This window comes from Sus scrofa, chromosome 7, assembly GCF_054392235.1.
Source record: "Sus scrofa isolate SSC_HxYL_T2T_F1_AM1 chromosome 7, Sscrofa_HxYL_maternal_Yorkshire_Landrace_v2.0, whole genome shotgun sequence".
In the NCBI taxonomy this organism is placed as follows: domain Eukaryota; kingdom Metazoa; phylum Chordata; class Mammalia; order Artiodactyla; family Suidae; genus Sus; species Sus scrofa.
In genome coordinates this window covers 111,863,872-112,152,229 of record NC_139389.1, presented here as the reverse complement: position 1 = coordinate 112,152,229, position 288,358 = coordinate 111,863,872, and the positions used below count along the sequence as shown (strand labels likewise).

Below are 288,358 nucleotides of genomic sequence, written 5' to 3'. Positions count from 1 at the left end.
CATTTGTTATTCGTAAAATCATTAATGATGGCCATCCTGACCAGGGTGAGATGGTACCTCACTGTAGTTCTCATTTGCATTCCTCTAATAATTGGTGATGTTGAGCATCTTTTCATGTGCCTACTGGCCATCCATATATCTTTGGAGAAATGTCTATTTAGGTCTTCCGCTCATTTTTCAATTGGGAGAAGAAAGCCCTTGTCAGTTGCATTGTTTCCAACTTATTTTCTCCCATTCTGCACGCTGTCTTTTGTTTTTGTTTATGGTTTCCTTTGCTGTGGAAAAGCTGATAAGTTTGATTAGGTCCCATTTTTTTTTATTTTTGTTTTTATTTTTGACCAGTCTTTAAAGGGTGTTTCCTGAAGACCATCCCAAAGAGCTCCAGAGTTGCAGGGGGTTATGTCAGGGCCTCCACAGAGGGTAAAAAAGAGATGGAAAGTCAGAGCACATGCACCTTGTCCTACTTTGACCTCAGCAGCTCCACCAACAGCTGCCTATCTTTATTTCCAAATTTGAGGTTTGTATTTTTTGTTACTGGGTTGTTTTTGCCTTTTTTTTTTTTTTTTTTTTTTTACCATTTTAACACTTTTACATGTATGGTTTAGTAGCATTAAGTACATTCACATTCGTGAAACCATCAGTACCTTTTATCTCCAGAACTATTTCATCTTGCAAAATTAAAACTCTGTCCCATTAAACAATAATGCCGCATTCTCTTTTCCCCTAGCAACCAAGACTTTACTTTCTGTCTCTAATAATTTGATGATTCAAGGTACCTCACATAAGTGGAATCATACAGTATTCATCTTTTTGTGACTGGCTTATTTCACTTTGCATAAAGTCTTCAAGGTTCATCCACGTTGCAGCTTGTGTCAGAATTTCCTCCCTTTTAAGAAGGAATAATATTTCATTGTTTGTATCAATCATATTGTTTCCTGCAGTAATCCGCTGATGAACACTTGGGTTACTTCTACCATTTAGCCTTGCGAAGAATGCTGCTATGAACATTGTACAATTGAACAGTGTACAAATATTAGTGCTCCTGCTTTCAATTCTTTTGGGATTATACCCAGAAGTGGGATTGCTGGATCAAATGGTACTTCTATGTTTAATTTTTCTGAGGAACTGCCAGACTGTTTTCACAGCCGCTATACCATTTTATATTCCCATCAAACAGCGTACAAGGGCTCTAATTTCTCCATATTCTCACCAACACTTGTCATTTTCTGTTGCTTTTTCTTTTCCTTTTTTTTAGGGCCTTACCTGCATCATATGGGAGTTTCCAGGCTAGGGGTCAAATAGGAGTTGCTGTTGCTGGCCATAGCCACAACCACAGCAATGCCAGATCCAAGCCACATCTGCGACCTACACCACAGCTCGTAGCAACTCCAGATCCTTAACCCACTGAGCAAGGCCAGGTATCAAACCTGCATACTCATAGATACTAGTCTGGTTCATTACTGCTGATCCAGAATGGGAACTCTCCATTGCTTTTTTTTTAATAGCAGGCACTCTAGTGAATGTGCTTTGGCGGAAAAAAAAAAAAAAAAAAAAAAGCCACAGCTGGTAAAGTTTGGAAATGATGCCTCTAAGAACTCAAAAGACTGTTATCTTCTGGAGTCTCCTTGTGATTCTGTTCACCTTCCACCCACTCTTTGACCCCTAAGACTAAGTGAGCTCTTCTTCCCACTTCCCACCTTCCATACCTTGAGTGTAGCATGGCAGGGCCCCAGCTCCACACTAGCCAAACCTTGGATCCACCCTGCCCACCTCAAGACCTCAGCTAGCAGGCTACTTAGGGAATATGTCCTCAAGGAGCTCCATTCCAGAGAGCAGTTTCAGCTGATCCTGCAGGCTCACTGGGCTAGGAATTCACTGAGTCAGAAGGTGATAACCTGGTACAGGAGCCACTTCTCTGAAAGAAAACCTCAGACATTTAATGATACCTCCTCTTTCTGGCCAGGTAACTGCAGAGCCAGCACCAGGTCTTTTCAAGAGCCAAGGCAGCACCAGGACATGAAAAGAGCATTTGCGTCCAGAAATCTCTTATTTAAAACCAGTCCATGATGCTAACCAGCTAACCACAAGACTGTGGGACTTGTGGAAGGCTGAATATTGTTCTCCCCACTTCCCTCCCAAAGAAGTCCACACCCTAATTCCCAGAATCTGTGAATGTGTTAAGTTGCATAATAAAAAGGACTTTGAGATGGGAAGGTTTTTTTGCACTCTACAGATGGGGCTGGTGTAATCACAAGATTCTTATAAGAGGCAGGCAGGAGAAGACAATGTGATGACAGAAGCAGAAATCGCTGTGGTTCAGTCACAAGCCAAAGAATATGGATGGCCTCTAGAAGGTGATAGAGGTGAGGACAAGTTCTCCCCTGTAACCTGCAGACATCCTGATTTTAACTCTGAAAGACTTATTTTGGACTTACATCCAGACCTCTAAAAAGATAAATGTGTGTTGCTTTAAGCCATGTGTGTGTTGTGGTCGTTTGTTGTAATGCCATAAGAAATGAACACAGAATCCTCATAGGTACCACCTCACACCCATCAGAATGGCCCTCATTAATAAGTCTACAAATAACAAATGCTGGAGAGGGTGTGGAGAAAAGGGTACACTTCTACGCTGTTGGTTGAAATGTAAATTGGTACAACCACTGTGGAAAGCAGTATGCAGGTTTCTCAGAAAGTGAAAAACAGAATTACTATATGTGGAGTTCCTGTCATGGCTCAGTGCTTAACAAACCCAACTAGCATTCATGAGGATGGGGTTTCAATCCCCGGCCTTAGTCAGTGGGTTAAGGACCCGGCATTGCCATGAGCTGTGATGTAGGTCACAGATGTGGCTTAGATCCCACATTGCTATGGCTGTGGCATAGGCTGGCAGCTATAGCTCTAACAAGACCCCTAGCCTGGGAACCTCCATATGCTGCAGGTGTGGCCCTAAAAAAAAAAAAATGAATTGCTATATGCTCCAGCAATCCCACTCCTGGAAATAAATCCAGACAAAACTATAATTCAAAAGGATACATGCACCCCTATGTTCATAGCAGCACTATTCACAATGCTTAGACCATGGAAACAACCTGAATGTCCATCAACAGATGAATGGATTAAGAAGATGTGGTATGTATATACAATGGAATACTACTCAGACATTAAAAAGAACAAACTAATGCCATTTGCAGAAACATGGATACAACTAGAGAGTCTCATACTGAGTGAAGTCAGAAAGAGAAAGACAAATACCATATGATATCACTTATATATGGAATCAAAAATATGGCACAAATGAACCTATCTACAAAACAGAAAGAGACTCATGGACATAAAGAACAGACTTGTGGTTGCCAAGGGTGGGGGGAGGGAATAGGATGGATTTCAAGTTTGGGGTTAACAAAAGCATTTAGAATGGATAAGCAAAGAGACCCAGAGCCTACTGTATAGCCCAGGGGACTTTAGCCAATCTTTGGGGATAGAACTTGATGGAAGATAAAAAAAAAAGGAATATTTACATATATATATATATATATATATATATATATGTAAAAAGACTGGGTCACTTTGCTATACAGCAGAATTGTACAACATTGTAAATTAGCTATACTCTAATAAAAAAAATAAATCTAGAAAAAAAGAATTGGGGAGTTCCCATCATGGCACAGCAGAAATGAATCCAACCAGGAACCATGAGGTTGCAGGTCTGAACCCTGACCTCGCTCAATGGGTTAAGGATCTGGCATTGTCCTGAGCTGTGGTGTAGGTCACAGATGTGGCTTGGATCTGGCATTGCTGTGGCTGTGGTGTAGGCTGCCGGCTATAGTTCCTATTCGACCCCCAGCACTAGCCTGGGAACTTCCATATGCCATGAGTGTGACCCTAAAAAGCAAAAAAGAAAAAGAAAAAAGAAAAAAGAACCTGCCTCTGAAAAGTGAAGAGTTTTGAACCAAATATTTTTTTAACCTGCCTAACTCTCCTAATGAAAAGAGCTACTCAAATGCTTTTTATGCGCTGGACCCTGTCCCAAGTCCTTTACACTCATTACTTCTGTAAAACATCAAAACAAGTCTGTAAGGTATTGTTGGGGAAGAAAGTTTTGCCTCTACCCTTCCTGGTTCTTCTGACTGGTCTAATAGTTAAATTGACGTTGAGACAGATTTTCAAGAGAAACCATAATCTAACTTCATAGGTATAGGGATCCACAAAAATATGAGGCCCAAATAAGAGTTAAGCAATCGAGGCTTATATGCTCTTCTGAGAAGAATAGCATAACAAGTAGGGGCCTGGGACCTCAAAGGGGAGGAAGACAATTCATGGGGAGATGGAAGAACAAATGTTTGCCTTGCCAATCTGAGAAGTCTCCCTTATGTAAAACAAAGTTATTTTTTGTAGGTCTCTTTCTGGTGCAGGCTCCCTATCTAAATTCTTTTAGGCAGTTAAGGGGAAGGTATAAAGTAAAACTTCCTGAGTCTTGCATTTCTTAAAAACAATCAACCTAAAATAATTCTCATGCCAGAGAGACACGTATCAGGGTGTCAAATCTTGCTCCCTTCAGTAGTAACATTCTGGTCCTCCATTACAACATGTGGGCTCTTTCCCAACATCAAATAATTCTCCGACACCGGCTGGGACTCCTACCATTCAACGCAAATCTAACAATATCAGGAGATAGCATCAGATCCCACTAGTTAAACTGCTCCCTCCCTCCTCCAATTTCAGACACAGGTTGCAAGCCCTGTTGCCCCCTGCACTTCTGACCAACTGGCTATGGATTGGAAATTCCCATTACCTCCTCCTTCAATTTGATTAATTGTCTAGAGTGGCTCACAGAACTCAGAGAAACATTTTACTGACTAGGTTATCAGCTCATTAAGAAAGAATATAATTCAGGAAGAGTCCAATAGAAGAGATGCTCAGGACAAGGTGTGGGGAAAGGGCACAGAGCTTCCACGCCTCTCCCAGCACATCCTTCTCCCAGCACCTCCACGTATCCACCAATTCAGAAGCTCTCCAAACTCCATCCTTATGGAGATTTCATGACATAGGCGTAGTTGATTAAATCATTGGCCGCTGGTGATTAGCTCAATCTCCAGCCCCTCTCTCTTCCCAGAGGTCAAGAAGTAGGATTGAAAATTCCAACCCTCCAATTACATGGCTGGGTCCCAGGCAACAGCCCCCATCCTTAGATAACCTAGGGGCATTCCCAAAGTCACCCCATTAAAGTAACAAAAGATACCTTGATAGCTCTCTCATCACACAGGAGATTCCAAGGGTTTGGAGCTCTGTGCCAGAAATGGGACACAGATTGAACATATATATTTTCGCTATAAATCACAGGTATGTAGTAATAGCATGCCCTCACAGATCAAGGAGGAAACCAAAGCCTAGAGAGGTAAAGAAACTTGCCCAGGCTGCACAGTTGTAAGTAGGAGAGTCGGAACCAGCATTTGAGTCCAAACGTCTGGCTGCAGAGAGTCTGCACTCCTAACTGCCAAGCAAGGTTGATGTCGATTCCTATTAACAGATGAGGAAGTGCAAGACTCATGTCACAATGATGTGGCTCAATAGCAGCAAATTCAGGTCTTCTAAGCCAGGCTGTTCTCACTATTCATCTGATTCCCAAGTTCCCAAAGCATATTTGAACAAAAATGAGGACAGTGAGAATCTAACTGCCTTCTTTCTACTAGAATCCAATTCTCATTCAGATATCCCATCTCTGCCCTCCACTCTCTAGTCTTAAGCCCTCTGCTCTTTAAATGGAGTGAAAAAAATTAACTCCATCGATGGGTTTTCTCTGTCTCCTCCTCTCAGCCTCACCAACTCAGTCTTCAGTCTGCCACCATAAATCACTGGCAATTCAAAAACTGGTTTCTGAGAAAATGGGCCTTCGTGGCTTGATGGATGTGTAAATTTCCATCTCCTCCATACGTCTTACTTTTCAGAAGGGAAAAAAAATCTTTATTGGCGTTAGCGCATTTATGAGTTTAAATAAAAACAAATACATCTCTATTGACTGCAGTTATTATGCTCAGTTTCATGCAACGTAAGTGCTTCAAATAAAAATAGATTGGTTGGAGTGAGTATGCATCAGTTCCAATAATGATGCAGCCACTTTCTTTGGCATTTGCGTCCCGGTTAATGTCTCCCCGCCTGCAGGAGGGGAAGCGCATTGCTGCATGGAGCTTTTAGGCTCCACTTTCTGTCTAAATGCTCCAGGTAGGTGTGAATGTTTATTAGTGTCATGAAATGCATCTGGCAGGCAAAGTCTGGCCTCTGCAGAAGAGACCAAAGTGAGGATGGGCCAGATCAGGCAGAAAATGCAAATCCTACGGCATATGAACTTAACACCACCCATCAAGGGTGTATGCAGCACCTACTGCATGCCTGTCATCTGAGCAAGGGCCAACCAAGGACTGAATATTTAGAATTATTTATGTAAGCTTATCCCCCGGGTTGTACTTTATCAAGGAAAACATCATTCTATTTTGATCATCTTTGATTCTCTTAGGTCAAATGCATGGGTCTGGGCATCCGACTACCTGGATTCAAACCCCAGCTCCACCATTCAAACAGTAAGCAAATATTTATGGAGCATCAACTGTATACTAGATCTTCTTCTAGATGCTGAGGCTACAACACTGAGCAAAGTCTCTGTTCCTGTGACACTTACATTCCAGAGCAAGGGAGGTTTAACTCTGAGAAAGACACGCCTCTTGAACCTCATATTCTTCAGCAGTAAGATGGGGATAATAGCACCTACTTCGTGGGGCTGTTGTGAAATTTAAATGATAAAACTACTCTGATGTATTTAGCACAGTAAGCGCTGAATGTCAGCATTACCATTTTCAGTAAGGACACTTATATGCAGCACTTTTAAATCCCTTAGCCTCTCTTCTTTTTCTAGCCCCTAAATGCAGCCAACAGCTTGATGTGGCAGCTGATAGGCTCATACAGGTACAGCCTAACAGCTCATGTCTAAGACGTCTCATCTTCTACCCTATGGCTCTTCTGCTCATGCCAAGCCTTGGCACCCATATATATGCCACCTGGAACTACAGTGGAGTTAGCATGTAGGGGAGTTAGCATGTTGTGGGTTGAACTGCATCCCCCCATAAAAAAAGATATGTTGAAGGCTTAACCCTCTGTGATATAATAAATACACAGTATGTCCTAGTTTCCTGGCATGAGCTCCTACAACCCTTGAGATCTTCAAAATCCTCAGTGTCATTTTATATGCTTATGAGATGACTGGTGCCTGGGGGCTCCTGGATAGCCTCTGGATAGGGGCTGGTTGTCAAGGGAACCAACTGCATGATTTACCGGACTGGAAATTTCAGCCCCACCCACTCACCCCCAGACTTCCAGGGAGGGGAGAAGAGCTAAAGGTTAAGTTAATCACTAATAGCCAATGATTTAGTCAATCATGCCTAAGTAATGAGACCTCCATAAAAATCTCCAATGTCCTGGCTTCCAGATTAGGGAACTCTTGGAGGTTCCAGGAGGGTGGTGTGTTGGAGAGAGCATGGCAGCCCTGCACCTCCTTCCACCTGCTTTGCCCTGTGCATCTTTTCAAAGCATCTGGCTGTTCCTGAGTAGTATCCTTTCAGCATAAACTGGTAATCTGGTTAGTAATCCGCTTTCCTGAGTTCTGTGAGTCTTTCTAGGAAATTACTGAGCCCAAGGAGGGAGTTGTGGGAACCTCCATTTATAGCTGGCCAATCAGAAGCACAGGTGACAACCCAGATTCATGATTGGCATCTGAAGCGGGAGTAGTCTTAGGGAACTGAACTCTCATCCTGTGGGATCCAAGGCTACTTCCAGTAGACAGTATCAGCACTGAGTTACATTGTAGGGCACCAAGCTGGTGTCGCAGAATTGCTCGGTGTGAGAAAAAAACACTCACGTTTGGTGTCAGAAGTGAAGTATTGAGAGTTGAAGGAGAAACAGAATTTTCTCCTTTCACCTCAGTACCTGTAAATGTGATCTTATTTGGAAATAGGGTCTCTGTAGATGAAATCAAGTTAGGATAGAGATATACTTAATTAGAATGGTTCCTATATTCAATGACTGGTGTGAAGAATTTGGAGACACGACACAGAGAGAGGAAAGAGGGTCGTGAAATAGAAGCAGAAATTAGGATCATGCAGCTACAAACCAAGGAAAGCTAAGGATGCCTACAACCGCTAGAAGCTAGGAATCAACAAGGAAGAATGCCTCCCTAGAGCCTTCAGATGGAGCATGGCCCTTGCCAATACACTGACTTCAGACTTCAAGCCTCAGAACTGACTGAGAATAAATTTCTGGTTTTGTGGTGATTTGTGATGGTAGCCCAAGAAAACTAATACACGTGAGGTATGAAAGTGGATGCATAGATGCTCCTTCCTTTCCCATCTGGAGAGGTGGTTCTGGGATATGTTTCATATGACCTCTCAGATGTGCCCTGGTGTCCATCACCCAGACACCTCTATTTGTGGCCAATACAGGAGTGCATCCTCGTTGGGGCTCTCCCTCCTTCCTAGTTTTACTTTTCCTGTCCCTCACTCCTGCCCCCTGAGATCACCCCACCCCCCACCCCAATTAAGGACTTCCACAAAAGCTACTTGTCTCAGGCTCTGATGTCTGGGAAACTGACATTAATGCAGCTGGTACCTGCTTGATACATAGTTGACAGTCAATAAATGTGTACTGACTGAATAAACAGATGAAGATATAAAGGAATACCCAATCCTGCCCTCAAGGAGCTTGCATTAAACTACCAAAACAAAACACATTCACAAACATAATATAAGGACATAAACTGTAGGGGCATTTGGAGGACAAAGAGGAACTTGAAATTCGCAACTGCCGGACTGAGTACACGTGGTGGGTGGAGCAGCAATTTCTAACATTTTCTATGGCTCTGCTCTCGGGCCCCTCCATGCACATATTGGTCAGGGTTCTTAATTGCAAACAACAGAATCCACTCTGATTAATTTAAGAAGAAAAGGGATTTGTTAAAGGATAGTAGAGAGCTCATTGAATTTCCAGGAAGGCCAGTCTCTGAAGAACAGTATCTAATCACATCATAAGTGTTTCTACAGGAAATAAAAAGCCAGGAGAAAAATAATAGCCACAAATCATATTCTGCTAGCTGAGCAAACCAGTCCCTGGATATAATCTGGAAAATCCAGGAAATCCACAAGGTGTCCTTGGCTTTGGGGAGATCACTCTAATCCAGAGATAGCCAAGAAGAGGGAACTGAACCGCTCAAACCTCAGCACCCTGGGCCCTGGATTAAAACTCCAGGCCCTCGGGGTAAGCTGATTGCAATCTCTTTTCTAAGGCCTTCAGATGTTACTAAAATGTCAGAAGCTTTCCCATCAGATAAGTAGTTAAACCAGGATAGCAGCCCAGGGTCCAGGTCCCTGATGCTCAAACCCTTGATGTGATTTGTGAACAAACAAGGGCAGCATCACTGAGCTTGTTAGAAATGCAGAATCTGAGGTTCCACAAGAGTGGCTGAGTCAAAATCCAAGGGTTAACAGGATCCCCACTTGATTTCTGCACAATAAAGTTTGAGATGCACCGGTCCCTTTCCTGAATTCCAGTGGTTTCCAAATCTAGCTCATCATTAGGCACTGTGTCCCCAATACCTTCAGGAATTTTTTAAAATGTAGATTCCCAGACTCCACTCCAGATGAGCTTATCGAATAGGCCTGGAGTGGGCCCAAGTCACTGTGTTATTGTTTTTAATATCCTTGGAGGATCTCAGGATCACCTAGGTTTGGAAACTGCCACCCTCCAGTATACAGCTCTTGGTCCTCAATAAGCATGCTCTCAATCAGCACTGGCAATCTCAAGAAAGCCAGGAGACCAACATTCTTGGGAATCAGCTGGCAAACACACAGGTGCCTGGTCCCGTCCCAAGATTCAGGTTTCAAAGGGTCTAGACAGAGCCATCATAAGACTGTAGGAGGCCCAAGGTACCGTTACTGTGGGGGCACCAGCCCACCTCATAAGGAACAAAGGCATTTTCCTCTGACTACAAATATCAATGATTTATAACTACACGAAAGCGAACTGACTTGTGGTTGATGAGTTGACACAATTACATTCTCTTAACATTTAATTAAACATTCATTTATTTTGATTTTGCAATTTTCTTCTTATATACTGTGGCCAGTATCTTTTCTTCCTCATAGTGCAAATGTTTCAAAAGGCCCTAGAACAGCTTATAAGCTTTTCCATCATGCCCTGTGCCTGAAGCACTGAAGGGATAAAATGACAGGGAGTCTGGGAAGGGCTCAGGACTCTGCATTTTAACGAGAACCCCAGGGTGACCCTAGAGAGGTGGCCCTCGGACCATGCCTTGACCACATTTGACTACTGGCCTTGAGAGGAATGAGGGTGACCTCTAGAGCAAGCCTGCAGTAGGACTGGCTGGCTAGACAGGAAAGCCGGCTGGGCTGTGGGAGGAGGGACCACGAGGGCTACGCTGACCATTGGGAACACCCCATGACTCCAAAGAAGCCCCTGACCAGGGCATATCCACCCAAAGATCACCTAATAAAAGAACATGGTGTGCAGGAAACACTGCAACTGCCCGTGCTATTCAGCACTGCTCTGATTCTGTCCCCAGGACCACAGCTAGGCCCCTCCACCAAGAAAAACCAGCTGAATTTGAAAGGATCAGAAGAGTATTACGAAGTGCATAAGTGGACAGTTGTAGAAAACAGGATTATTTCATTTGGAAAAGGGAAGATCAGATGACCCATGATAGTCTCCAAGCAAATTATGAATGATCATGTAGCCATAAGGCCTCCCTGCCTCAGCCTGGGCATCTGGGCTTGGCAGGCCGCCCAGCAGGGCAGGCCTGCCAGAGCCTCTTTGTAAGGTCTGAGGATCTTTCCAGGAGAGCTTACAAGCCATAGAAGCCCGAGGTCGGGAAGGAGGGATGACGCTAGGCAGGCTCTCAGACCTCACTCAGCCAGCCAGCCCTCAAGGGGCCCAGGTCTCAAGTCTGGAGGGTGGGGAGAATCCTGGAAATAAAAGTGAAAAGAGACAGCTTCAGAGAATATCTGAGATCAGAGCAGATGCAGAATAGCTTTAGGACACTACGTCCCAGCTGAGTGAGACCCTAGAAGTATATGCAAAGAAATTTCTCTGCCCTCACCTCACCAAAGCAAGCTTCAGCACAGACTTGGGAAGAGTCTTGGTGGCTCAAGAGCTTCAGAGAAAGGATGGACAGGCCTGGAGACAGATCTTGGGAAGGGTAGTGGTGTCCACTGGCAAACAGTGGGGGGACCTGACAGGCAAAAGAGCTCAAGGATTCAAGGGAACCAGAGCAACAGCTGCAGAACTCTGAGGCTGCAGATCAGCTCTGATGCGATGGTTTAAGACCCCTGCCCCCAGGCACTTCCAGATGTGTCAGGGATGAAGGGACTTTGCAGGGCTGAGGTCCCAGGTAAGCAGGTAAAGTCAAGAGGCAGGAAGGGAAATAGGTCATGGCCATCCACATGACCCGTTAGTACGCTCATACCCTTAAGGCCTGGGAAATAGGCTGCCACCGGGGTGAACAGTGCGTGGTGGTGACCAGATGGCCATCACAGGATCAAACAGGGAGCTTAAAGACACTGACCTTGATCCTTCCCTGAATGGCAGATGTCCTGAGTACCTTGAAGAGCACAGTCTCAGAGTCTACAGATGTGAACAAAACCAAGAGAGAAAGGAAGCAATCAACACTTACCCTACTGACAGCTATAGACCCGGCTGGGTGATTCATTCATCTCATCCTTCCCACACCTCCAAAGAAAGGCACTGTTATCCTCTTCCTCAGGGTGGAAACAGGCCAAGAGAGATTTCATCTCCTGCTCAAGGTCACACAGCCAGCACACATAGGAGCTTGTATTGAACCCACTTGAGTTTAACTCCAGAGCACAGGTTCTTAACCCCTGTGCTGTCTGTGCAGCTCTGGTGGCAGAACTAATGAAAGAGATGGAAGCAGTCCTGCTGTGAACACCTGGTCTCTGAGGCTATAAGGAACTGTGTCCATAAAGCCCGCATAATACACTAACGGGAGACATTCATCCTCTATGACACTGCTGAGGCTGAGTGGCACAGAGATCAGAAGATAAGCACATTCTATGATCTACTTTCTACCCACAGCCTACTGAGCTTCCAAGACTCCACTGCTTACATCCTTCTGCCAGACACTGTCTTAGGGACCCAAGAGCCCCAACATCCAATGAGCTAGTTGTGCCAGCTGCCTAGAGACAGTAACAGGCAGTGCCCTCCATACAGCCCCACTCCCCAACACACACACACGCACACACGCACGCACGCACGCACCAGACCCTCTCCCTTCCACTCTGCACCATTCTCTACCCCCATAGCACACACACTAACGGTGACCCCATGTTTGGCTTCTTCTGTCACCCTGGCTTAAGGACTGCAGGGCCCTGTAGCCATGGGAACAGATGTTCCCATCGCACATGGCTGGACTTGGATCTCAGCAGTGATGGACAAGCATCATTGACCAGGGTAGATGGGCAGCTGCAGGGAATGAGAAGGAAGCACCAGCTCCCACCCCATTTGCAGAACAGTTGCCACCTCCCTTCCAAGGCAAGAGAGGGCAAGGACACTTCAGACAGCTGTGCAAGCCCACCCCGCCCCCTCCCCGCCATTGTTCCTTGGCCGAGCACCTAGAAACACAGAGGCACAGCTGCCTGCCCAGCACCTTGCATGGCCCCATTGTTTCTCTCCCCTCCTTTCCCCCTCACCAAACATCTCTCTGTGCTTATTCTGCTGCGACGGAATGACCCGTTTATTACTGCATGGCATTACTACTGTGTGGATTTATACCTGCGGTTTAAGAAAGTCACCAAACATGCTACCAAAAGGTCATGGAGAATGACACAGTAGAATGTGTGGTGGTCATACCTGAATGAAAGGACTACCCCTGATTTTTATTTTCTTTCTTTCTCAGTATATTTTATTCTCCTTGTACTACTTATGTGCTTTTTTATTCTTTTACAGCCAACTGGCAGGTCATGGCTGTGGGCCCTCTTTGTGTGTTGAGAATGAGGTCCTTCAGGTAGGTCATTTATAATAACAAACCCCACGGGCCACTGACTACCTAGGGATTAAGGTGTCCCTGGGCTTGAAGTAAGACTTAATTAGAAAGAACCAGAAGAGAGTAACAAATAGGAGAGACTCTGAGACCCATGAAGAAAAGGTGGCTGGGGTAGGGTCAGAAATCCGTATGCGATAAACTGAACATATTTGTGTCTCTTATACGCATCTGTTCCTTTGGTTTCCTCTAAATGCCCTAAAAAAAATCTCAAATCTCTGCATTTTTTGGCTGCATTAAAAAGGACTAAGGAAGAGTTCTGCCTGCACTGAGGCCTGACCTTTAAAGAAGGAACAGCACATCCCTGGAATCATGGTTTCAGTGACCACGGGGAACCCCACCTCCCACCAGTGGAAACTCAGGGAGCCCTTGAGTCACACCATCCTTCCCTACTTGCAAGGGTCTCCTAACAATGCTGATATTTTTGCTTTTGTTTTAATAAGGATTATTAAACTAGTGTGGTTAATAAGAAACATGATTCATTTGGGTGAATACACACATACATATCAGCCCCCCAAAACACACACACATGAACTTTGTTCAACACAGCTGACTATTTTCTTCCCTCAGGAATACTCGTCGGTCACCACAAAGCAGTTTCTCTCACCGCAGCCTCCAAGAGGTACCTTCCACCTGGCTGTCTGTGAATGTCACCCCTTCGACCGCCACAGACCTGAGGTCAACAATCTACAACCTGCCACCTGGTTTTGTAAATAAAGTGTTACTGGAACACAGCTGTGACCATTCACTTATGAGTTCTCTGTGGCAGCTTTCACACTAAATAGCAGAAGCGGGTGTTTGCAACAGAGACTGTAACACCTACAAAGTCCAAAGTATTATCTGGCCTTTTACAAGTTACCCATCTTCTGCCATAGGTGAAAATATGGATGGTGCGTCCCGGAGTCATGTAATGAGCAACCCTAAGGGAGATTTAGGCAGGGGAACCCAGGATAGAAACAAGACCCCCAAACCCCTCTCAGCACATTTACAGGCCTGCTCAGCACCCTTCTCTAGGGCTACCAGAACCCAATGATCTTGGCAGAGAATGTAAAACTCAGGAGTGTGGAGTCAGGCTGACTTGGGAATCATAAAGCAAGCCTTCTGGGATTATATTTCCTCATCTGCAAAATGATATCCATAATAGAATTTCTCTAACAGGAACATCAGAGAATCAAATGAGGAATTATAAGTTACATGATTAACATGGTACCTACCCACAGAGCAAACCCTCAAAGAGTGTCAGCTCCTGGCTGCGGCAGGGGTGGTGGGATCAGGAACAGCTTTATCTTCAGCCAGCATGGCTTCACTCTAGTGAAAGCACCATCCACTTCCTACCTATTGAGACTGTGGGAATGAAACGCAAGACCCCAGAGGGATTTTGCTCAGAGCCTAGCACTGGGAACCCACAGGGAGCGTGGAAGCTGCCTTTGGCTGCTGGATACCTGCAGAAAGGTGTTCATTCTCTGGAATGATTCCAATAAGAGATCTCTCAGGAAGATCAGGTCCCCTAATTGCATATCACACTTGCATGCACACACACCTACAAAACGAGAGAGAGAGACCTAGGACATCTTTGAATTCCTTATTGTGCCTAAGAATGGAGGGGCCAGAATTATACTGGAAACACTTGCTGTTTCCTAATGTCTTAGGAATTAGGCTCTAAATTGGTTTTTAATTTTAATTAAGTGAATTTGTAGACTGTTCTGTGTGTGGGGATCCAAGCGCCCTGTCACAAATGGGCAATCACTTCATTCTACAGACTCTACTAGGGCTCTGAAGGCAGATAACCTCACCAGAGGAGAGGGGCTGTTCTAAAGAGGCAGGCAGGCAAGCAGGATGGGACAAGAAACATGGCCTCTGGCCATGTCCAGATCAGAGAAGCTCCTACATAGTCTGCCCTTCTGTGTGAGGCCTTACACAGTGAGCTGCTTTTCCACAAACCCTCCCTTTTCTTCAATGCCTCCTTAATTTGGCTCAGTTAGCTGCTAATACACTTTTAACTCCTGCTAATTTCCCTTTATAAAAAGAGGTTATTGGCCAAACAAATCTGCAGTCCCAGCTGAGGGCTGGAAAACAGAACTCTGAGACCACATTTTCTCAGGTCTGAGAAATTCTTAGTTATAAAAGTCATCATTACTTGGAGTTCCCGTCGTGGCTCAGTGGTAAGAGAATCTGACTAGGAGCCATGAGGTTGCGGGTTCGATCCCTGGCCTTGCTCAGTGGGCCGGGGATCCGGTGTTGCCATGAGCTGTGGTGTAGTTTGCAGACGCGGCTCGGATCCCGCGTTGTTGTGGCTCTGGCGTAGGCTGGCATCTGCAGCTCCGATTCGACCCCTAGCCTGGGAGCCTCTATATGCCATGGGAGTGGCCCAAGAAATGGCAGGGAGAGAAAAAAAAAAAAAAAGGAAAAAAAAAAAGTCATCATTGCTTAATAATAGCTCTTGGTGGAGAAGGGGAACAAGCCACTCTGCCTAAGGTATACATATTGACGGCGAGACACGACCTGACTTCAGATACATTAAAACAGGAGTGGGGGTGGGGGTAGTTCTTAGAATAGAAGAGAAACTAAGAAAAATTACAATAGCCACAATAGTTACAATTTATTGAGCAGCTACTATATTCCAACGACTGTGCTAGGTGCTTTTCTTGGATTTTTCTCATTAAATCCCTGCTCCCTTTTAAAATAGATACCAATCTCCCATTTTACAGATAAACACTCAGAAAGCCTCAATTCCTAGAACAACAAAGAGCACCAAAGTAACCAAATCCAGAGCAGCAAAGCTCTATACATTTTTTTACCTCTCATCACTCCAAGAATTGGCTCCAGGGTTCCAACGGAGACCTCAGCCAGAAACCAAGTCCCTGAAGAGACACCAGCCTAATCCCTTCTTCCAAAAAGAAGAGGCCGCACTGCGCAGGTACAGACACTTGCTGATGCCTGTGCTGTCCCTCCCGCTAAGCACTTCAAGTCTCCCTGTTCAATAAAGCATTTAAGAAAATGCACTGGTATGATGCTATTGAAACCAGAATGGAAAGAGACTGGGAGAAGCAGGTGTCAACAAGTCACAGTATGATGGTGGGGAAGGCAGTCATAGCTCCCTCTCTTACACACGAAGATGGCAGGAGAGACACCGCCACCCCACCCTGGCAACCTCACCCCTAGAGGAGTGCCCTCCCCCTTCTCTGTAAGCTCCCTCTTGTCCCTTGCCTTCCTCTAAGGCAACCTCCCCCACAATCCTCAGGAGCTAGGGCAGGTCGAGCTGGAAATTAGCTTCAGTTGGTCTCCTTATTGCAGATATCAAGCAGGAATCTGATCAATCCAGCCACAGGCAGAGAGAGAAGTGATCGATTCCAGCCTAGCCAATATCCCCAGCTTTTTCTCTGCACAGCCCATAGACAGCATTGTAAGACCTGTGGGAGCAGGGTAAGGACAGTGCTTGAAGGAGGCTTATAGTTACCCCTAAGTAACTGACTTGTCCTGGGACTCACCGTGTCCTCTAATTGGCTGCCTCCTTTCTGGACAGCCCTAGGAAGGGAGGCATGACAAGGGGTGAGGCCATCCCACCAGCCCTGAACCCTGTTTTTGTGCATGTTGTCATCCTGATTTTCCAGATAAGGAGGAAGTCACCACCCAGGGTACACAGGAAGTGGCAGAGCTTAGACTCAAATCCAGGTCTGCCCAGCTCCTAGCTTCTTCCAGTTTAGTGTAAATATCACTCATTAAGCACTGACTTGTGCTGCTATACATGGAGCCCTGGGCAGGGAGATGCAGGAACACAGAAATGGATGGAGTATGGTACCTATCACTAAGAAACATCAATCCACTGCTCCTCTAGTTCCCATACCTGTCTGCACCATAGCAATCACTGGGAGAGAATATTTTACAATAAGGATTCTTAGCCCCCATTCCAGAAAATTCTATTTCTGAAAGTTTAGGGAGGGACTCAGGAAGTCACTACGTTTAAAGATTCCCCATGATGGATGGACTATGACAGATGAAATAGGGAGAAAATTTTACTTATGTCACTCTGAAGAGATTTTTACTTTTCAGTATTTTACAGATTAAAGAGTTATGATTTCAAGAGGGCGCAGCAGAAACGAATCCAGCTAGGAACCATGAGGTTACAGGTTCAATCCCTGGCCTCGCTCAGTGGGTTATCAATCCGGCATTGCCATAAGCTGTGGTGTAGGCTCGGATCCTGCATTGCCGTGGCTTTGACGTAGGCCAGCAGCTACTGCTCCGATTCAACCCCTAGCCTGGGAACCTCCATACGCTGTGAGTGCAGCCCTAAAAAAGAAAAAAAATTTTAAAAAGAGTTATGATTTCAGTTCCAATATAGAAAGGATCTTTTAAAAGTATCTAGTCCATATCTTTGTCTTTAGACAGTAAAGTCGTGAAGTTTTTATTTTTAGGTTTTCCTTTTATTTAAACAAAACACTAGAGAATGACTGCATGTTGTTGCTTATATAACAAATACTGGAGAGAAAATACACCAAAATTAACAGTATGGTTGTGTGAAACTAAAGAGATTACAGGTGATCTATTTTCTTTATAGTCCAAATTTTGTATAATGTGATTTTTTATTTTTTGAAAAATATTAATTGAAGACTAAAATTAAAAGTTGTCTAAATTAAAAAAAAAAAAAGACTCCCCAGGATGGAGGTGGATAAGTAAAGGGGAAACTTTTGTTTCTTATTAATACACAGAAACAAATTTAAATATTGAGATTCTATGAGTGACATTTACTTTGGGGGGAGGGGGTCAATAGTTATCAAAATTAAAAATTATTAAAATTTTTCTAATTAAGCAAAGGCATCCTCCTGGCGATTCTGAAAGTGAAGCCATGTTTGGGAATTGACATTATACAGTGCTGTCTCCAGCACTTCTTAGGAATTAATGCCTACTTTGATAAGAGACTGCAGTGGAGCAGAGAGCAATGTAGCTGACAAGTTCATTCATACTAAGATTTTAGAGGTTTAAATAAAACCTTACAGAGAAAGCACTGTTTACCACCCCCACACACACACAAAAAAATAAATTTCTAATGGTAAAATATAGGCACCAGTAGAGCTGTTTTGAGGCAGAGGAGTCTCCCAACTTCTTCAAATAGCACAGCAGCTGTATGCAAGAAAGAATCAGGGCCTAAACGAGTTCCAGGGGGCCTTGTCCAGAGCTGAGGGAGGAACCAGATGCTTCATCACTGACACAAGATGCTGTTTATGCTTCAGCTTTATCGAGTCACAGGGAGAGGAAGGCCTAGTGATTTATAGGCCAACCACCTGGTGGCAGATGGGCTGTCTGAGACTGCTGGCCGGCTCAGGGAGGCATCCACCAAAATAGCTATTCATCCTCAAATCAACCACCTAAAGCCAGGGCCCTCCACCAGGAGAAGGGCACCACACCAGGACCAGCAATGGCCCCAGGAGGTTCCCATTGGTCCATGAGATTGAGCATCCAGCCCGTATCTAACTTAGGGCCGGGACCTGGAGGTTGCAAAGAAAAAGCCTATCACCCCTATTCTCAGGCCCCTGTGATCTGTCTGGGGAGAGAAGACAAACCCCATGTCAAACATGAAGACAAGATAAGGGAGAGTGACCAGCTGAGTGACTCCTAGAAACCATACCTTACCAGGGAGAATGGAATAATTTAGCAACAGATACCCTAAGTGACAGCTAATACCTATAAAGGTACCATGTGCCAGGCATTCTTCTAAGCACTTCACATGCATTAATTCATTTAATCCTCAAAGCAACCACAGGACAATGGGCAGTGAGCAAAAAAACTGAACTATAGAGATGTTAAGTAATTTGCCCAAGTCACACAGCTGGCAAGTGCTGCAGCTGAGGTTAAACCCAAGCTGTGCAACTGTAGAGCGCTGGTGTGTGGGTAAATACTTAGCAACTGGCTTTCCTGGGGATGGAGCCCTGTTATATTTGCTGTATTTGCATGGTATAAATACCCCCGCCACAGCCAATTTCAAGCTACTAATGCCATGCCCTTGAACACAGAGCGGGGAAGAGATGGGCAGTAGCATACCATCAAATGTGTGTCTACTACACAGGTACAACAGACACAGCTTCGAGAGTGTAGATGATAATCAAATGCAGTCAACGTGATGAGTTTTGAGTACTTACTACCTTCGCTTTTAAGAAATTTGTAGGTCATAGAATTTAATTTTTAATAACGACTGGATAATCAACTCACAGAATTCCTAAAATTTGGAAGTTGGCTCTCGCAAGCCAATGCACTAGCTCAATCATACCCGGATCCAACATTATACAAGACATTACAACAGAACCAAGACTGAGGAAAGCAAGAGGGCTCAATTGCTATTCCGAGGGGATTTTACATGGGAGAAGAATGAAGCAGTCACATGTGGAAGACCAGATTTAAGGTCACTTTAAAGAAACTTTTTAACATACAGAGCTGTCCAAAGATTGAACTGACTTACTGGGTAGATACTGAGTTCCTGATCACCAGAGAAATCCCAGCAAAGACTAGACAACTACTTGAAAACAGGAGAGTATAAGCTCCAGATTATTGTCAGATTAGTGTTTCACAAACTACACTCTGAAACTTAATATTGAGTCATAAAAATCAATTTTATAAGTTATAGTGTAAGCACTTTTAAATGAAATAAAATAGAAAATACAGGCATATTACAAGTAAATATTGGAGGTCCCATCATGGCTCAATGGTAACGAACATGACTACTATACATGAGGATGCAGGTCTGATCCCTGGCCTCGCTCAGTGGGTTAAGGATCCAGAGTTGCCATGAGCTGTGGTGTAGGTCTCAGACGCAGCTCACATCCTGCTTTGCTGTGGCTGTGGTGTAGGCCAGCAGCTGTAGCTCCGATTCGACCCCTAGACTGGGAACTTCCATATACCGCAGGTGCAGCCCTAAAAAGCAAAAAAATAAAAATAAAAGAGTAAATATTGCTTTGCAAAATGTTCGTTGCATTTGTTTATTTAATACAGATGTGTATATGTATGAATAATATACATGCATGCATACTGGGTCATGTAAAAACACATGTAGAATTTTTTTATTATTAGTCATGATTAAGGAAGTTTAAAAAATATTGGAATAAATGGTAAAGTCCCTCCGACCTCTGAGATTCTATGATTCCATATCTTATTAACTGTCGTTTGATAGGCAGTTCCTCTCTCCCCAAAGGGTAAAAATAGGGATGTGGACAGGTCACCATACACATCTCCAGCCCCTGGACTTATACCTGGTCCACTGAATCCTTAAAGACATGTTCAGTGAAGGGGACAGTGATGGAAATGAGCATTTAAAATGTTTTCCCATGGGAAGTTCCTATTGTGGCTCAGCAGAAAGGAATCTGACTAGCAAGTATGAGGATGCAGGTTCAATCCCTCCTGGCCTTACTCAGTGGGTTAAGGATCAGGCGTTGCCATGAGCTGTGATGTAGGCCTGCAGCTGTAGCTCTGATTTGACCCTAGCCTGGGAACCTCCTTATGCTGACTATGCGGCCCTAAAAAGACTATACATACATACATTTAAAAAAAACATTTTCCCTCCAAGAGTGGGAATTCACCCATGTGCAATTAACCCAGGAAGAAATAAACCTAAAGCAATACTCTTCTATTGCATCTTTCCGCCAGGCTGTCCCTCAGGGAGTAAAAGTCCTCTGCAGAGCCCATCCTGACCAAGGGAAGCACCACCAGAATTGATGGGTGGAGAGAGGCAGGAGAGTGGCTCACGGACGGAGATTGACAAAAGCCTTGTGCGGAACATTTGCCTCGAGTTCCTCAGAAAAGAGGAGGAAGCCTCTGTTGCAGGAAGAAGGGTAAACTTACTCCCCGCGTTGAAGAAAGAGGCTGGGAAGGTGGCCAGATGTGGGGAAGTAACAGAGAGTTGAGGGAAGGAGAAAGGAGCAGGCAAGATGAAGGCTGTCTGTTGTGTCGTCCAGAAAAACCACACAGTAACAGAAGACAACAGTGTCGAGGATTCGGGTACTTGCAACGAACTGCTTGCTTTAGACCCATTTTCCCCTCTAAATTCTAAATCCCATGAGTACTGAGACTCACTGGCTGGTCTGTCCCTGCCGCCTCCTCAGAAAGCAGTAAATATCTGCTCACTTAGCAGACGAGTTTATGAAGGTGATGTCTATTTTAACAGGGAGTCTTACTGCATACTCTAAACCAGACTGCCTCCCACTTTGAAAATCACTAACAGATCTCAGCCCCCAACAACACTGGCACTGGACAAGGACTAGAACCCATTCCTTCAACAACTATTTTGAAGACCCAACTATGCCAAGCCCAGGGCTTGATGGGGTGGCCATGGGCTTCTCCTATATTCACAAAACTGAGTCCAACAGGCCAGTCTGCCCAAATACAAAGGAGAAGGCTCAGCTCCCAACCTATTCAAAGAACTGACTGCAGAACTTTGCAGGCCAGCGGGAGTGTGTGTTCCACCTTTCCCACTCGCAGCTCTCTCAGCTGTACCTAGGAAAGTCCTGGATAAGGCAAAAAACACTGGCTCTCGGGGCTAGAGCCGAGTTGAGGATACTTTGCAGAGAAATGCTACAAGGCAGATCTAGCCGCGCCATACACACATGCCCCCTGCCCAAGGACACTCTTCCCTGGAGACCTGGGATGCACTGGTTGCAGGAGGGAGAGGAGAGCAGGCCTGCAGAGCAGACCTCCCCAACCCAGGGTTCAGGAGGCCACGTGGCTCAGTGGGAGGAAGGCAGCCTTGGAAGACCAAGCCAGTTCTCAGCTTTTGACTTTGTCCTTAGCTAACTGGGAAAGTTTCTAAACTCCCCTGAGACTCAGTTTCCTTGCCGGTAAAGCAGAGATACCATGATCTACCATCCAGAGTCATTATAAGGAGTCATGAAGATAAGTGCCAAACATACAGCACACATAACATTAGTGGCTAGTATAAATACTGAGCACTAGGCGACAAATGTGCACTTCACCCCAGCCACACCAACACTAAGGAGCCTTTCCTGGGCAAGCTGCCGGCACTCCCTCCCCTAGGCAACCAGGCGCAGTGATCGGAACCCTGCCTTCACTTCACCTTCTCTTACCTCCCTGGGCTTTTGCTTACACTCCCTCAGGGGGACCTGCCTCATGGTGCTGGGTACGTTCCCTTTCTTTCTTTCTTTCTTTTTTTTTTCTTCTTTCTTTTTAGGGCTGCACCCACAGCCTAAGGAAGTTCCCAGGCTAGGGGTCGAATTGGAGGGACATCTCTCAGCCACAGCCACAGCATCACAAGATCTGAGCAGTATCTTTGACTTATCCCACAGCTCGGCAAGGCTGGAAACCTGACCCCCTGAGAGAGGACAGGGATGGAACCCACGTATTGGATACTAGTCGAATTCACTTCTATTGTGCCACAGTGGGAACTCCCTATTTCCCCCTTCTTGCTCCCTCTCCTTTACTCGTTTTTCTGTTCAAACCTTCTCTTCTAATTTCCTGGGTAAAAGAATCTTTTTCCCTTCTTCCCCAAATACCTAAGATTGTTCCCCATCTCACTCCATGTCTCAGACTCCGGGCAAAAGTGAAACTAATTAAAAAAGGGAGAACTGTCTAGTCTCATCAGGTTTATATACTTTTCAAGTGTTCTGTCCACTTATATTAAAAACAGAAAAAACACTTATGGAGCCAAGGTTGGAGATCAACAAGAAATAGAATTAAGGAGGAAAAAAAATACTTACCCATAAACAATAAATAAACTCAGAAGAAATAGATAAGCTCAGCAAAATTGCAGAATATAAGATCAATATACAAAAATCAATTGTATATCTATATACTTGTAATGAACAATCTAAAAATGAAATTAATAAACTCTGTTCACAATAGCATCAAAAAGAATTAAATACTTAGGAATAAACTTAACAGAAGAATAAGTTTATTCTCTGAAAACTACAAAATATTATTAGAACAATTAAAGACCTAAAAAATGGAAAGCCGTCCCATGTTCATGGATCAGAAGACTTAATATTGTTAAGATGGCAGTTTACCCCACATTGATCTACCAATTCAAATACCAAAATCCATGCTGCCCTTTCTGTAGAAGTGGATGAAATGATCCTAAAATTTATATTGAGATTCATGGGATACACAATGGCCAAGATAATCTTTTTTTTTTTATCTTTTTTTTTTTTTTTTTTTTGCCTTTTCCTGAGCCACTCCCGCGGCATATGGAGGTTCCCAGGCTAGGGGTCGAATCAGAGCTGCAGCCACCGGCCTACACCAGAGCCACAGTAACGGGGGATCTGAGCCGCGTCTGTGACCCACACCACAGCTCATGGCAACGCCGGATCCTTAACCCACTGAGCAAGGGCAGGAATCAAACCCTCGACCTCATGGTTCCTAGTTGGATTCGTTAACCACTGCGCCACAACAGGAACTCCAAGATAATCTTGAAAAATAAAGTTGGCAGACCTATACTTCCTAATTTCAAAAGTTACTTCAAAGCTACAGTAATCAAGACAGTGTGGCACTGGTATAAGGATAGATAGATAGATCAATGGAATAAATTAAGTGTCCCAGAATTAAATTTTTGTCTAGTATACACAGGTATGCAATTAATGTTAGCTATTTAGAGAACTCTTCCCCATTCCCTTCCTACCAATGGCCTTGGGTGTTTAGCTCCATGTGTATGATTCTTCCAATGCATTTGGCCAGGGTATTTCTTGATTGAAAATAAAACTGAAACTCCCCTGTCAATTCACAGTGATTTTTTCTTCTTATAAAAGGGAAAAGAAGAAGATAAAAAAGCACAAAAGACACTAAGGAATAGGCTTCCTGAGCCAACACTATGAGGTGCCACACTAACTTCCTTCACACGAAAGTAGTAAGGTGCAAGCCAACCCAAGGGTCTGAATCATCCAACATGGATTCTAGGACTTAGTTCAAAAAGTCTGGACCTCCTAAAACCCAGGAATACAGCCCCCAAGTTTATGCTTCTAAGTCAGTCAGGACTGCTTCAGCTGCAAGGAGTAGAAATATGACCAACAGAGGCTTAAACTATAGAGACAATTATTACTTACTAGACAAGAAGTAGAGGTAGGTGGTACCAGGGTAGGCACTCCAGCTCAGCCGCAACTTTGGGACCTGGTTCCATCAATCTTTTTCCATCCTCCTTATGTTATTTCCCCTCATAGTCACCTCATGGCCGTCATTTTCTAAGCATCATATTATCACATGGCAGTATTTAAAACACTATTTTAAAAAGAGAGCAGCAGCATATATAAATAGCTCACACAACTCGACATCAAAAAAACAATTTAAAAATGGGCAGAAGAACTAGATAGATAATTTTCCAAAGAGGAAATGCAGATGGCCAAAAGGCATATGAAAATATACTCAACATCACTAATTGTCGTGGAAATACAAATCAAAATCAAAATGAGGTATCACCTCACACTTGTCAGGATGGCTATTGTCAAAAAGAAGACAAATTGGAGTTCCCACTGTGGTGCAGTTGGTTATGAAGCTGACTGCAGTGGCTTGGGTCACTACAGAGGCATGGATTCAATCCCTGGTCCAGTGCAATGGGTTAAAGGATCCAATTGCTGTGGCTGCAGGTTAGACTCAAACCCTGGCCTGGGAGCTTCCATACGCCATGAGAGTGGCCATAAAAGTAAAAGACAAAAATAACAAATGCTGATGAAAATGTGGAGAAAAGGTAATCCTTGTACACTGTGGGAATGTAAATTGGGGCAGCCACTATGGAAAACAGCATGCAGGTTCCTCAAAAAACTAAAAGGAGAACTATCATATGACCCAGCAATTCCGCTCTTTGGTGTACATTCCAAAAAAACCAAAAATGCTAATTTGAAAAGATACATGCAGCCCAATATTAATAAAAGTATTACTTACCACTACCAAGATATGGAAGTAACCTAAGCATCCATCAGCAGATGAATGAATAAAGAAGATGTAGTACACATACACAATGGACTACTACTCAGCCATTTAAAAAAATGAAATGTGGGGGTTCCCACCATGATATAGCAGGTTAAGGATATGGCTTTGTCTCTGTGGAGGTGTGGGTTCCAATCCCTGGCCCAGGAACTTCCATGTTATATGCTATGGGTGCAGCAAAAAAAAAAAAAAAAGAAAAAAGAAAATTTGCCACTTGCAGCAACATGGACGGAGGGCATTATGCTAGGTGAAATACGTCAGACAGAGAAAGACAACTACCGTATGATATTACTTATGTGTGTAGTCTAAAAAAATACAACAAACTGGTGAATATAACAAAAAAGAAGCAAATTCAGAACAAGCCAGTGGTTACCAGTGGGGTGGGGAGGAGGGGCAGAAGAGTGGGAGGTAAAAACTATTGGATGTAGGATAGGCTTGAGGATGCACTGCGGAACATGAGGAATACAGCACAAAAACTGAAATAACTATAAATAGAAAGTTATCCTTAAAAACTGTATAAAAATGTAAACTTTTTTTGAGATTATGGAATTTTTTAAGATTTTTATTTTTTATTATAGTCAATTTATAGTGTTCAGTCAATTTCTGCTGTACAGCAAAGTGACCCAGTCATATATATATACATATATACATACACAAACATTATTTTTCTCACATTATCCTCCATCATGTTCCATCACAAGAGACCAGATATAGTTTCCTGTGCTATACAGCAATAAAAAACATTTTTAAAAGAATAGCATAAGTGGCTTTTTCCTTTTATATTTCTCTCATCAGGAAGGGAAGGAAACGTCCTTCCCAGAAGCCACCAACAGTCTTATTCTTACAGCTCACCGGCCAAAGCTTGGTCACTGTAGACAATCAAGCAGAGAAGGAGAACTGGAGTTAACCTACCCTGATCCCATCTTAAGCACCGTCCCAGATTTACTTGGCCTGTCTTGCTCAAGGAGAAGGCTCTAACCATTACTACTTTCAACGCATCTCCTGATACAACCACACCAGCTCAGCCTTCCTGAAAGTGAGGGCTGGGTTTTGATGGGGCGCCTGCCACACACCAGCAGCCCTGGCTCCCAGGTCCCTCTCTGGGGCCATGGAGACTGTGGCTCCTACCACTGTTTTGTCCTTGAGCCCTGTGTGATGATATTAAAAGTTTCTCTTACTAAGGGCCATGGCAAAAAAAGTTTGAAACCACCTATACCTCCTTCCCTTCTTCACCCAAAACTCTGAGCTGAGGAGACACGCACTGAAAAATGTCCCAGACCTCCCACGGGTAGGACACAGTGAGAAAGACCCGGAGACAGATAGCTGTGGGTCTCTTTCCACACACGTAAGCTCATGTCATGACACACTTCCTTCGCAGAGCGTTAAGTTCACTGAGAAAAATTGATCAGTTCTCTTGTTTCTTGCCTGTTGTTAAACCCTTTTGACCTGTCTCCGCAGGCAGCTGCCCCCTCCCACTTCCAGCCTCTGTGGAGAATTGTGAAGGGTACAAAGGCTAGCTGGCAGCCAAGGTCAAGCCCCACTTACAAATCACGCTCTGGCCAAGCCTGAGGCAAATTTTCACCTGGTACTCAGAGAGCCAAAGCCTTTAAATTAATCTCAAATCTGTCAGCTCCATCATGTTCCCATGGCAGTGGCTGGGGGTGGGGGCAGAGGGTCCTTGAACAGGGTTCTGATTCAGCTCACACTTGCCCTTTTTCTGCTGGGGCCCCCCAGCTCACTGCCCTTTCTCAGCCTGGTTCCCACAGGCACCCTTCCCTTCTTGACTCTTGGCATGTTCCTGCTAACTTCTTTTATCTCCTTCACTCTCTCTAGCAGTCTCCCTTCTCTGTGATTCCCAAGTGGGTGAGAGTGTGAGCTCCAGGGTCTCACGGCTGGACCAGAGTTTAAGCCCTGGGTGCACCACTTGGCTGGGTTTCCTGGGTAAGTCGCTTGACCTCCCCATGACTTGGCTTCCTCATCTCCAAATCAGGATGATAATGCCTTCCTCCCAGGGCTGCTGTGAGGATAAAAGGAAGCATTGATGGGTAACATGTTTCAAGCAGTTACAGAAGGCAGACATTGTTCTAGATTTATAGATGGCCTCAACACCCATGGTTAAAGCAACCTCTGGAATATATAGGTGCACAACTAATGCTAGTTATGGTTATGCCAGTAAAATAAGGGGCACTCCTCCCTCTTCCCCTCACCCCACAGGGAATTCATTCATTCATTTACTCAACAGTCAACTGCTGCCCTTCCACTCTTGGGCTGGCTCAGGGCTGAAGAGAGGAGGCACTGCACCAACCCAGAATTTGCAGACTGGCCAAGGCTTCTCCTTCTCTTGTTAGGCTGATCGATGACTGTTAGGGCCTAATCAGAATTAAAGTGTGTTGAGGGAACTATATCATTACTCAGCATGACAATATTTTGATAACTGCATCTCCAAACAAGAACCAGCACAAGCCACTCTCCATGGAGCTGGCAATAAATCCTGTTGGGGGCACCCCAAACCCGTGGGTGGCACAGTATTTATCCGCATTCACTACACAGAGACTCTCTCCTATATCCCAAGTAGAGAAGGAGAAATGAAACACATGGGGAGAGGTGGTCCTGGGCAAGGCAGACAGTGTTGGACTGGAAGGCCAAGGGCCTGAGAGTGGGAGCTCTTTGCCACTTGCCTGTGGTTTCATAAGGGACCCTTCAGGTCTCTGCTTGCTAATCCCTAAAATAGATAGAGCAATCCCTACCCCCTGAGAAACACTGTGAATATTAAATATTAGGTAAAGAAGGGCTATGAAATGCCCAACATGCAGTGTCTGTGGAATGAATGAGCATTATTTGTGGGGTTTTTTTTCTTTCTTTTTTGTCTTGTTACGGCTGCACCCATGGCATATGGAAGCTCCCAGGCTAGAGGCTAGGGGCCAAAGCAGAGTTGCAGCTGCCAGCCCACGCCTACACCACAGCAATGCCAGATCTGAGCAACTTATACCATAGCTTGTGGCAATGCCAGATCCTTAACCCACTGAGCGAGGGCAGGGATGGAACCTGCATCTTCATGGATACTAGTTGGGTTTGTTTCCACTGAGCCATGACGGGAACACCCTGATGTTGTTTTTTAATACATGGAAGGTGAACTGAGGACAGAGACTGCAAACCACGGCCCCATCCAGCCCGCAGCTGTGTTGGGTTTGGCCATGCTCTGTGTGGTGTGTTTTTCAAATGTGGACTTGTTGCCAGCACTTAAAACCCAGGATGTTTCACATAAAAAAATCCGGATTTCTGGCTTGTCCTAAAAATTGTAAGATCCAGCAATAATCAGCCACAGCTGAACTGCGAATGCCCTTTCAGCCAACATCAGGAAAGAGGTCCATGTACCAGAGACAGCACCCCAAACACACGGAGACCTCTCTTCAAACACACATGCACGCACATACTCACACACAGAGCCCTGTTCACTCACTCACTCACCTGAGTGACCTGGGTCCTGTGTTTGAGGCTCCTAGTCCACTGGTAGGACCTTAAGCTGTAAAGACAACTGGACCTGGATGCTAATTTCAGCCCAGCCACTTTACTCCCCATGTGACCCTGAGAATTACTTCACTACACTGAGCTTCGGTTTCCTATTCTGCTAAATAAGCATACATTTATTCAACAAACATTCCTTTCTCTTTTTTCGTATTTTTTAAGTATAGTTGATTTACAGTGTTGTGCCAATTTCCGCTATACATCATATATATACACATATATATGTATTCTTTTGCTCCTATCATCCCCCATCATGTTCTATCCCAAGAGACTGCACACAGTGCTGTATAACAGGACCTCTCTGCCCATGCATTCCAAATGTAATTGTTTGCATTTACTAACCCCAAACTCCCAGTCCAGCCCTCCCCTCCCCCCTCCCCCTTGAAAACCACAAGTCTGTGAATCTCAGCAAACATGTCTTGAACACCTACTCTAGGCCAGGCATTCAACGAACAGGATAGACAAAGCATACACACACACACACACACACACACACACACAGAGGAAGATAATTTTCTGCTTATGACCAGTGATCTGAAAGAAGTAAAAACATGGTAAGGTTCTAGAGAGGACTGGTGGGGGTTCGAATATAGGGGCCCCTTTAGCTAAGGTGGTCAGGAAAGGTCTTACCAAAGAGCTGGGGGAAATGGTACTCGAGGCCTTGGGCAGTTTGGGGGATTAAATATGAAGCACTTCACACCTGATGAGGACATGGCTAGTCAGCCTCCTCCCCATCCTCTGTGCTGGGTTTCTAGGGAGGCCTAAGAAGGAAGGAAAGAAGGAAAGAAGGAAGAGTGGGGGAGGGGCAGTTCCCAGAAGCAGGTGGGACCCAGGCCTCCCCACCCCCACCCACCAGCCCCTCTCTTTCAATGCAGGCTGCTTTCAAAGCCTCTGCAATTATCCCATCTATAAATACAGCCTGCTAGCAGAGAGGGGCAGAGACACAGGCAAGAGGGATTAACCCTTAAGCGGGCCTCCCCCAACTTGCATCCCCTGCCAGTGTTCCCCTCCCCCTCCACCCCAGAACCCCTTCCTGCCAACAGCTGAATCAATGTTGACTTGTACACAGTTGCTGCACAGCAAAAGGGAGGGAGGGATTCAGAGGGGGCCTGTGGACAACAATCTATCCCTGGTAGTATTTATTCTGCAAGCCTGCAGCACTCAGTGTCAGCTCCCAGCCCTCTGCTCCTTGCAGACACCCAGTACAGGGCCTCCCTGTAGGCCTCTTTCAAAGCCAGGTCTGTCTCCAGCCTTGCTCTCCCTGAGAAGGGGAACCATTTGCTGCAGGCCTAGGTAACTGAGTTACACTGAAGAGAAGTCTTGATTTAAATAGAAGCCATGGCTGGAGCTCCTATTTGTCCAATGGACCTACTAGATGCTCCTTCTCCCTGGCTCCCAGGTCACTGGCCTTCTTCTCTGGGTTTCCAGAACATCACAGCTTCCTCCTATCTCAGGGAATTTGTGTTCCCAGTCTCAGCAAAAGCAGCCCACTGTGTACAGGGAACACCTCCTCATCTTTCAGGTCATGAAGCCTTCCCTGGAACCCCAAACTATATCAAGGTCCTTTATGGGACCTGAGATGCCTTATAGCTACATGTCCCCTCCCCCTGCACCCTGTCCGGTGAGTTATTTGTCTGTTGATATTCACTGTTGTGCACCTACACCAAGCACATTGCCTAGAATCTTGTCAGTACTCAAATATTGGTGAATGAGTTAACAGGTGACTGAATGACTGAACGAATGCTCAGTCATGGGTTAACATCATGAAATGTGCAGAACCACCATAAAACTCCTCTAGGATGTAAGCACAGGGGTCCAGGATGGTGCCTGTCTTGTTTACCACTGTCCCCAGCACTGTGCCCAGTGTCTGGCCCATGGTACGTGCTCAGTGAACACCTGGTGATGGAGGTAAGAGAGTGAGAGCTTCTGTTACCAAGGAGTCTCTATTTAAGTGTTACCAGCCCAGTGAAGGGCTTTTCAGCAATACAGCAGCACAGTTCAAAACCTTTTTTTTTTTTACAACAAAGCTACAATAATCATAACAAAGCAAGTTGTAAAATTGGTATTTTAACTTAATTTTAACAGTTGGTAAGAAGGGAATCAAGTGATGAGTCATGATCTGCATGTGAATGTGTTTTTCCCAAGTAGTAAGTAAGCGATAGAGGAAGAGGGCTAGTGCCGGCCAGAATAGTCAAGGTATGAGTAGCCATGGGCCAGAGGTGTACTGGGCGGAGGCGGAGCTCCCTCGTTAATTTAGCCAACAAATCTTAAAAACACAAAAATACAGGGAAAGCTCCATGAGCAGTACCTGTCACAAGGGAGGGCTCAATCAGACCCGATGGCCATGCTTAGGTAGGAAGAAAGTGACAAGGACAACGTGGGCATCCTCCACGGTGGAGGAGCTAAGATCCCAGCTCTCCTGGAAATCTCATTCTAGTAGAAAGACAAGTCAATAAATTAAAGACAATTTCAGAAGAAGAGAAGCCCTATAAATAAAATGACTGCCAAGGTAGATTTTAGGCAGGGTGGTCAGGAAAGCCTCTGAGAGCAGGTGAGGAGAGAGTGGAGGCGAGAATGAGGCAGACATTGAATAACCTGGGCAGAAGGGGGTGGGGGGTGTTCCAGGACAAGGAACAAGCTAGGCTGCACATGCAAAGCACTGTCTAGTTGTAATAGCCAGATGGATTCCAGAATCACAGAAGACAGTACGGCTGGACCGGGAGGGAGCGTGACATAAAGACTGATCCACAACCTCTCACTCACAGTTCCTTTACAGACTGAATGTGCATGCCCCCAGCACTCCGCAGCCGGTTACCACAGTGGGGCTTCCCGTTTCCCAGGGCAGGACAAAAAGAGGAAAAGTTAGGTAAAATTACACGGCTTTCTTCAGTGCAGGGTTTATAAGAACATCGAACATGCTAGTGACTCAACATGGGGATGCAGTGTTTCCCATGCTCATTTGATAGGGAAGGAAGAGCCCCTCACAGAACTGGGCTCTGAGGAAGTCACTTCTAGAAGAGCTGCACTAGACACCAGAAGGACCCATTCCCCGGCCCTCTGGGGGTAGCTCACACTGCTTCATGGGCTACTGAACCAAATCTGATGCCCTCTGGAAGGGGTCAGACTTAGAAGGAAAGGGATAGAGGATGTCCTCAATAAATCTTGCTCCTCAGGCACAACCTGCCAGCATCCCTCTGACTCTGTATCTTTAAAGGCAGAGAACCTCTGCACTGAGAAAGAACCTCTGGTGTTCCAGACCTGGGCAAGGTAACGGCCTTGGGGCCTCAGTCCCTGCTCCCCACCTCTGCTTTGGCCCCTCCTTCCCTTGTGTACTTGCTTGGCTCCCTGGCCACTGAATTTTGCTTCCTCTTATATGTCCCACACTCACCTCTGTGGCTTTCCCAGTTTACACACTTCCTTGCTCCTGCTTCCATCAGACGTCCCTGGTAGCCACTATCCAGACCAAGCAGCCCTAACCTTGAGACACGGAATCAGCACATGTAGCTGCTCCCTGTTGGAGGCAGATGCTTGGTACTCAGACCTACCAATGGGATACCCACATCTGTTACAGAGACACCATCCAGCCTCCAGTGAGGTCCATTAGCAAAACCATGATTCCACTGCGCATAAAAATCAACAATTTCAGCTTAAATCCTAGCAAGTCTTGGTCAAGTTAGTGGCTGAACTATAAAATTCTGCTTTAGTGTCCAAGAAAACATTCACCACAACCAACAAGCATTGTACTTTAATTTTCATTTACAATCCTTTGCACTGTTAGAGTGAAATGGTAAGTTTATTTATTTACTTAGCTTTTTTTTTGGGGGGGGGCACATCCATGACATATGGAAGTTCCCAGGCTAGGGGTCAAATCACAGTTGCTATGTCAAATTGGCCTCCGCCACAGACACAACCTTGCAGGATCTAAGCCTACACCACAGCTCATGGCAATGCTGGAAACTTAACCCACTGTGTGAGGCCAGGGATCAAACTCGCATCCTCATGGATATTAGTCAAGTTCATTACCACTAACCCACCATGGGAACTCCTGAAGTGGTAAGTTTAAACAAACAAACAAACAAATCAGAGCACTTTTACTCCTGGGCAAGATGGAATAACAGGGCCTAGATTTACTCTCCCACCTTAGACAACCTGGGAAAACCAGACAAAACATAGGAACAGAAGTTTTCAGAGACTAGGTAACAGGCAACACAGGACTGTGATCACTGAGAAAAGAAAAAGCCAGATAAGCTCTTCTGTGGCACTAGCGCACTTGACTGCACAGAGGCAGTTTCTGACCACAACAAATGGAGGGGGCCCCAGACAGAGCCTGGCAGGCTGAGTTCAGGAGCCAGAAATCAAAGTTCAAGGACCCCACAGTGGCTATAATTTGTGGGGCAGAGTACCAGAGAGGAGATACTGCAGAAAGCTCTTACACCCCAAAATGCATAGCTGTGAGGAGGAACTACCTCCTCAGGGAAAGACCCCTGAGAAGGAGTAAGCAACATTATCCCCAAAGGTCCAGAAAGAGTTCACGTTCCAACCGACCAGAGTCCAAAAGGACACTTCAGGTCTCCAAGTATCAATGTCAGTTCTGACCAGTTGTCAACAGTCCTGCATGAGTTTATCCTCCTCCCTCCCCCGTGTACAGTCACCCGAGTAAATAGCCGTGGATGATCATCCTGATCCGGCCTCAATTTCTTTTGGTGATGCAGATCGAGGAGCATCCTTGTCGGCCGCCCCTAGAGATGCCATGTTCAATTATCCATCCCTCAACTCCACAGCTGAGGCCCCTCTGACTGCCCATGACCCTTCCGCCCCCTACGACAACTGTGTCCACCTGGCTTCGGAGGGGGGTGCGCCACCACCTGGGTTCTATTGCCTCAGGCTCCCTTCTTCCCCATTGTTCTTATCGAGCCCTGTTCTGAGTTGGCATCTCCTGCCACCAGCCCTTGGCCTCTAGAGGAGAGCCACCTCATTGAGGAGGGCATTCCTCCTTCCAGCAAATTCCTTACTGTTCCCATATACCCTCACAGTCTTCCAAGAACATCTTCCCTTGTGGGTTTCCTGGCTTTCATAGCATATCCACTCCACCATGCTCATTTCTCTCAACCTTTCAACCCTTCCTCCCACTGAGCACCAGGAAATCCAGGCATCTCAGTGTGTGCCAACACTTTCCCCAAGCTGCTAGGACCCATCCCAGCAGTGTACCCCCAGACAGAGGACTTGCTCCCAAATCAATAAACTCTCCCCAACCAACTCTATGTTCCACCCCAACTTGAGCAATCATCTCAAAACCCAGCCCAAGCATGCTCTGGGAAAATTCTCTCTCTTTCTTATCAGGCGCAGTTTGTCCCTGGCCAGGTGTTGTGACCGTATCCTAATTTTTGGCCTGGTAGCCGGGAGGGGAGGTGCAGCATTCTGGGGGAGCCACATACTGTCTTGCAGAGATCTTTGTGTTATCTTCAAGGAGAGGGGAGCACTAGCCCTTAACAGGGAGGAAAAGATCATTCCTGCAGGCTTAGAGGGTATGGGAGAATCTGATGAGTCAAGATTTTAAGGTCTATCAACCAGAAGTCCCCAAACCATGTGTCACAGTCCCATTCTTCCCTAACCTGGGCCCTGACCTTGGCTAGACTAGACCTAAGCACTTTCTTATGTTGAACTCACCTCTTCTTTCCTTCAACTCACCTCTTCTTTCTAATGATTAAGTCTTGAGACTCAGCTTTTGCTTCTCTCTCCTTCTACTGGTAATGAGAATTTCTTTATATGCTATAGGAAGTCCTCTGGCCTTCACACTTAGCTTTATAGTTGTGATTAATCACTCTCAAACCTTTAATATCTCCTTCCAAAGCATTATTTGTCTTAGCAACATCTACTCAATTTCACTGCCCTCATCGCACTATTTAACCCATATTTCTCAAATGCTGATATTGCACGAGCTAATCCATTCTTTTCCACTGATAGAAGCCCCAAATCACCACAAATTAAAGCTTGTACTGCCCCACCTACCGTGGGTAACGTGGTCCTCATTGCCAGCCAGGCAATAGTGATCCAGCTCCCAAGTCCCATCCTAGCATCCTTTGGTCACAGGTCAAGTTCATTATGGAGGTCTCTAGGAATCAATAACACCCATGGAGGGGAAGGGAATAAAGCATGTGACCCTCCACTGACCCTCAGGGGAGTTTTAAAGCTGAGATAACACTTAGGGGTTACCCTGAATTGGGAGGAAGGGGTCTAGAGCTTGATACACTGGCTTCCATCAGTCATTGGATATAAGCACCCACCCCCCAAAGTGGAAGTGACCTTGAGCTAAGTAGCTCTTTGTAATTAAGGCCATCCTGGGAGGGCAGACAGCTCAGGGCTCTTAGCCACAGCACTCCCAGCAGATGGGAAATCAGCCCTTCATTGCTAAGAGAAGATCTGATGGTGCATCCAGGGTCCACCACCCTCCTAAATCAATACCTGCACTAAGTCCTTGCTTCAAGCTTTGCTCTCCGGGAAACAAACAAAAAACAACAGGGACCAACTGGGATGTTTGGTTCACTCATAAAGGAGGAGAGATTCCTACAGCTCACCAAATTGTTATTTAGGAAAAGAAGGAATGCTTCTCTTTGAGAAGGGGCAGGGGGGATCTTCCTGGTCTCTGGAAATAACTAAGTGAAGCCTTAGGGATTTTCCTATTTCTTTTCCAGGAAAGTTCTTTATTTCACCCAGCCTGGATCTACTATTCAAGGAAGGCTTTCTTTTTTTTTTTTTTTTTTGTCTTTTTTTTGCTATTTCTTTGGGCCGCTCCCACGGCATATGGAGGTTCCCAGGCTAGGGGTCGAATCGGAGCTGTAGCCACCGGCCTACACCAGAGCCACAGCAACGCGGGATCTGAGCCACGTCTGCAACCTACACTACAGCTCACGGCAACGCCGGATCGTTAACCCACTGAGCAAGGGCAGGGACCGAACCCGCAACCTCATGGTTCCTAGTCGGATTCGTTAACCACTGCGCCACGACGGGAACTCCTTTTTTTTTTTTTTTTTTTAATTTTTTTTTTTTAATTTTTTTTTTTTTTTTGTCAAGGAAGGCTTTCTGAGGCCCCAAACTCTGAACATCATCAATCTCCATGAATGAAATTCTGGGCATTCAGGAGCTGAATTGCCAAGGTCTAATGGGAAGCTTTGTACTTACTATGAGAACAGCGCAAGGCTGGGCTGAGCGTTCAGGCCCTGACAGAGGTCTAGGCTTGGAAAGGAGCCACGTTCAGGAGGACAAGTTCAACCCAGCCATGCCTCATATTTCTCCTCTTTCTCCTCTTCCCTCTTTCCAGGGCACAACCCATCTTGAGGCAACACAAAAGCATGGGAGAAATTTTAGAGCTTAAAACAGCTGGTAGAAACTGGGAGAGGATTGGTTACATTGCAAGTCTAAGGTAGGCCGAGGAGGAAATCAGGCTGATGTGATATGATAAATGATCTAGGGGGCAGGAGGAGGCACGTTCTCCGGGCTGGCCTCATTTATACCATCATTCTAGCCAGAGCCCTCCTCCACCGGGTTGACTGCTGCATCAGCCCCACACAGCAACCTCAGACACAGCCTCCAGCCACCGTAGGTCAGCGTCTACGTGGGCCCAGCCTCTCCTCTCCTCCCTAGCGTGGACTCCAGTCTGCCCTCCTTCACTAAGGACATTCCCTCCTTATTAAAGAACAGAAAGTTTGGATGAGTGAGGTGTAGTATAAAAATCATTGCCATTGGCATCCGACTGACAAAGGTTCAAGCTCTGCTCTACCACTTACCACTCTTGGCTCTCAGGCAACTTCTTCTGCATGCCTTGCTTTTCTCATCTGCAAATTGTGACTACTGCTTCCTAACTTACAAGGGGGCTGCGAGGATTAAATGAAATGATATGTTTGAACCTTGGCCAAGGTGCTTAATAACACCAACTTCATGCCCCTCTCACCATTCAGCTGATTTTGATTGCCCTAAACTGTGCTAAGAGTTACTGAGATATAACACATGACATTTATCAAAGAATTTACAATCTTTAAGCTTCAGAAAGGCAGGGACCATGTCTATTTTATTCACCAATATATACCCAGATAATACGCCCAGCCTCTAGCACAATGCCCAGCACATGGAGATATTCAGAAACATTTGTAGATTGAATAATGAATGAACTGTGTAAATCTGGATCTTAATATCTCAAGACCCTAAAAGAGCATCTAAGTCCAGGGATGGCAAATCATTTTCATGTTGCCCACCCCAACTGATATGTAGTCAAGACCAACAGCACTGTATTGAGAAAGATTCTGAGGCCACAACTGTCTCAGCCGGAGAATGGTGCCATCAGTTGGCAGTATCTGCCAAAAGAATGAAAAGGGATCAAGCATCACTCGTGCCTATATTTACCCTTTTTGGTGCAAACTAACATGTCATTTTACAGAAGAGGGGATGGGAGCTCAAAGACCACACAACCAGTTAATGGCAGACTTGAACATAACCCCCAAACATTCAGCTCTGGATGTGAGCAGCAAAGGCTTGACATGGGGGATACTGGCAGCAAGTCAGGAACAAAGGGCCAGAGAGACTCCAAGCAGTCTTTCCTTCCAGCCACTGTCCCAGGATAAACATTTCTTCTCAACCCCCATTAGCAGTGGTACAAGCATAATTCAGAAGAAATGCTGATGGATAGTAGAGACTGAGAAATTTCAATTAGGCCCAGAGACCAAACTCCTCGTTAATTCCCCCTTAACTAAATCATTTCCCTTTAGGCCACTTCAGTTCTGCATCCACCTCCCCCCACTTCATTTTTGGTAACTGTCCACCCCTCCCTCTGCCCCATCCTCTCAGGTTCCTGAGTTGCAGCCCTCACTTAAGACAGATTTGTCTCATCTCTCTCAAGACTACTGCTTGAAAGAAGCAGTAAGAAGAGTAATTAGCAAATTCAGCATTCTGGTAACCCTTCTACAGGGAAGGATAATCATTTGTTAGCTTAAGTAAATCCCCACGCCTTGATTAGCTGTCTGAGTTTGAGGAAGAAATGAGAATGGGCTCACTCACTGTGCCTGGGGCTCTGCAAGAGACTTGAGAGGAAAACAAGAGTCAAAATAAATTTGTTTCACTTAAAACTGAAGACGCCTCTCAAGGAAGGGGAGCCTAATGTCCCACTCCCTAGGTGTGAGCTGTACATAGTGACTTCCTTCCAAAGAATACAGTATAAAAGGGGCAAATATAATAATAACTTTGGATTGGAGAAACCTGACAAATGCCATCTTAGCCAGGTGGCCAAGGTCAGCCTCATCACATTGGAGCCATGTGAGAAGAAGGGCACCTCACCTCTGCAGTCTTCCTTCCTGACCCCAGTCGAACCATGAGAAACGCATCAGGCAGACCCCAACTGAGGGACAGTCTACAACATGCCTGCCAGTCTACCTCAAAACGCAAGCCATCAAAAACAAGGAAAGTCTGAGAAATCATCACAGCCGAGAGGAACTTAAGTGTAACGTGATATTCTGAGCAGGATCCAGGGCAAGAAAAATAACATTAAGTAAAAACTAAGGAAATTCAAATAAAGTATGGACCTTAGCTAATGATAAGCTACCAATGTTGGTTCATCAATTGTGATAAATGGACGATAGTGAAACAAAATGTTAATACTAGGGGCAACTGGGTGAGGAGTATACAGGAATTCTCTGTATTATCTTCACAACTTTCTATACACCTAAAATTATCCTAAAAGAAAACTTTTTTTCATTACCAGCAAAGGCCTTAAGGGTCACCTCTAAAACAGCCCAGGCAGGTGGCTCTGGTAGCCCTTCTGGTAACAGGACTTGTCCACATTCTCCCTCCTTCTGAAATGACTTCTGATTGAGCAGCCAAGTGGACTCTTCTCTTCCATTCTATTTTTCTGAGTTCTGCCCTCAGAAGCCCACAGAGAAAGTCTGGAGTCTAGACTCTCTTCTCCAACACAGCCCTCAAAGGTTTCAGAGTTATGCTTTATCAAACCGAAAGAGATCTACAAACATCTTCCAGTCCAAAACCTTCATTTTTTTAAAATAAAATTTCATGGCCTCACCTGCAGCCTACAGAAGCTCCTGGGCCAAGGACTGAATCTGAGCCACAGCTGCAACCTATGCCACAGCTGCAGGAATCCTAGATCCTTTAATCCACTGTGCTGGACAGGAGATCAAACCCACACCTCTGCAGCAACCCAGGCCACTAGAGTCAGATTTTCAGCCCACTGTGCCATGGCAGGAACCCCCCAGACCTTCATTTTTGAGACAAGAAATCTCAAACTCAGGGGCAGGAAACTCAGTCACATACACACTGAAATCCGGGTTTGCTCACTCAAGTCCAAAGCCTTTTTTTAACAGCACCCTGCTCTTAAGAAGGTCAAGGAGATCCTATTGTGGCGCAGTGGGTTAAGAATCCAATTGCAGTGGCTCTAGTCACTGTGGAGATGTGGGTTTGATCCTGGGCTGCATGTGTTAAAGTCTGGTGTTGCCACAGCTTCGGCCTAGGTTGCAGCTCTGGCTCAGATTCAATCCCTCGCCTAGGAACTTCCAAACACTGAGAGTGCAGCCATTAAAAAAAATTTTTTTTTAATTTTTTTTTTAAAGAAGGTTCACATGTATCCCTGAATACACGGTCATTTCCTTCACCATCATCATAATTTGAGACATCCACATGCTACAGTACCCTCCCACGAAGACCCTCACCAGCTTTTGAATTCTTCCCCTGCCCTCTCCAGAGTCCTTTCCAGAAGGAGTCAGGGTTAGAGATGTTAAAGAAACCAATATCCCCTCTTCCTAACAGCTAACGTCCCAAATTGAATAGAATGCTCCAGCTGAGAACTAACCAATATTACAGTGCGGCAGAGAACTGCAGATAGATGAGCACACCTTCCTCAAGCAAGCTTCTGCTATACCTGGCTAACTGTCACATGGATAAAGCATGAATCTTCATGAAGCCTTTAGACAACCGAAACATCAAGTTGCCATCACTCTACAGCTCCAATTCACCTTCTTCCTATCTCTTCTAAAAAGCTTTTACACACTGGGGAGAGATAAGAGAAAGAGCCAGTGAGAACTTAGCATTCATTAAGACTATACAAGGTGCATGATATATATTACATACATGACCCATTAATTCACTCACTCAGCATTTACTGAGGCCATAAAGTGCCAGGAATTAGGGAAAGAACTGTGAATATAAAGATCACAAGATACCATCTAGGCCCGCAATGATTTCAGTCTAGAAGGAAAGACGTTCATATCAACAACAAGATGCATAAACATATGACAACGATGAAAGTATCAGATTAGGATTATTTGCCTATACATAACTATATTTTCCAAATGAGGAAGCTGAAGCTTCAAAAAGTCAAGTACCTTACCCAAAAAAATGAGTTAGCGAAGGAGGCAGAGATTTGATTCTAGGTGACATAGCTCTGAAGTCCATACTTTCCCAAACTAAGCTGTTGATAAGTGTTCTATAAAATGTGTCCCATGGTCAATTAAGCTTGAGAATATAGAGTGCCACTTCTTCCTCTTGGAAATTCAAAACGCCCATATGAATAATAAAGGCGCTAAAAAAAAATCTCGAAATAAAATTTCTGTTTAACCCATGAGTGTCCTAGATATGTGACCACAGAAGTATTTCTTCTGAACTTTTTTTTCAGAGAATATTTTATTAATATAGAAAATTAATCTTATAGGGACCATACTTTGGAAAACTCACCTCCATATCCTGCCGTCATCCCTACGGTAAACAAATGGAGCTATCATGCCCCTACAAAAAGGAAAAAGGCTTAACCTAGACTTGATAGATCAGAAATGTGCAAAGCCAAAAATAGCCCTTTGGAAAATTATAGAACCCATGGGGCTTAACAGAAGATCTTTTAGCCTAAATGACATGAAAGTAAAGATAAATATTAGGCCAAGACCTCTGTATTCATCTCCAAATTCTACCTGTTGCCCAAACAGCCTTCCACAGTTCCCTAGGTAACTCTGAGATCTTGACTTGCAGGAGGCCAGTAGAAGTATGAAGTTATGATGCCAAAGATGAGGTAATGAGAGGAGAGAGAAACCTGTAACACATGATAGGAGAGAGACGGGCAGAGGTGGAGAAAAGTAAATTCCTTGCAGAGAAGGAGAGAAATAAATGTTACCCTATAATGGCAGCTTTGGCTTCTAGGCACTGCTCCGGATTATGAAATGCTACTGATAGAGTGATACTTATTTCCTCTTTCATATCAATCCCCCTACATTAGAATTTCTTTAAAAAAAAAAAATAGCACTGTTGGCATTTGGGGCCTCCCAGTCTCGGGTGGGGAAGAGAACTGCCCTGGGCATTGTAAGATGTAGAAGAGCCTTCCTGGCCTCTACCCAGCGCCAGAACTATATGCCAGTAGCACCTTTCCCTAGTTTTAAGAACCAAAAACCTCTCTAGACACTGCCAAATGTCCCCTGGGGGGCAAAATCACCCCCAGTTTGAATCACTGCCCTAAATGTTCTCAGGTGTCCATCACCATTCCATATTGCCATAAACTCCAAATAAATGATTACCCTGCAAAACAAAGACATAACCTGTCCTGAATATCACTAACTGGGCCTCAAGCTGCTTTCCAACAGAGCCCCACTACTTACTGCCAGCTTGCGTGACTTCTATTCATTCCGGGGGCCCATCTCAAATCTCACCATCTCCTTCCATGAAGTCTTCTGCCAACCTGAGTCAGCTGTGACCTACCCCTTCCTGCTCTATTCTACCATTCATGGTATAGTATCATACAGTAGTGGCACATGATTGACTTTAATTGAAGATCTATGCGGATTTGATCTTGTACTGTCCTGAAATTCATTATGCATGGGCAAACACTGATTGAGCATGTAGGATGTGTCAGATACTGTGCTGCTGCCATTGGACATAAGGGGCATGAAGATATGATCTTCACCTTTAAAAAGAGTACAGTGTCCTAGAGAAGGCAAACTCAGGCTTATAGTCTTGCAACAGCTGCTTGCCTCATCTCCCCTGTGGGTATTCTCGAGGGTAAAGGCAAAAGTCCAATCCTTCTTTATGTGCTGAGCACAGAGTGGGTGCTCAAGAAATTGCAACGAACTTGAATCAGCAAGGAATGAGAGCTTCTATGAGAACTCATCTCCACCAAGGCAACTGTCATGCTTCTAGGACTCCACTGGGCTACTTCTTTTATGAAGTGATGGTAAAAGTAAATGGTGGTTGTCCTTATTCGGAAAAACCAAAAGCTAGCGACCCTACATAAACTACCTTGCCTTTTAAAAAAAAAAAAAAAACTTTGGATCCATGAACTCCAAACATCTGTAACCCACTGCTTGAATAGTGAAACTACAATAAAGGAAAGAGGGAAGGGGACAAGAAATATGTTTCAACAATCAGGAAGTAACGAAGACTTTGCATAAATAACTATCGACAACAAATAGGCTAGGGAATACTTGAAGATGTGAACATGTACAAAATTAGTAAATCTAAAGAGTCTGCATTACTGAGTCTTGGGGCGTGGGGTGGTAAGTGTGGAATATCCTAAGGTGCTAACACTTTTGAAAAGTAATGAAAAACAGAGGAACAGGAGTGTGGGAAGACAGGTGGGGGTTTTCATTTTCCCAAGCCAGAAAAAGCAAGAGCCCTAAATGGCCAGGGTTTAGGAAGGCTAGCGTTAGCATTTTGAAGAAACAATGGAAGAGAATTTAAACAACAAAGATGAATAGAGGTCACCTGGACCATCAGTAATAGAGACGAGCCGCAGCTACCAGTTTGCGTCAGGAGGCAGAATCCACTGGGTCAACACTCAGAAATGCTCAGTAAATACCAGCAGGAGTTGTTAGTATTATTACTGACACATTGAGTTCCCTGACCATGCAGCCTTTTTCTTTCCTCTCCTTTGACTTAAACTAGTATCAGATGTGGCATTTGCATTCAAGCCTTGAAAAGAACCAAGCTGATGGCTAGGAAAGTTTCCCAAAAATTCTGTCTTTGTCATTCACCCAAGAAAACTGAGAGTAACCAGAAATAGGGGAACACCATTTAGGGCAGCAAAGGGAGCTCAGGGCAGTGCATTTTCAAAATCCAGAGTCTATACAGTTCTAAACCCACATCAGGACACGCTCCACCCAGCCTCCCCTTCTAGCAAACTGCTGCCTACCCCACCCCATTATATATAGTTGTCTACATTTTCCTATTCACTCTTACCAACCATCAAAAACTGAGGAATCTGGGCTATATACCAGTGGAAGTCTTGCCCAGTATAGCAGGGGGCCTAGGAGCCAACATCCCTGTTCGGGAGGTGAAGTAGCAGTGATCTCTATCTGGCGGGCCAAGAAGCTGGGAAAGACAAGGGCCATCCCCACAGCTAGTGCTGGTCAACCTCAGGAAAAGGTGTTAAAGTGGAGCCGAGGAACCTCAAAGAAAAGACAGCATCTCCTCAGCCAAGTCTGAACTCTGCCAAAGAGGCCCTTGATGTAGTTACTTTCAGGTCACAGCGCTGGTCCACCCAACCCTGGGAAATCTGAGGCCTCATGGGAGAGCCCCAGTCATGAGCCTTGGAAAGACCACAGACCTCAAGGCCAGCCCAGGCCATGGGGTGGATCCAGCCCCAGAATGGAAGAGATGGGCTCCACTTATGTGTATACAGGGCCCAAGGACTTGAAAATGAAAGGAATGAGTCTGTCTTCTAAAGTCTGAGCAAAGATATGCAAATCCAGACTGGCAATATTAACATATCTATCCATGGAATGTGTCTTTTTTTTTTTTTTTTTTTTTTTTGCTTTTTAGGGCTGCACCTAGGGCATATGGAAGGTCCCAGGCTGGGAATCAAGTCAGAGCTGCAGCTACCAGCCTACACCACAGCCACAGAAACAGCAACTCTGGATCCAAGCTGCATCTGCAATCTACACCACAGCTCATGGCAAGGCTGGACCCTTAACCCATTGAGCAAATGAGGCCAGGGGTCAAACCCACATCATCATAGATGCTAGCTGGATTCATAACCCCCTGAGCCACAACAGGAACTGCTAAAGGAGAATTTCTTAAAGAGGCTGTTTATCAAATTATTCCAACTCCCCAATAGGTGGTAAAATCGACAAGTGGATTACCTACAGTTTTTTAAAAATGAAATAGCGTATAGCAGAAAATATAAGAATGCATCATATGTAATAATGTTAAGAATTGTTCATTGTTTTCATCAACTGTGTGTGTTCATGTATGTATGAGTACTTGTCTCAATTTAAAATGTATCTCTTGGGGTTCCCATCATGGCTCAGTGGTTAACAAATCCAACTAGGAACCATGAGGTTGAAGGTTCAATCCTTGGCCTTACTCAGTGGGTTAAGGATCTGGCTTGCCATGAGCTGTGGTGTAGGTCACAGACATGGCTCGGATCCTGCATTGCTGTGGCTCTGGCATGGGTCAGCGGCTACAACTCCGATTAGACCCCAGCCTGGGAACCTCCATATGTCACAGGTGTGGCCCCAGAAAAGACAAAATAAATAAATAAATAAAATAAAATAAAATGCATCTCTATTTTATATATATATATATATATATATATTTTTTTTTTTTTTTGCTTTTTTTTTTAGGGCCACACCCGCAGCATATGGAAGTGCCCAGTCTAGGTGTCAAATCGGAGCTACAGCTGCCGGCCTATGCCACAGCCACAGTAACACCAGATCCGAGCCATGTCTGCAACCTACACCAGGCTCATGGCAACGCCAGATCCTTAACCCACTGAGCGAAGCCAGGGTTCACCCATATCCTCATGGATCCTAGTCAGGATGGTTAACCCCTGAGCCACAAAGGGAACTCCCTAAAATGTATCTCTTTAGTCACAACTTAAAATGTATCTACTGTTATTCAAAATGATAAAAACTTTTTTAGTAGACTCTAAGAAAGTTTTAGTCAATCTAATCACTCATTCATTTATTTATTTACTCAAAAATATGCATTGAGCAACTACTATGTGCCAGGCCTCCACTGGGCACTGAGAACACAAATAGTCACAACAGCACAATTCTTGTTATATATTTGACGAGGCTGTGAGATAGGTTCCATTATTATTAACATCTTGTCCAGATGAGTAACTTGCCCAATGTCACACAGCTAGTAAGTGACAGAGCTGGAATTTGAACCATGCAGTCTAGATGCAGAATCTCTGCTCTTATCCACAAAGCAATAGTACCCAAGGACTTGCCCTATTGCTCCCAACAGTATCTTTGTTGCAGCAAAGAATTGTATTAACCCGAGGCCACTACAGATTAGATCTGTGTCACTAACTCCCCTGGTCTGAACTGTCATGCTAGCTAGTCAAAAGGAGCCTTATACTTTGGCATTCTGAGAAGTCTGTCATAAGAGACAGAATGCACTGCCCAGAGTACCCATTCCCCTTGGCATTTCTTGCCACACAAATGAATGGATTGGTGTTCTCTCAGTACACATTATGTACATTCATGTTGATGAGCTTCATGGGCTGACAGAGCAGTATTTGGAGATGTAAGCCTGAGGGTCAGTCTAGGCCACAGAGATTTCAATAAGGAAATGCCCTTAAATAGCTATGTGCCTGCCCTTGGCTAAGTTACCTTTCTGTGCCTCAGTTCCTCAACTATGAAACAGGGATGATAACAACACTACCTCCTAAAACTGTTGTCAGGATTTAATGAAGCAGTAAACGGAAGGTGTTTAGCAAATGCCTAGTACATAGGAAGTACTCATTCAGTGCTTGCTAACTATTATTGTTTTACTGAGCACTTTCTAGTATCAAATTTATCAACCAATGGAAGAGATAATGTGTAAGAAGGTCATGCCTGTAGAAAGCTGGGCCGGGCTAGAGGAGTTCAGGGGAGAGGTACTTAACAGGCAGGTTTCAGAGAAAAGACATTATCTTGAGACGAGTGAGTGCTCAGGTTGAGCCAATAGGTGAAGTATGAAGGAAAAGCCATTCCATCCAGACAGAGCGAACACTTGGCAGAGACACAGAGGACCCTCATGTGCCAAGTATATACAAATAAATAAAAATATCTAATCAAAATTTTCCCCTGATGCAGGCATGCCCACGTGCAATATCATCAAAAGTCTCCAGCAAAAATTCCCGAAGGACAGGTTTTTCCAAAGTTGTTTCAGGTGTTGAAATATATACGCAACACGCATTTTATAGATACTCACTTTTAGGCAAGTAAAATACTCAGCCCTAAAAGAAACTTAAAGGAAAAAGCACCAGTCCCTAAATATAGTAGAAACAGGAATCTCTCTCACAAGGCTGGACATGCTGGAGAGAAGTGGGCTTCCAAACCTGGGACCTTGTTAGAAATGCAGATTCTGGGCCTCACCCAGACCTACTGAATCAGAAATTCTGGAGGTGGGGCTCAGCCCTCTGGGATTGAAAACCACTGCTTTAGAGAAAATTTCCAATAAGGAAACAAAGATAAAAGTAACAACAGTTTAGGTAACAGCTCATGTGAAGAGCTCTGTTCACTGTGCCCAGAGCCAGGTACAACTTAATACAGCAGCTTAAATGCTCAGGCTCTGACAGAGCTGCAGCATAGGTTACAACCACAGCCTGGATCTGATCCCTGGCCCAGGGAACTCCATATGCCACAGGGGGGCCAAAAAAGAAAAGAAAAAGAAAAAAAAAAAACAAAACAAAAACAGCTCAGGCTCCAAAACTCATTGCCCTCGGTTTTAACCCTAGTTTTGGTCCTCGATGGCTGCTCCTTCCTTTAACCCCTGCATCCTCATCTTCAAAATAAAGAAAACAATTCCTCCCTTTTAAGACTGTTCTCAGGACTCAGTAAGATGGTCCCTACAAGGCATTGCACAGAGCAGCTCATGAAGTGAGAGCCAGGATGCCAGAAGGGAACTCAAGCAAACCCACCCCCTCCAAGAGTGAGAACATCTCTATGAACTCTGACAGCTTTGGAACAAGCAGTCTTCAAGTTGGAAGACATGCTCTTGAGGATACAAGTGGATGTGGTTTGGAGGCACGGAGAGATTGATGAGGATCAATTTCCAAATTCTCAGTTTTCCTGCTGACACCCCTAAAATCAATCTGCCTGCAGTTGGGACATCCAGCAAGTTCTCCTTCCCTTCCTTCTCTATCCTCTCTTTCACAGTAGCCTTCCTCCCACTTGCCAAAAGCAAGGCATGATGCTCACTCATCCCCAGTCTTTCTCTGATGTATCCTGGAGTGCAAATTTCCAGGACTCCAAACAGGGAAGTAAATAGAAATACTGAGGTTGTAAATGTCTCTGATGAGTGGGTAACAAATCCATTTACAAGTGAACAACTCAAATGACTGGTTATAAGTCCTTTTCCTAGTCAGGTGTTTTCCACATAATCGAAGGAGAATCTAATTGTGCTGTCAGCTGATAGATCATTAAAAATAATTTTTGATGATAGATTCCTATGTGATTTTTAATATGTGACTTGTAAGTAGTTCAAATAATTCAAATATAACAATATTCCTTACATTTCCACTTACTTATGTGAATATTTTTAGCACTTTCACCTTTTTTAAATTGAGATATAACATTACACTAGTTTCCTGCCCCGCTGCCAACAGGGCGAAGCTCCTGTCCTCTGCGCGTCAGGATGTGCCCCTCCGGGGTCCTGTGCTCCAGCTCCTTCACTGTCCTCCAGAGCACTCATGGCCAGGAGGTGACAGCGGCCAGCACTCCAGTTTCCCCTGTGGTTCTCTGAACACAGTGTTTATGCCCAGGTTGTACACATTTTGGAAGGCAGGCCCCCCCGCCCTCGGCTCCGACTGCCCCCTCTTGCTGTGGGCTGGGGGGCGTGCGGTTTGTGGTCTTTCCCCTCCGGCCTCTGGGGCAGCGAGGCCCCGCTGCACCTCCACCCACGTCAGCAGGGCCTCCCTGTCGGCCAGCACACTCCCCTGGCGGGTGTGCCAGCCCGGCCTCCCCTCATGGACTGCCCGGGAAAGGCCGTTCCCTTTGTTGTTACCGCTTCTGCTCAGACTTTGCAAAAAATATACCTATAAATATATAATTATCAATCACCCCTGTCCTTGAGAAAGTCTTAAATGAATAGAGAATTTATCCCACTGCAATATTTGATTGTACGGAGGTGCACTGTTTCATCAACAGAAGCAGCAGAAAGGCTGTGTGTAAGTTTTGGGTACTGTGTACCACCTCTGTTGTTCTTCTAAAGCCAAGTATTCATGTACTTAAACCATATTCTATTTAATTGTGTCTGATTTTAAAATATGTATATATATATGAATTATATTTAAAAAAAAACATTACACTAGTTTCAGGTGTATAAGGTAACGATTGATTATTTGTACATATTGCAAAATGATGACCACAATAAATCTAGTTAGCATCTGTCAGTGCTTATGTCTTAATAAACAAAAAAATAGGCTTGCAATTGATGCCAAACTGTTTCAATCAAGCAATATTTGTCCAAAAATACATGATACGAGTTTTTAAAATCCCATCTATCTCACAGCAGATGCATCTCCAATGAATTTCACTTCTGTGTTTAATAATTCCATATCAAAATGTATAACATACTTATGCTGCTCTTCTCAGTTACACAGTATAATAATTTTAATGATAATTCAATCCAGAAGACATGTTTTAATACTTAAAGCCTTTTAGTCACATGGAGTGTTTTAAAATGCTCTTTCAATTTATAGGTATGTTTTTGTTGCAGAGAAGTATGATACAAAAATAAATTAAAAAAACTTTCAATATATAAATATATACTGAAGTATGATACAAAAATAAAAAACTTTCAATATATAAATATATATAATATAAAAATATATTACATTAGGATTAAATTCTGTGGGGAAAGTGGAATGAAAATATAAGTTCAAGGAGAAAAAGAAACAATGTAAAATTTTCTGGCTACTACAGAAAAGCTTATTTGTGTATTTTTAAACAGAAAGTAGTAGTATCAAATCATTATGGAATTAAGATTGGGAACATTAAAAAGAGCAGTGTAAAGGTTTGTTTTTTTCAATTTTTTACTATAGTTGACTTACACTATTCCATCAATTTCTGCTGTACAGCAAAGTGGCCCAGTCATACATATGTATACATTCTTTTTCTCATATTATCTTTATCATGTTCCAGCACAAGTGATTGGACAGAGTTCTCTGTGCTTATACTTATACAGCAGGGCCCCATTGTCTATCCATTCTAAATGGAAGAGTTTGCATCTATTCACTCTGAACTCCCAGTCCATCCCACTGTCAGTATTAACTATCTGCCAAAATTTACAGCCTTTGAAATTTTATATGTAAAGTTATAATGAAAAATGGCAGATACCAAGTTAAATATATGCATGGCAGTACATTGTCTCTCAAACTCTTTTCAAGGGATGTGCAAGGAAAAAAATGTGACAATGTCTGCTCTGGAAAATCTCCTCCTCGTTCTCCTCATTCTTCAATAGGTGAACATATTAAACAGAAGTGACACTCTCGGTGTTCTATTGGATGCTAAGAAGCATTCCAGGAGTTCCCGTCGTGGCGCAGTGGTTAACGAATCCGACTAGGAACCATGAGGTTGCGGGTTCGGTCCCTGCCCTTGCTCAGTGGGTTAACGATCCGGCGTTGCCGTGAGCTGTGGTGTAGGTTGCAGACGCGGCTCGGATCCCGCGTTGCTGTGGCTCTGGCGTAGGCCGGTGGCTACAGCTCCGATTCAACCCCTAGCCTGGGAACCTCCATATGCCGCGGGAGCGGCCCAAGAAATAGCAACAACAACAACAACAACAAAAGACAAAAGACAAAAAAAAAAAAAAAGAAGCATTCCAGAGAAGTAAACATCACTGTCTCTCTTTTCAATGACTCACCACCGAGTGTATCCAACCATAGAAAAAAATGATGTAAAGCAATTGAGGTGCGTGGCACACACTGGTCTTGCCCGTGAGGTGCTCATACTCTCTGGTGTCCTTTGCTAAGCAAATCCAGACTGTGTTTATTTAGGACAGCAATATGAGAGGTAAATACTCATTTTTTCAGCCTCCCTTCCCATTAGGAGTGACCATTTGATGAAATTATAACTGGTGAGATTTAAGTAAAGACCTGACGGCTTCTGGGAAAGCTTTTGCTTTCCTAGTAAAACTGTACAGATGAGGCTAGCTCTGCCTGTCTTTTCGTCTTCCTAAATTGAATGCTGATGTGATGCCTGGAGCCACAACATTTATGTCAAAACTATGAGGCAAAAAGCATGAGAACAAAAGGCAGCATACTAAGAATGGCAATACGGACATATGGAAAGATCCTGGGTTCCTGATAGCATAGGTTAGCTGTGAACTAATGCCAACAAGGGCCTACCTTCAGATCTCTCCCATATTAAATACGTTTAGACATTTCAATTGCTATAAACCAGGGCTAGTTGGATGTCCCAGTCACAAGCTACTCTAAAACTCAGTGACATTAAAATAAGTCATTTTATTAAGCTCACAGATTCTGTGGGTCAGGAATCCACGACCTGGAATGGTTTATCTCTACTCCATGATGTCTAGGGCCTCCACTGAGAAGACTCAAACAGATGAGTGACTCAAACACCCAGGAACTAGAAAAACTGGACCTGGAGAATCCACTTCCAAGAAAACTTCTTCACTCACGTGTCTGGTACCCAGGCTGGAATGACCAAAGCCTGGATTCAGATGGGACAGTTGACCAAGTGCCTACACATGTGCCCTCTTCATATGGCTTAGGCTTTTCACAGCACAATCGCTGGAGACCTAGGAGACCTAGGTGGAAGGTGAATGTCTTTTTATGACGCAGCCTTGTATAGGAAACACAGTGTCATTTCTCAGTACTCAGTTGGTAGAAACAGTCATCAGATTCAAGGAGAGGAGACACAGACACAAGCTCTCAATGGGAGGCATCTCAAAGAACTTGAAACCATTTTTTTAAACCACCACAGTGGTTGAGGTTTTTTTCCATGCAACTTAAGACGTGCCTAATTGATACAAAGGATGATATATGATAACATAAAGTAGATGTGAAGCTGAACAGGACAAGTAGGCTACTGAATGCAAAGAGAAAGAGATATTGAGAGATGTCATCAAGAAAGACTTCATCATAAATAAACACTGATAAACACCAACTGAGGGCCCAGAAGTGCACAGCCCAGAATAAAATGCCAAGAGGACTGCAAAAATACTGCAAGATTCCATATCTATCCCCATGCTAGACATGAGCTCAAATCTCAATCTTCTATTGTCAACTAACATAACTTTGGAAAATCCTAGCTGAGCCTCAGCTTGTGTATCAGCAAAAAGGAAAACATACACCAGGGAGAGAATAGCGTGACAAGGACCTAGAATGGTGCATGATACTTAGTAAGTGTCCAATAAATGCTGTGCGTGTCACCATAAAAAAAGAAGGAAAAAAGAGACTTGATAAGATTTTCTGAAGTCCATGCTGATGTCCAGCCTTTTCCCTGAAAAGCCCATCCCTACAGTTGCTGCCAATTTGGAAATATCTATACCATTTTTCACAAGAGGCCATCCATTCCAATCTGAGATAAGTTTTCTAAATATTAGATCTGAATTGATTTATTTTATCCCTAAATGCATTGGGCCACAATCTTCCTGAATGGATCAAGTCAGACCTTTTATTTTTAGCAGCTGGCTCATTCAGTCCATTTCCTTACTATAAATACCTGAGTGCACTTGTTTCAAAGTAGAACTCTTTTGTCATCTGATTGTCCCAGTCTAGATTAAAGGGGGATCAAGGAGAATGAAAAATGACACAGAGGATAATAAAGAAAGAGAGACTGCATTGCTCTACTCTGCTCACCAGCTATTTTCACAGACTCTAAGATCCACAGCCTACTGGATGCAGGAGAAAGCTGAGAGGTTCTAACCCTTCTCAGCGTGTTAACTTTGAGAAGTTGGCAGCTGTTTGGGACTTGATTGAACAACCCAGACTCTTTTCTATCATTTCATCCACTGAAAGTGTCCTTTTCAGAATCCCACGTCTCAGTCTCCCTACTCATAACATGTGGACACTGACCCCACCTCCAAGGCAGTACAAGAGGGGAAGTTTCTCCCGGTCTTAAGTGAAAATAAATTATCATAATATCTCATATCCACCTCTAGGGAGTCTCCAAGAAGGGAGACAAACAACAAATACTGGTCAAACCCCTACTGAGCTCAAAGCACTAAGAGGAAATAGGCCAGAGTCAGATGAAAAAGTAGGTCTGCTGGGGAGCTGTATGGAGCACCAGTACATAAGGAAAAGTATGAAAACATCACTGGGTGCTGGTGTGTCACTGAAACCTTAAGGAGATGAAGGGAAAAAAATGCAGTGTCAAAACACTTCTCAGGAAAGTAGAATGTGTGCCATAAGAAAACTGTAAAATGATCCTAAAGATGTGATGAAGACCCATAAAGGTCATGCTTTCAATAGTGAATAATTGTCATTTTAGCATTGGCAGTATCTCAATATTCTCCCTATTGTGAGGTTTCTACCAGCAGTCCTCCTTCTCCATTTTTCTACTCACTATTCCAGTTTTCGGCTTTTCTTAAAGTTGAACAAATATTTTGATTGGACAAATATGTTGATTCAAAGGGACAGGAGATTATCACCAGTCTACTGAGATTCCCACATACCTCCATTTGGACACTTCCCCCAAGGACCCCAGGAGGTTACAAAAACCCACTTATCTGGGTTTCAAGCATCAAAACCACTGTGATTCTAACACCAGCCAATGGCGAGCAGTCTCTTGGCCTCTCTCAGTCAAAATGCAGATATACCTCAAATAATAGAAAAGTATCTATCAAACATTTTCAAAAATGATTCAAACATGATGACCAAATGGGCTTTATCTCAGGAATACAAGGCTGGCTTAACATACAAATACCTATCAATGTAATTCATCATATTAACAAAACCAAAAGAAAAAAAAACATATAACTATCTCAATGGATTCAGAAAGATTAGGAAATGGTTCATAATAAAAGCTTTCATGCTCTTGGAAGTTGAGGGAAAGTGATCCAGATATTATAGCTGCACCACTGCCTCCACAACCCCCCTCAAACACCTCCAACCCTGTCCTCCACCATCACAGAATAATAATCTGGGATCTAATAACATTCCTACTCAGTAATTGTAGGTGACTGTACCAAAATAGAGGAAGGTGGAGAAGTTATCTATGGTCTTTATGTATAAGGGTAGATGCAGAATTATAGGTCCAAGAGTAGCCATGAAGAAAATCAGACGAGAAAGTAAAGAAGCGTTCTTAGTAATGCAATTTGAGAAATTTATCTTTTAGAAGAATTTGTCATTCAAACATAGTCACTCCTCAAGATGTGGTTATGTATGAATCCAGATTGTACTTCATCTTTGAATTCCTTGGATCTCAAAAATACTTGGATTCTATCCCTCCTGGTCTATTCATGGATTCCTCACTTATTAAGAGTTATCTGTACAAAACCCTTCCAAGGGATTGTGTTCTGTCACTTCAGAAGAGCTCTTCACAGAGACTTAAAACCTCAAAATCTATGGGTCACAAAAGAATAATTACAGTGGTTGATTTTGGATTTGCCACAGCCTCTGGAATACCTATTAGAGTACACATACACGAGGTAGTAACACTCTGGTATAGATCTCCAGAAGTATTGCTGCGGTCATCTCACCACCCGGCTCCAGTTAATATCTGGAGTAGAAACACCATATCTGCAGTATTAACAACCAGGAAGCCACTGTTCCATGGAGATTCAGAAGTCGATCAACTCTTCAAAATATTCAGGGCTCTGGGAACTCCCAATAATGAAGTGTGGCTAGAAGCGGCATCTTTACAGCACTCAAGAATACATTTCCCAAGTGGCAAACAGGAGACTTAGCATCCCATGTCAAAAACTTGGTTGAAAATGGCAGAAGTTCCCGCTGTGGCTCAGCAGTAACGAACCTGACTAGTATCCCTGAGGATGCAAGTTCCATCCCTGGTCTCACTCAGAGGGTTAAGGATCTGGCATTACCACAAGCCATGGTGTAGGTTGCAGATACAGCTCAGATCCCTTGTTGCTGTGGTATAGGCTGGCAGCTGTAGCTCTGATTCGACCCCTGGCCCAGAAACTTCCATAGGCAACAGGTGCAGCCCTAAAAAGGAAGGGAAGGGAAGGGAGAAAAAAGGAAGGAAGGAAGGAAGGAGGGAAGGAAGGAAGGAAGAAAATGGCTTAGGTTTACTTTCCAAAACATTAGTTTATAACCCTGCCAAACAAACTGCTGGCAAAATAACACTGAGCTGTCCATATTTTAAAGGTTTAGACAATCAGATTAAGAAGATATTGGGGAGTTCCCTGGTGGTCTAGTTAGGACACAGTGCTTTCACTGCTGTGGCCCCGGTTCAGTCCTTGGTCTGGGAACTGAGATCCTACATTAAGCTGCTGAATGGCATGGCAAAAAAAAAAAAAAAAAAAAAAAGATTTAGGATTCTAACAAAAAGTTTCCACATATTGTATCAAGAACAGACAGTTCTATTTTTGCTGTTAACTCTATTTTTATCTCATGTATTTTTCTTTTCTTTGTTGTAAAGCCTAAGCTGTACTTCATCCTCTAATTACAAGTACAACTTTAAGTGTAAATATTGTTCTATATGAATTTAAGTGTAATTCTGTGTACATATGTAATCTCACTGTAACAACTATTTGTTACTATAATAAAACTATAAATCTAGTGTTGATAACAAAAAAATGAGAAAAAAATATGTTTAAACCCAACAAATTAAGAACAGAAGAAAGCTTCCTCAGCCTGGTAAAAGAAATCTCTGAAAAACCTACAGCTAACATCATACTTATGGTAAGTGACTGAATGGCTTTCCCCTTAAGATCAAGCACAAGACATGAATATCTGCTCTCACCATTTTACTCAACATTATACTAAAAGTCCTATCAGGTTAATAAGGCAGTAGAATAAATAAAAAACATTCAGGTTTGAACAGAAGCAAAACTGTCTTGGTCACGTATGACAAGACTGCTGATGTAGAAAATCCTAAGTTATCTGCAAAACAGCTGATTTTTAGCAAGGACACAGGATACAAAGTCTGTATAAAAAACAGAATTTCTAAATGCTAGAAACAAAGAATTAGAAATGAAATAAAATAGATACTATTAACTGTTTTAAAATATTGCATTAGTTCTCAATTGTCACATAGAGAATTACCAAGTTAGCAGCTTGAAACGGCAAACATTTATTATTTCACAGTTTCTAAGAGTCTGGAATCTGGGAGAAGATTCCCCAGGTGGTCCAGCTCAGTCTCTCAGGAGGTTGCAGTCAAGATGCAGGCCAGGGCTGCTGCCATCGGAAGGCTTGAATGGGTCTGGAGAAATCTCCTTCCAAGATCACTGGTTCACGACTTGCTGTGGAGGCCTCAGTTTCTCATTTATGATGGTATCTGTCCTTCACCATGTTAAACCCTCCAACAGAGCAGTTCCCATATTTTCCAGAGCAAGTAATCCAAGTGAGAGCAAGGAAGAAGCCATGACGCCTTTCACTACCTGCTCTCAGAAGTGGCATTCCATCACTTTGCCATATCCTATTGGTCACACAGGCATGGTACAATGTATGTGTGTGCCGTGGGGGTGGGGGCATGAATACCAGGAGAGAAGGACCACCGGGGGGCCAACCTGGAGGTTAGCAACCACAAATAACATTCATGACAGCATCAAAAGATATAAAACATTTGTGGACAAATTTAACAAAATATATGCTAAACCTTCACACTGAAATAGACAAAATAATTACTGAAACAATTAAAGAAGATCTAGATAAATGCAGATATATCCCATGTTTATGGATCATAAGACATAATATTATTAAGATATTAATATTTCCCAAAATACTGGGATTAATTACAATGCCATCAGGTTTTTTTAATAGAAATTTGATGAACTGATAATAAAATTTGTATGTAAATGTTAAGGATTTAAAATAGCCAAAACAACTTTGTAAAAGAAGAACAAAGTTGGAGGACTTAGACTACCTCCTACACTACATCCCAAAATAGTGTGGGAACTACACTATTTTAAGATTTATCATAAAGCTACAATAATAGAGACAGTGTGCTATTAACATAGGTTAGACATATAGATCAGTGGAACAGAATAAAGAGTCCAGAAATAGACCCACTCATATATGGTCAATTAATTTTTGACAAAAATGCCAAAGTAATCCAATGGGAAAGAATGTTCAACAAATGTTGCTAGGACAATTGAATATCTCAAGAAGAAAATAAACTTTGAACACTGCCACAGCCAATATAATACTCAACGGAGAAAAGCTGAAAGCCTTCCCACTAAAATCTGGAACAAGACAAGGATGCCCATTCTTACCACTTTTATTCAATGTAATAATTGGAAGTCCTAGCCACAGCAATCAGACCAACAAAAGAAATAAAATGTATCCAAATTGGAAGAGAAGTAAAATTTCTCACTATATGCAGATGACATGATACTATATATAGAAAACCCTAAGGACTCCACACAAAAACTATTTGAACTGAATAATGAATTCAGTAAAGTATCAGGATATAAGATTAACATTCAGAAATAGGTTGCATTTCTGTATACTAACAATTAAATATTAGAAAAGGAATAAAAAAAATACCATTTAAAATCGCACTCCCAAAAATTAAATACCTAAGAATAAACCTGACCAAGGAGGTAAAAGAGTTAGATGCTGAGAAATATAAAACACTAATCAAGGAAATTAAAGATGATCCAAAGAAATGGAACAATATCCCATGCTCCTGGATTGGAAGAACAAATATTGTTAAAATGGCCCTACTACCTACCCAAAGCAATCTACAGATTTAATGTGATCCCTATCAAATTACCCATGACATTTTTCAAAGAACTAGAACAAATAATCTAAAAATGTATATGGAAACATAAAAGACCTAAAGAAATCCCAAGGAAAAAAAAAACAAGCAGGAGGCATAATTCTCCCAGACTTCAGACAATATTACAAAGCTACAGTAATTCAAGACAGTGTGGTAATGGTACAAAAACAGACATACAGGCCAATGGAACCAGAACAGAGAGCCCAGAAACACTTACGATCAATTAATTTTTGACAAAGGAGGCCAGACTATAAAATGGGAAGTTCTGGACATGGCTCAGTGGTAATGAACCCGATTAGGATCCATGAGAATGCAGGGTTTGATCCCTGGCCTCACTCAATGGGTTAAGGATCTAGTGTTGCTGTGAGCTGTGGTGTAGACATGCTGTGGCTGTGGCATGGGCCTGCAGCTGCAGCTCTGATTTGGCCCCTAGCCTGGGAACTTCCAAATGCCACAGCTATGGCCATTAAAAAAAAATAAATAAAATACGTATATATATGTATTATGTGTATATATATATAATGGAAAAAGGACAGTCTTTTCAGCAAGTGCTGCTGGAAACACTGGCTAGCTGCATGTAAATCAATGAAAGTAGAACACACCTTCATGCTCTGCATGAAAATAAACTCAAAGTAGCTTAAAGATAAGACAAGACACCATAAAACTCCTAGAAAAGAACATAGGCAAAACATTCTATGACATCAACCCTACAAATGTTTTCTTAGGTCAGTCTCCAAAGCATTAGAAATAAAACCAAAAATAAACAAATGAGACCTAATCAAACTTACAAGTTTTGCACAGTAAAAGAAACCATAAAAAAAAAAAAAAGATAACCTATGGAATGGGAGAAAATAGCTGCAAATGATGCAACCGACAATGGTTTAATCTCCAAAATATACAAACAACACATACAACGCAACAGCAATAAAAAAAAAATTGAAAAATAAGCAGAAGAGCTAAATAGATATTTCTCCAAAGAAGACATATGGATGGCCAACAGGCACATATAAAAAATGCTCAACATCACTAATTATTAGAGAAATGTAAATCAAAACTATAATGAGGTACCACCTCACACTGGTCAGAATGGTTATCATTAATAAGACTACAAATAATAAATGCTAGAGAGGGTGTGGAGAAGAGGGAACCCTCCTACATTGTTGGTGGAAATGTAAATTGGTACATCCACTATAGAAAACAGTATGGAGGTTCCCCAGAAAGCTGAATACTGAACTACCATATGATCCAGCAATCTCACTCCTGGATATATATCCAGACAACACTTTGACTCAAAAAGATACAGGCACCCCTATGTTCACAGCAGCACTATTCGCAAGCTAGGACATGGAAACAACCTAAATGTCCATCAACAGAGGAATGGATTAAGAAGATGTGGTACATGTACACAATGGAATACTACTCAGCCATAAAAAATGACAAAATAATACCATTTGCAGCAACATGGATGGAACTAAAGATTCTCAAACTAAGTGAAGTAAGTCAGAAAGAGAAAGAGAGATACCATATGATATCACTTATATGTGGAAACTAACATATGGCACAGATAAACCCATTTACAGAACAGAAAAAGACTTGCAAACATGGACAGCAGACTTGTGGTTGCCAAGGGGGAGGGGGAGGGAGAAGGATGGACTGGGAGTTTGGGGTTAGTAGATACAAACTGTTACATTAAGAATGGATAGACAGGGAGTTCCCGTCGTGGCGCAGTGGTTAACGAATCCGACTAGGAACCATGAGGTTGCGGGTTCGGTCCCTGCCCTTGCTCAGTGGGTTAACGATCCGGCGTTGCCGTGAGCTGTGGTGTAGGTTGCAGACGCGGCTCGGATCCCGCGTTGCTGTGGCTCTGGCGTAGGCCGGTGGCTACAGCTCCGATTCAACCCCTAGCCTGGGAACCTCCATATGCCGCAGGAGCGGCCCAAGAAATAGCAACAACAACAACGACAAAAGACAAAAGACAAAAGACAAAAAAAAAAAAAAAAAGAATGGATAGACAATGTGGTCCTGCTGTATAGCACAGGGAAATATGTCCAATCACTTGTGATGGAACATGATGAAAGATAATATGAGAAAAAGAATGTATATATATGCATGAATGGGTCATTTGTTGTATAGCAGAAATTGATGGACCAATGTAAATCAACCATAATAAAAAATTCTTTAAAATAAAATTAAATAAATTTTAAAAATTGCCTTACACTATGATTAAAAATTAATCTAGGGAGTTCCTGTTGTGGCTTAGTGGGTTAAGAACCCAATTAATATCCATGAGAATGCAGGTTAAATCCCTGGCCTCACTCAGTGGGTTAAGGATCATGGCTGCAAGCTGGGGCATAGGTCACAGAGGTGGCTCAGATCTGGTGTTGTCATGGCTATGGCACAGCCCTCAGGTGCAGCTCCAATTCAACCCCTAGCCCAGGAACTTCCATGTGCCATGGGTGCATCGCTAAGGAAAAATAATTATTTTAAAATAGATCATTGAAGAATATACAATGAGGAAAAGACAGTCTCTTCAATAAGTGGTACTGCAAAAACAGGACAGCTACATGTTAAAGAATGAAGTTAGAACATCATATATAAAAATAAACTCAAAATGGATTAAAAACCTAAATGTAAGACTGAATACTATAAAACTCTTAGAGGAAAACGTAGGCAGAACATCCTTTGACATAAATCAGAGCAATATTTTTCTGAATCCATCTCCTAAAGTAAGGGAAATGAAAGCAAAGATAAACAAATGGGACCTAATTAAACTTAAAAGCTTTTGCACAGCAAAGGAAACCATCAACAAAACAAAAAGACAACCTACTAAATGGGAGAAAATATTTATAAATGATATAATCAATAAGGGATTAATATCTAATACATACAAACAGCTCACACCACTTAACATCAAAACAAACAAGCCAGGAGTTCCCGTCGTGGCGCAGTGGTTAGCGAATCCAACTAGGAACCATGAGGTTGCAGGTTCAGTCCCTGCCCTTGCTCAGTGGGTTAACGATCCAGCGTTGCCGTGAGCTGTGGTGTAGATCGCAGACGCGGCTCGGATCCCGCGTTGCTGTGACTCTGGCGTAGGCCGGTGGCTACAGCTCTGATTCAACCCCTAGCCTGGGAACCTCCATATGCCGCGGGAGCGGCCCAAGAAATAGCAAAAAAAACCAACAAAAAAACAAGCCAATTTAAAAATGGGCAGAAGAACTGAATGGATATCTTTCCAAAGAGGAAATACAGATGGTCAACAGGAACATGAAAAGACGCTCAAATTGTTAACCATCAGGGAAATGCAAATCAAAATCACAGTATCACCTCATACCTGCCATAACGGCTGTCATTAAAAGGAACACAAATAACAAATGTTGGTTGAGGGTGCAGAGAAAAGGGAATGATACTGTATGATTTTGGTGGGAATGTATATTTCATGTTACTGGTGGGAATGTATATTGGTGAAGTCACTGTGGAAACAGTACAGAGGTTTCTCAAAAAAAAAAACAAAAAACAAAAAACAAAACTAAAAATAGGAGTTCCCTGGTGGCCTAGCAGGTTAAGGATCTGGCATTATCACTGCTGTCACTCAGGTCACTGCTGTGGTACAAGTTTGATCCCTGCCCCCCAGGAACTTCTGCATGCCACAGGTGCATCACCCCCCCCAAAAAAAAAAACACTAAAAATAGGATTATCATATCATCCAGCAATGCCACTCTGGTATATATTCAGACAAAACTATAATTCAAAAAAATACATGCACCCCTATGTTCGTAGCAGCACTATTCACAATAGCCAAGACATGCAATCAACCTAAATGTCCATCAACAGATGAATGAATGAAGAAGATGTGTTACATACTCCGTGTGGCCACTACTCAGCCATAAAAAGGAATAAAATAATGCCATTTGCAGCAACATGGATACAACCAAAGACCATGATACTAAGTGAAGTAAGTCAGAAAGAGAAAGACAAGTACTGTATGATATCACCTATATGTGGAATCTAAAAATACAACAAACTAGTGAATAAGACAAAAAAAAAATGTAGTTCCCACTGTGGCGCAATGGGAGTGGCAGCACCTCTGGAGCACTGGGATGCAGGTTCGATTCCTCTACCCAGCACAGTGGGTTAAGGATCCAGTGTTGCTGCAACATGGGGTATGTTGCAACTGCAGCTCGGATCTCATCTCTGCCCTGGGAACTCCATACGCTGCAGCGTGGACAAAAAAAGAAAAGAAGAAGTAGAAGCAGACTCACAGATATAGAGAACAAACTAGTGGTCACCAGTGGGAAGAGGGAAGAGGGAAGGGCACCATAAAGGTAGGGGTAAGAGGTAAAAAACTACTGGATACAAACCAAGCTATAAGGATATAGTGTGCAATACAGAGAATATAGCCAATATTTTATAAGAACTCTAAATGGAGTACAACCTTTAAAAAATGTGGGAGTTCCCATCGTGGCTCAGCGGAAATTAATCTGACTTGCATCCATGTGGACACAGGTTCAATCCCTGGCCTCACTCAGCGATTTAAGGATCCAGCGTTTCTGTGAGTTGTGGTGTAGGTAACAGACATGGCTGGGATCAGGTGTTGCTGTGGCTGTGGTGTACGCCAGTGGCTACAGCTCCAATTCGACCCCTAGCCTGGGAACCTCCATATGCCACAGGCCCTAAAAAGACAAAAATAAAATAAAATAAAATAAATAAATTAAAATTGTGAATCACTATATTGTATACTTCTAACTTACATAATATTATACAGCAACTACACTTCAATTTAAAAAACTGATCACTGACCTAAATGTAAATGCTAAACTGAGATATTCTAAAAGAAAACATGACAGAAAAATGTTACGACTTCAGTATAGGCAAAGAATTTCAATACACAAAAAGCATGTAATCCAAAAGGGAAAAAACTAATAAACGACTACAATCGTCCCTTGGTATCATGGGGGATTGGTTCCAGGACCCCCCGTGGAGACCAAAATTTGAGAATGCTCAAGTCCCTTACATAAAAATACTATAGTATTTGCACATAACCTACACACATCCTCCCATATACTTTAAATCATCTCTCGATCACCTGTAATACTTAACATAGTCTACATACTACGTAAACAGCTGTAAATACAATGCAAAATCTATGTAAATAATCTCCTGTGCCCAGCAAATTCAAATTTTGCTTTTTAGAACTCTCTGGAATTAAAAAATATATACTTTCCATCCATAGTTGATTGAATCTGCAGATGCAGAACCTGTAGATACAAAGGGTTGACTATATATCAAAATTAAAGCTTCCTCCTCTGAAAGGGAGCATTTAAAAAAAGGGCAGGGAGTTCCCCATCATGACTCAGTAGAAACGAATCTGACAAGTATCCATGAGGACAAGGATTTGATTCCTGGCCTCGATCAGTGGATTAAGGATCCGACATTGCCATGAGCTGTGGTGTAGGTCACAGACAGCTCGGGTCCCATGTTGCTGTGGCTGTGGCACAGGCCGGCAGCTACAGCTCCGATTCAACCCCTAGCCTGGGAACCTCCATATGCCACAGGTGCGGCCCTAAAAAGACAGAATGAATGAATTAATGAATTAATGAATATTTAAAAAGGGCAAGTCATTGATGAGAAAAATATATATGCAATACATATAGCTGACAAAAGTCTTGTATTTGGAATATATGAAGAACTCTTATAGCTAAGAATGAGATATTAACTCATTTAAAAATAGGCAAAAATTTTGAACAGACATTTCACAAAAGAACTACAAATGACAAATATGCAAATAAAAATTGGCTCAACATCATTGGGGAAATGCAAATTAAAAACAAGATATTGCTATCACCCACTAGAATGACTAAAATTCAAAAGAAAAATAGTACCAAGTGTTGACAAGGATGTAGAACAACTGGAAATTTCACACTTCTTGGTAGAAATGCAAATAACATAGCACTTTGGAAAATTCTGGCAATTTCTTACAAAGTTAGATATTCACTTACTACATGACCCTGCAATCCCCTAGGTATTCATACAATAAAAAATACATGTCTGCACAAAGACTTGTTGCAAGCTGCATGACTTTTTCATAATAACTTTTATCCATAAAACTCAAAACTAGACACAATCCACAAGTCCATTAAAAAGTGAATGGTAGGAGTTCCCACCGTGAACTCAGTGGTAACAAATCCAACTAGTGTCCATGAGGACGCAGGTTTGATCCCTGGCCTCGCTCAGTGGGTTAAGGATCCAGCATTGCTGTGAGCTGTGGTGTAGTTTGCAGAAGTGGCTCTGACCCTGCATTGTTGCAGCTGTGGCGTAGGCTGGCAGCTATAGCTCCACTTTGACCCCTAGCCTGGGAACTTCCATATGCCACATGTGCCGCCCTGAAAAAAGAAAGAAAGAAAAAAGTGAATAATAAACAAATTGTCTCATATTCCTATCATGGAATACTACTCAGCAGCAACAAAGAACAAACTATTGACATAAAAAATAAATAAATAAATGGATCATTCTCAAAAACATGGCACTGAGCAAAACAAGCCAGATACAAAAAAACTTTACAGTGTATGATTTTATTTATAGAAACTAGAAAAGACAATTTTAATTTAATATGATAAAAGGCAGATCAGTGGTTACCTAGAGTTAGAGGAGAAGAATGACTGCAAAAGGCCAATTGGGAACTCAACAGAAATGTTCTATATCTTGTTTATGGTAGTGGTTAAATGAATGTATAAATTCCCTGAAACTCATTAAACTGAGTTAAAATAGGTGCATCTTACTATATATGTTATAGTTCAACAAAGGTAATTAAAATATTGTTTTAAAAAAAAAAAAGATATCATTGAAAAAACAGCAACTAGTACAAAAAGCTAGACATTGAAAAGTTAGTCCTCTCCCACACCAAATGTCCAGACTTGCAAACACCTCATCTCTCTACCCAAAGGTAACTACTATTCCCAGTGATTTTACGCATTACTCAAAATTGTCTGTGTCTACGTCAATATATTTCTATACTGGTATTTGCATATGGATATTTACATCTGCATATGGATACCTACAAACACACAATATACTTTGTTTACATGCAAGTAGACATCTTTTTGTATTACAGCAGGTATTTTTGGTGCCTAGCATCCCGTCTTCTCACACCACCTCTGATTTCTGCTACAACTCCTATGGACAGTCCCTTCCTTGCATACTGACAGAGTCCCACCTTGAACACTGGCACTTTCTGCAAAGCCACAGAAGTCTGTGCAGCCCACAGGGAAATGCAGCCAGAAGTGGGAGGCAGTTAAGTCACTCAGAGCAGGATGAGCTTCACTAATAAATGTCCCAGTCTTCCTTCTTACCAACAAGACAGACAATTCTGGAAGATAGACATTTTAGGTATTTTACAAAGGTCTGACTTATTTTGGCTTCTCTTGGCTGCAGCAACACTCTTTATATGCATTTTGCCTCACGCTCTTCACACCCTCATTTATTTTTCTTAGGATCACTTCCTAAATATAACTACTTGCACCCAAGGCCTCGTCTGAAACTCTCATTCAAGGGAACCCAAAACAAGACATACACAAAATTTTTTTTAACTTAATACATTTTGTAGATCACATCATATGAGCCCATATGATCTGCCATGTTGTAGCTCATATATATTCAACTACATGGATGTACCCTAGATTTTATCACCATCCTCCCATCAGTGGATATGCAGGTTATTTATATATTGTACACAATGTTTTTTAAAACATCCTTTTGCATGTATCTTTGTAAGTTAAATCTCTAGAGATGGAATGGACAAAACAAAGGGTGGCCATGGGTAGTATCTAAATAAGAAGCATCCCTAATAGGATTCATCTGTCAAATCTTACCTGTATACATAGCTTTTTCGTCGAAAACCCAGGGTGTAATGATGCACAACTAGCCCCATCAGAGTTGATGCAAGGCTGTAATCCCACATCCTAAAGCCCCTTTTATTCAACCTACTAGTCCCCTTTTCCATGGATCAACCTGTCACCTTACAGTGAACTCAAATACAATCAGAAGGAGGCCTGAGACAGACAGTAAGAACACAAGCTAAAACACAGGGAAATGGAAACAAAGGGATAAATGTGTGTGTGTGTGTGTGTGTGTGTGTGTGTGTGTGTGTGTGTGTGTGTGTATGTGTGTGTTATTTTATTTTTAAACCACTCACTGATTGCCAGGAAATTTAGGAAAAACTCTCTCAGATGGAGTCAGAAGCACTGGACTAGGAGTCAGGAAATTCTAGCTCTCTCTCAGCCAAAGCAAGTGGTGTCCTTAGATAAGGGACAGTCTACCTTTGCCTCAATTTTCTCATTTATAAAAAATGAAGAGGTATACAGTTCCCATCGTGGCTCAGCAGTTAACAAAGCCAACTAGCTACAGCTCCAATTCGACCCCTAGCCTGGGAACCTCCATATGCCACAGGTGTGGCCCTAAAAAGACAAAAAAATAAAATAAAATTAAGATGTAGGCCTGAATCTTTCTTGCTGAAGCCCTCCTTACCCTGATATTCCAATTTCTATGACCCAGGCAGTTTGTAGAAATGGCAACTTTATATACCAAGGTGTTGACCCCTCTACTGTCTGTTAAAAGCTCCCCTCCTGACCACAAGCAGATGCTAGAAAACACAGGCATACCTTGGCAATATTGCAGGTTTGGTTCCAGAACATCATAATAAAGCTAATATCACAATAAAGCGAGTCACACAAAAATTTTGATTTCCCAGTGCATATAAAAGTCATGTTCATAGTATAGTATAGTCTGTGAAGTGTGCAATAGCATTACGTCTAAAAGACAATGTACAGACATCCAACTAAGGACTGGCACTTGTCATCTGCCTCTACAAGGATTAAATCATCAGCCACTGCAGCTGCTGACCTTCAACACCCCCTGAGAGGAATTCAGAGTAGAGATCAGGAGTGAGGCACTCTGTGCTCTGGGAAAAATTGGCAGAACAGGTCTTCAGATATTAGATATTTTCAGGAGAAGATTTTATTAGCCCAATTCTTGCATCTCTCCATTTGTAGAAAAACCACTAAAACCCTTCAGGGTAGTGTCTGCTCCTTGCGACTAGCAGTATCTTCACATGATTAGTAGTAACCTTCCCATGACTAGCAGCAACCTTCTGCAAAAATGTGTGCTCGACTGCATGTACCTTCCCGTTCACCAAAATCACATGTGTACTGACCTTCTCCCCACCTCTTCTGAGCAGTTTCTCAGAGCTATCTGAAATGGTGCCTCCCAGGCTATAGTCCTCATTTTGCCCCAAATAAACCCTAACTCACAACTCTCACATTGTGCTTTTTTTTCCCCCAGTCAACAATGCCTTAATTAAAAAATACTTTCTTGGAATTCCCGTTGTGGCTTAGCAGGTTAGAAACCTGACCAGTATCCATGAGGACACAGGTTTGATCCCTGGCCTCACTCAGTGGGTTAAGGATCCGGTCGGCGTTTCCGTGAGCCGTGGTGTAGGTTGCAGACGCAGCTCAGATCCTGTGTTGCTGTGGCTGTGGTGTAGGCTGGCAGCTACAGCTCTGATTAGACCCTTAGCCTGGGAACCTCCATATGCCACAGGAGCAGGCCTAAAAAGAAAAAAAAAATGCTAAACCTGATCTGAGCCTTCAGAGAGCTGTAATCTTTCTGCAATAGTAGCATCAAAGATCATTGATCATAGGAGTTTGTGCTGTGGGACAGCTGGTTAAGGATCCAGTGTTGGCTCTGATGGCACCCAGCACAGTGAGTTAAGGATCTGGTGTTGGTAGCTGTGGTTCAGATTCGATCCCTGGCCCTGGAACGTCTATATGCTGTGGGTGCAGCAAAAAAAGAGAAAAAAAATATATCACTGATCATAGATCACCACAACAAATATAATAAAAATGAAGAAGTTTGAAATATTGCAAGAACTACCAAGATGTGGCAGAGAGACACAAAGTCAGCAAATGCTGGTGGAATAATTGTGCCAACAGATTTACTTAATGCAGGGTTGCCAGAGACCTTCAATTTGTAGGGAGGGGGGGAAACAAAACTCTATATTAATGAGGTGTTCCTGTACTGGGTGAGCTGTCTCTCACTTTAAATCACAACCAAAATGCAAATACCTTTAGAACAAATGCAAATATCCCTGAGAACAGGGTACCCTTTTTCCTCTAACAATCAGTAGGAGTAGGTTTCTGCAGAGCACACTTTGGGAACAATGCTTTAACCCCAGGGGCAGCTGGAGCTCAGGCTTTGGAGCAAAAAGACTTGAACTCAAATACTAGTTCCTCCATACATTAGCTGTGTGGCCTTGACTAGTTCTTCTGTAGAAAGAAGCAAACTGAGCTACTTGGCAGGGCAGCTGTGAGAACTAGAAGAGATGGTAAATAGCGAACATGTACCTCATGCTGAGTATCAGCTTCCAAAGTTGTGGTGAGAGAGTCAGCTGGAGCCCAGAGGAAGTGGGTGACTTGTCTTTGGGGGCCATGTTAACCTGTATCACACACTCTCACACACACACATATGCACACATTGTTAAGAGCTATATACTTGCTATAGACTGAATGTGCCCCCCCAACACCCAAATTCATAAATTAAATCTTATGTCCCAGTGTGATGCTATTAAGGGGTAGGGCCTTTGGGCTATGATTAGGTCACAGGACAGGAGCCCTCATGAATGAGATTCACGCCCTTATGAAAGAGGCCCCAGAGAGCTCCCTAGCCCAGTTGCCATGTGAGAACGCAATAAGAGGATGGCCATCTAGGAACCAGGAAGCAAGTTCTCGCCAGACACTGAATCTGCTGACACCTTGATCTTAGACTTCCCAACCTCCAGAACTGTGAGTTATAAATTTGTGTTTATAAGTCTTTGGCATTTTTGTTAGAGCAGCTCAAACAAAGACAACATTAATGCTATATATTAATCTTTTACCATTTACCTAACAACTTTATTTCCCACATTTCATAAGACAATTTGGTTGCTAGGAATAATGAGAGTATTTCCAGTGCTTTACGTTTATAAATAATGAGTCAATGAATTACCTCTACATACCCATCTTAGCATACTATGTTACTTCATAGGTCCTAAACAGATGTTAGACAAACAGAACTTCTGTGCAATCTAGATAATAACTGCACAACGAAATTCCCATCATGGCTCAGCGGTAATGAACCCAACTAGTATCCACGAGGACACAGGTTTGATCCCTGGCCCCGCTCAGTGGGTTAAGGTAAGGATCTGGCATTGCTGTGAGCTGTGGTGTAGGTCACAGAGGTGGCTCAGATCCTGCATTGCTGTGGCTGTGGTGTAGGCCAGCAGCTACAGTTCCAATTGGACTTCTAGCCTGGGAACTTCCATATGCCATGGGTGCAGCCCTAAAAAGACACACACACAAAAAAAATTGCACAAAACGAGAGTGAACTTCAAGTTCATCCAAAAAGTATTTGCTGAGCTTCTAGATGCCAAGCACTGTCCAGGCACACTTTCATATCACCTTACAGTGCTTCCCCAAATGGGTACATGTGTGCTTCTCTTTATACAGTGGATTTGGTTTTGTCATGTAAATTGGATTCTTATGAAATGGGAGATAAGAGATAAGAGCTGAGTTTAAATATTACTATGTCTCAGCCTCTCACAGACAAGAAAGCAAGAAGAACCTCTTCAGAGAAGCAAGAGGACAGGACAGAGCTGTCTGGAATACAAAGGACCCCAAACTGAATGTGGCATATCCTGTTTTCTCCAGTCATCAGAACATGAGAGTCCAGCCACCTGGGTGCAGTTTCAACATAATTTATTCAATTAGTCAACTATTTACTGAGCATCAATTACAGCCAATAATAACTCAGCTGTCATTCACTGAGGCAGACTAGAGTACGGGTTAGGAGTGCAGGCTCTGCCTTTAAAAGAGTGAGGTCAATCTATACAAAACAATCTGTATGATAATGAATGACAGAGTAAGGAGCAAAACTGTACACCAAAGGGTACCATGTGTATAAAGAAGAGGGGGTGTATGTACTTCTTTATGCACTGCATATTTCTGGAAAAATTAATAAATCCCAGTGAAAGTAGCACTGATTCTGGCCCTCATACTAAAATAGTAACCAGATTTATACTTCTTCCCTTTTTTTTTTTTAGGGCCACACCCACAGCATATGGAGGTTCCCAGGCTAGAGGCTGAATCAGAGCTACAGCTGCTGGCCTATGCCACAGCTACAGCAACTTGGGATCTGAGCCGCATCTCTGATCTACACCACAGCTCACACCAGATCCCTGACCCACTGGCCAAGGCCAGGGATCAAACCTGCATCTTCATGGATAATAGTCAGATTCATTTCTGTTGTGCCACAATGGGAACTCACTACCCTTCTTCCTTAAATAGCTTTCTTAAAAAGGACAAAATGAAACAATGGTTTAAAACACTGAGCAGCAGACAGAGTTGGAAGGGTCACTGATGGCTGAGAGAAGGGAAAGGAAGGCAGGCCCCACAACTGCCCCAGCATATTGCTAGAATGTTCTATGACCCTAGGAGAAGCCCCATGGTCTCCCTGAGTTAAGAAGACAGCAATTGCATTCAGGGTGGCCAAAACAGCTATTGACAGGGCAGAGTATCAGAGAAGAGAGAGCTCCCGCAACCTGCAAAGGGGTCACCTTCTGCAACCTGCAAAGGGGTCACCTCTAGTTACTGCCTAAGTACTGGTCAGCACATGCACGAGAAGCTAACAGAGGCTGGGAAAGAACAATCATAAAGCAATTAGACCAACTATTTCCCAACCTCACACAGGCCTAGAACTAGTTCATGTTCCACCAGCCCAAGTGGAAAGACCTCATAATAAATTAGAGATGGGGCAAAATCCTCAGAAGCAGGAACAAATTAGACCTTGATGAAAAGACAATAATGGACTAGCATAATAAAGCACAGAAGAGAGGCCTCCTGGGGGTTGGATGATGGGGGGGGGCAGAAAAGGGGAGATTAGGGGTCAGGGTCACGACCTGAAGCATAACTACCTGTTCACTGTACACCTTTCTGCACTGTTTGGAATTTCTACTGTGTATATGGATTCCTCTTTAACAACTTTTTTTAAGGGGAAAGGCTCTGGAGTCAGACTATCAGAGTGAGAATATGGCTCCACCTTTTGTAAGCTGTGTAAACTCAGGAAAGTCACTCAACCACTCCAACCCTCGGTTTTCTCACTGGTGGAATGGATTTCTTTGGATCATTGTGAAAACTAGTTTAAATGTTTAAGGAAGAGCTAGGAGAACCTGGCACTTCTGTACAAAGGTTGGTTTTGCTTTCTTCTAACCCATGTTTCTGGGAAAATCACCCTATTTTTCCTTTGAAGGAAATACCTCTGCCCCACTCATCCATTTGTTTCAGGTGACCATGGCTCCATCCCCCAGCTCCAGAGATGGGCATGTTACTATGGTCTTAGGAGATGGTTGCTGATGACATGATACTACACATAGGAAAATCATAAAGATGCTACCAGAAAACTACTAGAGTTCATTGATGAATTCAGTAAAGTTACAGGATACAAAAGTAAATCACAGAAATCTCTTGCATTTCTGTACACTAACAACGAAAGATCAGAAAGAGAAATTATAGGGAAACAAACCCATTCACCATCACATCAAAAAGAAGAAAATATCTAGGAATAAACCTACCTAAAGAGACAAAAGACCCGTACTCTGAAAACTATAAGATGCCAATGGAAAAAAAAAAAAAATCAAAGATGACAAAGATGGAAAGATTGCTCCATGTTCTTGGATTGGAAGAATCAATATTGTCAAAATGACTATATTACCAAGGCAATCTACATATTCAATGCAATTTCTATCAAATTACCTACAAATGGCATTTTTCACAGAACTAGAACAAAAAGATTTTAAATTTGTATAGAAACACAAAAGCAATCCTGAGAAGGAAAAATGGAGCTAGAGGAATCAGGCTCCCTGACTTAAGACTATACTACAAAGCTGGAGTCATCAGAACAGTATGGTATGGCACAAAAACAGAAACAGAGCTCAATGGAACAGGATAGAAAGCCCAGAAATAAATCTATGCACATAATGTCAATTAATCTACAACAATGAACGCAAGTATATACAACCAAGAAAAGAAAGTTTCTTCCGTAAGTGTTGCTGGGAAAAAAATAAGTGTTGCTGGGAAAATTGGACAGCTACATTAAAAGAATGAGATTAGAACATTCTTGTAAGCCATACATAAAAATACTCAAAATGGACTAAAGACCTAATGTGAGGCTGAATACTAAAAAACTCTAGGCTTGCTAAGTGAACAGATTAGATTGAAGCTGCTGGTGATCATTTTCAGGGCACCAGCTTGAGAATGAAACCAAGATATAGAAAAGCAAAGCTGAGGGCTGAGAGAGATATGGTCCTGATGATATCATTTGAAGATGGGGATCAAGTGATGTCTAATGCCAGTTTCCGTCACCTGCAACAAGAAGAGGCCTGACAAATTCAGTAGGGATTATTACTATTCAATTCATTCAACAAGCACTGAGCCCAGAAGGGATGCCAGAAACCACCAAGAGCTGGGCATTTGAAAATGAGATCCCTGCCTTTAAGAAGTTGATGGTCTAGTGGAGGAGAGACTTATACAAAGGGACAACTGCTAGGATAGAGATATTCCCAGGGCAGTCTAGGTGAGCATCTAGACCATCCTGGGAGGAGTGAGCTGGACATCCAGAAAGACTGTGAGGAGTGATGCCTAAACTGAGGTTCAGCGGATGCTAAAGAAGAGGACGCAAGAAAAAAGGAAGTAAAGAGGTGTTCAGACATGAGGGGTCAGTGGAGATAGATGACGTTAAAGAAATAAGCAAGGAAAAAAAAAATCAGGAAGCACTTTGTATGTCATGCCCTGGAGTTTAGACTTTGTATCCTGGCTATTGCAGGATGCCGTTCAAAGACTTACAACAGGGGAGACACAGAATCAGATTTTTGTGTGGAACACAGATTAGAAGGCAAGACAGGTGAGGAAGACCAATTAAAAGGACATGGGGGTAATCCATGCTTGAAATGATCAGGGACTGACTTAAGAAATTAGGAATCGGTATGGAGAGCAGGGAAAGAATGAGTTTGAGAAGTTTTAAGGAGAATGAATTGACTGGACCTGATGCTGCAGGATAATGTATTTCAGTATTAAACATTAAAATAGGAAAAATAGTTTACAATTCTATAGCACATACTTTCCACCTGGTCCTGTTCTAAGTGCCTTACACAAATTAACTCATTCAACCTAGCACCATGAGGTAGACAGTATTGAGGTTTCTCATTTTACAGATGAGGAACTGGACCTCTGGGAGGTAAAATAACTTGCTGAGGCTACACTCTAGCAAGTGGCGTAACTGCAAGCCCAGTAGGACAACTAGGACCCTGTGCTATTGACTGTACACACGCACATGGGTTTAAAAGGTAAACAAAAAAGTAAGAGGAGCCGGCCAAGAAAATAAAAACAAATGACTAGGCAGAGAGAGGGCAGCCTGGAGAGCTCAGTGTCACAGAAATAAGGAAGGCGGATGCCTGTTTCTTACCTCAGTAGTAATTAAATACCCAATCATGTAATTGCAGGAAGATAAGCCAGGCTTAGCTGAGAAGAGAGTGGGAGGTACTTCCACACATATTATCTCTCTTTTCAACAGTTCCGTAAAATAAGTGTTTTCAGAACCCCAACTTCTAGATGCGGAAACTGAGGTTCAGGGAGGTCAGGGGCTCCTCAAAGCCACACAGCAGCTGGGAAGTAACCCAGTAATTTCTCAGATGTGCACTATGTGCTTGGTTCAACACAGTGCTATCCAGGGGCCCAGGGCTGCATTAAGGTGGGAAGGAGACATACTAGAATGGTCACATCCCTTATCCCAGTGGGTCTGTAATCTTGTTGCTTATATGATGCTACAACAAATGAAAACATAAAGATCATGATAAGGCAGCATAAGACCCCTTATCCCAGTGGGTCTGTAATCTTGTTGCTTATATGATGCTACAACAAATGAAAACATAAAGATCATGATAAGGCAGCATAAAGGTGTGTGCTTAGGTAAGTGATACAGACGCTGGGCACCCAGAGCAGGTGAGGAAGCATCACAGAGCTGGTGGGCAGGCGTTGAGTATTGAAGGGTAGCCCAAGTATAAAAATGGGAGTTTATGGGGCATCTCTGGGAACTGGGTCCTCACCTGGTTGCTGTGAGTCAGAGATAGGCATCTACTGTTTCCACCTGGGCAGCATCTCTGCTGTGTTCTTCTAGTCTCCTCTGACTTTTCCTTCCATTGGGAATCTATGTGGTCTGGATATGGCTGGCCCCACTCCTCCCTCATATTCCAGGGGTAGGCAAATGATGCCAGCTTGGTCAATCACTGGGCTTCATTCCCCTCAACCCAGTGACTGGCTCCGGACCCAATCCAGACCAGTGATCTCACATACAATCTCAGGTGTGTGCTGGAACTTTGATAAGGAGAAATTCTTTCCCTAAAAGAGATGACATCTAGGAATGATGTTAGCTTAGAGATGCCAGGGGCCACATTGTAGAGAGGTCTGCCGGAAAGTAAAACCTATACTGAAGAAAGGGGACAAGAGGGAGAGAGATCTGATGAGAATGTTTGGGCCCCTGGATCCAGCCATGCCTGACTGCAAACATCCCGGACTCTTCATTTACTCCAACTAATAAATTCCCTTTGTTGTTTTCAATTAAAGTATAGCTGACTTATGGTTTTGTGGCAATTTCTGCTACACATCATAGTGACCCAGTTATTCATACATGTTTTTTTCTCATACTATCTTCCATCATGTTAATGGCATTTGCAGCAACATGGATACAACCAGAGATTGCTAAGTGAAGCTTACTAAGTGAAGTCAGAAAGAGAAGGAAAAATACCATATGATATCCCTTATACATGGAATCTAAAATACGTCACAAGTGAACCTATATGCAAAACAGAAACAGAACTTTTGTTGTTTATACCAGTTTGAGTTGGAGTTTCTGTCACTGGCAGGTGAAAGAGGTGTGACCGAGCTCTGCCTGCCTTCCCTGGAGTTAGAGTGCAGGGACAATGAGGTAAGGTCCATAAAAGAGACAAGGACTATAGGCTTCTGTGGAAGATGAGATAGGTGTAGACTTCACAGAAGTGGCTCTAGTTGCAAATATATCTCAAAAGGCAGACAGAATTTTACCAACCCACATTTGGGGAAATGTAGCACAGGAGGAGAGGTGACGGCAGAGAGAGAAGAGCAGAGGGCAAGTTCAGGGTGCGTCACAGGGTCCGATCTGGCTAGAGGACAAAGAGACGCGAGGGGGCTGTGGAAGGTCAGGTGCTTGGAAGGCTCCGCGCACCAGGAGGTGTGTATGTATTGGCAGATAGCTGGGGACACAGATATGATGGTCTCAAGGGATCAGAGACATGTTCCTCCTCCAAGGTCTCTAGAAATGTTTGGATCCCAGGGAAGCCAGAGCAAGCGCCTGGCTATGATAAAGCAGGTAAAGAGCTAAGTGTCCAGGTAAGAGAGGAAACAGGACATTGTTCTCTGGTCCCACTCTACCGCCAGGAGGGTACGTCGTCCTCCAAGCCTGGATCCCTCCTCCCAGTTCCTGCCGAGCCCAGGACAAGAGATGACATGATCCTCATGCAGGCACCTGCTCCTGGAGCCCTGGCCAGGGGAGGGGGAGTTGTCTGAGTTTCCTGGGGGCGCACGGCTCCCCTCAGCCTCCCCTGTGGCGCCTGGCTGCACCTCGCAGCAGCCCGCTGCTGAGGGGATGTGTCCCTGCTGCTCGAGTTAATTACAGTAATTATACCTGCTCTCTCTTTGGCTCTGGTTCCCTTTGTTCCCAGTTTCCTGCCCGCTCATTTGCAAATCTAATCGCTCTGTGGATTGATTTTTTTTTTTTTTAAGAGAGAACAGGATGAAGAGACAAAGATAGGGAGCAGGGAATGTGGGAGAGAAAAAGTGGGGTGGGAGTGGGCTTGGAAGAGGGGGAGGGGAGGAGACAGAGGGAGAGCAGTGACAAAGTGGATGAGAGCATCAGAGAAGGGAAAGGATGGGAGGAACACCTAGCACAGGTGAGAGGCATCAGGGAGCTGGTGGACATAGTTTGGGTAACGAAGGCCATCTAGTATAAAAATAGGAGGACATGGGGCATTTCTAGAGGTTTGGCCCTCCCTGGATGCTCTGAGCCAGTGATAGGCATCTGTGATTTCCACCTGTACAGCATCTCTGCTGTGTTCTTTTATTTTCCTTTGAGAAACCCCTCCTCCCCACTGGGAATCCCTGTGGGGTGGGAAGGGCTGGGCCCACTCCTCCCTCAGATTCCAGGAGTGGGCACTTGATGCCAGAGTCACCCCAGAGGCCTGGAAGGTGGAACTGTGGAGACCAGAGCCCTTGGGCCTTTCTTCTGAGTCCCCGGCTTCTCCCCAGACCATGCTGGTCTGGCACAAGTGATAGGAAGCTGGAAGGGCCCCAAATTCCAACAATACCAGTTAATATCCCTGGCTCCTTAAAAACCGTACTCCCAGGTATTCGTGGGATTTTGGCTCATCCAGAACACCTGCCCAGGCCTTCAGTGTCAGGTGGCTGAGAGGTGAGAGTAGGGGCTCAGGTACAAAGCAGGAGGGAAACCTGAGAGCTGGGGATGGTGGGTTTTTCTCTCACACCACGATCACACCCTGGATACTCTTAGGAAATAACCTGGCTGTATATTGTCATTTATAATCAAAAATACACATTTGGTCTTTATCCTGTTTCTGAAACAGAACTCCCTAAAATCCTTGGAATGTCCCAAGTGATAGCCAGAAAGGTGTCTCCATGTTCACAATAAACCCCTTTTAACCACATCTGGGTGTCTGTTAATGAGGTGACTTTTGGAAAAGCACCTAAGGGTAGGAAGTGGTTGCCAGGAGAACAACCATGTGTGTGAAGAAGGTTGGAAATTTCAGTCTCACCTCCTGGCTTCTAGGGTGGGGAGGGGGTGGGAGGTTGAGTCAATTGTCAGTGGTCAGTGATCTAACCAATCATGCCTGTGTAATGAAGCCTGTAATAAAAACTCAAAAGGAGGGGGTTCAGAGAGCTTCTAAGTTGGGGTATCAGAATCCTTCCATGTGCCACTGTGCCAGGCCCCAATCCTCAGGAAGACAGAAGAACCTTTGTTGGGAACTTTACCTTATGTAGCTCTTCATCTGGCCATCAATTCATATCCTTTAATATTCTTTGTAATAAACCAGTAATCTAGCGAGTGAACTAGTTTCCTAAATTCTGTGAACAGCTCTAGCAAATTAATCAAACCCAAAGAGGGGATTGTGGGAACCTCTGACTTAACAGCCAGTTGGTCAGAAGCAGCACAGGTAACACCCTGGGCCTGCGATTAGCACCTGAAACACAGGCTGGGGCAGTCTTATGGGACTCAGGCCTCAGCCCCTGCAACCTGATGCCATCACCAGGTAGTGTCAGAACTGAGTTAAATTCTTTTTTTTTTTTTTTTTTTTTTTTTTTTTGTCTTTTGTTGTTGCTATTTCTTTGGCCACTCCCGTGGCATATGGAGGTTCCCAGGCTAGGGGTTGAATCGGAGCTGTAGCCACCGGCCTACGCCAGAGCCACAGCAACGCGGGATCCGAGCCGCGTCTGCAACCTACACCACAGCTCACGGCAACACCGGATCGTTAACCCACTGAGCAAGGGCAGGGACCAAACCCGCAACCTCATGGTTCCTAGTCGGATTCGTTAACCACTGCGCCACGACGGGAACTCCGGAACTGAGTTAAATTCTAAGACGCCAGCTGGGTTTGAAAAATTGCTTGGTGTCAGGGGGAAACCCACACATCAAAACTCGTGACCAGAATTACAGCACAAGGATTTTCCAAATGTGCTTTTAGGAGCTCTGAGGTCCCGTGGAGAATGCCCATGGGGAAGGGGACAAGTGGGCACGTATTCCGCTAACACCCCTTTCAGCGATCTTTCTCCAATATTGGGTTCCACTGGAATTTTGGTTTGAAAATAATACAAATTAAAAAGGAAAAGAAGAAAGGGGATTCTACAACTGATCTACTTCAAAACAACTTCTCATCTGTCAGGTGGGGAAGCAGACTTAAATGGATCGAATGGCATGACCACATCACATGACCACTGGATCACAGGCCTTATAACTCACATTCAGGGGAGGTTTTCACACCCCACGCTGCTTGTCAGGGTGTCAGGGAGTGCCAGGGATTTTGCCAAAGCTCCTGACTCTACCTGGGCCCCTATGAAATGCGGGGAATGTGGCTGTGGCTGATGACATTATCCTGCCAGAAGCCCTCAGTGAATCCAGGAATCCTCACTCCTATGCCCTCTGAATGACCCCACAGGTGGAGTGTGTTTCCCAAAAGTGTTTGCAACCATATTTTCAATCCCGTGTGCCCTTCCCAGAACCTTGCCACCTACACCACCATTCCATCAAGAGCTAGAATCTATTTCTTCTCCTCCTGACACTGGAAGGGGCTTTGTGATTGCCACAAAGAACAAAACATGGTGGAAGTCATGCTGCATGACTTTCCAAGCTGAGTTAGAACTGAGGCAGTGCACCTCCCACCTGGCCCTCGTTTGAGAAGCTCACCATCGGAACCTTCCTACCACGCCGTGAGGAAGCCCAAGCTATATGGAGAAACCACGTGTAGGTATTCTGGCAATAGCCCCAGCAAAGGTCCCAGCCAACAGCCAGCATCAACTGTCAGACATGAGAGCAAGAAAATATTCAGATAACTCTAACCCAGATGTTGAATCACCCCCAGCCTCTGAGTCTTCCAGCTGAAGCCCAACATTGTAGAACAGAAACAAAGCATCTTCACTGTGCCCTGTTCAAATTCACGACTGAAAGAGTCCCTGCACAGTTATTTTATGCCACTAAATTTTGCAGTAGTTTGTTATATGGCAATGGATAGCCAGAGCAGATGGTATCCAGAAGCTGGAGCAGATATTCCCCACATGAAGTTAGATTTAGTTAAGCAAGCAACCAACAACCAAGGAGCTCAAGAACAGAGTTGATGCCATGAATCCAAATCCTCAGCTATTTTTTCAATTTACCACCAGCACTTCCAATTAATTATTGAGAAAAGGTCAGAGTTCAGGTTCGTGTGGAGGCAGAAGTGGGAATGGCAGTGGGTGTCAACTTCCCACAATGGATTCAGACAATGTTTACTAAGTACCTACCATGAGTCAGACACAGAACAGAGTCCCCGCCCTATAGGAGCACAGTATAATTGGGGAGGCAGACACATCCACAGTCAGATGTAATTATAATGCAATAGGTTCAGTTGCTATTAAAAATAAAAGTACTTTGGGAGACTTTGGAAACAGGAATATCAGCCTCAAGAGTTTCATATCCTGGAATGGTTCCCATCTACTCATAGGTATAAATAATACTCCAAACCCCTTAGTCCAATCCTTGGAATAAAAGGTCTGTGGTACATCCTTGCTTAGAAAAAGTCAAGGACTTAATAAGTGTTATTTCATATTTTATATAACCCTGTGAAAGCAACTGTTATTTGTCCCCACTAATCAATTCTCTCATTATGCAGAATAGTAAGACCCTTGATTTTTTTGCTGGATTAATAGCCACTTGGAATGAGGATTATGTTTCTCAGCCTGCATGAAGCTATATGGGGTCATGTGACCAATGAGCTAGACATTAGATGACGTATGAAATCATCTGAGTTGCATCCTTTTTTTTCTCCTTTTTTATTGATGTGTAGTTGATTTACAATGCTGTGTAACATTCAGGTATACAGCAAAGTGATTCAGTTATATATACATATATTTTTTTCAGATTCTTTTCACGTGTAAGTTATTACAAAATCACTAAGTTTAGTTCCCTGTGCTATACAGTAGGTCCTTTCGGTTTCCTATTTCATATATAGTAGTGAGTGTATGTTAATCCCAAACTCCCAGTTTATCCTTCCTCCCCTTTCCCCTTTGGTAACCATAAGTTTGTTTTCTATGTATGTGGGTCGATTTCTGCTTTGCATGTAAGTTTATAATACAAAGGAGTTGCATCCTTAAAATGGGGGGGGTGTACCCTTGTTAGCACCATTTCTGCCTCCTTACCAACCAGAGGACAGGGTATTGAGCCATTTGGATGATAAGATGAGAGAAATGCCTTAGAAATGGCAGAACCTAGGTCTCTTGCACCTTGGAATCCTATTCCAGGTATGGTCTGCCTATAAACTTAGGCAAATAAACCCTAGTCTTGTTTAACGCACTATTATTTGGGGAGTCTTCATTACTAAATCAAATCCTACCCCCAAAGTCCATTAAATTAAAAACTATTAACTCCTTATTTATTCCTGTGTGCGCGCGCACACACACACACACACACACACACAGACCCAGCCCCCAGCAGATATTCAAGAATGAGTTGAAGAATTTGCTGTTGGATGAAACCAATTGTACATTCTTGGCATCCCTGCTCCCTACTGCCTGGGGTTCCAGCTCACAGAGGGCAAGAGCCAGCTTTCCCACAAGGTTCTGATGCCCCTGAGGGTACCTTGTGATATGTCATGTGATATACAAAGCAACACTTTTACAGAAAGCGTTTTGTTCAAAGATTTGGTGAAAAGGGTTCTGAATTGTTTATCTCGTAAAAGGTTTTGTCATATGCACAAGACCAAAGCTGCAAAATTCCACTCTCCTATGTCAGCCAATCTTGTACTTTGCGTGAGCACAAAAAGCAGGAAATGTTTATGTGCAGTGAATGATTGAAAAAGTTGTTCTTTCTGTGTTATCAGGGAAACCTCAGCAGTATCCAAGTGGATTGGGCTATTACTTAAGGGAGAGGAGATTAAGCCAGCCTTTCCCTAATCATGCTCCGTTGATGGATGTTACACAAGGAAAGAAAGAAAAGGTTTCATGGTCAAATGAGTTTAGGAAAAGCCAGATTAAAACAAAATGACGAACAAGTGTCCTTGGGGTTTTCAATACGGTAATTCGCACTGTGAATCGCCACCAGGGGGCTGTAGCATGCAGAGGGGCCCACGATGCACCTTCACCTGGACAGTTTCGTGGTGGACCATCTCCAAGGAATCACTTGCAGAGATATGTAAATGTGCCTCTCACCGTTGGTCACGTCTGCCAGAGCAGAGGAGTGGGAATGTGTTTTTAACCTATTAAATTCTGGGGAGAGTAATGGGCCAAACCAACCCCTCTGATATTTTGCCCTATCCCTTTCCACTGCCCCCTCCCCACTTGTGACGGTCAGTGTTATGTGTCAGCATGCTTAGACCATAGCACCCAGTTATCCAATCAAATGCTAATCTAGGCATTGTGTCCAGGCTGTTCTGTAGATGTAGTTAACAACTGCAAGCAGATGGCTTTAAGAAAAGATTACCATTGATAGTGTGGCTGGGTCTCATTCAACCAGCTGAAAAGCCTTGACAGCAAAACTGAAGTTTCCCAGAGGAAAAAGGAAACTCAGCCCATGGGCTGCAGCAGTAGCTCCTGCCCAGCGTTTTCCAGCATGCCAGCCTGCTCAGCATTTATAGATTTGTACATTTTGGACTCGCCTCCAATCAAATAAGCCAGTTGAGTCAACGCCAACTATTTCTGTTTACCAGAGTAAGTCAAGCTAACCCCTACATACTATTGGAATAAATTCCTCAAAAATATAAAGTTCCAAAAATTTTGGAATTTTGTATGTATCTTTTCCAAGGTAATATTATGAAATTTAAGTTGAAACTTAAACTTGGACAGACAAAATCCAAAAGTCTGAAACATTAAGTTGAAAATCAGATGTTCAGAACATTCCAAAAATCATCCAAGGTGCTATGTCCTTTGGGCTGCCATTGATGACCTTGACAATGACAGTGAGTCATGACTAGCAGTCAGTCTTAAGAGTATAAAATTTACTTAGGTTCATTACATGAGTTCATTACATAGGCTCATCATATGGGTCTTGCTGTTGTGGAAACACAATACGAAATGAATCTAAACTTCAATGTTTCTTGTGTGAGGAACCCCAGGCAATGATTGTATGTAACCCTCTCTCTGGCAGCAACATTCAAAAACAAAAAGCAAACTTTGAAAGAAGTGTCTGTACCAAAAGAAGAGAAATGTCATTATTGATATAATGAAAAGCAAAATCAAATAAGTAAACCTAAACATTGTTTGAAATCCTCTGTGGGGTCAGGTTCAAAATGGTCTGTAAAGGTGAATTCAGCTCACGTAATGACAGATAAATTTCTGTCCCAATCTCAACTAAGCTGTCAAGCTAAAAAGAGTGGTCTTATTAAACTTATGCAGGCAGATAGATATTAATACACCCAAAGCATACCTGAACAGCTGGTTAAGACACTAGAGATAACCTAGATCTCTATGCTTTATTTTAATACTCCTATAGCATTTTTTTCTGATTATAAAAATAGTACAGGAGTTCCTGTTATGGTTAAACCGGTTAAGAACCTAACTGGTACCCATGAAGATGCAGGTTTGATTCCTGGTCTCGCTCAGTGGGTTAAGGATCTGACATTGCTGCAAGCCATGATGTAGGTCAAAGATGTGGCCCTGATCCCAAGTTTCTGTGGCTGTGGTGTAGGCTGACAGCTGCAATTCCAATTCAACCCCTATTTCAGGGAATTTCCATATGCTGAAGGTATAGCCCTAAAAAGAAAAAAAAAAAAAAGAAAGGGAGAGAGAGAAAGAAAGAAGAAAGAAAGAGACAAAGAGAAAGAAGGGGAGAGAGAGAAAGAAAGAAGGAAGGAAATAAAGAAAAAAAAGAAAGAAAGAAAGAAAGAAAGAAAGAAAGAAAGAAAGAAAGAAAGAAAGAGAAAGAAAGAAAGAAAGCAGACTTCTAGGTGAAATCACCTGAGTCAAACAAGAATACAGAAACTCCTCAAGTACTCAATGAAATAAAGCAAAAAGAGTGAAACAAACCAGCAAAAAGTCATGAGTAGCAACCAATAAAGAAAAGGAACAGAACCTTACACCATGGAATTCAAAAATGATAGCCAAGAAAAGAAACAATATTTTGCTGTGATCAATATTTTGCTGTTAGACATCATTTTTTTTTCCAATGGCTGCACCGCACCATATGGAACTTCCTAGGCCAGGATCAAATCTGAGCCACATCTGCAACCTACACCACAGCTGCGGCAATGCCAAATCCTTAACCCACTGTGGGCTAGGCTGGGGATCAAACTCACATCTCTGTAGCAACCCAAGCCACTGCAGTCGGATTCTTAACCTACTGCACCACAACAGGAACTCCAGAATGACTGTTACATCATTTGTGACAAGACTAGGATGTAGGAAAGTAATTGCAGTCAAAGATTGCTGAGAATTCCCACAAACACTCTACAATTTGAGGAGGTGTGACCTGAAAGAGTAGGAAGATCTAGGAAAAGCTATAGGGAAATTCCCGTGACTAGAAACGGCTCCATCCCACTGTGGGGCCTCTGCAGAAGCAGGAAGGGCCACAGGGGCTTAACATCTTCCTAGGGAGAGAGATAACAGGAAAAAGAAAGATTATAAACCCAGTCTAACAATCAAGAAAAAAAAAAGTAACCCAAGAAACAGGACTAAGTGCCCCATGAGAGATTTATCCCATAGAAAAACTTAATAAAAATACAAAATCAATAAACAGGAGAGAGTAGAACAATAAAATGAAATTTCAAGGAATTTCACAGAGCTAAGGAAACAAATTGTGAACCAAAATGAATTTTTTACAAATCTAGTAAATAAATTAGAAATAGCTGAATGAAATGAAGTAGACCCAACTGAAAAACAGAACTAACAGGTTTGGGGGAAGGCATTATGTAATCACAGAGGAGAGAATAAAACAGAGATTAAATAGCAACGCAGGATCCTTAACCCATTGATCAAGGCTAGGGACCGAACCCGTGTCCTCATGGATACCAGTCACATTCATCTCCGCTGGGCCACAATGGGAACTCCTACTAAGCTTTTTATTATGGAAAAAAATTAAATGTATAAAACTAGACAGAGCATTGTCATATCAATTAATATTTACTACTAGAATTAATATTATAATATCAATAACATTGTTATATTCTTAATACTTTATTACAATAGTAGCATTAAAATGTAATAATACATTATTATAATGATTTAGAGTTTATAATTATTTTAAAATTATTTCTGAAATAATATTATTTGACCGTATTAATTATATCAATGATTAAGTAATATCTTTTAAATATATATCAATTATTCATGGTTATATTATTGTATTACTTTAATATAATTATTCCAGATGATATAAACATAGGTTTATATTATAAATTATAAGATTATAAGGATGTAAAATTTAATTTAGAATTGTTATAGTTTTATAATTAATATTCATTATTAACATTATTTATTACTAACCTCATTACTGTGATTAATTAATATTAAGACTTGTGGTCACCTGGATGTGTTTTGCCACTTTCCTGCCATGGCACCCACAGCAAATGGTGACAGATAAGGCATATTGGGGATAAATGGAAGGCTGTTTGCAGCCAGAAACACCTGGCTAAAGCTCAGCAGCCCCAGGCCCCAGGCAGCCACCTGTGGGTCCAGAGGGTGATCATCTGGGCCTTTGGTTCTTCTTCTCCACCTACAGGATGCTGTGGGCCTAGATAACTGGCTTTAGAACAATGTTTGAGATGATTCTAGACTAGAGGCCAGTCAACCAGACTATGTGGATTAGGCAAACCGTTCGTTCTGACTGTGGACGAGACCCACAGGAGAGGAAATTCAAAAGGCTCAGGAACAGGAAGAGAGGCAGCTAGAACACTGGTCTTACATGAAGGTCCTGAAAGATTCCCACAGGAAATATTCACAGTACACACAGAAATCAACCCACCTCCCCACTAAGAAAGGCATCAAAGATGAAGAAAAATGGAGCAAAGGTACCGTGCATGACAGAGAGCGCCCCTAACCCTGAGTGACACTCATTACAGAAGAGTGCACTGGTGCCTGCTCTGAAACCAGATGATCTGCCACAACAGCTGCCAGTGTCCGTCTTTTCATCCTGAGACAACTGGAAATGGTTGCGTCTCTTTTTTTTTTTTTTTTTTTGTCTTTTTGCCATTTTTTTGGGCCGCTCCCACGGCATATGGAGGTTCCCAGGCTAGGGGTCCAATCAGAGCTGTAGCTGCCGGCCTACGCCAGAGCCACAGCAACGCAGAATCTGAGCCGCGTCTGCAACCTACACCACAGCTCACGGCAACGCCGGATCGTTAACCCACTGAGCAAGGGCGGGACCGAACCCGCAACCTCATGGTTCCTAGTCGGATTCATTAACCACTGCGCCACGACGGGAACTTCGGTTGCATTTCATTCTAATCAGAGTTGGACTAAGATGTTACTCACGGAAGAGGCTGGAGAAAGGCTTAAGGCTTCTGAGGATGCAGATTTCACCCATGGAAGTGAAAAGAAGACAAGAAAAAAAGGAGCCTGTTTGTGATAAAAGATTAAGGTTTCAGGAGTTCCTGCTGTGGTGCAGTGAGTTACTGATCTGACACTGTCACTGCAGCCGTTTCAGGTCACTGCTTGAGGCATGGGTTCAATCCCTGGCCCAGGAACTTCCATATGCCATGGGTGCACAAAAAATAAAATAAAATCTGTTTCAGTGCTGATGCTGCCATTAATGTTATTGTTTTAAAGTAAATGATTCCATATTTTAAAAAATAAAATAAAATAATTTTAAATAAAACAGAGATCAAAACCATTAGATAGGGAATTATAGGTGTAGAGGACAAATGCAGTCAAATGTAAAAATAAATGGTGCCCTTAAGTTTTAAAAAGTAGAAATCAAGAAAATTCTGAGCCAAAACAATCCTGAGAAAGAAAAATGGAACTGGCAGAATTAGGCTCCCTGACTTCAGACTATACTAGAACGCTACAGTCATCAAAATAGTATGATACTGGCACACACACACAAAAACAGAACTAAAGATCAATGGAATGAGACAGAAAGCCCAGAAATAAACCCACACACCTATGGGCAATTAATCTACGACAAAGGAGGCAAGCATATACAAGGGAGAAAAGAGAGTCTCTTTAATAAGTGTTGCTGGGAAAACTGGACAGCTACATGTAAAAAAAAATGAAATTAGTATATTCTCTAACACCATATACAAAAATAAACTCAAAATGGATTAAATACCTAAATAGAAGACCAAATACTATAAAACTCTTAGAGAAAATATAGGCAGAACACTCTGACATAAACTGTAGCAGTATCTTCTCAGATCCACCTCCCAGAGTAACGAAAATAAAAAATGAAAATAAACCAATGGGACCTAAGTAAACTTAAAAGCTTTTGCACAGCAAAGGAAACCATAAAACAAAAAGGGAACCCAGAGAATGGGAGAAAATATTTGCAAATTATGCAACTGACAGGGATTAATCTCCAAAATATACAAACAACTCATGCAGCTCAATATAAAAAACAAACAAACAAACAACCCAATCAAAAAATGGGCAGAAGATCTAAAGAGACATTTCTCCAAAGAATACATATAGATGGTAAAAAACACCTGAAAAGATGCTCAGCATGGCTAATTATCAGAGAGATGTCAATCAAAATACAATCAAATATGAGGTAGCACCTTACACCAGCCAGAAGGGCCATTATCAAAAAATCTAGGAACACTAAGTGCTGGAGAGGGTGTGGAGAAAACAAAACTATCCTACATCATTGGAAGGACTGTAAATTGGTACAACCACTATGGAAAACAGTATGCAGGCTCCTCAAAAAACTAAAAATTTACCTACCATATGATCCAGCAATCCAACTCCTGGGCATCTAGCCAGAGAAAGCGTAAATCAAAAAGATACAGGAGTTCTGGTCATGGCTCAGCAGTAACAAACCCAACTAGTATCCAGGAAGACTCAGGTTCCATCTCTGACCTTGCTCAGCGGGTTATGGCTCTGGCATTGCCATGAGCTGTGGTGTAGTTCACAGACTCGGCTCGGATCCTGTGTTGCTGTGGTTGGGGCATAGGCTGAGAGCTACAGCTCAGATTCAGCCCCTACCCTGGGAACTTCCATATGCCATGAGTGTGGCCCCCAAAAAAATATAAAAAGAAAAAAAAAACATGCACCCCAACGTTCACTGCAGCATGGTTTACAATAGCCAAGACATGGAAGCAACCTAAATGTCCACTGACAGAGGAATGGCTAAAGAAGATGTGATACATACATACAATGGAATACTACTCAGCCACAAAAATGAATGAAATAATGCCACTTGCAGCAGCATGAATGGACCTAGAGATTATCATACTAAGTGAAGCTAGTCAGTGAAAGAAAAATGATATCATTTATACTTGGAATACAAAAAAAAAAAAAAAAGGATACAAATGAACTTATTTGCAGAACAGAAACAGACTCATAGATTTTGAAAAACTAATGGTTACCAAACAGGACAGCTGCCGGGGCGGGGGGGGAATGGACTGGGAATTTGGGATTGGCATAGGCACACTGAAGTATATGGAATGACTGGCCAACAAGGACCAACTGCATGGCACAGAGAACTCTACCAATATTCTGTGATAATCTATGTGGGAAAAGAATTTGAAAGAGAATGGACGTACTTACATGTATAACTGAATCACTTTGTTGTACAGCAGAAATTATCACAACATTGTAAATCAACTATATTTCAATAAAACTTTAAAAAATTGAAACAAAAAATAAAGTTAGCTGATTAGTAATGTTTTTTTAAAAAATACATATTCTTTAATGTAATACAGGAAAATTTCACTGAAATGAAGGAAGAATCCACAATTCAAAATGATACATCATGTAGATCAAGAATAATTATTCCAGAATAATAGACATTAAGATATACCCTACTTAAGTTATCAAACATCAAAGAAAATAATAACTAAAATAAATATCATGACAGATACCAAAAAGACACATCCTATGGCCAATAGGCACATGAAAAGATATTCAACACTGCTAATTATTAGAAAAATGCAAATCAAAACTATAATGAGATGCCACCTCACACTGGTCAGAATGGCCATCTTAATAAGTCTGCAAATAACAAATGCTGGAGAGGCTGTGGAGAAAGGGGAACCCTCCTACGCTGTTGGTAAACTAGTATAACCACTATGGAAAACAGTATGAAGATACCTCAGAAAACTAAAAATAGAATTACCATATAATTCAGCAATCCCATTCCTGGGAATATATCTGGACAAAGCTATAGTTCGAAAAGATACAGGCACCCCTATGTTCACTGCAGCACTATTCACAACAGCCAAGACATGGAAACAACCTAAATGTCCACTGATAAATGAATGGATTAAGAAGATGTAGTACATATATACAATGGAATACTTCTCAGCCATAAAAAAGAATGAAATAATGCATTTTCATCAATATGGATACAACTAGAGATTCTCCTACCAAGTGAAGTCAGTCAGAAAGAGAAAGACAAATACCATATGATATCACTTATTTGTGGAATCTAAAATATGGCACAAATGAACCTATCTACAAAACAGAGACAGACTCACAGAGAAGAGACTTGTGGCTGCCAGGGGGGAGAGGGGAGGGAGTGGGATGGACTGGGAGTTTGGGGTTACTAAATGCAAACTATTATATTTAGAATAGACCAACAATGAGGCCCTACTACAGCACAGTGAACTATTCCAATCCCTTGGGACAGACCATGATGGAAGATAATGTAAGAAAAAGAATGTATATATATGTATGACTGGGTCACTATGCTGTACAGCAGAAATTGGCACAACATTGTAAATCAACTGTACCTCAATAAAAAAATAAAATTTAATCTTAAAAAAGACATGTCTTAGTTAAATTATTGGACCTCAGAGATAAAGAAAGAATAAACAGACTAAGTAAGAAGGAAAACATCAGACTGGCTTCAGACTTCTCGCAGCAACACTCAGGGCCACAAGATGATAAGATGTTTGCCAAGGTCTGAGGGAAGGCAAATTTGACATAACTGCAAATTACAACAGGTTGTCTTACAAAAGTAAAGTCACAGTCAGATGTTTCTGTTCAATGTAGAACAACAACAATAACAAAATTTGAGAGGACCCCAGAACCTTCTTTTAAAAGCTACTCAATGAAATAAGGAGAGAAGGCCAGCGCAGTAAGCATGTTAGACAAAATCCTCAGGAAAATATCATAAAAGGAGCCTTAGCTCTCTGGCCCAGGAGCCCACGTGGAGATTTAGCCCTTCTCTTGGGGGCGGGGCGGGGGGGAAATGAGACCAGTAGACCTGAGCTTTGTTTTCAGGAACTGGGTTTCAAGCCACAGGGCAGCAAAAGGAGAATATCTGCAAAGCCTGTAATTGATGCCTCTTTGTTTGGAATCTTGCGCCCCTGGTCACTTTCATATCACCTTCTGATAAGAAACAAGCAAAATGAAGCTGTCATTTGATTTCACTCTGGGCCCACAATTTCCTTTTCATTTATTTGTTTGTTTGTTTTTGACCATACTCTCAGCATGTGGAAGCTTCCGGGCCAGGGATCAAATCCTAGCCAGAGCTGCAACCTACGGCAGCAACACCAGATCCTTAATCCACTGCGCCAAACCAGGATCAAACCTGCACCTCCACAGAAACAAGCCGATCATTAACCCACTGTACCACAGCAGGAACTCCTGGGTCCACAATTTCTGCCATAAAGAAAGTACCTAAAATCAAGGAAAACCCTTCTTTTGGTGGGAACAACTTCACTGCAAACCCTGCTTTCTGCTCCCAGCCACTGCCTGACTAAGCCCAACTATGGAGCCCAGGACCTTTCAGACAACTCCAGAACCAAAGCTGGAAGCAAGGTGGCTGGCAGTGTCTAGACACTGTCTGGGTACTGCGTTTGAACGGGAACAAAGGGCATGTGAAGTCCTTCTCCCCATCTGTCTCCTGAAGTGCTGAAATTGCCACCTCCCTGCAAGAAAAAAGAATTAAAGCATGTTTGGCCTGAGAGAGGCATTGCCAGCTAAGACAGCCCCAGGACTCTGAGTGCAGGGACAGACCCCCAGAGTGTGCCCTAGAATGACATGCATATGCCAGCTAAAGACTTCTCTGAGGCAATCTCGTGCTCACTGCCAGAGGAGAATAAGGGACAGGGACCCAACTGGAGAGACAGTGGTTAGGACGAGACCCTTGACACCAGATGGCCTAGGTTTTAATCTCCACTGCAACCTCCTGTGTAACTTCAGGCAATTTCCTTTAGTCTGTCTGTGCTTCAGTTCCCCCCCCCCAGTAAAATGAGGCCAATGGTAGTGTCTACTTCATAACGCAGTTATGCAAATTAAATGATAATCCATATAGGACACTTAGAAGAGCCCCTGGCACATGGTGAACACAATAAAATGTTAGCTCTAAGTATTAATCCTGGGGGAGAGGAATCTAGAAGTGCTCATACATACCTACACCCTAAAGCCACCCTGGTCAAGGATGCTTCTCTTCCCAGGAGCTGGGAGCAACAAACTTCCCCTCTGATGAAGTCGTCTGAGAAAATAAAGCTCAGGTTCAGGGGGCTAGGATTTCCTTCTTGGGCTTCTGAGAGCACCTATGGCCCATACCCGGTTCAGCATGGACCAAGACCACTTCTCTCCTGAAGTCTGGTTGATATCAGGTGACATCCATTTTAACTAGAGCTTTATCACCTGCAAATAGACCTCCTCCATGAGTTCCACATGCAGTCCTTATCACAGTGGTGCAATAATTCCCATTTTCAGATGGGAAGACTGAGGCTCAAAACAGTCAACTTCACAGAGCTTGAAGTAGATAAGTTGGGATGCAAATCAATTCTGCCTCCAAATCAATGCCCTTGCATTTACGTAAGAGAGACAGATGTGTTTTTCTTTCTGATGTCTGTTTGGCGGTCTCCTGTTTTCTTCTCTGATTTTCATTTCTCTGATCCCTTTCTTCTTCTTAAACCTTATATTCCCCACAGTCCATCTACAACAAAAGAAAGGGCTTAGGACAAATAGCAGCTCAGGTGATAACTCTGACGAGGGATTGGGTTCTGTATGCAGAGATGCAGGGCAGTTTGTTATTCCAGGAATAAGAGCCGAAGGGCTGGTCAAAATAGAGAAGCAACCACTGCAAAAAGCAGTCCCTTAGCCACCCTGTCCTCTGTTCCATGTCCATTCTATCCTCATTACAATCCTTTGTTCTAATCTTTCCCCGGAACCCACTGTTCATTCTAAGGGGAGAGAACAGAAAGAAATGAGGTGGTAGGGGCTCCTTTCAAGGGAAGAGAGAAGCAGGTCATGCCCTGGGCAGAGAAGTGGCTCTAGCAGCTGCAGAAGAGAAGCCCCACACTGTATCCTGCATCAAGGGAATTGTCCGTTTAGAAGAGGGAAACAGGGGCTGTTGCCTCTCAGGGCCTCTGAAATGGCAGTTCAAGCTACAAACCTCATCTTTTTCCCTCCCCACAGTAATGACCAACTACTACTAACTGGGCAGAGAAAGAGCGCCACCTCCTGGCCAGACACGTGTTTAGGACCAATACAAGTATTTGATAACCAAGTCACACCTTTTTTAGGGCAAGATTAGCACATTCTTCAGTGCCTTTCACCTCAGTCGCCGGCAGTCCCCTTCTAGGCCTTGGAAAGTAGCAGACTCTCTTGAGCTATGGCATAAGGAGGCTGCCTCTTCAACTAGTCTGGTCCATTTGGCCATGCTTAGCTGGCAACTATCTAAATAATGTCTTGAATTTTGCCATTATTTTTTTTAATAACCAGGAAGGAAAAGAGTTGATACTAGTAAGAAGGTAAAATTCTCGGAGTTCCTATGGTGGCTCAGTGGTTAACGAATCCAACTTGGAACCATGAGGTTGTGGGTGATCCCTGGCCTTGCTCAGAGGGTTAATGATCTGGCATTGCCATGAGCTGTGGTGTAGGTTGCAGACACAGCTCGGATCTCGTGTTGCTGTGGCTCTGGCATAGGCTGGTGGCTACAGCTTCGATTAGACCCCTAGCCTGGGAACCTCCATATGCCACGGGAGCGGCCCAAGAAATGGCAAAAAGACAAAAAAAAAAAAAAAAAAAAAAAGGTAAAATTCTCATAAACTTAGGACAATGGAGGCAAAAGTAAATCATTTAGCTTTGACTGGCCACCCTGCATCCTCCAGCAGCCAAGTCTGTGCTTAACTGTGGAGGAAAAAAGTGTCATGAAATGCATTCTGAGGTGCTTGAAATAGAGCAACAAAGGATATGCCTAAAAGGCAAGATGCAATTAGGGATCATATAATTTGATCAGAATATCTTGGATAACATGTAAGTCTATTCTGTCTCTCAAGTCACTCTGCTTCTATATGTGTTCAAAAGTATAACAAAAGCACAGCAGAAGTCGACAGAACATTATAAATCAACTACTTTAATAGAAAAAATTTAATGATCATCTTACCAATAAAATTTCACTGTACAAACATTTTTTAAAAGGTATATTACAATTAAAGCAAAGGCAGCAGTGTCTTCCAGGTCCATGGTACAGACCATGTGGTAAATGTTTAGATCCTGTTTTCCCCAGTGTTAGTATCAGGTGACACCATCAATACATGACCAGAAAGGAGCTAGTGGCAATATGACATGCGGAGACAATGTGGGGAACAAAGACCAGAATTCAAATCCTAGCTCTCTTATTTGAAAGCTTTATGGCTTTTAAAAATGTCAGATTAAATCTCTCTGGTCTCAGTTTTCCATTTGCAAAATAGGATGCTAACAATTCCTGCCAAACCTACCTCCCAGAGATGATATAAGGCTCAAATGAGATGAAGTTTAAAAAAAAATAGAGAAGGAAACTAATGTTTAGTATGTATGTGCATGTGCTGCCATAGGCTAAGTACTTTATACATCTTGTCTCATTTAATCCCATGAGAAATACATTACTACCTGCAATTTACAAACTAGGACATTTGCAGAAGTTACATAAATTTTCCGAAGGTCCCTCGGGTTATAAGTGGTAGGGAGAATACAAATTTAGGAGTACCTTACTTTTCAAGACAATATTTTATAAACTATGAAGTGCTATTGGAAACGTGTGAACAATGACTTCTAAGTGAGAAGTTAGGAACAGTATATTTTCATCTTACTACTTCCCTTGCTCTTTGCCCCAGACCTCAGATCCTCTCTCTACCCAACCCCTCAAATGTGGCTTCTGGAAAGTTCCAATATGGGTCATCCATACTTCTCTGTGGAGGAACTTGCAGTGGAGGGCTTTCTATGAAAGTGCTTGCTTTTTTAGTTTTCTCCCTAGAGGGCAAGAGAATAACTTCCCTCTAAGGGAATTTCCAACAAGGAGCTGGAAGAGAAGCCTGTGGTTCTGAGAACAGACGTGTCCTCATAGTTCCTGAAGCCACATCACTTAAGGCTCTGGGATGTTGATATTATGGACCATCAAAACTATTCTTCCTTCAGTGCCCCCTTTGTCCCCATCAGAGACAGAATGCCAGACTGGCTGCACTGGCAGTGAGTCCCAAGGTAGAATTCTGTGTCTTCTATTATGCATCTGCCAACCTCTCAGAGGCCTTGAGTTTCATACTAGGGCTACAACTGACTTTCTCCATCTCTACCTGCTAATCCCAAAGTAACCTAATAGTCTTCATCTCAACACTTTGTATCACTCGATAGTATAATCTTCCACACAGAGGCCAAAACTAAATCCACAGTGTCTGACACACAGAAGGGACTCAATGAACATTTATAGAGTTCATGCACTGAACAAACACTGATTGAGCATCATCAAAGGGTCAGGATTTGGCAACAGATGAAAGACGGGGATAGACAAAGGCTAAGTATGTGATGTAACATGCAGTAATGAATATCAACAAGAACGTTAAGCAGGGAGTGAGTAGTGAGGCAGAAGGTGGTGAGTGATGAGTGATGAAGTGGAGAGGTCTGTTTTAGATAGAGTGGTCAGGATAGGCTCCTTCAAGGAATTTATATTCGAGCCCACATGAGACTGAAGCCAGGGCATAAGACATGAAGACAAGTGGAAAGAAAGTTTTCCAGGCAGAGGGAATGCCAAATACAAAGACCCTGAGGCAGGTCCAAACTTGGGAATTTGAGTCCAAACAAGGCCAAGGACACCACAGCAAAATGAGCAAAGAGAAAGGTAGTAAAAGATGAGGTCTGCCACCTACACCACAGCTCATGGCAACGCCGGATCCTTAACCCACTGAGCGAGGCCAGGGATGGAAACTGCAGTCCTCATGGATGCTAGCCAGATTCATTAACCACTGAGCCACGACAGGAACTCCATGTTCTGCTTTTAATTCTTTTGGGTATATACCCAAAAGTGGAACTGCTGGATCATATGGTAATTCCACATTTAATTTTTCAAGAAATCGCCATACTGTTTTCCACAGCAGTTGCACCATTTTTCATTCTCATTCACAGTGCACAGGGCTCTAATTTCTCATCTTTGCCAATACTCTTTTTTCTGGTTTTTCTTTTCTATAGTAGGCATCCTAATGGGTCTGAAGTGCTACCTTATTGGAGTTTTGATGTGCATTTCACTAGTAGTTAGTAATGCTGAGCATTGTTTCATATGCTTACTAGCCATTTGTGTATCTTCTTTGGAGAAATAGCTATGAAGTTCTTTGCCCATTTTTAATCCAGTGATTTGAGGTTTTTGTTATTGAGTTTCGAGAATCCTTCACATATTTTGGATATTAATTTCTTATCAGATCTATGACTTGTCAATATTTTCTCCCATTCTGGGGGCTGCTTTTTCACTCTATTAATTATACCTTTTTATGCACAAAAGTTTTTAATCTCAGTGCCATTCAGCTCATCTATCTTTCTTTTGTTGTCTGTGCTTTTGGTGTCATATTTGTGCAACATATTTTCAAAATTTCCCTGGCTGCCATTTCGAGTCTTGACTATGATGAGTCAAGGATGGAGACAGGAGACCAGGTAGGAGGTGATGATAATAACACAGAATAGAGTTTATAGGGGTATGGACTAAAATGGTTGGTAGTGAAATTGGAGAAGAGTGGGTGGATTTAGGTATGTTTTGAAGATAAAAGAGATATAAGTTGACACTTTGGATGAGAGAGACAAAGAAAATTAAGGAATAAAGAATGATTCCTACTCTTTTGGCCTGAGCAGCTAAGTGAATGATGATTCCATCGTGAGACGGAAATAATTAGGAAAAAAGCTGCTCTGTCAAAGGCTTTAGTATAGTTTGCTGGAACTGCCTATTATACATCCAATAAAGCTTATGATAGGTAGTTTGATCTACAAGTCTGAAATTAAGAAGAAAGATCTAGGGAGTTCCCGTCGTGGTGCAGTGGTTAACGAATCCGACTAGGAACCATGAGGTTGTGGGTTCGGTCCCTGGCCTTGCTCAGTGGGTTAATGATCCAGTGTTGCCATGAGCTGTGGTGTAGGTTTCAGACGAGGCTCGGATCTCGCATTGCTGTGGCTCTGGCGTAGGCCAGTGGCTATAGCTCTGATTGGACCCCTAGCCTGGGAACCTCCATATGCCGAGGGAGCGGCCCAAGAAATAGCAAAAAGACAAAAAAAAAAAAAAGAAGAAGAAGAAGAAAGATCTATGTGGTAGATATGAATTTAGAATTCCCCAATTATCTGTTGCTACAATGCTACATAATAAGTAACTACCAAACGCCAATGCTCACATATCTGGGGTGGCTGGCTAGGTGGCTCTGCTGATCTTGGCTCAGCTCACTCATGTATCTGGGGGTCAGCTGGCTGCCTACTGAAAGAGAGGAAAGGGTGAGACTTAGGGTGAGCTGAAAGATGACTATTTTGGCTTAGGCCAAAATGGCTGAGAACTGTTCAGATTCAGATACATTTCGAAGGTAAGCTGACAGAACTTGATGAGGGTGTATAAGGAGAGTAAGAAATAGACTCTTAAGGTTTCTGTCTCAACAAGTAGGCGTGCCACTTCTAAGGTGGGGAAAACTTGGAGAGAAGCAGGTTGCTGGTAACAAGAGGAGAGGAGAGTTTTGGACATGGAGAATAAAATTGCAGTGGAAATGTTCAGCAGGCAACTGGGTATAAAAGTGTGACGTTTGGGACGAAAGATTAAGGCCAGAGATGCAACTGCATATCTGGGTATTAAAGCCTTGGGAAGAGATGAGCTCTCCTGAGGTAGGGCATATCTAGAGGAAAGATGACCACAGGCTAATGGATTGACTCTATGTTCCTCCTTTACCTCCACATCCACAGGCGTCCACGTCCTGCTGAATATCTCTCAGATATGAACCCTCTTTTCCACCCTCTTAGTCAAAAATCTTACTCAAAAAATCAGACCACGGCAATTGCGTTCAACTGGTCTCCCTACCGCCAAGATCACTTTATTAGGTCATTCTTCATGTAGACACCAGGGGGGATCTTTGTCAAGCAAATCTGGTTTCACCAGTCCTGCTTCAACACCTTAATACAAACTCTGTAATGAATGGATTAGTCTGCCATCACCCGAACCCAGTAACCAAAATTAACCTCACTAACCTCACTAATAATTCAATGGGAAACACACAATACCACACAAACTCACAATACCTGCCCTTCAGAAAGAGAACCTGAATCTGATCAAGACTCTAGCTCCAACTACCATCACGGACAATGTTGGGGTTAGAGGCACTTGTTACAGGGAACAGCAAAGTACAATCAGCCAAATCTAAACTTGGGGGTACCACAGGACAAAAAATTAATTTCATAACAAATTTTTTAATTTTAAAAAGGGCTTTTTTAGTCAAGAGGTGGATGGGCAGAGACTGCAGAGTAAGAAGCACTTAGGAGATAAATCATCCATGTGCTGCATGTGGACAGCGTTTGATTCTGACTTAACCAAAACAACTGTATAAAGACATTTTCGCAACAATAAGGGAAAACTGAAAGTGGACCAGATTTTACGTGATATTAAGGATTCTTTATTTATTTTGCTGGGTGTGCAGATTATATTGTAGTTATATTTTTATTTTATTTATTTATTTACTCATTTTGTATTTTGCCTTTTCTAGGGCCACTTCCCACGGCACATGGAGGTTCCCAGGCTAGGGGTCTGATCCGAGCTGTAGCTTCCAGCCTACGCCAGAGCCACAGCAACGCCGGATCCGAGCCGCATCTGCGACTTATACCACAGCTCACAGCAACGCCGGATCCTTAACCCAATGAGCGAGGCCAGGGATCAAACCCGCAACCTCATGGTTCCTAGTCAGATTCGTTAATCACTGAGCCACAACGGGAACTCCTGTAGTTACATTTTTAAAGAGAAACTCTCTGGTACACTTTCGTGGTTATATATTTTCTTAAAGAGATGATACTAAAGTACCTATGGATTTCCTTCAGATGCTCCAGCAATTAAGAAAGAAACTGGAAAAAGTAATCAATGGAAAAAGTCAGTGATCATTAAAGCTGGGTTATGGGTATTTAAGACTCCTTTATACTTACCTCTACTTTTATGTGTGAGACTTTTCCATTATAAAAAGTAGAAAAGAAAAAGCTTAGAACATGTGGCAAGTCCAGCATTAAGTTGGCCCTATGTGTCTTCATTTCTTCCTTCTTTCTCTAACCCTCATGACATGATCTATTCTGAATACACCAAAACCCTTGGTTATCCAATGAAATATATTCATGATGTATTAACATGTATTTTATCAAGATGTTAACTAACATTGATAATCAAAATGTCTACAACTAACACCAGTGTATCGCTAGCACTGGTCTACAACAGAGCAGAGTTAATTTTATGCTGCAAGTGTATACATTTTATTGGAACACTACATACCCCCGTTTTCCTGGATACCTATCCAATTCTCTTTATTGCCCCCAAACCTTTTATTGTATTGTTTCCTCTTATGGGGGCCCTTCCCTACTTCCCCACTTGGCAAACTCCTCCAGGGTTCATCTCAAACGCTAGCTCCCTTGTGAAATCTGCCCTGGCCCACGGTGAACCCTCTCCCCCCGATTCTCAGCAGTCAGTGGCTCCCTCCTCTGCCCCCCTGGCTCCTTGCATGGATCTCACCATCACTGTGTGTGGCACTTATTGGCCGCCTCCCCTCCTAAATGGAGAACTCCTTGGTATGTTCTCTCCACAGGTATATTGCCCAACTTAGCACACAGTAAGTACACAATACATTCTTGAAGGAAAAATGAGAAAGGGAGGGAGGGAGGGATAGAAGGAGGAAGGGAAGAATGCTTTTCCTTTCTTGTAATTGCAGAGAGATTCCCAAGATAACATGCGTCCTCAGAGAACCCAGAAGCATGTTACCCCTCACTGTTCACATCAAGTATCTCAAAGAACCACTGTCCACCCAGTTCATGCCCCATCAAGGTAGAGAGTCTCTAAGCAGATGGAAACCTCCTTCACGGAGCCCTCGCTTCTCTGCCTCCTTGAATTCCAACACCAACAATAACAAAACGGACAGAACCCAACCTCCAAATTTCCAAAGAAATGGCCTTCTCAGCCCATACCCTGTAGACCAAAAAGGAGGATGGGCATAGCCGTGCTCCTGGGCCTTCCCTGAGAGCTCCCACTTGGGAAGGCCTCCGGCAGGATGCTTTAGTATCTTGAAGGACACCAAGGTTGTGTTAGAAGCAGGAATCATGGTTATGGCCACTTTCTCCAGCCGATGACTGACTCTGGCACTCTAACAGCTCATAGCAAAAATTACCTCTCCCTCATGATGAAGACAGGAACAGCAGCCACCAATGAATGCCAACTCCTGCAGCACATGGCCTGCAGAGCTAACACCTGGGAGGTCACAGACCCTCACCCAGACCTCTAAAAGCTGGAAAATCCCAGGGTCCTGAAAGGTGCTGGTGTCCCCACCCCCAGAGGATGCTCCCACACCCTCACAGGAGAGCTGTGCACCTTCAGTTAGCTCACTACTTCCGGAATTCTGTCTAAAGCCACTCCTCCTCAGGCAAGTCCATGACCATAGGTTGAGGATCAATTTTCCACTTACAGTATAATGAGCACTCAAGGGGCTGCGTGAATCTACTGGGCATGGCCCACCTCCTTCCCCAGAATTGAAAGATGGCCCCCTATGTGCAGCCAGATTTTGTCCCAAGACACTTCCCTGCACTTGGGTTTATGGGGAAAACGTGAAATTAATCTGACATACACAGAGGGCAGGGAGGATACTGGTGGGCTGTGCTCAAACTGGAAGATTTTTGCCTAAGTTTTAAGGGAAGGGGCTAAATGCCCATGTGTCCCAAATTCATGTTGAAATAACAAGTGACCTGCAAAACACAATCCCCAGCCCGAGGCATGTGCACCGCTGGTGCTCTGGAATCTACAACTAAGAGAGGCAGTATGGAGAAGTGATTAAGAGCAAGGCTCTAGAATGAGGCAAACCCTGGCCCAAAGGCTGACTCTGTCCCTCATTAGCTATGGGTCTTGGGAGAGGACTTCTCCAAGCCTGATTACTCATCTGCCAAGTCTCTCTTTTTAGCGCCTCTCATCAGGAGTGGTAAATGACAGGACATATAAATCACCCAGTGCCTTTCGTAGCAGCCATTACGGCTCTTGCCCCTAATGAGTGGTTTTTGTGATCAGTCCAGAGGAGCAATAAAAGCTGAGCCTTACTGAGAGCTTGCGTTAATGACAGCACTGATCTGTGCCAGGCACTGTTCAGATGCTATACGTACCCTGTATTAACTCATGTCATCCTCATAATAATCTTAACACTATTATGCCTTCCATTTTATAGATGACAAAACCAAGGCACCATGAGGTTAACTATTTTGCTCAAGGTCACACAGCTAATAAGCAACAGAAGCAGGATTCCAATTCAGGCCACCGGCCACCAAAACCCAGCTTTTCTTTTTTTTTTTTTTAACTAGGATATGTCTTTTTTAATTTCAGTCTTATTTTTATTGAAGTATAGTTGATTTACAATGTTGTGCCAATTTCTGCTGTACACAAAGTGATCCAGTGATCCAATGTGTATTCTCCTATATTGTCTTCCATCATGGTCTATCCCAAGCGACTGGATATAGTTCCCTGTGCTATAGAGTAGGACCTCACTACTTATCCATTCCAAATGTAATAGTTTGCATTTCCTAACCCCAAACTCCCAGTCCATCCCACTCCCTCCCCTCTCCCTTGGCAACCACAGTCTGTTCTCCATGTCTGGGAGTCTGTTTCTGTTTTGTCAATAGGTTCATTTGTGCCCTATTTTAGATTCACCATGTATAAGTGATGTCATATGGTATTTGTCTTTCTTTTTCTGACTTACTTCACTTAGCATGATAATCTCTAGTTGCATAGTTGCATCCATGTTGCTGAAAATGGCATTATTTTCTTTTTTATGGCTGAGAAGTATTCCACTGTATATATATAAAACACATCCTCCTAATCTATTCATCTGTTGTTGGTCATTTAGGTTGCTTCCTTATCTTGGCTATTGTGAACAGTGCTACTCTGAACATAGGGGTGCGTGTATTTTTTTAAATTATAGTTTTGTCTGGATATATACCCAGGAGTTGGATTGCTGGATCATATGGTAGTTCTACATTTAGTTTTCTGAGGAACCTCCATACTGTAATCCAAAGTGGTTGTACCAATTTACATTCCTACCGCCAGTGTAGGAGGTTCCCTTTCCCCCACGATCTCCCCTGCATTTGTTATTTGTTATTAATGACAGCCATTCTGACCAGAATGAGGTGGTACCTCATTGCAGTTTTGACAAAATCCAACTCTTCACTGTCCCACCACTACCTTACTTCACCCAGTGATCATATCTCAGATGCATGTTCCATGAGGACAGGACCAGGGTCTTACTTCACCCAGTGATCCAGCAAACATGGTTTCCTCCCTCTAGCAGCACACAGTAAGTGCTCAATAAACACTGCTGCGTGATCAAATGAGAACCTCACCCTCCATGGTCCCTAGTGAAGGGACCGCAGAAACACTGTGTTGATGGTAATTTTGCTGTATCATCTTATCCAATATTTTAAAAACAGATCTTCATCAAGAGCAACAATCAAATCTTTCTGTGCGCTTCTCCAAATTAAAGTGTACCTTTCCCAAATGGATATACGTATATGCCTGACCGGGTCACTTTGTTGTACAGCAAAAATTATCACAACCTTGTCAATTAACTATACTTCAACAAAACTAAAAAAAAAAAAAAAAAAGTAAAAAAAAAAAAAAGTGTCCCTCTCACTCCAGCTCCTTAAGAAGAGAGAAAGATTAAAGAAAGAGGAGAAATGTGTTAAGAGGTATTTGTTACAAGATATCAAATGTGTATGCAAATACTTCATTTTAAAAGAAACCAGGTAGAAAAAGGAATGAAGTACCATTAAGCGTGACAACCTCAAAAATGGGCTAAGTGACAAAAGCCAGACACAAAAGCCAGGCACATATTGGATGATTCCTTCTATATGAAATATTCAGAGTAAGCAAATCCATAGAGACAGAAAGAAGATTAGTGGTTTCCAGTGGCTGGAGGTGGGGGTGAGGAGTGGGGAATGCTTACTTAAAGGGCATGAAAAAGTTTTGAAACTAGAGAAAAAACACTATGAACGCACAAAATGCCCCTGAATTGTATACTTTAAAATGGTTAATTGCATGCTATACAAATTTCACCTCGAATTTTTTTTTTGAATAAAGGATCCTCAGACCCACCCTGAGGCATGTGTCCACACCACCGGGAGCTGCAGAGTACAGGGAGCCCATCCTTTGCCTCATCACAGCCTCTAGCACCCAACACAGTGTCTGGGGCAAGAGACAAGTCAGCACAACACTGGGGCAGGAGAGACAGGACAAAGCCTGCAATTTCCTGGCCCACAACCTAACTGCCCACAAGACAGGTTCAGGGACCCTCGGAAGGGCATTTTCAAGGACTCCCTCCTGCGATAGGATCTCTCTAGCTGGGATGAGGTAGGGCCAGGGACAAGGCATTCTAAGCACCCCAGCTCGATTCAGACTTTGCTCAAGAGTCTTAAAATCAATGCAGCTGTCACTTAGCTTCTGAAGGATCATGCTCCTGGGACAAGACACAGCCTTATGGGCCTAGCACACCAGAAAAGAGAAGGGATTCCACCTAAGATATTTCAAAAGGATGCACTTCACTGAACCCATTCTGCCTTCCTATCTTCACTCCTCTGACCCAAGAGACCTCACCCCAGGAGGGTCACGCCAACGTCTCCAGAGCCAGGAGCCTATATGGCAACATAAAGGTTTCCCGGGAACCTTTCGGAATAATCTATGTCACCACAAAGCGCATTAACAATTCCTAGGAAATAAAAATAGATTCCAGATAATAAGATAAAGTCTAACCTTTCTTCCCCCCCTGGGGGTTTGTCTAGCTGCTCTTGCTCATAGGGTGTCATGTGCTTCAGACCACAGCTCCCAGCGACAAGCAGCCACGACGACAGCTCAGTGGGAAGCACGTGCAGAAGCTCCACCCAGCCCTGCGATTCAAGATGGCGGCGGCGGCCCGTGCGCAGAGAGGCTGCGCAGTGCGATCAGAAGCCGCAAGCAGCGCGGCTGCGCCCACCCCCAGAGAACTCCGCCCCTCCCCGCCCCTGCTGAGGTCTCTACAAAGCAGCTCTGCTCCTGGCCAATGGCGAAGTGGAAAGCATGTTCTCTAAAGCAAGGACTTACACCTCTCCATTTTTTAATCAAACAATAAAGCTTTCCTTTGCTTCTGAACCAAACTCAGTTTCATTCTACCAACTCGAATGACACTGAGCAGAAGGACCTCTGTTGGGACCTTCTCCCGAGGGTGGTAACACTACGACCTTGAGAGTCCAGGACAGGCAATGTCGTCTCCTGTTTAGATGCTGTTTAAGCTAGGGAGTTGGGAAAAGCAAGAATGATTACAGACCCTAGGGGCAGGACATATGGTGGAATCTTGCTGGTTGTCCCGAGTTGAACCGCTAAACTCCGCTTTTCTCCCGCACCCTCCGTCCACATGACAGCCGTGGACTCCCAGTCTCCAGCTTTGTTCAACTTAACTCAACTACCCTGGTCACAGGTGACTGAACCAAGAGTGAGTACATGACATAAGTTAGATAATCAGAGATCTCTCCCTGAGAAATCTAGAACTGGGACCATGAGAAAGAACTGGATCACTTCATGAAACTAAAGGTTTATATATAAAAGTAAACTGGGAGTTCCCATTGTGGCTCAGTGGAAATGAACCTGACTAGCATCCATGAGATCCCTGACCCCGCTCATTGGGTTAAAGGATCCAGGGTTGCCATGAGCTGAGGTATAGATCACATATGGGCTTGGATCTGGTGTTGCTGTGGCTGTGGTGTAGGCCAGCAGCTGTAGCTCCAATTCCACCCCTAGCCTGGGAACTTCCATATGCTGCAGGTGCAGCCCTAAAAAGAAAAAAAAAAAAAGTAAATGAAGGACAACTGTGTCCCGGCACCTGCGAACTGCTCTGTGGCCAGCTACTCCACTGGCTCCCAGTGGGCTACACCTCCGGCTGTTCATGACCATTTATAATCCTCTCCCCTTGATTGTGGGCTGGACTCCGTCACTTGCTTCTAAGAGACATAATATGGAAAAAGTGATGTCACTTCCGAGATTAGTTTATAAAAATCTGCGATTTCCATCTCGCTCCCTTTCTCTCTGGCTCTTCACACTGATTTGCTGGGATAAAGCAAACTGCCACATCCCATGAGCTGCCCTACAGTGCAGCACCCATGGCCAGGAACTAAGGATGACTTCCTGTCATGAGCTAGTAAGAAAGCATGGTCCACAACTGTCCAGGAACTGAATCCCGCCAGCAACCATGTGCTGAGTTTGGAAGAAGATCCTTCCCCAGTTGAGCCTTGAGGTGACTGCGGCTCTGGCCCACATCTTTAATTGTAGCCTATGAGAAGCAGCAGGCCGAGCTAAGATGCGCCAGGATGACTGATCTGAAACTGATATAATAAAATATATCTTACATCATTAAGTGTTGAAGTAATTTGTTACACACAACAGATAATTCATACATGCTCTGAAGAGAAGGAGAAAGGAAATCCAGGCTGAAGAAAGAAGAGAATGTTACACACAGAAAAGGAGAAATGACAGGAGGAAACCTGGTGGTTGGAGATCCCTGTGGATTGGAGTGGGTGTGGGGAGACCACTTAGAAGTATTTCTGTTGTTCAGGCAAGAGATTACGATATCTTTGTGTGTGGGTGTGATAAGACTGTTGATTGTGCTTGAATTGTTCACTGAGTGTAAATTTAGATTATGGTATCTTAACCATAGGGTAGGGTAGGAAGTTCCCATTGTGGCTCAGCGTTAACAAGCCCAACTAGTAGCCATGAGGATGCAGGTTCGATCCCTGGCCTTTGTTCAGTGGGTTAAGAATCCACGTTGCCATGAGCCGCAGGCCACAATGCAGCTCAGATCCTGAGGTGCTATGGTGGTGCCACAGGCCAGCAGCTGTAGCTCTGATTCAACCCCGAGCCAGGGAACTTCTATATGCCACACCTGTGGCCCTAAAAAGCAAAAAAAAAAAAAGATTGAAGTAGGGTGTATACAATGTCCTTTTCTGTGACGGAGAAGACCAAGGGAGGAAAATATTCAGGGAGACAATTAAGAGGTCACTTTTATTTTTACATATGGCCCATTAATGCATGAGACCATGACATAATTCAACTCGGCAAATGCGTATTGACCTGTGTTGGTGCTCTTCCAATGGTACACACACAAGGAAGATGAGTTCCTTGTCCCCAAGGTGCTCACGGTCTGAGGGAGGGAAATCAAGCATGACACAATGTATAAAGTGCTGCATCTGGCCTGTGAGCATATTGCTGCTATATGTTGAAGAGGAAAGGGAGTGATTAATTGTGTCTGAGGAGACAGAGGCTTCTCAGAGGGAACATCAGCCTGTGCACTGATCACACCTATAGGAAAATACACTTCTGTGCAGTAACAAGGATAGAAAACGACTTCAAAGTAATAAAATGAATACATTTCTAGGTGCCTTGTATTTTTCCTTGTCTTGAGGGCATAATAAAAAAAGTCTTTCTTCCATTTAGGGGAACATAAAGGACTTAGATCAGAGTCCCTGCTGTGGTGCAGTGGGTTAAGAATCTGACTGCAGCAGCTTGGGTGGCTGCAGAGGTGCAGTTTCAACTCCTGGCCCGGCACAGTGGGTTAAAGGTTGCCGCAGCTGTGGTGTAGGTCGCAGCTGTGGCTTGGATTCAGTCCCTGGCTTGGGGAACTTCCATGTGCTGTGGGTACAGCCAAAAAAAAAAAACAAGGACTTAGATCAAGGAGTGAAGGAAGACTGTACGAGGCAGTCGGGATGGTTCTACATAGCTCTTCCTGCTTCGAAAAAACCATAGACTTGACTGAGTCACAGTTATGGGGGGAGGCTCTGGAGATAGACAGACTTAGCTTCTCTCAATGTTCCCAGACTTTGCCATGTATTAGCTATGAGACCTTGGCCAAGTGGATTAACCTCTCTCTTAGCCTCAGCTTCCTCATTGTGAAGTGGATATAATAATTTTTGTTGAAAGAATTAAATTAAATAATCTTGCAATGCTTCTAAAATGGGGACCAACAAATATGTTTTCTGAGTCTAAAGAATTTAGTAAAACTACATTTTTTAATGTATGAGTCCTCAATTGGATAAGAAGCATAAAATTCTACCATTAACATATTCCAGGGAGTTCCCATCATGGCATAGGGGAAACAAACCTGATTAGGAACCATGAGGTTGCGGATTCGATCCCTGGCCTTGCAGAGTGGGTTAAGGATCCGGCATTGCTGTGAGCTATGGTGTAGGTCACAGACGAGGCTAGGATCTGGTGTTGCTATGGCTGTGATGTAGGGCGGCAGCTACAGCTCTGATTGGACCCCTAGCCTGGGAACCTCCATACGCCGTGGGTGTGTGGCCCTAAAAAGCAAAAAAAAAAAAAAGGCAACATATTCCAGATTACCCGGTTGACCACCTCATAACTAAGTTCTGCTGGGAAAGTTCAGTATCAAAGTTTTTCATGCCACTTGTACAAGTGTTGGCACCAATGAATACTAGTGTAATGACCATAGGCTGGTAAAGAGAGAGAAACAGAGGCAGAGACACTTAATATATAAATGCTGCTTTGAGTTAAAAATGGGCCAGATTTTGCCACATCACTGTACAAGCGGAAGCTTCAGGGTGGCACAGTGGTTACATAGAGAAATTAGTGGGACAATGGAGTCATCCCCCAGCACGAGGAAGCAGTGATGTGACAGAGGAACCTGCCCCACAGTCATCCACTACAATGCACAGTATCAACAGCTATTTAGTTTCAACAAACATCGTCATTTGTCACATTAAATAAATGGTGTTGACTTAAGCTGTTTCATGTTGCACTTTTGTCTGCATTTAATTTATAAATTTCATTTTTTTGGTCTTTTTTTTTTTTTTTTTTTGCAGGGGGCAGGGGGGGCCACACCCATGGCGAATGGAAGTTCCCAGGCTAGGGGTCTAATTGGAGCTGTAGCTGTGACCTACGCCACAGCTCACAGCAACGCTGGATCCCCAATCCACTGAGCAAGGTCAAGGATCAAACCCTCATCCTCATGGATACTAGTTGGGTTCATTCCTGCTGAGCCACAATGGGAACTCCTCGTTTTGTATTATTGTTCTTTAAACACTGTAAGCACAAGAAGCTGAGACCTAATTGTGTGTCAGTACATATTTAAGGAGCAAAACGATAAAAGTAAATCAACTCTAAAGTTCCATGAGAGAATACTTTTCCTTTAAAAGAAGGCTGTCCCAAACAAGCGATGTAGGGTGTTTAGCACAGGGTGTAGAAATGGTAAGTATTATTAAATCTGGAGGAGAATGCTGGAGTCCAGTTCCAGGTAAGAGGGAGTAAGTGCATTTTACCCTGCTTCTCCCATTGAATGAAGCTGTAAATCTTGGACAGAACACATGAAGCAGCTATTTGAGAACTCTCTAAAGTAAATAGTGTATTTACCCTTTTTTCCATCCAGTATCCACAGTCTGAACTCAGTGCAGCCCAAAACCCAGAAGGGGCATTGGAGCACAGAGAGTAAGTTCTGGGAAAAGCCTCTAGCTCTGGCTTGGGGATCAAGAAAGGGAACTCAAGATGCTCAGAAAAAGGGCAGAAAAACCCTATATTTTTTCTTTTTTCCCTCCATTCCCTCACACTCTAGCTCCTAAACAATCCTCTGGTAGCAAGAGAATCCCACAGGAACCAAAAGTCAGTCCTCTATGATTTGTGGAACTATGGTCTCAAAAGAATGGAGTGAACCTCCATTGATTTTTGCTCTCTTTCTACTCCTTGGACTTGACACGGGCACGCTTGTGAACGTGAGTGGCAAAACTGGGTAAATAAAATCCTAGATTTCTAACTGGAGAACAGAAAATCCCCAAAAGTCCAGAAAATAAAGATCTTGGAGAGGGAGGAGTTTAGGAAAGTGATGCCATCTAACTGGAGGACTTGCCTCCAAGCTGTGCCTGCATGGATCAGATCCCAATCAGCATACCAAAGACTTTGAGCAATGAGCTAATGTATAGAACACCCCCCTCCCCCAGCCAGGTCCCAGAGTAGCTACCATGTGGCACACACAGGAAAGAGTCAAGTAGCATACAAAGGATTTAAGAACCACCTTGACCTGGAAAGAGCCCACAGAAAGTGAGTTAGAACTTGCAGCCTAATTTACTCAAAAGAATTGAAAGCATATGCCCATAAAAAACTCGTACATAAATATTCTTGTAGCTTTATTTGTAATAGCCATAAACTGGAAACACTCAAATATCTATCCGCAGGTGAATAACAAATTGCTCTGGCTTATACTGGAATATTATTCAGCAATAAAAGTGAACTATTCACTCCGATAGTGAATGAGTCTCAAAAATAATTATTCTTAGAGAATGAAGCCAGAAGGGAAAAAGGATGAACTTCTTTGCATAACAGATACTGGCTCACAGACTTTGAAAAACTTATGGTTGCCAAAAGAGACAGGTTGGAGGTGGGGGGGTGGGCTGGGGGGTTGGGCTGGAAATGCTATAATATTGGGTTGTGATGATCATTGTACAACTATAAATGTAATAAAATTCGCTGAGTTAAAAAAAAAGAAAAAAGGAAGTACTTACATTTTATAGAAAATTCTAGAAAAATAAAGACTAAACTATAGTGACAACAAGCAGATCAATGGTTGTCAGGGTCTGGAGGAGCTGAAGGGAGGAATGACAGTGGGACACAAGTAAACTTTTGTGGTTTCACTATTTTCATTATGGTGACAGTTTAACAGGTATGTAAAAATGTCAAAATGTATTAAATTATACATTTTTAAAATGCACAATTTATTGTATGTCGATTACATCTTTAAAAAAAAAATGTTCCGGAGTTCCCGTCGTGGCGCAGTGGTTGACGAATCCGACTAGGAACCATGAGGTTGCGGGTTTGGTCCCTGCCCTCGCTCAGTGGGTTAACGATCCAGCGTTGCCGTGAGCTGTGGTGTAGGTCGCAGACGCGGCTTGGATCCCGCGTTGCTGTGGCTCTGGCGTAGGCCGGTGGCTATAGCTCTGATTGGACCCCTAGCCTGGGAACCTCCATATGCCGAGGGAGCGGCCCAAGAAATAGCAAAAAGACAAAAAAAAAAAAAAAAAAAAAAAAAAAAACTGTTCCAAAAATTGTTTTAAGAAAAGAACTTACAGGAGTTGCCGTCATGGCTCAGCAGAAACAAATCTGACTGGCATCCATGAGGACGCAGATTCATCCCTGCCTTTGATCAGTAGGTTTTAAGGATCCAGCTTTGCCCCTGGGTAGTGGTGTAGGCCGCAGATGTGGCTCGTATCTGGCGTCACTGTGGCTGTGGTATAGACTGCAGCGGCTGTGGCATAGACTGCAGCGGCTGTGGCATAGACTGCAGCGGCTGTGGCATAGGCCAGCAGCTGAAGCTCTGATTTGACCCCTAGCCTGAGAACCTCCATATGCTGCAAATGCAGCCCTAAAAAGACAAAAAAAAAAAAAAAAAAAAAAAAAAAAAAGACAAAAAAGAACTTGCAGCCTAAACCTGACCAGTTCAGTTGCCTACTTAAACGAAAACATCAACATTATCCATAAGACTTAAAACAGACCCAGAATCAAGTACGCATATATGTGTGTGACTAGGTCACGTTTCTGTGCAGCAGTACAATGTTGTAAATCAACTATACTTTAAAAAATAATAATTACAAAATGAAAAAGACCCAGAATCTCATAACAAAATATTAAAAACATTTAGGATACAATTCAAAATTACTTGACATGCGAAGAATTAGAAAAGTTTCAGCCCATTTGGGAAAATACAATCAACAGATGTCAACATCTAGACAACACAAATGTTGGAATTACCTAATAAAGAATTTAAAGCAGCTATTATTAAATTCTCCAACATTTACTTAACCCTCCGGAAATTAGTGTAAATATAGAGACTCTGAGCAAAGAATCAAAAGACATTAAGAAGAATCAACTGGAAAGTTTAGAACTGAAGGCTACGATGTGGGTTCAGTGGCAGAATACAGCTGACACAGGAATGAGTCAACCAACTGGTAATGAATGAAATGATCCAAAATGAACCACACAGGTAAATAAAATGGAAAAAAATGAATCGAGCCTTAGGAACCAGTGGGACACTAACTGAACATCTAAGAGTTGTATTAATATAGTCCTAAAGAGGAAAAAAATAGGAACAATGCTTAAAATTGTTTGAAGAATTGGCTGAAAACTTTCCAAATCTAGAAGAAATAAACCTACAAATTCAAAAAGCTCCACAAATTCAAAAAAGGATAAACCCGAAAAAATCCATGCCCAAATGCATCATAAACAAAGTGCTATAAATTAAACACAAAATACAAGTCTTGAAAGCACCCAGAGAAAAACAACACATTAATTATAGGAGAACAGTGATTCAAATGGCTGTAGATTCATCATGAGAAACCATGGAGACCAGAAGGAAGTGGCACAGCATTTTTAAAGTGCTGAAAATAAAGCTCTGTCAACAAGGATTCCATACACATCAAAAATATCCTTTAGAATTTAAGGTAAAATAACATTTTCTTCAGATGAAGGAAAGCTAAGATGCCAGCAGACCTGATCTAAAAGAATTGTTAAAGGAAATTCTTCATACAGAAGGGAAATATTACCAGAGAAAAATCTGGAATGTCAGAATGAAGGAAGAGGTAAATATCAGGAGTTCCCTGGTGGTCTAATGGTTAAGGATCCTGTGTTGTCACCCCTGTGGCCTAGGAACCTCCACATGCCACCGACATGGCAAAAAAATAATTTAAGTTTTAAAAATTAAAAAAGAAAAGGGTAAATATCTGGTTAAGTATAATAAACATGGAGTTCCCATCGTGGCTCAGGGGTAACGAATCCGACTAGGAACCATGAGGATATGGGTTTGATCCCTGGTCTCGCTCAGTGAGTTAGGGATCTGGCATTGCTATGAGCTATGGTGTAGGTTGCAGATGCGGCTTGGATCCTGCGTTGCTGTGGCTGTGGTGTAGGCCGGGAGGTGCAGCTCCAATTCGACCCCTATCCTGGGAACTCCCGTGTGCCACAGCTGCAGGCCTAAAAAGACAAAAAAAAAATTAATTTAAAAAATAAACTAGTCTTCATCTCTTAATTTCTTTATGTTTGATGATAATAAGCAGAATTATAACATCATCTGGTGAAGTTTTCAATGTATATACTACATAAGATAATTATAACCTAAAATGGGAAGAATAGAGGGACTGATGTGGCAAGATTTCTCCATTTCGCCTTAAGTGGGAAAATACTGACTCTAAGTAGATCATGAAAAGTTAAGATGTATATTGTAATCCCTAGAGAAACCACTAAGACAAATTTTAATTGTATAAAGAGATACACTCAAAAAATAAATTTAAATGAAACTCTAAAAAATATTTAAATAATCTAAGTAAAAGAAAGGAATCAAAGGAACAAAAATGGGGTTGAAACAGAAAACAGATAATAAAATGGTAAATCTAAATCAAAACTTACCTGTAATTGCATTAAGTGCAAATAATATAGACACCAATTAAAAGACATATTGTCAAAATAGATTTTTTTTTTTTTAACTCATGGCAGAACTATATGCTGTCTACAAGAAAGTCACTGCAAATATACTGCTATAGGTAGGTTAAAAAAAAAAGAGGTGGAAAGGCATACAACACAAATACAAAAAAAAAAGTCAGGGAGTTCCCATCGTGGTGCAGCAGAAATGAATCTGACTGGTAACCATGAGGTTGCCAGTTCCATCCCTGGTCTCAAGCAGTGGGTTAACGATCTGTCGCTGCTGTGAGCTGCGGTGTAGGTCGCCGACGTGGCTCGGACCCTGTAATAGCTGTGGCTGTGATGTAGGCCGGCAGCTGTAGCTCTGATTCAACCCCAGGCCTGGGAACTTCCATGTGCCCTGAGGGCAGCCCTAAAAAGCAAATCAAAAAAAGTCAGAGTGGATATATTAATATTAGACGATTTCCAAGAAATGAGAAAATTACTGAGTCATTCACCAGAAGAAACAGCAATCTTAAATGTGTACCTAACAGAGCTTTGAAGCACATGAAGCAAAAACTGATAATAACTGAAAGGAGAAGTAGGTAACTCTATAATTATAGCTGGAGACTTCAACACTCTTAATGATTAGAACTAGTAAACAGAAAATCAGCAAGAATATAGAAGAACTAAACATCATCATCAACCAACTGGATCTAACTGACATTTACACAGCACTTCACCCAACAGCAGAAGAATACACATCCTTCTCGATACAGCGCTCCACCCAAGAACAGCAAAATAGCACATTCTTGGAACATTGACAAAGACAGACCAAACTGTGGGTCATAAAATAAACTAACAAGTTTAAAAGAATAGCAACCATACGAAGAATATTCTCTGACCATAATGGAATCAAACCACCTTGGTAACAGAAAAATAATAGGGCAATCTCCAAATACTTGGAAATTAAATAACACACTTCTAAATAATCCATGAGCCAAAGAAGAATCTCAAGGGAAGTTAGGAAATGCTTTTAACTAAACAAAAATGAAAAAAAAAAACAGATTACAATAAAAATTTGTGAGATGTAGTTAAGGCCATATTTGTAGAGAAATTTATAGAATTAAGTGATTATGTTAGAATATAATCAAGGTTTCAAGATAATATTCTAAGTTTCCATTAAAAGACCATTAGAAGAGGAACAAAATAAAGAGAGGGCAAGCAAAAGGAAAGAAACAGTAAAAATTGAACAAATCAGTGAAATTGAAAACGGAAAAAATAAAGGACATCAATATAAACAAAAGCTGATTATATGAAAAGATGAAAAAAATTGAAAAATTTCTAGAAAGAAAAAAGAGGATACAAACTGTCAACATCAGGATTGAAAGAGGAGCTGTCACTATAAACTCTACAGACATTAAAAGGATAGTAAGGGAATATTTTAAACAATCCTACACACATAAATTTGACAACCTAGATAAAATGATCAATTCTTCAAATACCACAAACTACTCATACTATCCGAAGATGAAATAGATAACCCAAATAGTACTACAACTATTAAAGACATTATAGTTTAAAGTCTTTGTGCCCAAAAAATCCACAGGACTAAATTATTTCACTGGCAAATTCTACCAAACATTTAAAGATGAAATAATACAATTCTGGACGATCTCTTTCAGAAAATAGGAGGGAACGCTTTACCTCAATTTATGAAGTTAGTATTACCCTGATACCAAAAATCAAAGACAGTAATCCCACCCCACCTCCAAAAAAGGAGAGAGACAAGAAAGAGGGGAGAAGAGAAAATAAAATTGGAGACCAAGATCCCTCATGAACATAGATGCAAAAATCTTCAAAATATATTAGCAAATTAAGTCCAGGAGAATATAGAAGGAAAAATACAGTACAAACAAGTGAAGTTTATTCTGGAAATGCAAGGATAACTCAATATTTGAAAATCAATCCATTCAATCCATTATATCAACAATCTAAAAAGCAAGCCCTGGTGATCATATAAATTGACAAAGAAAAGCATTTGACAAAATTCAGTATCTAATCTCTTTTTTTTTAAAAATCTCAGCAAACTAGGAATAGAAGAAAAATTTCTAAACCTAACAAAGCACATCTGCGAAAATCCTATCTTTCATCATACTTAATGATGAAAGATTGAATTCTCTTCCCCTGAGATTAGGAAAAAGACATAGTCTCACAGTGCAATTCAACATCATACTGGAAACTGCAATTAGCGCAACAAGGCAAGAAAAAGAAATAAAATGTTTAAAGATTGGAAAGGAAGAAATAAAAATGTCTTTATTCACAAACAACATAATTTTCTAAGTAGAAAATCCTACAAAATCAACAATAACAACAATGACAAAATTACTAGAAACAATGAGTTCAACAAGGTCACAGGCCACCAAGTCAACACACAAAATCAATCATAGTTTTAGATCCTAGCAAAAATACATACCATTTTCATATTTCACATTTCAAGAAAACTGAAATACTTTGGTATGAATCTAACAAAAATATGCATAGGATCTCTGTGCTGAAAAAATTACAAAGTGCTGATGAAAGAATTCACACTTGGCCTAAATAAAAAGGCAAGACAACCCATGCTCATGGACTGGAAAACTTTATATGGTAAGGACATTCATTTTTCCCAGACTCATCAACAAATTCACATAATTTTAGTCAAAATCCCAGTGGGATTTTGTAGAGATTTGAGCAGACAATTCTTAAACTTATATGGAAAAGCAAAGAAACTAGAATAGTATTATGGACTGAATGTTTGCATTCTCCTTAAAATTCATAAGCTGAAACCCTACTCCTCAATGTGCTGGCATTTGGAGATGAAATTTTTGAGAAGTAATGAGGTCATAAGAGAGCAGATCCTCGTGATGGAATTACTGCCCTTATAGGAAGAACCAAGAGACAGCTTGCTTCCTCTTTCTCTCTGCCTTGTGATGATACAGCAAAAAGGCAGCAAGAGGAGCTCCCGTTGTGGCGCAGTGGTTAATAAATCGGACTAGGAACCATGAGGTTGCGGGTTCGGTCCCTGTCCTTGCTCAGTGGGTTAAGGATCCAGCATTGCCATGAGCTGTGGTGTAGGTTGCAGACGCGGCTTGGATCCCGCATTGCTGTGGCTCTGGTGTAGGCCAGTGGCTACAGCTCTGATTGTACCCCTAGCCTGGGAATCTCCTTATGCCGTGGGAGCGGCCCAAGAAATAGCAAAAAGACAAAAAAAAAAAAAAAGGCAGCAAGAGGGCTCTCACCAGAACCCAGCCATGCTGACACCCTGATCTCAAACTTGCAACCTACACAACTGAAAAATAATTGTGTGTTGTTTAAGCCGCTCGTCTGTGGTATTCTGTTACAGTAGCTCAAACTGATGGAGACAAATAGCTAAGCCAATTTTAGAAAATGAAGGCTAAGATTAGAAAAGTAACACTACCCAAATTTTAACACTCACAACAAAGATACAGTAGTCAAGACACGAAATTAGCAAAAAAAAAAAAAAAAAAAAATAGACACACGTATCAATGAAAAAAGACCAGAAATAGTCCCATGCAAACATGGCCAACCAGTTTCTTCACAAAAGTGCAAAAGCCATTCAATGGGGAAAGGACAATATTTTCAGCAAATGGTATTAGAACAATTGGACATCCATATGCTAAACAAACAAACAAAAAAACTTCAACCTAAATTTCACACCATATACAAAAATTAGCTCAATTGGATCATGTATCTAAATACAAAATATAAAACAACAAAACTTGCAGAAGACATAGGCAAAATCTTTGAGATCTAAAGTTAGACAAAACATTCTTAGATATGACACCAAAAGTATAATGCATAGTATTATATGCATTATAGAAATTGAAATTATTTCTAGAAATAAAAAAAATTTTTAAAAATCAGACTTCTTCAAAACTAGAAACTTTGGTCTACAAAAGACACTGTTAAGAGACTGAAAAGACAAACTACAGACTGGAAGAAAAAATATTTTCAAATCACATCTTCAACAGAGTACTTTTATCCAAATATATAAAGAATTCCCCAAGCTCAACAAAAGGAAAACAACACAACTGAAAAATGGACAAGGGACTAAAATAAACCTTCATCAAAGAGGATATAAAGATGTCAAAAAAATGTTCAACATGAGTTCTCTGGTGGTGCAGCAGATTGAGGACCTGGCGTTATCACTGCAGCAGCTCAGTCCACTGCTATGGCATGGGTTTGATCCCTGGCCCAGGAACTTCTACATGCCACAGATGCAGCACACAAAAAAGAAATGTTCAACATTATTAAACATTAGGAAAACATAAATTTAATATCATAGTAATATACCACTACACACCTTTTTTTGTTGTTGTTGTTGTTGTTGTTGCTATTTCTTGGGCCGCTCCCGCGGCATATGGAGGTTCCCAGGCTAGGGGTCAAATCGGAGCTGTAGCCACCGGCCTACGCCAGAGCCACAGCAACGCGGGATCCGAGCCGCATCTGCGACCTACACCACAGCTCACGGCAACGCCAGATCCTTAACCCATTGAGCAAGGGCAGGGACCGAACCCGCAACCTCATGGTTCCTAGTCGGATTCGTTAACCACTGTGCCACAACGGGAACTCCTACACACCTATTAAATGGATAAAATTAAATTTTACATACCAAAAATACCAACGACTGACGAAAATATGGAGCAACTAGCATTCTCCCACCTTGCTGGTAAAAATGTAAAACGGTGTGGCTAGAAAACAGTTAGGCAGTTTCTTATAAAGTTAAACATACACTTACCATATGACCCAGCAATCCCACTTCTAGTTATTTCCTCTAAAGAAATGAAAACCTATGTTTACACGAAAACCTAAACACACATGTGTATAGTGGCTTTATTCACAACTGCCAAAAGCTGGAAATGACCTAAGTGTCCTTCAAAAGGCGAATGGATAAACAAACTGTGGAACAGCGTACAGCAGAATAGCAACCTCTCAGCAATAAAAAAGAACAGATTTTAATACACACAACAACTTGCATGAATCTCAAAGGTATTATGCTTAAGTGAACAAAGCCAGTTTCAAAAGGTTACCTACTATATGATTTCATTTCTGTGACATTCTTGAAAACACAGAACTATAGTGATGGCAGACAAGTGAGTGGCAGGGGTTAGAGGTGAGAAAAGAATGTGAGTAGAAAGAGCTAGCATGAGGGAGCATTGTTTTAATTATGTGGTGGTTACACAAATCCATATATGTGTTAAAATTAATAGAACTGCACACACATCAATTTTACTATATAACCATTTTTTTAATTTTAAAAATAAATATTAATCTATGAGACAGACAAGCTATACCAACTCAAAGCTAAGAATACATAGCTTTGCAGTCCCCGCCTTTATCCTTGCAAATAGCCTGCAAGGTTCTTCTCTCCGGGTTACCACAGTACATCAAAGTTTAGGCTTCAGAAGCCAACCTGGCCTGGCATAACTGATGCCTTATTTAAGAGGTGCTCAAGAATTTTAGAAAATAAATTAATTGTATACATTTAAAAAAATGTATACACATAAGGATAACTTGATCCCCTTGCTGTACAGTGGGGAAAAAAAATAATTAATACAAAAAAAATTCTACAAATCAATAAAAGGCAACTCAATAACTGTTCACTGAAAACAAGGAAAATAAAAATGTCAACAACAACAAAAATAAATAAATAAATAAATAAATATGTATAAAGGAAAAAAAAGAAAATAAATTAATTGGAAGATGATTCTTAGCATTAGAAAATGATCCTTCACTTACCAAAAGATTCCTCTGCAAAGGGAACTATCTAGTCCCTTTGAGTTTGCACAGATTGCAGACCTAATGACAAAGAAATTAAAAACTAAAACAATGGGAGCCACTGCTAATTGAAGTAAATGATGCCCTACACAGTTCTAAAATTAGTAGGTAAAGCAATGAGAAAATTGGATGACATTTACCAATATTTGGAGTTCCCTGGTGGCTCAGCAGGTTAAGGATCTGGTGTTGTCACTGCTATGTCAGATTCGATCCCTGGCCCTGGAATTTCTGCATGCCACAGGAGTGGCCAGAAAATAAATTTACCAATATCTGAGGTACACACAAATTCTTAAATCCAGGCATTGTCTGGAAGATGTATTCAACAGGTGCTTGACCCAGCATATGGTGAGTCATGTGCCCAGTGGGTGGAGAATCATCCAGCTAAGCCTGAACTGCCTTTTCCCCAAAACAGAAAGAGAAAAATGGAGTTACCCCATTTTTGTCTGTTCCTTTTCCCAGCCTCTTCTTTCATCATTATTCCCAAGGAGTAAATCTCACCAACCTACTGTCAAGACTTTGCAGAGAGACTAGAGAAAGCTTCAGGCCTCTGTCCAGAAGAACTTCTGAATATCTTTTTTGTTTTGTTTTGTTTTGTTTGTCTTTTTAGGGCTGCACCTGTGGCATATGGAGGTCCCCAGGCTAGGGATGAATTGGAGCTATGGCTGCGGGCCTACGCCAGAGCCACAGCCACATGGGATCTGAGCCGCATCTGTGACCTACACCACAACTCATAGCAATGCCCGATCCTTAAGCCACTGAGCAAGGCCAGGGATCGAACCTGCATCCTCATGGATGCTAGTCAGATTCATTTACAGTGAGCCACAATGGGAATTCCTGAATATCTTATTTAATTCTCCCATCAAACCACAAAATAAGTACTTGTGTTGCTTAGGTTGATTTTGGCTACAAGGAACAGAATAACTTATTCACAGAAGGATTAACAAACAAAGGTTCATTTTTCTTACATGAAACATTGGAAGTTAATGGCTTTGTTGTAGCTGCTCCAGGATGGCAGGACCCTCTTTGGCCTCTTGGTAATAAAATAGCTGCTGGGGAGTTCTCGTTGTGGCTCAGTTAACGAATCCGACTAGGAACCATGAGGTTGAGGGCTCGATCCCTGGCCTTGCTCAGTGGGTTAAGGATCTGGCATTGCCATGAGCTGTGGTGTAGGTTGCAGACATGGCTTGGATCCTGTGTTGCTGTGGCTCTGGCACAGGCTGGCAGCTACAGCTCCAATTGGACCCCTAGCCTAGGAATCTCCATATGCTGCTGGAGCGGCCCTAGAAATGGCTAAAAGACCAATAAATAAATAAATAAATAAAATAGCTGCAAAAGCCATAGCCTTACTCAGCAAATTTCCACTGTGGGAGCAGCATGTGCAAGGCTCCTCCCACTCACCAACCTCACATCAAGAAGGAAGCAGGTGTCAGACAGAACAGAGAGATATTCTTTGTCTGCCTTCTCATATCAGGGAGGGAAAATGCCAGAACCACCCCTAAAATAGTCCCTTTTCATCATTAGCCAGAACTGATCACAAGTTCACTTCAGGATCAGGGACTGGCTTACCTCCCCAGGGATCATGGGAAGTGATACCTAAACAACACTGATGTTCTGTGGGCAAGGAAGAAAAGGAGGCAATAAACATTGCCTGCCACGTACTGTTGTTATTTCTTCCTTTCTACAGATAGAAAACTGTGGCTTAGAAAGGATAAGAGACTTGCCCAAGGTCACCCAGCTGGTAAGCGTTGAAGCCAGATTTCAGACCCCAAACTGTCTGGCTGCCAAGCTGTTCTCTTAATCTCTGTTAGTACCTCCTCAGGATGCAGGTGATGTTGTGATCAATTCCTTCCCTCCAGGATGGCTAGGAGAGAGAGATTGCACTGCTAATGACAGCTCAAGACTGAGCAAGATTCCCACTGTGGATCAGCATCTGGGTCATCCCACACCCACTTACCTCATGGCAGGTAATCTCCATCTTCCCATGGTTCTGTCTTCCTTTCTCTCCTCACTGGTGCTCATCTTCCTGTTTGTTGGGTTTTTTTTGTTTGTTTTGTTTTTTGTCTTTTTTTGCCTCTTCTAGAGCCGCACCCACGGCATGTGGAGGTTCCCAGGCTACGGGTCTAATCGGAGCTGTAGCCGCCAGCCTACACCAGAGCCGCAGCAATGTGGGATCCGAGCCGTGTCTTCAACCTACACTACAGCTCACAGCAACACCAGATCCTTAACTCACTAGGTAAGGCCAGGGATCAAACCCGCAACCTCATGGTTCCTAGTCAGATTCGTTAACCACTGCGCCATGACAGGAACTCCTCATCTTTCTCTTTGAACAGGCCCTTAGAGACTATCAAGAGGAACAGTGCTGAGTAAGGTTGTTGGTTGGGAACTTTGCCCCTCTGGCTCGATCCCTGACCCAGCCACGCTGGGCTGCTTCTCTGGCCCTGTTCAGTTTGCTCAGTCTCGCCCTGCTGGTTACCCTAGGGATCCTTACATCCACAATAACTCAAAAGTCACCACATATGACTCTACTGCAAACATATCCTGCCCAAAAGTGAGGGCTGCAGACTACATTTCAATGAGAAAATAAATTAACAGGTAGTAATAAATTTTCCCTTCTTCCTCTGTTTTCCCAGTGGGCCTTGAAATTAGCAAAAGCCAAATGTCACGTTAATTTCATTGTCAGGGGCCAGAACTAAGGGTGACATCATAGTGTCCCCTGGGACTGGAATTCATTAGCCCGGGTTGGACCAGTGGGGAAAGGGAAGTAGACAATACTCATGAACAGGCTCCACGCCAAGTCCTGTTTTGTTTTGGTTTTGTCCTGGGCTGTTTCCCAAGGGGAGAGAGCTGGGACCCTAAAATGTTAAAGGTATCATGGTTTCAGGTATGGGGCATGAATAGATTTTCCAACACTAGGTTATGTTCTCAACACACTCCTTGTACCTTCATCCCTGATTCAGGAGGCCTTGTGGGGAAAGGGCATCTTGTTGCATCTAAGTGATGTCTCTCCATTCCAAAAGAATATCTGCAATGTTATTGAGTGGGACAAGGAAGGATTAGCAAGTCCTCGGATTATTTGAGCAATAAAGATATACGGCCATAGGCCTTTTCATTTGGAACTCCGTCTTGGTCAATATCAACATCTTATGGCACGTCGATAAATCCTGGCATCAACCGCAGTGGAAGAAGTGTCGATGCCTGCTGCCGGCAACTTAGTTTATGGTGAATCAAGACCTCGAACGAGGCTTTAAATTTGCTGATGCCTTTTTCTGTGGGGTGTGTGGCGGCTCACCCAGCCAAATCGATTCGAAGCGTTGTGCTGGGGAAGAGGAAAAGGTTTGTGGCTCTCAGAGTATTAGCAAGTTCATTTCATGCTGATGCTGCGACAGAGGCCGGGCAAAGGTTTACAGAAGCAGCATTCATCAAGCCAGCTGGTCGCCCAGGACAGGCCTCAGGCTTGGAGCAGACAGGGAAGGGGTGGGCGGCTAGCTGTTCATAGGGAGAATTACAGCCTTCTTGGAGGGAGGAGCAGGGACAAGCAGTGAAAAGGGGACAGGATCCAGAGGCTCTGATGACTCCCACAGCCAGGAGAGGAGCCAGAAGGGGCCAAGAGCCTAGTTCACTTCAGCTTTCAGAAGCTATCTGGGACGAAGGGCATTTTCCCTTCCCAGAGAACCTGTGGCAGACTGACAGACTGCAAAAATGGCCCTGATTCGCCATCCTTCCCACACCCTTTGCCGCATGACTTGGTTGTTCTCATCAAGGGGTTGAATCTATTTCCCTGTTCTTTGCATCCGGGCTGCCTTGTAACTTACTCTGACCAATAGAATGTGGTCAAAAGGCCTCACCTACTCCCCTCTCCGGCTCCCAATTTCCAGGCTCCCCCTTCCGCCTCATGAGAACAAGATCAGCCAGCCTCCTGGAGGAGGAGAGAGCATATGGAGAAGAGCCAAGTCTCCCCAGCTGAGGTCATTCTGGACCAATCAGCCTCCAGCCATCCTGATCACAGATGCTGAGCCCCACCGAGCCCAACCCAGATCGGCAGAGCTGGCCAGCCAATCTATAAACCTGTGAACAATGATAAATGGTTATTGTTTTAAGTCAGTGAGGTCTGGGGAGTGGTTTTTTATGCAGCATTATTATGTCAATAGATAATTGATGTAGGTTTCATCCAATTGTTTTAGTAACCAAAGCAATGCCCAGGGGAAATCACCCCAGGCCCTGAACTTTGGGGTTCCTGACTCTCTGAGGATCAGAGTTCTACCAAATGATGCTAAAAACCTGAAGTTTGTACATTATACACATGCAACCAACCCCCCCCAAAACCAGTCCATGCCTTCCCCCAAAGAGTCTACCAGCAAAAAAACCACACACACATCTCCCCAATTTAACTTAATCTTAGGGGGAAAGGTTGTGATTTCCAAAACAACCCGCCCAGTTTTAGCTCCGTGGCTCGGAACCACACTGCTTTTTTTCTGGTATGGATGGAAAACAACTTATCTGGCCTCCACCTCCCCAGTTTGCCCCCCTGCGCCACTGAACCATTTTGTGTGCTTGGCTACGGTCAACATTCCAGGCTAAAAACAGGGGGGTAGGTGGGTATTTGTATTAGTTTTCTACTGGTCCTGTACTACATTACCACACATTGAGTGTCTTCAACAATACAGATATATGACCTGACTGTTCCAGAGGTCAGAAGTCTGACAGGGGTCTCAGTGAGCTAAAATCAGTGTGGTGTCAGGGCTGCCTTCCTGTCTGGAAGCTCCAGGGGAGGATCTGTTCCTTATCTTTCCAGCTTCTAGAGCTTGCCCTTATTTCCTGGCTCATGGCCCCTTCCTTCATCTTCAAAGCCAGCACCGATGGATCAAGTCCTCCTGCCACATCTCTCTGACCAACTCTGCCACATCCCTATGCAACTTTTAAGGGTTATTAAATTGGGCACAATTAGATAACTCAACATAATATCCCCATCTCAAAATCCTTACCTTTAACCGTATCTTCAAACATTTGTCTGCATTGTAAAGTAACGTAGTTACAGTTTTCAGGGATTCACAGACATGGGCATCTTGGGGGGGGGGCATTATTCCACCTACCAAAACTTCACTGTGATTTTTTTTATAAAAACTGAAAGATAGGAAGCTTTTGTCCTTCTTAGATATCTCCATAGAACCGATGGGCCTACGCCTGGAATTCTATAAAATGGGCTCACATTAGAGAAGAAGAGAGTGATGGAAATAAGGCAGAATCGATAGCATCCAGTAACTCAGCCGCAAAGGGGTAGAGCACCCCTTCCTCCATGAAACAGTGGTCTCACTACTGAGGTAGCAGGATCAGGCTCCCAGCTCCAGGAGGGATTCGAGAGCCTCAGTCTACAAGGGATGCAGCTCTTCATGATGTCATAACCCTGCACAGAACTTCAGGGGCTGGCGATGACCCTGGTGGCAATTCCAGGAAGGCCACTTGGGAGCCATGGCAGACTCTGCAACCAGCGAGGTCCTTCCCCCATGTACTGAACCCTGTGCTAAGAGTTGAGGGGCTGCAGGGATGGATTCGAAGAGATTCTGCTGCAAAGGGGTTACAGACTAGAGATTACATAGAACAGGCATTTAAATAAATGACTATTCCAATTTCTAGAAAGGAAGAAGCATCACAAGAAACAAATGATGAAATACTATGGAAGTTCAGAGCAGGAAAAGATGGGAAGGGTGCAGAGAATACAGAGAGGAGGAAAGAAGAATTTAAGGAAGCATGATATAAATTTAAGTTATAAACTTTATAGCTTAAGCTTGGGTAGGCAAACTCTTTCTGCAAAGGGGAAACAGTAAATGGCTCTGTGGGTCATATGGTCTCTGCTGAAACAACTCAACTCTTCCGATGCCATGCAAAAGCACCTAAGCAAGTGTGTGAACATGACTATGTTCCAATGAAACTTTATTTAAAAAAAAAAAAAATGGTAGTGGGCCAGATTTGGCCCACAGGCTGAAGTTAGCAATCCCCATTTTAAACCATGCTGTAGGCATCCAGTGAAAGTGAGCATAATCATGAAAGGATTTATAGAAGACATAATGCTTTGGTTAAGCTCTGGTGATTGGATAGAACTTGAATATGAAGGAACCATCAAAAAGAAGGTAAAATTGGAATTCCCACTGTGACTCAGCAGTTTAAGAATCCGACTAGTATCCATGCGGATGTTGGTTCAATCCCTGCCCTCACTCAGTGGGTTAAGGATCCAGTGTTGCTGTGAGCTGTGGTGTAGGTCATAGATCTGGTGTTACTGTGGCTCTGGTGTAGGCTGGCAGCTGCAGCTCAGATTCGACCCCTAGCCCAGGAACTTCCACATGCCGCCAAGTGTGGCCCTAAAAAGACAAAAAAATAAAATAAAATAAAATAAAAAATAAGAAGAAGGTAAAAGTAACAATTTTATGATATATTGAAGAGACCGAGCCCCCAAGAATTTCATATAGAGGATTTTGTATGGAGGAAATATTTGAAGTACGGCTAGTTTGAGTTAGGGTATTTTATGGAGAGCCTTAGTAGACAAAGAAGTTTCAGCATAAGACAGTAGGAATTAGGGAGTTGATAAGTTTTGAGCTGGAAAATTAGGGCGTGCAATTATCTTTCAAATCAAGAGTAAGTTCAAGAACTGGCCACTAGGGTCATGCAAGCACTCAAAGCAGAGGTCCTGAGGACTACTGGCCCCAGGGTTGAAAACTCTCCCTTTATTCCCCGGCCAACAAGTGGTCATGACGCTGACCATTTCCACGCACAGTTGGAGCTGGTCTGCACCTCACACAGAGCTGGGCCCAGATTCCCAGAAGACTCTAAGTGCACACTAGGGTCTGAGCTTGTTTCCTGCAAAGCATTGGGCATTTCTGCCTTCCTGTCATCTGCAAAGGGGACTCTCCCTCCATCTCTCTGCCTGCTCTCTCCTCTGCCTTCTCCACCCCAGAGCCCTCTTGCTGCTGTGAATCACATGTTATAACAAATGAGTTACCAAAGGCTCCAACAAGCTGCTCATCGTTATCCCCAGCAGGAGAAAAGCAGCCACGACCTGGAGCTGGGACCTTGTTAGAGTTTGTAATGAGCTGATGGGAAAATATTTCTGCCTGATTAGAATTCCTAATGAGCTGCTGACGACGGTGAGCAGAGAAAGGCCAGCTTCCAGCTCTTTCCCCAGCTCCTCCCTCACCTCTCCCTGCTCCCAAGCAGAGCTCCAGACAGGAAAGGGTTCTTTGCCAGCAGTTAAAACCATAAAGAACAAACACAAAGCATCCCCAGAAACTCCCTGTCCATCCCTCTTCTCCCTTTGCCTGGGAAGATACCTCCATCTTATTCGTTTTCCCATGCACGCTGACTGCTGACACCTGCTAATCCTAACGATGCCACCTGGACCATCCATAATTGGTCACAGGTGCCCCAGGGGTCCTGCAAGGTCCTCGCTCAGAGAGATAGAAAGGCGGGAGAATACAGCATCTGACCAGCCACTGGAAACATGAGGTCACAGGCCAAATTCCCGTAGTGACCGGTCAGAGCCAAGTTTCCCATGCAAAGAATTTTTTTCACGTCTAATTCAGAGAATATTCTGATATCCCTATTTTCTTCTGGTTGACTGGTTTTAGAAAGCATCTGGATGAGTTCCAGAGTGAATTGATTCACCACAATTATGATTTTTTAAAAGGAAAATAAAAACTCGCAACATATTTTGGGAGTTGTTCCTGGTTCCAATAAAAAAATTTGGATTCAGTTTGGGATTCAAGTTATGTGTATGGTCAAGTCCCTATGTCAGAGAGATTTGAATTTTTTTTTTTTTTTTTTTTGGTCTTTTTGCCTTTTCTAGGGCCGCTGCCCACAGCACATGGATGTTCCCAGGCTAGGGGTCGAATCGGAGCTGTAGTCGCCTGTGTACACCAGAGCCACAGCAACGAGGGATCCAAGCCATGTCTGCGACCCACACCACAGCTCGCAGCAACACCAGATTGTTAACCCACTGAGCAAGGCCAGGGATCAAACCCACAACCTCATGGTTCCTAGTCGTATTCGTTAACCACTGCGCTACGATGGGAACTCCAAGGGACTTGAATTTTTAAGGCTTAAAAGATATTATGTAGTCCTGGGTTATGTAATTCAAAGGAAGAGAAGATATTTTGACGTAGTAAGAATAGAAAATATTTCAGGATTTGCTAAAATGCCCCTCGGGGCCCCTGTGAGTTCTGTCTGTGGGAATCAGCCCAGTCTGGCCCCTCTACCAGGCAGGGGCAGCTCCCACTTCATTTCTAAGGGACCCCATAAATACCAAGGTCCCGTTGCTGTGCCCACCTTAGAAGCAGGCTTCCAGCATAGGCTAAATCACAAAGCATCGGCCCTTTTAGCTACCATTCAGCAAATCACACTGGAGTAGTGGTCTTCGAGCTCGGCTATACATTGTTATCTCCCAATGAGCTTTAAAAAATGCAGATGTCAGGATCCACCCCCAGAGATTGTGATTTTATTGGTCTGGGGTATAGCTTGGGTGTTGGGACTATTTTTCAACCATTGCTGAAAACTGAAGTATAGTTAATTTACAATGTTGTGTTAGTTTCAGGTCTACAACAAAGTGAAATCAGCTATATATATATAATTGTTCAGATTATTTTCTATTATTACAAGATATTGAGTATAGTTTCCTGTACTATACAGCGGGTTCTTATTTTTATCTATTTCACATATAGTAGTGTGTATATGTTAAACCCAAACTCCTAATTTATTTATTATTATTTTTTTTTATTATTGTCTTTTTGCCTTTTCTAGGGCCACATCCATGGCATATGGAAGTTCCCAGGCTAGGGGTCTAATCGGAGCTGTAGCCGCCGGCCTACGCCAGAGCCACAGCAATGTGGGATCCAAACCAAGTCTGTGACCTACACCACAGCTCACGGCAACTTGGGATCCTTAACCCACTGAGCAAGGCCAGGGATCAAACTCGCAACCTCATGGTTCTTAGTCGGATTCGTTAACCACTGAGGCACGACGGGAACTCCCCCAAACTCCTAATTTATCTTCCCCCATCCCCTTTAGTAACCATGAGTCTATAAATTTGTTTTGTAAATGAGTTCATTTGTATCATTTTCTTTAGATTCTACATATACATGATAGCATACAATATTTGTTTTTTATGTCTGACTTAATATAATAATCTCTAGGTCCATCCATGTTGTGGCAAATGGCATCATTTAATAATTTTTTATGGCTAAGTAATATTCCAATGTTCCACATCTTCTTTATCCATTCATCTGTTGATGGACATTCAGGTTGCTTCCATGTCTTGGCTATTGTGAACAGTGCTACTGTGAACATGAGGTGCATGTATCTTTTCTAATAGTTTTCTCTGGATATTTGTCCAGGAATGGGACTGCAGAATTACACAGTAGTTCTATTTTAGGTTTTTTGGAGTTTTCTTCTCTTTTTTTTTTTTTTTTGCTTTTTAGGGCCACACCCACGGCATATGGAGGTTTCTAGGCTAGGGGTCCAATCGGAGCTACAGCTGCTGGTCTATACCACAGCCATATCAATGCAGGATCTGAGCCTTGTCTGAGGGCTATGCCACAGCTCACGGCAACGCCAGATCCTTAACCCACTGAGTGAGGCCAGGGATTGAACCTCCAACCTCATGGTTCCTAGTTGGATTTGTTTCCACTGAACCAACAGGAACTCCTATTTTTGGTTTTTAAAGGAAACTCCATACTGTTCTCCATAGTGGCTGTACCAATTTACATTCCCACCAACAGTGTAGGAGAGTTCCTTTTTCTCCAGGTGGTGGGACTTTTAAATATGCATCTAGAGGTGAGAGTCACTAGTCTAGAGTAACACTCCTCAAATTTCCATGTGTATGTGAGTAGACCGGAATCTTGTTAAAATACAGGTTCTGATTCAACAGGTCTTGGAGAGATCTGAGAGTCTGAATTTCTAACAAGTTCCCAGGAGATGCCATACTGCTGGTTCTTGGACCACTTTGGGTAGAAAGGATCCAATATACCATCCCCAAGTGCTCTATATTTATTGGACACTATACTTGCCAGAAGTGCATCAACTGCAATCAATAGAAATCCAGCTCACCTTGGAATAACCAAAAGGAGAAATTTATTGGTACAAATAAATGGAAAATCCAAGAGCGGTGCTGGCTTTAGGCATAGCTATATCCAGGAGCTCAAATTATGTCACTAGGACTTTCTATTTTTGCCTTCCCTTGAGTTTGTTGCATTTTCAGGCAGGCTCTCTGCAAGTGGCATCAAAGATGTTCCAGACTTTTCTCATTCACACAGCTCACAAAGCTAGAGAAAGAAATCGGTCGCTATCTCCTTCACCATCCATACTGGCCCCTGAAAATGACTCATATTCCCCAGCTTAGATCATAACCCCACTGCTGGGCAGGGATGTGCAGGGTTCCACAGTGAATAGCCTCACTTGAAACACAGGTGTGAGAAAGTGACGTTTCCCAAAGGGAGGGATGCAGAGCCAACCACAAAGGAGCTGATGTCCCCCATGAGCACCGGTTACGTGGCAGAAGCTCTTCAGACGTTTGCTGCCACCTCCCCTTCTCTTGCCATTAGCTCTCTCACCCACAGTTACTCTTCTCTGCTCCTCACAAATGGGCTAAGGGCCTCCCTAAGCTTTAGCAATCTGTCCCTCATAGGCTGTCTCCAGTCCGATGCTGACATCCTGCGTGAGCAGAAGCCAAGAAGGCGGTCCTTACAACTCCAGCTTCCTCCCTCTCTGCTGACCTCCAGGACCAGACCAGGAAGAGCACCAAAGAACAGACAGTACTTTAGAGGTAGGGAAAATGTTCAGTGACAACGTCAAATCCCTCCATTTTATAGATGAAAACACTGAGGCTCAGAGTGACACCTTAAATTCAGGTTTTCATTTCTGGCAATCACCAGGAAGCCAAACTGGGCTGTCAGAAACGGAGGGACTGGTCACCAACTGACTCCAGGTGGGATTAGTTTTGTTTGGATGCTAAATGTGCCCCTGACCAGATCTAGGGCGGAATGACATTGCCTGGGATGCTGCGCCTGAGGCCCGCGGGCCATCTGGACTCGCTCCCTGGCCCTTGCCCACCAGTCTACCAGCCACCGTGCCCCTGTCCTGGCTGAGGCTGCACACATTCTCCTGGCACTAATGATCCGTGACCAGTTAGATATATCCAGCAGCCAGAACATCCTCCCAGGGACGCTCGACCTTCCTCTGCAAACACAAAGGCCTGGCAGGAGGGCAGCTGGCAGAGCCTGGGCCTGGCTGGGGGAGCCTCCCCCATCCCTGGCCCCCAGTAGGAGGCGCACAGTGCCCCTGCCCCCTGCAGGCACCTGTTCAGGTGAGGCGGGCAGGGAAGGGTGCAGCAGGATCACATGAGGGAAGATTCACACACACATACAGAGTCTGTCATAGCTTAGGCCCAGCCACCCATTCTGCCAGTCTACCTCCCTCCCTGGGTTAATGATGAGGCCCCAGGCTGTGCCAGCTGTTCCGGGTGGCAGGCTGCAGAGGCAACGGGAAGACTTGCCAGCCTCCAGCGACCCCCCCCCCCAAACACACCACTCCCCAACTCCTAAAACCCCAGGCTGCCAGCCAACAAGAAAGCAGAGGGTCCCACAGCCAATTCTCACGGGAGCCAGGCTGCCCCCACCTCCTACAAAGAGGCCGGGAATTGTGGCCAAGAGATGAGGCAGCTCCCAGCTCCCAAGAGGGCCTGGGTGGCGTGCAGCACAAGGAGAGGCCGCCCAGCTAAACTCTCAGAGCCAGGTTGCTTTCACTCTCAAGTTTCCATCACCCCCACCCCACCTTCACCCTCCCTGCCCGGCCGTCATTCGGTGAAAGTTGTTTGGTTCTCTGCTTTGCACTTCTCACTGCCTGATGTTCTCTATTTGTTTGCTGTCTCTCCCTCACCTGGCCCCATTCACTGCTATACACCCAGCACCTACAACAGTACCTGGCCTACAAAAGGTAATTGTGATGGACACTATGACAGCAATGGCTCCAGCTACAGGGCCTGGGCCAAAGATGGGTACGTAGGCCCTTGCCAGGTTGGCCCACATCCTTGGACTGATGGAGATCCAGCTTCTAAGCCCAACCCAGGACAACTCTGAAGGTCAGGTCGGTCTAGTTCCAGAGTGCCCTGAAGGTCAGGTCTAGTTCCAGAGTGCCCTGAGGCTGTGTGGTTCTCCTTTGCCCACTCCTGCCTCTGTTCCCTCCTTGAACCACCACAGGTGTTGATGCAAGAACATTCCTAAACATCATGCTCAATAAACACAGCCTCAGAGTCCCCTTCCCAGGAAGCCAGACCACGGCAGTACATATTTGTGGAATGAGAGAGGGGAAAGGAAGAGTTTTGACTCTACTGTTGATCACCTGACACATCCCCCAAAATACCTCCAATCTGCCTTCTTCTCGCCCCATCAGTGCCCCCACCGAAATTAAAGCCACCACTCTCTTATTTGGAGCCTGGCATCCCTTCGGCAGCAGCCGCCGCTGTGATGCCCACCCCCCGACTCTCCAGCCTGCTCTGAGCTCAGCTGCAGCTGTGGCAGAGGGTTACTGAGAAGCAGGTAGCTTCCCACCTCCAGCGGTTCCTCTGCTGTCCCCCGGGGCTTCTCCCACAGCACAGCAGCTTGCTCAGCCCAGAGCAGAGTGCTAAGGATTTAGTGCCGGCCCGGGACACTCAGCAGGACTCCCAGGTAAATACCCACCCCACCCCCGGTAAGCCTATTCCACAGGATTCCTCAGAGGCCCCCCCCCCATTAACCCACCCTTCTTTTATTGGCTTTTCTCTCTTCACTTCTCAGCTCCCTCAGTCCCTCACATGTGCTTCCCAAGTAAAAACTAGGAGCACCCAAATCTCTGTCTTTGCACATGCTTTGCAGGGAATCCACACTAGGTGAGCCTCCTCGCCAGCCCCCAGACTCCTTCTACTCTTGCTGCCTTGAGCTTCTGAAAGAGGGCCCCACAGAGAACCGGCTTCTCAGCCTCCTCTAGGCCCCGGGGACTTGACTGTGCGACTCGGTCTATTCTTGCATTCAGTGGCTGTTTGTTGAGTGCCTACTGCTTGAGACATTGGGATACACAGCAAACCATAGTCAGAATCCTCACCCTCCCGGAGCTGACACCCCTCCCCTCCCCCATTCCCTTCTGGCTTCCAACAAGCAGGCCTGCTTCCCTTTATCTTTCTGACTGACTTAGTGTGAGATGTCACTTAAATGTGGAATCTAAAATATGGCACAAATGAACCTGTCCACAAAACAGAAAGACACCCCCAGACATAGAGAACACGTGTGGTTGCCAAGGGGGAGGGGGGAAGAAGTGGGATGGACGGGGAGTTTGGGGTTTGTAGATGCAAACTATTACATTTAGAAAGGATAAAGCAATGAGGTCCTACTGTACAGCCCAGGGAACTATATCTATTTCCTGGGACAGACCACGATGGAAGAGAATATGAGAAAAAGAATGTATATATATGTATGACTGGGTCACCATGCTATACAGCAGAAATTGATACACCACCGTAAATCAAATATACCCTAAAAAAAATAAAGGCTTCCTTTTCTTGCCTCACTCCTACTTACAACTTAAGTCTCAGCTCTATGAGATCCTACCTGCCCTGCTCCCTTGCCTAATTTCTCCCCAAGAACTGCCCTCACAGAGCCTGTTACTTTCTCCTTACACCTGTCCCCAGACCTGTTTCCTCCACCATCCTGCCCACTCCATAAGCACAAGACTATGCCTGCTTCTTTCTCATTCTCACTGTAGCCTCTGCCCTTAGCACCATGTCTGGCACCAGTGCATGGATAGATGGATGGTTGGGTGAATGACCTAATGGCACCATTGTCATGACTGAAAGGTAAGAGGAGAAATGAGAAACTCATCCTTGTGGATGGACATGGAGAGACCAACATGGAGGAAAATGTCACAGCCACCAATACTGGTGACCAGGATGACCCCAAATTTGGGAGAGCTAGATCATCAGGTGGCAGCAAGAATGTCCCTGGGACAGGGTGACAGTGGCAAGGCACAGAAGCAATGAGACACAGAAAGGCCAGGCCACAACCACCAAGCCATTTCTTCCTCTTTCACCATTTCCCAGCCACAGAATGACAGTAATGGAAAGCATCTCAGAGACAATCTATGCTCTTGTTTTCAGGTGAGAAAACCAAGTCCCAGAGAGGTGCCTTGGCCTAGTGAGGGTCCTACGATTAGTGACAAGCCTCCAAACGCAGAGTTCATTGCTCTTGTTTGTTAAAACTTGAGCCTCAGTCCGGCCAGTCCAGGCTGTAAGCACCGCTTCCCAGGCTACTGCCCTCAGCCGTGCACAGCTCATTGTCCAGAAAGAGACAGCTTCCAGGTGCCAGCAAGCAGAGATTTGCAGGATGGTTAAACCCTCTCCTGGGCTTCATCCTGGGTTTGGGGGAAGTGAGGTGAGTGTGGCAGGAGGGCGCAGTTGGCCTCATTCCTAAGCACCAAGAAGGACTCCACTCCCAACTCCTACCCCAAACCGTCCTATGACCGTGAGCAGTAATTAGGGGGTAGGGGAACGCCTGCAAAGTGTCCCAGTTCTCCCTTGTCTAGGTCCTACAGAGTGATGACTTAAATCCAAGGTCATGGCAAATCATCTGAAGTTCATTGCCAGGTCTGTGATGGTACAGGAAGGGAACATGGAAGGAGCATACAAGACTCTAAACAGAATCCTCACCATGGATGGGCTGATTGAGGACATAAAGCAGCGGCGGTACTATGAGAAGCCTTGCCGTCAGCGACAGAGGGAAAGCTATGAAACCTGCCGGCGAATCTACAACATGGAATTGGCTCGCAAGATCAATTTCTTGATGCGAAAGAATCGGGCAGATCCATGGCAGGGCTGCTGAGGCCTGTGACTAGGAGGCCCAGTATAAAAACCCTTATTCATTTGTCTCCACCTCTTTTCTTTCTACAACCCCATTTTTTCTCACCTTTATTACATTAAACCCAATCACGTATACACAAGAAGGCCTGCATATGTAGGACCAATACCACCAGTCAGGAGTGGACCCTCTCTTTTATTAAATCAAAGAGGAACTGAAAAAAAAAACAAAAACCCCTCTCCTTGTCTCCTGGCACCCCCACGTTCCTACCCTCAACAAAGGACTGCTCTGGGGTGACCACCCAGACTCCTATTTTCTAGATGCTCTCTGCATCCCCAGTGTCAACTCAGATGGTAAAGGCAAGCCTCCCCATTGATACTGTGTTAGGCTCTGCCCACTCCTTCTGGCTTTTGTCCTAGGGACAAGCTGAATGGTAGAGTGTGAATGACAACTGGGAAGTGTCTGAACCAAAGTCTTTTTATACCATCTTCAGTTTATTAGAACAATGAGCAGGGAGTTCCTGTTGTGGCTCAGTGGGTTAAAAATCCCACCAGAAATGTAATTGTAATGTATACATGTAAGGATAACTTGATCCCCTTGCTGTACAGTGGGGAAAAAAAAAAAATCCCACCAGTATCCATGAGGATGCAGATTCGATTGCTGGCCTTGCTCAGTGGGTTAAGGATCCAGTGTTGCTGTACACTGCAGCATAGGTTGCAGATGAGGCTTGGATACCAAGTTGCTGATGCTATCACTGTGGCATAGACCAGCAGCTACAGCTCCAATTCAACCCCTTGCCTGGGAACTTCCATATGCAGCAGGTGTGGCCCTTTAAAAAAAAAAAAAGGAAAAAGAATGAGCAAACATACAGAAAAAAAAATAATAGTTCACATTTACTGAAGGCTTAGTATGTGCCAAGAGTTATGTTAAGCACTACATTGATTTTTTTTTCTCTTCTTTTTATGGCCACACCTGTGGCATATGGAAGTTCTTGGGCCAGGGGTTGAATCAGAGCTGCACCTGCCAGCCGATGCTACAGCCACAGCAACACCAGATCTGAGCCACATCTGCAACCTACACAGCAGCTTGCAGCAGTGCTGCATCCTTAACCCACTGAGCTAGGCCAGGGATTGAACCCACATTCTCACAGACACTATGTCAGGTTCTTTACCTGCTGAGCCACAACAGGAACCCCTAGATTGGTTTTAATTTGATAATTCTATACAGTATAAACTTTTATTATCTATCTATTTACTTATGAAGAAACTGAGGTTCAATGAGACCAAGTGACTTGCCCGAAGCCACGCAGCTAATAAGTAATAAAATTGGAGTTCAAGCCCAGTGTATCTGATCCCAAGCTCTCCACTGCGTCCTCCACCAAACTGCTCATGCTTTCCCAGAGATCAGTGGGTCCCAGACACCAAAAGAGAGGCCAAGTGTAAGCCAGGCACCTTCTCTTCAGAAGATGGTATCCAGGAGCCAAGCAGTTATCAAAGGACAGCAAGGCCTGATGACACAGAAGTCAAGAGAAATGGTGACTGCTACCACATGTGACATAGAATCCCCACCTCCAGTGCCTCTGAGACTTGTTTTGGGCTTAAAGCAAAATAGTGAGGCTTTGGAGCACTCATCCCCGCTTCTATATCCCATACCCTTTCCAACAGCCCTACCCCTACATCCTATCACCACACACACACACACACACACACACACACACAGCTCCATATCACACCTGGCCAGACCCCATCATTACATAGAAAGGTCGATAGGGAGTTAGTGATATGTTATCCTTCAAGAGCATTTGCAGTTTTAAAGTGGATGTAGAAGGAGGCAGTACAAAAACAAAGGAACAGCTGGTTCTCTTTCTTGGAGTGTCTTAATCAGGTGTAAGGTAATTCATCACTATTAACAGTGAGACTACTAAAATTTGCGACTTGGCTACTTTTTGGAAAACTAAAGTCAATACCCTCCCTAAAACAACATCCCTGTCCCTTGAATTTGACATGTATGCTTGAGTGGAAGAGAGAGGATGGAGGGACAGCCAGTTCACCGCTAAGTACATGAATCACAACCCATTTGGAACACGGCATGATCCAGGTGGATAATGAGGATCCAGATATTCTTAGTAGTTGTGGCATTTAGAAATTATTATGGCACTTTACCTTCTCCCACCCAATTTTTTTTAGACCTTATCAAAACCTGAGTACCCAGGAGGGTATATTCCATAACATGGAAGAGATGCTGTAAAGAAAACGCAGGTGAGGGAGAGGTGCCCTGGCAGCAGTAAAGCTCTGCCCTGTCTTCATTCAGGAAGCTCTCCCAACCCTGCCCCCTCCAGGCACTCTTCCCCTATCAGCGTGACAGGTAATATTATCAAAATGACTATACTACCCAAGGCAATCTACAGATTCAATGCAATCCCTGTCAAATTACCAAGGATATGTTTCACAGAACTTGAACAAAATATTTTAAAGTTTGTTTGGAAGCACAAAAGACCCATAATAGCCAAAGACATCCTGAAAAAGAAAAATGGAGCTGGAGGAATCAGGATCCTGGACTTCAGACTATACTACAAAGCTACAGTCATCAAAACTGCATGGTACTGGCACAAAGAGACATATAGATCAATGGAACAGGATAGAAAGCCCAGAATTAAACCCATGCACCTACAGCCAACTAATCTATGACAAAGGAAGCAAGACTATACAATGCAGAAAAGACAGCTTGTTCAATAAGTGGTGCTGGGAAAACTGGACAGCCACATGGAAAAGAATGAAATTAGAACACTCCCTAACACCATACACAAAAATAAACTCCAAATGGATTAAAGACCTAGATATAAGACCAGACACTATCAAACTCCTAGAGGAAAACATAGGCCAAACACTCTCCGACATAAACGACAGCAACATCTTCTCAGATCCACCTCTTAGAGTAATGACAATAAAAACAAAAATAAACAAAGGGGACTTAATTAAACTTAAAAGTTTCTACACGGCAAAGGAAACCCTAAACAAAATGAAAAGACAACCCACAGAATGGGAGAAAATCTCTGCAAGTGAATCGACTGACAAGGGATTAATCTCCAAAATTTATAAACATCTTCAGCAGCTCAATACTAAAAAAAATAAACAACCCCATCAAAAAATGGGCAGAAGATCTAAACAGGCAGTTCTCCAAAGAAGACATGCAAATGGCCAAAAAACACATGAAAAAATGTTCAGCATCACTCATTCTTAGAGAAATTCAAATCAAAACCATGATGAGATACCACCTTACACCAGCCAGAATGACCATCATCCAAAAGTCTACAAACAATAAATACTGGAGAGGGTATGGAGAAAAAGGAATCCTAGTACACTGTTGGTGGGATTGTAAATTGGTGCAACCACTGTGGAAAGCAGTATGGAGATTCCTCAGAAAACTAAAAATAGAACTACCATTTGATCCAGCAATCCCACTCCTGGCCATCTACCCAGAGAAAACCACGACTCAAAAAGACACATGTACTCTAATGTTCATTGTAGCACTATTTTCAATAGCCAAGACATGGAAACAACCTAAATGTCCATCAACAGAGGTGTGGATAAAGAAGATGTGGTACATATACACAATGGAATATTACTCAGCCAGGAACGAAAAGGAACGAAATAATGGCATTTTTTGCAGCATGGACGGACCTAGAAATTATCATGCTAAATGAAGTCAGCCATGAGACACCAACATCAAATGCTTTCACTGACATGTGGAATCTGAAAAAAGGACAGAATGAACTTCCTTGCAGAACAGATACTGACTCACAGACTTTGAAAAACTTATGGTCTCCTAAGGAGACAGTTTGGGGATGCGCTGGGGTTGTGGGATAGAAATCCTATAAAACTGGATTGTGATGATCATTGTACAACTACAAATGTAATAAATTCATTGAGTAATTTCAAAAAAGGGTGAGTTAAGCGATTTTTCTTTTAATCTGAAAAGTTTTTTTAAACAGATATTTTGTTATACAAGTATTAAATATAAGAACGTTTTCTAGTTTTTATTTAAATTTTATTTGCTAATAGATGGAAAGTTCACAGTTATTCAAAAGGAACACAGTAAAATTTCTCCCTCTACTCTGTCCTTAGCCACTCAGTTGCCCCCAGAGGCAACCAATGGCATATATATTTTTTAACATAAATTATAGCACAATATTCACATTCTTCTGCACTTAATATTTTCTCTTAACAATACATCTTAGAAATAATTCCAAGTCAACAAGACATGCTTCCTCCTAATATACGACGCTTACTCTTTCACAGTACAGATGTACATAATTTATTCAACCAGTTTCCACTGATGGGCATACAGACTGTTTCTCACCTTTTGCTGCAATGAATGACCTTGACCATACATCATTTTGCAAACGTGCCAGTATATCTGTAGGACAAATTCCTGGAAGTGGAACTGCTGAGTCAAAGGGCGTATAAGTTAAGATTCTGCTGGGCTGCTCATAACAGAAAAGCCAAAATAACAGTCACTTAAACAAGATAGATATTTATTTAAGTAAAAGGAATCTGGAGGTGGGTCATTCAGAGCTGCCATGGGCTTCTGTGTCATAAGAAACCAGAATTTTATCTTTTCCCTCTGACATCTCCTGCCTAAAGCTTACACAATCGTAGAGGCCTTCTTTAAGTAAAAGAACACAAGATTTGGGAGTTCTTGTCGTGGCGCAGCGGAAAAGAATCCGACTAGGAACCATGAGGTTGCGGGTTTGATCCCTGGCCACACTCAGTGGGTTAAGGATCCAGTGTTGCTGTGGCTGTGGTGTAGGCTGGCAGCTACAGCTCTGATTTGACCCCTAGCCTGGGAAACTCCATATGCCACAGGGACGGCCCTAAAAAGCAAAAAAAAAAAAAAAACAAAAACAAAATTACAATTATTTAGAATGAAGAAAAAATCATGATATAAATTTTTATTTTTATTTTTTTTAATTTTTTAAAAATTTTTGTGTCTTTTTGCCATTTCTTGGGCCACTCCCATGGCATATGGAGGTTCCCAGGCTAGGGGTCTAATCGGAGCTGTAGCTGCCAGCCTACGCCAGAGCCAGAGCAACGCAGGATCCAAGCTGTGTCTGCGACCTACACCACAGCTCACAGCAATGCTGGATACTTAACCCACTGAGCAAGGCCAGGGATTGAACCTGCAACCTCATGGTTCCTAGTCGGATCCGTTAACCACTGAGCCACAACGGGAACTCCATGATGTAAATTTTTAAAAGCTAAAATAACACAAACATCACAACATCCAGGAAAAAAATATAATCATTCAACTACCCAATATATCTTCATAATAAGTTTTTTTTTCCCTACTTTCAGGGGGGCTACATGATCTTTGATCACCTTTCCGTAAGACAAGATTTTGTAATATCTTATGGTGAATAATTAAAAAGGTAATTGAATTTTCCTTTCAGCATGGTTCATTAAAATTTCTTTTTATTCTTTAGGAGTTCCTGTAGTGTTGCAGTGGTTAATGAATCCGACTGGGAACCATGAGGTTGCGGGTTCGGTTCCTGGCCTTGCTCAGTGGGTTAAGGATCTGGTGTTGCCGTGAGCTGTGGTGTAGGTCACAGACTCAGTTCGGATTCCACATTGCTGTGGCTCTGGTGTAGGCCGGCAGCTACAGCTCCGATTAGACCCCTTCCCTGGGAACCTCCATATGCTGTGGGAGCAGCCCAAGAAATGGCAAAAAGACAAAAAATAAATAAATAAAATTTATTTTTATTGTTTATACTTGATATGCACAGAACATGTGAGATATACTATTTGTAGTACTAGAGCAGGTTTTGCCCTACAAATACAGAAATTCTGATAAACTCGATGTTTTATAATGCCCGTCAAAAAATATTTGGTGTGTTTATAAATGTGTAAGCTAAGTTACTGAGTGTGTTCCTGATAAGAGAAATCTTCCATTTCACTAAGCACCCATGAGTACCGAATTCTCCACTTACAATTTTAGGAAGAATTACACAGGCTAGCTCTGGCATTATACTTTTCAGCCTTTTATCCGCCGCCACTACTGAATACTTCTGACGTTGGGCGTGGGACCCATTCACATCATGATATGACCTCTGGCCCTAAACCTTATTTTCATAGAGCCTGGGGAGTTGGCACCGTGAGCATTAAGGGTCTTCATTCCTACAACAAGACGACTTGCAAATAACTTCACACCACAGAAGCAGATCTCATTAAACACCAACAAAATGCATCCCCAGTTCAATGTCCTCTTAACCTGATCCCCCAAATTCCCATGGCCATTCCAACACCATCCAACACGAGGGAAAGCGTGACACGAGGAAAATCAGAGTTGAAATGGACAGCAATCATAACTATTTGCAGCTGAAATATCCTCCTTCTGCCAAGATGGTTACAAAAGCAGAGGACCCTGTCAACACATTGCTAGGACCCTCCTGGGGCCTTGGAGGATGCCTGTGCAGATGAGGGGCTCTAGGCTTAAGCTCCATTCCCTGCATGGTAAGATGTCCCAGCTAGCAGGGTTCTAGATTTATCTGGTCAATCACATACCCATGATTCAGAAGGTGGAAGGGAGACAGAAGCCCATCTTCTTTTGCCAGTGGCAGTTGCTGAAGTGCCAACCGCAGCAGATATGAGCCATGAGGCTCTATATTCAACAGCCCATCACCCACCTTGGGTCTCCAGGCTGTATAGGGCAGCTCTGTGGCTGCAGCAGCAGCTTTCTCCTGTTTTTGTTTGTCTGTTTCAATGTAAATGTAATTCTAATTTCAAACAGGAAAAAAAAGAATAAATGCCCATGCATTATCCACCTAGTTTCAACCATTATTAATATTTTGCCCTTTTTTGCCTCATAACTGAATCAACTCTTAGTGAATTAAAAACATCATGACACTTAACCTCTAAATATTTCAACATGGAGCTCCAAAGAGTAGGGGTATTTCTCCAATTAATAACACCAATATCATATATAACAAAAATGGCAATAATTCCTTAATATACCTGACTCGTATTCAAATTTCTATAACTATCTAAAAATATATTTTATACCTGTTTCTTTGAAACATGATCTAGTAAGTTTTGTGCAATAAACATGTTTATTATGGCTAAGTCTTGCATCACCTAGGATAATTTATTCTCATGAAATTATCTCTTTGAAGACTCTTTGACGAGATCAAGTCAGCTGTCAAATAGGATGTCCCACATTCTAAATATGACTCTTTCCTTATGTTGTTATTTAAAAATCCCTAGAATTTCCTGCTAAATGAGGTATATCTAAAGCCTTGGGTTTTTAAAGCCATATTTACTGTGGTTTAATTTATATACAGTAAATATCATCTTTTTTACTTTTCAGTTCTATGAGTTTTGACAAATGCAAATAATCATAGAATCTAAAAGCTTGGTTTGATTCAGATTTAACACGATTGGTCAAAACACTTTAAAGGGATGCTTTGAACATCATATTGAACTTCATATCACATATGCAGGCAAATGATGTCTAGTTGTCCCACAATTAATGCTACTAATTTTGAGCCCTGGTTCCTATAGCTTCCTGTAATCTCTATGTCCTTTAGTAAAAGTTAATGGAAAACTACAGTCATACAAACAGAATCGCCAAGAGAGCACATCCTTTAGGAAGGAAGGCTTGGGTCATTCCCTGAACTGCTGAAGCTGGCTGAGAACAAAAGGAAAAAGGGGTAGATGGCATAAGAAGGGAGTTACAATAATCAAAAAAAGGCCGGTTGCAAAAATATAATCAATATGCATATATTCTTCCCTACTTTATTAGGTATTTTCTTCCTCTTTCTTTCCCCCATCATTTTATACAAGGAGCATTAGTGGCAGCTAATCTCATAGTTTCATCTTTAAAATATCAAATGAGATGGTGACTGAACTGGAAGGGAGAAGATCCAGTGTGTCCAGTGATGGACGCAATCATCAATGAGACTTTGGGTCTTTCCTCTTGGGGGACAGGGTGGCTATCTTCTCATTTGCATTATTGTATATAACTATTGTTTTCTTTTAGATGGAAGCATGTTGTCCTTACTGATGCTGTTGGAAATTTAAATATGGACAAAAGGGTATGTATGGATGCTGAGAAGCCAGAAGGCTAGGGCATATTAGATACTGTCTACTGGCACTCAGCACCCCTCTCTATTCCCCTCTATGCTCTCCTCTGGCAGACATGGTATAGATCACAGGGGCTAGAATCTTGGAAACTACAATTCCCAGACTTCCTTCCCACCTGGGATATAAATACAGTTAGTTTTTGCCAGTGAGATGTGCTCACAGGAGATGTGAAAGACTGAAGGGGGTAGAAGCCATTCTGAACCTGATTCTGATGGCAGCTGACACACAGGTTTTGGCCACTGGGAGTTTTTGTACTAGCCAGCAAAGCAGTGGCTTCAGAGCTGCAAGGCAGCTATGACTTCCCAGTCTCTGAGTGGCAGTAACAGCTTTTCAGACCTCTTGATCACAGCTTGGGGCAGTGTGATCTAAATAATAATAATAATAATAATAATAATAATAAATGGCATAATCCTAGCTTTTGTTCTTCAAGTCCTGCCAGTGGTTTTTACTATCATCTAAGTCCCTATATTAAATCCCTTTCTGCCTGAAATACCTAAGATGGTTTCTGATTCTCTGAACTGAACTCTGCTATACTCTTCCAGAGACTGTAACAATTTGTATTCCCAATTTCCCTCAGAACCTAAGTAACGCATGTATGTACATTAAACTTTTTATTATTAGTCATCTTTTGACTAATCTGATAGGTGAACACTTCACTGGATTTCATTCATTATCAGTGAGAGTGAACATCTTTGTTTAGGAATCATGTGGATTTCTTTTTCTGTACATTGTGCCACTAACTTGCTATGTCACACAACTGCAACCACAAGGCTGTTAGCACAAGGCTGATTCGGTTCCTTGGACTCCAGGAACCTAATCAGGTCAGGTCACCAAAGACCTGCATATTGCCAAATCCAGTGTTCAGTCTTTGACTGTTTTATTTATTTAACTGGCGATGTTTAACCAAGATGGCCAAGGCTCTTCCTTCTGACGCCTACTTGGCTTCCAGGGCCCGCACCCTCTTAGTTTTCCTTTAGGATGTTCCGTCTCCTCTCCCACCTCTGTAGCACTGGGCTGCCTCAGGCCTCAGCCCTCAGCCCTTCTCCACTGACACCCATTCACAGGTGATCCCGTCTAGTCTCAGGGCTTTCAACCACCTCTACACCGAGGGTCCCAAACTTAGATGTTCAGCTCCAACCTCTCCCTTATTCAAAATCCCCACTTGGATGTTTAAAAGTCATCTCAGACCAAACATGTCCAAATCAAACTCAACCCCTCCCTTACAAAAAATAAAACCTTCTGGATTTCCTTCCCATAGTGACTCAGTGGTTAACAAATCCAACTAGGAACCATGAGGTGGCGTGTTTGATCCCTGGCCCTTGCTCAGCGGGTTAAGGATCCGGCGTTGCTGTGAGCTGTGGTGTAGGTCACAGACACAGCTTGGATCCTGAGTTGCTGTGGCTGTGGTGTAGGCTGGCAGCTGTACCTCCGATTAGACCCCTAGCCTGGAAACCTCCATATGCCGCAGGTGCAGCCCTGAAAAGACAAAAAAGACCAAAAAAAAACTTTCTGCCATGGTCTTCTCTAACTCAGTTAATAGCACAATACTGTCTTGGCAAGTGCCTGGGGCCAAAAACTTAGTAGTTGTTCTTGACTCCTCTATCTCATCACCCCCTCATCTAATCCTCAGCAACCTTTCAGTCCTACTTTTTTTTTTTCTTTCTTTCTTTCTTTTTTTTTTTGTCTTTTCTAGGGCCACACCCACGGCATATGGAGGTTCCCAGGCTAGGGGTCTAATCGGAGCTGTAGCCGCCAGCCTACACCACAGCCAAGGCAACTTGGCATCTGAGTCGCATCTGCGACCTACACCACAGCTCACGACAACGCCGGGTCCTTAACCCACTGAGCAAGGCCATCGTTCCTAGTTGGATTCATTAACCACTGAGCCACGACAGGAACTCCCAGCCCTACTTTAAAAATTCATCTAGAACATCATGTTCGCAGCCCCATCATGGCCCCTAGTTTATTGGAATGGCCTCCCAATGATTTCTTTGCTCGCTACAATCTACTTGCAGCATGCCTGCCAGAAGGATTCCATCAAAACAAAGTCACATCAAGTCACTCCAATCAACAACTCCCCTGGGAGTTCCCATGGTGGATCAGTGGAAGCGAACCCAACTAGTGTCCATGAGGACGCAGGTCCCAGCCCTGGCCCCACTCAGTGGGTTAAGGATCCGGCATTGCTGTGGCTGTGGTGTAGGCCAGCGGCTATGGCTCCAATTCAACCCCTAGCCTGGGAACCTCCAAATGCTCCGCTGGATTCCTGTATGACTCTAAGTAACACCCAGCTCTTACAACAGTCTACAAAGCCCTTTTTAATCTGCCCTCTGGGCCACAACTTCTCCAATCATCTCTACCACTTCCCGTTCATACACTCTACTCCAGCCACACAGGCCCCCTTGTACCTCAAACACACCAAGCACCTTCCAGCCTTAGGGATTTTGCACTCGCAGTTCTCTCAGCCTGAAATAATCAACCTAGATGGCCAAGCTGCTGGTCCTTTATCTCCTTTATGTTCAAATGCCATCTCATCAAGAAGGCCTTTGTTATTTAAAACAGGAATTTCTACCCTCCCTCCAGAACTCTCTACTCCCTTTTCCTGCTTTCTTGTCACAGCATTTATCATGATTTGAGTTTTTGTCCATTACTACCTCTATAGAAGTATAAGCTCCATGAGGACAAGGATTAGAAGCTCTTTTATTTATTGCTAAATCTCCAGCATCTGGAACAGTGCTTGGCAAATAACAGATACTCAGTAAATATCTATATGACTAAATCAATGAATGACGCCAAGGTAAGACCTGTAGGACTTTCATGTAACACAACCAGGAGATGTAAATTTGAGGAGCAGTGGGACTGGATGCCATTACCTTGAAGGGAGAAGGTAAAGCTGTAGATAGGGAATACGAGGTCACAAGCCTTGTTAAGAGTTCAATGTCTAGTCAACTACATTTCAATTGAAAAAAGTGCGTGTCTAAACTGGCGCTGAAGAGTTTGGTGAGAACAGGATAAAAATAGTGTGAGGGTTAACAGTAATAGCCAACACATAAAATAAAAATAGTGAGGGCTCACAGTAATAGCCAACACATAAAACAGATCAGGTACCTTATATGTATTGACTGACAATAACCCTAAGAGTTCAACACTATTACTATTCCTTTTACAGGCAACTAAATAAGCACAGAGCGTTTGAGACTTGGCCAGGGCCATCCGGCAAAGCTGCAGTTAGTCTTTGTGTTTTTCCCACCACACTCTGACTGCCTTGAGAAGAGCTGGTTAGGAGGGTCTTCTCCAAGCAAGCATGGGGAGGGTCCCATCTCCAGTCCCCATCTCTGTGCTCCCCAAGAAATACAGGAAGAGCACACTTGGAGTGAGGCAAGGTGGTCCATGAGAGCTGAAACACAGAACCAGAAAGCTCTGGGAGGAGGACCAGGAAGCATGGCTTCTCATCCTGGCTGCACCACTAGCTCCAGAACTGTGGACTAGTTACTATCCGCTCTGACCATCCCCTTCAGCACTGTCCAAAGAGGGAGCCAACGCATATAATCTCACAAGTTCCTTCGAGTTTGGAAATGCCACAAACCATAAACAAGCACCAACTCTATTAGCAAGGGAGATGAGCATGTGCCACAGAGACACCTTTTCTATAACACCAGGTATCTAGCGTTTGGGGAAAACCAACAAATAACCAGTGCCTGGTAGACAGATTCTTTCTGATGGCATCCAAAGCTCTTCAGAAGGTTTCTAGGAGCTACAACTTGGAAAAGGGGAGTGATGGAGAGGACTGGGCAACGGAAATATTGTTCCCCTCTGTTGGTACTGCACACCTTGGAGGTGTGTTTATAAATAGAGTTCTTCTTTTCTGTATTATAATGATGAGCAAAAATGGAAACTCTGCAACATGTCCAGGGAGAGGCTGGCAATAAAATTTAATTCCTGAAAACCTGGATTGCAGAGGTCATGATCCTAAAAAGGAGGAGTTCTCATGCATATACAGAGATCCATAAATAACTTGAAGTTTGTGTGCCTGCCACACACACCTGCCCGCATCCTGTGCTTATATGTACATGTCTATATACACATTCACATGTGCACATCTAAGAGTACGTGTGTATCTATATATACCTACAGGAGGGGCCAGATATATATTTATATATTACAGCCTGGCTCTTTAAAATGGGGGATAATGACACTGAAAATTATTCTAAGCTTTTCAAAGACATAAATGACCAAACTGCCTCCTGACTCCTGAATTACATTACCCAGAAAGAACTTAATAACATGTTATTATCACTTCTCCTCACTGACAGGATTTCAGGGCTGAAAAGACAAACAAGAAGTGCGTTCGTAATCACCAGTATAGTCACCTCGGCCGAGCTGCAACCGCTGCTAATTCCAGGTAAGTGCTGTGGGGTGGAAGAAAGCCTGGGCTGGTAATGTGACTTGGTGCTTGGTAATTGTCACCAGTTCAGGTGGACTGTCACCATCCAAGAGTGGGCTATAGGGAGCTCTTGGAAATCAGAGAGACTCCCACGGGTGAAGGGCAGAGGAGAGAGAATGCATTATGAGATCCAGAACTGAATTTCTCAGATCAACTGACATAACGTAGGTGAAATTCCTTGTAAACTGTAAAGTGTTTCACAAATGTAACTGTGAATAGGAAGGACTATCATTTATGGGTCCTATAATATCCTGTTTGAGTTCTCAAGACTGCCATGTACAGTTGTGCAAGCTGTGCACTGTTCAACGTCTGATTAATGTCATTAGTCTATGTGAATGGTGCCCCCTGGAGTGGTGCATTGTGGCAGCCCTGTTGGTGGAAGTGAGGCCAATGTGGCTAAGAAAGACCAGCATGGGGTCTGATGTTCCCCTCCTGGACAATGCTTAAGCCCCTGTGATGAACCATCCAGAGAAGTGGTCAACAATTCTAACAGAAACTTGCCAGTTAGTGGGGAAATTTTCTGCAGGGTAATAATTAAAAAGAAATTATAAGTAAGATCCTTGAGGGCAGGAGCCATGGCTTATTCACTTAGTATCCTGAGCCTTACAATATGTTTGGTACATGATAAAGGTTCAAAAAACGTTTGTGGAATATAAGAAGGGATATTGAGTGAATGACTGATGAAGATTCATCAGGGTCAGCTCCTGGGGAGAACTGGTTATAGTGCAAAGAGCATGTTGAGCTCAGCAGTTGTAACTGCACACCCTGTCCCAGGTCTCCCCTTCCAAGAATTGGGTTATTACAAGCCTTTTGTGAAGTGCCATGGGCATGTCATGAGTTCAGAAAGGGTTTGTTCAAGATTATGATATGCCTCACCCAATGCTGGGTGCTATGGGCCTGTGTAGTGGTGATGGCAGCAGGGCCAACAAACAAGGCAGAGTCACAATCCTTGTCATCAAGGATCTTATGATTTAGATGGCTTAGTCAGATGTAAGGTCATGGAGAAGTGAAATAATGCTTTCAGGGGATACAAGCCCAAACACCAATGAACAGCAAAGATGATAAGTATTATAGAAGTTCGGGACAGAAAACACAGATTTCTGCTCTGCTACTTGGTGTATGCTCAGGAAAAATTTACTTACCTATTCTGTCTCCATTTCCCAGTTTGTAAGACTGAGGTAATCATGCCCACCATGCAAAGCCCTTAAACAGAAGATTAAAAGAAATAATGTATTTAAAATGCATAGTATAGTGCCTGCCTCATGGTAGAAATTTCCAGAATGTTGGTTCCTACATAAGGACTTCCCGGTCACAACTAACAGAATCCCAGATGATCTCAAGGGAGAAAAAAAAAAAAAGTAGGGGAATTTGTTCATGTGTATACATAGCTCCAAAGTGCAAAAATGAGGCTTCAGGCATAGTGGGATCCAGGAGCTCAATGTCACTAGGTCTCTGCCTGTACTTCCACTTCTCATACACACTTTCTCTAGAGACTTTCTAGGGTAAGAATAGAGTCCAGCTTAGCCAGAGTCCAGCTTAGCCTCAGAAAGAAAAGCTCTTCCTCCCAGAAACTGGGAAGAGGAAAGTCTCAGGGAGCACTCTGATTGGTCCAGCACAGCCCATGTAACCATCTTTTACTTGTGGCTGTGGCCAGGATAATGAGATCATCTGATTGATGTGGCCTGAGTTGGGTTCCTACTCCTGAGCTTACTGAGGGACGAGGGCGGAAAGGAGGAAGGAAGGATATTTAGCTCTATCCCAACTTCGTGGAATGGCTTTCTGAGTAGAAAAGGGTTGCCTATTTCTTCCATACACTTGGAAGAAATAAATAAAAGACAGAGTTGTGTGTGTGTCTTGAAAAAAATAAGAGAACTCATATTTCTTGACAGGAGCAAAAAAAAAAAAAAGATTTTATTGGATTAATATGCAAACACCATATGTATGTCTGTAAATTCCCCAGGCCTCGGAACTCAGAAATGGTACCTGCCCAGCTAGGATAAATGAACCAGGACTTTGGGACCCTGGTGAGCAGGCACAATGCTAGTTTTCCTCTGCAAAGCAGAAAAGCGGATTTAGGTGGGGCACGAGAGGTTGGGGGAGGTCAGAAGCTGCGCTTTGGTTGGAGGGGAGACAGGCATGGAAAGGGGAGGTTGGCAGTGACATGCCCTGTGTGACTGACCTCCCGGTCTTCTGTGTCTCAAAGCCCCTTCCACAGGGACCAGGGACAGGCTCTACAGTGAGAGTTGATCGCGGTACCTATTCTGGACACGCAGGAGGCAGGGACGTGCTGGCGCCCAGGGAGGAGCCCAGGGCGAGGCCGAGACGCTCGAGGTTAAAGCGGCGGCACCGAGGGTCCCCTCCAGCAGGAGCAGCCTTGGCCACCACTGGAGTGGGGGAAGGGGGGCAGGTGCCAACATAGTCTCTGCACTGCAGCTTCCTTTCCTAATGTTCTGTTCCATTTTCTCATCTTGGGGGGAAAAAAAAGAGAGAAAGAAGGGACGGGGCTACTGTTTACTTAACATCCTGTAACAGTGGCCTTGAGTAACCAAGCATGTAATGTCAGAGAATGCGAGGGAGACAGAGAGGGAGGGAGACCTGGAGAACCGGCAGAAAATTTGCCATCATGAGCGTCATTTTAAGTCATTTATCATGCGTGCGTTTGTCAGTGCATATTTTTCTAAATTCAATTTAGGACGGGAGTTAGAGCAGACCCCAGAGTCAGAAGGCAGCGGTTCATTTCCCAGCTTCCTCCGTAAAATGCCTTAGCGAGAAGTAGAATCAGGGCTGTTCAAGTATTGGAGAGCACCTGGCATATAGAAACTATCATTGTTGCCTTTTGGTGCCGTAGTCCGGGATTGCCCTCAGCAAGGTCCCCACTTTCTCTGAGTTTATATCAACTCGAATGTAGATGCACACCTTGGAGTTTCTACTTGTAATGCTATTTACTGGGCTGAAAGAGACATCCTGTGATAGACTGAATTCTAAGAGAGCCCCTAAGATCCCCACGCCCCACACTCCCCCTACAACCCCCTACATCTCGTATAACCCCCTCCCTTCAGATGTGGGTGAGACGGAATACAACGGGATGCTACTCCAGGATTCGGTTAGGTTACTAAGCAAAGGTGGAAGGATCGTGCGGCATCTCTGAGATGCAGTGAACAAAAACAGAGATTATCCTGGGTGGGCCTCGCTTAATCAGATGAGCCCTTAAAGTGGGACTAACTAGATCCTTCCTGAGGTTAGAGAGACATTCTTCTGCTGGCCTTGAAGAAGCCAATAGCCATGTTGTGAGCTGCCCGTGGAGAGGGGCAGCCTTTGAGAGCTGAGGGCCTCCATCCTGCAACCACAAGGACCAGAATTCTGCCAACAACCTAAATTCACTTTGAAGAGGATCTCAATCTTCAGGGAAGAACACAGCCAGCCTGACTCTGTGTTCAGCCTTGATCGTGACCTTGTGGACCCAGAGCAGAGGACCCAGCTAAGCTGTGGGACGCCTGACCTACAGAAAGCGAGAAACACGTGCTGCTTGAAGTGATAAAGTCTGATATTGTCACATGGCAATAGAAAACTAATACATAGTCTGTCTGCTTAAAGCCATATTGAATTATTTTTTAAAATGGGGATGGTGTGTGTGCACATCTCTGTGCATGTGAGAGAGAAGGATTTAAAACAGAGCCCCATGATTTCTGGATTATAATTGAAAGAAACTATGGACTATCATTCATCGAACAAATATCTATCAAGCACCGCTGACTTCAAAAATGCACAACCTGAAAGCGAAGTTTTATTTGGGGCAAAATTAGGACTTAAGCCTACGAGACAGCCTCTCGGGTAGCCCTGAGAAACCGCTCGGAGAAGGTGAAGCGGGAGCTAGGCTATACAGGAGTTTTGGCAAGAAAGGGCCCGTATCAGGAACAAAAGAGGCCTGGGCTTGCTGAAATCATTCCTTTGATAGGCACCTCAGCTACCAGGCCAGTATCCTGAGTTTTCGCAGCCCTCAGGGCTCGGGGCTTATGGCTCACCCTTGGAGATGACTGCTTTCTCAGATGACTGTGACATCCTTTGTTTTGTCAACTGCAACCTGGCCAAAGAGGCAAGGGGTCAAGGATACCAGGGTATCTGTTAAAGGTGAAGGGGAGGTGCCTGTGGCCACACACACACACATTTTACGAAAGTTTGCTGCTGGTCTCCTGAAGGTTACTGCTAGTCACAAGGAGCAGACATCACCAAGAAGGATTTCAGTCTTTTTCTAGATCCGAGGAGGTGCACCTAAAATCTTCTGAAAATATCTGACTAGCTTTAGACCTGTTCTCCCAGTTTTCCCCGAGCCCAGAGGGCCTCCCTCCTGATGTTCACCTGAGCTCTGCTTAGGGGCTGCTTCGGGTTGGCAGTTGCAAGGGCTCATGATATAATCCACGTAGAGGCTGATGCCAAGTGCCACACTTCAGTTCACAGGACCTACTTACTAGATGCACGGCAATGGACTAGGAACTTAATCAGGATCAGACACTCAAACTGGAAACTTGTTTCTTCTGCTTCCTAAGAGAATTAAGAGAACATGTTTAATGTTGACATACGAGTCTCCTTAAACCACTCTTTTTTTTTGTCTTTTTTTGTTGTTGCTGCTATTTTTTGGGCCGTTCCCGTGGCATATGGAGGTTCCCAGACTAGGGGTTGAATCGGAGCTGTAGCCACCGGCCTACGCCAGAGCCACAGCAACGCGGGATCCGAGCCGCGTCTGCAACCTACACCACAGCTCACGGCAACGCCGGATCGTTAACCCACTGAGCGAGGGCAGGGACCGAACCCGCAACCTCATGGTTCCTAGTCGGATTCGTTAACCACTGCGCCACGACGGGAACTCCTCCTTAAACCACTCTTATCAGAGCCTATGCTTGTCAAGGATGGGTTTCTTTGAGATAGCGAATGACTAATAGTAATAGTGGGAGGAATGGTAATAATAGCGAATGTTATGAAGTGCTTGGTGCTCCCCAAGCCATGTACTAAGCACTTTACGTGCCTCTTCCCATTTCATCCTCTTCACGGCACTCAGAAGTAGGGCGTCGTTATCTTTTTTATACTATAGAGGAAAATACAGAGGATTAGAAAGGGAAATGACTTGTCCAAGGACTCACACAGCCAGTGGAAAGCAGAGGCAGAATTACCCCAGCTCTGTCTGGCAGATTCCATGCAAGGAAACTTGTGTTGATAACCTACTGTCTTGTGAGATCTCAAACGGTCCTTTCTGTTTCTTATCCCCTTTGTCATCCGCCTTCCAGGAGATCCCTCTCCCTTCCATTTTTATTATTCACTGTCTCCTTTTACAGAGGCAATGGTGGCTACCCATGCCTGTGCCCCCAGATTTCCTCCAGAAACAACAGAGACCAAGAAGAAAAAGTAAAGCTATACCCAAAACACACCCTCAGTATGGCTGGAAACCAAGTACGCCTCAACTTCAAAATCACTGCAAGTAAAAAAGAAATTCCCAGTGAGCAATCTTTCACATTTCTGCTTCAGCGCCGTGAGGCTCTGCTGGGAGCTGGGAGCTTGGCAGGATCCGCAGGCATAGCCTCTGGGGGGGAAAGAGGGCCAAAGGAAGAAAGAGGCAGCCTTTGGCAGTGGGGTGGCCTACAAGCTAAAAGAAAACTAAAAAAAAAAAAAAAAAAAAAAAAAAAAAAAAAAAAAAAAATTCAGCAGTATCTCATTATACATCCTTGAGCAAACGGAAGACTCAGTGTACCGTGGCAGGTTAGGATTTTTGCCCTCTCCGGTGATGGGTTCCTCCCTGGTGATGGCTCCTCCCCCTCCCCAGGTCCTGTACACCACCCTCTTACCCACTCCCACCCCCCTTCAAGCAGCCACCAGGCTTCTCTGTTTCTTGCCTGGGAAAAGATGAGACTGCAAAATGGTGGGGGGTGTCTCTTCCTGGCGTTTGATTCAAAAAGCTAGCTATTTGATTAGGGAATGGAATAGACTCAAAACTTAAGCAAAGGATTTGGGAGAAAACATCGGGACTCGGAGCAAGATTCCCTCCTCTGCCTGCACCCTCCACCACTTCCCCCAATCCAAGCCCAACTAAAAATACTTTGCTTTCTGAGCTGATGGGCGGGGACACAGGGAAACTGATAAAAGTGGAGACATCACCAAGTCCCAGAGAAGGAGCCCTGCACCCTCCTCCTTGCTCCTGTTTCGGTCTCAGGAGTCCAGAGACGTGTGCAGCAGAGCGTCCTGGTGAGCATTGCCTGGGTGCAGCTGCCTCAAGACCCCAGGAAAGAAAAGGTCACCCAGCGTCTCTAGTTTTAGGGTCTCAGAGCTTCCCTGTGCCCCAGCATGGCTCAGGACAGAGGTCCAGTGACTGCTACTGAAACCAAGCAGGGCCCTGTGGGCTCCTGGGCACACAAGCCTTTCTGTGTTCCCCATTTCTTGTTTTAGGGAATAAACTTCAGCCTCCATGACCTTCCCTGGGTTCCAAAGGGCAGGTTCAAACGGTTGCTAATCAGGGAAGGGAGGGGATGCAGAGACCAGAGAGCAGCGATCCAGAGACAACAGTGCAGCTTTGGAGAAGGGTCCTGGTCCCTCCTCAAGGAATAGACATAACAGTATCTTTGAGTTCTTCTGCAAAACTAAAACCCCCAACAAATGGAAGATGTTAATGAAGCCTTCTTTATTCTGGAAAGAAGACCACCAGACCACTGAACACCAGCTTTGAAAACAATGCAAGCTTGCCTCTACCCTGATCCTTATCTGCAGCCTTATTTTTCACTCCCCAAACTATAAAATCACCTCCCTTCTCTCCTAAGGGGTGGGGGGGGGGCACAGTCTTTAAGGCATTAGCCTACTGTCACCCTCCTTTGCCTGGCAAAGCAATAAAGCTATGGTTTTTCTCCTTTACCCAAAACTATCTCTGAGTTTCTATTCCGCACTGTGAGCAGAGACCGAGTTCCAGCAACATGACGCCTAGAAGTCATGACGAAGTTGCCCTGATGGCAACTGAGCTGAGAGGAATGAGGGTCATTCTGGCAAACAGGGTGTTAGAGGTGCAGAAGGTAAATGTCTCCAGGAAAGGTGAGCAGTGGCTCAAAGTGAGCGAGGACCAGTCCAGCCCAGTTGAAAGCCTGCGTGGCCAGTCTGCCTCAGGGGCAAGTTGGCCCCCCGGGGACGCTTTGGCCCCAGGGACCCATCAGAGCTCAGGAGAGGAGGGAGAGTGACTATGAGGAACCCTCTTCCTCCTGGCTGAGTCTGAAGAGGGGCGATCCAGTGGCCTTCCTGACCCCAGCCTCCACAGGGAGAGGCAGAGCATGCCTCTGGACCACTGTGTGGGAGCCTAGGCAGGGAGGGCCAGGCAGAGGCTGAGCTGGACGTCTCAGGAAAGCCAGGAGGATATGGGGCTCCGACAGCTCAGGTGGTTCTCAGGCTGATGAGCCATCATCAGACCTGCTGCAATGACAATAAACATGATTACAACTCTTCCTCCTTGAGAAACAGCCAACTGTCAACACCTCATTCCTTTTTTTTTTTTTTTTTAATGCCACCTGCGGCATGCAGAAGTTCTGGGGGCAAGGATCAAACCTGCACCACAGCAGTGACAATGCTAGGACCAGGGAACTCCCACCTCCTTCCCTCTTTGATTGCCCAGTGGTTAGACTGGGTGTTACTGGAAGCTGAGGACAGGAGGAAGACAAGGAGAAAAGCAGAGGCGAGTGGGGAACAAGAACTATGGGGTGGGGTCCTTCCCACTCCGCCAGTGGCTCCCTGAGGGCCCTCCAACTCAGGTTCCCAAGTGGACCAGCCTGCCCACATCCCTGGTAAAGGATGGTCACCCTGACACTAGAGCACAGCTGGTCTTTAGCACCCCCTGGAACAGAGTGCCTACACAGGTCGCTTCACACGGCGTACTGATGACACTGTAATACCATGTGTTTTCGTGCCTGCCTTTCTCACCCCAAGGCCTCTCCTTTTTTTCTAGGACCCAGCTCCTCCCAGGTGGGCAGGAAATATTAGTGAATAAATCACTTCACAAATGCCTAACCAAGCTCTGGGACATGCCACCTTTGCTACCACATCTGAACTTAATACAACCACTACCAGGAGAAATAAGAACACATGCCCTGCTCCATATAAGATCCCAGCAAATGGAGAAGAAGTGGTACATATATACAATGGACTACTACTCGGCTATAAAAACGAACAAAATAATGCCATTGGCAGCAACATGGATGGAACCTGAGATTCTCATACTAAGTGAAGTAAGTCAGAAAGAAAAAGACAAATACCATATGATATCACTTAGATGTGGAATCTAAAATATGGCACAAATGAACCTATTGACAAAACAGAAGCAGACTCACAGCCTTAGAACACTTTTGTGGCTGCCAAGGGGGAGGGAGTGGGAGAGACTGGGAGCTTGGGGTTATTAGATGCAAACAACTGCATTTAGAATGGATGGGCAATGAGGTCCTACTGTACAGCACAGGGAACTATATCGAATCTCTTGAGACAGACTATGATGGAAGAGAATATAAGAAAAGAATGTATATATATATATATATATGTATGACTGGGTCGCTTTGCTGTACAGCAGAAATTGGCACAACATTGTAAATCAACTATACTTTAACCTAAAAAAATAAGGAAAAAAACACAAAAAAACCCACAGCAGACAGGGAGGAAGTAAGCCCAATGCATTTGACAGTAATTGTCCGGCTCTAGGAGACCCACGACTGCAGTCTCCTGAAGTCAGGTGTTTCATAACTTTGCTCTGGCACCTGAAAGGAGGGTAATCTAGTGATCCTGGCATTTTGCTACCCAAAGTGTGGTGTCTAGTCTGGCAGCATCAAGCATCACATGGGGGGTTGTTGGAAGTGCGGGATCTCAGACCCCACCCAGACCTGCTGAATCAGAGTCTGCATGTGACAAGAACACAGATGCAGGATTGAGTGGTAAGGCCTTCGAATATATAGAGAGAAAGGCTGAGGAGTGGGGAGACCAGTGAGGTGATGAAGAGTACCTTGGAGGACAGGTGTTCACTGCATCTAGTAATATCTTAACTCATTATTATTCAACAGTCAAAGAAGATCAGAGACCCAGAGTACTACATGTGACATCTGATGCCAACACCAGCCTGCCTGATCCTAGTATGGCCTGCATGAGATCTTTCTCATACAAAGATTCACAAGGGAACTAGAAGGCCAGCGGGACATACCCACCAGCCACTTGCCCACCAAAGGCTTGGCCACTTCCTCTTGTCCCTAGGAGGCCTATCTTGACAACCCCAACCCCCCTTTACCTCCCCTCCTCAGGAGAAATTGACTATTTCCTACTTTATTCCCAGCACAAAGTAGACACTCAATAATTGTGTGCCAAATAATGAAAGTGTTGTGCTAGCAGGCTTGGATCAATTAGTGATTGTAATTGAGGCTGAATGTAATTAATTATATAATTTGGGGCTGTTCAAGTTTAATTCTACTGAAATTGCATCATGAGAACAGGGCATGAGGAAGGATTACAGACAAGGAGAGGAGCTAAGCTTCCGCAAACAATAGGTGCACAACGATAAACATTAAAAGGGCTGAGTAACTAGGGCATTCTGATCCTGAATCCCATCTGGACAAAAATTAAGGTCCAAAATCAAAGACTGTACCCCCTTACCAGGGTTATGCAGCAGTGGGCACTCTCAGCAGCAGACTCTGCTCAGTGTGGGGACATTAATCCTTGCCTTGATCCACTTCTACTGTGGCACGTTTGTGTTATTCATGCCCCGTAAGTCTCCTCTCGGTGCTCACACTCAGAGAGTTCCAGAGCTAAAAAGGCTCTTGGGGGATCGTTAGACCAGTGAGTTTTAGCCCAACTGGACCTAACATACACGTTTCTTAACAGCAAATATTTTGTAATGCCCCAACCATCCCGAAACAAAATCCATAGATTTCATTTGTCTACCTACACATATGTGTGTGTGTGTGTGTGTGTGTGTGTGTGTGTGTGTGTGTGTGTGTGTATGCAATATACCTGCATGATTTTTAAGCAGACTGATGCAGATGGGTTACACTGGCTCTTCAAACGCAGGCTCTGCACTGCCATCAGTTATGTGATTTCCCATAGGAATAAGCAATAATTCCTAAAGAAATCATCCCTCAACTCTCATGGTAATTCCATTCCTGGAAAATTCAACAAAAATTTAAAATTCAACATGAGGGAGTTCCCGTCGTGGCGCAGTGGTTAACGAATCCGACTAGGAACCATGAGGTTGCGGGTTCGGTCCCTGCCCTTGCTCAGTGGGTTAACGATCCAGCGTTGCCGTGAGCTGTGGTGTAGGTTGCAGACGCGGCTCGGATCCTGCGTTGCAGTGGCTCTGGCGTAGGCCGGTGGCTACAGCTTCGATTCAACCCCTAGCCTGGGAACCTCCATATGCCGCCGGAGCGGCCCAGGAAATAGCAACAACAACAACAACAAAAGACAAAAAGACAAAAAAAAAAAAAAGACAAAAAAAAAAAAATTCAACATGAGGAGTTCCTGTCATGGCTTAGCGGAAATGAATGTGACTAGTATCCATGAGGACGCAGGTTCAAACCCTGGCCTCGCTCAGTGGGTTAAGGATCCTGTGTTGCCATGAGCTGTGGTGTAGGTCGCAGACATGTCCCCAGATCTGGCATTGCTGTGGCTGTGGCTGTGGCTGTGGCTGTAGCCGGCAGCTACAGCTCTGATTCAACTCCTAGTCTGGGAACCTCCATATGCTTCGGATGCAACCTTCAAAAGACAACCCCCCCCAAAAAAAAAATTGAACATAAAAAAAAATGCTCTGGAAAAAAAGCAAAACAAAATGCTCTGCTTTTGCATGTAAAACAGAGTTAGGGTGCCGATCTAGTTCATGCTAAACAGGATTTTTACCACATGAATATCCTGTGGGACAGTGTGGATATCACACTGGTCACTGGAAAATTCTTTGTGTTGAGTGAAGTTGTGCTACCCATAAGATGTCCCTGATCCCACCACTCGATGCCAGTAGCAACCCTCCAGTCATTGTGGTGACCAAATATGTCCCCACACATTTCCAAAAAGTGCCTGGGGCAGGGGTAGTAGCACCCCCGACTGAGAACCAGTGATTTAACCCAGTCTCCTTAATTTGCAGGTAAGAAATCAGAGGACTGGGAAGAAGAGTTGCCCTAGGACCAGCTGATCAGCACCCACCAGTCTCTGGAGTTCCGTTCAAGGAGTCTGCCTAGCTCCACACTGCAGCTCCCCAAGCAGGAGGAGATCAGGCTCTTACACGGAACGCCTTTGGTTCCCATGCACAGACCCGGGGTGTCTCCCCCACACCCCAGAAGATCAAAGTCCCTGCAAAAGAAAAGACAACCACACAGTAGAGCACAAAGTTCTCTAAACTTGGGAATGACAGGCCCATGCCCTCAGGTTAATCCGTCTAAATGAGCAGTTTCCATCGTGGCTCAGCAGAAACAAACCTGACTAGTGTCCATGAGGTTGCAGGTTTAATCTCTGGCCTTGCTCAGTGGGTTAGGGATCCAGCATTGCCTTGAGCTGTTGTGTAGGTCGCAGATGAGGCTTAGATCCTGTGTTGCTGTGGTGAAGGCCGGCAGCTGTAACTCTGATTGGACCCCTAGCCCGGGAACCTCCATATGCTGTGGGTGCGGCCCGAAAGAAAATTAAAAAAAAAAAAAAAAAAAAAAAGTTAGCCCAAGATGTCTCTTCCCCCACCAGAAAGCTAGGAATGTTCTGTCATTGTGAGGTTGACTTATCTGCCCTCCAGTCTTATGAGAGCCCTGAAACTATCTTGGGCAAAGAAGGGATCCTACGTTGGTTGAGGCCCCAAACAGCAATTGGGCCCTACATGCCAACACTGCTCAATTAGGAGCAGCTGACTTGTGTGCTGTGTTAAGAAGGATTCTGGAGCCATTTCCCAGCTCAATCTGAGAGGATACAGTGACCAGTGTGTGGTGTCTGCACTGGTCACAGTGGGGCCCAGGTACCTGCTATGTCTGTTTCAGAAGCCCAGGCAGATCCAATCCCTTTTCCCAGGTCAAAAGCTCACTGGTTTCTTTAGCTACAATCTACATCATACCCTTGGTTTCTGTGTTTAAAAGCTGCAGCAAATGTCTCCTTCCTGATGGTTGGCACACTTCAATCATGAGACAAATTGCTTTGCTACAAGTGGTGGTACCAGCATCTCAGCTCAGAATCGTGCTCATTCACTCAGGACGCGTGAATTGAGCATATACTAAATACCAGTCACCAGCAGTGGGGAGATTTCGCAAACCTCTCATATTGCACCTAAGAGTCATCCTGCTTCTTTTTTTAAGGCAAAAACACTAATTCAAAAAGACGCCTGTACCCCAATGTCCCTGCAGCACTATGTACAATAGCCATGACATGGAAGCAACTAAACATCCAACAACAGATGAATGGATACAATGGTATATACAATGGAATATATTTAAGTTTAATAAATATATTAAATGGAATATATTCAATACTTAATAAAGTTAAATAAATATATTCCATTTATACAATGGACTACTCCTCAGCCATAAAAATAATGACATAACACCGTTTTCAGGAACATATATGGACCTAGAGAATAACATACTAAGTGAAGTCAGATAGAAAAAGATAAATATCACGTGATATCACTTATATGTGGAATCTTAAAAAGGTGATATTAATGAACTTATTTACAAAATGGAAATAGAAAACAAACTTACAGTTACCAAAGGGGAAAGCAGGAGGGAGGAATAAATTAGGAATCTGGGATTAACATATACACAACACTATACATAAAATAAACAAGGACACACTTATAGCACAGGGAACTGTATTCAATATCCTATAATAACCTCTAATGGAAAATAATCTTAAAAAGAATATATATCTCTAATATGTATTCTTATATATAACTGAATAAAGTAAATACATATATATAACTGAATCACTTTGCTGTATACCAGAAACTAACACAACATTGTAAATCAACTATATGTCAATTTAAAAATAATTAAATTTTAAAAAAGAATCATCTTTTTTCCAAGGTCCCTAATGCATACAATAATATGCACCACACAAAACTCAACATTAATACTCATTTTCCATCTGAAATTGATGTACCCTTAGTTGAGGGATCAAGATGACACAGTGCATATCAATTGATTGTAATTAATGCCTTGAATATTTTTTGCTAGGACAGCTATATTTTGAGGAAAGTGTCTTTTGACAAAATGGCCAAATATTGGTTATTTTTAAAGTTAATGAAAGTAGATAACCTAGAAAAAAGACATCTAGAGGAATACAAAATAATCATTTTAAAAAGCTGCCTGTTTAATACATCCTTATTAGAAATACAAAGTTAAGTCAAATACCCTTGCATGAATTATTTTTTTTGAAATCTTTAAAATGAAGAACAAGGCAAGAAATAATAGGAAGGTTAAACAGATCTGAGAACTTTTAAGAATACTTAATTTGAGGTAAACTGGTCTTTGGGTGAATTGATCCTTGGGCAAAGGGGTTTTTGGCCATGTAACTGTAAGCACGTTGGCTTTATGTGAACCAAATGAGAGCCAGTTTGGTGGGACATGATGGGAGGCAAGGAGACCAACGAGGGGACCAGATCTTAACCAGGATGTTGGTGGTAGAGAGGCAAAGGAGACTTAGTGGATACAGACATACAAGATGGTACAGTTTGTGGGGTAATGCTATGAAAGTCAAGAACAGGTTAAGACTGACTATTGGCTTTTGGATATGGGTGACTGCTGGTGGCACCATCCACTAAGACATTGAATGCAGGCCCCTGGGTCAAAATGAAATTTGGGTAGATACTGGCCCCAAAGAGAAATATAGAGATGGTTTCATCAAATCCTGCTCCCAGGGGGAGCTGCTGGCTGGCATTATTGTTCCCCAAGAGTTGTTTAAATCCCCTTCTCTGCTCCCGGACCATGGACTCCTAGCCCACCCCTGCCTCCACCAGCAGGAACCTCTCCAAAGCCAGCTGCTCTTGTCAAAGATACCCCAGTTTTTTAAAGGCAGGCATCATGTCTGATTCATCTTCTCTCTCCACTGCCCTTTCCAATCTAAGGGCACTGAAGGAATGCGTGCTACTCGCAGGAATTGAGGCATGTGTAAGCAGCCACATGATGGCCAACGAAAGGCCTAGTGGGGCCTCCCCTGTCCTGACATCAAAGAGCGTACAAGAGACAAAAAAGTGGTCCTTGCCCTCCCATGACTGCATGGGGCAGGCAGACAACTGAGTGTGGACGGTGGACATGAAGAATCAAGACACCTGGGGGGAGAAGGAGGCGGATCAACAAGAGCAGTGGTCTTGGGAGGCTCCCTGCAGAAGGCAGGCCTTGGGAGCTGCCAAGAATGTAGAAAGCAGAGGGCGTGGATATAAGACAAAGCAGAGTGAGTGAACCCCAAGAGCCACACCCTGGAGATGGGCTGAGCTTGGTGTCTATGAGATGTCAGTATCAGCCTGTTTAGAAATCTCACAACCCAGGCAGGAGAGAGAGGTAGCAAACCTCACATGAGCTCTCATCTCACTCAACCAGATGCGTGAAATAGGAAAAGCAGAAGAGAAAGCAGCTTCCTCAACCACAGTCAAGTTGCCAACTCACCCTGATTAAACATGGGCTCTGCGAACTGGCCAGCCCAGCTCTCAGGCGAACAAGGAACACCTTGCGTGAGACTGTCTTTGCCTTAAATGCTCCCAGGGATGTCTCTTTCCAACTAATACTGTGATTAAAGAAAGAGCTCCTGCCAGCTCTCTGGGGGTAACCTACGTGGACAGCAACTGGCAGAATCGATAAGAGAAGTTAAACCTATTGCAGCCAAATAGCCAGTTTCTAAAATCCCCACGGATCATTAGAAAACAGGCATGACTATTATAGAAAGCGTATGTATCCATACAAACGGCAACCAGCCAGAATGGCATGGCCTTTGTGTTGGTTCTGACCAGAAGACAACATATAAAGTAACCAATCAGCAGCCCTTACTCATTGCCTCAGCAACAGCAAAACAGTAGGAACTTACTGTAATTGAACTCTGTTTGCTCCTGCTCAGCTCTCTGGAGAGTGTCCAGTCTAGAATCATCTATTTCTATCCCTGCAGATGTCTATATTATTCCCCTCCAGACTTCCTCCCGGATTTCCACATCCTCCAAACACGGGTTCAGGGCCCTTAAACATAACAGCTGCAGTGATAAGGGCACTTTGGGTTAAAACTCAGATACCCAACTGAGAATGCAAAAGTCTTACAGATTTATTGGCTCATGTACTCGAGAAGCCAAGGGTGGATCTAGCCTGCAGGAATGGCTGGATCTAGGAGTTCAAAAGAGAGGCAGTCAAGATAGTCACTGGAGCTTAGCAACCAATAGAAAGATAGTCATTCTCCATAATCTTAACTGAAAGTCACAGGAATGCCCTTGAGGCCATGAGCCTATGTTGGAACCAATGTCTGTAGCCAGAGAGATCTGTCTACCCCATGGCTTGCGGTAGACACTGGATCAGCATGCTTGCAGCAGTGAGTGTCACCACAGAAGGGAGTTCTGCTAAAGCTGCAAGCGATGCTGGATAAACTTTTCCCTTGCATGCTTTGTATCTGTTAGTTTCTTAGTGTTGCTTTTCCCTGTCACTTTCACTGGCACTATTCACACTCATCCCAGCCCTCCAAGAAGGGCACCCTATGGACAGCCACCCCATTTCACAGCAGAGGCCCAGAAACCAAAGCAACCTGCAAAGCCATCTAGTGATAGCAGAATCAGAATGATGGGCCTGGCCCGGTGTGGGCGACACTGGCCCCCATTAGGAGAATATGGCCCAGGACAAATGTAGGAAAAGGATCAGAGCTGACTCTGGACATCTTCTGCCATCTGATCATTATGCACATAAACCATTACAAGGCAGAACCTACTCCTTATTAGATGGTTACAGGAGTTCCTGTCGTGGCTCAGTGGTTCACAAATCCCACTAGGTTCGATCCCTGGCCTTGCTTCGTGGGTTAAGGATCCAGTGTTGCCGTGAGCTGTGGTGTAGGTCGCAGAGGTGGCTTAGATCTGGCGTGGCTGTAGCTGTGGTGTAGGCTGGCAACTGCAGCTCCAATTAGACCCCTAGCCTGGGAACCTCCACAAGCTGTGGGTGCGGTCCTAAAAAAATAAAATAGTTACTTCAAAATCAAAAGCTTAAAAAAAAGAATTGTTTTAAATGCCTGGCCCTCATTCAAACCAATTAAGTCAGAATCTTGGGTATTCAGAGCTCTCCCGGTGACCTGGACATGCAGGTAGAGTTGAGAACCACAGACCAGAGATTTCCACCGTGAGCATGTACATCAGAGTTCCCTAGAGTGCTTATTAAAACAGACTGCTGGCCGCCCCAGAGTTTCTGCCTCAGCAGATCTGCAGTGGGGTCTGAGATGTGCATTTCTAACAAGCTCCCAGTTGATGCTTCTGCCGGTTCTGGAACCACACCTTCAGAACCACTGATCAGAACCTTGTGGCTCAAGGCATGGTCCTCAGACGAGCAGCATCAACATGCTCTGGGAGCTGGTTAAAAATGCAGAATCTTGGGCCCCATGCAGACTCACTGAGGCAGAATCTGTGTTTTCACAGGAGCCTGGGTTGTTCAGTTATATCTGGAGGTTTGAAAAGCACTGATCAGGGAGAAGGGAGCTGAAATATTGAGAGAGAGTGGGGCTTGAAACCCATCACTTTACCACTTAGCCAGCCTGGCCCTCCCTTTACACTCCAAAAAGAGAAAACCAGACGAAACATCAGAGGAACTACGCTACTATTAACCAAAGGCAGAACTGCACAGAGTGTCTCCTGTCCCTGGCAGTGCTGGCCAGGAGCACGCTGACCTGGCTGGGAAGGGAGCTAGCTGATGATGGGGGCTGAGGCAGCCTCCAAAGAAGCCACGTGAACCAGGCCAGAAGGCGGTGGCCACAGGAAAGCGGACATCCCGGCCCAAGGTTTACTATTTACTCGGCTGAGGGCTGACCTCATCGTTCCTTTAGAAACGGAGAGCGCGGCTTCGTAACAAGCTTTACTTTATAGGAAGGAAAGAGGGAGGGAGGGGGAGAGAGGAAGAAGGAAGGAAGGAAAAAAAGAAGGAAGAAAGGAAGGATGGAGGGAAGGAGGAAAGGAGGTGAAAGCAGAGCCTCTCTAAACAAATGGGTTTTTATCAAAATACTTGCAGACTACATAGTAAATCAACTATAATAAAAATTAAAAAAAAATACTTGCAGACTTAAAGGCTTATGGCCAGGTACCAATAGCAGTGGCACCAGATCACCTGGCATTTATGGCCCCATGTTACATGTCGGGCCCCCAATTCAGCCTGACAACCGTCACCCCAGCAGGCCGGGCTGCCAGGAACAGGCCACGCTTTATGGCTTTGCTCATCCTGCCTGTTCAGATTTTGCCCAGTCACCAGGTCCCAGCTCAGCCCCTAGCTCTGCAGAGCCATGCCCTGAGACACTGTAGCCCCAAGTGTCACCCTGCAAGGCCCCACCCACCCTTCTCGCATTTACTTACACTGCTGGTAATTCTAAACCTCCCAAGTGCTGCCCCTGAGGATTTGCTGGGGTGCCTCTTGGAGCCACGTTCATTTTCTGAGATGTCACGACAAGTGTGCATTCTTGGAGCCCTACAGCTGTGACTGGAGGGCCCCGGCAGCCCGTCGTGCTGAGGGTGACCACCCCTGATCCCAGGAGTGGGCTCAGAAGGCTGCGAAAATTAAGCTGACAATCAAACCAGGCAGCATTCCTAGCAGAGGGAGAGTGGCAAGCACAGCTTCTTTTTAAATGCACAGGTTTCAAGATCCCTGAAAATGGCCAGATATTCTGAGAGTCTAAATATGTGCGGGTTTATTGAGCACTTACTACAAACTGGGACATCTGCACTTCCTATGAGCTGGGCACAGATCTGAGGGGCCAGCTGGGCCATAAGTTGGAATTCTCCTCAGGGGGACAAGAAGAGGGAAAGGGAATTATAGCCAGGTTGCCCCAAACACACCAAAACTGATTAAGGATCCAAGGGTTAAAACACCTAGCACTCTTCAAAGTAACCTGGGGCCGGCTTTCCGACACCGTGTTACCACTGGGAGACGAAGTCACAGGACATCAAGTTCCACAGGACGAAGAAGGGAGCCGGGCCAAGGTCCCACACAGAATCTCAGGTGACGGTTCTCTGAACAGCAGAACGGAGACTGTGAGAGCTTCCTATGGCTCCTGCTCCAGAGACAGCACCACTCGACAGAGCAGAAGGCACAGGCCAGCAGTCAGGGGATAAGGATACATCCCAGGCCAATACACAAGACACTGGGGTGACTGTTAGATAATGAAGACTCTGTCTGGTCTTTGTGCCTGCTCATCTCCTGGGAGATGACCTTTCGCTCCGTGGACGTCCTTAGTGATGGGAGGATCTCTGTTCCTCATGGTGGGTCCCTGGACCACACCTGAGTTTATGCCAAATGACTCAGGATGGGACAAGAGCAGCCCCACGTTCTGCAGGGAGCTAAGGGGGCGCTGGAGAGAGCATTCAATCATATGGTCAATGATTCAAGAAACTGTGCTTATATCATGAAATCCTGATAAAAACTCTGGACACACACTGAAGTCAAGAGGTTCCTTCCACAGCAAGTACTCAGAGGCTCTGTATGCGGGACCCTCCTAGATCTCATCCTACGTGTCTCTTCACTTGTCTGGTCACAAGTGTAATGTTTTCTTGAGTTCAATGAGTCATTTAAGCAATCCTCAAATCTGAGGGGATAGTGGGAACCCCCAAACGGGGAGTCAGTCAAAAGCACAGACGGCCTGGGGACTCCCAAATGCATAGCTTGTGTCTGAAGTGAGGGCAGTCTTACGGGACACTGCGCCCTCAAGTCTAAGAAGTCTGCACCCACCGCAGGTGGTCAGCACCAGAACTGCACCGCAGTATCCGAGAGCTCCAGGTCCATCCTGTCTTAGACCCGAGGAACACGCCGGATTCAGTCTGAATTTTCCAGGACTTTCTGTCTCCTTTACCCATCCACTCCCCCGCCTCCACTGCAATTGCAAGCTCCTCTGAAGTTAGGGTGTTAGAGTCACAATTCGGGCACATATGACAACCCAAAGAGCAAGTATAACCCACACAGCACTGAGGGATAACAAGCAAAGCATGGACCACCACTCAGCAGCGGTGTGACTTCAAGCAAATGACTAAACCTCTCTGAGCCTCAGTTCCTGTCTCTGTAAGATGAGGCTAATGCTCCTCCCCTCACAGAGCTGCTGGAACAACTCAGGGATGGAACGCGTTTACAAAGAGCCTAGCAGGCTCTCTCCCACACGGAAGGCACTCCGTGAACATCGACCTCTCCCCTCCTGCTGCAAACTGCCCTGTACCCCAAACTCTCCCAGCCTCTCAGCTCTCTCTGGATAACTGATCTGGCAACATGTGGATGTTTTAGATCGCAGGGAGGCAGGAAGCCAACCATTAAACCAGAAGTGAAAAGCAAGTAACCATTACCTTGAACAAAAAGGACATTTGTATTTACTTCAGTGGCTATAAAAGGTGCCATAAAATATAATACGCAGCGTGCAGCCTCATGATTCTTAACAGATCTTGCAAATTATGCTCTCAGGCCCCTGGGTGCATCCAACAGGTCACTAAGAACAATTTTTTTTTTTTTGTCTTTTTGCCACTCCCGCGGCATATGGAGGTTGCCAGGCTAGGGGTCCAATCGGAGCTGTAGCCGCCGGCCTATGTCAGAGCCACAGCCACGAGGGATCCAAGCCGCATCTGCAACCTACACCACAGCTCACGGCAATGCCGGATCCTTAACCCACTGAGCAAGGCCAGGGATCAAACCCAAAACCTCATGGTTCCTAGTCAGATTTGTTACCCACTGAGCCACGATGGGAACTCCAAGAACAATTAATTCTTTCGGGAAATAAAGGGATTGCGAATCATCTCTGGCTAGTGAAAAATCTGCTTGCTGTAGTATGAATAAATAGAACAGAAAGTGACACTCAAATCTAGGTTTTTTTTGTTTTGTTTTTTTTGTCTTTTGTCTTTTCAGGGCATTTGGAGGTTCCCAGGCTAGGTGTCCAGTCGGAGCTATAGTCACTGACCTACACCACAGCCACAGCAACACAGGATCCAAGCTGCATCTGCAACCTACACCACAGTTCAGGGCAATGCCAGATCCTTAACCCACTGAGCGAGGCCAGGGATCAAACCCGTGTCCTCATGGTTGCTAGCCGGGTTCATTAACCACTGAGCCATGAAAGGAACTCCTCAAATTTAGTTTTTTTCCTGCTCCTGTGAATGGGGGGGTGAAGTAAGATCAGAGATATTCGACTACAAATTACTGTCTGTGAGCCTGGGTACTCAGTGACAGCTAGGACCTGCCACATCTGGGGTCTCAGGGGCCCAGAGACCACACAGATACAGAAGTTTGAGGAGGTCCTGAAAATAAGGTAGAAGCAGAGTCTAGACAGGTGATGAGGAGGTTTCAAAGCAGAATCCCAGCCACAGTGATTGAGGTTTAGGCTACAGTCTCCAGGACCGCAGGTATCGAATTATGACTCCAGGAGGCAATTAGTAGAACATGGCAGGTGACAGGTCATAGGGAATGAAGTGAGAACCCAGGCAAACCCAAGTCGGAGGTTTCAGCAGAGCCTCTGAGTTCCAGGCTTCTTAACAATTCCAATCCAGATTTCAGTCTTAGAACGTGAGAGAAACACACAAGAAGCAGGAAGTAGCCACACAGTGGGAGGATAGAAAGGGTTACAGGGACAAGAAGCCATGCAGATCACAATGGCACATGGCATCCAGAGCCACTCCTACCTAATGGCCAAAGTGGATTCACTCCCAAGCTAGAATAAAGATCCCACTGACCAAGTGGAGCACAGTACATGACACACCAAAGGGTCACCATGACAGCAGAGAACTCACAGCTGCAGCAGAGCCTGGCTCGGGTGCCAAGCCACCTCTGGGGAGGGACAGTGCAGAGAGGGAATCTGCTCTCAGCGGTTCAGAGACCACACTCCTCTCCAACGAAATCCAACTTCCTACAAGTTAAATGTGTCTCAGTGGGATTCACAGTACCCTCTGACAACAGGAAGGGTTAATGGAAGTAGAGGCATCCGACCCAATGGCACACACGGGCAGCAGGAAAGCAGACTGCCATGCCCTCTCCTTGGATACAGAGGGAAGCCTATCACAGGGCACAGCTTGGGGGCCCTGACAAGGGCTCCGAGGGAGAGGAATTCCAGAAGCGGAGGATAACGGTGCCATGGACAATGACTGTAGGGCTCCAGGCCACCATGTGGCAGAAACAGGGCAAGTGGGTGGAGATATGCCGGAAGAGTGAGGAGTGAAAAGACCCTTTGGCCACCACAGGGTCCTGCCAATGTCCGCTCAGTGTGGAGCAGGCAACAGCCGGCAGAGCAGGGTCAAGACCCAGCTGGCCAGCCTCAGCCCCTTCACACGCAGAATGAGTTCATGAAGGTTGATCTGCCATAAGCTGAAGGCCTCCCCAAAAGAGATCTGGGTCCTTTTGAAGAATGAACGGGTGTTCTTCTTCTTGTGCCTGCAGGAGGGGCAGAAAAGAGGAGAGAACAAGAGGTAAAGAGGCAAGAAACGCTTACTCAGGATGACTCGGTAAAACAGAAGATGGTGGCTTTGCCAACACACCAGCCCCCTACCCAGGGGCTGGTTACACGGTCAGACCACTGGCCAACCAGGGACCAGAGGAACTCCACTGTTCCAAAGGTGTTTTCCAGGTAAGCAGGGCAGGTAAAAGCAGTTGTTTCATAGCTCATCAAAGGCCTAGTGGACCCAGTGGGTAGCACATTCCAATGTCTCTCTTTTTCCAAAAGTATAGTTAATATTTATCCAATCAGAATCAACCAAACTCAAATGTAAAAGCTTTCTGAGGATAAGAATCCCCTGGAAACCTGGTCTGCATGGTCCTGGGAGGCTGGGGACATTATGGATTCAGCCCAGCTCAATTCCTTCTATACCAACAAAAGGACATTTCAAACTTAACTGAGGCAAAGAATCACCTGGAAAGCCTGACGGGGAGGGTGAGGTTCTAGAATCCACAATTCTACCCAGTCAGGTGGCTCTCTGGACCACCTCAAAATACTAGCCTGAGGCAGCCAGTTCACTGGAGCTGTTTCCTGCCCCTACCTTCCTGCAGGGAGAGCTGGGGGTTGGGGGGCTCGGGCAGGGCTTGAGGACTCATGAGAGGCCCACCAGGGAGCTAGAGGGGAGGAGAGGCCAGCGGCCACACTCACGCAGCCAGTGCCCTGATGCAGCAACGCGACATGTTGAGGAAGGAGCTGGCACTGGCGCGGGTGCCCAGGGCAGCCTCGATGCCACGCAGCAGGTCGTTGGTCTTGAGGATGAGCAGCATCTGGCGTGGCACGTGGTTGAGGAGCTGGCTGATCTGGGGGAGGTAGTTGGCTGCGTTGCTGCGAATCTCCGAGTCCTGAAGCAGCAACAGGGAGACATATACGTGGTTGGTGTGGGAAGTGGGGCCCGAGGCAGTAGGTTGGAGCAGCCTGTGACCTGAGGGGCTGCAAGGAAGCTCTGGGAGGGAGCGTCTAGCACAGCTGCCACGGCACCACTAGGTACCTTTCTTTCTTTTTTTTTTTGTCTTTTTGCCTCTTCTAGGGCCGCTGCCCACAGCACATGGAGGTTCCCAGGCTAGGGGTCAAATTGGAGCTGTAGCCGCTGGTCTACGCCAGAGCCATAGCAACGCGGCATCCAAGCCACATCTGCGACTACACCACAGCTCACGGCAACACTAGATCCTTAACCCACTGAGCAAGGTCAGGGATCGAACCTGCAACCTCATGGTTCCTAGTTGGATTCGTTAACCACTGAGCCACAACCAGAACTTCCCACTAGGTACCTTTCTTGGAGGGAGGCTTAGCCCAAGGGGGCTTTGCAGCCTGACAAATCTGGATGGGACTCTCACCCCAACTTCGAGCCAAGTGCTGGAAACAGTATAGGACCAGGAGCACATCACTGGGGCCAGGCTGCATTTCTGCTGCCCTTGAGCTCCTAGATCCCGGTGGCCAAGGTCACTAACAACCATCTGAGAAGTCCACCTCCCCCACAATCATTTGCTGAGCCGGAGTTAGCCAGCCACTCAGCCCAAGGGTCCACCCTTGCATTATTCCCCAAGGCTTCTTTTCTGGTCACCAGTTTTAGGCCAGGCTGAGTCATGTCCCCCCATCCCTGCAACTGAACCCAGGCTGCTGCAGTTCAGAGGTCTGAGGCCCTGATCCCACCCCAACTCCAAAGTCCTGCCCCGCACCCTGCCTGACCCTGCACCCCGCCACCCACACGGCGAGCGCCTGTCACTATCCTCCATGCTGGAGCCAGGGTCAGCCCGCTCACTGCCCAAGGTCCTAAGGCCCCCAGAGCAAGATTGAGGGTTAGCCCTTGGCCCATCCTGGTGTGTAAGTTTGAGGTCTGGCTTCCCCACCTTCCCCATGCCTGAGCTCTGCACAGTTCTGGGCGGACAACTCCCTCCAGCCAGAGTCCTGAATATACAATGAGGCTCTGATCCCTTCTCTGTCTCCGGAGACAGTGATGACGACAATGACAATGACAACAGTGCACACGTATTGAGCATCACTTTGTAAGCCAGGCACGCTGGAAATGCTTGCGTGTTCTAACTCATCCAATCTTTACCACAACCCTGTTAGGTGAGTGTGTGTCCTGACCTGAGAGGAGGAAGCTGAGGCATCGAGAAGTTAAGTGACCTCTCAAGGTCCACAGCTAGTAAGCAGTGGGTCAGGAGTCAAACCCAGGCAGTTCACTCCAAAGCCCACACCCTCACCACCAGGCCACGCTCTCAGCCCACAGAGGGCCATGTCACCCAGTGTCCTCCCCTAAAAGCTGGACATGCTAATTCCCTCTGTGCCCACCTCCCAGCAGGACCCAGAGGGTCATCAGAGACAAGGTATGAGGAGGTACTCAAGGCCGGCCGAAGTCACAACGTGGGGCCCAGAGGAGCTGCCAAGTGCTTCACCAGCCAGCCTCCTTCTGTAGCAGGAGCCAGAACTCTCAGCCTTTGCAGGAACCCATGTGCATAGCTGATAGCTGAGTTGCTGTGAAACCTGAAATGTCCCCCAGGCAGGAGCTATCAGACTGGAACATCTCAACACAAGCCAGACAGCAAGAGGCTGTCTGCCTCCCTGCCGCCTCCCGCCACAGCTGCAGGTCACCCTGCTCGCGGGCAAAGGCCAGATCAAAGCCCTATGCACCATGGGGACCCCCTCTCAGCAAGGTTGGCCTGGCCTGGCCACAGCCCCTCTTGGACCAACTCGAAGCACCTGTGTCCACCCAGGCCACCTCAAGGGGCCATCTGTCAGGGCAGCACAGCCTTCAAGCTTGGACCCTGCTAGATGCCTATCAATAGCAAAAATAAACTAACTTGGTGAATAAAAAGAGACATCATTCATGGAATACCTAGTGGGTGCCATGTGATCGTGTCCATCCCTGTGGCTTTAAGACACTGATACTCTGAGGGCCCCAGATTTCTATCTCGCACCTGCATTTCTTCTTTGAGGTCCAGGCTCAACTGCCCACGACACCTCTATCAGAATGCTCACGAGAACTACTAACTCCCCCACCCCCAAATATGTCCTTCCCGAAGTCTTTCCTATTTCAGGACGTGGCACCTGCACCCCATAACTCGCCCCTAAAAGCTATGATGCAACTCAGACTCTTCCCTTCTCCTCCCCCCGTCCATGCCAACACAAAGGCTTCTCACTCTTACATCCAAAATACGCCTCAGCTCCGTCTGCCTCTCTGCACCTCCGCTGCTATTGGCACCATCTGAGTCCTGCCCCAGCCCCTAACTCATCGTCCCGCTGCTCAGCTTGCCCCACTTGAGAGACATGTAAAACAGCGAGTCTGACCACATTTGTCTCCTGCTTAAAACCTGTCAAAGGCTTTGCTTTGAACTGAGAATGAATTTGAACTTCCTCCTGTGTGATGCTCTCCCAGCCCAGCACTCCACCATCTTCCTCACACCCCAGCCCACCCAATCCCGCTCCCCTTAGCACATCGTGTGCCCTCTGCCTGGAGTGCCTGCTCCGAGCTCTTTCCGTGCTGGTGTCTTTCTTCTCCTTCAGGCCTGGCTTACACATGGACTCCCCGGCAAGATCTCCTCTACAGCACCCCCCATCAGCCATCACCCTGGCACCCTGCTTGTTTCCTCCCTGGAGCCTCTAACCTGCAATTATTCCATTTACCTGTTTGTTCACTTGTTTACTGTCTGTCTCCCTCTACCACAGTGCAAATTACACAGAAGGCCTGTCTGTCTGTTCATCACTCAATCCATAGGCACCCAGCCTAGGGTCCAGCAAAAATAGGTGTTTGTTCGGAGTTCCCGTTGTGGCGCAGTGGTTAATGAATCCGACTAGGAACCATGAGGTTGTGGGTTCGATCCCTGGCCTTGCTCAGTGGGATAACGATCCAGCATTGCTGTGAGCTGTGGTGTAGGTTGCAGACAGCTTGGATCCCGTATTGCTGTGGCTCTGGTGGAGGCTTGGCAGCTACAGCTCCGATTAGACCCCTAGCCTGGAAACCTCCATATGCCGCAGGAGCAGCCCAAGAAATGGCAAAAGACCAGAAAAAAAAAAAAAAGTGTTTGTTCAAGGAACAAGTTTCAGAAACTATGGAGAGGCACTTTACATGCATTATCGATAAAACAGAAATTATTATCCCTATTCAACAAAGGAAGAAAACTGTCTCTCTTTTTCCAACACGATGAGCTGGTGGTCATCTTTGCCACCCAGCTTGCTGGGGAATGTTGTCATCCTGGAAGAAAGCAGAGTCAAGGGATGGCAAGAGGTGACCTCTTCAGTGATTTAGGGGGAGACTCTGGACCTAGTTTTTAGTTTGTTTTTGCTGTTTTTCTAGGGCCGCACTTGCAGCATATAGAAGTTCCCAGGCTAGTCAAACTGGAGCTACAGCTGACGTCCTATACCACAGCCACAGCAATACCAGACCCAAGCTGTGTCTGCAACCTACACCACAGCTCACAGCAATGCCAGATCTTTAACCCACTGAGCAAGGCCAGGGATCGAACCTACCTCCTCATGGATATTAGTCAGGTTTGCTTCCTCTGTGCCACAATGGGAACGCCATGGACCTAAAGCCCCCACCACAAGCCAGTCTGCAGGGGAGGACTCTGAGCCTCAAAGAGGTGACTAGAACCAAAGTCATGCCAGGAGAAGCAGGTGCTGGAACTAGAGCCCACATCTTTCTGACCTGTGCCTTGTGGTGCATGCAAGCCCCTCTCCCACATGGACACGGGCAGGTCTGCACAGGTCTGGCAACCTGAGAGACTGGGAGGACAGGAGGCACTGCCATGAGGGACTGATAAGCCTGGGAAGAGGCTTGCCCTGAGCCAGAATGAACGAGTCACCCTGTAAGTGCCTGCTGTGGGGGCAGAGGTGAATATAAGCACAGGGAGGAGGTGTTCCTAGGGCGGTCTCAGCACAGACTCCACGGGACTCCTGTCTGGATCCAGAGGAGGAATGATCTATGAACAAAGACCCGAGAGCTGTTTCCCTACAAACTCCCCAGGACAACAGGACAAGCAGCCCCTGAGTAGCACATGAGGACACGAAGCCCTCTCCCCAGGAGGGTGCCCTAGAGGAAGCCCAAGGCAGGAGATAGTTCCTTCACCAGGGGACAGCAGGTGACGCTAGACTTATTTACGAGACAGTCCCTGGGGATTCCTAGAAGTCATGGGGGAGAGCTTGGTGGGAGCCTGAAATCCTGCGAGAGCGGGCGGCAGTGAAAGTAGGTGATACGGTTACCATGACCTGCTTACCCTCCAGTTGACAAGACCAGGAGGGACACAGTGGGACACCATTCCCGGTCCCTGCATCCATCGAGGGACCCTGCTTCTCCTCCGTTCCCTCTTTCTCATCTGGTGCATCTCTGACTCTGCCCCCAACTCTACCCCCACAGCCCACCAGTCTAGAACCTCAGAATCTAGGTTAGCAGGGCTCCAAAGGCCGCCGCTTGCATTCAGACCAGGACGGGCCACCCACCTCAGTGGCCGTGACTGGAGTTCGGCCGATGCCCGTGTTGACCGAGTTCCACGACCGGGCCGTCAGCATGCAGGCGAACAAGGGGTAGAGGTCCCCGGCCCCCAGGCGCTGGCTGTACTTCTTCACGCTCTTCATGTCGGTCCAGATCAGCGACTGCCAGAGGTGGCAGTAATCCAGGCGGAACTCTTCCGTGAGCACCTACGGTGGGGGCAGCATGGCAGGACCTGGGCCTCCTCTCCCCGCGAAAGACCTAGTCCCTGGCTGGTGTGACCACTGCGAAGGGCGGCGGAGGAAGACCGCGGCTCCCGGGCAACACCTGCTCCTCCCCGCAGCCCAGCCATCCCCGGGGGTCTCAGATCTAAGCTACTCTTTGGCCAGCCTTGGTCCTGAGTGGCAGAGGCCACCAATGGCCCGTCAAAATCTATATTCCCCTCCTCTTCCCAAGTACAGGCTACAATGCCCAGGCTCCTCCTGGTTAGATGTGGCTCTCTGCCAGAGCTCTGACCAATGGAACCCAGCAGACACATCCCTGCCAGGCCCTTCCATGATCACTTGCTCTGCGTGCTCCGCTGAGCCCTGACCCCAGCTGCTGGTGGATGCGAGACCCCCAAGGAGGTCCGGGGGCACACAGCCTCGCTCAGCCCCTGCCCTCAGGCTCCTCCCCAGACTGGTAGACAAGCAAGTGATTAGACTTCTGCCGTGCCTGGACCATTATTCACTGGGGGGCTGTGTCTACCTTCAACGAACCCACTCAACATCACTGCCTCTCGGGAAGTCCAGACTTGGGGATGCGGGATCAGGGCCATGAGGCAAGGAGGACCACCTAGCTCATGGAATCAAGCCAGGCCCTGGCTCCTGGAATTGGCAGCGAACTTCTCAACTTTTAGGCAGGAGCTTGTGGTTCACTGGAACCAGCTCAGCATCCTAGGTTCCAGAGGACAGTCAGGGCCATCCAACCCCTCTCAGTTCTCTGTGACCCTTCCCACTACACATGACCCCTTCAGCGGGGCTGGGACCTTCCCCTTGAAGCCCCAGCTCATCTAAGGGCAGCTCACCTCACAGGGTCTGGCTGGCCTGGGCTCTCCCGGGAACATGGATTTTTTTCTTTTTTTTGCAGCTGACAAACTCCATTCACACATCCAGACACAAACCCATCAACTCCTCAGAGCAGCCTCCAAGGGAGGTGTTATCACCCTCAGTCTATTAGGAGAAAGCTGAGGCCTGGAGAACTCATATGACTGTGACTTGCACAGAATGACAGTGACAGCCTGAGGGGCAGGGCAGGGCCCTCTCCAGCTACCTTGCTATCTGCTTCCCATTTCTGTGGCTGGTAGAGGAGTTCAGTGGGCTCTGAGCCCAGGCAGGACCAGACCCTGGAGCTGGCTGGGCAGGAAAGGGCTCTCCTACCTGGTAGAGCCCGTGGTCCAGCAGGACAATCTCTGCCTTCTCCGAGCCCGGGCGCTTCCGCACCAGCACGTTGCCTGGGTGGGGGTCACAGTGCACGAAGCCATTGACAAAGATCATCTCGCTGTACATCTTGCCCAGGTGGCGCGAGATCTGAAAGAGAAGGGAGCCGGGTGGGGGTTGCATGGCATCGCCACCTGCCTCAGAGACTTCTACTCTGCTCCTCAATTGGCCACTTTCCAGAGGAAGGCCTGAGCCATGCCTGTGGAGCGATGGCTCGAGACTGTGTTGTTCTTAAGTTTAAGATAGAAGCCGAAACCTGATCCAGATCTTCCTAACTTCAGCTGCACCTGACATTCAGCTGGAACTCGGCACTGCTGGGGGTGGCACCCCTGGTCTCAGTATTTTTTTTTTAAGTGCCCAAGGTGATTTTAATGGATGGCAAAGTAGGAGAACCACTGCTTCTAGTTTTCCTGAAGGTTGTAATGCCCACCTCCCACACCCGCCCTCCACTCTGCCCGGGGTTTTTCTCTTCTCTCTCATCAGTCCCTCTTCATTTCTTGTCCAAAGCTGAATATGGGTTGGGAAGCTGGTTTGGGGTTAGGGGTCATTACACCTGCTCCTTCACCAAAGAATAAGGCTAGGGGTTGAGGGTCAGAAATAAGGGACCCCACCACCCTCTGGGGTGCCCCAGCCACACCAGGCCAGTCCCAGGAGGCCCCAGAGTTGCCAGCCCTCCTCCTGCCTCCCGCAGGCCCCTTTCCCTCCCCGCCTCCCCGCCAGAGCCCAATGCTAATCTGATTTATGATGTCTGCACAGAAGAAATGACACTGAAGAGGCCATTTAAATCATCCTGTCACTGCTGCTCTCCCTGCCGAGGCAGCCTCCTTATCTCTACTCCCTTTTTATTAAAGCTAAAAGCCTCTTCCTAGCCAGGAAACAGCTGCTGAACAGAGCCAGACCCGAGCCCACAGATGGTCTGCTGATGGGTTTCCATGGGACAAAGAGATGCTCAACCTGGAAAACTGCTGCCCCATGATACATACTGCATCCCTCAGCCCTGGCTGAACACCATGGTCACTAACAAAGATATCCCAGCCAGAGGAGAGGAGCTGGGGCCCACGGGATGGGGAACACAGGATAAGGGTCTGAAGAGTAAGACTCAAGTCCTTTCCCTGGCCTACAAAGTCCTGCACAACCAGGCCCAGCCTCCCATCCTGGTCTCATCTTGTACCACACCGACATTCCAGCCATATTTGCTCTTTCTCTTCCCTAATAACCCCTGAGCCTTCCCACCTCAGGGCCTTTGCATGTGATATTCCAGGAGCTTTGCTCCATCTTCCCTCACCTGGTTCACTCCTCCCTTCCTTCCCATTCCAGCTGAGCATCACCTCCTTGGGGAAGCCTTCCTTGACCCCCCGCCCCCCGGACTAAATGAGGTTCTCCTAGAGTTCTCCTGTGGTGAGGAAGGTTAAGGATCTAGCACCGTCACTGCAATGGCTTGGGCTGCTGCCATGGCGTGGGTTCAATCCCTGGCCTGGGAACTTCCACATGCTATGAGTGCTGCCAAAAAATAAATAAAAACTTTAAATTAATATATTATGTCTAAATAAAAGACACATTTTCAGTGTTTAAAAAAATTTTTTTTTTTTTTTTTTGTCTTTTCGCCTTTTCTAGGGCCACTCCTGTGGCATATGGAGGTTCCCAGGCTAGGGGTCCAATTGGAGCTGTAGCCGCTGGCCTACACCACAGCCACAGCAACGCGGGATCCAAGCCGCGTCTGCGACCTACACCACAGCTCACGGCAATGCCAGATCGTCAACCCACTGAGCAAGGCCAGGGATTGAACCTGCAACCTCATGGTTCCTAGTCGGATTCGTTAGCCACTGCGCCGCGACCGGAACTCCTAAAAATTTTTTTAATTAAAAAGATAAAAGATTCTCTGCCACACACTCTCATCAGATGCTAAACTTTGCTTTCACTCACACAGTTTTTGTGTCATTAGTTCATTAATGACCATCTAGCCCACTGTCGTAAGCTCCCCTGATGGCAGGGACTGGCTCTATTTTGCATCCACTTGCTAGTAACAGGCCAAACATGTGACAACAGGCCTCTGCCTTCAACAGGAATAAGAACCCTGCCCCTCCACATTTTTCTCTAATGCCATGGTTCCTGCCTCTGATGCTTATCCAAACCCCATTAATCTCCTCTGAATCCCAATCAATTATAATTGGCCCCAAATTAAATCATCGAGAGTAATTCCACTTTAGTGACAATAGTTGTCATCCTTATTAACAGCCCTAAAAGTAGGCACAATTATGCTCCTCCTTGTGCAGCTGAGGAACTGAGACTTGTTGAAGTTTAACTCACCAGAGCTACCTGGCTGGAAAGAGGTGGAGCCGGGCCAGCTGTGACCCCACAGCCTCCTAGTAACCACTGTGCTATACTGGCTCACACCGACTTCTGCACTTTGCAATTGAACTTTGTGACCTGAAACAAGTGAGTGATGCTCTCAGCTTCGGTAAAATGGAAATACTAATGGTGCCACTTTCAAGGGTTACTGTCGGGTAAATGAGAATATCACGGTGCGTGGAACCCCGTGACCTCTCCTAGTGCCCCCGATTCCTCATCACACTCCTGGGAGGGAGGCAAGCCAGGTTTCACTGCACCTATGAACGAAGATACAGATGATGAAGCTGGGGTTAAAGAGGCGCTCTCAAGTCCTGACACTTGGGCTGTGTCACCCTGTGCCCTGCAACCACACCAGGTCTCAGGCGCCTGACACTTTCCTCAGGTGAAAGGAATGCCCAGGGCTCAGTGCCTGTTGGCATCAGGAACAGAACTTTGCTCCGTGTTCCGTTCTCCAACTCAGGCTGAGATGCTGGGTGTCCCAGGGCCACCATGTGCTGTTTCCTGAGAGAGGCAGCCCCGCCAGAGCTGGTCCTGGGTGAGCTGGCAGGTCCCCACCTTGGTGCCACTGAAACCCCCATCTGTTAGGGACTTTGGGGCTCTAGGGAGCCAAGCTCTGAAGGGTTGTATTTGCCAAACCAATTGCATTTATTAAGTAATAATTCATTTTTATCTGTCAGGAACGCATATAAGGTCCAATCAGGGCTCCTGATCAGCCCCAGATAAGCAGGGCGGCCAGAATGAGCTGACGGAATTCCAGCCAAAAGCAGAGAAATGACATTTCATTTAGTCTGGGCAGGCCTGTCATTGGGAGATGTATGGTCTCCCTTAAGCTTTCTGAAATATTGCTAATCGCTATGGGACCCCTATTACTACATTGAAAGATGGCCCCTGGAGGTCTGGGGACTCAGGTTGGGGGAGCCTTGGACCGTGAGGAGTGAGCTATTGCTACGGAAGGAGGAGGAAGAGGCTGCCAACTGTGGCTCGAATACACACAGGCAAAGCCACCAGAGCAGTCCTCCCGTTCCAACATCCTAGCCAGCTGCCCCTATCTGGGTGTCTTTCCTTTCAGGGGCTGTTCCAATGTTCATTTCAACCAGGTTTCACCAGGACAGGCAGGTGTGGAAGGCAGAGACAGGGGCAGAACCAGCCTATGCCACTGGCTTCACTCGGCACTGCCACTTAGGGCATGGGGGACCTGGGGGACAAGTCACCTCCCTTGTCAATCTGGGTCTAAGGTCCCTGAGCTGTTAAGTGGAAGTAACCCCATCCACCCTCTTTTCCTCACAGAGCAGCCTCAAGATTCAAGGGCAAAATGTGATCGCATTTTGGGAAAGCACTTTATACACTACACTGTAAGACACAAATGTGCTTGTTTGTTTTCTGTAATGTGGCAGCTTATTATTTTAAACTTGGAAAAACATATACCCACTATCACCATCAAAGAGTAACTCTCGAAAGGTTAAAAGCTTGACTTTCACACAAATATAGAATGAACATGTGTCCAAGATTGTGGAACTCATCAATATCCTTTATTGGAACAAGTAAGAAAGGAGAGCTGCTTCAAAGAGAATTTTGAGGGGCTGGGTATTTATGGGCATTTAAACAGAAATAAGAGACTAAGATGCTGCGATTAGATACGAAACGGGTTATTGGCCTCCCAGGCAATAAGGAAATCATAACCTTCGGGGTTATCTTTCCTGGCGGGAGAAATTATTTGCATCTCTGCTGGATAAGATCTACAGGTTGACATATGACTTCAGGCTGAGCACTTAATTAATTGTCAATAGCAAAGTCAAACAAAAGTACATTCCCCTAGATATTAAAAAAATCCACAGGTGGGCTGCTTGAACAACACCCAAGAATGACTCTAAAAGGACAAACTGCACACTCTAATTTCTAAATTTGGGGTAATTTTTCTTAACAACTATCAGAGATGCAGTAAATGGTCTCTGAGAACCAATATGCCCAGAGAAAGGCAGCTAGTCCCCTCCCACCCACAGGGGCACCAAGAGTCCCAGGAGAAACCTGAGGCCATCGCTGGGCACAAAACCCTCTCTCTACCGCTTCCATATATTTAGCTATGTCTCCTGCTCAAGAACAGACAATTGCAAAGAAGACTGCCATGCACATGGGCATGCAGGTATCCTTTCAATATTGATTTTGTTTCCTTTGGGTATATACCCAAGAGTGAGGCTGCAGGAAGAGGGTAGCTCTATTTTCAGCTTTTTGAGGAACCGCCATACTGTTTGCCACAGTGGTCACACCAATTTACATTCCCACCAACAGAGTACAAACGTCCCACTTTCTCCATATCCTCACCAACGCCATTACCTCATCTTCTTGATGACAGCCATTCTAACAGGTGTGAATTGACTGCTACTGTGGTTTTAACTTGTATTTCTTTGACAGTAAGTGATGTGGAGCACCTTTTCATGTATCCCTTGGCCATGTGTGGGTCTTCTTTGGAGAAATGTCCAAAGAGGTTTGGTTCCTCTAAGGCTGCCCTGTTCTCTTTGCCCTGTTAATAGTGGCATCTGAACAAAGACAGGAGTCCCACCTCTTTAGAATGGTAACAGTTAATGCTCTGTGCCAGGCACCATTCCACGCATGTTACCAGAACTTACAACCACCTCTGCAGTAGACAAGATATAAAAAGGAGAGGGAAGCAAGATATAAAAAGAAGAGGATGAAAATATACAAACAATTCACGCAACTCAACAATAACAAAAAAATCCAATTGAAAAATGGGCAGAAGATCTACACAGACATTTCTCCAAAGAAGACATATAGATGGTCACTAGGAACATGACAAGATGCTCAACGTCACTTACTATTAGAGAAATGCACATTAAAACCACAATGAGGTACCACCACACACCGGTCAGAACGGCCACCATTAATAAGTCTACAAATAACAAATGCTGGAGAGGGCGTGGAGAAAAGGGAACCCTCCTACACTGCTGGTGGGAATATATGTTGGTGCAACTACTATGGAAAACAGTATGGAGATTCCTCAGAAAACTAAAATGGAATTACTATATGATCCAGCAATCCACTTCTGGGAATATATCCAGACAAAACTATAATTCAAAAAGATACATGCACCCTTATGTTCACTGCAGCACTATTCATAATAGCCATGACACAGAAACAACCTCAAAGTTTACTGACAGATGAATGGATTAAGATGTGGTACACATATGCAATGGAATACTACTCAGCCATAAAAAGAACAAAATTATGCCATTTGCAGCAAAAGACAAACACCATATGATAGCACTTAGATGTGGAATCTAAAATGTGGCACAAATGAACCTATCTACAAAACAGAAACAGACTCACAGACATGGGGAACAGACTTGTGCTTGCTGGGGAGAGGGGGGTGAAGGAGAGATGGATTGGAAATTGGGGTTAGCAGATGCAAACTATTATAAATAGGATGGATAAACATCAAGGTCCTACTCCGTAGCACAGGGAACTATATCCAAACTCTTGAGATAGATCATGACGGAAAAGAATATAAAAAGTAATGCATGTATACACACACACACACACACACACACACACACACACACACACACACACGTATATGCATATATATATATATAGCTGAGTCATTTTGATGTACAGTAGAAATTGGCACAACACTGTAAATCAACTACACTTTAATTTTTTTAAAAGGGAAGGAGGATGCTTGGTCACCTGGCCAGCAGTTAGTGAAACAGAGATCTGAACTCAAGTGGCCTGGCTCCGAGGAATAAGCTCTCAATCGCCAGCCCATCCCGCCTCTCCGCTCACTGGGACGCTCCTTCCTGGAGTAGGAGCTACACCAAAAACCTCTGAAGGTCCCCAGAGCAACCAAGAAAGCATTCCATTTGGAGAAAAGAGTCACAGTGGGAAATCCAGAGCTATTTGTCTAACCAAAAATGCACTGTTAACTAAAGCCATAGTATAGCTCTTTTTAGGAAAAGAAAAAAGAAAAAAAAAATCAGTGACAAGTCTTTAATTGTTCCACGGAAAAAGAATGTGCCACTCACACAGCGATTTCAGTAATTGCACGATGCCTTTATGTTCTAACAGTGGGGAGGGAAAAGACGAGGAATCTATTAAAAAAAAAAGTTTTGGGTAAAGAATTAATTTAGTAAATAATATTTAAATCAAAGAGTTATTTTTAGATTTTTCTCAAAACTTGAACTGGCTAAAAGTATTTTAATTATTCTATAATTACACAGATTAATTTATTCCCATCCCCAAGGGATTATGTTTTTAGGGTGTGTTGTGGAAGCAAGGTCAAGCCCTCTCAAAGACACAGGAGGTTAGCGTTGCAGGATATATTAATAATCACACAAGTAGCCTGATACTAACTATAAGGAGGTTCATAATTCAAGCTTTCTCTGCCCTTCCCCTGGTATCCACCCAGGCCTCTCGAAGCAGAAGCACCGCCTGAAAAACCAGACCGGACCACTGCCTAGAGCGCGTGATTCTCCACCCCGACCCCATCCCCTGGGATACATAAACCTCAGGTTGCTCCCGGAGTGGGTCAATCCTGGACCAGCGAATGCTGAGGTGAACTGCCTGAGTGTGAAGGTGCTTGGAACCTCCTCAGCCACACATGGTGTCAGGAGAGGCAGTGAGGAAGAAGAGACGCCAGGTTAATCACGGGAAACTGGGGGAGAATCTCAGAGCTTCCAGGGGCTTGGCGAAAGCTTTTCTAGATTTGGCTGGAACCGGGACAGCTCCTGCGAGCCAGGGTACAGGGTATCCACAGGTCCATAAAGGCAACTCAGGTCTCCTAGCCAGTCAGACTCAAAGGGTCAAGGCTACCAGAGGGCTGGGCAGGGACTGCAGAGGCCATGGCAGCTGTTAAGACACGCATGTCGACCTCTGACATCCCGACCTTGGACCACCACCCACTCCGAAGAAATACGTCCACAGATTTCTGGGCCAATATGTCCCCTCACCTGGGCCAATATAAAAAAAATGGGGAAAGGGTTCCTTCCCTACATCTCCCCCTTCCTCTGACAAATATTTCACTGCCAGCACCACAGAGGGGACCATGGGGAATTCCAGCAAAATAGCCTGGGTTAGCACGGACTATGGGCACTGCACTAGGTGCTTCATGTTTTAATCATCAAACCATTCTACAAGTTACTCCCTTGTACCCACTTTTCAGCAGGAAGCCAGGGCTTCCCAAAGGAGACGAGCGCCAGCAAGGCAGCATGGCTCGTAAGCAGCAGAGCCAGTGCTGGAATCCAGGAAGGCCGACTCCAAAGCAACGCCACTCTCCACTCCTGACACCCCCACCGTTGGGGACATAGTCCCCAGGAGCCCATTTGTGCACCTGGACCCTTCTAACATCCCCAGCGTCTCAAGATTTGCTGCAAGAACCTATGGAGGGCAGATGACAGAAGGAAATGTTTTCGTTCCAGTGATTTCAGTAACTGGGGTCTTTGTGCCCCTTAGGCTTCTCTTCCCTGGTCCTCTGAGCACCTTCTTCTCCAGAGCCAGAGAGGCCCACCAAGTGGGAGAGGATGCTGAGCACAAAGTAAATGTCCTACTCAATCCTAGCTGGTGTTGGAGTATTTCTTTCTTTCTTTTTTTTTAAAGAACCGCACCCGCAGCATATGGAGGTTCCCAGGCTAGGGGTCCATTTGGGGTTGTGGCCACTGGCCTACACTACAGCCACAGCCATGCCAGATCCAAGCCACATCTGCAACCTACACCACAGCTCACAGCAACGCCAGATCCTTAACCCACTGAGCGAGGCCAGGGACCAAACCTGCGTCCTCATGGTTACAGGTCAGATTCACTTCCACTGAGCCACAACGGGAACTCCCCCAGCTGGTGATGGGGACAAAAGGGAATACTTGGGCAGCATGGCTTTTAGAGATGGAGAAGAGGGTCACTACTTGCTCAGTGACCACTGATCACCCCCAGCCTACACAGTCCCCAGTCTACACACTTATGGACAACAGAGGTAGGTGGATGGGAGAAAAGCAAAGAAGATTCTCACAGATTCTATAGGGGAAGACATGCCTCTATGAGTAGCAACCTCATGAGTTATAAATAATTTTTTTTAAACAGAACTTCAAACCTTCAAAGCCTGCACAACAACCCCATCAAGGAAGACTTGTTTCCACACCAACTGGATGAAGAAACTCAGACTCAGAGTTTAAGGAACCTACCCAAGGCCACCTGGCCAATAAATGGCAGAGTCAGGTACAACCCCAGTGCCCCCACTTTGAACACCCCTCCCGCCCCCCGCCACATGCCCAGCCTTGGTGAGGCTGCACCAGCCCACTTCCCCCATGCTCTGTCCACACGTGTCCTACTGCACTGACATACGGGGCCTGCATGTAGTAGGTGCTCCAGAAGCGTCTGCTCAAAGACAGGTCTGAGACACTTGCACTGTTTCTCCAGTGACACAGAGAGGGAAACCTACGGGACAGAAGAAACGGGATGAAGGCGTCTGGCTACACGTGGCAGATGGAACCCGAGAACTGACTGCCTTCCCTCAGCAGTCCCACTCAAATGATTCCAAAGGAAACAAAAGAGGCTGAGACCTGAAATTAAAACCTTTGTACTTCAAAAGACACCATCAAGTCAGTGAAAAGACACCTCACAGGAGAAGATATTTGCAAATAATACATCTGATAAGAGACTTGTATCCAGAATATACAAAGAACGCTTACAACTTGGTTGTGATGATTGTTGTACGCCTATAAATGTAATAAAATTCATAAAAAAAGAACACTTACAGTTCAATGATCGAAAGATAAGTAGCTCAATTAAAAAATGGGCAAAGGACTTGAACAGACGTTTCTCCAAAGATGTACAAGTGGCCCATAAGTAGATGAATAGATGCTCCACACCACTAATCACGAGGGAAATGCAAATCAAAAGCACAGTAAGGTATCACTTCTTATCCACTGGGGTAGCTATAATTAAAAAAGATAGATAATAGCAAGTGTTGCTGAAAAAGTGGGAAAACTGGAACCCTCACATTTTGCTGATAGGAAGGTAACATGGGACAGCTGCTCTGGACAACAATCTAACAGTTCCTCAAAATGTTAAACACAGAGTTACCATATGACCCAGCTATTCCAAGAGAAATGAAATTGTACCTCCACACAAAACTTGTACGTGAATGTTCATACCCGCATTATTCGTGACAGCCAAAAAGTGGAAATAAACTAAATATCCATCACAAAGGGGGGGGGGGGCGCAAGACCCCACCACAACATAGACCAGAAGGGCCAACAATGGCAAAGAGATTAGCAAGGTTTGTAGTTGCCAGAGGGGAGCAGATAGCTACTGAGAAATGGCTCAGCAGGCCAGAAAACAGCACACCTAAGCTGAGTGCAGGGGATCTTGGCATTGGCTGCCTCACAGCCTACAAAGGCTCAACAACTGAGGGGCCCTGCACCCCTCAAACAGGATCCAGGGGTCCTGAGTAAGAACTAAACCTCGAGATCCCCCTCCCATCCTGATGGAAAACAAGATGAATTCACTGGGTAGACTGGGGGGTGGGGGGGGGAGGCTCTGCAGGCCACCCCACATGCCATAGGGCCACCCCGAGGACAGAGGACCAAGTCAAAGTCCTCATAATGACCCCTGAGGAGCCCCGGGCCTCCTTCCCCAGGGGGCTCCCAGGCCTCTCGGATGGAAGCCCCACATCCCAGCTCCAGCCCGTCTTCACAGACTGTGGATGTTGTCCACCAGGCCTCCAGTCCCCGGCTCACCCAACCTCAGCCCCTGACTTTGCCACCTTTCTCTTGGCTAATTTCACACAAATTCAATTGGGCCTCAGCCCAGGTGGGGTCTTAAAGATACACTCACTGAAATCCAATTAACCTTCGATAAAGGTCCTGCAATCAATAATCCTGTGGTTTGAGGAGGCTCCATCCAGCCCAGGAAAGCACGCTCCTGCACGACCTTTATTCTTAATGAAATCAGTGACAGTCACTGTCACCAGCTCTTAAAGTGACTGGCAAATATGATCACCGGGTCAGGCCCTCAGTAACATGCGGCTTCTGGGCTCAGAGCACAGACAAACTAGGGCCCCTGCAGGCTGCTGGCTCCCCAGGCCCATCCTTCCTGGCTAGAGAGCACACCTGGCAGGGCTGTCTTGGGCCTGGAGGTGCCAAACAGCAGAGGTGAGGCCTGAGGGCTCATCTGGGGCAGCCAAGGACCCTCCGGCCTTGGGGCAGGTGGCTCCTGAATTTCGGTGAGTATCTGAACCCCCTGGAGAGTTTGTTAAAATGTAGATTCTTGCAACCCTTCCCACCCAAGATTCTGATAAGTTTGGGGTGGGGCCCAGGAGTCTACATAGTTAAATAAATTACCCTGGTGATTCTCAAACACATGGTCCAATCTTAGCTCCCAGCAAGCCTAGAGTTACTGTTCTGTAAAATATCCAAGCAGGATAGACCCTAAGAGTCCAGCTAACCCAATGCCTTCCTTAAGAAAACTGAGGCCCAATTCCACATTCTATCTAAATAAAATAAACTCTAAATAAACATACTTTCACTTAAAAAAAAAGAGAGAGAAATAAAATTGAGGCCCAGATTGGTCCAAGGCCACACAGCAGCCCACTGGTAGGGATGGAGCTTGAACTCAGGTCTCTTGCTTCCTAACCTGGTATTTCCCTACCCAAGTCTATTGGAAACTGGCCACTTAGACTGGTCTCCAGGTCCTCACATACTAGGCTCAACTGGACTGGGATGCTGTGGGGTGAGGGGACCTCTTCAAAGTGGAGTAAGGATGACTAACAAGTGTTTGGAGGGCTCCGAAGCCATCCCCACCCAGCTTGAGGGCAATTCCTTCTCGAGCCACTTCCTGCTAAGCCCCACCTTCCAGCTGAGCCAATAGCTTGCAGCAGCCAAGATGCCACGAACTATGTACACTTCTCCCCTGGAGTTGGGGTGAGATCTTTGCCCCTTGTCACTCCTATATGTCCCTTGTTCTTTCCTCCTCAAGTAACACTCAGAGTGACTGAAGAGTCACTCCAGGGACAGCTCACTGAGTCCCAAAGTCCTAGGGAGGCTTTAGAACCTCCAAAGTCTGTTAAACACTTTCAGTCATGTGGCATCTTTCAAGCTACACACACATATACATACTTGCACACACACTCCCCTAGTCTTCCAGGCCTGTGGCTTTGACATTGGTTGATAAGAGACATAACAGACGAATTTCTACAGAGTAGGGCCGGTCCCCAGTCTACTCCCAAGATCACTGATGGTCAGCAACAGCACAGCAGAGCACACGGCCCAAGGCATACAGCCCAGCAGGAGGTTTCTGTGTGAATACTGAAGGCCATCATCTCAGAAAACTACCAAAGAGCCTTCAGGTCATGCAAACCCTAGAAGCCAGGGGCAGGGGATTCAGGGACTAGAGAATGAAGACAGTATGGTATTATTGCAAGGACAGACCGATAGACCAATGGAAGAGAACACAGTTCCCAGAAAAGACCCACGGCCGATTAAAGACCAAGAGGCCAGACCCAAAGTATTATTCAGTATGATGCCACTTATATGAAGTTCCGTAAGGGAGAAAGTGATGTACGGTGACAGAGGTCAGAAGAGCGGTAGCTCCAGTGGCAGGGGGAGGGTATTGACTGGGAGGAGACACAAGGGAGCCTGTCGGGGGCTAGAAATGGTCTGTGCCTTCTCCAGGCTGCTGAGTACGTGGCATGTCCATATGGAAACTCGGGGAGGTGGACCATCAAGATCCGGGACCTCACGTAAGCTACCTTCCCTCTCTGAGTCTCAGATTCTCCATGCGCAACGTGGAGACAGGACCTCCCGCCCAGGTTCGAAATGCAGAATGGGCCTGCCACCCAGTCAGGCAGTCCGTAAACATTAATGGTCAAAAGAGGTAATGGAGGGAAGGCCAGGGCCTAGTGATGATGACGATAATGACAACAGCAACAGCCGTCACCTAGCTACCGATTCGGAGCACAAGCCACACCCCAGGCTCTGCACTGGGAGAGCACGTCTGGTCCTCACAACATCTCTAGAAAATGGAATAGTGTTTGTCTGAACGGGCCCCAACCCACGGCCAGCTTTCCCTGAGGCCAACGGGCTGGCAGGTAGGAGATAGAAGCCCCCCCACCCCCGCCCCGCCTTAGCTCTATGCTACCAGCTGGTGGCTGCTGCTGTGCCCTTTCTGCCTGACCCCTGGGAGGGCAGGAAGAGGGAGGAGATGGTCCACAGGCCCCACAGGGCAGAGGATTAAGTGCCATGAACTTCACACCATTGTTCATCGATTTCTCAGCGCTGTGGGGCTCGAACGGTACAAGAAGACAGACAGTAATTACCTCTCCAGGCAGGAGCTGCAGGGAGGGGCTCAGAGGCGCCCACACCCCACTGCATGCTGCCAACCCCAGCTCTAGAGGCAGAGGGTTGCCCTGGAGGACCCGGAAGGTTGCTTTGTGCTCAGAGACTCCGTAATTCTTTAGACAACAGGCCCCACCCAAGGCGGGGAACCCTCACCTGGACACACTCATCCTTGCTGAGCAAGCCCGACCAAGCCCGCATCCCTCGCCAGCAGCCGAGCGCTCTTGACCTCACCTCATTGACGTCAATCTTGTTCCTCTCCATGTAGTCTCTGTCATTGACCTGCCCGCCGTCCACAAACTCCATCAGAAGGACCCGCTTGGTGGACAGCTCCCAGTGGATTCGAGGGACCTGGAGTAGGAAAGCATGGATCAGGAGGAGCTGGGAAGCTGAGAACTGGGGACAAGGGCTGCAGAGGGGCACACACTCCTCCTAGGAACAGGAGGGAAGGTGTGGGAGGGACCCCAGCAGGGGTGTGTGGAGGCGGCTCTGAGCCTCCTTTAGGGTCCCCTCCTGCTTGGGGACCATAGAATGGCTTCCCGGCCCTCCTTAGTGACTTGGGAGACACAACCAAGAGTCCACACTAAAACTGAGACTTAGAGAAAAATGTATGGAAGCTCTCGGATCTGAGCCAGAGTTGGGGTTAAAACCAACTAGTTCCCTCTCTCACCAGGCTTATTTCAGGCTCCTCGTGTGAATATAAACTCTCTGCCTCAGTTTCTACACCTGTGCACGAGGTGTCAAATGTATGAGTGATGACAATGAATGAATGTTTACTGGGTGATAAATTTTTCGGTCAGGAAGTCATAAGTTTTCTCATCCCCATTTCCTACAAGCCTCCTGTGGCAGACGGTGCTGAAGCCTAACTCAACACCTATTCCCAATCCTCCTCTTCCCCAAGGACAGGAAAAATAAATATTTTCCCTGCCTGCCTTGCAATAGATATGGTCATATGACACATGGGGAGGTCTACGAGGGAGTATGAGAAGGTTTTTATTTTCTTAATAAAAAGTGATGTTTGTAAATAGTGCAACTTTACTTCCCCTTCTCTTCCTACCTTGAGAGGGAATGTGATACCTGGAGCTGCAGCAGCTATCTTACAACCATGAGGAAAAGTCTAAGAAAATCAGACTGGCAGAGGTGCCAGAAGTGATACTGTCAAATCATTGAGACACTCTCGGCAGGCAAGTGCAGCAAGCCTTCTTGCCATACAAGGGAAATACATCCTTTTCATTTAAAACATTCTGAATTGAGCTGTCAGTTACCTGCAGACAAATGTATTTCTAACTGATATATACTCTCCAACCCCCTCAGACTCTAAGAACACCCAATAGCCAAAAAGAGAGCAGATTTCCCTAGAAGCAGCCAAGAGACTGGGATATACCACAGATTGCTGGGCTGCCAGATAAGAGCCCACTGCTCATCAGCCCTGCCATGGCCAGGAGGGAGGAGTTACCAGGCTTTCAGCACACCACGATTCCCCAACAACCTAAAGGGTTTATTCTACTTGCAAATAAAGAAGCAAGGGCAGGAGTCCCCATTGTGGTTCAGCAAAAATGAACTTGACTAGCATCCATGAGGATACAGGTTCGATCCCTGGCCTTGCTCAGTGGGTTAAGGATCTGGCGTTGCCGTGAGCTGGGGTGTAGGTTGCAGACAAGGCTCGGATCCTGCATTGCCGTGGCTTTGACGTAGGCCAGCAGCTACTGCTCCGATTCAACCCCTAACCTGGGAACCTCCATATGCTGCAGGTGCAGCACTTAAAAAAAAAAAAAAAGAAGAGGAAGCAAGGGCAGCTAATTCAAGTGTTTTGGGGAATAAGAACTTCCCTCATCCCAACCCCCAAAGCTCACCTAGCAGTAAGGTAGCGGCCCTCAAGCCAAGAAATCTCTTTCCTGTTCGCAGTTCTGCTAATAACTATTGTGTCTAAGTCTAGCCACTTAACTCCTCCACGCCTCACTTTTCCTCATTAGAAAGGAAATTGTTCCTGCTCCATCTCAATGAGAAGCTCTGGGGACAAATGGGGCCGTACACACAATTGAACATTCTGGGCTCCCTGGAACAAAGGATCCCACTGAGATCAAGGTGTCATTTTGGTTTGCTCCTTTCCTGCTGTTTTTGCCATTTGAAAATCTAGGCCAATAAAGAAATCCATGACTCTCTGTTACTTTGAACTTCAAATTCAGTCTCACTTGGCATTTTCAAAAAGTCTCTTTAAAAATATGAATGCACGTTTGCTGCTTTTATTTGTGCTTCCAAATGAAAGGGACATGTTTGAGGGTTAAGTCCTTCCCTTGGTGTGTTTGGGACCGAAGCTTGGCAGTGGGCACCTGGGACTCCGGAGAAGCACGGTCAGACCCCCTCCGTGGCTGCTTTCCTGGGGCAACCCGGAAAATAGCCATGGCAGAGCCACAGATGCAGAGAGAAAACCCCCAAACTGGAGACTCTCCGGGCTTGTGAGTCAGGGTCAAGGGTGTCCTGGGTTTCCTCCTCCTCCACTCCCCCCGCCCCCCGTCTCCCTCCAAACGCAGCCATCCCAGTCTCACAACTGAATGTGCCCCTGCTTCAGCTGCTTAATTCTGAAATGAAACAGACAACAGGAGTTCCCGTCGTGGTGCAGCGGAAACGAATCCGACTGGGAATCCTGAGGTTGAAGGCTCAATCCCTGGCCTCGCTCAGTGGGTTAAGGATCCGGCATTGCCATGAGCTGTGGTGTACATCGCAGACGCGGCTCGGATCTGACGTGGCTGTGGCTGTGGCTGGCAGCTACAACTCCCATTGGACCCCTAGCCTGGGAACCTCCATATGCCATGGGGGAGGCCCTAAAAAGACCAAAAAAAAAGGGGGGGGAGAGACAACAAACCCAGGAGGCAGAGGGCTTTATCCTGGGAGCCCAGGGAAGGCTGCAACTGCCTCTCAATGGACAGAACACGGAAAGGACTGCAAAATGCAAAAGCGCTCCCGCCTCAGCGCTCCCGCATTGGCAGAAACTTGGCGTGCCAGGAGATTCAAGATCAAGTGACTTGTTCCTGAATCGCTGTGCAAACAGGAGGTTTGGGGTGTGAGGTGACATTCACTTCACCTCAACACCCATGTTTCACCACAATTCCTTCTTCAGCTTCTTCCATCAAGGAAGCAAACATGAAAGAAATAAAGAGGCAACAAGAACCACCCTGCCTCCTGCCCACACAAAAATAAACCCTGGGAGGCTCAGGGCCAGGGTGCTCGCTGACCCCACAGGCAGGGTCTCAGCCTGGCCATGAGGACCTCTAGGTCTGGGGTCCACCTCCTTACCACACAGCAGAGACCTCACTCCTAGCACCTGCCCCCCACACCAGAGCCAACCCCAAGAAGGAAGAACACAGACTATGGAAAGTTCCAGCCCAAGACCCCAGTCTCAGCCTTACCAACTGGCTTTCACCCTGTGCTTCTTCTTTGTTCCTGTGTTCGGTCAACGCACGTGGGAAGCACACCCTGGCTTGTCTGGATCAGCACCTGCCATCCAGGGCCATGGTACTCCCATCGCCCAAGCCCAGTACGGCAGAGTGCAGACCTGGAGGCAGATGGTCAGCCTGGAGCCTCAGCTCTGCCACCTCCAGGCTGTGCGACTTGAGTAAGTTTTAAAACCTCTCTGAGTGCCAGTTTCCTCACCTGTCAAATGGTGACAACGATTATAATGAAAGCAACACTCCCTCTGTCCTACTAGCATATACGAGGTTCTAGTGCTCGATACAGCAGCTTCTTGTATGGCCGCCATGCAGAATTTCACAGGTGCTTCGGATACACAAGCAGGGCTGAGAGTTAATGCCACAGACAGTGCAGCATAACTCAGATCTGCCCCATAAACTATTACAAAGGGAGAAGAGCACAGCGGTTTAACATGCAGGCTGGGGGCCAGGCTGCCTCTGCCTCTCACCAGGAAGCCATGTAACCTTGGGCAGGTGGCTTCATCTCTCTGGGCCTCAGCTTCCCCGCTGCTCACATGGGGCCAATAATGGCATTTCCCTTGTGGGGCTGTATAAGGATTAAAGAGCAAATACACATGAGGCACTTTATAAAGTGTCTAACAACGCATAGGCATTTAAAAAATATTACATGTAATATTGTTACATTACATGTTACATGAATATACAAAGAAATTATAATGCTAATTAGTTTTTGAGATTTTTAGGAAGTTTATGGCATTTGACCCAAAGTATGCACATTCCCTCTGGGTTTGCCCACAATTTCTGGACGGTCCCAGGCCCCTTACTTAGTACTAAACCCCGCTGGAATGGCCCCCTACCAAACCCCACCTCCACGCTCCCATCCCTTCCAGCCCTGTGGTTATAAGGCTCTCCCCTCTATCCTGTCCCAGTCGTCCCCAAGATAGTCACAAACCTCACTGCTCATCCTGTCCCCTCCCCTCAGCACACACACTCTGATGCCAGATCTACAAATGCCCTGGTCTTGACCGTTCGGCCTGGCTGCCCCCTCACCCTCTCACAGTCTCCCCGACACCACATTTGCATTCACTGCTTGTCTGAGGCTCGGAGATTTATAGCATAGGACTGAGGTTATTAAACCCCACTGGAAGATGCCTCACATACTGAGAGGTAAACTCTTTGCTGAGGCTTAATTACGCACAGATGTTGTGATGGGCTGCCAGTGTGCAAAAGCAATCTATCTCCGCTTTTAAGAGCTGAACTGGGTTGGTAGCGCAAAATTTGCTTCCCACTTGCTATGTGTTTAGGCAAAATTAATTACTCAGGAGCCTTAATTCCACCATTGTCTTAGGAATGGTGTGCAGGTTTTGGAAGCAGCAGGTCAAATCGTTACATTAATTATTTACCCATTTGGCATCCTCGTTTCAAAAAATGTGTGTTATTATTATTATTACATGTCTTGGTCTGACAGATGTTAGTTGGCCCCAGCCAGGGGACGATTTTGCTGTTTCCATGGGAACAGTGGAGGAGCCGGTTGTTTGTCTGGCTCAGAGTTCTGGCACTGAGGACCACCCCTGCCGGGTAAGAGGCAACAGAACGTCCTTAGATGAGCATCAGAGTTGAAGTCAGAAAATCCTCGCTAGTTTGTACCCTCGCTCCTCTCCTCTAAGAGCACCATCTGTAGAATGGGATGACGGCTGCTGGAAGGATTCAGAGTCACAGAATATGCACAGTGTACAGTGCCGCACAAGAAACATGCAGCGACTACTGCCTCTCCCTTTGTACAATCAACACTTCTTGGAAGGTGCCCTGAGCTTCTTATCTGAGCAGAATCAAGTACTTCTTCTCGGTATCCACAGAAACGTAGACCAGCCGCTGCCACAGCACTGATCACCCTGTGCTAGGACGACACGCTGTGCGTCTGTCCTCCACTAGACAGGAAGTCTTCCCAGGCAGGGACCAACCAACCAACCATCTCCTACTCAGCAAGGGAAACCCCAGATCCTAGCACAGCAACAGGCTCGGGAAACGCTCGACAAAGGTGGAACAGAGGAATGAAAGGAAAGAGGTGTGCACATGGGAGCACAGTTGACACCCCACTGTATTCTGCTAATTAGTTACTATTATTACTTGTGTAAGAAAGCCCAGTTTTTATTGAATTGGTGGTTCGAACTTTCAAGCTGGGGCAATGTTACCGGATCTAGTTGCACATCTGGATTCACGAGCCCAAGAGAGTCTGTACAAATAATCGCCTTTCCCTCGTAGGACTATAGAAGGAAAAGCCAGTCAAGCACATGGGGGAATCTCAACAGACCTGACCTTCGACTCACTCAGAGAGCTGAACTTCGCCAGCAACTAAACCTTCCGCCAAAGCAGTGTATCCAGACCACACGCATCACCACAGCTGTGGGTCTTCCTCTCATGAACTGAGCTTTAGGATTCTCGGGTGGCTAATGTAGACACACCCTTGGTCTCCCCATCTCTGTCAACCAATCCAGCCAGCAGAAGTATAAACTCCACCTCTGTTTCTCACGATGTCTTCAGAAGCCACGTGGACCGTTTAGTCCAGATTAAGAGCTTTCCAGTCCATGTGCTGAGACCCCCCCACCACACCCAAGCAAGAGCCCCACTCGACTGCTCTGGAACTAGTACCCAGAGCCCTGTGCCTCCCCATCCTGCATTTTCTAGGCATCCCCAGTGAAGAGCAAAGGGCTGACCTCATCCAAGAGCTGAAGGTCAAGCTCTCCATGTAACTGTCAAAGGGGCCCAACTCCTGCCCTGCTGTGATGAAGGGGTGCCCCCGGTAAATGGGTCCAGGCCCTGCCACGGACAAAACTCTTTGGAAGAACAATGGTGTGTTCGTGCCTCTCGTTCCAATCTCCACAGGCCCCATGGGGAACATCGGGGCAGTCCTCAAAGACCAGTTCCAAGGCCAACTCCTCTGCAGAGCCTTCCTGGCCCGGCTCCCCATGAAAGCCCCTCTTCTGAATCCTTAAAGCAGGACCTCTCACTGAGCTGGAACCATGTGCCCTTTAATGCTGTGTCCCATAGTCAGTGTCTCCTATCACACCGGCAGTTCTGGCAAGTACTTGAAAACACAAATCTGTTCCGATGTGATGGATAAATTAGGAACAATTTGACCACAACACAAATTTTACCTTTGCTGGTGTGCAGTATCCTCCACAAGAAACACTTGGGAACATAGAAAACAGAGCCAGCTGATCCACATAAGAACACACAAAGCACACCCACCTCGAACTTCTCACATGTGTTATGGGTCACACTCCACCCCACATCTGCTGTCACAACTTTCTGTCCAATTTCAGATGACCCTCCTCCCACCTCTTCCCAGTAATTCCCAAGCAGCAATTCTTCTGATGCCCACTCTCTCAAGCTGAGTGCCAGGTGTACTACAGTCTCATGTATTTCTTAGCCATTTACCAGGTGTAAAACTATGCTACCATTTCATTAGGTTCCTATGCACTTTTATTTCTTTTTCTTTCTTTTTTTTTTTCTTTTTTCTTTTTCTTCTTTTGGCTGCACCCACAGCATGCAAAAGTTCTCACGCCAGGGACTGAACCCGCCACAGCAGTGACAACACTGAATCCTTAATTAACCTTTAGCTGCAAGGAAGCTCCAACTGGTCATTTTTGAGTGTTGTATGCCCAAGTCCCTTTTGCCCATAAACCCTGTGGTTTCTGTTAGGCGATTCTGCATACTGTGGCGATGTCTAAGACACATACGTTGTGCGATGGCAGACCTGGGTATTCAGTGAGCTGATATAACACACCTGAGGTTTTAGGACCAGTGCCAGAGTACAGCAGCATTAGCTCTCATCGCCATTATCATCATCATCATCAGTGTCATCTTCCTATGTTCACAGAGGCAGAGACCACAGCTTACAGGCCCTCAGGAGTGCCCAGGGTCCTGCTGCTATAGATCATTCAATAGACACCTCTTTGTTTGGTCAAGAAGCCCCTTTGGTAATCTGTAACTTTGCCTTGAAGGGCTTTAATGTACATCACCAGGGACAAGTGAGTCAGCCTCAGAGGAGACTCAGGAAGGCCATGTCCCCACCCCCACTCTGCAAAGAGTGCTCAGGGACCAGTCTTCCGTCCAACCACCAGGCCCCCCATTGCCCTGCCCCTCCTACCTTTAAGAAGTCAAAGTGCTTGAGCATTTGGGCCACTTTCTCAGCATTCCTCCCCTCATTGAGGAAATCCAGCTCCAAAGGCAGGTTCTTCTTGGCTTCGTCCACCAGCCACATGAACTCAAACTCTGGAAACAGCTGCTTCACAGCCAGGACGAGCACCTAAAACCCCCCAAGCACTGCATCAGTCAGTCCACGGAACCCAAGGGAGGAATGTTCCCCGCCCTCCAGCCTGGGTCTGGGTGTTAACCAGCGCCCGGGGTCTGCCCTGGAGTAAGGCTGGGAGGGGAAACGGCTCCCCTGGGGCCCATCCCTCTAGTCCAAATCCAAGATGATCAAAGCCCCAGAGCCGCCAGCAGAAACCACCAGCACCATCGGAGCTGGGAGGGCACTATGTTTTACCTTATTCCTCCATTTAGTCTTCACAATGAGTCTGGGAGGCACACACTCTCATGCCCATTTTACAGATGAAAAAAGTTGAGGCTCTGAGAGGTTATATGATTTTTCCTGAATTTGCCCAGCAAGAAAGCACAGAACCAGAATTCCACCTGGGTCTACCCAGCCCCAAACCCCTTGCTCTTAAGCACGTTGCTGAACTGCTGCCTTTGCTGCTGCTAGATTTGTGCTTCATGGTCCTGTTTATAAAAGGCTGGGAGTGGGGCAGCCACTGGAACTGCATTTTGTTTATTTCTTAAGCTGAGTGGTTGGTCCCTGAGCATTTATAACATGATTTTCTATGCTTTTTGTAGATCTAAACTGTTTCATGATAAAAAATTAAACCGGAATAAGAAAACAAGGTTGGACAAGACAAGAGGAGTAAGAGATAAGAGATGTGACTGCTTGGATTTTTGGCACGCCGGGCCCACTGTGAATTCTTGAGTCAGGACATGATGAAAGAGGGGGTTTTAGAAGGCTTATCTGGCATTTCAGTTGTCAGTTTATCGATGTGAAATAAACATCACTGGCAGAGAACAAGAGCCCAGAGACATCTACAGAGCACACCACAGCCCCTCTGTGCGCAGGGACTGCGTTCTGAGGCCACCCCAGCACCGGAGCTCTGCATCTGAGAGGATGGCACAAGTGCACAGACAATGGCTTGGGCGTGGGTAAGCAAGGGTGATGCCAGGATGTAGGAGGCGTTTCAGTGTTCTGGGGGTGGGGAGCGGGGAGGACCAGAAGACAACTCTCCTGCTCTCCTAGAAGCCCTCTTGCTGGTGTTCAAAGTCAGGCCCGGGGAGAACCACTGACTGATCCTTCCAGTAATTTGTGGTGTAGATTACAGTCCAAGTTCCCCGACAATACCCATCTCTCCAGCCCTGGCTAAAGCAGAAGGACAAGGAACAAGAACTAGAGAACCTATGGGCCTATTGGTACCAAGAGACCTTCCCCATCCATTAGGGACTAAATGCTTCTGCGACCCCCAAATTCATATGTTAAGCCCTATCTCCATTGTGATGGTGTTTGGAGGCGGGGCCTTTGGAAAGTGATGGGGTCTAGATGAGATCATGAAGGTAGGGCCCCTGTGACAAGGTTAGTGTCCTTATAAGAAGAGACCAGAGTTCACTCCCTCTCTGCCAAGTGAGGACTCAGGGAGAAGGCAGCCATCTGTCTACAAGCCAGGAAGAGGCCCCCACCAGGCACCAAATCAGCAGGCACCTTGATCTTAGACTTCCCAGCCTCCAGAACTGTGAGAAGTAAGTGTCTGTCGCTTAAGCCACCCAGCCTATGGTATTTTGTTATGGCAGCCGAAGCTGACCAAGACACCGCCTGTCTATCCAGAAGGCCTTCCTCCGCCCCAGCTACGAGCCTTGTCTCATGCTTATTTGCCCTGGTCTGTGATATGATGCCTACCACTGTCGGGCACGTACAGCACAAAGAAATAAATCTAAACCAGGGCCATTAACTACAAGGCATTTACAGCTTTGTTTTTAAATCCCATGTCTGAGACAATGTACCAGACGCCATTCTAAAAGAATCGCCACACAGGGTTATTATACTCAATTTCTCTCAAACCCTTTTTAATTACATTCTGCTGCAGTCTAATTTCCTTTAAGTCTTGTCTAGTCTTTCATGGGCTAGACCTGTGACCTTATGATAATCGATTTAGTTTATGTTTTGTTTCTGTTTGTGTCACATGAAACAAGAAGAGAGAGGTGGCAACAGCGGGGCCCAGACCGCATGTGTCAGATCCAGGCACCTGGGCAGCCCAGCAGCCCCTGGGCATCACGTCACCGTGCCCTCAGATGGCCCTCGGCTGCCACCAAGGGGGAAGCAGAGCTGGCACCCAGCAAACAGAGCAGCCCAGGCCAAGGACACACCTGTCATCTGAGCCACCTCAATTCCAACCTCTGGACTCTGAGTGTAAACAAGAACCCTCCAGGGTATTTTGTTCCAGCCTAAACTCCAGGGCTTCTCACCCAGGAGGGACAAGGGGAGGAGCCACAGAGTCTCACTCATCTGTTCAATCGAAATGCACTGATTACCTTTTGGGCAATGACTCTGGCTGGACCTGACGCGGGTATACACAGAGACCCACGCATGGCTTCACGGGGTCTCTACCAGGCCTCTGGCCACACAATAACTCCTCATCATTTATTGTGTGGTCACTGTTATTTGTGAAATGTTTAATTATCATTAATATCCAAACAGCACTAAAAGGCGCTTTAAAGATTTTTCTGTTACTGATCAATTACATGATTAGTCATTACTAGCACTATTGGTTATTAACAGTACTTCATGTCATTAATCATAAACACAAGCAAAGATTTTACTGGTTGATATTAATTGCTAATGACTAATTAGTAAACTAATTCATAACTCGCAAAACTCTGCAGTACTCATAAAACTGATTTCAAAAGTACTCCGTGGTGGTTGGTGAACTATTTCTTTGGTTACTTTATTTTATTTATTTTATGGCTGCACTCACGGCATATGGAAGTTCCTGGGTCAGGGACTGGATGTGAGCTGCAGCTAACTACGACAGAGCCGCCGCAGTCGGGTTCTTAACCCACTATGCCACAGCAGGAACTCCTTCTTTGGTTAACTTAAAATGAGAGGGTCTGTCTGAGGGGAAAATAATGGTTCTTAGCTTTAGAGGACACCACCCCCTTAAAGGGAATCACAAATTTGAAATTTGATGCCAGTTACGATGTCCAGAAAATATACGTACTCCCATAATTTTGTACATAATTTGGGGGGGTATCAACTCCTTGACCTTCAAGGGGGTGGGAGATGGGTCTGGCCAAGAGTTATCTGGTCCAAATCTAAAATGGTTTGGATTGCTGCCGCTGTAGGTTTTTCTTGGGAAAATAAAATAAAACCCCTCAGTTTCACCTTCTGTCCTCATTCTAATTCCCTCCTTAGGAGTCTGCCTGAAGTAGATTCACTCAAGTTTTTCTTTTTTTGACAACAAATGCAAGCAACAAAAATAAAACAGGCGTTATCAATTTGACTTTCTGATTTTTCTCCCAAAATGTATCTTCTCCATAAAACTCTTCCAACAGCCAGTGTTTTCACCTGTGCATAGCATGTACTCAATACCCAGCAGATGTTTGTTGAAAACTCACATGAATGAATGAGTGAATGAATATGAACATTCCAAAAAGTCTGTCCTCTCCCCAGAGATAATGAGATGTTCCCATGTGCATTACCCAAATGGGTTAAGGTTTTGTTGCCTCTGAAATTTTGGTGGAGAAAGGGATTACCTCTGAATTGGGGGGAACCACGGTTTCGAAACGCCTGAGAATTTTCTGCTTGATGTGGAGCCTTATTAATCAATCAAGGTATCTTCAACAATTAATACCTCCTTCATACTGAAATCATAATGACATCATTTTCCTATAGGGCTGTTGGCTCACAGGAAGAAAAATAAATTACGGGCCACGTGGAAACATACTGGAAAAATTGAAAGTCACATAAAGTTTGGAAACTAGTGATTGCTATTTATAACAGCAAAAAAAAATGAGAATTATCATTATTCAGGTACAGGCTATGAAGCACTTTATACACGTGCTCTCATTTCTTCTTCTTGTCCATTTCACAGAGAAGGAAACCAGATCCAGGAGGTTAAAGCATTTCTCAAGGTCACATAGCTTGTAATTTCAAATGCAAGACTTGGACCCAGGTTGTTTGGGTTTAGGGTTTTTTTTTTTTTTTTTCCTGCTTCTTTCTTTATGCAGCCCTGTCTCAGGCAACACAATACAGGAGGGTACAATAGGAAGCTTGAGATAAGGCAAAAAAAGAGCTTTGTAAGCTATAAAATGCAACTGAAATTTGAGTTACTGTTATCAAGCTATTACATACTATAAAAGAAATAATGTTCTACGGGAAAACAGGACACTAAATAGAATGCCTGCACGGATCCGAACTGGTAAAAATGGATATTCGACAAGGATCGAAAATCAATTCAGAGTGATGTAAATAGCTTACCATTCATGGGCTTTATCTTTGTTGTGATAAGTTATTAAAAGTGCACACTTTTTTAGAAAACAGAGTGAAGAGAAGTTTCCACGGGATGATATACATCTCTGGGGCTTTTTAAAAATGTATTTAAAAAAAAAAATCAGCTGTTGGATTCCAGGCCAACACAAGCATTACCTAGCCACCCACTGTTCAAATCAACACATTCAGAAAAGAAACAAGAGGACAGAGAGCAGGCACTGAAAATGATGCTCAAAAAAAAAAAAAAAAAAAGAGATCAAGGACTTAACTGCCACAGCTCTTTATTTTTACGGACCCTTGGTATGGGCTGGATGACACCAAATGATGGATGAGATTGTGGTGCTCAGACTGGAGTGTCCCACACAATGCTGTAGAGTGCCTTGGGGAGGGGTGGTACCTGGAGGGCAGGGCGCCTGGCCATGAGTTAGATTCTTTAGGGGGTGCAGCATGGGGGACGGGCCCTCATCATCCATTTCAGAAGCCTAAGAGGTAACAGGGAGTGATACATGGTGGTGCTTTGGGGACCTGGGAATTACAGTCTTACCACTGGCTCACAGGTCAACTGGGTCCTACCCTCTATTCACACAGTGAGAGTGGCAGTGAGACCCAGCCTGCTGGGCTCCCTGCTCTCATGGGCAGGCAAGAGCTGCTGCAAAGCCAGCCCGCCAGCAGACAGAAAGACTCTGCCTTGTCAGTGCACCCTTTCCTGCTGAATCATTGTTCCAATCTCTGGGCCCAATTAGTCTGGCTCTGGACAGCCACTCAAATCAATAAGAGTCACCAGCCGTGCATCTAGAAGTAGAGTTGCCCCAACTATTAAAGGGACAATATCAGGTGATAATGACAAAGCTGAAAACACCCTTGGCTGTGCGTTTCTCTTTTGTGCAAAGTCACCGACACCATCAGGTTCATCGCCATTTGCTGAGAGCCAGCCTCTGTTTCTCTGGCACCAGTCATAAGTGTACCCCAGAGATTGCCCCCTCCCCCAAGAGGAGGGCCAGGTTCACAGGAGACACAAAACACCAGGGTGGCATATGCTACTGGGTACCAACCCAAAAGCCATTTCCCCTATCCTCCTGGCTAACAGAATCTCAATTTTGTGCATCTTTCATGTCCTTCAAGGAAAGCAGGCCTTAGCCTGAGAACGTGTATCATGAGCCAACCAAAGCCAATCAAAGTGGTCCTAATCCTCCTGCCAAGACTGTCAGGATTGGGCACATGGGCTTGCTTCTGCCAACCAGACCTGAAAGGAATTCTACTGAGGGGCAACTTTGAGGGGCTACTTTTTAACAAGGAAGATGAGGGAAGAAACAGGCCCTCTCTGGCATCTGGATGTCATCTGCTTGTAATAGCAGGAACCATGCAGCTGTTTTGGCGCCATGAGGGGCCCTACCTTAGAAGGACAAGCCACAAAGCTGAACTGGCGGAGTGGAAGATATAAAGAACCTAGATCCTTGCAACCCACAATGAATGCTAGATTAGTCAACCTTGAAACAGCTGACCCTACTTCCAGATGTCTTGAAATATGAGATAATCTAGGTTACTATTATTTATTTCACTTATAGTTGGATTTCCCAATACATGCAGCTAAAGGCATCCTAACTGATACAGCCAGTAGTTCCCACTTTCTTAAACTCAAAAGTCTCACTCCTGCAGACCTCTTTCCTTACAGCAGATATGTGTTTGGATTTACAAGCTCACTTCTTAGACTGCAAATATCCTGAGGTTAAGCCTATTAGCCACTCTCTCCTTAGTATGAACTACACTGATCAATGCGATCAACCACATCGTTGGGGAAGTGGGAGAGAAGCATAAGGACACACAACATCTGGAACTGGAATGAAAAGAAGCACCAGAAGGCTATGCAGAAAGGAAGCTTGGCCTCCCCGCTTTGTCTCCGAGTTTCTGGGGGGTATAGTAGCCCTAATGCCACCAAAAAATCATTCTTCTCCTGCCGAGCACAACTGAGCACATCTCACTTCTAAAAGCAAGGCAACATTTATGTCTGGACATAGAAAAAAATAGTACTACTCATTTCATATATTATATAAAATAAAATGAGCTTTCCAGTTGGCACATCTCAGTTTTAAAGCAGAGAAGGGTGACCAGGAAGGACTTTTTCCCGCCAGAGACCAAACCCAGAGAGAAGGCCATACCACTCCTTGCTGCTGCTAACGCTGCCGGTCCATCGAGGAGACCTCAGGCCTCACTCTCAGCTTCTATCCTGAAAGCTGCAAGTGCAGGCCTCTGCCCCACCTGGAGATCTCAGCCCCAGCGGCACCTCCGCACCTGTGAAGGAGCCACTTTGCATGTGACCACAAGGCTGGTACTTCCCAAGAAAAGGATCTAAGGCTTATCTCAAGGAGGAATATGCCGAATCTTTATTACTGCTATTATTCCTATCGACCTTATGGCCCCTGTTACTTAAGGAGCAGCAAGGCTCTGAGCAATGATGTCAGCTATCGTCCTAGCCCCGGTGGGTCCTGCTGGTACCACAGGGCAGAGACAGGTTCCCGCCCAGCGCAGGAGTGGCTGCTGGGCCTCAGCACACCCAGGGATCCTCTGAGCCTTGCAGTGCCCTCGCAGCACCACTGACCGGTGCTTCAGAAAACTCAGGTTTCCAGGCAGATGTCCAGTGCTACTCAGCAACCCTGCTCCTGCTCAGCTCCCTCTTCCACCACACTCAGCGATATCCCAAACCCCCGTCAAGCCTCCACGCCACTTCCTACCCTCTCCTTCCTGGCAGATGGTCTTGCCTCCTACTTCAGAGAAAAAATAGAGGCTATCAGGCTGGCACAACTCATCATCCCACTTTCCCCACCTTCCGCTCTGCCCCGCTCACGCAGCTGTGCCAGCCTTGCCACCTTCCTCTAGTCTCAAAACAAAGGCTGACCAAAGCCTAAGGCTTCCACCTCTGTCCCTGGAGCCCAATCCCTCCAGGCTCCTCCCGAACCAGATCTATTGGCTACTTCTCCCTCCTGCATCTCCAAATCCCCAACCCTGCTGCCCCTTCCCCATTGGCTACAGCCTGCTGAGTCCCCCACTCTAACCCTGTGTGTGGCTCTAACCACCACCCTCCCCCTCCCCACCATCCATGGCTAAACATGAAAAGAGGAATCTACATTCACCATCTCTGCTGCCTGGGGCCTCGATTCTCTTCCACTCCACTCACCCCACTCACCCTGCCCTTCCCACCAACGATAAATCGCCCAACCCAAAATCAGAGCTTTACTGATTTACATTGCATTCGACAACATGAAGTCATTCCGACAGAATATATTTCCTTTTTTTTTTTTTTTTGTCTTTTTGCCATTTCTTGGGCCACTCCCGCAGCATATGGAGGTTCCCAGGCTAGGGGTCTAATCGGAGCTGTAGCTGCCAGCCTACGCCAGAGCCACAGCAACGCGGGATCCAAGCTGTGTCTGCAACCTACACCACAGCTCACGGCAACGCTGGATCATTAACCCACTGAGCAAGGGCAGGGATCGAATCCGCAACCTCATGGTTCCTAGTTGGATTCGTTAACCACTGCGCCACAATAGGAACTCCTAGAATATATTTTCTAAAATAGCTTCAACAACATCTCTCACTCTTAATAGTCTCTGGAATGGGGTTACTCCCCCAGCGAGAGGTACAGTCTATTTCCCTGCCCCTCAAGCCAAGGGGGACCTTGTGACTCTCATTCTTACCAATAAAATAAGGAAGACATAATCGACATGACTGCCAAGCCTAGGTCGTAAAACTAGGATGTACTATTAGCCTTATTCTCTTGGGACCTTCATGCTTAGAACCCAGCCACCATGCTGTGAGGAAGCCCAACCAGCCATGGAGGGGCCTACGCAAGAGGAATGAAGGCCCTGGCCCACAGTTGAGCTCCCAGCCAACAGCTAGAACCAACTTGCCAGCCATGTGAGTGGATCCTCCAGTTCCAGTCAAGCCCCCTCCAGCTGGCACCACATAAAACAGAGAGGAGTCTCTCTACCACACCCTGCCCAGATTTCAGGTTCATGAGCAAAATACACGACGAGTGTTTTATGCCACTGTGTTCTGAGGCGGTTCACTAGGCAGACTAGCGGTTGTATCAGGTAGGATGCTAGATAAAGGACATTGCTCTCTCCTGGAAACTGCTTTCATTGGATGCAGCTGCTCAATCCTGGTTCTCCGCCAAGGCCCCTGACCGCGCCTTCTTGTCCCCCCCGGAACTCATCCCCGTGAGCACACGCCCTAAATGGTGATGTTCCTCCCACTTCTTTCTTGGCCCTCTCCTTCCCCACCCCCCCGTACAGCTTTTCTAAGTGATCTCAACTACTCCCTCAGTCTCCTTGCCAAAATCCTAAATCTGGGAGTTCCCACTGTGGCACAACGGGATTGGAGATACCTTGGAGCGCTTGGGATAGAGGTTCAGTCCCCGGCCTGGCAGTGGGTTGGGATCTAGTGTTGCTGCAGCTGCAGCTTAGGTCACAACAGGGGCTCAGATCTGATCCCTGGCCCAGGAACTCCATGTGCTGTGAGGCGACCAAAAAAGTAAAAAATAAAAATAAGAATGAAATCCTGAATCTGTATTTCTAGCCTAAATCGCAGACCAACAGAGATTCTGATCCCAAACTGCAGACAGCAATTCCAGCACATGGCTGCTCCACCACCCACTTCACTTGCTCTGACATCCATCCCACCCCCTTACTCTCATAAGAAGCTGCATCCCCTAGGCTCCTTTGCCAGCTGGCCTCCAGTTAGGTTTGGTGGAATATGGGGGACAGGAGGAGATGAAACCTTCGCTGCCTTAAACAGCATCCGTGTCCCCAACCCCCAGGTGCAAGCCTTACGTCTGTGATCCACTCCCCTCAGGTGGCCCCAGCACCCAGCTCCAAGGAACCACTTCTTCTCCTTGACAGTGGCTGACTGCTGCTGATGACTGTCAGCAATTCCATTCCCTGAAGACCCCGTGTTCTGTTCTAAATCCCCTCTGAAACACCTAGAGCAATTTCGTTTTTTCCCCAACTGACAGACATGGCTAAAGGTTCCCTAACTTAATCATTCAAGCCAGAAACTTAAAACTTGCTTTCATTCTATTCATATCAGTATTCCTCCCACTCTGTGTAAAGCTGGTCACAAAGTCCTGAGGGTCCCGCCCCGTGAATCCATGCCTCTCCCCCACTGCCTGGGTTTACATCACTACTACTGCTCTCTCCGACCAGCCTGCAGCCCCTCAGTCAGTCTCCCTGGCTACAGTCTTTCCGCCTCCCGATACATCCTCCAGACTGTCAGCAGACTTTTATTTCTAACGTACATCTGATCACGACATTCCTCTGATTAACATTCTTAAATGGTTCCCCACTGACTACAGGAGAAAATCAGATCTGCTCAGTTCCAGAGGAAATACGTACTGACTCTGTACACTGTGCTGCACCTGAGCCTGGAATACAAGGCCCAGGTGTTCTGTCCTGCCTCCCTTCCCGGCCTCATCCACACCCACCCCCAACCAGCCAGAGCTCTCCAAGCATACCCCGTTCCCCTAAGACTCAGGGCCTTCACACGGGCTGGGTCAGCCTCTCCTGCCTGGCTGGCTGGCTGGCGTCTTGGTGAAGCCCCCCATGACGCCCTCATCAACCCAGACCCAGGGCTCCACGGCACTCGGCAAACACCCCTTTGATGGAGCTCACAGTCAAAGGATGTCTGTGAACAGGTCCGTCTCCTCACTAACTGAGGAGCTCCCCAAGGATAAAGATGGAGGTCACTCATGCTCGTGTCCCGATGTGTGTGTTAAATTTAGCCAAAATGAGTTGAAAGAATAAACGAAGTGAGGAAAGAGAACAAAGGAAAGTGAAAGAGAAAAGGGAAGAAAGGGACGTGCTGGCAGGGTAAGCAGATTGCTGACCTCCGCTGGGGGTGCTGGCTCCCGCCCAAGCCCCAGCCATTCACCCTTTCTCCTTGCTCCGGGCACAGAGCTAGAAAAGTCCAGAGGCACAGTCTCCATTAGAGCTGTCCCAGGGCCATGCTGGGTCATGCAAGTCTGTTCATTCAGAGCACATAGCAGAGAAGCAAACGTGCAGTCTGCATAAATATTTCTATGTGATCTGCCTGGGCTGACCACAGGCAGTGGTGTGTTTTTTGTTTGTTTGTTTGTTTTATTAAAGTATAGTTGATTTACAATGTTGTGTCAATTTCTGTTGCACTGCAAAGTGGCCCCGTCATACACATATATACATTCTTTATCTCATCTTATCTTCCATCATGTTCTATCCCAAGAGATTGAACATAGTCCCTGCACTATACACAGGACCTCACTGCTTATCCACTCAATAGTTTGCATCTCTTTTGTTACAATTTAACGAATTAAGATGTAACCCTTTCTACCCTCAAGGAAATCACCTGTGGTTCAGCTCATGCCTACAACATCCCCCTGAGGTCTCCTTGGCCCCAGCAGCTGCCCTGCATGTTCTGAGGCCATCCACAAACAATTCCCAGGAATGAATAAAAAAAAAAAAAGGTCAACCCAGCCATGGGTCCCCTGGTCACAGCTGTCATGACACCCCCTTTGTGCTCTCAAGTTCTCTCTCACTCTCTGCTACTCCAAGGGCCACACTCCACTCTACTAGCCTTGAACCACTTTCACTGGGACAGCCTGGACCCCAGGGAAATAGAGAATGAGCATGAGGGAAAGAGAAGGCAGAAGGCTCTCACCTCCATCAGAAGAATGTCCTTGGAGCTCTGAGCCTGCACCTTCGGGTGCTGAACCTTCACGGCCACTGTCCGCCCATCGTGCAGCACCGCCTTGTGGACCTGGGCCAGCGAGGCAGCCCCTAGAGGGGTGTCGTCAAAGCTCACAAACAAATCATGTATCTGTCAAGAGTGGAGAGAGGACAGCGCAATTAGGATGACTCCATTCAGGGAGAGGGGCCAGGAGGACGGGCAAGGACCAGCGCTGTCCAGTGTCCCCCTGTCTATTGTATGCCAAGCCAGCACTTTGCCTGGGCCCTGTGCTGCCATGGAAGTTCACACCAGATCTATGGAGGGAGTGAGACAGACAGTACATGTAGAGGGTGTATCTCCCACATGTGCATGGGTGCCCTGAGCACCTCCACCTAAAGCCAGAAAAGTGGCATCTAGAATGTTCAGGACCATGCATCATCTACCCATTTAATTATCCACCACTGTGCCCCCGAGGCTCTCCTCACATGGATATAATCAAAAGTTAACAGAACCTGGGTCAGGGCAGCCCAGGACAGAGATCAGATGGAAGATGTCCCAAACGTCCAACCTGCCAACCCGGAAAGCTCACGGAAGCCCAGGCCAAGGGTCAAACCCAACAACCACTTCGTATTGCTGCCTGAACTTCAACAAGTCCACTCACAGCTTGGCCACCTGGCAGAGACGCTAGGGCTGCAAGCTGGAGCCCTGCTTTTGGTCTTCGCACGCAATGCCACCACCCCCAAGTACCTTGGGCAGATCCCTGCCCCTTCAGTGCCTCGCCTTCTCCCTATAGAAATGGAACATAAACCCCCTTGCTCTCCCATTGTCTCTTCCTTTCCTTCTTCCCTCCTCCCCTCTTAGAAATGCATGCCAGTTCTCCCAAAGGAAGAAGTCTTTCTGACTTGAGTGCTCAGATAAATGGTCCAAATAGGACTATTCTACTGGATGGGGAAGGAGCCTCTGAAAGCCTTTTGAAAGACTGTCCAGGGCAAAAATGCTCATCCCTCCATTTCTTGAATCCCCTGTATAGCCTCACAACTCTTAAAAGGCCAGACGTTCCCACGCACACGTGCTCATGCAAACGCATGTATGTATGTCATGTGTCTCCCTTACTTTTCACACCACCCAGGTTCTCATGCTGACGTCTATTCAATCCATGTCCACCCAGCCTCCCTTTGTCCCCCTCGGCAGCAGCCACTCCATCCTGGCCCTCAGCCGCTCTCCTCTCCTTGGACTTCAGAAGCCACATGACCCATGGCCACCATCCCATCCATTTGTTTGCTAGGCTGCACCATCATTTTGCTAATCTCATCTCATAAATCACTCCCTCCAGCCTTGTCATCATTTTTGTAGCTTTCACTAACTCCATGCCATTTATCAACATCCTGCAGAGGCCAAAGGCCCAGGCAACTTGGGAGGGGCCTACCCTGTTCTGTCACAGGAGCTGAGTACAGACTGGCTTCCCCGTCCCCCCTCTTCCTCACTGGGGTTTTATTTGTACCCCTCCTACTTCCTCCTTCCCCAACCACGCAGCTTGTCTTTGTCCCTTCCGTGCGAGTTCTGGGCTCCCTGAGGGCCAGGTTCTTCCCATGTCATCACCCTGAATCACCCTGGGCCTCACCACACAAGAACTCTTTATCCTGGACCTGAGCTTAGACTAAGAGAACGAAAAGACCACCAGTCCTGAAGTCCCTATGAGAACATCGGCTCCAAATGGGCAGCCATTTTTTTCCGTTTTGTTCGCTATCAAATTCCTTGCACTTAGGTCAGGGCAAAAGAAAAAAGCCAGTGCTAAAGAAATGTTTGTTGAAGGACTGAATCCACTATTCTCTCTTGGAGACCCACTGAATCAACTCTCTTCCTTTTGAAACAGTTGGACCTTCCTGCTCCCACACTCCTACTAATCCAAAGGCCTCAAATGCAAAAGCACAAGTCATGTGTGGAATATACCCAGGGGGACTCCACCTGTTACTCCAGGGTGGGTGTGAGACCCTGGCCTGGCCAATCAGAACCCTGTGTACCTTGGACCACACTGATTAGCTCAGAGGTGGACATGTGACCCAACTGGTCCAACCAGACTCAACTGTTTTACTTTTGTTTGAACTGTAGAAAAGATATTCTTTCTTTTTGCTCAAGGGGAAGCTGAAAATTGAACTTAAAGCCTGGAGCTACCAGGGGTCACACAGTAGCAACAAAGAGGAAAGCAGAGCCAAGAGACAACAAGGGTGAATCCTGGTCAGAATGGTTGAGCCCCCTGGTCTAGCCATACCTGAATGCTCATCCTATAATATCTTTTGCTTAAGGCAGTTTGAGTTGTTTTCCATCACATCTGAAGGGGCTCTGACTGCTGCAGTGTGTTCTCAGGCCCCAGCTGGGACAGATGAAAGAAACCTGGGCATGGTGCCTGGTACCCCCAAGAGGCTCAGTATGTGTGAGTTCCATTCCCTCCCCACCGTCGTGCTGGGACTGGGATCCAGGAATAGAAGGGAGATAGAACTTCAGCAACATTCCCATCCATTACATAATGAGAGGAGCACCATCTTCCTTGGAAACCCTCTGAAAATTCCTGGAGCACCAAGCAGAATGTTTTCTGGAGCAGAGCTGTGAACTTAGACCCTCACCTCCTTGGCAGCTAGAAGGACCCAATCTTCCCGCTTCAAGGGGACCTGGGGGTCATCTGACCTCACTCCCGCCCCAAGCCTCCGCCTGGCTCCCCGGGAACATCTGCTCACTCTCTGAGAAGGACAACCAGTCTTCCAATCAGTGTCATTGCAGGGACGTTGCAGAGTCATTGCAACTGAAGAGTGACATGGCATCACTAGGGCTGTGTGGCAGAAGAGCTGCCAGGAGTGCTGCAGGGGGAGGTGGAAGAAGGAAAGGGCTGAGGCAAGCATATCCCAACCTCCAGGGTAAGAGGAAGACTGGTCCACCCTATCCCCAGGGAGTGGGAAGGGGGCCTCCCATAATTCCCTGCTCTCACAGGGGTTGGAGGGGGCTCCCAAGATACCACCCACGCCCAGGTGCCAACGCAGCACTCTGAACAAGGCCCGGCTACGAGGACTTCCCCAAATCCCCAATTTGACCAGTGGAAGCAGAGAGAGGCAGAAGTGAGGACGCAGCAGTCCCTCCACATGGGAAAACGCGGGGGCAGATACCCACCCCGCCCCCACCCGCCCACCACCTCCCGGTACCCCTGCCGCCAGCCTTCCCCCCCATCAGAAAGCAAGTCACACACTCACACCCTCCTGTGCATACACACACACACACACAACATACACACAATAATTGATTGCTAGTGAATGTTCCTAGCTGGCTTATAAAAAAAAGGTAATTAAAGATTGGTGCTACAGCCTGTAATTAAATATGAATAAAGTATCTCTAAATGGAACCTTGATTCAAAGTGTTCAGTGGAAGTACTTTATGCTGATAGAGAGTAAAGAAAAATAGACCCTGTCCCGAAAGCAGAATTATACCCCCCATGCAGCTGAAACCAACGCCACCCCCCTCCAATCAGGCCTCATCCCCCAGCCCTTTCAGCAGAAAACCATTAGCAGAAACAAACTGCAGCATTTGCAGCAATTAGATTCAAGCAGGGCCCTCAGCTGCCTCCAGTCACTCGCAGAAACCTGTCTCCCCTTCTAAGGCTTCCCCCCCCCTCCCCTCCCCTCCCCATTCTTTTTTCCCCTCTGGGTCTGGCAGCAAAATCAATTAAGTAAAACAACTACATTTTAAAATGACTAGTTATGTGCTTTTTAATTACTGTCGGCCCATGATTCAAAGACATCGATGTCCCTGTCTAGAAAAGGGAAAATAATCAGGAAAAGAGTTTCTATAGCTTTGCATGGTCTGGAGTGTGTGTGCGGGTAAGGAGTGGGGGTTTATGAGCACAAAAATATCAGAAGGGCAAGAAGAAATGTGTCACCTCCTAGGGATGTAGGAAACCAGGAGCTCGGGCTAAGACTTCAGCTCATCCAGATGAGATGAGGGATATTAACTAAACTTGTTGCAGTCATCACTTCACAATCTATGTCAGTCTCATCATCAAGCTGTACACCCTAAACTTACACAGTGATGTATGTCAATTACATGTCAACCACACTGGAAGGAAAAAAAGACGTCAGCAGGCTGGCTTTAGCTGGGGTCCAGGAATCGGGAGGCCATGTGACATGATACCCCAGGACCAGGCAAAGTGAGAGACTCTCAAAAAAAAAAAAAAAAATTGGCCTGGAGGATTCCCATGAAGCTGGGTCACAGGGCAATGTTTCTAGAATGCCACAGTGAGCTGCCAAGCACTGCCTGGTGTCCTCATTCAGCCCAAAATAAGGAGGCAGTCTTCTGGAGAAGCCTTAGTATTAAGCCCGGGGGGCAGTTCCACTTGGGCCTCTTCGCCAGCCCCACCAGAGCCTGCAGCTTAGGCAGCCCCAGCCTCGTGAGGACTGGCTCACCAGTCACAGGACACGGGTCAGTTTCAAATGTTCCATCCTGTTGTCCCCATGGTCATTCACATCGGACCTACTCTGGATTTAGAAACTATATCACCGTAAGATAATGCACACATGCCTAACAAACCCTGAACAAGCCAGCAGCCGATGAAGACAGGAGCCTGCTTCAAAGCAGGCAAATGCAGGCCTTGGTGCCAAGGCCAGGCAGTTCCCACTTATGGGCCTGGAAGACTGCCCAGGGCACCTGAGCAGGTTACCATAGCATCAGCAGCAAACACATCTAGCTCTCAAGGTCTTGAGATGGCCCACCCTACCCATGGTGGGGAGAGGGACAAGACCCCATGCTAAGGAAGTGGCTGGGGTGAATCGTCCCCACCCCATTCCCCACCCCCAGCCTGAGCTCTAGCTGGCCAGGATCTGCAAAGGCACTGACGTCTGACATCTGCCTTGGGCGGAAAACCCATCACCACCTCCTATACGCCTCTGCTGGAAATCCATCCCCCTCTCAGCACCAGTTCCAGGGACCTGCCCCAAGAACCCCTACATCTCACAGTCTCCCTACTAGCTGATACCTCATTTTGCTGCACCTCCTTAAACACATCTTATATCCCACCTCTCCCGGGTCATTCCTGCACCTTCTAAGGTAACACTTGACACTGATGGCAAATGGGTGGCGCGTATACTCTTTCCCCCGTGCTGTTTTTCAAATAAGTTCACAAGCTCCTCCTTTGAGAGGTGGAGCCTATTCCCTGCCCCTTGAGTAGAGGCTGCACTTAATGACCCACCCCTAACAAACAGCATGTGGAGGAGGTAACAGTGTCCAGTTTCCAAGACTGCTGCCATGATGTCCTCCTTGCCTTCTCTCTTGGAATGCTGGCTCGGGTGGGAAGCAAGCTGTCCTGTCATAAGGACACTCAAGCAACCTGGGGAGAGGTCCACATGGTGAGGAACCCAGGCCTCCTGCCAGCAGTGAGCCTCCCTCCCAACTCAGGCCTTCAGATGACTGCACCCCAGCGGACATCACGACCAGAACCACGTGAAGACACTCTGAGCCAAAGCCAGCCACCAAGCCACTTCCAAATTCCTGACCCACACAAGCTGTAGGATATCAAACGTCTGCTGCTTCAAGGCACTAAGTGTTGGGGTAATTTGTTATGCAGCAATGTATAATTAATATACCCCAAGCATACCCTGCCAGACATCATGAATCAATCACGGCCTTCATTCCTTCTGGACCCAGATGATGCCTCAAAAATCTCTCAACCCAGTGCTCCAAGCAGCCACTACCAATTGAACAGAATTAATAGATGAAATGAAACCAACCTGCCATTTCTGAGCCTGGGCAAATCAGTCAACAGATACTTACAGCAGGGTCATCACATGACAGAAACTGTGCTAGGAACATGGGCCAATAAAAACAGACAGTCCCCAGCCATGAGGAGACCTTGGTCCCACAGAACGTCCTAATGGAAGAAGGCTGCAGCCTCTGAAAAGCAGCCTTATATTTTAGCAGGACCTGCTGGAGAGGGTGCCCCCTGCCTGGTGCTGCTTCACGCAGCCCTGAAGGGCCCATCTGCCGAGGCAAGAAGAGGGACCCCCAATACTTCCATGTAGACCCTGGGGGTCAGGGGACAGGACAAGGCATCCAAGCGTCTCTCCCCATCCCCCACTCAATAGCTGCCCTGCCTCAAGGTGGGAGCGCTCCCACCTCCAGCTTCCCACTCAGCAATTTATTATAATAAAAAGCATAATGACGATAACAGCACGAGGACACATAGATCCTCTCTTCCGTGGAATGTGTGTTCTTTCTGGGGCTCTGAAAGATCAAACTGTCGGTTCTGCAGAGCCATTAGCTACTGCTACTGCCAAGCTGGGAAGAAAGAACGAGGGGCCAAGAGTAGAACTTGAAGCCCTTCTTGACAGAGGTCATCCCCAGAAATTACAAAGCAGCAATCCTGTCTAAATTCCTGCACGGAGGCTGGCATAACGCTCAACTCTCACCAATTCGCTGAAGAGCCTCCAGATACAGGATAATCGTCCACCTGGCTCCACCGTGGGCATCACAGGTCAGACCAAGCTTCTTTTCTCCCACAGGATGGGGACAAATAGCTGACAGAAAAGAAGCAAGAATCCAGAAGCAGCCACCCCCCTGGGGTGGCCAGGGGCATGCTCCCTGAGAATGCCCACCTGTTGGCCAGGACAGGCAGACCTGAGAGGCAGCAAGATTCAGTGATTCTGATGCAAGCTCAGGGTCAAACTGCCTCCACTCAAATTCTGGCTCCACAGTGCAATCAGCTTGGGCAGTGACATAACCCCTGTTCCTCATCTGTAAAATGGGAATTTTGGTCCTTACCTCACAGAGTTGTTATATGAAACACCCTACATAAAGTATCTAGAATAGAGCCTATAGAAGACCCCCAATGATTGTAACAGAGGTGGTGGGCACCCCATCTGATGCCTCCATGAAGGGGTCAGAGTGGTATGATGAAAAGAGCACTGGGCAAGGAGTCAGCAACTCTGGGCTCTCAGTTCTGTTCTGCAAGTGAGTCAAAGCCACCATCCTCTTTTACCCAAAGGACTCCTAACTGGTCCACCCATTTGCATTCCTTTCTCTGCCAAGCCATCTTCCACACACAGCTAAGGTGAGTTACCCAAACTTAAGCTGATCATGTCACTTCTCTCTGCTTAAACCACTCTGCCAGCTTCCCAGGGCCAAAATCCATAGCACAGCCCACAGGCTCAACCTGCCTGCCTCTCCTGCCACCTCTCCCTGCTCTGCCCTGAACAGCTGGCCTCACTCCCTCCCTGCCCACTGCAGGGCCTTTGCTGTTCCCTCTGCCCAGTTCTCTCTGAACAAACTCCCACTCATTCGTCAAATCACAGCTCAAAGGTCACCTCCTCCAGGAAGTCTCCCTGTATACATTCTCGGAGTTGACCGCCCTCCGCAAGAACAATTACACAGCTGCACTTTTGCCTCAATTTATATTTGCTTAATCTCCCTTTTTCCTTCTCAACAATAGACATCTGGTTTTTGCTCAGCATTGTATCCAAGGCACCTGGCATATAACTGGTGCCCAGCAATACTCCCCAATGAATGCATGGAGGTGATGATTTTCCCCATCCTCTTCCTGGGGGTGGGGGGGACTTTGGGCCTTCCAGCTGCCCCAGGGCAGCTAAAACGCTTCCCGGAAGTGGCCAGAGTTCCTTCAAGGTGGGTGGGCATGTCACGAGCTGTGGGCAGAGGGACTCTATGGAAATGTTGTGATAATGATGATTACTGAAAAGCAGATAAACACCCAGTGTGTCTGGCCAGCCCGGGAAGCCATCCATTAGCTCTGTCATTCATTAAAGGTGGGGGAGGGGCCAGTCCAATCAGATCTCCTCAGTTTAAGCAAACCTTCTGTAAATTGTAGGCTGCAGGCGCTGACATTTGATAAATTATTCTTCATAATCCACCGCTGGCTGTCATAAATCTAATCTTTCAACATTCCCCACCTTAATAACTTGTCCAGCTGCACAGGGTGACAGGTCTATGTCTCTGTCTGTGACAGAGATCTCTAGGGTAGAAGAGACCAGAGACCACAGTGCAGAAGGAAGCCAAGGACCCCCAGAGGCAGGGCCCCGGCAGGTCAGGTAACCTCTGGGCCATCAGAGTACAGAGGCGATGAGGTGTGTGTGGAGCTGTGGAGTACCCAGGGTCAAGGGCTCACACCCCATCACGGGGCCCAGAGACAGGTGGTGGCCATACCCAAGAATCGAGCAGGCTGAGCTCCACACCCTCCACTGCCAGCCTGCCCATGTGAGGACTCACCCCTCTTCCTCAAACTTGAGCTTGAGTGGGAATAAGGGATGTCAAGGATATCTTTGCTCTGCTGGGGGTGAAGGCTCAACCACAGGTAATTCCTTGTATCTGCATACTATCTGTTGCTCTTGTGTAATTCTCAACCTTTCTCAAGGTTAGGTAGGGAGAGGAGATATAACTGCACCCACTGGACAGTGGACAACACAGTCCCTCACGATCATTCATTTATTCATCCAGCAAATGTTTACGGAGCGACTACTATGTGCAGGGCACTGTGCCACTCACTGGGGATGCGACAGGGAGTGAGTCCAAACTTGGTACAGCCTCCGCCCTCTGGAGTCACTCCTAGAACCTGAAGTCCTGCAGGGAGGCAGGAATTCATCAGGAAAGCTAAACGGCCACCTCTGACAGGGCAGGAAGGGAAAGCTAGATGGTACCGTAAGAGCCTGCGTTCAGCGGACTAAACCTGGGCAGGGAGGACTTCTTGGAGGAGGTGGCAAAGAACTCATCTCGGAAGGATGGGGAGCCAGATAACTGGTTAAGTAGCTGAAGAGAGCCAAGAGCTTTCCAGGCAGAGGGCACAGCCTGTGTAAACCACAAATAAGGGGAGTAAGCTACGGCAACGAAAGAGAGCCAGAGAGAAGATGACCAGCAACTCCCAACCTGGAATCCAGGCCCACTCAGGCCCCGCAAGTCTCGCCCTGGGTCAGGGGTGTGCCCCAACTACAGCTCATACCCATGATGGAGAAAGCCTGGCCATGGTGACTCACGTTCATGATTCTAAACTGGATGGGCTGAACCTCACAAAACCCCAAAGGCCTTTCCCCAACAACCTTCAGATGTTCTGCAAACTCACAGGAAGGGGCTAACCAAAGCATAAGCATTCTTCGCTTACAGCAGCACCATTTCCTCTCAGGACAGACTTCCTTAGCCTCTGGGAGGTGGCAAAATGCCACACAGCAAACGAGCCCAAGCTATGTTCTTATGCCTCAGAGCCCCAAATAAGAGGGTTTGGGTACCAAAGCCCTTTCTACAACACCTGGGCATGTTCCATCCAATAAGAAGTTTCCCAGATTTACTTTGCATGGGACAGCAGTGGTGCCCAGAGATTTTACAGGGAGTTAACCCAGACTGTCTGCATCTTTGGGGAAGCCAAAGTCCCCATTTGGGTAAAACCACACATACTCCTGGCTGACCCCAATGAATGGAGCAGAGGTTAAGACTGCCAGCTCTGGGGTCAGGGGCCCTATCTGCCAAAGTCTGGCCAAATGGCCTCAGGCAAACTGCTTAGCTGCACTAACATTCTGCAAAATAGGAGTGAGAACAATAGTACCCACTGGTAGGGGATTTCTAAAGGATACTATGCATCCAGAGCAAGGGGGCCAGCAAACTGTAGCCCACAGGACAAATCCAGGCCACGGCCTGCTTTGTACAGCTCACAAGCAAAGAATGCCTTTTTATAATCTTAAGTGTTAGAGAAATAGCAAAAGACTGATATTTTGTGACATGTGAAATTACATGAAATTCAACTTCATGCCCACGAATAAAGTTTTACTGGGATACAGCAAGCCTGTTTATGACTGCTCTCATCCCGCAATGGCAAAGCTCAGCAGTTGCAACAGAATATGTGGCCCACAGAGCCTAAAATATTTACCATTTGGCCCTGTGGTGAGCAGAAAAAATGCCCTCCTAAGGATGTCCATGTCCCAATCCTCAAAGATGGGATGAGGTTAAGACTCTTGAGGTGGGGAACGTATCCTGAATTCCCATGAGGGCCCAGGGAAATCACTAGGGTCTTTATAAAAGGGAGGCAGGGGCAGGTCCCTTCGTGGCTCAGCAGTTGAGGATTCCAACGAGGATCCATGAGGATGTGGGTTTGATCCCTGGCTCGTTCAGTGGACTAAGGATCTGGTGTTGCCAAGAGTTGTGGTCACAGATGCAGCAGCTCAGATCTGGCATTGCTGTGGCTGTGGTTAGGCTGGCAGCTGTAGCTCTGATTAGACCCCTAGCCTGGGAACCTCCATGTGCCGCAGGTGGGGCCCTAAAAAAAAAAATGGGGAGGCAGGAAGTCAGAGTCAGAGCAGAGACATGACATGGAAGTAGAGGTGGAAGGATGAGAGAAAGAGAAATTTAAAGATGCTATGCTTTTCGCTTGAAGATGGAGTAAGGGGCCACAAGCCAAGGGATGCAGGAACCTCTAGATGCTAGAAAAGGCCAGGAAAGAGATTCTCCTCCAGAAAGGAATACAGCCCAAGCAGCACTGAATTTTAGGACTTCTGACCCATAAGACAGTAAGATAATAAGTGTGTATTGTTTTAAGCCAGTAACTTTGTGGTAATTCATTACAGCAGCAATAGGAACCTAAAACAGACCAGGAAATAGAGCATCTGTGTCACATTCTCAGGACATGTCAGTTTTTATTCTTTTGCTGCATTTCCCAGGACAGATATAGGCTAGAAAGCTGGGGAATGAGACAAGGGGCTGCACTGGCAGGGTGGGAACACAGGTCAAGTGCAAACCCTTAGATGTGGAACCAGGAAGGGCACATCACGGCTTCCAGTTCCGCTGTGCCACATGATGCACACCAGTCCTGCCCCCACCCCCTTCCCAGGCAAGGTGTCCTCCAGCCCCACTGGCTGTCACCTGCATGTGATCCCCTCCCAGCCCCCAGATCAAACCCTAAAACCTGCCTGGCTGAAATTGATACCTTCCCCTCTGTCCAAGGAGCCTCTCAAACATCCCACTGAACCACCTGTCATCAGCTCACACATCTAAGACAGGAAGAGCAGCAGAGGCCCACGAGAGACCCCTCATCACAATGAGGACACAGGTACTTTTCAGGAGCTGCTTCAGCTGTTGGAGCAACAGCCTCTCCTTCTACAAAAGCCAGGAGTTCCCGTCGTGGCGCAGCAGTTAATGAAACTGACTAGGAACCATGAGATTTCGGGTTTGATCCCTGGCCTTGCTCAGTGGGTTAAGGATCTGGCATTGCTGTGGCTGTGGTGTAGGCCGGCGGCTACAGCTCCAATTGGACCCCTAGCCTGGGAACCTCCATATGCCGCAGGATTACCCCTAGAAAAGGCAAAAAGACAAAAAGACAAAAAAAAAATAAAATAAAAAAAAAAGCCATGACAGTTGTACAGATGCACACACGCAGCCCTAGAGCTCTCATCAGATCAGGGTGCTGACGACGTTTTTTTCAATATCTGGAAACCAGGAGCCCAATGCTGGATCCCAGCCTCTCAGTGCTGAACCCCAATTGTTCAGTCCCACCTGGGACTCTCCAGCCTTCTGTGGCCACCACCTCTAAGGAGAGAGGGGGCACTGTGCGAACCCCAGCCCTGTACAAAAATCTTTCCCAAACTGCTAGCAGGATGCCTGCCAACAACTCCCCGCATGGGGCCCCTTCAGAGCTTTGTGAGAATCTGAAACTCGGCGGTGGTACCTGCCTCTCCCTGGTCCCTCCCCGCTGATTCATCCTCGAGTCCTTGATTGGGTCTCCAAGGAACATCTGTCCACTCCTCATCCAAGTCACTGTCACCTCTTGCCAGGACGACCACAAGGGCCTTGCAACTGGTCTCCCAGTCCCACCCTGATCCCTGTGCAAAGCAAGCCAGACTGCGTCGTTCTCTGCAGGGAGCCAGCCAGGGCCACCTCGGACCTCCTGCACGTGCCGGCACGTCTGCAGCCTCACCTTTCAGAGCATCTCTCTGCCCAGCCCCCACCCCTCCTTTTCTTTCCCACGCTCGCTCCCAGCCTGTGGCCTCTACATTCTCTGCTCTCTGTCCTGCTGCCCTCGCCCAGCAACCCTCTGCTCTCAGCTTAATCCTCGCTTCCTCACAAAGGCCACTGAGGCCCCCACGCGCAGAGCACTTCCCTTCTTCCACAGCATTTACCACAAGGGTCATCAGATTTTTACTTTTTTGATCTCTTGTTCAGCATCTGCCTTTCCTGCAGCTGGATCATAAGCACCATGACGGCAGCTCGCTCAGGCACATAACCCCGGGGGCCCACGCGACAGAGCTCAGTGAACATCTGCTGAGCCAATGAAGGAATCAGCAAGGGATTGGTGAGGTCCCCACAGGGAGGGTCCATACACGGGCGCCCCAGCCTGTGGGGCAGCCTCGCCATCCAGGCCCAGCACCTGCCCCACCCCCAGGGCCCAGGCTCCGTGCATCAGCTAGGATCCCAGAGGCACAGGACCCTGGTCTGGCTCAGGTTCAACTGCCTCCCTGAGGCCCTTAGCCCTGCTCCGCCGTCAGCTCAGGCCACTCCACTCCCCCCGCCGCCAGGCCTTTCTGCTCGTTCTCCTTTATCAGCACTGAAGTCCCGCTCGGGTTTCTCCCTGTTAGAAAGTGTCCTGATTCACCCCTCTCTGCACCCTATTTGCAGATTCCAAGAACACCTGACCACGGGAGCCCAAGCCTCAGGGGATGTCCTCTCATATTGTTGTGACCTCTTCTTAGGTTATGTCAAGACCCACAGAGGTGGCCACATTGGGTGATGTCAATTATTCAAGCACAGCAGCCCACATGGGACCTTCCTCTGACTCCGCCCCACTCCGACTGCTGCAGAAGCTGTCCTGCCCGCCAGGGAAGGGAGTCTAATCCCACCCCTGCCCCCAAACAGTGGCAAGACCTTAGGGAAGCCGCTTCACCTTTTCTGGGTCTTAATTTCCACTTGCGGAAGGAGGTGCCTGGGTACTTGATTCTTGATGGTCTTCCCATTCTATGAGCCTGTAACTTACCTGCCACCCCACAGTCCTCTCGCTGTGCCCTGGTCCACACCAGCCACCGCCTAACCATGCACACGTGCACAACTGCACACTAAATCCACTTCCCCACCTGGACTCAGCTGATCCTCTCTGGAGACACAGACACACACACACGCACACACACCTGGAGTCATCTCCAAAGTGGCACAGGCAAGACCCTTGAGGGGGTCTCCTGAAGCAGTGTCCCTATACCAGAAATCACCAAGGGAGCCTGGCCTGGGACACGGGCTTGTTCCTGAAGCTCCATGAATAAAGAAGCAGGCACAGCTGGCCTATTCATAATCAGCATAAAAAATTGATTAGCCCTTTCCAGATTAAACATTATTGTTTCAACGACGAACATAAATCAGGCAGACGTGGAGGGCTTGCCTCCCTCTGCTGCCAAGGGACAGTGCCAGGTAGACAGAGTGAGGGCGGCGGGGGGAGGGGGGCGGGGAGGGAGGGGCAGGGGGGAAGCGGGGCGGGGCGAGGGGGGGAGGGCTCCTCCCTGCACAAGTGCCAGCGCTAAGAAGGGCCCTGGCGGGACAGCCCCGCCCCACCCCCCGTCACCAGCCCCCACCTGCAGCAGCACTTGTGCAGAGGTGAGATGGAGACAAGAACCTGACAACCTCACTGCAGACTCCTCAGCCACCCTCTGATTGGCTCTCGAGGCAACACAGGCCCAGGGCCAGCCCAGGGCTGAAGGCACGAGTGCAGACTGGGGCCATGTCCGAGAGAGAGCGCATGGCTCTCATGGGTCTCACGGGTCCATCACCTCGGCCTTGAACCTGGCCCCTTGCCTCTGCAGCCTGTGCGATCGAAGCATGTGTGTCTCCGAAGTCAGACAACACTAAGGTTCAGAACCACTGTCCTGCTGTGTGATCCTGAGTAAGTGACTTAGCGACTCTGAACCTCAGTTTCTACAGCTGGAAAAAATAGAGAAAGGGACCGACAACACTGAGCCGCTGTGAGAACTCCACGCGAAAAAAATTTAACACGTGTTAGGGAAGGAGAAAACACTTAATAAATATTCAGCTCCTGGACATGCCAGGGTTCCCCAGCTGCCCATCCCGCCCCGACTCGGGAACCCTGGGAGAAGCCATAATCCGCTAGAACGTGAACCCATGTGAAAAGCAGAGGGCTCCTTACAGAGAACAAGCGCACGCGGAGGGCAGAAGCTTGGCTTTGCAGTCAACCTGGCTTTTGCTCCTGACTCTGCCTGGTACTCTCTGTGTGACCTCCAGCTTGGGATTCAACCTCTCTGGCCTTGGTTTGCTCCTCTGTACAATGGGGGTAATGATAGTGCTTCCCTTCACAGGGCAGCTGGGAGGATTACAGGAGGGGATGTCTGCCAAGTTCACCAATGTCCCAAGTTCATCCATTCCCTCAGTTCTTTCCTCCTGCTACCACCTGACTTGCGGTTCTCCATATTGGCACCTGTGCCTGAGGGCTCCTTCTCCACAGGGGCAGGAATTTACGGTCCTCAGCAGCAGCCATCACTCAGGAAGTTAGAAGCTGGTGTATAAACACAATACCTGGAGTTCCCTGGTGGCTCAGCGGGTTAAGGGTCCGACATGGTCACTGCTGTGGCGCAGGTTCAATCTCTGGCCTGGGAACTTCTGCTTGCCATGGGTGCAGCCAAAATTTTTTAAAATTTAAAGAAATAAACAAACACCCTACCTTGGCTGCTGGGTGTAATGACTCTAAGGTGACTGGCACTGATTGTGTCTCCCCAGAGGATGAACTTTCATCCACCCACCGAGGCAGCTGGTCTGAGATCACATGGCCACTGGCTGCCTTCTCTTCCCAGGGAGCACCTGAGCTTCCCACGGAACCACTTTCCCTGGAATCCGTTCCTTGGAGCCATCTTCTGGGAGCCCCCCACTAGGATGAGCCCCTCTCACGCCACAAGTGCTGGGCCAAAGCTGGCAATTACGTTCACTGCAGGACATGGCAGAACCTAGGATTCCGCCAAATTGTCACCTCTATGCTGGCCAGCACCAGTCAAGACAACAGTCTGGCTCACAGGGAGACAGGGAGAGGCCCTGGAAACCATGGCAGTGACACCCACCCCACCCACCCCAGCGCTGAGGGATGCAAGGCACCCCACCCCTCTTTCCCAGGAAAGGGGAAGAAAGGCTACAATTTCATCTGAAGAGAAGACAAGGACCCTTCAGTCCATCCAGCAGTCCCAGAGGGCACGGGGTCAGCTGTCCGGGCAGCTCCTTCAACAGCAGTGACTGCGGCTTTCATTTTCTAGCGTGTGGCCTTCTGATTCACTGCCCAGCTTGGGACACTCGCTGAGTGCTCCAGGGAAAGGACAAGAGGAGAAAAACGGGCCCTGCCCCCACCCCAGGAGACAGCTTTAAAAGGCTGCGCGGGGAGAGTTCACCTCTGCCAGGCATGGATGCTGGAGAGAGTCCACCCCCCCGCCACCACAGCTCCATCCGTACTGCACTGTTGGCTGGCTGACTCGGTCCAAAATGTCTCTCGTCATCAGTCACAGGTGCTTGCACATACATGCACACGTGCACACACAAACACTAACAGCTGATTTGACTTAACATTCCTTCTAAGACTGGGACTTGGGGCCCTTGACTAAAGCCTGCACATCAAGGCCCAATACCTAGGCCCATTCTGATGCCCTAGGAACCAGCCCCTCCTCAGAGCTAACAGCTGGAACACAGGAGGGGTGGGACCTTGGGCAACAGAGTTGAAAGCCTGGCTCTGCTTCTTTTAGCTTGACTGTGGCTGTTACTTAACCTCTCAGGGCCTCTGCTTCCTCATATGGAAAACTGGAATGGTAAAATCTACCAACCTTGCAGAAATATTATAAGGGTTAGAAACAATATGTGTAAAACATCCAGCCAACGTGTACTACACAGCAAGTACCAAATAAACAGAAACTAGCATTATCACCCCGTGATAGAAACATCTACGGGTTTGGTGGTCTTTTTCTGCCTTGCTGCCTCCCACCCCACCCCACCCCCCAACCGTAACCTCAGGGGGGTTTAAATGAGGGGGCGTGACAGCTCACAGACCCCACCTCCCATGAGCACAGTGACTGGTCTGCACAGATGGACAACTATACTTGCTGCCCAAGGCTACCACACCAAATTACCACAACCAGGTGCCTTAAAACAATGGCAGTGTGTTGTCTCAGTTCTGGGGACTCGAAGCCTGCAGTCAAGGTGTTGGCAGGCCTGCACTCCCTCTGAAGGTTCTAAGGGAGAATGCTTCCTTGCATTTCTTTCTTTTTTTTTTTTCTTTCCTTTTTGGCCACACCCACAGCATATGGAAGTTCCGGGACCAGGGATCAAATCCAAGCCACCACTGCAGTATCGCAGGATCCTCAACCTGCTGAACCACAGCAGGAACTCCCCTTGCAACTTTTTTTTTTTTTTTAATTTTTTAGGGCCACACCTGCGGCATATAGATGTCCTCCAGGGGGTGACGTGAAGCTGCCGGCCTACACTATAGCCACGGCGATGCAGGATCCGAGCCTCAGTCTGCAACCTATACCATAGCTCATGGCTACGCCAGATCCTGGACCCACTGAGCAAGGCCAGGGATCAAACCCACATCCTCATGGATGCTAGTGGGATTCGTTTCTGCTGAGCCATGACGGGAACTGCCCCCCACCCCCGCATCTTCATTTCTGCTGTCTGCCAGCAATCTTCCAAGTTCCTCAGTTTGTAGCTACATCACTCGAATCTCTACATCACATGGCCATCGTCACATGGCCTTCTTATGAGGCCACCAGTCACCGGATCTAGGCACCACCCCAATCCAGCATCAACTCCTCTTACATTGCCTAATTATACCTGCAAAAACCAGTCTCAGGTTCCAGGCAGACATGAACTGGGGGGAAGAAGGGGGACACCCCATTTTATAAAATGAAACAAGAGTTGGGGGATTCCCTCCTGAGGCCATAACAGAGACAAGGAGAGGCTGAGAGCAGCCTGTGGAGGGACACAACTGCGAATCCAGCTGAGCCTCAGGAGGAAGTTGAGAGACTGAGAAGAGAGTCTGGGAAGGGCTCCCCAAAGCGCCAGCTCCACCCAAGCCCCCCTAGGATGTGGTCACATGAGAGGACATTGCCTTTCTGCCTCAGCCAGTTCAGCTGGGATCTGGATCCTCACAACCACAAAAGACCCAACACAGCCGTCTGCTTTGGGTTGACTTGCATCTTCCAAATATTCATGTGTTGAGGTCCTACCCCCTTGCACTTAGATCATAAACTTATTTGGAAACAGGGTCCTTGCAGATGTAATTAGTTACGATGAGGTCATGCTGAGGTGAACCCCTAATCCAACATGACTGCATTTACCACACACACACACACACACACGCACGCACGCACGCACGCACGCACATGCATAGAGAACACCAGGTGAAGGTGAGGCAGAGATGGAGGTGATGCTTCTCCAAGCCAGGAACATCAAAGGTTGCCTGCAAACCACCAGAAGTGGAGGTGGGGGGCATAACAGATTCTCCCCACAGCCTCAGGGAAACCACCCTGCCGACACCTGGAACTTGGACTTCCAGCCACCAGAACTATAAGACCAAAGATTTTTGTTGCATAAGCCACCCGCTTTGTGGTACTTTGTTATAATAGTCCTAGCAAACTAATACACCCCCAACACAGCCCTCTGTCGCTCCAGCCACACTGGTCTGCTCTCGGCACGACACGGGCTATGTTTCGCCCTCGCCACCACACCGCCCCACCTCTTGTGCCCTTGTGCTTTCCCTTCTTAAGTCTCCCTCATCCTTGGAGGGGCAGCTCAGGGCCCACCTCCTCCAAGAACCCCCTTTTGAACCTCCCCTGAACTTTTCCTGCATCAGCTCCACAGCTGAGGATTTAACTGTTCTCTAGTTACTCCCTCTGTGTATTGTTCTGTCTGCCTGGCTTGGGGGGTGGGGAGGGAGGGACGCAGCTTTGACATTTTCTGTATCCTCCAGCGCGTTGGCACAGAGGTAAGACCCTATCAGCTCCTCAACAAACCTGCATGTTCTGAATGAGCAAAGCAGCAAGGAGCTGCCCAACCCTCCCAAGGCAGGGAGCGGGGCCACCAGGAGCCAAGGCCCTTTTTTCTCCATGGAACAGCCCAGACACAGCAGCTAAGTTGGGGGCTGGGGCAGCACCCTGCAGAACAGATCCCAGAGGAGAGGAGCACCCTGCTTTCGGGCTAAAGGTCAGCTGGTGAGCACATGGGCATCACGGCCCCAAACCACAGGCAAGGGGGAGGCCTGATAGGAGGATACAAAGAACAGAATCCTGTCCCCTTGAGGGATGAATTAAGAAAGTCAAAAGTCAAAGTCAAAGTCCACAGAAAACTCTAAGGTCCTGAGTAGGATGGAAACTACCTGAGACCTTCTGGATTTCCTTGACAGCCACACCAGCCTCATTCCCTGTGCTGGGTGTTCCTTCCAGGCACTAAACTTCCAGCCCTGAACAGAAAAGGCCAGGAGGACAAGGCCTGGATCAGGAGTCAAAAGACCCAGGCTCTACCCCTGCTTTTACCACCAAGCAGCTGTGCCACTCTGGGTAAGCTTCTTCCCTTCTCTGAGCCTGTTTCCTCACCTAAGAAACTCAGGGGAAGGGCAAGATGATTTCTAAACCCTTACAACCCAGGAGTTAGTGACCCTCTCGGCTAACCTGTGCCCAAAGCACTTTCCACCAGACAGTGAAGGCTTAACAAGAAGCTGCAGTGTTTGTCAAACCCTAGGAAGATCCAGGCACCAGGTAAGGTCCTGGATATAATCTGAGGGCTCCGTCTGACTGCTGCCTAGCTTCCCCCCAACCCCATACACCAGCCCCAGTTCCTAGCATTCACTACACACCAGGCCGTGCACTGCAGATGGGTTCATCTTTCAATCCTACTAGCCCTACTAATGCTAAGGTCCTGTTATCATCCCTGTTTATAGATGAGGAAACTAGGGCTCAGAAAGAACTAGGGACACAGTAGGACAGGATAGCATTTGGGAACATGCAAGGCCCCCTGTCTCCACTGCATATTTTATTAACCTTCACACCATGCTGCCTCAGAAATGATCCTTCGGCTCCTTCTAGAAGCCAGATGCTGCCCTAGCCTCAGCCCACAATTTAGGTCACCTGAGACATCCCCTCGCACGGCCCTTCCATACACAGGCTTGTACAGGTTTGTCCTAGGGGACAATGGGACCAAGACCGAGGCAGGGGCAGAGCTGGCCACCCTGAGGACACCAGGCCCCGCAACCCCATGCCACAATGTCTGGCATCAGACAGAGCACCTCGTGCAAGTTACCATCCACCCTCATATTCTGTGTGCCAGGCACCAGACGGCACTCTGAGGACACCCCAAGGTGAGTGGGAAGACCTGTCAACTGAGAACATACACCAGGCTCCGAGGTGACCAGACCACGGGCTGAAGTGAGAGGCCAGCCCCATTCCAAGGGACAGGGCATCCAAAGCGGTTCTTACTTCAACCCAACCGCACTGACCAACACCTGCCGTGCGCAGAGCCCACTGTGGGGCCCATGGGGGATTCGAGGTGGGGAAGCAACCAACAAGCCACTGCGGGAGAGCTGCAAGGGGAGAAGGCCTAACGCGCCGTTCATCCTGACGGGGGCAGCTTTACAGGCCCTGCAGCTCGGTTCCCACTGCGAAGTAAGTAATAGGAGTGCCCATCTCAGGGGTTCAGGGAGAAGTGAGTTGATCCACACGAAGCCTTTAAGGCAGGCACTCAGCGTGTGTGTGTGCTGCTGGTGGTGGCGGTGGTGTTAGACCCGGAGCCCAAAGGACAAGAAGGAGCTTGAGAAATAAAGAAGGAAACGAGAGGCCGGGCCTGAGGTGCGAATGCAGGTTGATGGGAGAAGCCAGTGTGGCCAGGGGGCATCTGTGTGGAGAGGGGGCAGGGCGACGGGGCTGGAAAGAATGTGGGGGCGCACGGGGGTCGGGGGGTAGGCAGCCTTCGTGCTCCCTTGGGTCCTCCAGACCACGGGCCTGAGAGGGATGTGGCCCAGGCTGTGTCAGGGTCACCCAGAAGCTACGGAATCATCGGACTGAAGGTGCCCCAGAGAGCAGAAAGGGAGCCCCCGCCCCAGAGGAGGCCTGGAGAGGGTGCTGGCCTGAGGGTGGGGCTGGTGCAGGCGGGCCAGGGGTGGGGGTGGGGGAGCCAGCGGTGGCCTCAGTCTCTCCCCCAGTGACGAATGGCGCGCCATCCGTCCCGACTGACATTAATGCTTCCCGCCATCCATCTCCCACTCGTTAAATTACCATTTTATGGCCCAAATCTCTCTCTCATAATTGATAAAAATCTCCTTTTGATGTGCAGCATTATTGGGGGGAAAATGTTTTTCTATTCTTCATTATGTTTTTAATATAAATGTATTTTTTATTGAGAGCTACTGGGAAGGCTGGATGGGCCCAAGTCAGGAGGGAGGGTAGGTTCTGTCTCTACCCCCCTCCGCCACCCCCCAGCCTCCCCACACTCCAGTTTCTTCTGTTGTGTTCCATTCCCAGAACACACACACGGTAGCCTGGGGGTGGGGGGGAGCTGTCTGGGGAGACAAAGAAACCAGATGACAGAACAAACAAAGGTTGTGCTAAAGACCAAGAGGAGTGAGTCTGCAGATGGCTGAAGCCCTCAGGTGTTCTCCCCCAGAGGGGGGCAGGGGGGCAGTGGAACAGGGCAGGAGCCGGGAGGGCAGGGACCCCCAGGGGCTGGCAGAGTCCCTGGCACAGAGGACTGCAAGTAAATAAGAGGACAGGGAGAAGCTGGATCGGCGCCGGAAAGGAAGGAGCAAGGAACACGAGAACGTGGCAGCCTGTGTCCTCAGGGGAGGGACGTCTTCTGCCAGCCATAGGCCCCCAGGTGGAACTGGCCCTTGGGGGGCAGGAGGGGCTCCTCTGCCCTCTGGCCTAAGCCTTCCCCTAGCCCTGGTCCAACCCAGGGCATGCTCAGCCCACACCCAGCTCCTCCAGGACAAGGAAAGCTGAGTCTGGCTGCCGTCCTGCAAGTGAGGAGGGCTGGGTGGGTTCCGGACACAGCATAGCCACCAACTCAGGACCCTGGGCACCCGAGGCTCCACCTCCACCCCCTCACCCACAGAGTCAGATCAAGAACACAGCAGGTGCTGCCGATGGGCCTCAGGAAGCTGCCCACTGAGCTGCAGCAGGGTGGGGCTCCCTGGGTGGAGGGATGCTCTCCAGAAGCCCAGGGGACAGGCCCCTTGGCAGCCTGTGGCAGGGAAGGGCCCAGCCATGAGAGGGATGCAGGGTACCCATCAGGGAGGGGAAGAGAAAGGAGAATTCTTCTAGCAAAATAGCATCAGGGACAGAGAACCATGTATCATATTAGAAAACCTGATTAAAGACCCAACTCCACCCTTCACAGTCTCAGAACCTTGGTTCCTCACATATAGAAAGCATCCCGCATAACACAGAGATGCTAGCAAACATTTGCTGGCCATTTGTCCTGTGCCAGGCATGCTCTACAGGCTCCACATTCAAGAACCCAGTTACTCTCTGCAGCAAGCCTGTGAGGCAGGTACTGTTATTATCCCTGTGTTACAGATGAGGAAACTGAGGGACAGAGAACATAAGTAACATGTCCAAGGTCACAAAGCCAATAAACCAACACGCAGTCTGGCTCCTGCTCACCTCAAAGGCTCAATATGAAGCTCCGGGGTCATGTGACAGCAGGACCCAGGGTACAAAGGTACAGGCCCAGCCAAGGGCTGCATGGAGAACCATAAGGGTTAATTTATTTCATCTGCCAACTTGGCTGGGACACAGTGCCCAGAAATTGGGACAAACATTATTCTGATGTTTCTGTAAGGGTGTTCTAGGATGCGATTTATATTTAAAACAGTGCACTCTGAGTAAAGCAGACTGCCCACCACAATGCAGGTGGGCCTCATCCAATCAGTTGAAGGCCTGACTCAAATAAGACTGACCTCCCCGAGCAAGAGGGAATCCTGCCAGCAAATGGGTTTTCAGACTTGAACTGCAACATCAGCTTTTCTTGGGTCTCTAGCCTGATGGCCCACCCTGAAGATTTTGGACTTGCCAGCCTCCATAATTATATAGGCCAATTCCTTAAACTCAATCAATCGATCAATCATACTACATATTTATTATATATAAGTACACACAAAAATCCTATTGGTTCTGTTTCTCTGGAACCCTGACTCCTAGGAGAATGAAACCCAGCCCTGGTAGAGCTGCCATCACCTGGAGGAAAGGACGCCCAGCTCAGGTGCTTTTCCTAGTTGTTACAAAGTCCTCTGCATGCCAGCAGAGGTCCTGTGGGCAGGTGTGGGGAAACAATGAGGGTCACCCCAGAGTTGGCCACTCACTCTCCACGCCCACCCACTCCCTCCCCTGGCCCCAAGGCCTCCACTCAAGCCCCTGCTCGTCTCTGCACTGAACCCACCCAGGGCTCCCACCACCAGGAAGCCCTTGCCTAAGCGAGGAGCTCTCCTGCCTCACCTCCCTGCCTCCTGCTTTTGCTCCCGCTGGTCCTCATGTCGACAGGGGCTTTTCTGCCACCCCCACCAAGCTTGAAAAATGAATGATGTTCTTGGGAGAAGAGCTTCTCTGTCTCTTCACTGAACTTTTGCTTACACTTTAAACATCACCCTGCCACCTGCACGTGCAGGTCCGTGTGAAACAACAAAGCCTTCTCCCACCCGGATCACAATGGTTCTCGTCTGCAATCTCGTGGTCACTCAGTCAGATGGTCCATCAGAACACCGAGCATTTGTCCCTGGGTGCTAGGGGGAGTTACAAAACAAGGTCGTGTCTAGGTCCCCACCCCAAGGGAGCTCCACAAGCGAAGTCCCTACAAAGGTTTCAGGGCTCCACTCCGGCCCCTGACTTCATTTCTTTCAGTTTGTTTTTCACACAATTTCAGAGTTGGAAAGAATGTTGTCTGATACAATTATGTTCCAGGACAATACACAAAACTGGAACATTCACTGAAATATACAGGAAGGAGATTGGACTTGTCTGTATGTGTGGGTGGAGGCAGTGAGTAGGGATGTGTGTGTGTCCATGACCAAAGAGAACTATCCTGGTGCAGCTGGCGGTTCTACCACCTCTTCCTCAGTCCCCCTACCCCCGAGCTCTCCACCCACCTCGAACCTCCCGCCTCCACCTTCCCCGCCTGTAAAGGTGACCTCCTTTCCCATGTCACTAGGAAAATCCAGCCCCACTCCAGCCGTCTTCTCTCAGGTCCCTCTCCAAGTCCTCCTCTGCCTTAGATTCACGTTAAGAACATTCAAAAGTCTCTTCATAATATGCCTCTGCCCCAACGTTGCAAACCCAGCTCCACTATTCACCAGCTTGAACCCTGAATGGTCAACAAGACTATCCACCATGCACCCTCTGTGCTTTAGGCTTTCCAGGGCCTGCATCGTTGTTGTCCCATCTCATTGATCTGTAATCCCCTCCTCCAACCTCCACCTCTTCTAATCCCACCCATCTCTGAGAGCCTGGGCCAGATGCCACCTGCTTCAGAAAGCTTCCATCCACCCAAATATAACCTCTCTCTCTCTCTCACCCATTTTGGTTGCAGCCATAGCTTCCAGCTCTGTGCCTCTTTCACTAAACACCAGCTGCTTAGACAACAAAGAAAAGAAATGGAAAAACGAAGGAAAAGGTGTTGAACCACAGATGTGCACACGCAGGGGGCCTCAGAGGACACCTACTCCAAACAGGGAAGGTGTAGCAATGGCCTGGTGGTCAATGTGAAGAACCCTGCCAGGTCCTCCAGCACTGAGCCAAGAGCTGGGGACCAGGGTGGGCCAAGCCTCATGGCCTAGGCTTGTTGCAATGGCTTGCATCCATTCAGGGTGCGGAGGTGTCATCCCAGGCTCCCTCCACAGCATGGACCTTGTCCAGGGGTAGAAAGAACCTGAGTCTCATCTAGCCGTCAGGGTGTCCCCCTGTAAGGAAGGGCCATGACTTCAACACCCCTCCCTGACTCTCAAGCTCAGGTGCCATCTGCTGGTCGGGACCAGCACTGCACCCACAACCCCAAGGGCAGTAAGGAGATCAAGGCTGAGACCATTCTCAACCCACTCCAGACACAAGCCACTTTGGGAGGCAGCAGAAATGACTCCACCTCCTAGAATTCTGACTTCTGACTGCTTCCCAGGACCTGTTCTTCACAACTTGAGACTAACATTCAAAATAAAAGGAAAAGAAAAAAAAAAAAAAAGGAGTTCCCTTTGTGGCTCAGAGGAAAGCAACCTGACTAGCGTTCATGATGCAGGTTCCATCCCTGGCCTCGCTCAGTGGGTCGGGGATCCGGTGTTGCTGTGAGCTGTGGTGAAGGTCGTAGATGTGGCTTGGACCCCACATTGCTGTTGCTGTAGTTGTGGTGTACGGCCGGCAGATACAGCTCCAATTCGACCCCTAACCTGGAAAATTCCATATGCTGAAGGTGTGGCCCTAAAAAAAGAAAAAAAATTTAAAAATAGGGGAGGGGGAGGGAGTGGGATGGATTTACTGGAAGCTTGGGGCTAATAGATGTAAACTATTGCCTTTGGACTGGATTAGCAATGAGATCCTGCTGTGCAGCACTGGGAACTACATCTGGTCACTTGTGATGGAGCCTGATAATGTGAGAGAAAAGAATGTATGCATGTATGTGTAACTGGGTCACCATGCTGTACAGCAGAAAGTTGACAGAACACTGTAAACCAAGTATAACGGAAAAAAATAAAAATCATTATACAAACTAAAAAAAAAAAGAAAGAAAAAGAAATGGAAGAAAAGTTTCTTTCTGATAATACAAATAGAAACTTCCAAGGCACAGACATACAGACACACAGAAAAGTGATTTCCAAAGGGTTTCTGCAAAACAGAAGCTCTGCAACATAGGGAACAAAGCACCGGCCAGAAAATCAGAAGTTCTGAGGCCTCATCCCATCCCTCATGTGCCACTCCTCAGCTATGTGACCCCCCTGCCTAGGCCAGTCCCTAACCAAGCTGGGACCCTTTCACTCGCCCTCACCTTACACTGATCACACTGGCTATGCCACAGGGATCTGGACTAATCCAGGACTAAATGTAAAGCATGGGATCCAGAAGCGCTGCAACCTCACCCTCAACCCCCATGCTAGGGACACCCCCAGAGCCAGTCCTATCTGTCTGGGCATGGACCAGTCTGAGGACACTAGTGACCCTCCAAGGCCTCTGCTGATGCCCAAGAGGCATAGACGGGACCAATCAGTGCAAGCTGAAACACAATGGCCTGGGGCTCCCCTCCGGCCACCCCTCCCTGCTCAGGCTGAGATTTAGGGGCTGCTGCGTGGTCTTTGAGCCCTGGGTGACCTCAAAGCCATGGACTCGGACCTGGAAAGAAGACGATGATGCATGACAGACTCAGCTTCCTTTAGCCACCCTCCTGGACCCACGGACCTCGGGGCAGGCCTGGAGCCCAGGATAAGGAGGGCCACTCAAACATCTTCCTGGAGGAGGGCTGCCCCCGGAGAAGTGTCATGGGAGGGGCTGGAGGAGGAGGGAAGTGCAGCGTGAGTGACTTTCCCCGCCCTCACGCCCCCACACACACCTACCCTGCTTCCCACTCGTCCCCTTTCCCCTCCCTCCACCCTCGAGCTGAGAAAGTGTGTCACCGGGAACAAATGCCATCTTCCCAGGAGGGAGGAGGAGGAAGGGGAGAGGGAAGACTTTGACTGTATGTGTGGGGGCCGGGGTGAGAAACCAGAGGTTGCTGAGCTTCCCAGCTGTGAGGGACGCCCCCTCTGAGCCCTAGCCTTGACATTAGCCTCCTTTTCTCAGAGGGCTTGAGACAAGCTGTGGGGCAGGAGCCACAGCCCACCATGCTCAGGACCACTTAGCTGGGGGGCCTAGAGAAGAGGCCTTGAAGATGCAGGCAGCATCTTCCAAGCCCAGAAATTCTCTGGCCAGCTGGATGGGCCACCATGGCTGCTGACTCCCCAAGCTTCCCATCTCGCTCCGCCTGCCTTAGAGGAAGTCCCTGACTTCCTCTTGCCTCCCGCTCCAGCTCTCCACAGACACGGGGGCCTCCAAGGGTTAATCTGCTGCCTTCCCTTCCTTGTCTCTGCCCCCACTGAGCTGCCACATGCCAGCAATGATGCACTTCGCACTGTTATTACAGTGATTTATTTAGTTTTAATTTGGGGGTGCATCTCATGCTATAGGAAGCAGGAGGCCAATCGTCTTGGCAAGAAGCAAAGCCCCACGCAGGCTGTGCCATGCCAATCCCATCCCCTCTGCCCGCAGCCCCTCCACCCTAACCCCGCTCTTCCCAGACTGGCTCTGGCCCTCAGTTAGGTTTATTCTTCACTCAATCTCCCCCACCTCCTTGGAGGAGATGTTCCAAGAAGTAGGAAGGGAGTCCACAGACGTGTCTAGGCTCACCTCCTGTGTGATCTGGACACCTCAGATGGTCAGTTAATGAGGCTTGCTCAGGCCAGACCATCACTGAGAAGTGGGGTACCTTTGGCTGGATGCTGAGCATGTGCTACCAGCTCTACATTAAGGGACTGCTCCAAGCAGATCATCGAAAATGGAACCACTGGTCCTTACAAACTTCTGCCCCTACTCTCCGCCTGGCCGTCAGTAGCCTAAGGAAACTCACCCATCAGGAGTTAATTCATTAAACAAACACTGGCGCCCACGTGACACCGGGTACTGCTCTGGAACCACAGATCCGAGTAAAAGGACCATTGTGGTCTTCAGCCCCAAAGACTTTACAACTTACAGTGGAACCACCTAGACCCAGCTAACCAAGCCAAGGAAGGAAAGGTGTGCAGAGCGTCAGAGAGGACTTCGTTACAGCAGGCAGATAGCTAGGGATGAGCAGAGAAAGGGGGCGCAGTCAGGTGGCAGAAACCATGCATCATGTAAACAGTGGGGTCCACGGGCAGATGAAAAAAAGCAGGAACCTCCATTCTGACAGGAAACCACACATTCTGAGGTGAAAAGTGTTGCGGAGACAAAGACAGACGGAAACGGGCACGAATCTCCAGTCCAAATGCAACTTGCAGCTCGTTGCGCCCTCACGGCAGTAAAATCAGCCGTGTAGATAAGAAGCACCCGTCACGCAACATGACACTTCTGATCAGAGCTAAATAAGGACAGAAATCCCTCCCTCCTCCCTTCAGGAAGGTGGAGCTGGAATAAAAATTCTAGAATACAATGCCCAAACCCCTCCTTTCCAGTGCATATTCGGCCTATTCATGTGTATAACCAGCCTGCCAAAGAAATACAGGGCAGCTGCTGCCCTCTCTGCCCCCTCTCTTTAAGAGGCATATTTCTCACTTAAATAAATCCTCACGTTTCTTTCTCAATGTCTTTCCCATTTCTTAATTCCTTCTGCGACAAGACAAGAACCTTCCCTTTGGGAACAACCTCATAAGAGAGCTGGAGTTCAGTGGAGACACCCAGCACCCAGCACAGTGTCCAGCATTTCATAAATGGATAGGTAGATGGATGAATGGTCTAAAAACACAAGGAATCACTTGAGAGGGAGAGGATGGGTAAAGAAATTCTCGGCAGACTGAGACCATGGCACAGTGCAAGTGGTCAGGATAGACCCTGAAAGCCCTGCTGAAGTTATTATTTGGGAAAACTGGCATCTTAAAGTCAATCCTCCATCAGGAAAGGCATCCACTGATTGAGGCTTGACTTTAAGGTTGTTTTGCTCAGAAAAATTCTAGAAGTTCCAAAGGATTTTCTCTCTAAGAGGAGAATTTCAAATATAGTAGCAGGTGAAGGGAGAAAAGTAGGTTTTTTGTTTTTGGGGTTTTTTTTTTTTTTTTTTTTTTTGGTTTTTTCAGTAGAGTTCTCTAAGGTATCATGAAATTACAGCATGTAATTGGTAAGACTGGGCCTGATCAGCTGATCAATACCCTGCAGACAGCTGCTCCAACCCATCCCCAAAAGCAAGACCAGCAGAACAGGGTCCACATCACTGTGCCCGGTCGGGGTTCCACTCATCCCTCAGGTCCCTGGCATGAGTTCAGTGGAGTGTGGCCAGGGCTGTATGTACAGCCCTTTTTTCTGTTGCATCAGGCAGGTGAGATGAAGAGCAGGAAAGTGGGGTTTGAGGAGGCAGCTTTTAGCCCTTAGGAGGAGGTATTTATTAAATTAGAGATGACTGATAATAGAACAGACCCCCTTGCACAGCAGGTAAGAGAAGAAGCTTCCTATGACTGGAAGTAATCAAGCAGAGGACCAGAGAGAATGAATCTGCGCTGAACGGTTAGGACGGCTCACTGACAGAGCAGCACCCAGGAATCACCTGCTCGGGGCCCCCTTGCACGCTTTCCCTGACCACTCAAGCCTCCACCCTTCGTCCACAGGGTGGGATTAATGACGGTACCTACCTCATAGGTTTGCCATCAGGATTCAGTGATAGAACACATGGAGATGAGCACAGCTGTCAGCACACGTACACCCTCAGTAACTGATAGATATTATTAGGTGCAACCATATGAGTCCACTTCATTACAGGTCAAAAACAGTCAATAGATCAGTGTCCGTGGCTCTGATCACCTGTTGTGGCTCAGCAGGTTATGAACTTGCCTAGTATCCATGAGGATGTGGGTTCAATCCTTAGCCTCACTCAGTGGGTTAAGGATCCAGCTGCTACCCTGATCTGTGCTGTAGATCGCCAACAGAGCTTAGATCTGGCATTGCTGAGGCTATGGCATAAGCCTGCAGCTGTAGCTGCGATTCGAACCCTAACCTGGGAACCTCCATATGTTGTAGGTGCACTCCTAATAAGCACAAGAAAAAAAATTATTTAAAAAAAAACAATCAAATATCAACTATTTCACATGGTCTGACCAATCTTTTGTACTGAGGGCCACTCAGGTTTCTTCTAAGCTCTCTGGTTTCACACTGGAAGTTTCCACGTAGTTCTGCACCACCAGGCGCTAGGCAGCAAGAACTCTGTGAGGGGCCTTGGCGGAAGCACACTGTGCCCAGGGCCCACCCCTAACCGCGGAGCGGTACCTCCTTGCCCAGGTCCTCGCGGATGACCTGGCGAACCTCCTGCATGCTGCTCTGCGGGGCCTGGCTGTGCAGCACCTTCAGCGTGCTCGTGTACTCCTCTGGCAGCAGGTAGTCCAGGGCCCCCAGATGCTGGCCCACCTTGATAAATGTGCCCCGGTTGGCACAGCAGAGCTCACAGAGGCGCCGGGCGGAGCGGAGGTGCACCTGCAGGGAGACAGGTGGGGCCAGAGAGCCGTGAGTGCGCTGTGTCCATGGGATCCTGTCCTCTTTCCCTGCGCCCTCTGCTTGGAAACCCTGATTCACCCCCCCCAACCCCACCCCCCGGGGATGGACACACACACACATACACACCCCTCCCTCTTCATTCTCCTTCAGCCTCCTGGGACCAGAGCAGTCAATTTCAACTCAAACTGTAGCCAGCCTTCTCACGTGGCTGGATGCTTCTGATTTCCTTCTTTCCTTCAGAACTTACCTGGTCCCGCGGCCTCAGAAACAAGCGTTCCTTCAAAGCTTTCAACCAACTCTATTACTTATGATTCATTCAGGGATACTCTGAGTTCACGTATTTGCCACCCACCCGTAGTATTAGTATTAGCCATACAAATAATACTATCTGTTAGTTGGGAGGGCTACAATTTTTAAAACATGGACATATTCGTTATTTCTTTGAATCCTTACAGCCACTCAGGGAGGCAAGTATGGGTATCTTTAAGGATAAGAAACTCAGATGTTTTGCTCATAAAGAACTAGCTAATAAATGCCAAAGGAAGGTCTAGAAAACACGCTAAACCTAGGACCCTTTAGCTCAGCAAACTTTAGCAGGGGTCTCCTATGAACTGGAGGAAAGCCTTACCTGGGGGCATCAGGCACGTGGAGTAGGCAGCAGTCCGGCAGTCCAGGACAGGCCAGCCTTAACATGTAGCCTAATGCCACCACCCAATGCCCATGTGTCCTCCCAGAGAGGGAGGTGGCCTGGATGTGCCCCCAAGCTGTGCATCCCATCATCACCCCCCTCAGCTGAGGGTCTAGGAATTTTGAGGGTCCTGCCTTCCTGGAGCTCCAGTTGCTGAGGAAGGATGGAGCCACAGGCACACACAGAAGACAAGAGAGCCCAGTGCCCTGTAGGAACATGGTACCTCTTCCAAGGGAGTAAGTATCCGTGATGGACTTGTACTCTCAAGTGCTATGAAGGATGCTGACATAATTAATACTGGAGGCAACAAGCCACGTGAGGGGTTAAATAACAGTTGGCAACAAAGATGGAAGAAACATTCAGCGACCCTACATAATTAGCTGCTAAATGAACCATACAGAAAATTGTTACTTTAGAAATTAAGAAAAGAACACTGCAGCCCTGAACACCCTGTCCCAGCCGCCAGGGAGCCCACCTGCCCTCTTCCTCCACAGCAGAGCAAGGCCCCAGACTCCAGGCACTCACTGTGCCTGGGCCCTTGAAGGGCTCTGTGGGACACCTCTGCCTCCCACCCCGACCTACTCTTGGGGACCCTATGTGCACATGACTCCATCCCCCCACAGACAGAGTGCTCAGCCTTGATGTGGGTACCTGGGCTAAACAGGCCAAGGAGTCTTTTTCCCCTGACAGAAGGGAGCAGGGAAAAGGTAATTAATTCTAAGAATTAGGAGAGAGAGAGAAAGACCACCCCTCTAGATGAGAGAAAAGCTATGGGAGTTGGGGGCGGTTCTTAAAAATTTGGGAAGTTCCCTGGTGGCCTAGTGGTTAAGGATCCAGAGTGGTCACTGCTGTGGCTTGGGTCACTGAAGTGGGCACAGCCCAAAAAAAAAAAAAAAAAAGACTTTGGAACTAGGGGCTGCGCTGGCCAGTACTGGATGGTAGAAGGTGTCAATATTCAAGGTCACACTCAAGTTCTGAGGAAGACAGAAAGCAACCACACACAGCACGACACAGAACTGGGCATCTCCTCACATTACAAGGGTCTGGGCTATTACCAAAAAAAAAAAAAAAAAAAAGACTTTTTGCAGCTCAAATAGTCATCCCCAACTCCAGCCCTGCAGAATGAGAGGCAGCCAGAAAGGCATCCACAAGCCATCAGTCCTCAGATACAGTGAAACCAGAGCCCGGGTCCCACCAGAGGCTCCCATGCGGATGCCCAGCACCCAGCTGGCTTGCCCAAGAACACATGCTTGCCCCCACACCAAAGCCATTCCAGGGTCTGGACCCACTGGCAGCAGAGGACTGGACTGGACGACAGGGTGAGGACACAACACTGACTCCTCCCCTTCCAGTGAGGATGACAATCCAGTTCATTCCCAGGGGGCTTACTGAGTTCCGTGCCCTCCACCACATCAGAGAACGACACGGGGCAGCAGGATCATGGTGGCAACTGCAGAGCTCACAGATGTCAGAGACAAGAGGGCTGGAATCAGTGGGGAGGCTTGGCTCCCGGGAGGAAGCAGAATGTGTGCCATTCATGAGTGTGGGGCCTCTCGGCTGCAAATCCACTCTTCTCTGCCCTGCACTGTGATACTGGAGCTGGACTCTGTGTCATTTCTCCTTTGACAGATGCCTCACTATTAGGCTTTGTCAACAGGAGGCTCGGCGGGGGGGGGGGGGGGGTGTGTTACTGCGAGGCCACTGCAGTGCAAGGAGACTCCCATACTGTCCCCATGTGCCATTGTCAACTCAGCAGCCAGAGAGTCAGTGGCTTGGGGGTAACCACTTTGGTGACCCGCACAGACCAGCCCACCCTCACTAAGTTTCTTCACTACCTGTTGGGCCCCTCCTGTGTCCCGAGTCAGGCGCGGTAAGTGTTCCCACCACCCAACAGGCCACTCCTACCCACGAACTCCAGGTCACGCCCTCCTCCAAATTTCTCTGCCACCCGGCAGGCTATTCCCATGGACCATGGCCTCCACTGCATCTCTTCATCATCAGGAAAGCCCTGCATCCAAGCCGTGCGTGTGGGAGGCCAGCCCCCCGCTGAGTCTTTAGCTCTATCCTTGTTCACTACCCCTCAGCTCGAGAGGGAGCAGGTGCTTATGAGTTTACTACTTCCGCACACTTCAAATCTTCTTTTACTCCTTTTAGGAGAGAACTACCTTTTCCTAGTCAGTAAGTTCTTATAGTTTTCCCCATTTAAATTACAGGTGTGACTAGCCCCTGACAGATATACAGGACTAGCCCCTGAAACTGAATTTGAATAGCCAATAAAAAAGGAGGGCGTTTCAGGTTGAGAGAACAATCCACCACGGGGTGTGTGTGTGATGCTGAACTTGCCCAACCATTCTCTTTAGACTAGATTCACACCTGCATTTCTTTCTGCTGCTGGCAGAGAGCATCAGTCTCATCTGGCCAAGCCCTTAAGGGAGCAGAGCCAGGGCTCTTTTGTTCCTCACCTGTGGCTTCAGCCAGTGCCAGGTAGGGTGGCTCTGGACACAGAGTGATTCTCACCTTCAGGACACTATCTGGGCAATGCAGGGAGCCCTCTCTGGTCACACAAGCTCAGGCAGGCTGGTCTACCACTGACTCACTGGTTGCTTGGCACATCAGCCACTGGGGACAGAGACCATGTGTACACCATGTACCTCAAGGAAAACCACGCATGAGCCATAAATATAGATTGATGACAACCATGGGTCATATGCTCACAAAACCATCATCCATGAAACTGAATCAGCATCTACTGCAAATGGCACCCATATTTCAACCAAAGAAGCCCAAAGTCACCTTCGACCAGCTTCTAAATAAACACAGACATACAAATAAACATCTATCTCACATGGGGGTGAGGGACACTGCCACTCACAAAAAAAATTTAAATGTCATTTTAAGGCCAAAAGACACAAATGCTGAACAATAGAGCAGTAAGTACTCTGATCTCCAGAGTCCCTTTCCATGTTCTAGCGCTTACAGCTCCACAGTCCTTTGGGATCAGAGGCAAGTCCCACTTAGAATCTCAAGAAACTACTGGCTTAGTGCAAACTCCCTCTCTGGCATTCACTTACTTAATTTGGTACTGTAAGGGGCTAAGCATGCTGGCAACAGGGAATACGTACGGGAATCTCACAGCTCTCTCCCAACCAAGATCCTTTCCCCTAACCAGGCAAACATGCTCAATGCAAAGCTTCCAGAATCTCCTGAGTTCTGCACTACCTTCAATCTAGTCCTTCCTACTCTACCTGTCTGGGAACACCCACATAGGCATCAGCACTAGGAAGGACATGCAGCTAAATGAAAGCTAGTTTATAACACAACTGTCCAAGACGAAACTGTTTCTGTAATGACGGAAACATTCAGCATCTGCACTGCCCAATACAGCGGCCACCAGCTACGTGACTTACAAGTGGCAGCGGAGCACTTGAAATGTAGCTGGTCAGGGTTCCTGTTGTGGCTCAGCAGGTTAATAGTTAATAGGCTCATAGTGTCTGTGAGGATGTGGGTTCAGGGCCTGGCCTTACTCAGTGGGTTAAGGATCCAGCGTTGCCACAAGCTTCAGTGTAGGTCACAGATGTGGCTTGGATCCGGTGTGGCGGTGGCTGTGGCGTCGGCCGGCAGCTGCAGCTCCAATTCGACCTCTAGCCCAGGAACTTCCATAGGCTGCAAGTGCAGCCATAAAAAGAAAACAAACAAACAAACAAATAAATGTGGCCGGTGTGACCGAGAAACTGAATTTTTCATTTCATCTCAAATCATTTTATGACAAATGCTAAAGAATGTAGATTACTTTATTTTTTTGACCCTCGGTTTCCATTATCTGTAAGAAAAACCCAGAAGGCCTGAGCACTTACAAGCTATAGTATTTTTACTGAAGTAGAGTTGATTGATTTATATGACATTAGTTTCAAGTGAACAACAGGCTGACTCTGTTTGTATAGATTATATTCCATTTAAAGTTATTACAAAACAATGGCTATATTTTCCTGTGCTATATAGTATATTCCTGTTGCTTATGTACTTTACACACAGTAATTTGTATCGCTTAATCCCTTACTCCCATCCTTCCCCTCCCCACTTCCCTCTCCCCACTGGTATCCACTCGTTTGTTCTCTGTATGCATGAGTCTGTTTCTGTTTTCTTATATACATTTGCTTGATTTATTTTTTAGATTCCACATATAAGTGGAGTATTAGTCTTCCTCTGTCTGACTTATTTCACTAAGCATAATACCCTCCAGGCCATCCATGTAGTTGCAAATGGCAAAATTCACTTTTTTCTTATGGCTGAGTCATTACCACATCTTCTCTAACCATTCATCAGTTGATGGGGGCTTAGGTTGCTGCCATATCTTGACTATTGTAAATAGTGCTGCTATGGATATTAAGGTGCATATATCTTTTCAAATTAATGTTTTCATTTCCTTCCAATTTATACCCCATAGTAGAATTGCTGGATCATATATACGACGGCTCTGTTTTTAGTTTTTTGAGGAACCTCCATGTTGTTGTCCATTGTGGCTGCACCAATTTACAATCCTACCAACAGTGTACTAGGGTACCCTTTTCTCCACATTCTCACAACACTTGCTATTTGTAAACTTTTAAATGATGGCCATTTTGATAGGTGTGAGGTGATATTTCATTGTGGTTTTGATTTGCATTTCTCTGACGATTAGTAATGTTGAGCATTTTTTTCATGTGCCTGTTGGCCATCTGTACGTCTTCTTTGGAAAAATGTCTATTCAGGTCTTCTGCCCATTTTTTTAATCAGGTTGTTGGTTTTCTGATACTGAATTGTATGAGCCATTTATATATTTTGGGCATTAATCCCTGATCATTCATATCATTTGTAAATATACTCTCCCATTCAGTAGGTTGTCTTTTCATTTTGTCAGTGGTTTCCTTTGCCGTGCAAAAGCTTTTAACTTTAATTAAGTCCCATTTGTTTAGTTTTGCTTTTATTTCTTTTGCCTTAAAAGACAGATCCAAGAAAATCTTGCTACAATTTGTGTCAAAGAATGTTCTGCCTATGTCCTCTTCTAGGAATTTTATGGTTCTATGTCTTACATTTAGGTCTTTAATCCATCTGAGTTTATTTTTGTATTTGGTGTGAGGAAATGGCCTAATCTCATTCTTTTTCATGCAGCTGTCCAGTTTTCTCAGCACTACTTATCAAAGAGACTATTTTCTCCGTTGTATATCCTTGCCTCCTATGTCATTAATTAATTGTCTGGGTTTACTTCTGGGCTCTCTATTCTCTTCCATTGATTTATGCATCTGTTTTTGTGCCAGAACCATGTTGTTTTGATTACTGCAGCTTTGTAGCATAGTCTGAGCATGATACCTTCAGCTTTATTCTTTTTTCTCAAGATCAGTCTGGCAATTCAGGGTCTTTCGTGGTTCCGTATAAATTTTAGGATTATAGGTGTTCCCGTGGTGGCTCAGTTCCTTGAGGATGCAGGTTTGATCTCTTGTCTCCCTCAGTGGGTTAAGGATCTGGTGTTGCCATGAGCTGTGGTGTAGGTCACAGACATGGCTCAGATCTTGCATTGCTGTGGATGTGGCACAGACCAGCAGCTGTAGCTCTGATTTGACCCCTAGCCTGGGAACTTCCATATGCTGCAGGTGCAGCTCTAAAAAGCAAATTAAAAAAAAAAAAAATTATAGGATTATTTGTTCTAGTCATGGGTACTTTGATTTTATTTAATTTTAAATAATTTAAATTTAAATGGCTACATAGAGCCAGTGGCTACCATATTGGATAGTTCAGGTTAATAAATTAATAACAACCATAACAAATAATCACTTACATAGTCCTGTTTTAAGTACTGTTCATAGCCTATAGTAAACACTCAAATATAGGTGGGTGGTAGCTGTAATTGTTTTTAAACTTGCCCAATATCTTTGTAAAATAGAACTAAAATGTATCTTTAAAGATGAAGACATAATCTCAGGTCCTGTCACATTCCCAAGGTCCAAGAGTCAGTAAACGATGAAATGTGAGTGTGTTCCATGTGCCAGGAAATAGGCTTTAAGTGAATTTCTCTATGTACAAGTATTATGGGAATGCAAGGAAGTACAGCTGTGATCCTCATGAGCAAAGAGCTTACAGTGCAGACCGAGGTGGACATGAACCCATGAAACTAGAACCACCAGTGGAAGCCAATATAAGCAGCTGCCCAGTTACTCCCAGGTATGACAGGTGCTGAAGAGGGCACCAGGGTAGCCATGGGTGTTAAACCAAGTGCATACAGTTTAAAAGGCCAATGCCAAGCTGCAGCTGGTCCTGATTAGAACAAACTGAGATCATAAAACCTAATGATTTATCGCAATGGCTTTAGAATCGAATAAACACGGGTTCAAATCCTACTTTGCTACTTACTTGTCATGTAACTTTGGACAAGTTAATTAACTTTGAGGCCTCAGTTTCTTCATCAGTAAAAGGAAGAGAAAAATGATAACTGTCCCTGTGATGAATGAAAGAAGCAATGTACAGGAGTTCCCATCGTGGCACAGCAGAAACGAATCCGACTAGGAACCATGAGGTTGCAGGTTCAATCCCTGCCCTCGCTCAGTGGCTTAAGGATCTGGGGTTGCCGTGAGCTGTGGTATAGGTCGCAGATGCAGCTTGGATCCTGCATTTGCTGTGGCGTAGGCCGGCAACTGAAGCTCCGATTGGACCCCTAGCCTGGGAACCTCCATATGCCGCTGGTGTGGCCCTAAAAAGCAAAATAAATACATAAATAAAATATAAATTAAAAAAAAGAAAGAAGCAACGCATAAAAAAGAGCTTAGCACGGGGCCCAGGACATAATCAGCGCTCAATAAATGATGGAAAGAGACAGGGGAAAAAAATCAGTCTTCCTAGAAAAATGAAATTTAAAACAAAAAAAAGAACACTTTGGGCCCATCTACTCCCAGGACTCTGTTCAGTCCAACAAGTCTCACCCATAATCTAACTGACAGAAACGGTAGCTAATTTCATGCTCTGTCATCTGAATTGCACAGCAAGTGTGCACAAGCAAATAGCTATAAAGCATTATTCCAAATACACTGACTTCAGGTTCTCTTCCCCAAAGATCTGCTATGTGATGAAGAAAATTTTTGAGTAAAAACAGCTTTGTTCTTCTCAACTGCTGAATAGGCATCTTACAGTACGACAACCCTACTCACCTGCAGAGTCTGGAAATACAGAGAACCTGAGTTTAGGATTCCTCCGTAAGTTCCCACTTTGCTTTTCCCGGGGTACTCTTTAAAATAACCACTTAGAGTTAAGCCCTAGAAAAGTTAGTTCTTTCTGCCCAAATCACCTTATAAGTATAGCTGAGTGTCGAACATTACAAGGATTAATCCCACGCAGTCAAAAACCCACGTGTAATTTATAGTCAGCCCCTGGTAGCCACAGTTCTCAGCATCTACTGATGCAACCAACCACAGGTTGTGTGAACTGTAGTATTTACTGGGGGAAAAAATCAACAATGAAGTAGACCCGTGCACTTCAAACCTGCATTGTTCAAGGGTCAGCTATAGTTGGTGCTAGCTATACTCCTACCTCCTGCTTGCTGCCCAGTTCCTCCCAGCTATGACAGGTGATGACCTGGGATGGAGAACTGCCCTTCCCCCAGCTCACGGAGCCCCCTTGCTCTGGGATCTGTTAAGTAATAATAAATCTTGTGACTCTATTTCCATGTGTGGGCATATTTAAACTGCATCTTCAATCAAAACGACCCAGTGGGGGAGTTCCCATTGTGGCTGAGTGAGTTACAAACCTGACAAGTATCCATGAGGATACAGGTTTGATTCCTGGCCTTGCTCAGTGGGTTAAGGATCTGATGTTGCTGTGAGCTGTGGTGTAGGTCGCAGTCACAGCTTGGATCCCACATTGCTGTGGCTGTGTTGTTGGCCGGCAGCTGCAGCTCCAATTTGACCCCTAGCCTGGGAACTTCCACATGCCTCAGGTGTGGCCCTGAAAAAAAGATAAAAGTCCCAGAGTGTTAGCCAGGATGCTGAGGGAGTTACCTGCCAACCACCCCCCCAACACCCATGCGGGTGGCTTGTGCTCCCTCCTTCAGCAGCTCATAATCTGCGTATTCATAATTCAATCCACCATCTCTAGTTTTTCAACACATGCTCCTACCCTAACACTGACCACCCGTGTGCTCACGGGACCCGAGTCCTGCCCTTACCTGGCACCTGGTTTCACGAGCTGGTTGGCTGTGTCAGTACAGTATGTCCTCACTGCAGAACTCCCACACTTCCCCTTCCGCTCCTGCCAAAATGTGGCAGGAACAGCTGGCATGGACTCTCTGCACCTCCTCTAACTTCATTTTCACTCCCAGCTGAGCAACTTGCCTTATGATTATCTCATTACCAATAACCTTGTTGTAATGAGTTTTAATCTGCCTCATATTAATTAAAAGCATTGTCATTAGCCAGCTTAGTTTGGGGAGGGGGGGCAGTGAATAGCTAATCAGATCAACTCAGGGCTGATTAATTATTTATTGGGAGGGATGGAGGAAAGGCCTAAGGAGGGCAATCCTTTAGTCATGTCTAAATCCCCAGGAATAGGGATCTCGGGCCCCAAACTTGGCAGAAAGGTACCAAAGCCAGACTGAATCATGGGGCTCCCCTGCAGAAGGGGGCTGTATCTCCAACAGGGTTTAGGGGTTGAGAGACAGAGACGAAAGAGAGAGATACATATACATACCCACCACATCACAGAAAGAAAGAGACAGAGAAAGAGAAGGCCACAGACAGACCCCAAAACAGACAAGCCCCTTGATGAATTCTTTTGGTCAAAGACTCAAGACCCAAAGGAAACACACTAACATGTAAACACTGGCACCTCTGGGCTATGAGGTTACAAGAGTATTTTTCTACGTTACAGGTTTTTCTGTATTTTTCAATTTTTTTTTTTTTTTTTTTTTGTCTTTTTAGGGCCACACCCATGGCCTATGGAGATTCCCAGGCTAGGGGTGGAATAAGAGCTATAGCCACTGGTGTACACCACAGCTCATGGCAATGCCAGATCTTTAACCCACTGAGCGAGGCCAGGGATCGAACCTGAGTCCTCATGGATGCTAGTCAGATTCGTTTCCACTGAGCCACGATGGAAACACCTGTATTTTACAAATTTATTAAAATTAATATGTATTATATCAAAAAGAGAGGAGATAACTTTAAAAGAATCCATTCTTCAACATCTTCCGGAAATAGAAAAGTCCAGTTGACAAGACTCTGCCCTGCAGACTGGACCAGCTTGGTGAAGAATCCAGCATCTCTTCCTCAGTTTTGCAGGGTGCTATGATCCATGTGTGTGTTTTTCATCATGGAAATGGAATTGTAATTCCTCCTTCATCCCCAAGAAATCAGGCCAGGACAGCCTCTAAGGTCTCTTTTCTGGATGTCACCCTTTAAGTTGTCATTTAAGCAACAAACGCATCCTGTCTTTTGCAGTTTATAAAAGTTTTGAAGGAGACTGACCACAAATTTAATCCCACTCTTTAGGAGTGTCCCCTCTCTCTTCTATGACCACCTGTCCGGCCGGGCAGAGGGCCAGCATCAGATTGCCACAGTCTATACCCCAACTTCACTACTCAGAAGCTGGTGACCTTGGGCAAGTTATGTAGCCTCTGTTGACTTCTGTCTGCTCCACTATAAAAGAAGGATAATAATAGTACCTACCTAATAAGGCTTCTGTGAAAGTTAAATGAGGTGAAGTAAGGTATATACTTTGCTTAGCCAGAGCTGGCATTTCTCTCCTTGTTGCAAGGTTACCTAGAATTTGTTTTAAGTTATGATCAGATGCACAGATATGGAAATGACTGTCATAAAGAAAGAAGTTTTTAACCACAATTCCTTACAAGCAAGAGAGTTGGCATGCCATGCAGGACCACATGTGGAAGCATCAGGGCTGGCCAGGAAACAACAGGAATGAGTGGAAATGTGACCAGAGCTTTTATTATGGATTCCATGGGAAATAATGGGCAAAGCTTAGGAATAGCTAGTTTTTATTATTTCAGCTGGCTTTGGGGCATAGGGGCTATCCCTAGTTTTGGGTACCTGGTCCCAGGGTAGTTAGGGCAGATTAATAGTGGCCCAAAGTATAAGAGCTCAGGAATAGAGGTGGTTGGTAGGTATGGGCTTTGGATTGGTTGGTCTTCCTATGAAAGACATGCTCACAGCTGAGTTGTTTGCTACCTCTTGGAACTAGTTAACCTTGAGAAGATCAGTTCCCCATAGTGTCAGCAAGGCTCCAAAATGTCAAAGCATCAGAAAATAAAAAATACAATCAATACAATACTCTAGCTATGCTTCCTTGGAAAACGTCTTCCAGCATCATAGTGGTAAATACCACATACACCCTGACAAGACACAAATGCATATCTCCTGCCCAGACCTCGCTCCTGACTCTAGGCTCACATATCCAACTGCCTCTCTGACATCACCCAATGTCCAACGAGCTCCTCAAACTTAGCATGACTTTTCCACCACTCCCACCACCACCAAACCTGCTCCTCCATCAGTCTTCCTCATCTCAGGAAATGTCAACTCTAAACTTGGACTTGCTGAAGCTATAACTCTTGATGTCATACTTGACATCTCTTCCCAAACAGGGACTAAAATTACCTTCCCATCTGAAATAACAAAAAACTGGACAAGATTTACAAAACAATGATTTTTAAGGCACTCAGCAGTAGGCAATGAAGGACAGTGATTCCTAAGCAAATACAAACAAACTGAACCCTATAATTGCCCCCACATTATTGCATTGAGAGTTTCCAGGCCACAGTGCAGGGAAGGAGAATCTAAGCAGTGCCCAGAAGAGTCTAAGTTGAGGAGAAAGAGCTGAAAGTCCAGGAAGGCCAAAGAAGCTAGAGTTCACAAGACAGAGTACTAGAGAGAAGAGAGAGAATGGCACAAAGAAAGAACTCTGAAGACCTGCAGAGAGTCCATCTTACCTACTCAGCTGAGTACTAGTCAGCAAGTGCACATGAGAAAATTACCTGGGCCAGAGAAATAACAACCCAAAAAGACTAGAATTAACAGCACTAGGTGTTCACAAAGGTCTATTTCCACCAGCCAGACTGGAACATCTCATAATTCTTGAGGCATTTGTTATAATACCCAGAAGGGGCCTGGCTCAGTAATGGGGAATATCCCAAACTAAATACCATTCCAGGAGTTCCTGTCATGGTGCAGTGGAAATGAATCCAACTAGGAACCATGAGATTATGGGTTCAATCCCTGGCCTCGCTTAGTGGGTTAAGGATCCAGCATTGCCGTGAGTTGTGGTGTAGGCCATAGACACAGCTTGGATCTGGAATTGCTGTGGCTGTGGCATAGGCCAGCGGCTACAGCTCTGATTAGACCCGTAGCCTGGGAACCTCCATATGCCATTGATATGGCCCTCAAAAGACAAAACACAAAAAAAGAAAAAAAAAAAAATACTGTTCCATTCCCATCTAACAAATAAGAAAAGAAAGACTTGAAAAAAAGTCAAACTGGGAGTTCCCGTCATGGTGCAGTGGTTAACAAATCCGACTAGGACCCATGAGGTTGTGGGTTTGATCCCTGGCCTTGCTCAGTGGGTTAAGGATCCAGCATTGCCGTGAGCTATGGTGTGGGTCAGACGTGGCTCGGATCCTGTGTTGCTGTGGCTCTGGTGTAGGCTGGTGGCTACAGCTCCGATTAGACCCCTAGCCTGAGAATCTCCATATGCCACAGGAGCAGCTCAAGAAAAGCCAAAAAGACAAAAAAAAAAAAAAAAAGGTCAAACTGTTTCCAAGTAACTTAACTGTGTCTGAGAACAAAGCTTAAGAATATCTGTAAGAATACAAAAAATATCTAGTACCCAAAAAAGATAAAACTGCAAAGTCTTGCATGTAATAAAAAATTTATTAGGCATGTAAAGAAACAGAAAAATACAACACATGATGAGAAGACAAATCACTAAATCAAAACCAACCCCAGGGAGTTCCCATTGTGCCTCAGCAGTAACAAATCTGGCTAATATCTATGCAGATGGAGGTTCAATCCCTGGCCTTGCTCAGTGGGTTAAGGATCCAGTGTTGCATGATCTGTGGTGTAGGTCACAGATGGGGCTCGGATCCTGTATTGCTATGGCTGTGATGCAGGCCAGCAGCTGCAGTTCTGATTCAACCCCTAGCCTGGGAACTTCCATGTGTCATGGGTGTGGCCCTAAAAAAAAAAATAATAATAAGACAAAAAAAACTAACCCCAAACTGAAACTTGTATTAGTAAAGGTGGACATGAAAACATTTGTTATAGCTGCATTTCATGTGTTCAAAAAGTTAAGCAGAGACATGGACAATATAAAAAAAGAGAGTGAGATCCAAATGAAGCTTCTGGAGATGAACACTGTAATGTTTGATATGAAAAATACACTGGATGGGATTAATGGCAGTTTAGACTTTGTAGAAGAAAGGATTGGTGAACCTCAAGACATAGCAATAGAAACTATTCAAAAGGAAACAAGGAGGAAAAATAATTAAAAAAAAAAAATGAAAAGAGAACCAGTGATCTGTAGGACAAATTCAAGCAGCCTTGTAAACATGTAGTTGGAATGGTTGGAATCCCCAAAGAGGGGATGGCAGAGTGTAGAGAAAAAATATTTAAATAATAACTGAAATTTTTCCAATTTGATATTTAAAAAACTATAAACCAACAGATCCAAAAAAAATCTCAACAAGACTCAAGCATAAGAAACATGAAGAAAACTATATAATGTTATTCAAAATCAGTGACAAGGAAAAAATCCTAAATGTATTCAGAGAAAAAAAGACTCATTATGGTGAAAGGAACAAAGATAAGAATGACAGATTTCTCATTAGCAACAATACAAGCACAAGTTAGTGGAGCAACATCTTGGAAAGCACTGAAATGAAACCCAGAATTCTATATCCAACGAAAACATCTTTCAAAACCAAAGGTAAAATAAAAGCTCTTTCAGACATATAAAAGCTGATAGAATATAAGAAATGATAAAGGGCATCCTTCAGGTAGAAAGAAAATAATACCAGAGAGAAATATGGATCTACATAAAAAGAGAGACCGGAAATAGCAACTTCATAGGTAAACATACAAGAATGTTTTCTTATATTCTATATCTCTTTGAAAGATAAGTGACTGTTGTCCATCAACACAGAAATGGATAAGGAAGATGTGGTACATAAACACAATGGAATATTACTTGGCCATAAAAAATAATGAAATAATGCCATTTGCAGCAACAGGATGGACCTAGAAACTATCATTCTCCGTGAAGTTAGTCAGATAATGAACGACAAACATCATATGATACCACCTATATGTGGAACCTAAAAAAAAAGGGGGGGTACAAATGAACTTATTTGTGGAACAGAAACAGACTCACAGACTTTGAAAAACTTATTTCAAAGGAGACAGGTGTAGGGGGGTGAAGGAGGGGAGGGATGGCCCTGGGGTCTGGGATTGACATATGCACACACTAATGTATACAGAACAGTTGGCCAATGGAGACCAGCTGTATAGCACAGAGAACTCTATCCAGAATTCTGTGATAATCTATGTGGGAAAAGAATGAGAGAGAATGGATATGTGTGTATGTATGACTGGATCACTTTGTTGTACAGCAGAAATTATCACAGCCTTGTAAATTAACTATACTTCAATAAAATTTTTTAAAGATTAAAAAAATGAAAGACGAAAAAGAAGAAAACCTGGCTAAAACTCCAAAAAAAAAAAAAAAAGAAAGAAAGCTAAGTGACTGCTTAAACAATAGGGAGTTCCCATCATGGCTCAGTGGTAACAAACCATGAGGATGGGAGTTCAATCCCTGACCTCACTCAGTGGGTTAACGATCCAGTGTTGCCATGAGCTGTGGTGTAGGTCACAGATGTGGCTCAGATCTAGTGTTGCTGTGGCTGTGGTGAAAGCCAACAGCTGTAGCTCCAATTCGACCTCTAGCCTGGAAACTTCCAAATGCTATGGGTGTGGCCCTAAAAGGCAAAAAATAAATATATAAATAAACAGCATAATGTGGAGTTTATAACATAAGAAAAAGCAGAATGTATTACAAAAGCATAAAGGCTGGAAAGAAAGAAATGAAAGTATACTATTATAAGATTCTAATACTCTCTGAAGTAGTAAAATGTCCCTTGAATGCAAACCATAACAAATTAAAGATGTATACTGTAAATAGAGGCAATCACTAAAATAGCAAAAAGAACTGTAGCTCATAAGCCAACAAAGAAGACAAAATGGAACCATGGGGAAAAAAATATTCAATCCAAAAGAAAGCATGAGAGGAAATAAGAATAAAGCACAAATAGGAAAAGTAGAAAACAAATAACAAGATGCAAGACATAAATAAACCTAACCATATCAATAATCTCATTAAAAATAAATGATCTAGGAGTTTTCTTGTGGCACAGTGGGTTAAGGATCATGGCATTGTCACTGCAGCAACTTGGGTCACTGCTGTGGCTCGGGTTCGATACCTGGTCCAGGAACTTCCACATGCCACAGGTTCAGCAAAAAAAAAAAAAAAAAAAGGAAAGAAAGACTCAAGTATGTGCTACCTACAAGAAATTGCCCTTTAAATGTTAAAACACAAATAGGTTAAACGGAAAAGGATGGAAAAGGATATGCCAACACTAATTAAAATAAAGCTGGAATGGTTATGTTTATAACAGACAAGAAAAACTCCCACCCAAGATAGTGTTCCAGTTGAATTCTACAAACATTTAAAGAAGAAATATTGCCAATTCCACATAAACTCTTCCAGAAAACTGAAGACAGAATACCTTCCAACTCATTCTGTGAGACCCCAAAATCAAAACCTTACAGAAAATGCAAGGGGGGGAGATATAAACCAATATACATAGTGGGCATGGAGGTAAAAATTCTTTTTTTTTTTTTTTTTGTCTTTTTGCCATTTCTTGGGCCGCTCCAGTGGCATATGGGAGGTTCCAGGCTAGGGGTCTAATCGGAGCTGTAGCTGTCAGCCTACACCAGAGCCACAGCAACACGGGATCGTTAACCCACTGAGCAAGGGTTCCTAGTCGGATGTGTTAATCACTGCACCACGACGGGAACTCCCTGCAAAAATTCTTTTCAAAGAGAATGTTAGCTGCAGAGTTCCCTGGTGGTCTAGTGGTTAGGATCCTGCACTTTCAGCACTGTGGCCCAGGTTCAATCCCTGGTCTGGGAATTAAGATCCCACATCAAGCTGCTGCACACCACAGCCAAAATAAAAAATATAAAAAGAAAATTAAAAGGTGTTAATTTTAAATTACTCCAACAATTTATAAATAGGTTTTGTTCTTCTCATTACAACCTATCAGGTGGTGAACAGTGCTGATTTATCTCCCTACAAGCAACGTTAATTTTGATCACATCATTGAGATGGTTACCGCCTAACTTCCTCACTTAAAGTTACTTCTTTTCTCTTTGTAATTACATATTTCATGGGGAAATCTTTCCAAATTTTATAGCCAGTTCTTTATCAAAATTTCAATTTATTCATTTGTTTATTTATAGAAGTGTGGACTCAAGGATTTCTCATTTTTTCAACAGATTATAATCCATTTCTATCACTGTTTGATTGTTTTAACAGCCTCACTGAGGTATTCTGACATGATAAATATTTCAAATGCATAATCTGATACTTTTCGACATATGTATACACCTATAAATACATCACCATAATCAAGCTAGTAAACATATCAATCACCCCCCCAGAAGCTCTGATGTCCTTTTTTAATTGCAACCCCATCCTTCCACATACTTCTCATCTTCAGACAACCACTAATCTACTTTCTATCAGTATAGATTAGAATTTTCTAAAGTTTTATATAAGTGGAATCATACAGCTCATACCTTTATCTAGCCTTTTTCACTCAACTTTTCTGAGATCCATCATATTATTGCATATACCAATAGTTCATTCTTTTTTCTTACTAAGTAGTATTCCATTGCATAAATATACCAGAATTTCTTTATTTATTCATCTGCTGGTGCATATTTGGATTGTTTCCAGCTTGGGAGTACAAGTGAAGCTGTTATAAACATTCATGTACAAGTCTTTGTGCAGACATATGCTTTCGTTTCTTATGAATAAATACTTCAGATTATAATGGCCAAATTGTATGGTAGGATATGTTTAACTTCTTAAGAAATTAAACTGTTTTTTCCTAAACTAGTTGTACTATTTTACATTCCTGCCACTCATGTCTGAGAGTTCCTCCACAACCCTCAATGCTTGGTATAATAAGTTTGCCATTTTAATCATTCTAACAGATGTGTAACAGTATTTCATTAAGGTATAAATTTGTGTTTCCCTAAGTCTAATAATGTTGAAAATCTTTTAATGTGCTTACTTGTCATCTCTATATCTTCTTTGGTGAAATGTCAATCTTTTGTCCTTTTTTTTTTTTTTTGGTCTTTTTAGGGTCACGCCCACAGCATATGGAGGTTCCAGGCCAGGGGTCAAATCAGAGCTGTAGCCACTGGCCACAGCCACACCAGATCAGAGCCATGTCTGTGACCTATACCACAGCTCACTGCAATGCTGGATCCTTAACCCACTGAGTGAGGCCAGGGATCAAACCTGCGTCCTCATGGATACTAGTCAGATTCCTTTCCACTGAGCCAAGATGGGAACTCCCCTTTCATCCCTTTTTAATGGAGTGTTTGTTTTCTTGTTACTAAGTTATAGGAATTCTTCATATATTCCACATATAGTTACTTTATCAGAGCTATGATTTGCAAATATTTTCTCCCAGTTTGTGGCCTGTCTTCCCTTTCTCTTAACAACACTAAAATGTGGGGAAGGTATTTTAATAAAATAAAATCTACCACTTTTTCCTTTATGGATCATGTATTTGATGTTGTAGCTAAGATATCGTTGCCTAATCCAAATTACAACTATTTTCTCCTATGTCTTCTTCTAGAAGTGTTCAGGTTTCAGGTTTTACATTTGGGTGTGTGATCTATTTGGAGTCCATTTTTATATATGGTGTGAGGTATGGATCAAAGTTCAATTTTTCATATGAAGATCTAATTGTTTCAGCATTGTTTGTGGAAAAGACAAACCTTTCTACATTGAATTGCCTTTGCGCCATTGTGAAAAATTCATCATTCATATTACGCGTGGATCTATTTCTGACTCTCTAATGTGTTTCATGATCAGTTTGTCTGTTTTTACACCAATACCACACTATCTTGATTACCAGAGTTGTAAAGTAAGTCAGATAGTATTACTCTTCAACTTTGTTCTTTTTTCAGTGCTATTTTCTAGAATTGACTCTAAAACCCTCTGCATTCTTATATAAATTTTAGAATTGGTGTGTCACTTCCTACAAAAGAGCCTCCTGGAATTCTGATTGGCATTGCTATGAATCTATAAAATTATTTGGGGAAAATAGACATCTTAGCAATATTGTCTTTCAACCCATGAACATGATATAGCTCTCCATTTATTTGGCCATCCTTAATTTCTCTCAGCAATGTTTTAACTCATATATAATCACTTTAGAAATTCCTCCAAAGTAAAGAATCCAGGATGTAGGAAAAAACCCTATGTACACTGATGTTCAGCACAGTGCAAATTATAATAGAAAAACATATATTGTAGATGCATCTTAAAAAGTAGAAAAAGCATTAAGTAAATTATGGAATAGTCGCACAGTGCAGTATTAAATAGCCATTTTAAGTGAAGATTAAATAACATGGAAAATGCTAAGAATAACATGTTAAATGAGAAAACCAGTTCATTATATTGATAGAACACTATGGAAATAACAGGAAAGGGTTAGAAGAGAGCATACCAAAATCATAATGAGTTTGAATTGGTAAAATTATAATTTTTTCTTGAATCTCTAAATTTTTTATAACCATTTTAAAATTGAGTTTTTCTTTCCTTTTTTTTTTTTTTCTTTGTCTTTTTGTCTTTATTTTATTTAGGGCCACACCACAGCATATGGAGGTTCCCAGGGTAGGGGTCCAATCGGAGCTACAGCTGCCAGCCTATGCCAGAACCACAGCAATGCCAGATCCGAGCCACGTCTGCGACCTACACCACAGCTCACAGCAATACCAGATCCTTAACCCACTGAGTGAGGCCAGGGATCAAACCCACATCCTCATGGAAAATATGTCAGGTTCTTGACATAATGAGCCATGATGAGAACTCCCTAAAATTCACCATTTTAAAGTATAAATTTCAGTAGTTTTTAATTATATTCAGCAAGTTGTACAACTATCAGCACTAATTCCAGAACATAGAAACTGCTTTATTTTTTAAAATCACTTACAAGGAGTTCCCGTCGTGGCTCAGTGGTTAACAAATCTGACTAGCAACCATGAGGACACAGGTTCGATCCCTGGCCTCGCTCAGTGGGTTAAGGATCGGGCATTGCCGTGAGCTGTGGTGTAGATCACAGACACAGCTCAGATCCCACGCTGCTGTGGCTGTGGTGTAGGCCAGTAGCTACAGCTCCGATTAGACCCCTAGCCTGGGAACCTCCATATGCCATGGGTGTGGCCCTAAAAAGACAAAAAAATAAAATAAAATATAAAATCAATTATGATATTTTAGTCACATTGTATATAAACATCTTTGAAATAAAAAGATTCCTGTCTTCAATTTATCAGTACTCATTAATAATTGATAAAGATTAAGAATGCCCAGTATGTATGAATTTCTTATCATCTTATGTTTTCCTAACACTCAAGCTCAGTTAATAATTTCATATTAAAATGAGGATCAGGAGTTCCCGTCATGGTTCAGTGGTTAATGAATCCGACTAGGAACCATGAGGTTGAGGGTTCGGTCTCTGCCCTTGCTCAGTGGGTTAACGATCCGCCGTTGCCGTGAGCTGTGGTGTAGGTTGCAGATGCGGCTCGGATCCCGCATTGCTATGGCTCTGGCGTAGGCCGGTGGCTACAGCTCCGATTCGACCCCTATCCTGGGAACCTCCATATGCCGCAGGAGCGGCCCAAGAAATGGCAAAAAAGAAAAAAAAAAAAAAAAAAAATGAGGATCAAACTTAAGATGCCAAATTGAGTTGTCAGCACAATGCAAGTACAAATAGGTCCCTGATTTATAATTTTCACATGCTCTTCTCCATAATCATTAACTTCTATTTGAATTGTTGATTTGCTATACCAGCATGTCATATAAGCTTCTAGGAAATAGAATCCTGTTCATCACACGCTCTGTAATAACGGTCCTCAGCAGTAAGGATGCAATCCCTCACAGTGCCTTAAACCTTTCACACGCATCATCTCACCTGATGATCAGAGGTGAGCTTTGGGCATTACCATTCTCCCCATTGCACAGATGCAGGAATCGAGGCTTTAAAAAGGCAGAGGCCTTGTCAGAGTTCCTCAGCCAGTAAATACTAAACCTAGGGTTTGAGTCATTGTCTTCTGACTCCAAAACCCATCTCTTTCTATTAGACTCTGCTGTCCCTCTGAACACAGCTAAACAAACCTCCTGCATGAATTAGAAGGTGGCCAGTTGCCCGCCCCATGTGCTCACAATCGCTGGCTCCTGCCCCTTGATGAGCCCCAGCTATTTCCACAACTAGGCCACTGGCTGCCACAGTACCTCAGCGTGTCTGGGCTCCCAGGAGCTGTCCCTCTAAGCCGGCTAACACCAAGCTTAAGAACGGATTCAAGAACACACAATAGCCTGGAAAGCACCAGTGACACAAACAAACTCTGACTGGGGAGCCACTGGAAGAAGGAAGCGAGGGAGACCCGGGAGCCCTAAGGTGAGGCCTGGGAGCCCTAAGGCATCTCACCGAAGACACTGGACAAGATTAGAGGACAAGATTAAGTAACAACTGGTCTCTCGCCCATGCTGCAGCTCTGGGGCCATGGTCACCTGCTCTGCTCTAGGTCCAAACCACAAAAAGCAGGGGAACCACCCCTTCACAGCTAGGTAGCAATCAAACTAGGCTGTGACCCAAGGCAAGAGAGGCCCAGGGCAACAGAGCTCCCAAACATTAGGGACAATGGCATGACATCCTCCAGTGGTCCTTCCCACAGCCTCCTCTCCCCGCTTTCTCTCCAGAGAACAGACAGGCAGATCCCAAGAAGGCCTCTGTTGGAGAATCCAAGGCAGAGGCTTTTCCCCAACAACCAGTGGCTGGAATCACAGATGAATTCACTCACAAGAAGCCACAGGCCCATCACGGCACCCGAAGAGCCCTTTCCACCACTGCCACTCCCCTCGCCTACACACTCCAAGAGGAACCACCAGGCATGCCTGCCTTGAGAAAATGGGCATGCTACCAAGAGGCAAAGTGGAAGAATGCAGGGGGCAGTCCTGCATGAGCCAGCTCAAAATGCCATCGCCCCAGGCCAGACATCCGGGAATGGCTCTCAAAGCCTCTCTGGGTCCCCTCAAGGTCACCCAAAGGGACCACGGACTCCTCCTGGCTCTCAAAGCCTCTCTGGGTCCCGTCAAGGTCACCCATAGGGACCATGGACAAGGCCCTACATGGCTGGACTTGTCCATGGACAAGGCCCTACATGGCTGGACTTGTCCATGGACAAGGCCCTACATGGCCGGACATGAAGAGAACCCCAGTAGTTTCTGGTCTAGGATCTGCCCAGGCCCTGCTTTCTAACCCCACAGGAGAGGTTGGTGTGAGGGGAGGGGGCTGGCACCAGCTGGGCATTGATGTCCAGTTTGCAAACTTGGCTTGGGGTCAGTGGGACACATACTCGCTCAGGGGAGCAGGGATGGACTGGGGGAGATGCTATAGCAATGTTCAGTCAGGGAGAGACCAGGCAAAACAGCCTCTAAGGCCCCATTTGGCAGCTGGTCCTTGGGGACCCCCACCATGCCTCAAACCAAACGAACTTCTATAGAGTGTGAAGCAGACACCCCAAACCATGGGCATTTACAGACCTAGCACCATCTCACACTTGGAATGTTTTGTTTTTGTTTTTGTCTTTTAGGGCCACACCCATGGCATATGGAGGGTCCCAGGCTAGGGGTCAAATCAGAGCTACAGCCACTGGCCACAGCCACAGCCACACCAGATCCGAGCTGCATCTGCAACCTATACCACAGCTCACAGCAATGCCAGATCCCAAACCCACTGAAAAAGGCCAGGGATCGAACCTGCGTCCTCATGGATACTAGTCAGATTCCTTTCCACTGAGCCACAACAGGAACTCCTCACACTTGGTTTTTAGTTCTGTGGAACTTCTCATCACCAAATTACAAATTCCAGGAGCACATCAAACACAGAAAATCCTAGACCATTGAATAGGGAAGGAAAAGAAGCAAGTAGGAATCTGAGGGGTAACTCTGCAGGATACTGCAGAGGGGGTGCTGTGGGGAGGTTTTATGTCCGTATCCAGCAATAATTTAGAAGAACAATGCAATGATAATGTAACACTTTAATAAATTACTAACATTCACTAAGTACTCAGAATGTTTAGGCCCTAATCCAAACATTTATACATGCATTATCTCATTTAATTCCATAGCCATCCTATAAGGTAGGCAAAATTATTATCCCGTTTTACAGATGAAGAAGCAATGGCTCAGAAAGGTTAAATAACTTGGCCCAGAGCACACAGCTAAGATCTGAACCCAAGCAGTCTGAGCCCAAGACTGCATGCTCTTTAACCACAGTGAAATCTGTCTTAGAACATCTGGAGACTTCAAAAGAACAGATTTTAGAGTTCCCATCATGGTGCAGTGGTTAACGAATCCGACTAGGAACCATGAGGTTGCGCGTTCCATCCCTGGCCTTGCTCAGTGGGTTAAGGATACGGTGTTGCCGTGGGCTGTGGTGTAGGTCACAGACGCGGCTCGGATCCCACGTTGCTGTGGCTCTGGTGTAGGCCGGTGGCTACAGCTCTGATTCAACCTCTAGTCTGGGAACCTCCATATGCCGCGAGAGCGGCCCTAGAAAAGACAAAAAAGAAAAAGAAAAGAAAAGATTTTGACCAAGATTCAAGGGACCTGGATTCTGGACCAATACTGCCCCTAATTTATTGTCCCTACTTATATAATCCTGAACAAATCATCCCAGCTTTCAGGATCTCAGTTGGCCCCTGTACAAGGAGAGGTTGCATAGAATCAGGAATACAAGTGCAGCAAACATGCCTCCCTTCTATTACCACATCCATGGCACCCATCAGACATCACTAGTCAACCATGACATGCACTCACTGAGTCCAGGTGAAGACTCATTCATTCTCTATCCTGCACTCAGCCACTATTGTATCAACTGGAATTGACAAATGAAATGCACTGCTTTCCCAGAATTAGATTGTTTCTAAGGTGTCTTCACACTCTAAAAATCTACAACTGTGTTACTGAGGTTCTAAAGACAAAACTTTAATTCTGGCCCCATTCCAACTAGGTTTTGTCCTTACACTTTGAGCTTGCTTCTGCAAAATGGACATTATGTTACAGGTGGTCAGCCCCACTTTCTCCCCAACCCACAATGGATGACACTCACAGCCAACGCTTAATCTGAGTTACATAAACTGGATCTGCTGGCCCTCTCTCTCCTCTATCTCTCTAAGGGAGTGCAATAAAAGGGAGAGCTAAAGCCAAAGCCACTGCATAACAGGATGAAGGGGTACAGTTTCCTTTGTACTAAGCACTGTGTTTCCAGAAAGTTCCACTTAAAATACAAATACACCCTAGAGTTGGTAACACAGGAAATTATTATCAGTCATTGACACTTTGGCAGGACTTTCTGTCTGTTTTTCCAGCTTCAGCAACTAATTGAGAGCAGCGTTCTACGGAATAGGATAGATTCCAAATATAGGTTCTGTTTCAGAGAAGGCCATCCTAAAAAGAAAGTTGTGGGAGGGAGTATTTGGGGAGGGCAGCCACTAGTGACTGAGAAAGCTTAAATGAATAAAACATGCTACACAGCTGCCAGGGATACTTGCATTTTAATAGGGAACAGTTTGAGCCAAAGGAATTAATCTCTAATGGTGGAATTACAAGCATCAGCAATGATTTAGGGAGGTATTAAGCAAAGGAAGTTGTTCCAGCATCCCTGAAATCCCAACAAATGAGCTGATGTGAGTATGCAAGCCCTCAGCAAATAGCAAATATGCTGCAAATTTAAGGGATTAATAATATTATTACTGACAACTTGTGACTCTGCCTGCCAGTGAGCAAGCCTGCCACTACAGAGACAAACCCAGATGCCCACGGGAGCCCAGGACACGCACTCTTTGGTCTGGAAAGCATCCATTTGGGAAAGTAGTTGCCAGAAAAACTAAAGAGAACCCTTCCCTCCATCTGCCCCTTAATCACACACACTGAGAAGATGCATAATTAATTTGTTCTCAACAGTTGCTCTGTGGCTGGAAGAGTGAGGGCAGTTCTGGAATGGCAATTACAGGCGGAAAAAAAATGTTCGGCCCAAGCAGAATAACATATCCAGCCAGACTGCTTCCCTCCCCTTCCCCATCAACCCTGTTCAGGCCACAGGCCTGGGTGAGGGACAGGAGTAGGAAGGAACAAAAAACAAAATCTTGAAAGATACAAGGAAAGAATACTCATGCTAACCTCAGAAAGATGAAACAGATGCAAAGCTCAGGTACAACGTGAAGATCACGAGGCAGGATATTTGAGGGACAACTGAGCACACAACGAAATTCAATGAAATTCAAGAATTCTCCTTAATTTCATTCGTTGTGATAATGACATGAATACTTATAAAATGTCAGTTGTTAAGAGTTGCACATTGAAATTACAGGCAAAATGCCATGGTTTCTGTAATTTAAAATACTTCAGCAAAATAAATAAATAAATAAATGAAAAAATTATGGCAACATATTTTAGATCTAGGTGCCAGGTATAGGGGTTCACCATGATTCTATTTTTTAAATTGGATTGGAAATTTTTCAGATAGAGATTTTTGGGTTTTTGGGGGGTTTTTTTGGGGTTTTTTTTTGTCTTTTCTAGGGCCGCTCCCGCAGCATATGGAGGTTCCCAGGCTAGGGGTCTAATCAGAGCTATAGCCACCAGCCTATGCCAGAGCCACAGCAATGCCAGATCCAAGCCACATCTGCGACCTACACCACAGCTCACAGCAGTGCCAGATCCTTAACCCACTGAGCGAGGTCAGGGATCGAACCCGCAACCTCATGGTTCCTAGTTGGATTCATTAACCACTGAGCCACGACGGGAACTCCGGGTTTTTTTTTTTTTTTTAAGATTTAAGGCAGACCCCTGGCTGCTGTTCCTAACCCTCCACTGTGGCCTATTAATGCCCTGCATTCTCAACCCAAGCCAGCCTCTCCCATCTCATTTTGTACCACAAGCCCTGTCATCCACTGTAGTCCATCATGCCAGCCTGATTTCAGGTCCTTGAACAAGCCAGGCTTGTTCCCATCTCAGGACTTTTAGGCTTGTAGCCTACTCTTCCAGAACCAGCTTCATGGCACGTAAGCAGGGCAATCTCACTGCACCCCGCACTCAGAAAGACTCCACACTCGAGGTTTAATGTAGGAGTCAGAACAATGCCCCCCCAACAAAGATGTTCGTGACCTAATCCCTGGATCCGATGAATCTGTTACCTTACATGGGAAAGGAGAATTAAGGTTGCAAAAGAAACTGAGGTTGCTGATCAGCTGACCTTGAGATAGATTATCTCAGATTATCCAGGTGGTCCAGTATAATCACAATGGTTCTTTCAAGTGGAAGAGGGTGGGGCATGAGAAGAGAACCAAGAGGAGGCAGCATAAGGACTTCGCCAGACATTGCTGGTTTTGAAGATGGAGAAAGTGTGCCCTGAGCCAAGGAAGCTGGAAAAGATAAGGAAATGAATTTTCCCCTAGAGCCTCCAGAAGGAACATGGCCCTGCTGACATATTCATTTTAGTCCAGTGAACCATTTCAGACTTCTGACCTCCATACTGTAAAAGAATAAATTTGTATTGTTACAAGCCACTATGTTTATAGTAGTTTGTTACGGCAGCAATACAAAACTAATACAGAGTAGCTGTCTTGAAAGTCTTCATTTTATCTTTGAATTTGCATCCTGCAAGTGAGGCTGGATGGGACAATGGAGCATTCAGCTCAATGGAGAATTCAACTCATGTCCAGCCCTACCTCTCTGGTAGGTTCTCGGCTGCCCACTCCCCATCCAAGCCCATCCTACCTCCATCTGGCCTCCCGACCTTGTCCCCACAGTCATGACTGCTCTCCACCCAGCATGGCAACCAGATCATGTCAGTGGGAGAGGCCCACATTCTTCCAATGCCCATCCTCCCCACTGGGGGCCTGGGTACAGGCAGGGACAGGGCAGGGTCGTACACATCATGCAACATCCTCCCTCATCCTAGACTAGCATCATCATGACAAGTTCAGCAGGTGATTTAGCATGCCCAATCCAGAGCCTGAGCACCTTCCAGCACAGAGGCTGTGATCTCTTGGGGTATTCCCCTTCCCTGTGAGTTGGGGCGGCAGGGCCACGGGAAGGGGACATTGACTCCCCGGCCAGCCAGAGCCCTGCATCGTCATTCTGCACCAGGCCCTAAAAATTACATAGCCTGCCCTGTCTCCTCCTCTCACAAAATTCTCCCAGCTCTTCATTTGCTGGTTCTTTCATTGCTTTTCAGTTTTAACTGAAAAACTCTGTGTCGGGGAGCTTTTCCTCAGCCAGCTTCGGTCACTCTTTATCCCAGGACCACCTTTTATCTCTTTTAGGGCGCACGGCAAGAGCTGACATTATTTTGTTTACTCACCTCAACAAGTCACTAAAATTATTCACTGAGCCCGTTGCGTGCCAAGCACTAAGTGCTGAGGATAGAGCAGCAAGAAAACCGGATCGAGTCTTTGATCTCCTGGACAAGACAGTCCTCTGAATGCCATCAATAGTTAATGATCTCCTCTCCTTTCAAGAACGGGTCATTGGACACCCAGCACCTTGCACAGTACCTGGCACATAGTAGGTGCTCAAAAAATATTGCTGCACGATATATCGTATGAATGATGAGTGTCCGGGGCACTCTGTACTGTGACCGGGCACAGCATGGAGACGTCCCTCTTCATCCTACAGAGTGTGGGGCATGAAGATCCATCCCCAAAGCAAGAAATTAGAGAGAAGGAGAGGCCTGAGATAGACTGGGGGTGGGGGAGAGGGGCAATGCCCTAGGTCCTGAACCGTGTTGCCTTAAATTAGCCTCACATATGTCCTGCCATTGTCTGTCAACAGCTTATTTGTATATTTAAGTAAAGTTTTTCTGCTAATTGAACATATGTCTCACTGTTCTACAAGAAGAAGTCTATTAAAAAGTCTTGCTGTAAGAGGCAAGAGCTTTGAGGGTAGTTTTATTTAGGAACAGGAAGGGAACTGAGTGGATTTTAATTTGGTAGAAAATAGCTGCTTGGGGCCAAGACCATGAGAAGCAGGAAATCAAGAACAGGCTATTCGATTATTAGTGTTGTTAACAAGCGCCTCCATCACCCTTACAGCAGCAGAGTGCCTGCCATCAATTTTATTAGTTACATCACGGCCTTCCACCTACCCCTGCTATTCCACCATTCTCGTCTTGGAGATGTGGCCACTGAGGCAAGAAAAATGCATCTTCCCCAAGCCAGTATGAGCGTGGCCCTGGAGCCCCTGCAGCCCCACCTCCCGAGCTCATCAAGGTGGGAGAATTCCAGAGTGTGAGATGAACAGCCCGAAGGGTTTCAGGAGAAGGCAGAGGGTCGACGGGGTGGGAGAGAGGTAGAGGAAAACACTGGTCTATCAAGCTCTGTGACACAGCAAGGTAATCCATGCCTTGACTGCTGGCCTAGAGGAAGCCTGGAAGTCCATCCAGCCCAGAGAGCAAGCTGGGAAGCCAAGAGGTGAAAGCCACAGGCTCGGCAGACACATCATCTGGGATTAAAGGTTTAAAGGCTGCCGATCCTGTGGCTTTCACCTCTCGGCTTCCGTGGCACAGCGGAAATGAATCTGACTAGGAACCATAAGGTTGCAGGTTCAATCCCTGGCCTCGCTCAGTGGGTAAGAATCCGGCGTTGCCGTGAGCTGTGGTGTAGGTCACAGACATGGCTCAAGTCTTACATGGCTGTGGCTGTGGTGTAGGCCGGCAGCTGTAGCTCTGATTCAACCCCTAGCCTGGGAACCTCCATATGCTGCAGGTGCAGCCCTAAAAAGACAAACAAACAAACATACAAACAAACAAAAAACCCTGCAGAGGGTTTGATAGTGTCCACCAAAAGATATGCCTATGTGACTGCAACCTGAATTGGAAAAAAGGTTCTTCATAGGTACAATTAAGAATCTTGAAATGAGATCATCCTGGCTTGTCCCACTAGGCCCTATATCCCATGACAAGTGTCTTCAGAAGAAAAGAGAAGACGGAAGCAGAGGCTGGAGTGATGCAGCCCCAAGGAATGCCTGGAGCCTGAGAAGCCAGAAGGGGCAAGGAAGGATTCTTCCCAAGAGCCTCCAGAAGGAGCAGAGCTCTGCGGGCACCTTGTTTTCAGAGTTCTGGCCCCCAAAACTGTAAGACCATATCTGCTGTCACTGACCACCTCATGTGTGGCCATTTGTCATGGCAATCACAGGAAACGCACGCTTACCAGCTGTGGGACCTTAGACAAGTCAATCTGTCAGTGCCTTAGTTTTCCCATCTGTAAAATAGGGCTGATAACAACAGCATCTCCCTCGGGGTTGTTGTGAACTTCAAGGAGATAATACAGAGAGAGCTCTCAGAACACTGCCTGTCCTGTGGTGTCTAGTCAATGTCAACACTGGTTCTGAGTATCAGAAACCCACCTGAGAGGAGTTCCTGTTGTGGTGCAGTGGAAACAAATCTGACTAGTATCCATGGGGATGTGGGTTCGATCCCTGGCCTCGCTCAGTGGGTTGGGGATCTGGTGTTGCTGTGGCTATGGTGTAGGTCAGCAGCTGCAGCTCCGATTTAACCCCTAGCCTGGGAACTTCCATGTGCTGTGGGTGCAGCCCTAAGAAGCGAAAGAAGAAAGAAAGAAAGAAAGAAAGAAAGAAAGAAAGAAAGAAAGAAAGAAAGAAAGAAAGAGAGAGAGAGAGAGAGAGAGAGAAAGAAAGAAAGAAAGAAAGAGCAAGTGGGAGGGAGGGAGGGAGGAAGAAAGAGAAACCCACTGGGAGAACCCCTATTAACAAATGGTTTTCCAGGCCTCACCCCGGAATCACTGAAAACAAATTTTAGGCTATAGGGGCCTAAGAATCTGTCATTTTAAGGCTCCTCAGGTAACTATGATCACCTGACAGGTTACAAACCATGTGTGAACTGTCACATTCCTACCTCCACAATAGACAGTATACTTGCTGTATCTGGAAAGCTCCCCTTCCAGATACAGATTTCATAACTGTCTTGGTAACCCAGTCAGGCCTAGCCTACCTTAGCAGCAAGGATGTCCTGGTTTTGCCTACTCCAAATCCCCCATCATGTAGCTTCATCCCCTTTCCCTGCAGAAGGAGAAACATGTGTGAAAGCACCCAGTCCAGGGAAAGAAAGAAAACAGCAGGGAGGGTTTTCAGGGGAAAAAGCAATAAAAAGCCCAGTCCTGGTTAATCTGGGATGGGATTTGAGGTGGGCAAAGACAGGCTGAGGCCAGGGTTTCTCCAGCTACTGCCCCATTAGGTGCAAGCTACCCCTCAATGCAGCACCAACCCTGGGGAGTGGGCACCCTGCCCTCCTCTGGCCACCCCACAGATCCCAGCAGCAGGGACGGCTGGAGAGCAGCTCTGCAGCAGCAGGAAGCCAGCCCTGAGTGTCAAGGCAGTCTGTGAGGGCAGAGAGGGCAGGGAGGACAGGGGAGCTGCAGACACGCAAATGAGGAGCTGGCTAATAGTGATAATGGTACTCATCAGGATGGAGCAGTGCCCAGCACAGGCAACAGCCGCCCAACACAGGAAATCCAGGGGCTTATTTTGTTTCACTTCAGCTGTGGCCTTTGGAAAGGGATCCCTGCTTCTGAGCAGCAGGAAGAAATACCATCCCATCAGGTAGCTTCAAGCCTGAAGCAGCCCCAGGAGATAAACAGGGTGAACTAGGAGAAGAGACAACTGAGAAAGAGCGTGGCCAAACCCAGCAGGGGAAAGACTAAAGCAATGAGGGGAGCAAGCCAGAGTTTGGCCCAGCATCTGCTACAGATGGTGCAATCTGAGTTCTTCCAAGTGTGACCTGGGACCAGCGATGGTATGCAAAAACGTGATACAAGAGGCAATTTTGGGTGGTACCCAGAACATGTCTTATTTGCATATGCATTAGACCCCAAAAAAGAAAGCTAGCCTATCAAATCTGCAATTTCACAGATATGTTGGCTTAGAACAAAACCAAGTAAAGGAAAAAGAGTCAATAAAACGAAGAATATCATACGGATACATATTTAGGTACAAAGACGTGCATGAGAATGATAACCAATGAATTCAAGATAGAGCTTGTTTCTGTTTATGCAGGAGGAAGGCTGGAATCGGGGAAGACGTACCTAGGCGGCTTGTATGGGTACGGTATCATTTCTGAAATTGAGCAGGAAGGTGAAGGGTGATCACTAAATTATTTTTTATACCTTGTCTTAGACCTTATGTATTTCACATGTTTCTAAAAATATAAGAGATATGCAGACATGGCAAAATGGGCACTGTTATTGGCCATGGTCCATAGGTCACTGAAAAGTCTAGAGCAATCAGGAAGACAATTTGGTACTTGTGTGGTCTGCCTGGGAATACAGAGAAGCCACCACACAACAGGTCTAATCTCCAGGGGGAAGCTAGAGTCCCCACTGATGGGGGTGGACCCCACCAAGTCTTTCCCCAGTCCACACCAAGGCCCAAGAGCCTACTGCTATGGAACTCTCCCTGAATCAGCAAGGCTCGGGGTCAGGGCCACTGCAGAAAGGTGTGCAGGTCTGCGATGCAGTACTCAGAAAGGTTGGGTGTGCAGGGAACTGGAAAGGAGATGCTAGATTCAATAGCAGACTCTGATCTCCTCACTCCACAGGCCTGGTCCTTAGATGACCCAGCCAGAGCAAATTAAATGCAGCTCATGCTCCTGTAGAAATTATCACAAACTCTGCAAAAGCCAGTCACCAAAACAGCAAGGATTCAATTTCCCTCCTCCTCTGTGCAAAACACGCTCAGGCAAAAATTCCATGATGACAAATGAAAGCAGCAAAAAGGAGTCTGAGGGAGAGAGTGTATGAAAACTCACTGAAAAGCGTCCACGCCAGGCTGACAGACACCACACGTGCAAAGGAACAGTGGCCGAATTCAAAGAGGCAACTTCAGAGGAGGTCTTCCAGGCAGGTACCCACATCTCCCAGGCTGGGTCAGGAGCCCCTTACCTGCCGGCCTCCTGCTCCCCTGCAGCCCCTCAGCCCTGTTCCTCTTGGCTAGGAGTTAGGTGCTGTCATGGGCCAGAGCTAGAATGAAGACAAATGCATCTTCTGCAACTGGAGATTTCATGCCTGTTCCCCCAATTAGACTGCCAGCAACTGGAGGGCAGAGGTCGAGTCTTATTTCCCTTTACATCCTCTGAGCCTGAGCCTCACTCAGGACCTGGCACAGAGCAGGTTCAGTTAATGTTGGTTAAGAAAACAAGAGGATGGAAGAACAGTGAAGCAATGCCCTGGCTTGGCCGGGACAGTCCCCAGGTTTCAGAGAATATTCCTAAAGAGACTGACACTGCTATAGTTCCCCTTGCTGAGCAAGAAGATCTTTCAAATACTTACTGAATTATCATACCCTCTCTAAGCTGGAAGTATGGTTACCCTCAAAACCAGCAGTTGTCCAATAGCTTAAGAGTCAAAAGCCTTTCCCAAAGCAAACAGCTAGCACCTACTGATTCTTTTGGAGGGTCTATACTCCTGCCACTGGGGAATACAAATTCCAAACAGTTGTTGACTTAACAATTCTTTGCTTGATGGATTAAATAAGTAAAGGAATCCCAGGGTGAAGGCTCGATTGCCCTTCTCTCTCCTCCTCTGCGCTTCCCAAACCCACCCCAGGCGACACCACAGTTTTGGGGCTCGCATCAGGGGATGTGGACCAGGGGGAAAGCTGCAGGGCATCTTTGGTTCCACCTTCTATACAACTAGGTGTTTTCTCCCAGGTTGCAAGTGGATAAAAAGGGAGGCTCATTAGAGGTGTAAGGCTCCTGGCCTCTCTCCTTTCTCTCCCTCTCCCCCCTGTGCAAGGAAGAATCGTCCATCGAATTGCTGCGTTAGGGCAAAGAACAGGAGACTGGGCAACATCGTCATGTCCAAGACCAAGTCCAGGATTTGCCATAACCCTGAGGAGGGCCTCAAGAAATCCCCCCCTGCTTCTGGAACACCAGTTCTGTATCTGTACAGAGACTGGGGCTAGCTGATGCTGAAGATGTCTTTCCCAAGTTCAATAGAATGAGTATAAATAATCCTCCCCTCACCTTAGCTCCTTATCCTGCTCCTCTGACCAATGCCCACTGGTCAGGAGTCCATTTTCCCCCAAAATACCCTACCATATGCCATGGTTCTAAAGACTGACAGCAGATGATCCCTCCCTCTAAATGCAGATTTAGTATTGTTGAAACTCTCTTCACATACTCAAGCCCAAAGCAGGCCTGTATCCCTAAACAAGGTCAGGTGTAAACGTTAGCAGGATTGAAAGGGCACAAAAGGTTCTTAAAGCCAAGTTAGAGCTACCGCCCCTTCCGAGGATAAGTACTGCAGGTGAAACTCCCATCTCTTAAGATTCAGGAAAGCCCTGCAGGGAGCCTCATTAGAGGTGTAAGGCTCCTGGCCTCTCTCTATCCCCTCCCTCTCCCGGAGGAATTGTGAACACACTTGGGGAGTTTGGGAGAAGAAACTCAGCTCACCTCTTCTCTCCTCCTTTTTGGGACCTGCACACCTGCAGAGTCCTGGATGCTGCCCCTCCATTTCCTAAGAGGCAGGCCCCACCAGAGAGGCTTGTCCTGCCAGGTCTGTGCCTGGGTAGGTTAAGTCTATCGATTTCAGGGGTGAAGTTCAACAAGCCCACGTGCTCAAAGACCCAAGCTATGTGCTCCAGCCCAACATTTATGTGTTATAAAGCTGGTTATCTCGATATCTACCTGGCAAAGCCCTGCATCTCCTTGGCTTTCTTTGTTTGCTCTGTTCTAATGTTTGCCAAGGGGAAAACATTATTAATCATTTCCTTCTATGCTTAAATATTAAGTACTAGAGTAAACACATACTGCAGACCTGAAGAATCCCAGGAAGCATACCACAGGAGCCCAGTGACCTACTCAGAAACAAAAAATAAATTCAGCTACAAAGATTCCCACTCATGGCAGCAATCAAGTCCCCTCCCTATATTCAGACTCTGATTAAGGAAGGAAAAGGCACATGCAATCTCTCTTGCTCTCTCACTCCCCCACTACACACACACACACACATTTCTACTTATTGTCTGACACAGAGAAGCAGCTCAGGAATTCCCATTGTGACACAATGGGATTGGTGGCATCTCTGCAGCACCAGGAGGCAGGTTCAATCCCCAACCCGGCACAGTGGATTAAGGATCCGGTGTTGCCACAGCTGCAGCATTGATTGCAGCTGCGTCTCGGATCTGATCCCCGGCCCAGGAACTCTATATGTCACAGGGCAGTCAAAATAGAATTTAAAACAAGAAAAAAGAAGACCCTCGCCAAAGTGGGTATAGAGGGAACATTCCTGAATATAATCAAAGCCATTTATGATAAACCCACAGCAAATATAATCCTCAATGGGGAAAAACTGAAAGCCTTCTCACTCAAATCTGGAACAAGACAGGGATGCCCACTCTCACCACTGCTCTTCAACATCGTTTTGGAAGTCTTAGCCACAGCAATTAGACAAACAAAAGAAATCAAAGGCATCCATATAGGAAGAGAAGAGATCAAACTGTCACTGTATGCAGATGACATGATACTATACCTAGAAAACCCTAAGGACTCAACCCCAAAACTACTTGAACTGATTAATAAATTCAGCAAAGTGGCAGGATATAAGATTAACATTCAGAAGTCAGTTGCATTTCTGTATACCAGCAATGAAACATTAGAAAAGGAATACAAAAATACGACCCCTTTTAAAATTGTATCTCACAAAATCAAATACCTCGGAATACACCTGACCAAAGAGGTAAAGGACCTATATGCCGAGAACTATAAAACTTTAATCAAAGAAATCAAAGAAGATATAAAGAAATGGAAAGATATTCCATGTTCCTGGATTGGGAAAATCAATATTGTAAAAATGGCCATCCTACCCAAAGCAATCTACAGATTCAATGCAATCCCTATCAAATTACCCATGACATTTTTCACAGAACTAGAACAACAATCCAAACATTTATATGGAACAACAAAAGACCCAGAATCGGCAAAGCAATCCTGAGAAACAAAAACCAAGCAGGAGGCATAACTCTCCCAGACTTCAAGAAATACTACAAAGCCACAGTCATCAAAACAGTGTGGTACTGGTATCAAAACAGACAGACAGACCAATGGAACAGAAGAGAGAATCCGGAAATTAACCCTGACACCTATGGTCAATTAATCTTTGACAAGGGAGGCAAGAACATAAAATGGGAAAAGGAAAGTCTATTCAGCAAGCATTGCTGGGAAACCTGGACAGCTGCATGCAAAGCAATGAAACTAGAACACACCCTCACACCATGCACAAAAATAAACTCCAAATGGCTGAAAGACTTAAATATACGACAGGACACCATCAAACTCCTAGAAGAAAACATAGGCAAAACACTCTCTGACATCAACATCATGAATATTTTCTCAGGTCAGTCTCCCAAAGCAATAGAAATTAGAACAAAAATAAACCCATGGGACCTCATCAAACTGAAAAGCTTTTGCACAGCAAAGGAAACCCAAAAGAAAACAAAAAGACAACTTACAGAATGGGAGAAAATAGTTTCAAATGATGCAACTGACAAGGGCTTAATCTCTAGAATATATAAGCAACTTATACAACCCAACAGCAAAAAAACCAATCAATCAATGGAAAAATGGGCAAAAGACCTGAATAGACATTTCTCCAAAGAAGATATACAGATGGCCAACAAACACATGAAAAAATGCTCCACATCGCTGATTATAAGAGAAATGCAAATCAAAACTACCATGAGATACCACCTCACACCAGTCAGAATGGCCATCATTAATAAATCCACAAACAACAAGTGCTGGAGGGGCTGTGGAGAAAAGGGAACCCTCCTGCACTGCTGGTGGGAATGTAAACTGGTACAGCCACTATGGAGAACAGTTTGGAGATACCTTAGAAATCTATACATAGAACTTCCATATGACCCCGCAATCCCACTCTTGGGCATCTATCCGGACAAAACTCTACTTAAAAGAGACACATGCACCCGCATGTTCATTGCAGCACTATTCACAATAGCCAGGACATGGAAACAACCCAAATGTCCATCGACAGATGATTGGATTTGGAAGAGGTGGTATATATACACAATGGAATACTACTCAGCCATAAAAAAGGATGACATCATGCCATTTGCAGCAACATGGATGGAACTAGAGAATCTCATACTGAGTGAAATGAGCCAGAAAGACAAAGACAAATACCATATGATATCACTTCTAACTGGAATCTAATATCCAGCACAAATGAACATCTCCTCAGAAAAGAAAATCATGGACTTGGAGAAGAGACTTGTGGTTGCCTGATGGGAGGGGGAGGGAGTGGGAGGGATCGGGAGCTTGGGCTTATCAGACACAACCTAGAATAGATTTACAAGGAGATCCTGCTGAATAGCATTGAGAACTATGTCTAGATACTCATGTTGCAACAGAAGAAAGGGTGGGGGAAAAACTGTAATTGCAATGTATACATGTAAGGATAACCTGACCCCCTTGCTGTACAGTGGGAAAATAAAAAAAATAAAAATAAAAAAGAAAAAGAAAAAAGAAGCAGCTCAAAAAATACTCAGTAACTCAAAACGTTAAGCATGCTCATTCATTGAAGGCATAATAAAGCTTTCCTCTAGAACCTTCCATGGCCCCCTACTGTCCATGGTATAAAACTCAGCCTTTAGTCCTTCTGTAACCTAACTCTAACTCTGTTTGCCAGGGTGACCCTTCACTCACCCATACCCTAGTCTCTAGTAATATTAAACACATCTCTGTTTCTTATAGACACTCCCCCAAATTTTACCCACCCACCTCAGCCGAAATCACCTTGTCCCCAGTGCTACATGTTTCAGTCTTACCCATCTTTCCAAACCTCAATCAAACACCTCCTGAATGCATACAGTCTCACCCATCTTGAGCCACTCTCTCTGCTCTTGTATGCCTCAGGGGTCTTAATAATTTGGGGTTGAACAAGTAAGTAAACATACTGTAGATAATAAGAGGCATTTTCACTGTCAGAGAAATAAGTTACATATAAGGAAAGGGAAAGGCTATAATGAACTCTGCGATGTTAGATTGAAATTGAAGGTACCCGTGTGTACACATGGTTTATTTAATACATGGATGTGTGTGTGCATGAGTAAGCATACAGACCTAAATTTCCCAGCTCTGTCTCTAGTAAGAGCCTAGAAACAACGGCACCCCGGTAGCAGTATGCGTGGCTAACATCCACATGTCGGTTTCTAAGTACCATTCTCCGATAAAAGGAACCAGGACTCCTCAGAGAAGTGACTGGTCTCAGGGCTGGGGCAATGAAAATGCAAGATGAGCCTGGGGCATCTTGTGGTACCAGAAAGTTCAGATAATGCTCAAAAAATGATGGGCATATCGAAAGGACACAGGAGACAACCTGAAGGCGCTCTCAAAGTTGAACCAATTGGAGCAATAAAAATAAATAATGATTTCTCTGGATTCTAACCCACAGAATAAAATAAATATCCATGAGTTCATACTGATAAAAAAAAATATTTAAACAACTGAGGGAGGAGGGATAGCTTTTTCTTATAGAAGGATTCCAATTAATAAATATAAAAATAAGGAATACAGAAAAACATTAACTTGTTCATTGAAATGACAATGAGCCATCGAGGCAAACTCTGCTTCTGGATCTCCTCTCTGGCTGGATTAAATGATGCTCAGTATTTAATTAAGTAAAGCTTCTCATCTTTGTTCCTACAAACACAGCTGGAGCAAAGGCCAGCTTTACAGATAGGGAAGTAGCAGTGCTTGACGGCAGACCAGGAGCCTGAGGACCTGGCTCTAGGCCCAGTATGGCTCAAATTCTACCCAGCACCATCATTCTATCTTCTTACCCTCTGTGGGCCTTGAAATTTCTGAATTTCATTTCTTCCCATGAGTTACCGGTCCTTCTGTGATCTATCATAACCCTAATTATGCTTCAAGATCCAATATGCTTCTCCAAGAACGTATCTGGACTCATTCAGTTGCAAGGAATGGAAAACTGATCTCAAACCATTTTAAACAAAAAGAGAATTTCCTGGCACCTAACTGAAAAGCCCAGTGGCAGTCTAGCTTCAGGCTCAGCTAGATCCAGGGATTCAAATGACCCCAGATCATTTCAGTTGTGTGATCAGATCAGTGTGTGATCGATCTCTCCACACTGGCTCCATTCACAAGAAGGCTTTCCCCTCATGGTGGAAAGATGGCTGCCAGCAGCTCTAAGCCAACATCTGATACTCTCAGCCTACCCATGGGGGACACCTCCAAAAGTCCTAGAACTGATTGATGCTCAATGACCAGCACTAGCTCAGGTGCTCATCCCTAAATCGATCTCTAGGGCCAGAGGAATGGACAACACTGATAGCCAAAGTCACATGTCAACCCTTATAGCTGGGGGGGGGGGGTGAACCCATTCAAACCTCATGGCATGTATATGAGATAAGAGTGGTTCCCCAAAGGAAAGTTTAGATGCTGCTCGCTAAAACAAGAATGGCTGCTAAGCTGCAAAATTAACATATGTCCACTATAGCCAAACTCTTGGTCACAATCAGCTCAGTCCTGCCTCCTCCAGCCCATTGTCTGGACATTTGTCCCAGCAGTGACTTCTTTTTGCTGTTTGCATAGGCCAATTCACACCCACTGTCTGTCTCTGTTTATAAGCATCCTGGGCACCAAGAATCTGGATCTCCAAAGCATCTGGGTCCCAGCCCACGCCTCACTGCCTAGCAAAGTGCCACCATGCCCCTAGAAACACGCCTTCACCTCAGCCCCCAGCCCCTCCTAGCTCACAGCTGAGTCACTGCAATCCCAGCCAGCGGAGCACCAACCTTGAAAGTGCTTTTCGAAGTCACTGCCTGCAGAGCTCATCTCCCAGCTCTGGCACACTCCAGGACCTGGGGACGCTGGCTTGACAGATGAGATAATTATGTTTTACCCTTCACTCACTTCTTTATCAGTCTTGCAGCCAGAACAGATAAGTGTTCCGATGGAAGAAAACACTCCTGCGGTATTTACTTGTGCTCTTTGGGGCTGGCCAGCTCCCCCTTCCCAAGAACAACCCAGCCTACACCCCGTTATCTGGTGCCAGCCACCACACGCTGCCCTCTTGTCAACTGCCAGGCTGCATTTTCCTCACTGCATCCCCAAAGCTGTCAACTTCTTTAGGACCTGCAGCACCACCGCTTTCCAGACGTCTTACACATGAAGGGTGACTGTCTTTGTGACACCCACCCCACTGCCCACTCTGCACATTCCCCAAAGTAGAGGGCTTGCCCCTGTGCCCTGGTCCGGATCCCTCTGCAAAACAGTGCTCTGGGGGGTTCCAAGGCCCCACAGCACTGGTTAGATAGAGAAAATGGGGGTAGGGATAAACAGGAGGCGTTAAGCCTCAGACACGAGACCTTCGAGATCTTCCAATACAAACTAACATTTGATTCATTGGTTTGTTCAACAAACCTTTATTTAGGACCTACTGTGTCCTGGGTACTGTTGTAGGTGCTGCAGACATGAAAACATACAACACAGACCAAGTTTCTGTCCTCATGGAAAGGTACATCCTCAGACTTTCTAGTAGACCTCTGACTCATTTTTGATGCCTGTTTTACACTTATATTCATAACACACAGTCTCAGACACTACCCACCTAATTCTCAGTAAGTAACATAACCATCTGCAGTCCGCAGACAAGGAAAATGGCAATTCGAAAGGTTCAATGACCTTCGCAAAGCCGAGGCACAAAACCCAGGGCTTCTGACTAGAAACCTTATTCTCTTTCTGGGGCCTCTCCCAAGGCAGGGAGCTAGTGGGGTACAGCCTGGCACTAAAACAGACATTGACTCAACTGAGTCCCAGGCATCATTACTAGAGGTTGAGGATATAAAAAGACCCAATCCCTGATCTAAAGGAATTTACAGTCCAAAGAAAAAGACATATAACCAACTATCATCTATGGCAGAAATAAAGAAGATAGAGTGATTAAATTCAAGTAGGAAGCTATCTCTGGAAGGATATACCAGAAATATATAATGATTACCTCCAGGCAGGAAAATTGGGTACCTGAGAAACAGGGAAAGGAGGATCATTCTGTATGTTCAAATATTATATATTTTGAATTGTGTACCATTGAATTTATTTCCCATTAAATGACACTTTCAGGATGCAATCAGCCAAATCCTGAATGTGGGAAATTCCACAGGATAAATGACCTGGTTTCTTCAATAAGCAAATAGCTCAGAAAGGGGGAGGTAGGGAGGGAAATAGAGATTTTGAAAGATTTAGGAAATGCCAACCAATGTAATACTGAATCTTGTTTGGATCCAGATTCAAATCGACTTTAAAAATAAACTTGGGGAGTTCCCGTCATGGCATGGGGGAAATGAATCTGACTAGGAAGCATGAGGTTGCAGGTTCGATCCCTGGCCTCGCTCAGTAGGTTAAGGATCCCACGTTGTCGTGAGCTGTGGTGTAGGTCACAGATGTGGCTCAGATCTGGTGTGGCTGTGACTGTGGCTGTGGTGTAGGTCAGCAGCTACAGCTCCAATTAGACCCCTGGCCTGGGAACCTCCATATGCCACGGGTGCAGCCCTAAAACGACAAAAAGACAAAAATAAAATAAAGAGAAAATCATCTCCTGTTGCTAGGTGCTGGCCTAAAAAATAAATAAAGAAATAAATAAAAATTAAAAAATAAATTTGGGGGACAGCAAGGGAGATTTGAATATGGACTATTCGTGATTATTAAGGAATTATTGTCAATTTTGTTAGGTATGATCATGGTACTGCATTAAGTTGTTTTAAGGAACTTATAAAGAAACATCCTTAAGTATTTACAAATGAAATAATATGATGCCTGAGATTTGCTTTTAGCTATTTCAGCAAAAAGTAATCATAAATAAATGAATAAATAAAGAAGTTAATAGGAGTTCCCGTCGTGGTTCAGTGGAAAAAAATCTGACTAGTGTCCATGAGGACACAGGTTCCATCCCTGGCCTCATTCAGTGGGTTAAGGATCTGGCGTTGCTGTGGCTCTGGCATAGGCCAGCAGCTACAGCTCCAATTTGACCCTTAGCCTGGGAACCTCCATATGCCACGAGTGCAGACCTAAAAAAATAAAAGCAAAAAAAAAATTAAAAATACTAATTATTCCATTCACCAAGGATGACTGAGGAGGAAAGTATCACAGAGGAGAGGTGTTTGGGCTGAGTCCTGAGGATAACCAGCAATTTTCTAAGAGGCAAAGGGACCTCCAGATGGAGCAAGGATACACAGCTCTATCACAAACCTCTCCCTGGAAGAACCAAAGGTATCTACACTTGACCCCAAACTCAACTTACATCCCACACCAATATGCTTTTGCTTACTACCCCTGCCCCCGCAACGCTCTGGGACATGCAGACAGAGCGTCAACATCACCTACCCTGTTCCAAGTGAGAAGAGTGTGTTTTTCAGACAGTTCTACTCAGAGGCCTACAACAGGCCTCAGTGTATCCTTTAGAGGACAGGAAAGCAATTAACCCTTTCAGTTGGGTTTGCCTGACACAGCAGTCTGGAAGCCAGCTAAGTTATCTCAGGCCTAGAGACTTCATCCCTCCTGAGTCACCCCAGACACATGCGCTCCCCAGAAACATACACCTGCCCCCACAACAGCACCTTATAGATTTATAACCTCAGAACCAGGGGGTCCAGCTTGATGGCAGCCTGGCAGCCCAGTCCATGGCCATGAAAACACCTCCCCTTCTTCCCTCCAAGCCCCCAACTTCAATCTTCACATTGCCCCCTGCCCACCTCCACCCGCACACAGGAAGCTTGCTGGCTTTGCAGACACTTTAGGACTTCGGCAGGCCTGGCCTGGTCCAGAGGGATCCCGTGCATCCCTTACCTTGGAACGAAGCTGCAAGTATTCCTTTGAGCCATATGGGACCCTCCTCAGGGAGGTAAGATAGTCATAACTGATGACGGCTGTCTGTGAACCAAAGAAGAAGGCTTAGCATCAGACAGCAAATATTACTTCTCTGTCCAAGGTCTGCAGCTGCAGGCCCCTGACAGGTGGTGTGTCTAGAGAAGTAGTCCCACCTTAAGATGCCTGGCCCCCAGATCTTGGTCTGGCTGGCTTCTTCCTGTCATTCAAGGCTCTACATAAATGCCACTCCTGCAGAAACCCTCAATCTAAAGTTACTCCTACCCACCAGGAACTCTCAATTATTTATCAAAACAAACCACCATCCAAAATGACCTTGCTCATTTGTTTTCTTGTATATGGAACGTCCCCACTTCACTAGAAATAAGCTCTATAAGCACAGGGACATGTCCTTCCTGTTCAGCACTGTATCTCCTACACGTTTAGCAGTGCCAGGCGCCCAGGTAAATGCTCACTCAATGCTAGTTGGATGAATGCTGTTGGATAAACATATCCCGCCTCTCCATATCACAAAGAAACACCATGTCACATTTACTGTCACAGCATAAGTTTTAATTCGGGGTCCCTTAGCCAAAACTCCAGGAGAGGTTCCCTATGCTTGGTGAATCAGAAAATGACAGGTTCCCAGGTATCTCGGGCACAGAGGAGCCTTGAGGGTTACTGGGTCCAAACCTTCCCTTTTAGAATTGAGCAACTGAGGCCCCTAGAATTTAAGGGGCTTACGAGACTGGTATGGAGAAGAGCCCATTCCTTTGTCTACACCCCCAAAGCTTTGTTCCAATCCATATACTTGCTGAATGCCAACCACCAGAAAGACCTGGCCTGAGTGGTGCACAGGACTCATCAAGACCAGAGCCCTGCACTACGTTCAGCGAAATAAGGCAGATAGACCAAGACAAATACTCGATGATTCACTTACATGCAGAGTCTAAGAAATACAAGAAACTAGTGAATATAACAAAAAAGGAAGCAGACTCACAGGCATAGAGAACAAACTAGTGGCTACCAGTGGGGAGAGGGAAATGGGGAGGGGAGGACAACCTAGGGGTAAGGGATTAAGAGGTTCAAACTCTTAGGTTTAAAAGAAGTACAGGGATATATTGGCACAACACAAGGAATAGAGCCGATATTTTATAGTAACTGTAAATAGAATATAAACTTTAAAATCGTGAATCACTATTTTTTACATCCCTATCTCATATACTATTGTACAGCAACCATACTTCAATAAAAAAAAAACAATGTTTTAAACCCCCTCAATGGGATCTGAGGAGTTCCTGCTGTGGGAACACCATGCAATCCCTAGCTAACTTCAGGACAGCAGAGGTTGCGTGTACAGGGATAGAGGTGCACCTTCGTGCCTATGCAACTGTGCAGTGGGAGCTGCACACAGGTGAGGGTATCTCCACATACATGTCACTAGCATACCTGCCTGCCACGTGTATGGAGACCTGCAGGTAATATTACAGTTCCTCTGCCCCTCCCCAGAGGAGCCAAACCTACCGTGGCAACTGCTCTGCCCACCCTGACAGCACCAAAGTCGTTGAGGTCCAAGTACTCTTTGCTGTAGAGGTAGAAGCCAGAGGCAGCAAGAGCCATGCTGGTCCACGAAGCAAGCTTGAGAGCCCTTCTGGCCATGTCCCCAGGCCCTGCAGAAGGAGGGCAGAGAAAGGGAAGCAGTCAAAAAGAGTTTCATAGATAGTCAAAGTCGAATCCAGGCTCTGCCACTTAATAGATGGTATGACCTTGGGTCATTTTCTTTTTTTTTTTTTTTTTTTTTTGTCTTTTGTCTTTTTGTCTTTTGTTGTTGTTGTTGTTGTTGTTGCTATTTCTTGGGCCGCTCCCGCGGCATATGGAGATTCCCAGGCTAGGGGTCCAATTGGAGCTGTAGCCACCGGCCTACGCCAGAGGCACAGCAACGCAGGATCCGAGCCGCGTCTGCAACCTACACCACAGCTCACGGCAACGCCGGATCGTTAACCCACTGAGCAAGGGCAGGGACCGAACCCGCAACCTCATGGTTCCTAGTCAGATTCGTTAACCACTGCGCCACAACGGGAACTCCCTTGGGTCATTTTCTTAATCTCATTGTGCCTGAGTTTCCTCATCTGTGACACAGGATGATACCTACCTAGAAAATTGACGGGATAAAATGAGATCATGAATATTAAATGCTTAGCACAGTACCCAGCTAAATGTGTTAAGTCAACTTTCAACTGTCATTCTTCCTTCGACAGGACCAGCACTGTTCTAGGCACTAGGGAGAGAGCCAAGAAAACAAAGTTCTTACATCCTCAAGCGGATGACAGAGCATAAGCAAACAGACATGTATTAGAAGAGCGGCAGGTATTAAATGCTGAGAAGAAAATCAAAGAGGGTAAGAGGAAGGAGGATGAATATATGATGAAACATGCTGTTTTAGGTAAGAAGAAGCGACAGCGGGTTAACTACTGTTGCCTATAAATACTATTATAACACCAAGCACACACAAGCGTCATTAGCCCTCTGTGCCACAGCCAAAATGACAACTGATCAGAAGCAGCCAGGTAAGCCATCCACGTCTGATTTTCCAAATATTGAATGAAGTTAGAATAAACAGCCCCTTCTCTAGTCTGTAAGCTCCTTGAGAGCAAACACCACGACAGGTCCCGTAAGGTACTCTACAGGTTAGAGGCTCAAGGTCCACCTGTAATTTGATTTGTTTAACCAAACCCACACTCTTGCTCCCTGGGACTAAGTGGGTTCCCAGCTCCCAGATACCTTTCCCCACCCAGCTTGTACCTGCATGGTCCACCAGGTGGCTGCACAGACAGTCTTTGAGCTGCTTCTCCTTCATTTCCCAGGAATTCCATATCAGACTAAAACAGCCTCAGCTGCCAGTGGAGAAGTCCTTCCCAGGAGAAATGCCACCACCAAGCCACCTGCAGGTGCAAAACCTGCACAGAGGCAGCAGGAAAATGTAGGTGGTCACCCTGTTTGCTTCTGCTCTGGACTCCATCTGTGACCTTCCCCTTCCTGCTCTGATCCTCCGTTCCCCCCACCACCACCCCCGTAAGGAAACAACTGCTCCAGACAGCCATGTCCATTTCTTTTCTTTGGCCACACTCATGAGATGCAGAAGTTCCTGTGCCACAGCAGTGACCTGAGCCACAGTAATGACAACACCAAATCCTTAACCCACTGAGTCACCAGGGAACTCCCTCCTCATTTTCTTTAAAGTCTATTTTGACTCACGCCTCATAATACAGCCACAGGTTTTTTTAAAAGTATTCACAGAGACTTCTTTCTGCATTCTTTTATTTTGTATACACTTTATACTCTTTCTCTAAATAGCACATAGTTGACTCTGTCTACCTGCATTTAATATAATCACTTATGTATTTAGATTTAATTTTACAATCTTCTTCTATGCTTTCTATTTTCCTACCTGTTTTTCTCTCCTTTTTTGACTTTTCTGGTGTTCCTTTTTCTTCAACATTTTGGAAAAGTTTAAGGATGGGTATAAGTTCTTTGTATGTTTGGTAGAATTTGCCTGTGAAGCCATCTGGTCCTGGACTTCTGTTTATAAGTTTTCATCACATATTCAATTTCATGTCTACTGATTCTTCTAGGCTGTCAAACTTGTTGACATATAACTGTTCATAGTACTCTCTTAAGGTTTTTTATATTTCTGCAGCATCCATTGAAATTTTTTTCATTTCTTATTTTATTTGGGTTTTCTCTCTCTTCTTGGTAAATCTAGCCAGAGGTTTGTCTATTTTGTTTACCCTTTCAAAGAACCAGCTTTTGGCTTGATTTTTTTCTATTATTTTCTACTCTCTATTCTATGGATTTCCTCTCTGAGCTTTATGCTCTCCTTCCTTCTGATGACTTTAGGTTTTGTTTGTTCTTTTTCTAATTCTTTTAGGTGGTAATTTAGGTTATTGATTTGAGATTTTTCTTTTCTGAGGAAAGCCTATATCACTATGAACTTCCCTCCAAGAACTGCTTTTGCAGCATCCCATAGATTTTGTATGCCTGTGTTTTCATTGCTGTTTGTCTTGAGGTATTTTTTTATTTCCTTTTTGATTTGCTCATTGATCCATTAGTTTATTTATTTCTTTCTTTTTGTCTTTTCATCTTTTCTAGGGCCGCACTCACGGCCTATGGAGGTTCCAGGCTAGGGGTCTAATCAGAGCTGGAGCTGCCAGCCTACGCCAGAGCCACAGCAACTCAGGATCTGAGCCGCACCTGCAACCTACACCACAGCTCACAGCAAAGCCAGATCCTTAACCCACTGTGCAAGGCCAGGGATCAAACCCACAACCTAATGGTTCCTAGTCAGATTCGTTAATCACTGCACCACGACGGTAACTCCCATTAGTTTTTTTAATAGCATGTTGTTTAGTCTCCCTGTAGTCATTTTTTTCTCATTTCTTTTCCTGTGGTTGATTTCTAGTTTCATTACACTGTGGTCAGAGAAGATGCCTGAAATACTTTCCATACTCTGAAATTAGTTGAGGTTAGTTTTGTGCCCCAGTATGTGGTCAATCCTAGAGAATGTTCCATTTGCACTTGAAAAGACTGTACATTCTGGGAGTTCCCATTGAGGATCAGTGGGTTAAGAACCAGACTATTATCCATGAGGATGCAGGTTCAATCCCTGGCCTTGCTCAGTGGGTTAAGGATCTGGTGTTGCCATGAGCTGTGGTGTAGGTCACAGACGCAACTAGGATCCAGCATTGCTGTGGCTGTGATTCAACCCCTAGCCTGAGAACTTCCATATGCCACAGGTGTGGCCCTTAAAAAAAAAAAAAAAAAAAGTATATTGGGTTTTTTGGCTATAATGTCCTGAAAATATCAATTAAGTCTAACTGTTCTATTATGTTCTTTAGGATCTCTGCTGCTTACTGATTTTCTGTCTATAGTGGGGTGTTAAAGTATGCTACTATTATTGTATTCCCATCAGTTTCTCCTTTTACGTCTGTTAGTTTTTGGGATATGTATTTGGGTGCTCCTATAATAGGGGCATATAGATTGATGAGTGTAACATCCACTTCTTGAATTGATCCTTTTATCATTAAATAGCATCCTTCTTTATCTTTCTTTATGGCCTTTGTTTTAAAGTCTATTTTGTCTGAGGAATATTGTGACTCCCACTTTCCTGCCATTTCCATTAGCGTGAAATATCTTTTTCTATCCCCTCACTTTCAAATTATATGTGTCCTTTACCATTAGGTAGGTATCTTATAGGCAGCATATTGCAGGCTCTTGTTTTTTATCCAGTTTGACACTCTATGTCTTTTAATTGGAGCATTCAGTCCATTGACATTTAAGGTAGTTTTTGATAAATATGTATTTATTGCCATTTAAACCTGTTTTCCAGTTGATTCTATGTTTCTCCTCTGTTCCTTTCTTTTTTTGGTTGGATGATTTCCTTTTATGCTTGTGTCCTCTTCTTTTTGTGAATGTATTGTTTGGTTTTGATTGGTGGTTGCCTTATTTTTCAAATATGTTGAACTCTTCCTACATTTGCATTTGTTTTAGACTGACAGGCATATAAGCTCAAACACACTCTAAAAAAAGGGTCTAGGAGTTCCCTTCATGGCCCAGTGGTTAGCAAACCCAACTAGGATCCATGAGGATGAGGGTTCGATCCCTGGCTTCGCTCAGTGGGTTAAGGATCTGGCATTGACTGTGACCTGTGGTGCAGGCTGCAGACACGGCTTGGATCCCACATCACTATGGCTGTGGTGTGGGCTGGCAACTGCAGTTCTGATTTGACCTGGGAACTTCCATATAACTTGGATGCAGCCCTAAAAAGCAAAAAAAATAAAATTAAATAGCCTAAATGTTCTTACTCTACTTCCCCACATTCTATGACCTTGATGTCCTTTTCTACATCTTCATGTTCATCCCTTTGCTGTTCTTTGTGTTTATCATCACTTTCACAAATAGGGGTTGTTGTTTTTTTCTGTATACTGGCTTATTTGTTTTGTTTTTTGTTTGGTTTTTTTGTTTGTTTTTTTTACCTTTGTTAAAGTTTTTTATTATTATTATTTTAAATATATGGAATGCTTCACGAATTTGCGTGTCATCCTTGTGCAGGGGCCATGCTAATCTCTGTATCGTTCCAATTTCAGTATATGTGCTGCTGAAATGAGCACTATACTGGCTTATTTAAGTGATTAGTTTCCAATTGTGATTTCCTCCATCCTATATCTTCTTACTTCTTTCCTATTTTTTTATAGTATTTTTTTTTTCTGCGGTACAGCATGGGGACCAAGTTACACTTACATGTGTACATTTTTTTTCCTTTGTTCTGTTGTGATATAAGTATCTAGACATTGTTCTCAATGCTACTCAGCAGGATCTCATTGTAAATCCATTCCAAGAGCAATCGTTTGCATCCGATAACCCCAAGCTCCCGATCCCTCCCACTCCCTCCCTCTCCCCATGGGCAGCCACTTCTTTCCTATTTAAAGGAGACCTTTCATTATTTCTTTTAGAAAGGATTTAGTATTGCTGTATTCTTTTAGTTTTTGCTTCTCTGATAAATTCTTTATTTCTCCTTCTATTTTAAATTATAATCTTGCTGGGTAGAGTATTCCAGGCTACAAATTTTTTCACTTTCAGAACTTTGAATATATCTCACAACTCTCTTCTGGCCTGTAGTGTCTCTGTAGAGAAATCAGCTGATAGCCTTATGAGGATTCCCTTATAATTAACTCTTTGTTTTTCTCTTGTTGCCCTTAGAATCCTCTCCTTATCTTTAACTTTTGCCATTTTTATTATGATAGGTCTTGATGTAGGTCTGTTTGGGCACAATTTGTTCGGGGCCCTCTATGCTTTCTGTATCTTAATATCTGTTTCCTTTAGATTTGGAAAGTTTTCAGCCATAATTTCTTCAAATATATTTTCAATTCCCTTCTCTTTTTCTTCTCCTTCTGGAATCCCTATTATGCATAGACTGGCCCGCTTTATATTATCCTATAGATCTCTTATATTGCTTTCATTTTTTTAAATTTGGTTTTCTGTCTGCTGTCCTGATTGAGTGATTTCCATTATTCTATCTTCCAAGTCACTGATTCATTCCTCTGCATTATTCCTTCTGCTCTTTGATGCCTTTAACTCAGCTTGTGTCTCTGCAAATGAATTTTCTAATTTTTCTTGGCTCCTCCTTATAGTTTCTAGTTCCTTTCTAAAGTAATCTGCATTACTGTTCACATCTGCTCTTGACTCCTTCAGTATTTTCATTACTTCCTTTTTGAATTCAGTGTCTGTTAGATTGCAAAGGTCTGTTTCATTGTTTGTTCCTTGTTTTTTTAACTTGGAATGGTTCCTGTGCTTGCACATTTTGCTTATACTTTTCTTATTCTGTGAGTTTAGGGAAAACAATTTTCTATTGTAGTCTTAGAGGGCTATTTATATGCGGCAGCATCCTTGGGCAGCTTGTGAGGGCTATATACATATATACATGTATATATATATTTGGACCTATATATCTATAGATATATGTGTGTATATATATATATATTTGGCATGAAGGCTGCTTTTGGTTTGGATACTTGGCTGTCTCTTTCCTCAGTGTATGCAGGTATACAGCCTGTGTGCACTTCCAGGGAAGTGGAGGCCATAGGCAGTGCCTGTAGGTGGTGCCTGGTTGCTGGGCCCTTGGCCGTGGCAAGGACCCATGGGCAGATGGGGGCTCGGGATGCTCCTGGTTACAGGACCCTGAGCAGCAGCAGTGACCCTCAGGGAGGTATCAGCAGTGCCCAGAGCCTTTGGCAGTGGCAACAGTGAGGCGTGTGCATTCCCAGAGGGCTAAGGGCAACTGGTAGAACTCAGGTTCAGGGCCCTCCACAGTGGCAACCCCTGAGGTGACTGAGGCTGCAAGCAGTGCCTGTTCACAGGACCTTTAGTGGTGGCAGGCCAGGCTCACTTCAGGAGTTCAAGATGGCTGTGAAGGTTTGCACCTGCCCTGTGCAGCCCATGCATAAGGCACCCCAGCACCCAAGAGCCCATGTGTGCACAAAGATGTTCCTATGGCAGCCCTGCCCCTCCTCCTCTCACCCTCTTCAACAACAGTGCCTTGCTTCTCCTTTGGTCCAGGCCTCCTCCCACATTCTCTTGGCTGTGGCACTCCGCTCCCTCGCCCCCTCGGGCTGTTTCCACATAGCCGGCCCTAGTCCTCTCCCCAGAACTGACCTCCAAAGCCCAGGTCTCAGTGTCCAGCCCCTACCCAAATGTCTCAGGCTGTGGTGCCCCAGGTGGTGGTACCAAGGGTCTGTATGGCTCTCTCTGCTTTGTCCTCCTCAGTCCGGCTGCTTTTCTCCGAGGCCCTGAGGTTCCCCCTCTGTCCCAGCTGATCTCTCCATCAGTCAGGCGGCCTCTCAGGGCGGGGATTCCTTTCCTCTTTCACAGCTCCCTCCCAGGAGTGTTGATCTGGTCCCAATTCCTCTCTCTCTCTCTCTCTCTCTCTCTCTCTCTCTCTCTCTCTCTCTTTCTCTCTTTCCTCTTGTTCTACCCAGTTATGTGGAGGGTTTCTTTCCATTTGTGGAAGTCTGAGGTTTTCTGCTGGTGTTCAGTAGATGTTCTTTGTGAATCATTCCACATGCAGATGGCTTTTTTAATGTGTTTGTGAGAGATGAGTGCCACGTCTTACTCCTCTGTCATCCTCATTCAAAGGTTGTTTTTGTTTCTTTATTTGTTTGTTGGAGGTTTTTTGTTTGTTTTTTGCGGGGGAAGGTTGGCTTTTCATGGCTGCACCTAAAGCATATGGAAGTTCCCAGGCTAGCGGTTGAATCACAGCTACAGCTGTCAAGCCACACCACAGCCACAGCAATGCGGGATCCGAGCTGTGTCTGTAACCTACACCACCGCTCGTGGCAATACCAGATCCTTAACCCACTGAGTGAGGCCAGGCATCAAACCTGCATCCTCATGGATACAGTCAGGTTTGTTACTGCTGAGCCACAATGGGAACTCCCCATGGGTTTGTGTGTGTGTGTTTGTTTGTTTAATGCAAGCTAAAGTTTGAGAACCACTCTTCTAATTACCTCAATTTTTAAAAAGAGAATCTTCATGTGTTCAAATTCATCAGTGAAACCATGCTCCAAAAACAAGCCTTCCAAGTTTTTACCATCCATTTTCAATCCCAGGTGAGTGCATTCACCCCACAAGGATGACTGCAAACAGTTCTTTCTAAAGAGAAAATTTAAGGAAACTCATTTTTTTTTTTTCACTTCAACACAAATGCTCTGACCCAACTCCTGGGCTCAGTTCCTGACTCTATGAGAAAGGGAGTTGTAAATAAAAAGAATAAATTAAAACCTTGCTTTGTGGTGTGCTTTTTATTTCCTTTATACCATCTTTGTTTTATGAAAACCTCCCGAGGCCCATCCCTCATTATTTTCAGACGAGAGACAGCACCTCAGAGTCCAACGGGCCTGAATGTGAGTCGGCACCGTCACTGACACACGGGGTGAGCAGGAGCAGACTGCTAACTCTCTCTCCGCATCTCGAGACCTTGTCTATAATGTGGGGATGATCCAAACAGCGTCTACTTGATGAGGTCGTAAGGCATGAGGAAATCATGCAAAATGTTTAGCAAGGTGCCACCTACACAGTAAGAACACAGCAGCAGCTACTATTACCACCACCACCACTGCTGTTGTTGTCTCCTCACCCAGTGCCAGGCTTAGGAAAGGATCTTATTACTCCCCGATGTGTCAGCTCCCAGAGGACTTCTGCAGGCCCCTCTTCTAACCTCCCAGCAGTGCCCACACACCCCCAGCCCTGCCTTTTCACCTTGCTCTCTACACCCTCAGCCTGGAGTACTTCCTAGCGAAAGGGGCAGCATGCTCAGTTTCTCCTCCACCGGGTTTCTGCCAAGGCACAGAGTCCCAACTGAATCCAGAAGCAGGCCTTAAATTCGGCCGAGCGTCCTCAGCTCCTAACACACCTTCCTTCTTCCAGATCATCAGTTCAATAACGTCCGTGAGGGGTCACCCAGGTGAGACAGGAAGGAAGGGGGCAGGGCACAACTGCTGAAAGAGTGATAAAACCATTAAGAATAGGATACCACAAAAACCAGTTAGAACCACTACGTCCAAGACGGTGGACAAGCGGACTTCCAGTGGACCTTGAGACACCTTACTCACTCACTGTGATACATTCACTAAATGACACACACACAGGCACCAGGACAGTTCTGAGGCCAAGCGTGAAAGGCCAAAAATCGGATGATGGCTGATTCCTGGAAATCCCTGCCCCTTCCCCAAGAGAGTTAAACTATCCCTCCTACTTGTTAGCCTATAAAATTACCCAGCCCATAAAAACCACCTATCTTGGGACCACTCTCAAGCTTTTTGAGGCAGACTGAATTCTGTCTATGGAATTTGCACCTCCCAGGGCCTCTCACCTTTTGAAATGGCTACACTCTGTCTGTGGTGTGTATATCTCCCTAAATAAAGCTGCCTTCCCCTTAGCTCTTGGAGCAGAGCCCCTCTGCCTGCCCACTTATATCCTTCATATTAATAAATCTACTTCTTGCCTATCACTTTGCTCTCTCTGAATTCCTTCTGCACTGAGATATAAAGGGCCTAAGCTTCAGTTAAGTCCTGACACCAGGTGAGTGAGTCTAATTAAAACACAGTGAGTTTGAGTCCCAGCCCATGGGTTCAAGACCTAATCTGAGTTTTGACTGGGTTCGAGTCCCATCTGAGTTGTGCGATTTCAACTCCACCCCAGTGGCACCAGCCCCCTTGCTGTTCCTCAAACGTGCCAGGCACATTCCAGCCTCAGTGCTTTTGTGCTTACTGTTCTGTCTGTCTAGAATAGGGGTTAGCAAACTTTGTCAGTGAAGGGCCACATAATATTTTTGCCTTTTCAGGCTATGTCTCTGTAACAACTACTCTGCATTGTAGTGCAAGATAAAAGGTAGCCATAGACAGTACATAAAGTAATGAGTGTGGCCAGATTTGGACTGAAGGCTGTAGTTTGCCAAACCCTGGCTTAGCACATAGTAATACGTGCTCCAAAAGTATTTACTGAGTGAAGGAATTAATGAATGGATGAACTATATCCCATGAGACCTGCATAGAGCCAGTAACACAGGTCCCCAGGTGAGAATCATAAACTCAGGGCTAACAATTTTTTTTTTTTAAGGCCCTCAGTGGTGATATACGGAGGTACCCAGGCTAGGGGTCAAATCAGAGCTACAGCTGCTGACCTACACCACAGCTCCCAGCAATGCTAGATCTGAGCTTCGTCTGCGACCTATACCACAGCTCCCAGCAATGCTGGATGCTTAACACACTGAGCGAGGACAGGGATCAAACCTGTGTCCTCATGGATACTAGTCCGATTCATTTCTGCTGAGCTAAGATGACAGGAACCCCATGGGCTGACAATTTGACAGCCACCCTCCCCTAGTACCCCCAGCCCCACCTCCCAAATTTCCCTCCCCAAACCCCATTTTCCTCTTGCACCATCCTCCAGACCCATCCCTCAGGACAGCGAGCCTACTCCAGCCTTGAGACAGCCTCTGGGTGAGGAAGCAGCAGCCAGGCAGACCCAACTCCCAAGACCCGGCTTTCATGCAAATGTCCTCAGTAATAAAAGAGGTGGAAATTGAAAAACATAAAATAGATGATACAGGAGCCAAACTGTGTCTAAATAGACGGGAGCTGGAGTTTTCCATAAGGTGTCAGTGAGTCTTTAACATGCAAATGAGTTGCTTCCCTCCGGGTATTTTAAAAGACCCTGTCAGCCGTGAAATATGTCTGTTGATGAAAAACACCTTTCATTATTAAACCTTTTGCTAATGAATCACCTGCCCTGTTCTGTTTACTTTCCTTTTTGACTTTCACCTGAGTTGTCTCTCATAACAGCACATCCTCTTTTTTTTGGGGGGGGGAAGATGCCCGAGGCTACCAGACCCTAAAACCTAAGCATCAGATAATGATAATCATAACTGACCTTTCATAGCCCTTTGCACTCTATCTCATGAGCTACTCCACACATCCTGGTGGGATGAGACAAATATTACTACCATCCCCAGGTAGAAATGAGGAAACCAAGGAGCAGTGAGCGATTGCCGCAGGTGGCTGGGCTAGTAAATGGCAGAGTAGACCTTGGGCCCTTTCTCTTTACAGCACATGACCTTCCTGAGACTCAGGACTCGGAGACCTCTGATCACCAACACTCTTACTTCCATTCTCAAGTAACCGCATCAGTCACTGTGGACAGGGACTATGATTTCTGACCCCCCACCACCACCCCCAAACAGTGTCAGGCACGGGGAAGATGCTGCTTGGCACCCTAGAAATCAACATGTCACAAGATCCACCAAAGCACCTCACTAGAACGCACTGATTCCGGGCTATGAAACATTTAGGAGATCTGTGTTATTGTCAAACCAAGGATGAGAATGGAATCCATCTGGTGGGACCCCAGGAAACAGACAAGCAAGTCATGAGACAAGGCAAGAGGAGAATCTGGAAAGTTCTACCAATGAAAAGTTGATAGTCAAATGAAACGCCATCCCTTGTACAGAACTAAATAGGGAACCAGGCATTTACCATTCACAGGGCTAGGCCTTTTCAGCTGCCATCCATCTGCTGCCTCCTCCCCATGCCACACTCCAGGACAATCAGCCTACAATCACTTCTCCCGGCTTGGTGCCCAGGTGAGAATGGCCAGAGAAGAATTTAGGGCTCTAATCCCATTAATCCCATAATGTGACCATAGCTCCTCCTCCCATTTCCTAGAGAGAATGTTAGACAAATGAGCAGTTTCTTTTGGTCTGCTCCCAAGACGGAAAAAACCCAGTAATACTCATAGAGTGATCAGGTTTTCAGCAAAACCTGGTTACAGAGGTGGATAAAAAGCAACCAAGATGGATGATATCGTCATGTCTCAGATAGACGCTGAGGGGTCGTCTAGTTGGCCTGAGCAGGTTTACAGCCTGCCCTACTCTGTAGATACAAATGTAATTCAGATATATACACTCCCTTTCCTAGTGCTTGATACCCAGCAGGTGATTCAATCAATATCCATTAAAGGGATCCCAATGGATGCCAAAGTCCCAGAGTAGATGGGGAAAAATCAATCTCACCCAGGTAAGGAACAGAATTCTCCACTCACTTTATCCAGAGATAGGAGGACTCAGGAAAAAACAGTGGAAAACCAAGCACAAAAAGTAAGTGGCAGGTAAGAGAGGGGAAAACGAGTGAGCATCTAACAGGAGAGGTACTTAAGCACTTAAACACTAAGTACCTAAACATGTCACCTAACTCCCACAACTGCATTCAGGGGTGCATCCTTTTGGAGTCTCACTCTACTGATGAGGAAGCTGAGTTTTAGAAAAGGTAAGAAACTTGGCTGGGAAACTAGTAAGTGATACAGCCAGAACTTGAACACACGTGTGTCTGTTCCCTCCAAGAGAGCATAGAGTGGATAAAAACAAAGCTTGCTAGGCCCTGAGGTGGGTCACTGGAGTGCCTCTAATGTGGATAGCTAAACCAAGATGGATTACTGGGGCGGGGGAGTGCCTGAACCAAGCATTGATCTCAGCTTATGGATCCCTTGTGTGACAAGAAAATAAGTGTGTATCAGAAAGGGAAAAATATAAATGCTGCCAGCAGAAGTCAAATTTTACTTCCAGAGGGCTGCTGAGAAGCAGCCAAGCAAAAATACAGTAAAATTGGAGTTCTCTGGTGGTTCAACAGGTTAAAGATCCAGCGTTTCCACTGCTGAGGCACGGGTTCAGTCCCTGGCGCAGGGAACTTCCACCTGCCTTGGTCACCACCAGAAAAAAAAAAAAAAAAAAAGACACAGTAAAATACAATATGATGTAACCCAGGAAAACTGACACGTGTAGACTACATGAAAATCTGTCTGTAATGTGGGGGAAAAAACAGTGAACAAAGTAATAGGCACATGTTTAATATCACTACAAAAGTTAAACTGGCAAACCAGGATAGAAAGGCCTGTGACCAGGAGGGAAGTGTTGGTGCTTTAAGTTCACAGGATTTTTTTCCTACAAAACAGTGATAGTCAATAAATAGTATGTTCCCAGACCTGCAGCATCTGAATGTAGTAGGATCATGTTAGAAATGCCAATACTTGAGTTCCCATCGTGGCTCACGGGTTAATGAACCCCACCAGCATCCATGAGGACTCAGGTTCGATCCCTGGCCTTGCTGAGTGGGTTAAGGATCGGGCGTTGCTGTAAGCTGTGTGGTATAGGTTGCAGACATGGCTCGGATCTGGCTTGGCTGTGGCTGTGGTGTAGGCCGGTGGCTGCAGCTCCGATTCAACCCTAGTCTGGGAACCCATATGCCGCGGGAGTAGTCTTAAAAAGCCAAAAAAAAACCCAAACAAACAAACAAAAAAAAGAAGCAAATATTTGCCTCCGCACTCCAGACGGACTAAATCAGAAACTTTCAGGATGGGGTCCAGCATTCTGCTGTAACAAGCTCTCCAGGTGATTCTGATGCATACTAAAGTTTGAGAGCTACTGCAGTAAGAAAATAACTTGAAGCAAACGTGTGAAGGCAGGTAAGTCTAACTCACTTTCATCTCAGCAAATATTTCCTCAACACCCACTAAGTGCCAAGTATTTGCTGAATTGAATGACTTCGTAGGTAGTAGAAAGTAAATGCCACTTAACCTAGGGAGAGAGCTGTACCAGGTGTCTTCTAAAGGTTGCTCTCCATACATCGGCTGTCATCAGCACATGTTTTTTGTGCTATCAGGAAACTCAGGGCCCTGCAACTGCTATAGACAAGATGTGCTCTGGAGCACGCAGGCCCCAGCGGATGGCACGGATATTAGCGCCCGCCGTGCTCTGGTCCAGGCCGCGTTCCATCCCCAAACACCTGCGCCGCAAAGCCCATAGACCACCTGAGCCGAGGACATCTGGGTGAGCCACCTGCTGCCTTCCCCCAGCTCTACCTTCACGCAGGGCTGCACTAAGATTCCGCAAACTGACGACCCAGGCTGGAGAGTCGCCGCAAGGGGGCGGGGCACTGACAATCACCCGAGCCACGTGGTCACGCGCCGAGCCCCGGCTAACAAGGTCACCGTCTGAGAGTTCGCTCCCCACACGCGGCCCCCGCAGAGGCGAGCGCCCGGAGGCACCGTCCACACTGGCTCACCCGCGCTCCCGCGCCCCGCGGCCCAGGCGACCAGGTTTTGTGCCGGCCGCCGAGGAGCTACCCTTACTCACCCCCGTGGGAAACTGAGCTGCGGCGTCTGGCTTCCGGCCGCAGCCTGGCGGACGGGGTTCTCAGGGAACTTTGCTTGCGGCCGCTACCTGATTGCGCCTAGTTAAGCAGAGGCGCCGCGGGGCCTGCCGGGATTTGTAGTTCTTGGTTCCCCAACCCACGGGAACAAGGGCCAAAGAACCACCGCGGTCCCCCTGGAGTGCTCCACCCAGACAGGCAGAGGCATCACAGACGCTTTACCTGTCAGAGAGCCTATTTCTTTGTCTGAGCTGCGGACGCGAAGTCTTCCTGAAAAGTTATTTTCAAGAGGTTTTCCAAATTGGTCATAGATTTATGTTCAGTAGAGGATGGAGTAGTGGGTTTGTGTGCTTTAAACAAGGTATTAGGAGTTCACATCATGGCGCGACGGAAACGAAATCGACCAGGAACCAATTGGACTGGGAACCATAAGGTTGCGGG

General features: G+C 45.6%; 1 protein-coding gene, 1 non-coding gene and 2 pseudogenes across 2 annotated transcripts; 2 read left to right on the top strand and 2 right to left on the bottom strand.

The window, feature by feature from the left end:
• Positions 1-30,884: 30,884 nt before the first annotated feature.
• On the top strand, positions 30,885-53,848 carry LOC100628164 (cyclin-dependent kinase 1-like; annotated as a pseudogene).
• Positions 53,849-129,682: 75,834 nt separating this feature from the next.
• Positions 129,683-130,082, top strand: LOC146401859 (small ribosomal subunit protein bS21m pseudogene; annotated as a pseudogene).
• Positions 130,083-154,956: 24,874 nt separating this feature from the next.
• On the bottom strand, positions 154,957-287,963 carry ADCK1 (aarF domain containing kinase 1). The gene is made up of 11 exons (XM_021099558.2): positions 287,902-287,963; positions 274,191-274,336; positions 272,649-272,732; positions 231,454-231,657; positions 202,451-202,609; positions 191,333-191,491; positions 183,989-184,105; positions 171,009-171,158; positions 169,602-169,799; positions 164,814-165,007; positions 154,957-164,104 (listed from the first exon to the last, which is right to left on the bottom strand). The coding sequence occupies exons 2-11, from the start codon at positions 274,323-274,325 to the stop codon at positions 163,933-163,935; spliced, it is 1,572 nt and encodes a 523-aa protein (XP_020955217.1). The 5' UTR covers positions 274,326-274,336; positions 287,902-287,963; the 3' UTR covers positions 154,957-163,932.
• On the bottom strand, positions 278,730-278,833 carry LOC146401858 (U6 spliceosomal RNA). Its single transcript, XR_014811665.1, has one exon. It is a non-coding gene; the product is annotated as a U6 spliceosomal RNA (small nuclear RNA).
• Positions 287,964-288,358: the final 395 nt, after the last annotated feature.

What these genes read in the sequence shown, in the direction of transcription:
- ADCK1 (XM_021099558.2), bottom strand. Translation starts at nt 274,325, where the DNA reads ATGGCCAGAAGGGCTCTCAAGCTTGCTTCGTGGACCAGCATGGCTCTT. An exon ending in TGGGCAGAGCAGTTGCCACG is followed by an intron (nt 272,733 to 274,190) that starts GTAGGTTTGGCT and finishes TTTGGTTCACAG; the next exon opens with ACAGCCGTCATCAGTTATGA. An exon ending in GCGAGGACCTGGGCAAGGAG is followed by an intron (nt 202,610 to 231,453) that starts GTACCGCTCCGC and finishes CACTCTTGACAG; the next exon opens with ATACATGATTTGTTTGTGAG.